The following is a 255,589-nucleotide window of genomic DNA, read 5'->3' as shown; positions in this document are numbered from 1 at the left end:
GAACTGAATTGTAGTTTGGTAATTCAAATATTTCTCTCGAATCTTCTGTAAGCCATGTTTCAGGTAAGGCAATAACAGAGAAATTATGTTTGAGTGAAGATAAATAATGAATAAATTTGTCATAGTTGCAAGGAAGACTTCTTATATTCAGGTGGAAAGTGGAGAATATATTAGAAGACATAGAAACACATAAGTCATTAAAATGAGTTTCATCATAAAATCTACAAAGGTTAATGGCATTAAATGATGAAAAAAAAATGTAGATCTGGGTCAACATCAGAACTGTAAGAGTCAATTTTAGAAGAATCAAAAGGTTTAAAAATGTGGTCATCAAAGTCAGATGTGTTGCAGTCCATAGGGTGTAAATGTAATGTAATGTGGATATGTCATAAGAAAAATCAGAATGCTATAAAATGAGTCACGGCGGGCACTACTGAGTGTTAGCCCTCCTTTGTTGTGGAGGGTTTTGAGTAAGTGGATGGACAATAAGTTTGTCGTATCTCAAATATGCAATGTCACCTCTCTCTCGAGCTGCCTTCATTGCAGGGAGTAGATCTTTCCTTTGTCGGACGGTTTCAGAAAAGTCTTCATTGATGAAGATGACTGAGCCCTTCAGGTTTTTAGCTTTATCCAGAACAGCAAGTTTGTCCTTCAGCCGCAGTAATCTGACCACAATGGGTCCGGCTTCCCAGTTCTATGAGCCCAGTCCAGCTCTATTTTCAAGTGATCCAGTTGTAATTTTTCACTGAATAGTTTTCTCACTTTTTCTTCAGATTCAGACATCTTTTCTTTCACAGACTCTTTGATGCCATCCACAACAATATTATGCCGTCTTGTCTGAGACTGAAATCAAATTTTGCTGATTGTGTCAAAATCTGTCCTGGTTTCACTACAGTTCTTGGACAAAGAGCCACAAGAGATTTTAAAATCATCAAATTCCTTTTGAGTAATTTCCAGACTCACCTTGAAATCATAAAATTGCTTTGACAGATCATCAGTCCTCCTATTAGAAGAATCAACTATGATCTGCACACAAGATTTGAAGCTTTTTTCTTGTTGTTCAAGCAAAGTTCTGTAAAAGTCCTTTTGCTGATCCAGTAATTCACATACTTGAGTCATGGTAACATATTCCTCGGTGTGGTTGGAAGCTTTAGGTGGCATTTTTTGATGATCAAGGCCTAGTAGGCCTGAAGATTGAGCAGTAGAGTCCCAGAAACACTTCACATAATACTAACAAAGACCGCAATTTTACTGTAGATATTTGATTAGATTCTTCTTACTTCAAACAGCAGCAGATATTTTGAGTTTTAAGTACGATTCCTTTTTTTCTTTACAACCTTGATAATCAGAGTCTGAGCTTGTTGGGTAGTGTGATGCTGTAGTGTCGCGAGATTGTGTGAGACTATCGGCAGATTCAAACAAGGCGCGCCTCAAATAGAGCAAACAATATAGTAAGATTATAATTACGCCAATAACTACTGTTTAAATAAATATATTATCGGGTGAAACAAAAACAAAACACTGGAATACAGTGAAGAAAGCCTGGAGAGCCTCATGGATTTCATCAACGAGTGTTTTGACAGGATTGTCATGGGGAAAACTAACCAAACCCCATCTGCTAGCAGCAAGGCTTCAACCTCCAAAAGAAGTCGTAATGAAGAGTCACCTGGAGCGACGTCTCCAGCTGGTAATGATTCGACGGACATTTTAACATCAATCGATAACAAATTATCCAGCTTCGACGCCCGTATGTCTCTGTTAGAAATTCTACACAGAGAGTTCCAGGCATTACGGGAGTCGTTGGAGTTCAGCCAGCAACAGGTGCAGACGCTGGCTGCAGAAAACGCAGCCCTCAGAGGATCGGTGAAATCACTCACCGAAGGAATGAGCCGGATCTCTGATGAGAACAAGAGGATAAAAGAATCAATTAGTGATCTCCAGGCTCGTAGTATGAGGGACAATCTGGTGTTTTCTGGAATCCCGGAGCAGGCAGACGAGGATCCTGAACTCGCAGTGAAAAACTTCATCCAAAATCAACTGAAACTTCCAGTAGATGTAGTGAAAAACATTACTTTTCACCGAGTCCACCGCCTGGGAGGGAAGAGACCTGATGCCCGCCGACCGAGACCGATTGTGGCCAAGTTCGAGCATTACCAACAGAAGGTCCGGGTGAGGGGACGCGGCAGGGAGCTGAGAGGAACAGACTTCAGCGTCAACGACCAGTTTCCCAAAGAAATTCTGGAAAGACGCAGAGTTCTGTTCCCCATCCGGAGAAAGTTCATGGAAGGAGGCTCCCGAGCTGTCATCGCGGTGGATAAGTTATTCATCAACGGGCAGCTGTACCGCGACCAGGAAACCACTCCTTGGTTCTTCTAAACTCCAGGTGATCTGTATTCGTTAACTTGTATGAATCATTTCACTGTAGATGACATAAGTAAGATGAAATAATCTATCCAATTCACAGTTATCTATCAAGGCAAAATATATAGCTCACTGCCAGTCTCACCAGCATAGGATATATGCAGTTCATATTTGTTTATTTGGGTATGTTTTTTTGTTTTCGTTTTTGTTTTTTCTATCTCACACTTCCACTCTTTTGCACTGTTTTTCTATTCTGTCTTCCTTCCCTAACCCGCTGCGTTTCCACCTTAATAAGTAATGTTAACAAGCACGGCGCACATAGAGTTTTGAGCAGAGCACATAATCAAGTTCCACACAGCATCGACAGCGCAAGTACATATTGTAGCAAGCTCATATTGACAACTGAAACACCAACAATGGCATGTTCATGGAAGCATATATGCACACACACGCACGGGATGCTTTTAGCAAGCTTCCAGCACTCACTGCGTTAGTCTGAGCATGTCCACGCTGAGGTTTATCTCATGGAATGTGCATGGAGCTGGGTCCAGGGAGAAGAGATTAAAAATCTCCAATAAATTGAAGGATTTACAGGCGGACATTGTTTTATTACAGGAGATTCATTTATCAAAGACTGTAGCTGATATTCTCACCACAGCACAGTTTCCTCATGTGTACTCAGCCTGTTACAACTCCAGACAAAGAGGTGTAGCCATTCTGATAAATAGAAGAGTAAATTTCACCGTAAACAACACAGTTATAGATCCAGAAGGTAGATTTCTAATAGTTAATTTATCTATTCAAAATATGAATTTATGCATTGCAAATATGTATGGTCCAAATTTGGATGACCCCTCATTTTTTCACTCCTTTTTCACATCACTCTCTGATCACTCAGATAACACACTTATCATAGGAGGGGACTTTAACATGGTATTAGACTCAGGAGTAGACAGACTCAGTACTTCAGGAAGTCAGCGGAACTGGCAGTCCACGAATATTGTTAAACAGTATATGAAAGATTTTGGTCTTTGTGATGCTTGGCGCTCCCACCACCCCACTCTTAGAGAATACACCTTCTTCTCACCGGTACACCACTCATATTCAAGAATAGATTATTTCTTAGTTAGCAGTTCCTTGATGAGGGATATTTCAGACACCAAAATCCACCCCATCACTATCAGTGATCACGCTCCAGTTTCTATCACACTGAAGAATAACAGAGTTACACCACCAGCTAGGAATTGGAGATTTAATACATCATTACTAAAAGACCCTGATTTTATTAATTATTTCAAAAGGGAATGGTCTGTATATTTAGAAAATAATGACCTGCCAGGAATGTCAGCTTGTACTCTTTGGGAAGCCAGAAAAGCAGTTATGAGAGGCAAAATAATCTCTTTTTCATCAAATAAGAAAAAGAGGGAAAGTTCAATGATATCAGATTTAGAACTCAGGATTAAATCATTAGAAATTGTCTACAGTACCTCCAAAGAGGAACACACACTGAATGAACTAAGAAAAGCTAAACTTGAATTAAACAAAATTATTGATAAACAAACACAGTTTCTGATACAAAGACTTCGCTTGGAGAACTTTGAGCACGGCAATAAATCTTCCTAGGCAATAAAGGTTCCTAGCTAACCAACGAAAGAGAAACAAAGAGAAAACAACAATCACTTCTGTTAAAGAGTCAAAAGGAAATGTCACCCATGACCCCGATGTAATCAACAATGCTTTTAGGGACTTCTATAAAACCTTATATTCATCACAAAATGATCCATCAGACAGTAACATAGATCAGTTTCTTAGTAATATCAACCTTCCAAAATTACAAACCGAACAGGCAATGGCTCTGGATTCACCTCTTTCAATAGGAGAACTCCATGAAGCCCTTCAACATATGCCTAGTAACAAAGCCCCGGGACCAGATGGTTTTCCAGCAGAGTTCTACAAAGAATTTTGGACTGTTTTGGCACCTGCATTTCACAAACTTGTATTACAAGTTAAGCAGAATGGCAGATTATCCCCACACATGAACTCTGCTAACATTATCTTGCTACAGAAACCAGGAAAAGACCCCATACTTCCATCCAGCTACCGCCCAATATCTCTAATAAATGCAGACCTCAAAATAATTTGTAAAGCCCTTGCCAAAAGAATGGAAAACGTAACTCCACTTATAATACATCCTGATCAGACAGGTTTTATAAAGGGTAGACACTCATCCACCAACACTCGCAGGCTAATTAATCTCATAGACTATTCTACCATCAACAACCTGGAAACCACAATAGTCTCTCTAGATGCAGAAAAAGCATTTGATCGAGTGAACTGGAAATTTTTATTCGCAGCATTAAACAAATTTGGGTTTGGGTCACACTTCATCAACTGGATAAGGATATTATATAGCTCCCCAAATGCGTGTGTCAGGACAAATGATCAAACCTCTCCAAGCTTCAGTCTGCAGAGAGGTACAAGACAGTGTTGCCCACTTTCTCCCTCACTTTTTGCTATTTTCATCGAACCTTTAGCAGCTGCTATCAGAAAAGATAGAAATATTAAAGGCATCCAACCCCAAAATATTGAGCATAAAATAAGTCTTTATGCTGATGATGTTTTACTTTTCCTTCAGAACTCTCAAACGTCTCTCACTCACACGATCACACTCATAAATAAATTCTCAGCACTTTCTGACTACTCTATCAATTGGTCTAAGACCACAGTTCTGCCCATTAACTGCAGAGTCCAGAATATACCTGCGATCACTTTACAGTCAGGAAATATTAGATATTTAGGCATAAACATTTCCTCCAGGCTCTCAGAGCTAACAAAGCTAAATTATGTGCAATTATTAAAGACCACAGAGGACGATCTCTCTCGTTGGAAGTCCTTACCTATATCACTTATGAGTTACAACCATTAAAATGATGATACTACCAAAAGTTAATTATTTGTTCTCAATGATCCCCATAAAACCATCTGCTACTTGGTTTAAGTCACTAGATTCATGCATCTCCAAATTTCTGTGGAAAAACAAACCACCACGTATTAGTTTAAAAACCCTACAGAAGACCAAGGACTGTGGTGGATTAGATTTACCTAATTTTCAGCACTATTCCTTAGCCAATAGGTTACAGTATATATCAAAATGGTTTAAACCTAGCCCAATAGATGAACCATGGATAAATATAGAACAAGCATTGTGTGATAATCTGGAAATCTCTGACCTGCCACTTATTAGTCAAAACGTAAATAAATCACAAATGTTTCAAAAGCATTAACATCAGCACCTCTCTGACAGCCTGGTGGGAATTTCTTAAAATAACAAAGTCTTCAATTGTCCAATGTAAGCTTACACCCATCTGGAACAATCCTGACATACTGCAAAACAAAAAAATGCTAAACTTTACTCTGTGGAAGATCAAAGGAATCAAACATCTGGAACATATAATCCAAAATGGAAATTTTATTTCATTTGATGAGCTCATATCACAACACGAGATAGGCAGCAATAAATTCCTAGAATATCAACAACTTAAGTCTATAATAACAAAGAAATATATCCTCCACCAACCAGACTTACAACTCCCGACTAGGGTAGCAGAATTTCTAAGCATCTGCACCCCAAAACTACTATCAAAAATATATAAATTATTGTCTAAAATAGATGACACAATGTCTCTTCCATCCTCAAAATGGGAGGCAGATTTATCCATCAGTTCTAGTCATAGCTTCTGGCCACAAATATGTTTGAACACCTTCAGAATGACTCAGAATTCTAATTTACAGCTCATACAATACAAAATCCTTCATAGAACACACTATACAGGACAAAGGATGTTCAGGATGGGTCTAACACACTCAAACATCTGCTCACATTGCACAGATAACACACCTGATGATTATGCACACGCTTTGTGGTTCTGTGCGCCTGTCCAGAAGTTCTGGCTTGAAGTCTGTGAGGACCTATCAACATGGCTAAAGTGTAGCATCCCTGCATGCCCCACACTGTGCATACTGGGTGACTTAGACAACATCAACATGGAAATTAACTCAGCACACATGGTTCTCACAGTGTTATGTATCGCAAAGAAAACTATTCTCATGAACTGGAAAGCGAAGAACAATCTGTGTATTAACCAGTTTAGAAATTTTCTTTTAGACTATATTAGCATGGAAACAATGTCTGCCTCCTCAAAACATCAATTGGCTGAATTTAATTCTCTCTGGTCCCCTCTGATTAGCTTTATCACATAGTGGTGGTGGTGGGTTGCTGTCCCGTCGCTCTGGGCGGTTGGGTGTGTGCTGGGGGGGGCTGTGTGGCTTCGGGCGTCTGGTGGTCTCTCGGGTCGTGGAGACCGGGTTGGTCATTGCTGGGGGGGACTGTGTGTCGGGCTTGGAGGGCAGTTTTGGGGGCTTGCGGGTGGGGCTGTCTTGCGGTGTGGGGCGGGGTCCCTTAGGGGCCTTGGGGTGGTGGCTGCTGGCTCTATGCCGGGTGGCCGGGCCGCTCTGGCGTGGGTGGTGGTGCTGGGCCTGGGCCCTGGTGGCTGGGCGCTGCCTTGCGCCCGGGGGGGGGCCCTGCCTGAGCCTGGGGGGGCTGGGTTACCCTGGACGCACCACAGTATGGGTGGGTTGGTGCAGGTCCTGGTGCTGGGCTTGTTGCTCTGGGACCTCCAAGGTGTCCGCAGATGATTGTTTTTTTTTTCAGGGTGTTGGGGCGTGCGGTGGGGGGGGGGTCTGTGCTTTTCCCCTGTTGGGGGGGGCCTGGGGGGGCCTGCGTGATGGTGGGTCTCAGGCCCGGGCTGCTGCGACTGGTGTGACCGGGTGGTTTGTTTGTTTGTTTTTTTGTTGTTGTTTGTTTGTTTTTTGTAGAGGTCCTCCGGGGTGGGGTGGGGCGGGATGAGTACCTTCTGGGGGTACAGTAGCTCCCGGAATATGGTCGCTGCAGGCCCAGAGCCTGGTGGACATCAGGCCCTCCTGCCCTGGGTTGGCTCCCAGGTAGCGGGGATGCCAGTCCCTGGCTGCCCTCTCCGGGGGAGAGTGGCTCCCCCGGTGTATATCCCCATACCCCTCTCCCTTCTGGCTCCTGTACACAGCTCACACTCACACATGAAGGGTTTTGGGGGCGTGTGTGTTCGGTGGGGTGTAGTGGATGGGGCCACGTAGGTGGTCCCCTTTGGTTGCACTCTGCAGTTCCCTGCCCCTGTTTTAATTACACCTTAGACATTACTACTTATCAAACACACTCACACACACACATTAGGTCTTGGGGGGTGGTTACACTGAGTGGCATCTGGTGGACGGGGCTCTTTGGGTATGTAGGCTGCCCAGAGGGCCGCGCTCCCAGTTCTACAAGTTTGGCTGCCCCTCACTTTTAATCGCTCACTATTAGAAAATATTGAAGAGCCAGAAGGGTGAGGGGAGGGGTCTTCTTCCCACACCCCTGCTTCCTGGTTGCTGCTCGGGGCGGGAGGGGCCAAGAGGATTAATTAATTGTTCTGCTGGTTCAGGGTCTGTGGTGGCTGGGGGGCTGCTGGCCCCCTGGTGTGCCCGCTGCACTACACCCCAGTGGAGTCGAGGGAGGGAGGACGTGTGGATGTGTGGATGTATGGGACGTGAAAGTGTGTGTGGTAATGATTGGGCCTGGATCTGGGACTTGCTGTTGCCTGGCCTGCCTGTGCTTCTCCCGATGGGGGGGCGGCGTTGCCTCTCCCCGCTGCTTGCGACTTCACCCACCTGTGGGCACGTCTTGACTCCCAGGGCACTTGGCCAGGGGCGCTGGGGCAGGCGCTGACCCACTGTGTGGCTGTCTGGGACGCTTGGCCCTCCTGGGTATTGGGTGGGGCCTCTGCCGGGGGGTTTGGGGGCGCTCGGGCTCCTGGGGCCCGGGTCCAGTGCACGGCCCGTGTCTGGGCGGCTGGGGCCTGGCGGGGTCGGTGGGCTGTTGCCCCTGGCTCTCGGAGGGCCTCTGCCCTATGCTTATGGGGGCTCTGTCCGGGGGCTTCCTCTGCAGTCTTCTGGGTGGATGCGTGGTTGTCCCTGCGGTGGGCTTCCTGGGTTCTGTGCTCTGTGGGGGCTGCTGGTGGCCTGGGTCTTGTGGCCTTCTCTGCCTGCTTCTGATTGCTGGGGGGGGGGGGGGGGGGGGGGGGGCTGTGGATTGTGGCTCTGTACACTTATACACTCATAACTCATGTAGGTCCTGTGCCATGGCTGTTGCATGTTCTCACACACACACACACACACACACACATTTATTAGCCTAGTAGCATGCTCGCTAAGCAGTTGATGTATTATCATGTCGTCTCAGGTCATCTATATCAATAGCTGTGTTGTATGCGATTACCGCTTCTTGTGCTTGTTTTTGTTTGTTTGTGTGTTTGTTTTTTCTCTTCTTGTCTGCTTTCAGGTGCTCCTGGTGGCGCTAAGGCTGGATTCCCCTCAGAGGCCATGGATTGTTGTCTGTTTTGTTTTTTACAGGTGTAGCAGCTGGTTGTCTGGTTTTTGTTTCTATTTTTGTTCTGTTTCCTCTTCTTTCCTCTTCTTCTTTCCGGTTCAGTTCTATTACATGTCATATATTGTAAACAGAAATAAATAAATGGGCATCAAGGGGAGCTTTACATTTATAAAACTTCCCTTGGCAAAGCTAATCTGTTTGGCATCAAAGGTATTCAGACTACAATTCTGCTGCCATAATGCTGAAGAGGACAAGGGGAAAAAAAAAAAAGTACGATTCCTCAGATTATTGTTGGATAGAAAACCAACCATAAATTCAGAGTTCCTAAGCCCCCCAAAAAGTGAGAGTGACTGAAATCAAAGTGAAACTGAATAAACTGGTGAAAGTATTGGAAGGTCAACTAGGCCTTGTGTCTCACAGTCATGAGTGAAAGCTTGCCACCACATCCTCAAGACTCCCTGTGCTGAGAGACTAAGTATTTTTTTCTTTAGGACACACACAAATGTGCTTTAACACTGTTCTTGTTTCTCCAGTTCCTAAGTCAACGTTGGTGCGTGTGAACTCGAATGAATCAATTACCAAACTATGTGCTTTATTGAACATCTAATCTTTTTAATAAATAGAATAGCCTGCCATTATTGTGAACATCTCAACTATGATTGCACTATTTTAGAATTTTAAATGAAAATGTTCTTTTTATTTTAGGTGCCTTTATTTGACAGTAGGTAGACAGGAAAGAGGGCATTGTGCTGCATTTGTGTTTCAGATGTAAAGCGTAGACCATGTTTCCAATTTCCCAGCACACATGGCTTCCAAATATTTGTAAAGTGACTCTAGAACAGTGGTTTTACAACCAAAGATCCCTTGAGTGTGCAAGTTTTTCCTGTATATTTTGTACCTAGAGTAGTTCGTAGTTTTGCCCATGAACAGTATAAGAAGACATGTACTTGTTTACCAGAATAGAGGATGACGTGAATCAAACACTGTTACACACAAACATGCGTTTGCATGGACAAGTGCTTGTGCCCTTTATAAAAATGCAGTAAAAAAAAAAAAAAAAATCACAAAAAGCTTTCTACAACTGTGGACGATATCTTACAGCTGGATGACACCTTATAAAAATCCATATCTTGCATATACATTCAGTCTCTAAAATGGGGCCAACATGCAGGGCAAAGATGCTATTATTGAACAAAATGAGGTACAGAATTTTCATCCATCATCTCCCGCTTCTCAGGGTCGTGGGGGCAGCAGCTTGAGCAGAGAAACCCAGACATCCCTGTCCCCCGGCCAATTCCTCCAGCTCTTAGTTAAAAAATTACATAACATTCCATTTCTGAAGTACACTGACCACAGCATAACATAAGTACTGCTGTAGTCTTTAGTCTATTTGATTTAATGTCTTTAGGTTCCTTAAATGACAAAGCCATCAGTAAGGAAATTAAAGCAGCTTTCTTTACTTTTCTGCTCTTTACTTTTTGCTGATGTTTGGTCTTTTACAACAACATAGATGTTAGTTTATAAGCATGAGATAAATCTTAGATTCCAGATGTTTTCTGTTTGGTACATGACACAATCCACTTGGTTGAGGATGCCTTGACACACAGAGGATGGAGTTTGTTTTCAAATGTCTGTGCATCACCAACAAATGGTTGAACTGAGTGAATATGAGAAGAGAAGAAAATCAAAGCAGGAGGCCTCCTAGCCTTCGTAATCATTAGATGTGTATAGCTTCAGCTCTGCATAAAGCGACTCAGATTCAGTGAAGTCACATTTGGTCATTCTCAAATCAATGAAAAAGCTCTGACTGGAACAGTGCCCAGACAAACAGAAATCTGTTGTGGGACTACAGCTGAACTTTTTGGTTTTATACCACATTTAATGCTGACTCAGTAGTAGTTCTCAAAGTGGGGTCAGGGCCCCTCTGAATACTTTTAGGACTTTCAAGGTGATGTGACACATGGTTTTCTTTGCGGAAACTTATTCAATCAGTCACACCATGATAATAGTTTATATAAAATCAACAAAAATGTGATGTAGAACAAAAACAATAAGACAATGATGAAAGCTTGGTGAAGCTGATGGAAAGCTGCAGACTGGAAGTGTTGGTTTCTCAAGATCACTTTCACTTTACACACAGATGCTTGATCAGATGAAACAAGTATACTAATTCCTGCAGCTCAAGCCATATGAAGCCATTTATGTCTCACCCACCTCTCCTTTGTAAGTGTCCCAAAAAGGTCTCTAATTAATCATTTGTTTGCTCATATCCTCATATACAACTTGTCATAGTGTCACGTAAAGTGCTGCTTTTTCAAGCAGCAGGGGAAAGTATCATTCATATGGGCAGAAGCCATTCTCAAATGGTCTTTTTTCACAAGCCACAAAATCCCCATAAGGAGATAAGAGGGTGTGTTAATTTGCTTTTTTTTTCTTTTTTACAATGGGACGTGTGATTAAGACCAACTTATAACAACTGTTTCACCTCTGAACTTATTTGATAACATCACAACAATTTCCTAAGATGTTTTTGTTGGTTTTTGGTTTGCTTTAGCAAATAACATAAATTTGAAATAACAAAGATTTCGAAATCACAACACCTAGACATCTAGGGTTTAGGGTGAGAAAACGATCAACAATTAGGGCTAAAATACACCCTTTCTAGAATGTGATCATTACCTTCATGAATGCCATTTTTCTAATGCATAACCACGAGAGGGTGGATATCCTTCAAATGCAACTATAGTCCCTTTTGGCCTACATAAAAAAAAAAGAATTAAAAAAAAAAAAAGAATGACCCATTGGATTGAATTAGGGAGGACTGCAGTCAAATTGAATTGAATTAAATTTTTAAACTTTATCCCAAAATTAAAAATTATTTTTGCAGCATTAAGAAACAATAATGTTTTCTTTTGTGGCGGAGCTGAATAAGCCTCTCACTTAAAACACTTAACTGTTCTATATGTGATGGTGTGTAGTGTTGTCTGGTCAGTTCATAAACTTGTGCAACATTCTTCTTTGTACATTTGGCTTCAGGGCTCCAGAGCAGTCCTCAGCATACAGCCAGCCTTGCTCAGTTTCTTTGAGTCTCTGGCTCTGATGCTGCTGCCTCAACAGATGGCAGCAACGCACATTGTACTTTCCACTACAGACGCTTAAAAGTTATGCAACACCTTGGTGCAGACATTGAAGGACAGTCTGTGCAGTCTGTTCTGTTCCTTTTCGGGTTCACGGTTTTTGTCTTTCATGTCTTGGTGTTGTGTTTTGTTTCTTTCAGGTGTTCTTGTATGTTCAAGTCATTCTGTTTTAAAAACTTTTTTTTGTATTGTTTGCGTTTCAGTGTAGTCTTATCCTGTCTCAAGGTTAGTTTTGTTCCCGTTTCAACTTTCCTCCAGTAGTTTTCCTCTGCCGCTCATTAGCTCCTTTGTCTCACCTGTGTTAATTCTCCTCAGCTGCTATCAGTCACCAATCACTCTCCCAACAGTATATAGTCTCCTTGGAGTTTCATAGTTCTTGTTAGAGGATAGTTTGGTGGAGTGCGGTAAATTAAAAAAAAAAAAAAAAAAAACAACACGAGAGGAAAAAAGTGAAATAAGGAGTGTTTAACATCATCACCAGAGTGTAGAAGGTAGGTAGAAAAGTAACTTACGGAGAGTAGAGTGGGGGATATCGACCGACGGCCTGTGGAGGTCCGGTAGCGATATCCGAGTGCTACTTTTTGTAAGCGGGTGTAAAATGGAGGGGGATAGAGAGAGTTGTAACAATACAGAGATGAGTGAAGAGGAGTTTGAGATTGATAAAGAGGGTGGTGAGTGGGAGTAAGTAGGGAGAGGAGGAAGGGGTAAAGGGGAAAGTGGGAGAAAGAGAAAGAAAGAAGATAAAGATAGCGTAGAAGACACAGAGAATGAGGGACAGGAAGATGAGGAAAGGAATAGGAAGAAGGGAAACTTTCAAAAAATGGATCCATTAAAAATTACAAAAATAATCAGAACACAAGTAGGAGAAGTCAAATACGCTAAAGTGTTAGGAGATGGAAACTTGCAAATCGGGTGTAACACAGATACACAAGTAGAAAAAGCTCGGAAAATGGTGAGTGTAGGAAAAATGAAAGTTACAAAAACGGTGAGAGTTGGAGAGCAGAGAAGTTTTGGATGTAAGGGAGTGATAACAGGGGTTCCCCTTGGAATCAGTATGAAAGTCGTTATAGAAAACCTGAGAGTAAGTAATACAACAGTTAAAGATGTTAAAAGAATGACAAGAGGGCCTGAGAAAAAAGAATCAGAAACAGTGGTTATAGAATTCGATGCAAAAACGATCCCAAAAGAAATTTATTTTGGATTTGTAAAATATAGTGTTAGAGAATTTGTCCCAAAACCAATGAGGTGCTTTAACTGTCAAGAGTACGGACATATTGCTAGCAGGTGCACAGGGAAAAGAAGGTGTGCAAGGTGTGGAGGGGATCATGAATATGGGAAATGTGGGACAGGTGTGAAACCAAAATGCTGTAACTGTGGAGGAGAACATAGTGTAGCATACTGGGGATGTGAGGTTATGAAGAAAGAGATAACAGTGCAGCGGATGAAAGTGAATGAGAAAATATCGTATGCTGAAGCTGCCAGGAGAGCGGGAAAGGAGAATGATAAGCAGAAGCAAAGAGAGAAACAAGTGGTGACGGATATTGGGCAAGAAATTGAAAAGAAAATGGTGGAGGAGAAAAAAAGATTGGTGACATTCATAACAGGGGTCATAAATGCGACTGCAGATCTTAAATCTAAAACAGAAAGAATACAAATCATAGTCATAGCAGCAGTACATCATCTGGGTATGAGAGGGATACGATGGGAAGAAGTGAGAGATGAGTTAAGTGTTCAGGCCAGTCAAGATTCATCATGTATAGTATTAATAATAATGATAATCCTTCAATGGAATGCAAGAAGTCTAATTGCTAATGGTCAGGAATTTAAACAATTCATATATAGTCAGCAGGAAAAACCAGACATATTGTGCATACAGGAATCATGGTTAAAACCAAATTTCGATTTTATTATCACAGGATACATGGCAGTCAGAAGGGGTAGGAGGTGGGTGTGTCACGTTTGTTAAAGAGGGCATTCCTTACAGGGTTATCGATATTGGAGTTGAGATGGAGACTATTATAATAGAAATATGGATAGGGAAGAGAAAGTTTGCAATAATAAATTCTTATAACCCATGCAGGAAGTTGGATATAAAGAAACTGGAAGAAATGGAGGGCAAGAGCAATGGAAATACAGTGTGGTGTGGAGATTTTAATGCTAATAATACATTGTGGGGGAGTGAGAAAAATGACAGTAATGGAGAAATAGTAGAAGACATGTTAGATGGACAGAATCTGGTTTGTGTGAATGATGGAAGAGGGACAAGGATAGATGTAAATACTGGGAAGGAGTCGGCTATAGACCTAACAATAGTGACGAATGTATTAGCACCACTGTGTGAATGGAATGTGTATCAAAAAGGTACCATAGGAAGTGATCACTACCCTAAATATAATAAAATAAATATAGAAACAGTACAGGACACGGAGAGAGTAGGGGGAAGATGGATCTCAGAAAAAGCAAATTGGATAGAGTTTACAAAGGAAAGTGAAAAAAATCGGGATCGGGTTAATGATAATGTGGAGGTGGAAATGATGGAGAGGGACATAAAGCAGGGGATCATATCAGCAGCAAACAGATGTATACCTAAAAGTTCAGGGAGAAAGAAAAACAAGTTAGTACCATGGTGGGATGAAAAATGTAAACAAGCAATAAAAAGTAGAAATAAAGCGTTTAAATTAGTTAAAAGATACCATAACTTTCAACACATGATTCAATATAAGCAAGCACAAGCAATGGTAAGGAAAACAATAAGACAAGCAAAGAGGTCATATTAGAGGAAATTCTGTGGATCTATTGGGAGCAAAACTAAGATAGGAGAAGTATGGGGAATGTTGAGGAAAATGGGTGGGGATAGGAAGGATTGGACTTATCCAGTCCTGAGTTCTGGAGAGGAAGTGGCTATAACTAATAAAGAAAAGGCGGAATTAATGGTTAAAACTTTTGTTGCGGTGCACAGTTCCAATAATTTAACTGAGGAGGGAAGAAATGGAAGGAAGAAAAAGAGAGACGAAAACAGGGAGGTGTTAACAAGAAAGGAAAGTAGGAAATAAGGGGATTGGTAACTAGACATCAGAGTGGGTTTAGAAGAGGTCAGAGCACTAATGATCCAGTAGTATGCATTGAAGATGATATAAGAAAAGCACAAGTAAATAAAGAAACCGTGGCAGCAGTGTTTTTTGATGTGGAAAAGGCATATGACATGTTGTGGAGAGAGGGATTGCTAATTAAAATGCATCGAATGGGAATTGAGGGAAACATGTTTAACTGGACTATGGATTTTTTAAGTGAAAGAGTTATACAAGTTAAAATAGGGTCGGAGGTGTCAGAGAGCTATGTGGTAGAGAATTGTACGCCGCAGGGGAGTGTGATAAGTCCAACGTTATTTACAATAATGATAAACGATATATTCAACAGTATACCAGCAGGAATAGGAAGATCTTTGTTTGCACATGATGGGGCATTATGGAAGAGGGGAGGCAACATAGATCACATAGTTAAGAAACTACAGGAAGGGATAGATCAAGTGGAGAAATGGGGAGAAGAGTGGGGTTTTAAATTTTCAGTGGAGAAAAGTAAAGTAATGTTCTTCTCAAAAAAGAAAATTAGTGAAAATAAAAAGTTAAACTTGTACAGAAAGAACTTAGAGAGAGTAAGCAGCTTTCGATTCTTAGGAATGATAATGGATTCTAGATTAACATGGAGGGAGCATGTGAAGGGAATTGTAGAGAGAAGTAAGAGAGTATTGAATATTATGAAGTGTTTGGCTGGGTTAGAGTGGGGTGCGGATTTTACAGCATTAAAATATATATACATAGCATTAATAAGGTCTAGAATAGATTACGGCAGTGTGGGATATGGATCGGCAGCAAAATCAGTCCTCTCGCAATTAGATATAATCCAAGCCAGAGCATTAAGAACTTGTTTCGGAGCAATAAAAACAGCACCAATATGTTCACTACAGGTTGAAGCAGGAGAAATGCCACTATGGCTCAGAAGAAAACACCTCATAGCCAACTACTGGGTAAATTTAAAAGGACACAAAGATGAACATCCAACAAAGAGAGTTCTGGAGATGTGCTGGGAAAAGGGGAAGGGGGAAAAATTAGTTTTGGGTGGGTCAGTGAGGGTTTAGCAGAACAACTAAAAATACAACATGTGGAATTCAGCCCAACAGTTCTTTGGACAACAATACCAAAATGGATGCTACAAGAAACAAATGTAGACTTAAACATGTGGAACATCAAGGAAAGAAATAAAACAGCAGAACTAGTGCAGGAATTTTATAACTATGTGGAGGAAAAATATGGAGAATATGTGTATATACAGATGGGTCCAAAGAACAGGCAACAGGAGTAACAGCAGCAGCAATGGTGGTTCCCATTTATAATAGGACAATTTCAAGAAGAACATCAGATCATTTAAGTATATATGCAGTAGAATTATGTGCAATATTGCTAGCAATAGAATGGATGGAGGATGTGAGGGATAGGAGAATAGTTATATGTAGCGATTAATTTTCATCACTCTTAAGTATTAAAAAGGGAACAGCAAAAACACATCAGGAAATTTTATATGAAATACAGTTAAAAACATCCAGGTTAATGCAACAGGGGAGGGAAATAGTGTTCATGTGGGTACCAGCTCATGTAGGAATGAAAGGAAATGAAAAAGCAGATAAAGCTGCTAAGGATGTAGTAAAGAAAGAGGTGGTGGAAATTAAAGTAAAATTATCAAAAACAGAAGGGAAAAGTTTAGTATGGAAAGAAATAAACAATCAGTGGAATCAATATTGGAAGAATCAGGAAAAAGGAAGACATTTATATAAATTACAAAGTGTAGCAGGAGAGGCAGGGTGTTGTGGACAGAAAAGAACTGAACAAGTCATTATTAGCAGGATAAGAATGGGTCATTGTAAACTGAATAATACACTTAAGATAATGGGGAAACATCCAACTGGGCAGTGTAGCTGTGGGGAGAGGGAGACAGTGGAACATGTGTTGATAGCATGTCCCAGATATGGAAGGGAGAGGGAAATAATGAAGATAGGGCTGCAGAGGGCAGGAATAACAGAATGTAATTTGAAAAACATAGTAGAATCTGCTAAGTCTAAATAAGGGAGGAGAATAACAATAAGATTCTTGGTAAATACTGGAATAATTAAAAGAATATAGAAAAGAAGAAATAGGAAAAATAAATAAATTTAGTCCAGTAGATGGCGGCATATGCAACACCAAGGATGCCAGCTGCCATTAAAAATCATCGAAGAAGAAGAAGATAGTTCTTGTTAGATCATCAACAGTTACAACCACTTGCTCCTTTTCATGTTTCAGGTTCTAGTCTAGTTCTGGTTAGTTTTCTCTCAATGTTTTTCTTGCATTTTGTGTTTTGTTTTCCAGTTTTAGTTTGCATGTTTTTCTGACTCTGTTGTGCTTTTTGTCAAGTAATAAATTACTTCAGTTCACCTTCAACCTCCATTTGATCATTTGCTGGTCTGCATTTGGATCCATTTATCAACATTTTCCCTCCAAACTGTAACAGTTCCTTCTTGTAGACCCATCCATCCATCCATCATCTGCCGCTTATCCGAGGGTCGGTTTGCAGGGGCAGCAGCTTTAACAGAGAAACCCAGACGTCCCTGTCCCTGGCCACTTCCTCCAGCTCTTCCGGGGGGACTCCGAGGCGTTCCCTGGCCAGCCGAGAGACATAGTCTCTCCAACGTGTCCTGGGTCTTCCCCGGGGTCTCCTCCCAGTGGGACGTGCCCGGAACACCTCACCAGGGAGGCGTCCAGGGGGCGTCCTAACCAGATGCCCGAGCCACCTCATCTGACTCCTCTCAATGCGGAGGAGCAGCGGTTCTACTCCGAGCCCCTCCCAGATGACTGAGCTTCTCATCCTATCTCTAAGGGAGAGCCCAGACACCCTGCGGAGGAAACCTATTTCGGCTGCTTGTATTCGCGATCTCATTCTTTCGGTCACTACCCACAACTCGTAGGTGAGGATGGGAATGTAGATTGACTAGTAAATAGAGAGCTTTGCCTTCTGGCTCAGCTCCTTCTTCACAACGACGGGTCGTTGCAGAGCCCGCAACACTGCAGACGCCACACCGATCCGCCCGTCAATCTTACGTTCCATTCGTCCCTCACTCGTGAACAAGACCCCGAGATACTAGAACTCCTCCACTTGGGAAAGGATCTCATTCCCGACCCGGAGAGAGCATTCCACCCTCTTCCGGCTGAGAACCATGGTCTCGGATTTGGAGGCGCTGATTCTTGTAGACCATAGATGTCAAACTCCAATCTTCGAGGGCCACCTGCTCCAACACACCTGATTCAGGTCGATGCCTCATTAGCTGGTTTGTGCAGAATTGAACAATTTTTCAAGAGATTTATTTAATCTTAATCAGGTCTGTTGAAGCAGGGAAATATCTAAAACCTGAAGGACAGAGGCCCTCGATGACCGGAGTTTGACATCCCCTGTTGTAGACCGTGTCAGTGTTGCATTTCCAGTTAAGTCTGTTGTCCAGGTGAACTCCCAGGTATCTAGTCAAATGTCCACAGAAAAGGGTGAAAAAGAATATCCTGTAATGTGATTTCTCAAGGTTTTATGCATTCAGAACACTTACTGTGAATGCATTGAAATATTGCCATGCTCAATGATTATCAAAGAAGTGCAAAGGCACTTGAAGGGTTACAGCAATGCCCCTTCAAACATCAAAAAGGCCAAGAGATACTACTTGCTGCAGTGAATTTGGAAAAATCCAAACTACTGTTGGGATTTTCTACACTGAAAACTACTGTTGGGATTTTCTACACTGAAAATGTTTATATTTAGACTTGGACAATGTTAGCATCCAGTACGAGGTGGTGTAGCCATGTCTCCATAAAGATGAACAAGCTGCTCTCCCTGTAGACAACTTGTCGATCTTATTTGGCAGCGAGTTCACATTCCCCATGATTACGGAGGGAATTGTCGGTTTGTAGCGCCTCCACTAGCTTAGCCTTTAGCTTAGCCCCGCCTTTGCTGCCCCTGGTACTCCTCCTCAGCTCCGCTGGGATGTGGTGTCGTATCCCGGCTCGTCCCTTTGTTTGTAGAGCCAGCAGTTCCTCTCTAGAATAAGTGAGAAAACTGGCTCCTGGTGGCATGTTTAAGTTGAAAGTATCCATGGGATACATACAGTCATAGGAAAAAGTTTGTACGCCCTTTGGAATTTCTCACATTTCTTCCTAAATTGGTCATAAAACATGGTCTGATCTCACCAACAATCTCAAGAATAAACAAGCAGTGTCTGCTTGAAGTAAAACCACCCAAACAATTGTGTGTAATCATATTTTTATTGACCATAAGATGGAATTATTCAAAGGATAGGGAGGCATAAGTAAGTACACCCTATGAGTCAGTAGCTGGTTGACCCTCCTTTAGCTGTAATTACTTCAACTAGACGTTTCCTGTAGTTGCAGATTAGACGGGCACAGCGATCAGGAGAAATCTTGCACCATTCCTCTTTGCAAAACCTTTGCAATTCAGCAAGATTCTTGGGATGCCTGGAATGGAATGGAATGGCTTTCTTGAGGTCAATCCACAACATCTCGATTGAGTTTAGGTCAGGGCTTTGACTGGGCCATTCCAGAACGTTTATCTTGTTTTTCTGGAACCATTCCAATGTTGATCTGCTTCGGTGTTTGGGGTCCTATTGCAGGACCCATCCTCTTAAGTTTCAGCTTTTTGACTGATTGCTTAAGGTTTTTCTGCAAAACATCTTGATATACTTGAGAATTAATTTTCCCTTCAACTATAGCCAGTTGTCCAGGCCCAGAGGCAGCAGAGCACCACACCATGATGCTACCGCTGCATACTTAACAGTGGGGATGAGGTTTTGGTGATGGTGTGCTGTACCAGCTTTCCTCCATACATGCTGTTGTGTCTTCCCTCCAAACAATTAAACTTTTGTTTCATCAGTCCACAATATGTTTTTCCAGAAGCACTAAGAAGCATCCAAATGCCTTTTCGCCAACTCTTAACGAGAAGAAATGTTCTTTTTGGACAGCAATGGCTTCCTCCGTGGCCTTCTCCCATGAATCCCATTCTTGTTCAGTGTCTTTCTAATTGTAGATGTGTCAACAGAGATGTTAGCATGTTCCAGTGATTTCCTCAGGTCTTCAGAGGACACTCTTGGATTCTTCTTTACCTCATTGATGATGACTCGCCTTGCCCTTGGAGTGATCTTCGCAGGGCGGCCACTCCTTGGCAAAGTAACAACCGTCCCAAACTGTCTGCATTTATACACTATTTTTTTAACTGTGGACAGCTCCTTTGTGTGAGGCATGATGCAAAGAACATGCCTCTCATCAAAACACAACTTTTAACTGGTTTTCCAGTGGGGTGGGTAGCTTATGACACACCTCAGTGATTGGACTAAAGGGTGGCTCCCTGTCCTGTCAATATTTCCGTCTTGTGGCCAATAAAAGTATGATAGTGGTTTTAGTTCAAGAAGACACTGTTTGTTAATTCTTGAGATCGTTGTAGTGATCAGACCATGTTTTATGACCAATTTAGGAAGAAATGTGAGAAATTCCAAAGGGCGTACAAACTTTTTCCCATGACTGTAAAAAGCACACAATCTCTTCACAAGAAGAACAGAAAGTAGAAAGAAGCGATTAAAAAGTTAAAAAAAACAGCTAAACAATTGGAGAGCTACTGGAGAGGTAGCCATCTTCCACAGCACTCAGATTTGTGTTTGCATTTTTGTATTTGTATTGTATTAGTATTTGCATTTTTCTTTTATTACTAGTTTAATGTAGTCTCTGATATGACCTGAGAAATGTTTATGACAACTGGAAATGGATACAATTGCATTAATACAAAGGCTTTGTAGTTATTTCAAATTTATAGAGATGAAAAATCAAACATTGAAAGTTGTACAATAATCAATTAAGAAATGATAAAGAGTCTTTGTTTCTGTATTTACAGCGAGTTTACTATGCTAACAGAGAGGGAGCGCAGTTTCATTGGGCTACCAAGTCAAATTTCTGTAGTGAAAGAAAAGTGACTCGGAAATGGTAAAAAAAAAAAAGGGCTCATTTCCTGTTATGTTGTAGATGATCAGGTGATATGCAGCTTTGATCAAATAAATACTACTTTGTTGTGTTTTCTTAGCGTTTTGGATTTTCAATCAGTTTAAACTTTCACAAGTATAGATTTTTGAAGAGCTTTTTTGACAATAAGGGAAATTCATTTCCAGACAAATATGAACGGAAAGTACAGCTGCACTTTCCATTTTTAGGATAACCACTGAAACTGATACCTCTGACCTGTATATTGTACTGCTCCCAGCAGACTAATAAAACATCAGGGTGTGTGTGTGTGTTTGAGGGGGAGAGATGGGATGACACATGGAAAGACAATTTTCTGTTAATGAGACCCCTCCTTATCTCTCTCCCAACTCACACACACTTTGTAACACGTACACTGTTGACAGTAAGCAGGAGGGTGGAGTGTCAAAGTATTTGCATGAGTCTGTCTTTTGCATTGGAACACACTCACACCATAGCTATCTGGTGTGGAATGTTTGCTCTGTGGGGGAGCAGTTCTCAGCCAGTCTTATCCCAAACATCAGCCAGACAATAAAAAAGAATTTATTTGTTGTTTCAACTGTGGTGGCCAGCAAGATGGACTATAAAACCCCACTGACATTAACACCTCATTTAGAGTGTTTAACATGATCAAATATAATTACACATCTGTCAAAGCAACATTAATCCATTTGGATTTGTTTGTCTGACCTCTGACAAATGTAAATCCAATATAACCTCCTTGTAGATCTATTTTTGGTGTGTCCAACAATTAGGTTCTTTTGTGGATAAATGCTCTGCGATGTTTACCATTATGATCGGACGGTCTTGTCTGCTCACTGGTGCGGGGAATATGGAATATGGTAAAATATGACCCTGAGTTTGAATAAATAAATAAATAAATGCTGTTTCTAGAAATGTGCTTGATGAGTATGTAATACCATAGAGTTGCTGTCTGTAAAACAACTCCAACTAAAACAAATAAGCTGAAAGACGCCAACAATTAAGCTTAGAGTTGAAAAATTGAAGGTTCAGGTCACAGTGTGGGTCGATCTCTGTGAATTCACATTTTGTTTAAGTATTCAACTCATCCATACATGAATACCTACAGTCAAAGTAGAATTGTGTTCAATTCAGTGAATTATTTTAGCTGCTTAAAAAGATGACACATTTTCATCTTAATTTTACTGCATTGATAGAATTTAAATGCCATGATGCAGTCGAAGGATAGATTGCACAGCAAAATAATCCCCTTAGTAGCTGTTCTACCTTTACCTTTGCTTCATACTTTATTTTATTTTATATGAGATTTATACATAGATTTAGTAAATAGGAAAGGAGATAAAGGTCCTCTTCAGAGTTTACACAAAACTAAGTTATCCAGCATGCCTTCCATTCCCCCTCCCCTCACATTTACAACTCTTTCTATGGTAGTTCACCACCACACCCTCCTCCATAATACTTCCCGTTCTCCTCCCTCCTCCCGGCCAGAAGAAAGGCGTGATCAACCCTGAGAGTTTAAACACCAGAAAACCAGCCGAGCTCGCACACACTATGACATCATACAGCTGTTCAGGTCTGAGGAAACCCCGATGAGTTGTACCAGAGAGCAAAGCTGAGGTAGGTTAGTTGTAGCTGTGAGTTAAGATTTTCTTTTGTAATATATGGATGTTTTTCTTATGTCCTTGTGGATTTTCTCAGATTTTTCAGAACAGATTTTCTTGCTTTCCTCATTCGCTTTCCCATTGCGCTTCACACAGCTGGGTTTTTTTTTTGTTTTTTTTCTCAAATTGATTGTGAAATTATTTAGCAGAGCCTTATCTCTGTGTTGCTGTCTCGGATTGTCCACAGAGTAAAAAAATGTACAATCTGGAAATCAGTGGATCTTTTAAGCGTTTGACGATCTCGTCTCCTTTGTACTTTCAGAAGGCAGCTTGAGTCACTGGTTCTAGAGAGCAGAGCTTACCAAAGATAACGCACCACAGGACATCCTTTCTCTGGACAAAGCATAGGGAGTATAACACAGAACAGACTTTTGACACCCCCCCCCCCCCCCCCAAATCTGCAAGCTCTAACTCTCAAGCCTTGTAATCCGTACCCACCCCGTCAAGCTAAACCCTCAGCACACTGACCAAAGACATTGTCCTGTAGGATTTCCCTGAAACACATTAACGTAAAAACACCAAAGGTCATCAGTGGCAGCAGCTGTGCCAATGGAAGCTTCAACTCTGGCTCAGATGGGAGACTTGTGTCACCCACAATCTCCCTCTCCAGAGGGGGAGACAGTATGTGCAGCCCTGGCCCGTTGTGAGGACACACTCCAGGATGCAATTAGGAAGATCCATGCTGATGTCACTACTTTTAAGACTGGTATGGAACGTCGTTTGGAGGAGACAACCAACCTGAGTGGCCCCCTTGGACGAGCTGTGGCTCAGCTTCAGCAGGAGAACCGGCAGCTCAGGAGTCAGCTGGAGGTTCTCACGCGACAAGTGGAGCTCCTGAGTGGCATCACATGTGACAGGAGCGCGTTGTTGAACAGTAACTACAGTCACAGTCAGAACCACAAGAATGACCTACATGACATACACGAGAACCACCAGGATGTAAAGGAGGTGATCTATGGAAAGGGTGAGGCTCATACCCAGAGCCAGACTCATATCCACATCCAGACTTCCAATTTGAGAAGCCAAACACAGACATGCAATGACATCAGCAATCACTCTAACTCTTCCTCACCCCCTGTGATATTCCAATCCTCCCCGAGCTCCAGTAGTCCCCCTGCTGGCACCAGAGGTTCCTCTATGGTTATGAGCCCAGGGTCCAGCAGCAGCCCCTCCATCACCCGCTTCTCCAGCCGAGCCACCTTTTCTCTGTACAGCAAGACCAATGTGAGTATCATAAGTTTATTTATGAGTTATACAAAGTCTTTAACTGCTTCCCAAAACCGTTGTTTAATGTTTTTTAACACCACCAGTCATACTACTGATGGGGGGGGGCATTTGAATTACCGTCACCTGGGCTTTCAGAAGCTGGAAATTGAGAGATTTATCTCATGCATGATTTTATACTTTTCCAGCTATTCTGTAATCTGTAACATCTAGCTACTGTATTTTAACTATTAATCAGCAATAACAGATTATTTCAATAATCTATAAGCAACTTTTAGGTAAATATTTAAACTTTTAATCCTTTGCTTTCAGCTAACTATTTCAACAATTTATTTTTTAACTTAATATCAGCTGGGTTATTTCTGTGTGGAGTTTGCATAGACTTCCCATGCATGTGGGTTCTCTTCAGGTACTCCGACTTCCTTTAAACACATGCATCATATGTTTATTGGTGATTCTAAATTGACTTTAGGTGTCAATGTGATCATACATTGTCTGCTATGTCCATCTATGTGTTACCCCTGTGCTAGACAGGCAACCCATCCAGAATTTACCCTGCCTCTCACCTGATGGTAGAAGGGATAGGCTCCCCCACTTGTGACCCTGAATGTGTTTAAGCGGGTATGGAAAATTGATGTTTGTATGTATGTATGTATGGATACTTATTATTTATCATTGGGCATTTACTATTCATCATTTTTACAAACTCTTACTTTTACGGAAGTACATTTGAAATCAGTTTTTTTTTTTTTTTGTCACTATATCACATATTTCCGCATTGGCATTGACTACCACAAGTTTTGGTCAAATACTTACTTATGATAACCGTTGATCCATATGTCTTTTTATCTATTCCAGCCATAAATTTTGGCTGTCTTTTAACTGTTAGCTAAGCTTTGGCTATTAATTACTTTTAGCTCACAAAATTATTGTATTATCAAGTTGATCTCCTTTTTGACAGTCAGTACTAGCACGTCATCTGCTAAAATCGAACTGTATAGTCTCTTGCAATAGCTCTTGTGGTAAAGAGACAAATTGTGAGTTTGAAAGTGCTCTTGTGCTGTGGATGTGTGGATATGTCATCGGAGACACCGTCTCTGTCACTGCTGTTGCACAATAGCCCTCAGTCAGGATGCTTAAGGATTGATAAAGTACAGTAATATGAATCAGGAGCCTCATGGGAAATGAGGCAAGTGTGGAGAGTGTTTTTTCAGACTTCAACCAAATATGTGAAATCAGCATTGTGAAATGTAGGATCTGATTGGTCATTGCCGTTTTTGTCCTGCTCATACCACACAAATCCAGTTTTGAGGATTTTTCTTCTTCTTCAATTGTGACCAGACAACTCGAGTCAAGTTTTACTGCTATGTGGTTTCTGAGTAATTTCCAGGAAGCAGGTGGTTCATAAGGAGCATGGATTTGGTATCCATCTATCCACTTTTGACTTGTCTTGCTTCTAATGAAACCAGTCTCCTGGGTGTCTCCTGGCCTTTCTCCATCCTGTGGTTGCATCATCATTTAGCTTGTTGATGACGAACATATAGTTTTTCTTGCCTCCTCCTAATCATAAATTTACTTAGTAATTTACTTCCAGACAGTAAACTCTGTCTAGTCTTTCTAAATATTTAAACAAGAGACTTGTCATCAGATAAGGTTGATCCAAATTCTCATTTGTTGGCTAAAAATAACATTTTTGAAAACCTATACTTTGGTAACAAACATATCAGTAAAGACGATGCCGTGTGGAAGAAAGTTACAGGACATGTAAACATGACACTCCAGTTCAAGACCACTGTGCCGTAACTAATATATATATATTTTTTCGTGGTTTCATTTTAAGAGAATTTCAATCAATATTTCACCCCCTGCTTGGTTAGGTTTTAGCAACACAGCTGGAGGGTTAAAATTAATTCAATTCATCTCAAGGCACTTCAATAATACAGTCCAAATCAAGCCAATTAGAGTCCAATTAATTGTAATCATAATCCAATTCAATCAAATCCAATTAATTAAATTCAAAATTAATCCAATTCATACATACAGAGCAAGTTCAAAAATTATTTCCAAGCTAAGGAAACCAGATTGCATCAAAAGTTCTCTTCGAGCCAATCTCCCATTTAGGTAACACGATTTAGGCACTAAAAGTTCTTGGTTCGGGTTAAGAATTATAATAAATTGTTTAGATTTAGGAAAAGATCGTGAACAGGTTATGAATAGACTGCTTCATAACATTACAGCTCAGTCTCATAAACAGCAACCAAACAAACAAAATGTGAAAAAGTCACAAAAGAGAAAATTTTTTATTGCGAACATACATTGCACATTTTTTTTCTAGCCACCAAGCACTACATTTAGGGTCTGGTGTAACACAAGCCCTCCAACTTCCAAATGTATACTTTGTTTCCTCCTAAATGTAATGAACCAGATATTAAGTGGCTAGTTCATGAAATGTAGGGACAAGGTGTCCCTCTAAGTTATTTTGTATCTGATACAAATAATGTATAATGTCAGTATTTCTACAGAATTATTTTACTTACATTAATATTTTTACATTAATATATTTTTAGTACATTAATATTTTTTAGTAAAGAAATGACTGAATACAAATTGTCATTGGACTGTGTTCAGTTGTAAACACTGTATCAAGGAGGATCACATCTTTTTCTAAATGAAAAATAAGCCAACAATCTTTTACATATACTTTGTATTTAATAATTGTACATATCTTTAGCTTGTTATGGTTTTTGCTATGTATTCATGCAATTTATAGTATGAAAAGTCATAAATATTCCATAATGCTCACAAATATGTTTGAAACACATGAAGGCACATTCCTCCTGCATCTGTAATTACCAAACTAATGGTGGTGGTGGATACAAGGGAGGAATGATAGCTTCTGTGAAATCATGCGGTCAGAGCAAAAACGTCACAAGGATACATTTGTTTCTGTGTTTCTGCTGTGGGAGATCCCCTGCTTTCAGCTAAACACACCACTCCAGAACATCACAGATCACAAAATAATGTGATATACTACATATGTGTGCACAAAGGTTTGTTGTATATATCCTGCTTCTCTGCTCTGCACTGTCCTAATTAGCTTTATGGGATTTTTTTCTAAATTTCTGCTGTTGCTTTAATTTAATAATTGCAGTTATAACTACAGTTGGCTCTCCGTGCACATCCTCATCTGTCTGTCAGTTAGAGATGAGGAAGATACAGTACATAAAGTTCAGTTAACTGTTCAAACAGGTCTTACTGACATAACACACACATACACTGCATGCATTCATAACAGCTCAAGACTGAGCTGACGCTATCAGGAACAGAGAGATGTGTATAGGTGTGTCTGTCCTTCAGCTTGCTCCAGCTGTTGGTCCATGGCTGTCACCTGCCAAGCCGTTAAAAAAAGCTGCACATACTCATTTCACATCCAAAACACACCTGCAGCATGTCAGTAGGATCTTGTTCAGATCAGGAAGACACCTGTAGCACATATCTTTGTTAATAATGAACTCTGTCTGTGAGAAAAGAAGCCTTCTTTTTATGTTCTACTCTTTAAACATGAAGTTGAGTTCAAATACATTTTATGTATTTTCCTTGTTTACTCCTCTCAAACTACCTGTTCAAGATTATGATTCACATTTTTCAATTTATGTCAAGTTTTGTCATAATTTGCAGTCTTTCTGATTCATTATGGTGGAATTCACATAAAAATGCTTGAATAAAAATCCAGCTGTGTGAAAGACTGTGATTTTGGATGTGTGCTTGTTTCCATCTGGAAGGCTTTTGTGGGTTTGTTAAGAGGCAATGGTTCCCAGCAGCAAGAATGAGCTGAGATTAGGATTAGGACAGATACCTAAACCCTAAACAATGTCCCCTTGTCTTCTTCTTTTTCTGTTCCTAAATCTGTTCCACATTTCTAATCACCAACACACACTCTTTCTCTCTCACACACAAACATATACACACATATCTATAAACAGCACCATTGTCATTAAAAACAGTGCCAAAGCAGTCGTCTCAATAGACCATTGTGTGGGATGTTGTGCTTCATTGGGAGTTCATAAAGTGAGTAGAGAGAGAGGTAGAGAGGTAGACCTCCTCCTCATTGCCCGTCCTCACCTGCCATCCTTATCTCACCTCAACTAATGTTTACTTCTAAACTAAGGATTTTTTCACCCTATTGAAATTTTAGACACAAAGCTTTACATTTTGAGAAGCAATGTGTTCACCTTGACAGTACACTGAACTTGAAATCCAGAATAGCATTTGTTCAGGCAGGCTACACAGTAAAGCTCTTCCCACAAATCAGTGCATCAACTGATCTCACCACCAGCCCACAATCACATACAGAGTACTCTGCCTAAACTGTGCTAGCCTGGCCACTCTCATGTGTAAGCTGCTTTGCAACCCGCCTCAACCCCAGCTCCTCCTTTTCAAACTAGTTTGATTTTTATCAAGATCCTGTCTGCTATCAGTGCTGCCCTGTAATATACTGTTCGGAGTCCTTGCTGCTGCAGCTTTCAAGTGGGCACATGGAAGTGCAGGGAGGTTCTAAAACTGAGCTTTACTGCCAAAAATAAATCACTAAATAGCCACTATAATTGTAACTGGTCAGAATAATCATTCTGAAAAGAGTGATCTTGACTAAATTAATCTGAAAGTCCCTAATAATCAATAAGTAAATTTCCTTTAGAGCCTTTACAACAACTATAAAACAACTATAGAATTGAAATCATACAGATTAAATATTTTTTGGATAAAATCTTTATTATTCTATGTATGTCTTCAGTTCTGTTTTCTTTTACAGAAACGCACAATATTTTAATTTTCTCTCTTGCCCTCCGATATCTTTCATAGACACACCTATACCACTCCAGATTCCACCACTGCATTTACATTTATTATTATGATATTATACATTTATCTGGATTATGTAAAAGTAACGCAGCAGCCACCTTTTCATACTATAAATGATGAGTTGACCCAATCTCAGGACAGAATGAAAGCTCTTATTTTGAAGAGCTCAAAGATGGTATAGTTGTGTCTTTGCTCTGACCCCACACTGATACAGTTTTAGTTTCCAGTCATCAGTGTTGTGACACTCATGCAAGAAATTCAGTTTTTAAGTTATTGTACCGTCTTTTTCAACTACTCTCCCACTCCTCTGCAACATTTGATTGGATTATGCGGGTATGGATGGATTATTTTTCATCAACTTGCTGAACTAAAACAGTTTCTGAAGGTCTGTAAAATTTGCAATACAGCCAATCGCTAATTTTGAGCAAATTTAAACTCCTTTAGAGATCTTGCAAAGAACAGAGACAAAAGGGAGCAAATGGTGCCATCATATATATACTGTATCGTAAGTAAGACAAGGCAAAGATGGCAGCTATCAAGGTGTGATGCGGTTGAGGGAGGACCCAGATGCAGACTGACGAGATTGTGGAAAAAACGTGGCATGAAAGGTAAAGTGAGGATTTTGCAATGGCATGATTGAACCTGGAAACTAAGTACTGTGGGGAGGTGCAGCTGTGGAACAGAAACAGGTGACTTGAGTGAAACTTAACGAGACAGGGGAAAAAACATGACAGAAATGAACCTAGAACCTGAAAACATGACAAAACAAAACTCAAAACGTGACAGCAGCAGGCTAATCCTTCATGAATTTTGTTGGATTTTGATGCACACCTTTGGAACGAGCCAGAAACATCTAATTCCAGTCGGCAGTTCCAGTCGGTAGTGGTCTAGTGTATTTAATTTATGCTTATTATTAGTTAGCACCATTATAGAGATGTTAATAGATATTGATACCATTTCTGAATTTGTTCCAGAGATGTTTTGTTGCTTATTTTTGCTTATTTAATGCTTATTTTTGCTTAATTTGTAGTTTAAAAAGTCATAACTACTTCACACAGAGAATATCTGACATTAGTTTGGTGTAATTACTTTCCAGATTCCGTTGCTTTAATCGACAGATTAACCAAGGGAACCAAGGGTTGCATCACAGAATTAAAAGTGTAGGCCTGTTTATTACAATGATAAAGACTTCTGTTCCTTTCCTATTACTCCTTCCCCCTCCTAAACCCCTCCCCCATCTCCCTCTTAGAGCTGCTCTACACTTAATGGCTAGATTTCTGACACCAATATCCCTGTCATCGTTATTGATATGGTCACTGAGTGAGACAGAAAATAGTTTTCTGAATGCTGTAGCGAACCCAAGTGTGGAATTTAATACAAACTTAAAACTTTAAATGACTGCAACGTTCTTTTGTGGGGATGGTCAGTGTGGAAATACCAGATGTGGGATTTCTACATCACAGAAGAGAAATTTACAACAACGAAAGCATTTTGGGGGAGTTTTCTCAGTCCCTCTTTCCACAGACCTGTGCCATAAATTTAGGTAAATGCATTAATATCTTAGTGCTAACTAAGATGAACAAACAACGGACCTATATATGGGTTTGACCTATATGGGTCAAAGTAAACAATGGTGACAGTTTGCTCTGACTCTGACTCAAGCCAGAGACAGTCGCAGCATGGAGCTCTCAAAAGGATCTCACCCAGAATCACTTTTTAGCTGAATCTTGAAACTGTATTAAATGTGCTTTATATCATTGTATAAGTTCTTTCCTGTTCTCAGTGATATCACAAGCTTTCGTGGAAGGATACGAAAGAAGTAATTAATTTGGAAAATGACTAATCAGCTTATGAAGCCACATTGCCCCCGAGTGAGTAGTAGTACTGAATAGTTAAACCCAAAATTAAGTCAACAACTTGCATATGACATGGGACATTTATATGAAATAATGCAACTGTTAACTAATGCTTCAGCTGTTTCTTATTGTATTCCGTGTTTAACACAGGAAAATAACATTGTTTGGTTCGTTATTCATACGTCATAATATTACAGATATCCATCTGAATTTTGAGACTCATAATCATCATGTTATGTTATGTTATGTTGTTTTTGATGTCTTTATATCCTAAGTTTATGCTATATCTTTACCCTTTATATATTAACAAGTTATTGTGTTTTTAGAATCCTCTGAACAAATATTTATGAGACGGAGGAATGCAGGAGTCGAATTGCTTTGAGGCACCCTTGTTGCAGGTCGCCTTACAAAATACGCCCAGGCAGACGTCACAACAGTTTCAGGCATACCATTGGCTGAAAGTGTAACGCAGGCCTATGTCATGCCCCGCCTCCGCGAATCAAACTCCGGAAACTGCGAGGAAAAATAGAGAAAAAAGAATATTCAAGGTACAGAGGAGTCCAGATCAGATGAGAAGATGAAGAGCAGAGAGTTTTAAGATTGATGGAATGAGAGACTGGTGGAGAGTCTTTGAAAATGGCAGGAGAGGAAGATGAGATGGAAGAAGAAGGTCCGAACAAAGACAGAAAGAGAAGAATGTTGTAGTCGTTCATCATCCTGTCTCCTCTCTATAGCACGTTTTAAACTCTGCTGCTGCAGCATACTCACCTATTTTTGATCACCTAAAGGAGCCAGCGTTAAGCTTGTCAACCTTTTTGTCAATCTTTGTTGAATTTAAGTTCACCTCATCGGAGTTGGTCAGCAACCAAAACCAACTCAACCCTTGGACAATTTTGTCATTATTTGCGGTGAATTCCGACACACCACTCGTTCATCTTCAATCTACCAGAAGCGCTCCAGCGCAGGAAAGCGACCGGTCCAGTCCCTGAAAGTCAACCACAACGAAGGCCACGAGACGCGGAACCGAAAGAGACCCAGTGGGACCCGCTGGCGATTACCTGTGGTTCGGAGCTGACCTAACCGTAAGATCTGCCCTGTTCTTACATTTCAGACGGTATGCGGTGGGTGTCGAGTGAATTTGCTGTTAAAAATGATAAATGAACCCAAGTTGATAGCCTTTGAATTCATATAGTAACAAACCTAGACTATTTGAATGATTCCGGTATCCATCCACCCTGTCCCCTTAGTTATTTTCAATTCAGTAAGTGTTTCTTATATAATCATCCATATTCAAAGCATTTCTCCTGTTGTCTTGAGGTTCATGTCTTTAGTCATGTCATTTTAATAAATGGTTCATATATATACATGCATAAAATCAACCGGCTTTTATGTATGTGTTCTTTACGTACGTGTGAGTCCAACAAAATGAGAATTCACAAGTAGCGACTATATTCAATTCAATTCAATTCAATTTTATTTATATAGCGCCAGATTACAACAATTGTCATCTCAAGGCACTTAAGTAATATAGTCCAATTCAAGCCAATTGGAATTCAATTCATTGTAATCATAATCCAATTAATTCATATAGAGCTAATTCAAAAAATTAATATCCTAGCTAAGGAAACCAACAGATTGCACCGAAATGTGTCTTCAGTCCAATCTCCCGTCCTGAGCGTGCCTGTGGCAACTGTGGAAAGGAACGACTCCCTTTTAACAGGAAGAAACCTCTGGCAGAACCAGACTCAGGAAGGGTGGCCATCCGCCTCGACCAGCTGGGGTTTGAGAAGACAGAAAAGAGGGAAAAGAGGGGGGAAAAACACCATAACGCCATTCAAAGGATATCTGTTGGAACAGGGAAACATAGGTTAATAACCACAATAATGTCACATGTACATAAAATCAATTTTGAAATTAAACAGGGGGAAAAAGAGAGCAAAGTGAGGAAAGGTGTGACAGATGAGGTCCCCCAGCAGTCTAAGCCTATAGCAGCTTAACTATGGGATGTTTCAGGATTACCTGAGCCATCCCTAACTATAAGCTTTATCGAAAAGAAAAGTTTTAAGCCTAATCTTAAAAGTGGAAAGGGTGTCTGCTTCCCGGACATTTACTGGCAGCTTATTCCACAAGAGAGGGGCCTGATAACTGAAGGCTCTACCTCCCATTCTACTTTTAGAAACTCTGGGAACAACAAGTAAACCTGCAGTTTGGGAGCGAAGTGCTCTGTTAGGAAAATATTGTACAATGAGATCTTTAAGATATGATGGAGTTCGGTCAGTAAGAGCTTTATATGTGAGGAGAAGAATCTTAAATTCTATTCTGAATTTAACAGGGAGCCAATGAAGAGAAGCTAAAACTGGAGAAACATGATCTCTCCTGTTAGTTCTCATCAGAACTCTGGCTGCAGCATTTTGGATCAGCTGGAGGCTTTTCAGAGAATATGTGGGACAGCCCAATAATAAGGAATTACAGTAGTCCAATCTTGAAGTAACAAATGCATGAACTAGTTTCTCTGCATCACCTTGAGACAGGATGTTCCTGATTTTGGCAATATTACGAAGGTGAAAGAAGGCAGTCCTAGAAACCAGTTTTATATGTGCGTCAAATGATAAATTCTGGTCAAAAATAACTCCAAGGTTCCTCACTGTAGAACTAGAAGCCAAGGAAATACCATCTAGAGTAACTATATAACTAGACAATTTCTCCCTGAAGCGCTCAGGTCCAAAGAGAACAACTTCAGTTTTGTCTGAATTTAAAAGCAGACAGTTCTGAGTCATCCAGGTCTTTATGTCTTTAAGACAGGCTTGTAGCCTGACCAACCTGTAGGTTTCATCTGGTTTCATAGATAAGTACAGCTGAGTATCATCAGCATAACAATGGAAATTTATGCCATGCTGTCTGATAATGTTACCTAATGGAAGCATGTATAAAGTAAAAAGAATCGGTCCAAGCACAGAACCCTGAGGAACTCCATGACTTACTCCAACGTGTGAGGAAGATTCCTCATTTACAAGAACAAACTGGAATCTATCAGATAAATATGACTTAAACCAGCCTAATGCAGTTCCTTTAATCCCAATAACATGTTCAAGTCTCTGTAACAGAATGCTGTGATCGATCGTATCAAATGCAGCACTGAGATCCAACAGGACAAGCACAGAAACAAGTCCGCTATCAGAAGCTAACAGGAGATCATTGGTAACTTTCACCAGTGCCGTTTCTGTGCTATGATGCACTCTGAATCCTGACTGAAACTCTTCAAACAGATTATTTCTATGTAAATGATCACAAAGTTGAACTGCAACTATTTTTTCAAGAACTTTGGACAAAAAAGGGAGATTGGATATAGGTCGATAATTAGCCAACACTTCTGAATCAAGAGTAGGTTTTTTAAGTAAAGGTTTAATTACAGCAACCTTAAAAGTCTGAGGTACATATCCTATCAACAAAGACCGATTGATCAAATCCAATATGGAAGTGTCAATTAAGGGGAAAACCTCCTTGAACAGTCTGGTTGGGATTGGGTCTAACATACAAGTTGATGGTTTAGAAGAGACTATTGCTGTTGTTAGCTCAGAAAGATCAACTGGACAGAAGCTGTCTAAATACAATTCAGGTTCGAAAGATACTTCTAAAGCTGCTCTACTTGATGATACATCAGTGATAATAATGGGAAGGATTCCATTAATCTTCTCTCTGATAGAAACAATTTTATTGATGAAGAATCTCATGAAATCATCACTGCTGAGAGTTAAAGGAATACATGGCTCAACAGAGCTCGGACTCTTTGTCAGTCTGGCAACAGTGCTGAAAAGAAACCTGGGATTATTCTTATTCTCTTCTATCAATAATGAATAATACGCAGTTCTAGCTTTACGAAGTGCTTTCTTATACGTTATTAAACTATCTTTCCAGACTAATTGAGACTCTTCTAAATTAGAGGAACGCCACTGTCTCTCCAGCTTTCTTGCAGTCTGCTTTAACGCACGCAGCTGTGAATTATACCAAGGAGCCAACCTCTTCTGACTGATTACCTTCCTTTTCAGAGGGGCAACATTGTCCAGTGTTGTACGCATTGAAGCTGTAGTGCTGTCAACAAGAGAGTCAAGTTCTACTGGAGTAAAATTTAGGTAGCCATCCTGTGTCATATCAGCACATGGCAGTGAAGAAAAGGATGATGAAATCAACTCTTTAAATCTGGTTACAGCATTCTCTGACAGACACCTTCTATATGTAGAATTCTTCTCAGAAACCGTGTAGTCAAGTAATGTAAATTCAAAAGTTATTAAAAAATGGTCAGACAAGACAGGGTTATGAGGGAACACTGTTAACTGTTCACTCTCAATGCCATAAGTCAGCACAAGGTCAAGGGTATGATTAAGGCAGTGAGTAGGTCTGTGAACACTTTGAGAAAATCCAATAGTCTAATATAGAATTAAAGTTAATATTTAGGCTGTCATTTTCAACATCTACATGAATATTAAAGTCACCCACTACAATGACTTTATCTGTACTCAGCACTAACTGGGATAAAAACTCTGAGAATTCAGACAGAAACTCAGAATAAGGGCCAGGTGGACGATACACAACAACAAACACAAGAGGTTTTTGTGATTTCCACTTTGGGTGGGAAAAACTGAGAATCAGAGATTCAAAAGAGCTAAAACTAATCTTGGGTCTAGGACTGATTAGTAACCCTGATCTGAAGATAGCTGCCACTCCTCCTCCTCTGCCTGTGGTTTGAGGAACGTGAACATTTAAATAGTCAGAGGGAGTTGCTTCATTAATGCTAACATGATCCTCCTGCTGCAGCCAGGTTTCTGTAAGACAAAATATATCAATATGATGATCACAAATCAAATCATTCACTAACAGAGACTTCAAAGGGAGAGATCTAATATTCAGCAAACCACATTTAATAGTTTGATGTTTTTGTTCAGTTAAAGTTTTTGTTTTAAATTTTTTTTGCACAAGAGGATTTGCTCCTTTTGTGTTTTTTGATTGAGGGGGGGCAGCATCAGGTGGGAAGCCGCAGAGAAGTGTGTAAGACTACAACTCTGCATCCTGGTCTCAACCCTGGGATGTCATGTTTTTGGATGACTAATAAATTCGTCCATATTTCTAGAAATGAGAGCCGCTCCTTCCAAAGTGGGATGGATGCCGTCTCTCCTCATCAGACCAGGTTTTCTCCAGAAAGATTGCCAATTATCTATGTAGCCCACGTTGTTTGCTGGACACCATCTAGACAACCAGCGATTGAATGAGGACATGCGGCTAAACATGTCATCACTGGTCAGATTTGGCAGGGGTCCAGAGAAAACTACGGAGTCCGACATTGTTTTGGCAAAATTACACACCGATGCAACATTAATTTTAGTGACCTCCGATTGGCGTAACCGGGTGTCATTACCGCCGACGTGAATAACTATTTTACCGTATTTACGTTTATCCTTAGCCAGCAGTTTTAAATAGGATTCTATGTCGCCCGCTCTGGCCCCTGGAATGCATTTGACTATGGTCGCTGGTGTCTCTAATGCCACGTTTCTGACTATAGAGCTGCCAATTACCAGGGTTTTCTCCTCAGCGGGTGTGTCGCTGAGTGGAGAAAATCTATTAGAAACGTGGACAGGTTGATGGTGAACCACGGGCTTGACTTTAGGACTATGACTCCTCTTCCTGACAGTCACCCAGCCACTCTTAAGTCCCGGCTGCTCGGGATCTGCTCGGGGACGACTAACAGAGCTAGCTACGCTAGGTGGCTCCGCACTGACTAAAGGGGCCTGGCTCGCTATCGGGTGGTTTTCAACAGTGCAGAGCCGAGTTTCCAATTCAGAAAGCCTTGCCTCCAAAACTACAAAAAGACTACATTTGTTACATGTACCATTACCACTAAAGGAGGCAGAGGAGTAACTAAACATCTGACACACGGAGCAGGTGAAAGCAGGAGATAGAGGAAGAGAACTGGTAGCCATGCTAAGCTAGAGAACCAGATACACCGCTAAAAAGTGAAAAATAAAGACTAAAGATCTGTAAGAGTGAGCGTTAGAATATAACAAGTATGGGATAGAGTTACTATGCAAGATGTGTAAATTATAGGGAGAAATAAGGTGATTATTAGTAGTTCAAGGAGAGCGAGAACTGTCACAGTGCACACACACAAAGCAACAGGAAGTGATGCAATACGTCTTACCGCAAAGCAAAGCCGTCAGACCCAGAAAGTATCCTCAGGTTTGAGACTGGAATTTATGAATAATTAATTATTAATTTAACGTACCAGAATAAGATTCTGTCTTTTTCCTTCGATTGAAGGTGGTGCCCTGAAACGAGGTAAATTAAGGCTTATTCAGATAGTGAGAACTTTCGGATAAATCCTTATGTCCGCTATAAATATATATTGTTGGTGCCTCGTGTGTTGGCGATATATGATTTGGCTGCAATGCCAACACTTGCATGAATATATCTTTTGGCTTTTGAATCTTAACTCAAATTCAAACCTACCTTGGATAAATGTATCACTTCAACCAACCCATATTAGAAAATCCCTTCACTCTTCTGTGTCTCCATATTGAAGATTAAGGTTATTTGTAATACTTTTTAAAGTAAAGGTAAGCTATTAGTAACTATAATAGATGTTGAAGGATGGAAAAAAGAAAGTGAATGCAGGGCACAACTGAAAAGAGGGAAACCTGTGTGTATGTGTATACATACTACAGCCTAGTTTATGCTTCTCCATCACGTCGACGGCGTTAGACAAAGTTTTATTGTGGGAGGGGGTAGAGACAAAGGTAATATTCACTTGTGAGGGACTTCTGCTATTATTAAAATGATTGTTTCCACCATCACTCATCTCTATGCTCTGTTAGCCAGCAGTTTGTTTGTTTGCTACTTCCACTGTTGGCTACTGCTTTCACTTGCTCTTTTGGCTCTACTATACACTACAGTGACTCACACCTCACCTAGTGGCACAAAGATATTTTACAGCGAAATTCAGCATGGCCTTAAACTTTCACAGTTAAATGTCTCAGCTACATTGTACAAAGGCACATTTTATATAACATCATTGAAATTGTTTTTTTTCTTTTAAATTGTGTTGATAGTTATAGTTGAATCTTTTTGTCAATACATCCACTCCCACCCCCACCCCTCCCCATTGACATGTTTACAAATGTCAAACACGGTTTTGTTGCAAAGTAATAACTTTATATTCTTGATGTCCAAGTATTCACTAGTGATATGGAAACAGCTGAAAGTGATGTCCAAAACTGTGCGCATCTGGTCAGAGGATGCCTGCAAATTTTCAGGAGGATGCTTTGAATGCACTGACTGGACTGTGTTCTGACTAGAGACAGAAATCTTGACAGTATCATTGACAAAGTTACTTGCTACCCCAATTACTGTGTTGAGTTTCCCCAACAAGCAAGGTTAAAGCTGCTATTAACTGGAAGCAAGTTGCTTTTGGCAATTAAGACAGGATTGAAGTATTAAGACAGGATTCAAAGGGAGTTGACGGTAATTATCAAACAATTACCTGTACCTTCAAACAGGGCTAACAAAAATATAAAGAAAGAGCTGAATGACTTATGTCCAATTGTAACGTAAGAGGGCTGGAATGGTATAAACTCTATTACTGGAAATGGGATAAGTAATCCCGGTTTTCTGTATTTTGGGGATAGAGGTAAATGATGCTAATCGGTTCTTTACAACGTTAAATACTTAAATACAACAATAAATTTGACTTTTCTTCACTTCATGAGAATATTCTCTCTTCTCTTATGCAGAGCAGCTCTGATGACTGTTGTCCAGCTATAACTATTGGCAGCAAAGATGTTCATCAGCAGTTAAAGTATATTAAAGTCAATAAGTAAACTGGCCCTGATGGTGCCTATCCACTAACCTTAAAAGTCTGTGCTGACTAGCTATGCTCGGTACTTTTTATGCTTCACAACATCTACTGTCACCTTGATACAACTGTCAGCTCTGTTATTGTGCTTTTTAAAAAAATTCTTCCAAGTGCTTTTAATACTTAACAGCCTCATGTTTCTGCTTACAAATTACTTCTTTTTTGAAAGTGAACACTGATGTTTTAATGAAAAAGGCTCAGTCAAGACTTTTCTTTCTAAGGCAACTCATATCCTTTGACATTAGCTCAATGCTTCTAAATGTCTTTTATTAAACCATCTTGACTAGTGTATTTTGTTATGCTGCATTTTGCTGGGGTGGCAGCATATCTGTTGAGGAAAAATACGATCAATAAGTCAAGAGAGCTGGGTTAGTTATTGGTCCTACCCTAGACTCTTCTCCACAGGAAAATAATGTAGTACTGCACTTTGAAGACAATCCCCTGCAGTTTTTAAGGGATTCAGAAACTCTTTCATTGAGTGATTAGTGGTGCTTCAGTGATCTACTGAGCGACTAAAAAAGTATTTTGTTAAATATTTTCACGCACAATGTTGAACATGGCCTTTTACGCAAGCCGCTTGTTTGTCTTTGCTAGTGGTATTCATTTGAGTGAACTAATCTGTTTTTCTTACTTGCAATTATGTAACTTTTGTCTAATTAATTTTGTCTCATCGGCTTTAATTTATTTTTCTTTGGCTTTTAATTATGTTTCTTTGGCTCTTTAATATTTTTTACTGCCCTCTTGTTGTTAGAATGATTTATTCATTGTTTTGTGATTGTGCTCGTCCGTTGACTTTATGGCAAACCAGATTTCCTATCGGGATTGATAAAGCATTCTGTTCTATGTCTAAGGGTGAGGCTGGTGACCCTTTAGTGGAAGCTAATTTCCACTTCTTGTATCCTCTATCTCATTTTTTCGGTTATTACTAATAGCTTATGACCATAGGTGAGGGTTGGAATATATATATATATATATATATATATATATACAAGATGGGGCCAAAAAGGTTGGTGTCATATAAGGACTCTTATATCTGCCTTTAATATGGGTTATGACAGTAGTGACCTGAGACAGCAGTCGCTCCCACTTTTTCCTTGGTTTTGGTTGTGTTATTTTGTATATTTAACCTGTTAGTCATACCAGTTCAGTGTCATTTCGCATACGACCAGCAGACATTTCAAGACTTAGGAATACAGTACCTCAACTGTATTTCTGGCAGGTTTTCACCAGATCCACCCTGGCCCGAGGACATACTACGCCAACAGCAACAACAATGGGAGACGCGCTCCAAGAGACGTGCAACAAGTCCTGTTTTCAAGGGAAACAAGTCGGAGTCAGGAACAGACTATGCGCATGAAACTTAGCAAAGCATTCTCTTGGCCAACATCCAGCCACTAGAAAACAAACAGAAATAACGCAGAGTCAGGATAAAGTACCAAAGTGACACATGGGATTGCAACATCATCCGCCTCACGGAGACTTGGCTGTCCCCGACCATACCGGACCACAACATTCAACCAGCTGATTCATTCATGATTCACTGCAGGGACAGAACGAGTGCGTCTGGAAAATCAAGAGTAGGTGGAGCGTGTCTTATGGTTATCAACAACTAGTGTAACAGGGTGTGGTGCCTCTAAAACACACGTTACTCCAACCTGCAGCCTCTGTCCAATAAGTACTTCCCCTTTTATCTTCACCGCAAGTTTACATCTGTTATCACGAATGCTGTCTACATCCAACCCCAGACGGACGCTGCTCTATGTGAGCTACATGAAGCGATCACCAACTTTCAAGCATCTCACAAAGATGCACCCCTCATCTTGGCTGGGGACTTTAATAGTGCAATCCAGAGAAAAGTGCCCCCGGAGCTCAAACATCACATCGCCTGTCCCACCAGTCGGCAAAACGTTGGATTAATCTTACTGTCAACGGTTCAAGGACAGTTACAAATGAACCCTCCTCCCCCATCTGTTAAATCCACCACAACATTAAATGTGCTGTCAGCTCCGACACCTTTGTGTTAACACAATTGGTAGAAAGAATTGTACACAAACTTTTGTGTTTCTACAGTTTCACAGCATTCACCTGAGAATTTTCTTGCAGACAAATTGCAGACTGTGTGAATGTGTTTGAAGAACAGGTGGCTTGAGTGCCTTTTCCTTCCTCAGAGAGGATTCCTCTACAGACTACTTGGGGGAAATTACAAAGCAGGAGTTCATAGTCACTAACGTTCCTCTGACAGCTTCATAGTAGCTGTTAGACATAATAACGTGCTTCTGGCTTCATATCGAGATGGCCACATTTTACTCCAGTCACTTAAAAAAACACTTCAAGTAAATCTGTGAAAGAAAAAGTACTGCAGGTTTTAAAAAGTACTATAGATTTAGGAAAAACAAAACAAAACATGCCAATGTTTAAAAAAAAAAAAAAAAGTATGAAACTTCAATACTCACGCTATCTTACACACATATACTTGCACACAGAAAAGGGTAATAATCGTCACACCGTTGGGTGTTAGTAACCATCATCTAGAACTAATGCTCTAGATGAGCAGTGTACTCTCATCCATACTTTCATTCAGCAGCTAGCACAACCTATCCACACCTCATCCCTGCCCCTACAGAGTCTTTATTAGGGTGTCAGTAATGAAGATGCCTGTTAACAATGTCTTCATGGTTCTTACCCAGCACCGTCATACCTCCTGCTGTTAAACACGCAGGTTTCCATGCAGTAACATAGTCCCAAAGCAACAGCCAATATTATTTAGCATTATATTTCTAAGCTTCCTCTGAGTTCTCACAGTAAAATATTTTTTGTCATCAGTTTTAGAATGGAAATAGTGCAGTTGATGTAATTTGATTAATTCTATGTTGCTCTTCATTCTATACAAATAAACTGTGTTTATGCACACACACACACACACATATATATATATAATATATGCAAAGTAAGGTTGCATTTTCTACAAATCTGGAATGTATGCAAATAACCATTTAGGTTATATTTCTGTTCATAATATACTGGTTGTGAATCTGAACACTACTGACCTCAGTGTGAATGCACACAAAAGACAGACAAGTAAGCCCAGTATAGATGGCAACATTTTTATTTGTTTGAATTCTGCCTTGACATTTTCATCTTTCTCTGCTCTAATATTAAGAGTGTTTCCATATTTTTTGCTCAGTCACACCAATTTTGTGCAAATATTTTATGTCTGTCCCTGAGGAGAGAACAGGTATCTTTTGTCTCCGTACATCTTCTGTTGCACAGTTATAGACTGCTATGGGAGATAAACTCTGCATATATGTGCATTCCTGCTTCTGTACATTTTTAGGTCTTCTACATATCACTTGAATAATATGTCTGCTGCTGTCAGCAGATCAGACTAATCAGTTGGACTATTTTCTCTAAGCTTCAACATTGTCTGATTAACTTTTTGAATACAGGAAAATGTTATGATGAAACTTATTGCAAAAAACATTTCAACTGTTCCTCACACAGCTGAGCTTGCTCTATCTCTGAAGCAAAATATGCCCTACTTACACATTCAAGACGCATATAAAAAAGAACAAACACAGATGTGTCTGCCAATAAAGAGAAACATGATCAGTTCTGATGTGTTAAGTTGTGAGCTGCTGAAGTGATTCTATACTTAAATTAGTTTGCTGATTTGAAAGGATATCAGGTTTATTCCTGACATTGATTCTTGGCATGATTTCACTTATTGGGACTATCGTTGACAAAAAAAATTATAAAAGATAGAAAACACATCTGCAATACTAAATTAGTGCAATGATAACTATAATATGGAAATATGGATAACGTTGTATTTAAGTGTTGGAATACTAGTCAGAAATGTAACAACAGAATTAATGTTTGAGCAGAAGACTTTTTCAACAGATAAATGTGATGTACGCTGGATGTCTACCGGCCTCTAGTCAGCCTTGTGCTATATTGAGTGCGCGGAGAACACAGTGATCAGCAGCATGTTCTGCAGACCTTGAGATACCAGAGTTTACTGGAGCCTTAGCAGCACCTCTGCTATCATTTGACCCCCCCCCCCCCCCCCCCCCCCCCCCCCTAAACCAGACATTCTGTAATTTGTCTCCCTCCTCCCACTACATAGCCAGCTGTTTGCACCACTCTACCCCCACCTCACTATTCCTCTACATAATTTCCCATCATGCAGGATAAAATAACTTTCCCTCTCAATTCCTCACCCTATGGTTTCTTTTTCTTTTAAGTGTGTCAACACCACTATGAATTGACAACGCTCCTCCACATGCACACACACACACAGCTTCTCTTTTAGCCTCCTTTTTTTTTTAAGAGTTCACCAGCATTCCTGTATGGTGAGCTCAGTTAAACACACAAACATTACACTCCCAGCAGCCTCTTAGAGTGAGCACAGTGTGTAATCTCACAGCAAGACCAGTAAATTGTATTGTATATGTAATCTACTGCCTCTGCACGTCCGCTGTCAGACCTTCTGCATCTCTCCTGGACTGCGTTGTGATTTGTTTTTAGTTGTCGTGTGGAGGAAAGGAGGAACCGGACACAGGGTTATGAATTGTGGCTGAGACTTTTTTTTTTTCTTGCTCACTGTGACGCCCGACTGCATGGACACCACACTTAGAAAGGCAGATAAACACTCATAAATAAATAAATTTCCTCGTCAAACAATAATCAATATAAAAAAATAAATAATAATAAATAATAAAATAGAAATAAACATCACTGCCAAACCAGACCAAATACAGCATCTCTGAAGAAATAAACTGCCACACAAAACATACATTTCCGCCCAGCTCAAACAGCCCATACTAGCATGTAAGCCACACACTCGCAGCCACATCCCACCAAGACGTCAAATAGTAAAACACAACGTTAAAAAGCAACAGCGGACTTTAGTCTGACCAATAAACATGAACAAACCAACAAAAAGGGATAGTTTCAACATAATATTCGTATATAATGCAGGACGCCTGACCACGCTTACCTGCTGGGGCAAAGGCAAATAAACACTAAAAAAACATGACGTCCCACATGGGGAAAACCTCAGAAAAACTACATGTGAACAGTGCCACCCTGCAGCATAAACAGGTAACTGCCTTACATCAGCTCCTTCTTTAATTGATGGTGTCCCAGCCATCAGATCAAACCAAACATGTAAATATAAATACAACTAAGACCACCCGCTTAACATATGTGGAGTTCAAACTATGAAAACTTCAATAGAGGGAATAAATGTGTAGTGAATAAATAATTGGGTCATGACGTACGTAACTGCCGCTCAGTACTACACCTTCTGTGTTACACATGGCCTGCTCCTCGTCTTGCTTTAATCCTCTGCCACAACTTCCATCCTCTTTTTATTTTCTCCCGGTCACTCTCTGACTTTATGGCTTGTGACTCAAAGCATAGCTTCTTTGGGAGATGTCGATTCCTTGGTGGGTTTCTCCTTGGGGAACTGGGACCCTGAGGTGTGCTGTCACCAACTACAGCTACATTTTTCTCCCCTCTGTCACTCATTTGACCTGCGTCCATGTCCATGTTAATAACGACGAAGATGGCGGCGAGTGAAGGACGCGAGGCTCAGCGTCTCTCCAGAATCTCCTATTTAGTGGTTTTCCACCTACTTTTGACGGGACTATTCATCCTGAATTGTTGAGCGTTGCTGTTCTACAACAAGCTTCTGAACATCTCTACTCAAAACTGCCATTTTTAATCGCCGATCTTCGACTCATCCCAGAGATCTCCAGGCTGCTCACTCTTCCCGGCCGGGCGGAAGTGCACGTAGACGGCGCTGAGAATGTGAACAAAGGCGGGGTAGGCGCAGAGGGCTACGAGCTAAACTTAAGCTTACACCGCACCGGCTGCCCTTACCCACCATCTTCTACGCCAATGTCCGTTCTCTGGCAAACAAAATGGATGAAATACGGCTCTTCATCACCAACAACAGACGGATTATGGACTCAAATGTCACGATATTCACTGAAACATGGCTAAACAACAGCTGCCCGGACAATGCTATTGAGTTAGCATGGCGCGACACACACTGAGCCGACAGAAGCAGAGGACTCCGGCAAGACCAGAGGTGGAGGCTTGTGCATTTATATCAACAATGCTTGGTGCACGAACTGTGCTATTACTGAGAGACAATGCTCACCTGATGTGGAGTTTATAATGGTCAAATGCAGACCTTATTATCTCCCAAGAGAACTCACTTCCATCATACTCACTGCAGTGTATATCCCCCTGGACGCTAATGCTAAGCTGGCTATGAAAGAACTTTATGCAGCCATTAGCAAACACCAGACCAAACACTCTGAGGCTACCTTTATTGTTGCTGGTGACTTCAACCACTCCAGCTTGAAGACAGTGCTCCCCAGATTCCACCAACATGTCTCCTGCCACACCAGAGGAGACAAAACTTTGGATCATGTTTACTCCAACCTGGCTGGAGCATACAAAGCAACACCTCTCCCCCACATAGGACAACCGGACCACCTCTCCCTTTTCCTCACACCTCGGTACTCACCACTCATCCAACGTGGGAAACCCACTGTGAGGACAAAAGTGTGGCCATAGGGGACAGACGCTGTGCTCCAGGACCGGTTCAAAAACACAGACTGGAATATGTTCACTCACACAGACTTGGAACAGTACGCTTCATCTTTGAACCACATTTCCACCACTATAGACAATGTCACCACCCAGAAACAGATCACCATCCACCCCAACCAGAAGCCTTGGATTAACCGGGATGTCTGTCTCCTGCTGAAGGCCCGCAACATCGCCTTCAGGTCAGGGGATGCACAGGCCTACAGTACAGCCAGGGCAGAGCTGAAGAGGGGCATCAAAAAGGGCAAACACCACTACAAGGGGAAGGTAGAAGAACAGTTTTCGAACTGCAACCCCCAACGTATGTGGCAAGGACGCCAGATCATCACAGATTACAGGGCCATCAACCCCTCCCCTGCCTCCTCTGATGTCTCCTTCCTCAATGAGCTCAACAACTTCAATGCTCGTTTTGAGAGAGGGAACACAACAACTGCAACCAAGGCAGATGTATCTCCAGACCACCAGTCACTGACTCTTTCCCCCACCAATGTAGGAGTGGCGCTGAGCAGGATTAAAGTCCAAAATGCTGCGGGTCCTGATGGCATCCCTGGACGTGTTCTCAGAGCATGTTCTGGGGAGCTGGCAGGAGTGCTGACAGACATATTCAACCTGTCCCTGGCCCGTGCTGTGGTACCGACCTGCTTCAAAACTACCTCCATTGTCCCGATACCCAAAAACTCCAACTCATCAAGACTCAATGACTACCGTCTGGTAGCCCTCAGCCCCATCATCACAAAGTGCTTCGAGCGGCTGGTCCTAGCACACCTCAAATCCTGGACTCCCACCAATTTGCATACCGCCAGAACAGGAGCACAGGGGATGCAGTCTCCATAGCGCTGGACTCTGTCCTTTCATACTTAGACAATAAAAACACCAACTCAGGATGCTGTTCATAGACTTCAGTTCAGCATTTGGTGGGATAGGCTTGTGCGTAGCGGGAGAAGTGGTCTGCCACAATTATCACATTTTCAATACCACCTTTGGCTTTCTCCAGGGTCAAAAAGTCTACATAAACAAGCTCCATCAGTGTGCTGCTGTGGATGCTGACCAGGGGAGCTCTGAGACCTACAGTATGGGTGTCTTTCACACTGTTCACACCATGCCTTGATTTCCTGGAATATTCTTGGCCAGTAAAATCTTTCTCTTATCATCTGCAACGTCCTCTCAAATCCCAAGTGCCCTGAATCATCATGAAGAGCAGTCTTCTGACTGATGTGCAGAGACTCTCTGGCAGTTGAAGCTGCTCCAGTGCCCCTCTCTGACAGTCTTGAGTGCAGTGGTACATGATTCCATCCTTTTCCACTGCCAGACCCTCTGCAATAGGGCTGAACGATTAATTGCATTTGCAATAAAATCGCGATGTAAAAAAAATGAGATTTTCCTGTCGCATACGTTGCAATTTAAGTCATGGGACTTTAAACACGCAAAGGCCCCCAAAAAAGAAAAATTGAGCAGACAAAGATGGCCTCAGGCAAAACCACGACAGCAGCTGAGGACTACTCTAAGAGGAGTAGTACTTCAGTTGTGTAGAATTATTTTGGTTTTAAAAAGAGGATGCTGCACAGTGCCAGGTATTGTGCAAAACATGTCTTGCTACTGTTGCTACCTCACGAGGCAACACAACAAACTTGTTTCAACATTTAAAAAAAACCCACCATAAAGCCTTATATGATAACTGCATGGCTCAAATGGCGATTAGCAGCGTATCACATCATCAACACAGCACCTGACAGCATAGGCACCGATTCCGTGGGTGCTTTGGGCTGACAAAATGGACAAATTTGTCACAAAATTGCCAAAAATATCCACCGACCTGATACAGTCTTCCAATGAGAACTCTCCCTTGTCAAAGACTGAGGACAGTAGCAGTGCAGATGTTAGGCAGAAAAAAAGGTCAGACTTTTCAAGCTAGCTGGAAAGGTAAATACCCATGGATAGACTATTAAGTATTTTGTTTGGTTTGCACTGTTGAATTTTGTTTTTCCTTTATCTGCATCGGAGCCTTTTGCAATAGGTTGAATTCACATTAATTTCTCACATGCATCACGAATGTGCAGACTGTGCGTGTTTGTGAAAGAGAGTGCATGGGCGTGTATGTCAAAATAGTAATGAGTCATGCAAGCACGGTCAGCACCCACCAGCAGAAACTTTAATCGGCGCCCCTACCCAACAGTGCTTGTTAAAGGGGAACTCCGTTGTAAATACCTTACAATGAGATCTTTAAGATATGATGGAGCTTGGTCATTAAGAGCTTTATTTGTGAGGAGAAGAATCGTGAATTCTATTCTGCATTGAACAGGGAGCCAATGAAGAGAAGCTAAAACTGGAGAAACATGATCTCTCCTGTTAGTTCTCATCAGAACTCTGGCTGCAGCATTTTGGATCAGCTGGAGGCTTTTCAGAGAATATGTGGGACAGCCCAATGATAAAGAATTACAGTAGTCCAGTCTTCAAGTAACAAATGCATGGACTAGTTTCTCTGCATCACCCTGAGACAGGATGTTCCTGATTTTAGCAATATTACGAAAGTAAAAGAAGGCAGTCCTAGAAACCAGTTTTATATGTGCGTAAAATGATAGATTCTGGTCAAAAATAACTTCAAGGTTCCTCACTGTAGTACTAGAAGCCAAGGAAATACCATCTAGAGTAACTATATAACTCGACAATTTCTCCCTGACGCGCTCAGGTCCAAAGAGAAAACTTCAGTTTTGTCTGAATTTAGAAGCAGACAGTTCTGAGTCATCCACGTCTTTAAGACATGCTTGTTGTCTGACCAGTCTATTGGTTTCATAGTTAAGTACAGCTGGGTATCATCAATATAACAATTTAAATTTATGCCATGCTGTCTAATAATGTTACCTAATTGAAGCATGTATAAAGTAAAAATAATTGGTCCAAGAACAGAACCCTGAGGAACTCCATTACTTACTCCGATGTGTGAGGAAGATTCTTCATTTACAAGAACAAACTGGAATCTATCAGATAAATATGACTTAAACCAGCCTAATGCAGTCCCTTTAATCCCAATAACATGTTCAAGTCTCTGTAACAGAATGCTGTGATTGAATGTATCAAATGCAGCACTGAGATCCACAAGTCTGCTATCAGAGGCTAAGAGGAGATTATTGGTAACTTTAACCAGTGCTGTTTCTGTGCAATGATGCACTCTGAATCCTGACTGAAACTCTTCAAACAGATTATTTCTATGTAAATGATCACAAAGTTGAACTGCAACTATTTTTTCAAGAACTTTAGACAAAAAAGGGAGATTGGGTATAGGTTGATAATTAGCCAACACTTCTGAATCAAAAGTAGGTTTTTTAAAGTAAAGGTTTAATTACAGCAACCTTAAAAGTCAGAGGTACATATCCAGTATCAAATCCAGTATGGAAGTGTCAATTAAGGGGAAAACCTCCTTGAACAGTCTGGTTGGGATTGGGTCTGAAATACAAGTTGATGGTTTAGAAGAGACTATTGCTGTTGTTAGCTTAGAGAGATCAACTGTGCAGAAGCCATCTAAATACAAATCAGGATCTAAAGATACTTCTAAAGCTGCTCTACTTGATGATACATCACTGATAATAGTGGGATAATCTTCTCTCTGATAGAAACAATTTTATTGATAAAGAATCTCATGAAATCATCACTGCTGAGAGTTAAAGGAATACATGGCTCAACAGAGCTCGGACTCTTTGTCAGCCTGGCAACAGTGCTGAAAAGAAACCTGAGATTGTCCTTATTCTCTTCTATCAATTATGAATAATAAGCAGTTCTAGCTTTACGAAAGGCTTTCTTATATGTTATTAAACTATCTTTCCAGATTAATTGAGACTCTTCTATATTAGAGGAACTCCACTGTCTCTCTAGCTTTCTTGCAGTCTGCTTTAACGCACGCAGCTGTGAATTATACCAAGAAGCCAACCTCTTCTGACTGATTACCTTCCTTTTCAGAGGGGCAACATTGTCCAGTGTTGTATGCATTGAAACTATAGTGCTGTCAACAAGAGAGTCAAGTTCTACTGGAGTAAAATTTAGGTAGCTGTCCTCTGTCATATCTGCACATGGCAGTGAAGAAAAGGATGATGAAATAAACTCTTTAAAACTGGTTACAGCATTGTCTGACAGACACCTTCTATACGTTAAATTCTTCTCAGAAGCCATATAGTCAAGTAATGTAAATTCAAAAGTTATTAAAATGGTCAGACAAGACAAGGTTATGAGGGAATACTGTTAACTGTTCACTGTCAATGCCATAAGTCAGCACAAGGTAAAAGGTATGATTAAGGCAGTGAGGTCTGTGGACACTTTGGGAAAATCCAGTAGAATCTAATATAGAATTAAAGTTAATATTTAGGCTGTCATTTTCAACATCTACATGAATATTAAAGTCACCCACTACACGACTACTACGACTTCATCTGTACTCATCTCTAACTGGGATAATAACTGAGAATTCAGACAGAAACTCAGAATAAGGGCCAGGTGGACGATACACAACAAAATTTAAATAGTCAGAGGGAGTTGAATCTCTTGAATGTGTGCATCCAGGTTGGGATTACGAAGGAAGATGTCATCCACATAAATGAGGTTTACTCGTCCGTTGGCATCAGGACATGCTTTGTTTGAGAATATGTCAAATTCAGCAGGTAAATTAGCATATCCAAAGGGGCATCTAGTGAACGTGGACTGACGGCTCTTAAACATGAAAGCCAATTTGTGTTAGTCCTCGGCAAGTACTGAAATGGTCCAGAACCCTGATGCTACGTCTAGTGTGGAGAAGTATTTGGCATCTTTGACACAAGGAAGTTGGTCATTGGCCACCTCGAGAAAGGGACCTGCTGGTTAAGTTTGCAGTAGTCGATTATGAGTCTCCATTTCCTGTTGGGTTTCATGACTGGCAAGAGAGGTGCTGAATAAGTACTGTTGCAGGGTCAAATGATCCCATTTTTCAACAGATCGCCAATGATTTCTTGTATAGGTGTAACCCTGTTAATAAATCCCTATCTGTAAAAATAGATTATAAATAATTAATAGTTCAAATGTGTTATTCTTGGGTAAAACTGAAAAAAGAGTATTCCGTCATAAAGGTTCAAATGGTTTAATAGAGTATATTGTGATAAATAAGTTTGTCAAGAGACAAAGGTGCATTGTTGAATACTTTATTTTATTTAGAAGAAGTATTGGTAGAGAGGAAGTGCAATCCTGGTCCTTAATTGGTTAAGGTGTGTGTGTGTCGATCGGGAGGGAATAGGAGGAAGACGCATGGCAGCGAGTGTGTGACTCTAAAAAGGTGTGTGATTTCCTGTAGCTGGGAGACTGTCTGCTCGATGGTCTGCGCCTGGATGTTGGAGCTGTGCTTGGTGATGTGCAGCCAGAGACTTTCTGTCCGAGGTTTCTGTGTTGGCTGCAGCCGTTTTGGTTTGTCGGTGTGTGTTGCTGATATTCGCTAGCGAAGCGAATTGACTTGCTCGAGAGTAGCTATACCAGCTACTGTCGTCCCCTGTGTCTCTTGGTCCCGATCCGGGACTGTGAGAATTAACCTGCACTGTTGCCTTGGCGTGTGACTCGTTGCTACATCGTCGCCGGTTGCCGGGACTCCATCGCCTTTTCACCTGCCTACGCCATGTTGGAGGCCTAGTCTACCTGCAGCATCGCCTTTGGTTTGAGACTTGGACCGGGTAAACGGTAGCTCTTTGTTGAGTCGAGCCGTACTGAAGGTAACCATTTCTTTTTCACTGTTCTTCATTTGGATTTAAAGAGTGGATTTCCTCGCACTCAAGCATCATCATATATCAGGCCTGCAACTGGGTTATTTTGGTTTTGCCGGCTGTGTGAGTGAATGTGTTGAGTGTGGGCCCACTGAGTTGTTAAAACTTTAAAATTTTTCTGTGCTAGACTTAGAAGGGTTTTCTGTTGAAACTTAAAGTTTCTGTGTTGAACTTAAAAGGTTTTGCTGAAACATAACAATGTTTTGATGAAACTTAAACTTTTGTTATCTGATTTGTGATTGACAGGCAAAAGAGACAAGAATTTAATTTAATTTAAAGGGTATTATTTGTGATTGTGTTGCTGAAATAAATGATTGATTATTTTCTAAAACAAGATGTGTTATTCCTCTGCTATACTGCCCAGAGCAATATTATCATTTAGAGTATTTTGAACTTTAAAGCTGTACACAATCATCTTAAAGGGAGAGAGTATTTTAAAGGTATTACTTTGAGTAAACCATAGTTTGTTTTACGAACTCAGGGCCCCTCTCTGCTGTAATGAGGAGAAGTGGGCTACATAGGTCCCTGGAATGCCAGAGGGATCTTATACTGACTCACAAAGGTTGGTGGTGCGTCTGGTGGAGTAGGAATGCGCATTGAGTGAATTGTAGTTAAACCGCAATCCAAAGAATCAAGGGAGAAAAAGTTCTGATATTTGAGAAGGATTTGGCGTAGCTTGTCCTGTTGTTCGTCGTTGATGAGAGCGTTAGCTTGTGCTACCACTTCAATTCGATCAGGGCATGACCCTGGGTTTAATTCTTCCTGTGATTCAGGAGGATCTGGGGTTGAGTTAACCGCCAAGATGTCAACTGTATGGAGAGTCATTTGTTTATCATGACTAAGATCAATGTGACTTACTGAGTCCTGGTCGAGAGTCATGACCGAGAAGAGAGCGATTGCTTTTGAGGGTTTAGTGTAGACAAATCGGGTTGTTTGATGTCCTGGTAGTAGCAGAGGTGGAATAGGCCTAAGTATTGTCATAGACTTAGTCATTGGCCTAAGTCATGGAAATCAGTGCTGATAAACCAGCCCAGGGGCGTGGCCTTTAGAAAATATGATTTCCGTAACTGGTGTTGCTCACTAACAGGAACGTTGTCCTAGAATCTAGGCCCAAAAGAGATGTTACTTCCAGAGACAGTCCAAGCTCAAAGAACAGTGGTGAGGGTTGGAATAGAGCTTGTAAGTGATTGAAATTCTGGCCTGGTTGCATATATAGCTGAAGTGGGACATTTGCTGTGCATGCCGGCATTGTGGTATGTTGGGCATTAGCCACTTGACATACATCCGGGATTGTTTGTCCTGATTTCAGATAGTCTATCAGGCAGATAAGAAATGTTGCGCGCTGTTGTCAGTGACCACAGGACATTTTTGACAGTGTCGACCTGGACACCAAGTCTCACCAGTATATCACTGCCTATATATACCGAGTGCGAAAGATCGGGAATGACCAGGAAAGTGTGGACCAGGAAAGTGTGAACCAGCATCCTGTCATTCCACTTGAGAGTGAGAGCACAAACACATGTGGCAGTGAGTGTCTTGGTCGGTATTGGATCTGATGGGTAACGGAAGGTCTTTTTCACCATCTGACGACTGGCGTTCTCTCGTGTCAATGAGTCATATTGGTCCTTACTGATTGCAGATTTATTGGCCCACAGAGCTATCATGACATCATCTATGTGCGACTCTTGCAGTTCAAGACCTCCAAGTACTCGTGCGCAGTACTCGTTCTGTGTCACTGACTGCTGTCGGGTTTAGCCTGTGTTATGGAAGTTTTCAATCGCTTCCTTCCTAATACCTCTGATGAGCAATGAAATAGAGAAACTTACTTTTTCTGCCGGCCGGCTAAGTTTTTATTCTTCGTTGCAAGGAAAAAGATCAGTCCACACCATTCAGCGGCAATGGTATGAAAAGATACAGACAAAAGCAATACAGAGCATTTATGCCTGAGGAGGGGGGCTTTGTTCTTTAGATGTGTAACCACATCTCCAGGGGGGGGGGGCAGGATGCAGTCTTGATGATAATTAAGAAACAGGAGGTTAAAACAATTATCTTGTCTGAGTGTTAATTAAGAGGTTTTAAAACAGTTTAAAACAATTAGCGTGCCTGGGTGATAGAAATGGTTAATGTGGATTGGAGAGTCTGTCAGTCCTGAGACATACATTTTACCATCACACCTGACTGGCTGGACCGCCGTGGACAACATCTGGTGTTAATTTTTCTGACAACTCGAGCAAAGCTATTTGCTTGATAGCATTGTGCTTTTCACTTTCGAGAGCATAGCAGCTGAAGTCTTTGTTGTCAGGCAAAGTGATCGTCAGAGGTTCTCGCACCTGTGCCCACACTTTCAAGCGTTTGAAGTCGAGTAGGGGCTCGAAGCGGTTCATAAGATCTTTTCCGACAAGCAAAGGAATGGACTCAAGGGATGACACATACTGGATGAACCAGAGTCATTGGACCAATTGATAATTGTATCAGTGACACTGCTGATAAAGTAGTGTTATCAGAGGCGTACGGATGCACTTCTAAAGAACACGGCTGGAGTTTCAGTTCCTTGTTGCCGTGGTTTGCTGCCTTGCAAAGTTTATTAAAGAGTGACAGAGACATTAAAGTCATGTCTGCAACTGTGTCGAGGAGGACTTCATGCCTCAGCACATTCTCCAATGTCAAAGAGATGTAAAATTTCCGTGCAACTCCCTTTTTTAGAGAGGTTGCACAGAAATTGTTGTACAGGTGGTTCAACTTGTATCAGAGAGGCATCCTGGTCAGAGGAGATCTCTTTTTTGATCCAGTTGGACAACCAAAACTGCACTAGATTTTTTTTTTTTTACCTCCTCTGCACTTTCCAAAGGAGTCTGTGACTCTGAGCCTCTTGTGGGTCCAGCTCAGATTCTTGGGTGGCAGGATTTGAAGATGGCTCTGCCGCAGATTCTGGCTGGGGAAAAGACACTTGGCCGCTCTGGTCCGGACTCGTGATTGGCTAGCTTACTGTTCTGAGCTCATTCTACCTCATGCTATCGTGCATACACCCGTGGGGAGTGCGCTACAAGCAGTGGACTGGCTGATGCTGAACAAGTTGCTGCTGATATGTACAAAACTGCAGGGAACACAGGCTCTTCAGGAACTTCTCTTGTATATCAGGACACAACTTCTCCCTAGCCATGATATAGTGCCCATGGCAACTGTCAGGAAGCGATTTGAAGAATTAATGTTATCTCATCGCGCCAGCAAAGTCACCAGATCTTCCATGAACAATCTTCTTCGCAATCTAGAGAAAGAACTGGCAGAATTTATCCATTTCTGTCCTGATCCCAATGGAAAACTTCTACTGTACCCTGACAATCTCTCCAAGAGTTAACTTGTGAAGAAAGCATATGTACTCAAGACTGAGTTGGATGCTATGAAAGCTGAATCAGTCGAATTGGTTGCCAAAGCTGCTTTACTTCTGAGGAATGACATAAAACAGAAATAAATCAAACCAACTATGGCCACCTGGTGTGGAACAGGACAAGGACATTATACCACAGTGCGTCACAATCTTTCTGCGAACCTTGCTTACACCTGAAAGAGTTGAATGACTCGAACTCTTTTGGCAGTGATCTTGTATTTGCTGTCGCTGGTGGCAAGACTAAACCACCAAAGCACATCATCCTGCCATTTGAAGTCAAGTCTCTGACTGGAAACACAGAACTGATTGTTATCCTGAATAGACTGGGCCATGGTGTTTCATACACTCAGGTTGAGGAAATTGACACTGCAAAAGCTTGAGCAATCCCAGATAGGCGTGGCACTGCCAAGCAACATCTTCTAGGAAGTCTTCACTACTCTAGCCTGGGATAACATAGATTGCTTAGAGGAGACAATCAGCAGAGAGGGCACATCACACTGAGTTAACGGGCATTGCTGTGCAGCCCAGAATCATTGGACCAATGCCACAAGTGGAAAATATAACTATGAAAAAGTCCAAGAAAAGGAGCATCTCCCCAGCACAAGCATCACTCCCCATGTACAATGCTGGTAAGAGAGTGGGGCCCTCAGCCACTGTGAGCCTAAATGTGGATGCAGACAGACAAGAACCTGATCTGGTCGCTCACTCGGATGTCAAACCCAGAAGACCAAACCATTAGCAGTTGGACTTGATTCAACATCCTCATCCACAGCAACATATATGTGGTACAGGACACAGTAACTTACTTTCCAACAATTAATGCCCCAGCCACTGAAATGTCAACTGTCAATGAAGTCCTGACCCAAACTCTGAACATCATGGAGACCCTGGGACTGAAGGAGATTGTCTGTGTCTTCGACCAAGCACTCTACAGCAAAGCTGCAGAAATCATTTGGAAGCATGAGAAGTTCCAGAACATAATACTGAGAATGGGGGCATTCCTTACCACATGCAACTTCCTATCAATCATGGGGAAGAGGGTTCAGGATACTGGCCTGTGTGACATTTGTGGAGTCTGGAGTGATTGCAGAAGGATCCATCACCGCTATGATGGAAGGCCACAAATACAACTGTGCGATGATGAGGCTTGCCTGGAAGGGATTTCTGCCTTGGCTCCAAGTCAACCATAGAGCAGATGTTAACCATCTGGATGAAGCCCTCAAGTGCATCTCCATTTTCCATGACGAAGTGTCTCAGGCCTCCTTCGCAACACTCCTGGATGATGTATCTTGCACTCGCCTCCGCCAGTTGTTCTAACTCCCTCAGGAAAGGCCACAAACTGGCAGCTTTCTGGATGTCTTACCTTGACATGGTTGAGATCATGCTGGGCTTCCTTCATGCAGAAAGAAAGGGGGATTGGCTGCTCCACCTTGCATCAATCCATGCTATGAAAGACAAGCAGTTCTATGTGAGGTAAACTGCTTGCACATCTCCAAGGATCAGTGGGCAGAGGTTGCGTGTCTGCAGTCAATTCAAGAAGAGACAGACAAAAGAATAATTTTACATGCAGTTCATGCCGCAGAGGAAGGCTACTGTGCTGTTGTAGTAGCAGCTTATGACACTGATGTGCTGATGCTCTGCCTGGCATTCTCTGCTGATATCTCCTGTGCCATATTCCAGAAATGTGGAACAAAGAACCAGGTTAGGTACCTTGACATCACAAAACTACACCAGGGGCTGGGAAACGGTGTCTTAATGCTCTGATAGGACACATACACTGGATGCAACACTGTGAGTGGTCCCAGTAGAGTGCTTGCGTAGAAATCCCTTTTTTTGCTCTCCTATACCTGCAAGTAGCCACATAACAGCACTTATGAGTTAACAGAGCTATAGTACACGTTCGTTCATTCGTCTTAAGTAGTGGTGAAATAAAGACAGATAATGCCTTATTTAGAGGCTGCATTGTCTTAGCCCTGTTCACTCCGTTATATGGATAGCAAGTTATCCAAATATCTTCCGAAGGATGCCGACTTTCGCCAAACTGTTCTTGGTGAGTAGATAAACGTATTTTATGCCAGAAAAAAGCTCTAGGTTTAAAAATACCGGAGTTCCCCTTCAAGTTCACATCAGAGTTGGTCAGCAACCAAACCAACTCCGACACTTGGACATTTTGTCATTTTTTGCAGTGAACCCTCAATACCACCTTGTTCCGTCTCCTGGGCCACCAGAATCCTCCCCGATGTAGAAGGGCGACCTGTTCAGGCAACTTCAAAATCCACAAAAGTCACCCACAACAAAGGCCTGGAGACGCGGAACCAACAGAAACCCACTTGGACCCGCTGGCGATCACCTGTTGTGTTCCAAGCTGACTAACAAGAAGAAGTGTGTCAACCTAAGTAAGGTCTGCCCCCCTTCTTGTATGTGGTGGGTGCTGAGAGAATTCACTGTTCAAATGATCAATTAATCCAAGCTGTTAGCCTTTAACTTCAAATAGTAACAAACCTAGACTATTTGAATAATTCTGGTAACCCTTCATTTCCCCCCTTAGTTCTTTTAATTTCCCTAAGTGTTTCCTATATAATCACCCATGGTTAAAGCATTTCTCCTGTTTGTCTTAAGGTTCATGTCTTTGATCATATCGTTTTAATAGATAGTTCATATATGTAAATTAATTATAAGTGTTGTATGTTTTATTTACGCATTTGTCAGTCATACCAAACGAGAATTCACGAGTAGCGCTATAAAAGACTGGAATAATAACTTTAACATACCAGAATCGTAAGATTCGTATCGTAATCCACACACTTGCAGCCACATCCCAAGACTTCAAACAGTAAAACGCAACGGACTTCAGTCTGACATGTGACTGACCAATAAGCGTGAACAAACCAACAAAAAGAGATAGTTTCAACATAATATTCGAATATAATGCAGGATGCCTGACCACGCTTACCTGCCAGGGCAAAGCCAGATAAACACTAAAACACAAGCTTAAAAAAAACTACATGTGAACAGTGCCACCCTACAGCGTAAACAGGTAACTGCCTTACATATATATGTGCATAGAGGGGATGTTGTTGTGGTTTTAGATTTTTTGCCCTTTTAAAGACTTTATCATTTTATCCAGAGAAGATTCAAGTCTGAAGGTGTTGATGTGTTGTGTTTGTTAAACTTTTTTTTTTTAAATAAACACATTAACCAAGTGTAACGGAATTTCTCTTTTTTCCTGCAGAGTTGTTTTGTTGCTGGGTTTAAAGATAGCATTGGTAGATTCTAGTAATAAGTTTAATTGTGCACTATCAAGTTGTGATAGTGCTGTTTCAAGGTATCATGAGTGTACAAACATAACGTAATCATGCTTCTTCGCTGTACTCTGTAGTGCATTTTGGCATCATTTAGCTTCCTACTTGCAGCCTCCAGCTGTTGTCCATGATTAACTGACACAGTGGCACAGATGAGATCAAATAGTGGAAATAGATTAATGAATCAATTCATAAACAAATTTAGGAATTAATAGATATATACATAAATGTTATGGCTTTGATTTGGACCAAAAAGTTGCAGGGAGCGGGGAACAATTTCAGCTTCAAGGGTTTTTCATATTAAAATTCAAGATGAATACAAATACTCATTGGAAGCGGAAGCAAGGCGGTGAAGGCAGGCTGGTCAGGTAAGCACACACATGGAATCTGAGGGAATCATCTGGTAGTGGTGGAGTCTTGGCTGTGTATAAGTAGAGGGAGAGTGATTGCTGGTAATGCTGGACAGGTGTGTGTCATCTGGGTGAGACCAGCCTGCCTCCTGCCACAACCTGAAAACACAACACAAAAAGGAGGGGGGGACAAAGAAACAGAAGCAACAAATAACCACAACCATCACAATAAATAGATAAAGAATGACACAACAAAAACAGAAGAGGAGTTGTCTACAAATCAGAAGGCCGTAGTTCGATGTACAACTATCATACGATAAGACACTGAACCCCACGTTGTCTCTGATGTCTCCATCAGTGTGTGAAAGTGTGTGATAGAGAGAAAAGCCTGTTACACTGTATAGACAAGAAAATTAAATCTAATTAAACAAATTCAAGACTTTCCATTTAAGACTCATTTTGAGTCTTAGAGTAACTATACTTCCAGACTATACTTTGTCGTAATGAAGTGGACAAAACATGACAGCAAATGAATGCTAATATTGCTGCATTACTGCTGGTTGTGTTGACTAATCAAGCAAAAGTTAATCTAAACAAAGTGAGTTAATAACACTTTAATGTTGTGTTCTGGTGCCCCCAAGTGGCAAAATAAGCACCTCCAAGCTTGGGTGGGGTCAGGGGGCTGCACAATGGTGTAGTTGTTAGTACTCTCATCTCACAGAAAGAAGGTTCCTGGCTCTAATCTCTGCTGTGTTCTTTCTGTGTGGAAATTGCAAGTTCTCCCTGTGCATGTGTATTTTCTCTGGGTACTCGGGCTTCATTGCACTAGCCAAAAACATGCATGTTAATCCTAACCCTTAACTGGTGATTCTAAATTGACATTACAACTAGATTTATACAAGTATCGGTATCAGTACCGATACCATGTGTGTGTACTCGTACTCAATATTTATTGAACTGCTCCGATACTACAGAACCGATACTAGTGTGACAGGAGCTTAACTTAAAATGTTAAAGCAATACGTTGCTCTAAGAGTTGTTTTATATTACAAAACTGCACTTTGTGCAGTTTAATTTGGGTTGAATATGCCTATAGAGGGAGGTGCAGGGGGGTCAACTGCCCACCCTTGTGGCTCAATTGTTGAAAAACACATGCTGAAGTGCCCTCTTGGGAGCCAAAACGTGTGCTAAAGTGCCCCTTTTTTTTTTTCTTTCTTTCCACCCCTGCCCTTCAAAAAGTCTGTGCACACCACTATATTGGTGCACCCCTAATTACAACTGAGGTGAGCATGCATGGCCTGATTGCATCTTAAAAAAATTCCAGCTTCCCGTGACCTTTATTTACATTATTTGATTTATATTTAGGTTACATGATTTAAATGAATAAATTATTATTAATTAACGAAATAAATACATTTATATATTTCTTATGTAACCATAACAACAGTCCCGATCCCAAAGGCTGTGTAGACCAAAGTGCCCTCACTCTCAGAGCTGCACCTTTAGAGACACCCAGACAGATGGAGTCAGAGACAGACCAACAGAAAATAAAAAAAGAAAGAAAGAAGAAGAAGCCCCTCCTGGAACAGTAATAATACTGCTGTTTTAAATCAAAGATCCTTGGTGAGTGAAACAATACTCCGTCACAAAGTAGCCCTGGAACTAAAAAGAAAAAATAGTAGCTGAGTGACTGTTAAGAAGAAAAAAAAAGAAACGTTGGCAAGCTGGCTAATGTTAAACGTTAACGGCTACAGCGTTAGCATTGTTGCCGGTGGCTGTGATCAGCTGACTATCAGCTGATCCAGTTTGTAAATATGTAAATATAGATCGGTGTGTTTTGTTTTTTTTTCCCCCGTAATATTAATAAGATAAAAAATAATATTACATTGATAACATAATTTGTAAGGTGTGTTTTAGCTACCAACGGCTAATTTTAAATGTTAACGACTACAGCATTAGCATTGTTGCCGGTAAATCAGCTGACTATCAGCTGATCCAGTTTGTAATTATAGATAGGTGTGTTTTGTTTTGTTTTTACTCTATATTAATAATATAAATTATATTATAATCAAATGATAACATAACATCATTTATAAGGTGTGTTTGAGATTTATATTGATTTTTTTCCTGGCTTGTGCTTCCAAGGCCAGGAGCTTGTGTGTGTGGGTGTGTGTGCTGATCGTGACCCTCCTCATCATCATCCCCACCCCCTTTCATCATCATCCCCTCCTTTATGGACAACATTCAAATTCTTCAGTTCAGTTGGTCAGACATTACAGTCTGAACTGAAGTGGCGAGCCAAACCCCACTGAACCTGGACTGCCAGAGAAGTCGATTTTGTTTATTTGTGATATATTGTGATTGTATAGCCTACTTTTACTGTTGTAACTATTTTTATTTATCTTTGTTTATTGTTTTGATTGAGAGAGGCATAAGTTAAGGAAAACACCTGTCAGTAAGAAACACACTAAAATAGGATTAAAAATACAGCATTAGAATTAAACTAGACAATTAGAATAGTAACTAAATTAGCACTAAACTAAGAATTAGATATCAAATTTAGATACTTACTTGACAGGTGGATTTGTAAAGGAAAAGAGGGAATAGTTTGTGTTTTTTTGATTTTGTCTTGTGTTATTATTGTATAGAAACCGAGAAGATAATCAATTCATAACTAAATAAATTATATGTTCTACTTTTTTTTAATATAATACAACAGTGACCTCTTGTTTGTTGTCTCTCCCTACTCACACCCATTTCTCCCAAGTGAATCTAATCTTCTGAATAACTGGTCCACATCTAAATTTCGATTTTATTTATTTTACATTAATAACTGGTTCTATTATTCAACCAGGTGTTACATTACCCCACGCAAAGCAGGTATGGAAATTGAGGGAATGAATGAAAGGATGGATGGAGCAAGTTTGGGGTAGTAATGTTTAGCAAATCTCATAACCAGTGGTTAATTCTTAATTTTGTCTTGTGTTTTATAAGAGTCTAGTTGGAGAGTTTTGAAAGGGCTGAGGAAAGTAATGCTTTGAAAAGACACAGCAAATTAAATTCTGCCCGGAGTATGATACTTGATTTTTCAACAGCGTCATCCTTCATTTGTTCATGTCACACTTTCTGAACAGAACTTTTGAAGGTCAGGCTCAAAACACACTGACATAATTTGAAAACCAAATTGATGCATCAGTAGTTTTAACAACTTCCTTGATCAAACACAGTGTAGAAATCAGCCCTGTCTCTTTAATCCTTTTGTGACATTTTAAAGTAAAACCAGGTGTTAATTTTTTATTTGCTGCCAAACATGAGGAAAAAATGAGGATCACCAACATGGCTTCTTGAAGAGACATTAGGTTTATGGGAAGCCTGATTCTGGGTCTGCTACATTGAGACCAACAAATAATCAAGGAGACATGCAGCTTGATGCTGAAAATGTGCACAACTATCAGTGCGGAACTTTTGACCTCAGTAGTGTTCTCTGCTAAAGGAGCTGACTATCAACTAACTAAGCTCTACATATCTGTAATTGTAATTGGCTATAATTGGACTGTATATTAGAAGTGCTTTGTGATGACATTTGTTGTGATTTGGCGCTTCCATCTTTGAGGATGTCATTGAAAGCAGTGTATAATTTTGAACTTCTCAGGTCTTATCATAGGAGAGGGAGACAGACACTCAACTGTGCTTCTTACGCCTGCTTATTAATTTTCAAGTATGCTGAGTTGTTTTGTGCTGGTTTGTTGGTTTTGTCTGAAGTTGTGTTCATAAAGTACTTAACTCAAAAACAGTAAAAAGTATTAAAAGAGTCCAAAACTGGGATCAGGATATCTGGATTTTTTTTTTTTTGCCCTTAGCACAAGAACACCAGCACATGCTCTTTATCAATGATCCAAACACAACATCTTGGTGTTTGAGCAGCTCAACACAGAACTCAAACAAGATTGAATGGGCTACAAGTGCTGTACACATCTTACCCTATAATACAGTAAAGATAATCATTCCTTACCACTGATCAGTACCACAGTGATCATTTGTTATATTTCTTGGCTTTCAAGCCTTATGCTCAAGGTTGTGCTCACCTGTGGGGAAAAAAATATTCTCTCTCTGGTCACTGGAAAAGGTCTAGCATGACTACATATCCCATTTAACACAATGAAAGCTGCTTGTTTGTTGTTGATTATGACTGTCTGTGATTATATGATTATGTCTATGTTTCAGAGCATTGAGAGAGAAGAACCAATAGAAGTCGATTCAGTCCAAGTACACATTGGACAGGAGAATGGACCCCCTGCTACAACAGGTAATCACACAAGGGTGTCACATCATAACACTTCAAGCTATCTCAACACTTAGAGTTTATATATGAACCAAGCAGGGTCAAGGGTAGAGATTTTACACATTAACATAATTTAATTGGTTGGGATCAGTGCTAAAAAGTCTGAGAACACAGTTGAATGTCTTAACTTTCACTGGAGGAGCTTTGTCAACCTTTGACGTCTGTAGGATTAAGGATGGTTTGGGTTAGCTTTGTTTGTAGTTTCCAAAAAATATAACAAAAGGCTGTCATGCTAAACAGACTGCAGTTGATCATATCCCATTGACCGGCATTATGGTAAATGGACGATCTAGATTGATTTTTTAAAAAAAGGCTGTTCTTGGTACCTAAATTTATATCTATATATACAGTATGTAGATATATATATATATATATATATATATAGATATATATATAGATATATATATATATATAGATATATATATAGATATATATATATATATAGATATATAGATATATATAGATATATATATATATAGATATATATAGATATATATATATAGATATATAGATATATAGATATATGCACATATATGTACATAAACAGTTCATATGATATTTATATATACATGCATATAATGATATCTATATTTGGGAGAATGTGCAGGAAGCTTGCACATTGATCACACTATTTTTGTATGACTCTTGTTGCTCAGTGGAGTTGTGAGGAGCCAGGCAACCCAATAACAGACAGACACAGGTTGAGCTAAAAAAAAAAAAAAGGGGTGTTTTCATACACCAAAATTAATGAATGTTCATATCATATGAAGGTTTTAAAGTATTTTTTTCCCAACAGAACACGCAGTGTTGTTACATGGAAAGATCTCCCCACCCACTGACTACTCTCATGAACACATACCACCCGTAGCCACACGGATGCCCCACCTCCCGATCACAGCATCAACCAAGACAGCAGAAATAAAGGGTTGTCAAATCTCTGCTAGCAGTCCTGTTGGTTCTCTGCCTTCTCCAGATTCTGAGGCCTTTTTCAACTGCCAGACAACTCCCAGCACCTTCAAGTCCCAACCCACAGAAGAGTCTGGAGTTCAAGGAGGTGTCTAAAAAATGTTGTCAATAAATCATTTATCCTATTTTTTTCCCCACTTTCAAACATAAATGCAGCATGATTTACATTTTTTTTAGGAAGATCCGCTCACTCTGTCTTTTTTTTCTTTCTTTTCATCAGTATCTTCTGTGAAAACATGGACCCCTACAGCTACCAGTGCTCTGGGATCTCCAAGTCTTCTGGGTGAGTGACAGTTTTATACAAAACTCTGGTACATAAAACACATACAAAACAGTGTAACATATATGATTTTCTTTCTTTGGATGTCTTCATGAATCTCTTCAACAGAGATATCAAATTTAACTGCTGCCAAGTCTGTGACATATTCAGAACTACTGCATCAGGAGAGGTGAGTGCATGGTGAGCACACACTTTCAGGACAGATGAAATATGCATTGCTTTGTTTGACACCTGTGCATATTGCAGAGACGTCAGTGTAAGAAGTGACAAATCCTTCAACCAGGTGGGAGAGAGGAGGCGGGAGCTGGTAAGATCACAGACTCTTCCAAGGAACATTGGCGCACAGGCTCGTCGATATATCTTTGAGAGACTGGACTCAGAGGCCAGTAACAGGTAAATGTAATGCAGTGTTGTATTTCAGCAACGCAAGAAAAATGGTACATGGATACAAAGGTCTTCTGCATCTTTCTTGCCTCTTTTGTTTTCTACACAGTCACCCTAAACCTGTGACACTGAAGCGCTCTCAAAGTTTTGGGGTGTCCAGTGCTAGCAGCATCAAGCAGATTCTTCTGGAGTGGTGCCGCTCCAAGACCATCGGTTACCAGGTATAACACTTATTGCAGTCTGACCAAAAGAGCTATAATTTAATTTATTAGTATCACTGCATACATGTAAAAACATTAATAGTTTTGAAAATCTATTCAAAGTAATATTTTCCAAGATTTGATCATTTTTATGCATTTTCTATTTTGCTGAATTTTAATTTTGGTTACACAGAAGCTCAGACCTTAGAAGTTCTGTTTTCAGAGTTTGCCCCTTTACCAAAAACATATTTCATACCATAGTTTTTTTTTTTCATATAGCTAGTTGCAGTACATGTATTTGCTGTTTGGTAATCTATCTTTAATTTACTTAAAACCGTTTTAGTCTTTCATCCATCCATTAACCTGTGGACTCACAGCAGTGTTAAATTGTTAAGTATTTACCTCTCAACTACAGAAAAGCATGGAAGTGACTCAGCACTGATGTATATTCACAATAATCTGTGTCAGCTGCTCCAGATGGATTCAGTTATGGTCAAGTAAACCTATTATTAACATTTAATTAACACACAGACACACGCACGTACCAGGAAAATAAATTATGTCTGATTACTTGTCATGTTGCAAGGCAAACTCCAGACTAATAAAGTTCAGCCTTGAAGAGACACCATTTCAAAAACATGTGACAGACTGAAAGGAGAAGGGAGTCTGTTTTACCCATCATAATTACGGTTTGTTTATGTTTATGTTTATGTATTTAGCAGACGCTTTTATCCAAAGCGACTTACAAATCAAGATATAACAAGCTATATAAAAAGCTAACAATAAACTACATAGAAGAAACCCACTAGTCCGACTCTGTCAGAGGTGACAGAGTAGAGATAGGGTGCAGGCATAGAAGGAAGTGCAGAAAGATAAAGTGCAGAGATAGAGGGGGTAGGGAAGTGTATGGGTTAGACAGTTAATGGGGAGATGGCCTCATGACATAACAATCTGCCAGACAACTCGTGTAATGTTACATGCTTCAGTGCATCAGTTCTTCCAGCACACACTCTTCAGAGGACTCTGTGTGTCTCTCTGCAGAACATAGACATCCAGAATTTCTCATCCAGTTGGAGCGATGGGATGGCTTTCTGTGCCCTGGTCCACTCCTTCTTTCCCACCGAGTTTGACTACAGTTCTCTGTCTCCTGCCAACCGCAAACACAATTTTGAGCTGGCCTTTGGGACTGCAGAGTGAGTGATAAGAATGTAAAAATATCAAAACTAAGAGATTTTATTCAGATAGGATACAGATACAACTGATCCTACAATTAGTGGCATTTATAAATTTTCCCTACACTGCAGACAAAAACTAGATGTTAATGGATATTGGAGTAGTTTGTTTTCTTACACTGAGACGAGAGAGGACAAATGGATTTTTTTTTTACATTGACACGGGAGCTTTGTTAACTTTAGGAGAGAAGACAGATGGATTTGGGTTGATTTGGAGTAAATCAAGGAGCTGGTGGCTTTAGCTTTGATCTGAATTTTTGAATGTTTGACAAGAGTCAAAACTATCCAAAATTAACAGCACAAAATCTCCAACTTTTCCTCTATCTTCACACTGGTTTTTTTATGATAAAAAAAAAACTGGCCTGTTTTCTGAATCTGGTCTTGGTTTAATTGGCCTTATGTGCATCAACAGCATCTGTTTTTCATGTTGAATGGGTCATGTTGAGATGCCTCATTTGATTTTTTTTTTACAACTCTATAGAATTAGTTTACATAAGAGAATGCAATACTTTCTGGAAATACAGTTGCCAGGTTTTTTCTTTCTCAGATGTTTGGTTAAAGGTACACATTCCTTTTGACTGACTCCATGTCTTTGCAGATTTCTTGGTATTTTAGCAGAATGCATACAGGCCGCATGATATTAATCCGACATTAGAAAGGCCTGCAGCATAGACGGGGGCTGTTTTTGTGATATTTCACTCACTGTAAAAGTTAATTCAGTGTTTATCTTCTCTTATATAATGGACAATAAAACATACCTGCAAAAGAAAGTTTCCCATAAAAAAATGTTCCTACTATTTCTTAGGCCATGACATTGACTTAAAAAACCTTAAATGGTTCGGTTTTACATTTGTATCCATTTCAGCTCAAGTATTCATGGATGCTTGCAGTTCCACTGCTCATAAGTGATTTTTTCAGAGCTTTTTTTAATCCAAAAATATTAAGATTATTTCAAAATGCTGGTTGTGCTCTAGATTTTTGCATAACTTCCTTCTGACTTGTCAATGTCTGTCCCTGGCTGTCTCCAGGTTGAAGGCGGGCTGTGACCGGCTCATTGAGGTAGATGACATGATGATCATGGGTTGTAAACCAGACCCCATGTGTGTCTTCACCTACGTCCAGTCACTCTACAACCACTTGCGCAAATTTGAGTGAAGCTCAAGCAGAGTTAAACTAGCCATCAGCTTTTTTTGCTTCCATGTCCAAGCTGAGCTGAAACCCAGAGCAGGTATAGTAGAACTTTGGAGAGACTGGGTCGCGTCCGAGTGGTGGATTATTATACTTTTCCTTATTCTGTACAACGGAACAACCTGCTCTCAGGGGAATTACAACAGTGATTGTTATTGTGCATGAAGAATAATGAAAAGGATTTATGTACACAAGGATATCAAGGCTTAGGGTTTATTTTTTTTATTTTTTTATTTAGGTTTTTAGTGGCATTTATTGAAAATAGAAGAGTGGGAATATTGCTTTGTTGTATGTATGAAAGTGTATGTTCATACAAATCTTTGCACCACTGGAAAAGTGGTATGTCTCGTATATGTCACTGAAAACATAAACTGATGTATCAAGGCACACTGTTAGAACATCTCACACAATGTCAGTCGAAATAAAATTATATGTGATAAGCAGCTGAGTGGTACAAATTTGTTGTGTGATACTGTGCTAATGGGGTTCTGAGGAAAATTTAAACCAATAAAATGTTCTGTACACATAAATTCAGATAATTTATTTTTTACTGGGGGATACAGTTTTTTTGTTTGTTTGTTTGTTTGTTTGTTTAGATTTTTTTTACGTTGGAAAAAAGGGTGGGAAGGGAAGATGAAGGTTACAAAAATGCATTGGATTCACAAAGCCAAAATCTCTCAATGTTTCAATGACACAGTATCTCACTAAAAATCAGAGAAATAGAAAAAATCCCATGCAATGCAGGGGGCTAACGGCCAACGTTGTGTACCACTGCGGTCAAGCTAGCCTTCGCTTTACTTTGTTGTGTGCACGTACACAAGTAACAGCATGAGTCCTCTGAATGATATTTCACATTTGGCAAGTCATTTTCACATTGAAAAATGTTATAAAAAGTAAGAAATAAAGCAATACATTGTGTCATTCCCACAGTACTTCGGAATTATGGTTTTGATTTTCAAAATCAGAATCAGAAACGGTTTTATCGCCATGTAGGTTTACACATACAAGGAATTTGTTGTATTGTGCTGGTGCTTTGTTTTCCAAAAAAAAGCAATAAATAGAAACAGTAAGCTAAAGTGGAAGTAAAACAATGGAATAAGTATGTAGAGGTATTCTATAGACTGTCCGTGGAGGAGATAGTAGATCCCTGTTACATTTCATATTAGTGTAAAGTTAAATTCCCAAAAACAGATTAATGTTGAAGTAAAGTGTTATTTCCACTGATCAGTTTCATTTCAGAGTACTCAACCTTGGAGTCAATCAAACAATGTCATCTCCAGCTGCTGATGTATTTAGAAATGAAACACTACCATCTCTGGTCATCTCAAATAAGATATTAGTGCAATCTGGTTTTGTATTTCAAATACATAGCTCCTTTACATGTCTAATATTTCTTATATATTGTGTGTATTCCACAGGCTAATTGATTTTCAGATTAGTAGCACATTAGTAGCTCCTCAGAGAAAGGACTTAGGAAAAAAAAATTTAATTCTAAAAACTGCAACATGTGTATATTGGTAAAATGTTTTTTTTTTTTTTTTTTCTTCTTTATAAATGAACCCTTTAAGTATCTTCTCCACATCAGCAGCACAGATGGATACCAACACATACATGTCATGATTTCATCTCTCTTGTGGTCCTGTAGTCAATGTGGCTCAATTAGGGGAACATAATCCAGGTGAGCACATGTGATAAAAATGTAGTATTACTGTGTAACCACTTACTAAAATTGTTATGTTGAAACAGCAGTCCAGAGGCTGATTGACTGAGGTCTTTGGAAGAAACCAAAAGTGTGGCTAAGCCGGACACCCATAAACTAATCTTGGAAAACAAATTACTAAAAAACAGACAGAGAGGAACAGAATTAAAGAGATGGCCAATACTGACTGTAACGATGTGGATCTGAGACTGAGACTGAAAGACTGAGACTAACTGAGGAGCATAACTGAGGGGAACTGACTGCAGCTGTGAGCGCCTGACAAGAGATAGGTTAAATGTCATGTTACATTTTGAGTTTTGTTTTTTGTCGTTTTGTCAGGGTTTAGGTTTATTTTTACTCAGTAGTTTTTTTGCTGTGTTTTCCCTTGCCACATTAGGTTCACTCAAGTCACCTGTCTTTCTTTCATAGCTGCACTCCATCACCAATCACCTCCCTTAGTATTTAGTTTCCTAGTTTCCCCAGTCACAGTGCCAGATCCTCACTGTTCACTATCGTTGTCAGGTTGGTCTGTACTCGTTCTTGCTCATAGTCATTGTTTCGTAGTTTTCAGGTTTGAAGTTAAGTTTTTGTAATCCGGCTCAGCCACATTTTTGTGTGTAAATAAATCAAGTTTTCTTTATAAATATCTGCATCCGGGTCCTCCCTCTACACCATTCCTGACATGAAAGGTGAAAGAGACCAGGGCAACTGAGGACATCTAGGGTAAAGACAAGGAACAAGATTGTAAATGCTGAGGACTGAAAACTAAAACAGAATACAAACAAATGTCATGTCATGTTGATCTCAAATATCATTGGTTCATAATAAACTCTGAGCTGGTGAGGGGTGATTAAGAGTAATGATTCCCAATAATGATTCCATGATTTACTTAAGATAATAATGCAGAAAAGCTCAGGGACCAGTGTGTCAGGAATATTTAATATGTGTTGATCATAAACTGACTTTATCTGTTCTACTTACATAATCTGAAATTGGAATGTTTGCCCCTAGCGGATTAAAAGTGTGTAAAATCGATATATAAAAATAGGTCCATAAACTATAGGCTTTGTGAAATTCCTTTAAGACAGTCGTGATTGTGAGTGAGTTAGTTAAGTGTCACATTCACCAAACAACTCAAATACAGTGGAAGCAGTCGAAGAACAATAAATGGGGATTAGTTCACTCGGGTCTGCTGTGTGCCCCACCTGATCTGATGAGATTTAAGCTCCTGACTCCTGCTCTACTGTCAGCAGCAGTGGAGGCTGAGCAGCGCAACTGTGCGTGCGGTTCTGTCTCTGTTCGTGGACCATTCTGCTCAAACAGAAGCAGAGACCTGATGGATTTGAGGGCGTTGTTTAGACGACAAGAGTCATGTAAAGGTGAGTTGTATGGGATTTCTTTTTCTTCCATCGTTATGAATGAATTTATTTCAGACAATTACCACAAAAGTGATTGGTAAACAGTAGTTACATAAAGAATAATCTCAAACAACATATACATATTCACCAGTATTAGCTCATCATATATATTCATATATAAATTTGTACATAAATAGAAACAAATAATATAAACAAAATTTCCAATTGAATAAACTTGTAAGTATTTATACCTTCAGATATGACATTAATTAAGGCAAATTGTCTGAAAAAGGGTATGAAGAAATTTGACTTTTTATTTTATTTTGATCAACTTTAAGCTCATGTGGCTATTTCACTGTCTGCTCAAAAATCCAAATCAGAAATCCTCCTTGTACTATCAGCCTATTATGTTTCTTCTTAGTATTATTATGATCGTTATTATTGTTGTTATTAATATTATTAGGAGTAGTAGTAGCAAAGGCCAAGTCAACACCAATAATGTTTTTTTTTTCATTTCATAGACCTGACAGTTTTCACAAGAACACATTTTCACATTCTGATTATTTTAAATCATTTGACTAAAAAACCCGGTGTTTCTCATTCTTATTTGTTTAATTTTCACATGACCTTCTTTTTTAATGTCGGTGTTTCTTTCATTCGTCTGTTATCCCACTTTGACTTATACGGACAGATGGCCAGAATGAGAGCAGCGTGTCTTCTCCGGAGCTGGACAAAACCGTCAGTTTGATGGAGAGTCAGAGGAAAAGAAAGAGGACCATCTTCAGTCGAGCCCAGGTGTCTGAGTTGGAGCAGGCCTTTGCTGTCACTCCGTACCCGGACATCACCCTGAGGGAAAGGCTGGCAGCGCACACACACCTGCCCGAGAGCAAGATACAGGTGAGGCTGTTGATCAGAAGCTCACTAAGGCCCTTGATTTCTTGGTTAGTTTACAGTGGCTGTATGAGGTGATTTAAGCAACAGCAGTGTATGTTGTGGCTGGAAGTGATGCTATGAATAACAGTAGGCTCTCTGTTTTACAACTGGCAACTTTGCTTTGGATCACTATCAGAGATAGTTTCTATCAGACAACTGTTTTCATGGCAGATGTTACCTCCAGAGCAGATTTAACCATTGGTCTATTCTTTTGTTGAACGTCATTTTGGAGACCAGAGTTACAAAATGTAATGCAAAAAATTTGCTAAACATCTTATTTCATACAACAATGACCCTGCACAAATCTCAGATATATGAGCCTTAATGCATAACTCAGGCATTTAAAAACGCAAAATTTTCCATAGGTGTGGTTCCAGAACAGAAGAGCAAGAAGCATTAAGACTGGCAGACTACCCAAGTCCACCGAGCCTGTCCTGGAAGCTAGAGGTTTTGTAGAGACCTCTTCTGGACCTGGGACCTCCACATACCCAGCAACAACCACACTGACAGACATACTGAGGCAAGATCAGAGTAATTTCTTTGAGGATGTGCCACAAATTTACTCAGATTGGATCCCAATCTACAGCAAACCAGTATCATCCCCACCACCACCTTCCTCATCTCTTCCCCAGCAGCCCAACCGTAGCTCCTCAAAACCCACAGAGTCTTTCCTCTGGGAGGAGGAGCCCCACAGGCAGCAGCACTTTGGGCCGTCACTCACCAGTTTTATTCCTGGCTCATATCCTCAGCCCATCAGCAAGCAGGCTCACCACCCTGCCTCCGCCTGCTCCTGCCAGGCCTTCATGAATCCCAAGCTCCAGAACCTTGCATCATCTGTGAACCATCAGGCCATGTATGAAGGCAGTTCTGGACGTGGAGGTCACTGCTCAGTAGAGCAGGTGCCTTCCCATCCTCAACCAGTGTACTGGGAGGTAACCCAGGGGCAGGGGCACCACCACTGTCACCACCATCATCATCACCCACAAATGGGACCACAGACCTCTATGGGATACATCTCAGATCTGATCTATAATGCTGCTATTGTAACAAACTTTCTAGAGTTGTAATGACTCTAAATGAGGATAATGGACAGTGACAAGAATTAAGAGGCACTGTTGCAATTAGTGCACCTTTTCTGTCACACTCCTTGCTGACTAAATCTGTGCTGTGTGTTACCAGAGCTGATTATATGCCAGGCAAGCTTGCATTATTCTAATCAAATGGTTGAGTTCTGTTTTCCCTTTGTCATAGTTTTTCATGTTGTATGGTATTTTACTGTCATAGTGTATAAACTGATATATTGAACCCCTGTCCTTGTTAAATTGTTGGTGACACCACATATTATTGATTTTGATATATGTAGTTATTTCTTAAGCCAAATATGATATATTTGTCCAAATATACAAACTGCATTTTGTGAAGAATGGTTGAAAGTAAGGAAATCATACAACCACAAGTACCCACACAATTGTTGTACTCCAAGGCAGAGTTTAGAAATTGCTTCATACATTTTGAGACCCATATGATACAACCTTTCACATGTTGCTATATAACCACAAACAATAATTTAGTTATGAATAGAATTCTCACATTATGTATAATGAAAGACAACAATGAAAACCCATAAATCAATTCTGAGGTGTATTATCAACAAAATATAAATAAAATCAAAAGTGAAAGTACAGCACTGTATGTTTTGTAATAATTGTCTGAATGAATTTTTATGTTTAAAATAATGAATTGTTCCCAACTATAAACCTTTATCAGGAGAGGTTAAGAATTCCTGCTTCCACACAACCCTTAATTTTCCCGATATGTTCCTTTGGACCGATTTTTTATTTTTTATTATTTTTTTAATGGATTGGCTATTATTCTATGCTATGATTAATAAAAGTGGATTTTCTGGAATTTTTATGGAATGGAACTGTGGGCATTTAGGCTGGTGTTTGCAGAAGCTGGATACTGTAGATAATGTGTTAATTACGCTACAGTTGGTCATTTGAATAGTCTATTTGAACTATTCATCCATCAATATAAAGCAAAATAACTTGAAACCATTCAACTTGTCGACGTACATTTTTACCTGCCATCAATATGGCTACTCCAAAGAAAATATTTTCAACCAGTTAATTCATTGTTTTTCAGTTAATGTAAATTTTCTAACAACTTGTTCAGCAAGTTTACTATCCGTCATTAATATTTTACCTTTAGTAACATCTTTACTCACCCAAATTCATCAGAATTTTTTTTACTCACTTTTTTTTACTTGTCTAACAATTTATTCTATCCAACCATCATCAAATAAGCAACTTTATGCTTTTAAAATGAAGGACACCTTACTTTTAGCTAACATTACATTCTCAACCCATTGGCCAGTAATTTCCCCTGTTCAGTTGTCACTTTGATAGTAGCTATGAAAACACAAATCCGTAACTAATGTAACTTGTATTAATTTCTTTAATAACCTTTATTTGTCCAGGAAGGTCCCATGAATATACAAGACCTGATCCTCTGGGGAATTCTGGACCTGGTTCTGTATCTCTTTCAGTAGCAATCAGGAATATATTATAAACAACTGTCATCGGTAATTCTATTTTCAACAAGTCATGTCAAACATTTATCCTTTACTTAAAGATATTATTTTAAACACTTAATTACTATTGTTGGTTTATCCAGATGGCGCTTAGTTTTTCATTTAGACTAGTCAGTAGTCCCTCTCATTTAATGTAAAATTTCTGGGTAATCTTATACAAAGTTGATATTTAGTTGCCCAACTGCAGTGTTTTTGAGAAAAACAGCCATCCATTTTCTATAACAAGTAGTCAATCACAGGGCCAAACAACCAGCCACGCTCAGATACATGTTTTCAATACGTGTTTTTTGGCAGCAGAAAGAAGCCAAAGTACAAGGAGAGAACACAGGAAGGCTTCAAGTGGGATTTAGGGGATTCATACTAGGAACCCTCTTGCTGTGAGGTAACGGTGCTAACCACCACACCACCGTGCAGTTTGGTAGAAACACCTCAAACTGTTTGGGGACAATGAATGGAACGAATGGAGCTGTTGTTTGAGCATTCATCAGTAAATATATGACAAGTATAAGTCATAATATCACAAGCTGAAGATGATATGATTTGTCTTTACAGAGGCCAGCTCGTGTTTTCCTGCTCTAAGATGAACCTTGGCATGTTTATTGCTACAACCCAAGAGTATTATCTTCCAAAACATCCCGATTAGAATGATTGCTTGTAGTAAGATACCATGACAGAAATAATTACTTTCTAAGTCAAAATATATATTTTTTTATATCTCTCTGTACTGTTAGTAGCAGGAGATCTAGATGGACAGATATAATAAAAAAAAAAGAAATACAAATAAGAACCAAATTAAAGCTAGAGCTCAGGATCTATCAGCTTACAGCCTCTGTAATTCAGCCTGGATTTAACTTCTAAAATATTACAAGTGGTATAATACAGAGGCAAATATAACAGACAGGAGTGCCCACTGTGCATCCAGCACTGGACAAAGATCTCAGCATATCATAATCATCTTTAATACCAAATAATCTTTTGATAAACCTTTAATCCGGGTGTCAAATCTCAGATCTTAGGAAGATACTTTCGTATATCCAGATGTAGATACATATTTTAATCTAACCACAAATATAACAGGACTTGGCAAGAGTAGTACAGTATGATATACAAAAACAAAAAATCATACCTGGAGAAGGAATCAGTGAAAAGGGATATTCTGTGTTATATGTGATCAGTTTAAAACAAAATACATGGTATATTGTTCAGAGGAAGATAATCATATATCAAAGCTACTATAATTGTTTTTTTTTAATGTGTTGGATGGCTCAATAATTCACTTCAAATCAGAAAGTGTATAGCAAACAAAGATCAGAGGATAATCATTACCACACCTGTAACAATATTACTGATTTTGCTTCCAAAAATAGAGGAAGTACACAATCTTCAGTTTTAAGTATCAGAACAGTTGCAAAAAAAAAAGATCCAGCCCTCACCAGATCTTAAAACAAGGTCAATACAAATTCAGATGATCGACAACACATGAAATTTTACTCAGTGTAATTATTTATTGAACAAAAACTGTGACAAAACACAGAAGCAGTGGGTGAAAAACTAAGTGAACCCCACGATCCAACAACTTGTAGAACCACCTTTAGCAGCAATAAGTTGAAGTAATGGTTTTTCTGACGTTATCAGTCTCTCACATGGTTGTGGAGGAACTTTGGCCCACTCTTCTTTCCAACTTTGCTCCAGTTCATTAAGGTTTGCAGCACTGGTTTATGCACAGCTCTCTTAAGATAGACCACAGATTGTACTTCATTTCTCTCCAAGTTTAATGATGCTGAAGGGTGTGGAACTGTGGGATGCCCAAGATACAAGACCTGATATATCTTTATCATGTTTCTCAATGTATTCCTAATGTGGGTGTCCACTGTCTTCAAATATAGTTGCCAAGTGGGGGATTTCTGGTCTGCAACATTGTTGTATGTCTATGTTTTTGCATGGTAACAACATGACCACTGTTATTCACTTGATCTGTTACTTGTTATTCACTTGATCTGCTTGCTCAGATCTCTGGCATCAACATGACAAACTATAATAATGACTAAAACAAACACAAAGTGTGTATTTGGCAACTAGTGACGTAACAGCAGTTGTTGGAAAGTTATGTGTTGAGCACAGTAATTACTGTAAGTCAGTCTGTGCAGACCATGAAGATTTAAAGATAATCCACTTTTGTCATTGTTGAGATATTTCAATCTAGACTGCTGTAGTAGACACACTAAATATAACCTTGCAGAGAAGTCATATAGGTAAAAGTAATAAAAAATAAAACACACTCCAACATTGGACTCACATCAGAGTTCTCATCTGTTTACTCATACATTTGCTGAATTTAACAGGTACGATGAGGGGGGGAGAACAGTGCTCTATACGAGAGGATATGCTAGATGGAAGGATTTATTTTGACTACTTGTGATGGGTCTCATTAAGCTACAATCACATTTATCAAATATGATAGGTCATTCAATTTACAGACATTGCCTTATAGATTTATATGAAATATAAAGTAACAGAAAATAAATAAGAATTGCATCAGTTGCATTTAGCAGGAGGGAGGAATGTCAAAGAACAACTTGGAACTAATTAGGAACCCTTTCTTAAAATGCCCCAGTGATTTGCAAAATAATTTCCTGGGAGAAACAGAAAACAAATTTTAAAAGTTTTTCTTGCAGAACTGTGCTACGGTTCACCTAGTTCTCCCTCCATGGTCCGGACCAGAACATAAAGCTCAGCGAGCCCGACTACAGATGCAGCAATGACAGCTGATATCACCCGCTGGAAGACAAACAGCAGAAACAATAGCTCAGGTTAGTTTTAGTAGAACACAAATACATAACTTAAAGAGAAATTCAACTGATAGAAAAGCATCACAAAACGTAGTCTCCAATATTATCAGCTTTGTATTGGCAATACATTTGAAATACTTCTAATGGTAAAGATTGCGGGAAACAACACAATGACCTAATGTCTTAGCTTAGTTTAAAGTGAACATCTGACACTGAATGTTGCCTTACCGCTGTAGTCTCAGTGAATAAGTACTGACTGCCTATGTAAGAACATGCAAAGGCAGCAACTACAGTAACCAGGAAGTTGAAAACGGTCACCACTGCTGCTTTGACTGAGCGCACTGAATGGAAATCAAAGGAAAACAAGTATAAAAGTCAACTCATTATTAGATGTGAAACAGCACATCTAGCATATGTGTACCACTAACCTTGCTGTCCAAAATCTGCCAACGTTTCCTAAAAACAAAGAATAATGTTACATTGTTTATATTTAAACATTAACAAAATCTGTCTTCTTCTTTCTGAAGCCCAATATAAAAATTTGCATAGTGAGCTCCAAAAATGTACCTCATACAGTTTCATAGCATGTAATTAAATCTTGACCTTAACAGAATAAATCAAAGTTATCCTTTATATTCAGTTAGTGAAATATAAGATGTCAAACGTTTTGAGATGTTTCATAATCAACATCTGAAAATGTACCTGAGTGTTGACATTACGGGTCATCCTGTTGTATTCTTCATTGGCAAGATTTGCTTTGATTTTCTCAAGACGTGCGACCAACTCAGGATTCTAAAATAAGACGAAAGTGTCACAGTTTAGTTTTTTTAATTATACTTATGGTATTACTTTAAAAGGATGACAGGCATATTACATTGTTAAAAGTTGCAGAAAGGGGGCTACATCTCCTGACAATAGAAAATAGATGGAGGCGGTAATCGATATGGAGGAGGGATTGCAGTACTTGTTAACAACAGGAAGTCATATTATCTTTGCAAGTAGTCATATAATCTCTGCATTCCAAATATTGATCTGTTGAATGTGAGTTCTGTCTATGTCGTCTACTGAGAGAGTTCCCCTGTGTTACCTGCTGACGGCTCACATAACATCATCAGCTTAGCTGTTGATACAGACACTCCAATGCATTTGTCTATGGAGATTTCCACCATGTCTTTCTCACTGCTACATTACAACTTTACAAGAGTTTGTCAACACACACATAAACTCCCCATTCGCCCCCTCTTGGATGGTTACCCTTTCTTCCAACTCAGGTCCTCTACCATGGGCCTGGGAGCTTGAGGGTTCTATCCAGTATCTTAGCTGCCTCAGGATAGCCTTTTACTGGACAAAATTTTTTGATGTAGTTCCTGGGGTTAATTAGAGCTACTCTCCCAGTTTCTCGTTGCTCTGATTACCACAGGTACTACTGTTGTACACTATTTCCATATGTGTTGATGGCTTGGACTACTTGGTTGTGGCTGACTTTCTTGCAGCCTCCTCATGGTTGCCATTTGCCTGTGGGACCCCAAGGTATTTGTAGCTGTTCTTAACTTCTGTTATGTTGCCTTCTGGCAGTTCAACCACTTCAGTTGTGATCATCTTGCCTCTATCATTTCGCTACACTGTGTATCAATGAGTCAATGTGTTGGTCAGTCCTGGCTCAAATCTTGCTATCGTCCATATAGAGGAGGTGGCAGATGATTGCTTCACTTTGGGACTGTCATCCATAGCCTTTCTCTGTGATGATCTGATTCATAGTGTACTGTATGACAATGTATTGTGTAATATCAAGACCTGCATTGACACTGTAACTGTTGAGAAATGCGTGTCTACCCCAACCTATAGCCCTGGATGACCAAGGAGGTCCAGCGGCTGCGAAAGGAAATGAACGTCCTCCAGTGATAAGGTCCTCCACAACATGGCATAGGACCAACTTGAAGAGAGGCATCAGAAAGGCCAAGAGGGACTACAAGGGTCATGGAGCTGCTGAAGGTGAAATCTCACTGCCAGAGAAGTTGAACTACTTCTTTGCTTGTATTGAGGTGGAGCCACCAGAGGTAGCCATCCCACATGCAGCAGCTCACAACAAGATCACCTCTATTCTCATGCTGGAAGAGTGCCAGGTGAGGACCTAAAAGTGTTCCTTGGACATGTGCTGAGGAGCTGTGCAGAGCAGTTGACAGGGGTCTTTCTTTACCAAGATCAATTTGTCATTGTAGGAGGCCACAGTCCCACCCTCATTCATCAAAGTCCCTCTACCCAAGACATCTTCCATCACCTGCCTGAATGACTACCAGCCGGTAGCACTCACCCCAGTGGTAATTAAATGTTTTAAGAGACTGGCCCAGAGTCACATCATGTCATTCATCCCTCCCACCTTTGGTGCACACAAGTTTTCCGACAGGGCGAATAGGTCTACTGACGTTGCTCTCCACGCTGCTCTGTCCCACCTGGAGCACCAGGGGAGCTATGCGTGTCTCCTCTTCATTGACTTTAGCTCAGCTTTCAACACCATCCTCCCTCACAGACGAGTGTGTAAACTGTTAGCCTTGGGACTTCCATATTCCACCTGTATCTGGATAAAGGACTTCTGACGGACAGCTCACAAAGGGTCAGGGTGGGCCCCCACGCCTCCTCAGCCATCAGCATCGGCTGTCCTCAGGGCTGTGTGCTGACGACTGTACCCCCGCCCACCACATCAACAACATTGTTAAGTTTACAGATGACACCACGGTAGTGGGGCTCATCTGGGGTTGTGAGTCTGTGCACAGGGAAGAAGTGGATTGGCTGACAGGATGATGCCACACAGACAACAACCTACCACGAAGACCAAGGAGCTGGTTGTGGCTTCAGTAAAAAGCAAACAGACATCCAGCCACTCTGCATTAAAGGGGAACTCCGGTGTTTTTAAACGTAGACCTTATTTCTGGCATGAAATACGTTCACCTACTCACCGAGAACAGTTTGGTGAAAGTTGGCGTCCTTTGGAAGATATTTAGATTCCTTCGAGATCCATGTAATTGAGTGAATGGGGCCATAGACGATGCAGCCTCTAAATAAGGCATTATCTGTCTTTATTTCACCAATACTTTAAGACGAATGAATGAATGAACCCGTACTATTGCACTGTTAATTCATAGCTGCAATGTTGTTGTTATTGGTGGCTATCAGGGGGCTTATAGAGGGCTTTCTACACACTCGTCTACTGGGATGACGTCATTGATGCCCGCCACTGCAGATCTCGAGTAATCTAAATATCTTCCGAAGGACGCCGACTTTCACCAAACTGTTCTCTGTGAGTACATAAACATATTTAATTTTTTATCCTATTAAAGTTCCCCTTTAATGGGGACAGTGTGGAGAGGGTGTCAGACTTCCATTTCATTGGAGTGCACTCGACGGAGGACCTGGGATGTGAACACTGGCAACCTGGCATGGATAGGCCCAATGGGTATAGAAAATAGAATGATGGATGTCTTTCACATGCATTATACTGGATGACTGTTTTGACTAATCTAATTTATCACTTCTAAATACTTTGGCCAATATATATACCCTTTTATAATATTTTTAGATATCTTTTATAGATCTTTGTTTACATAATATTTTTTAATATCGCAGTGACTGCACCTAATTTCATTGTACTTTTTACAGTGGCAATAAAGAACATTCCGATAGCCAAGCTTGAAGGTTTGATGCAGTGTGTTTTCCCTGGGATCTGTTGGAGCCATTCTCCCAGTTTGGAGGGTCACATCCCCAAGCGCTCCGATTACCACTAGCACCACTGTTACCTTCACTCCTAACATCTTTTCAACTCCCTCAGCTCTTAGTATTTTTCAAACTTCTCGTGTTTGTTCTTCTCGATGTTTCTGTCGCGTGGAATGACTACATCTTCCACTACTGCCGTCCTCTGTAGTTGGTATACACAGAGAAAAATTAAATAGATACATAAAATTAATATACGCGTGTACATATGTACTGTTTGACAAAGAGTTGTCAAAAATTACTTTAAAGAGGTTTTCTAAGCCGTTTTATTTTTATTGATTGATTTGTATCTTTGCATTTTGTATTGATTTGATTCAAGATGACACAGTACATGTTAATTCTGTCCTATGAAGAACTGTCGTGCTTTTAACGTCACCTTGGTACAGGTGTCCTTACCCAGCTTGGAAGTGCAGGTTTTATTGTCTGCTCTGATGAAAAAATAAAAGTATTTGTATGACTGTTCTTACTCTGGGAGGCTTCACAACCTGAGGCAGGTGCAGAAAACTGTCCTCCAGAAACTCATGCAGGGAGTGAAGATGACCTGGAGGAATATGGTCAGAATGAAGAGTTAGGCAGTATTTCACAGTGGACTGACTAATACCTAATGGTAACCCTGCAATGTTACTATAATGACACGTCGTTATATACATATTTGGTGATTAATTAAAGTATATGCAGCAAGTTTGCATTACATTAGACCTGGAAACGGTTTTCACCTTTGTCTTGAAGGTATTTCTTCAGTTTTCTCGCAGTGCTGAAGGACAGGATTGTTGGCTGGGATTTTTTCAAAAGTTCCTCCAGTTCTTCCTTCAATGTTTGCGGCAGACATGAGTTTGTGTTGTCCAATAACCAGGTCACTTTCTTTCTGAATGTATCCCCAACAACAAAAGAAGATGCCATGGTGTGAATCCAGCTAACACTGACCGAGTAGAGTAACTTTAAGAAACACTGCTTTCCAAACACAACTTTTTGTCCAGCCTGACCGAGAGAAGAACGAGATTTATGTACGTTTTGTTTTTCGTTGGTACATACTGATGTGTCGCGTCAAACGTGTGTTAAACACAACTGACTAGTTCCAGCTAAGGGAGACAAATCTATCGATGCAAGCGGCCATATTTTTCGTGTTGTGACGATTGACGCTGCCGCTCACGTGACCAGTTCTGACAGATTTGTCAAAACAGTTCTGCGGCTTCTTCAAACCTCGTCAAATCTCATCCACGATTTTTTTTACAATAAAAAAAATCTGAACTTTTATTCGATAAGCTGGTGGTAATATTAAGCGTCCTAAAATAATTCACCGTTAATATTTATCATTACATTACATATGAACACTTTAGGTGCCTTCAATGTCCCCTATACTGTAGGTTTCCTTTGCCTTTAAGCTTTTCATGACGTTACCAAGTTAAGAAATCGCTCCAATGCAATATCTTTTGTACAAATAGCTATCCTTGGTATCGGGAAATAAAGACGTATGTAACCGTATCAGTATTCATGTGTGTTTGAGATGCCAAAAATGCATGTGGGAAACTAAATTAGACGCTGTTCAGCAACTGATTGTCGTTGTTACTACCTCACCAACGTTTCCTGAAAGCAACATCAGTGCCCAGCTGTACATGCGTGTGTGAGAACGTGAGAGCAGTGAATGTAGGAAAAATGGCGGCCTGTGCATTACGTCGGGGCTTGCTGAGCAGTGTCAGTAAATATAACAGGAAACACACTCACAGAGTACTGAGTGTCGCTGACACCAGCAGCGGCTTTGAGGCGTACAAACCACGGTTACAATGCCGAACCTGTGGGGTGCTTGGTGGTGTTCAGCAAATGAGGTTCATGTCGTCACGGTAAGAGACGTATTCAGTGTCCTCCTCTGTCGAAGCTAATATGGCTAAAGTCTTTAGCTAAGTAAACGTTAAGGCCAAGATGGCTCCACAAGGTAAGACTGTGGACACTTCTGTTGTGTGAACAGGTGGATTAAGACGGCACCTGCATAATAAGCTTGGTATGTTTTGTTAGCAGACTGTTGCATAAAAATATAATTTGTCCTACGTTTCTTATTACCTTGTAAGCTCACTAGCCAGCGTGGGTTGAGAAACAACTTTCCCAATGTCTGTTCTGGCTGCCCCCATCCTGCTTAGTGAAATCGTCACGTCAGATAACATGTTAGAAGTACGCACTCTTATTTTATCTGGTGGAAATGATAAGTATATAACACAAAATTGCTCATTTTAAAGCTGAAATGTTTTTTTGTTTGTTTGTTTTATGACGAACTGCAAATGTTCTTAATGGTCTCAGAAATGAGCGGAACAGATTATCTAACATTTGACGTTGTGGGACTGAGTCACTTATATTAACATAGCAGTTACGATGTTTAACGTTGTCCGGAAAGACTTTGATTAAAGGCGCAGTTTTTGTGCTCTAAAACAAAAGTTAAACTCGCCTTGCCCATAATTCCTCATTCGTAAACTGATGTTGCACTGCTGAATATTTTACCAATCCTCTTATTGCAACATTTCTCTTATGTAAACCACTGATACCTGTGAGAGGTGTTCTTTTTTAGTGATTCCTGAGTAGAGTGCACGGAGTTAGGGCATTGTGCTGCAAATAATTTCAATATTTTATTTACAGTAAATGAAGCATGGCAAATTATGTCTCCTTCTTATGGAGTAGCAAGAATTGGGAACTGGCTGTGTGAACTGCAAAAAGTTCAGTGTCCACACGCATGCCCTCCATTACAATTGTAGAAAATCCATGTATGAAAAGGCTTACCCCAACATGCACGATACCATGACCCCTTCTCCCAATTTCCACTTTGCACATGCGTCATACTCCACCTCCTCCTGTATCTTAAGCCAGGAATAAACTTGCTTTTAATTACAGGTATGCGTGATTATTCTTATGCCCTTGCATGTCCTGTGTTTGTTCTGTGTAGTTTGTACACATCCTTAGAAATAAATGCTATGCCTTTTTGCACTACAATTTGTAGGTGACAGAGGCAGTGTATGGTTGTAAAGGCCAACAGTGGTAATACTGACGGGGAGTTTTCAAGACAAGCTCATAGAGAAACTCTGCGATTATTTGTATCTTTATGATGTATCTTTGCCACTGCTAAGCGTGGAAGTAGCTGGCAAGAGATCAGTACCATTTTGAAAACACGTGTGCACAAAGAAAAATGTTTGAGAAATGGATCTGAGATGGTACCAATGGTGTGGGTTTTTTGTCTGGCATAGGTTATCTGGTGTGTCCCCTAGTGAAATCATTCAGTAACAGGCAAAGTACACTGGCAAGTATGTAAGTAATTATGCCTTTGACAGAGCAAGTTGCTTACCTGAAACGGTGATCAAAAACCCAATAGATTTCTGGCCTTAGTCGACACGGGTGGAGACAGATATTTAACAAAATGAGTTGTGTGGCATTTATGCATTTGGCAGACATTTTACTCTAATAATCGTTTATTCATTTTATAACTGCAGGCGCACTCGCCCGCAACAACAGAAGCATCACTTAGATACAACCAGACCACACTGGATGTTAAGCCTCTATCATCCAAATGTAATGCAGTAATGCACAGCTTTATTTTGTTTGCCCATGTCTTGATTTTGGATGTTTAATAAAGATGATTTTCCCTGAATTGCCTTTTGTGTTTAACTGCCTTCTTGTGCTGATATCAGTGTGTTATCGACAGTCATGGGCTATTATATTGCGTAGATGCACGTGATGCAAAACGCTGTCAGAGCTGTCAGACTCGAGTTTGCCCCCCGCCTCCCGATTAGTCGATTTTTAGTCGAAATTTCAGGGTTTCAGTCGACCAAGAATTTTTTTGGTTGATTACAGCCCTAATGGTAACCAAATAAAGCTGTTTAAACATATCAACCAGACCTCACTGAATAATAGGGTTGGGAATTAATTATTAGTAAAGAGAATAAAGTAGAACACAGGCATATTTCAGCCTTGAAGAACGTTGACAACAGCTATCTGCCAAATTGTTGACATAGATAAATAAGCTGTAAATGTACTCGGGCTCTAAAAAATCCTCAGAAAATCTGGCATTGGGCTCAGGCTGGTTGATTCTAACAGTGATGAGAACTTTAAGCAAAAGCATTCGAGGTATTGCAATTACAGCTCTAAAATGTGTATTTTTACACGTCAAAACAAAATCCACAAAACACAATCTATGCTATTAAACTACATGTAGGATATTTGGAACATTGGTAAGTTTTGATGCCAAGTAAAAATAAGTAGTTGAATTATTCTAAATACACCAAAAATAAATGTTGTCTTTGAGGAGAGCTTAAAACTTAATAACACAGGCTCAGAAAAAAAACACTGTATTTAAAAATAAGTGAGCCTCAGCCTGCAGCTAAACAGGGTTTTTGGGGACATATTCTACTTCTATCAGCCCAAATTATAAATTAATCTTGATTCTTTGATTTCTTTTTGCGTTTATGCATACATGCACATATGGAGAAAGAGCTAGTGTTCCGACCCATGTTAACACACACAATCAGAGTGCACGTTAAAGAACAGGATTACTTCTGGAACGAAGATGGCGCCGTTGTTTGTGGCTGGCCGTTTATCTCTGCTACCTTTTCTGTGTATTGTCCTGTTTTTATCGCTTTTATCTCGTGGTGAGTCATCTGTACTGGTGTATGATCGCCTGAGGCTCTTGGGGATCTGCGATTTTTGTGGACAAATTGCTGATCCAGGACTTTGGCGATCGGGCAAGACCACCTCCACCTGTTCTGGCGTCTGTACCCTCTCACCTATGGCGCCTACCTTGTTAATTACCACGCAACAGACGTAGCAGAAGACAAGGAAAGAGAGGTAGAGTTATGTGCCGGCTGAAAGCTGAATTGGCTTCGTCCTCCATGTACAACGCTCGCCAAATGCTGTTTGGTCTCTCCAGTGATTACTCCGGATACGACATCCGAGGCTGCGTGGATTACTCCTACCAATGGTTGCTGCCGGCCGTACCGGAGGCCGGGTACCCACCTCCCTGTCGCCAACCCTTGAGGATCCGCAGATGGGATCTGCACACTGGAGAATCTCCGTCAGTTAACCGGGCCTCCCAACAGACGGATTGGCATTTGGTTCACATGGCTCTCATCAACACCAGATCAGTTGCAAATTAGATTTTTATCCTAAATTACTTTTTTACTTTGTATTCCTTGGATTTCCTCCAGTTGACTGAAACCTGGCTGAAACCAAATGATAACGGTGCATTCTCTGAGCTTCTTCCACCCAGCTGTTCTCCCCAAGAGTGTCGGGGCAAGGAGGGGGACTTGCTGCTGTGTTCATTGACAAAGTTTAAATGTTGGCTTCTTCCCACTATACTCCTTGTTTGAACTGAAATTGTTTGCGGTGGAGTTCGCAAGTCCTGTGTTGTGTGCAGTTGTCTATTGCCCTCCGAAATATAATAAGGTATTTATTCATGAGTTCTCTGAGTTTCTGCCTGACTCTAAGGCTGAACATTTGTTTATCCGTGGAAAAACCAATGCACCATCTGGGGCACACATTGGACCTTGTTGTGTCTTCTTCTCGGTTTCCCTGAAAGACCTTTCAGACTGCAATCTCAGATCATCTCCCTATTATTTTTAAATGGATAGCCCCCCAACCAGTGAGCAAATCTCTTGCTCCATCCCATCAGTGGCGTATCATCACTCCCTCCAGGGCCAATTAATTTACTGCTGCTTTCAATGACTGTTTTTTTTTCCTTGAATGGCTTGGCTTCCCCTCTCTGTCCTGATCATTTTCTCTCCACCTTTCACTCCACCTGTACCGGAATTCTGGACTCTATTGCCAAGCCAAGAACAGACCCCTGGTTGAATGACAACACCCGCGCTATAAGGAAACGTTGCAGGCAGGCGGAACACAGGTTGAAGAAGGACAAACTGCATGTGTCTCTGGAAATATTATTTGACTGTCTCACTGATTATCAGAGAGCCGTACGTGAAGCAAAATCTCAGTACCTCTCTAATATTATTTCTAGCAGCAGTCATTGTCCTAAGGTGTTATTCGATACAATTAACGCGGTTGTTAACCCATGCACTTCTGCTGTGACTGATGTATCAATAGCCACTTGTGAGAATTTTCTTCTTTATTTTGTTGACAAAGTTGACTCTGTCAGAAAAGACACTTGTTATTTTGAGTACAAATAAGGATCTGCCCGTTGCCCCACCTCATTCTGTGTTTGATCAGTTTGAGCTGGTTTCCCTCTGTGTTATAAAATTTTAGACCTGTTTCCAATCTTCCCATTCATTCTAAGATTTTAGAAAAAGTTTTTTATACAATTACAGTTCTTTCTTGAGGATAACTCTGTTCTTGAGAAGTTCCAATCTGGATTAAGGTCACAGCACCGAGTCTGCACTGTTAAAGGTTCACAATGATATTGCTCTGTCTGTGGATGCCAAGTGCCCTGTTGCTTCAGTGCTGCTTGATCTCACAGCAGCCTTTGATACGATGGACCATGCAGTCCTCTAAGTAATTATGTTGGCACCCACAGCACTGCATTGAAGTGGTTTATGTCGTATTTATCCAGTAGAACTTTCTCCATTATGGTTGGTGACCTGTCCTCTTCCATTGCTCCTCTCTCCTGTGGAGTCCCACAAGCATCTATTCTTGGCCCTATCCTCTTCTCATTATACATGTTATCACTTGGGTCAATTATAGCCAGTCACAACCTTTCTTTTCACTGTTGTGCAGATGATTTACAAATCTATCTTCCAGAGAAGCCAAATTGTAACAGTGCACAATGTTCTTTGTTTGATTGTATTGCTGATATTAAGCAGTGGTTGGCCCAAAATCTTCTTCATTTAAATGATGATAAAACTGAATGTATTGTGTTTGGGGATACTGTGACGGCTGACTTTGGCATATTGTCTTCAAAGCTCAGTTCAACCGTCAGAAATCTGGGTGTGACCTTTGACAGTCATCTGAGGTTTGTTAATTTACAGTGTTGTCAGGACTAGTTTTTTCCAGTTGCGTCTCCTGGCCAAAATGAAAATGTTTTTAAGCCGTCACGACCTTGAGAAAGCCATCAATGCCCTAAAAAGTTCAAGGTTAGATTACTGCAGTGCACTTTATGTCGGCGTCTCCCAGACTTCTCTTAGTCGCCTTCAACTTGTGAAAAATGCTGCCGCCCGTCTTTTAACCAACACTAACAGACGTATGCATATCACTCCTGTTCTTAACTCCCTTCATTGGCTTCCTGTCCTTTATAGAATTGATTTTAAACTTTTGTTTGTTTTAAAGCTCTTAACTGCCTCGCCCCATCGTATTTATCTGAGCTTCTAACTGTCCGTAATCCTGGTAGAGCTCTTAGGTCAACAAATCAACTTTTGCTGGAAGTACCCAGGTCAAAATACAAACACTGGGGTGACCGAGCCTTTTCCGTTGCTGCCCCCAGGCTCTGGAATAAGCTCCCCTCCAAGATGCGTCTTATTCCTGACCTGGGCCTCTTTAAATCTAGGCTAAAAACCTACTTATTTAGGATAACTTTTAATACCCAGTAGTATGATGACATTTTTATCTTATCTTATTCGATTTTGTTTTATTGATATTATTGTTTTTAATGTTTCTTTTTCACTTATTCTATTCTTTATTTATTATCTACTTTAAAGCACTTTGGTACACCAAAATGGATTGTTATAAAGGGCTGTATAAATAAAGTACATTTACATTTACTTCTAAATAGGACTGCAGATGGGATTAAGAGTTGGGCAGATCATTCAAAATCACCATTTCAAGCAAAAAATTAATAAATTAATTAAAAATTCAGCCATAAATCTAACTGACCTCCTAACATGGTTAACAGTAGCTGCTTTAACCCTTTGTCCAGCATTTCTAAATGGTATTTTTTGGACTGTTCAGATAATTTACAGCCAAAGTCTCAATTAATATTTTGGTGCAGTTTTGTACGAGAACTTTTCTGACCTTAAATAGATCTATTCCGGTGGAATCTAAACACTCTGATTTTGTAACCACTTTTGTAAAATCAGGTTATCTTGCGATTACTCTTGTGCAATAAACTCGCAAAAATAACCTGAATCCAACTTACTGTGCAATATTAAATCCCCCTGTCTATATATCCACCTCATTAATACCCCCCCCCCCCCCCCCCCCTTCATCTTTGTTGTGAAGATTAGCTTTGGGGGTTGCACACAAGTACGAGTGTTATTTATTTGAAGTGACCAGCTGTTGTTGTCAGTGGTTAAGAACACTGAATGTGTTTGTTGTTATGATAATGATGGCAAAGATATGGAGATGAGGCCCAGTGATATTTTTGACCCCTGACAAGTAGAGATGTTGATCATGAGGTTTTGATGACTGTCCCCATCTATTGCACAATAGGCAAACACTTATGTGGTCCAGTGTATAATGGTCTTGCCTGTATTTGGCAGTAACAGGCCCGAAGGGAAGATTTTGGAGACTGTTGGAGTGTTTGAATCTGTGAAGCAGCACGGCAAATATGAAACAGGACAGGTAAGGCCTTTTTCAGAAGCTTAGAGGTTGGTTTAGCTCAGCTTCCCTCTGTCTTTCTCCTTTTTACATACAACTTAGACTAGTTTTATATTTGAACATTACTCTAACATAAATTGTTTGCTCTATATAAGCTGTTTTGCAGTTGTGGTAAATCTGTTACTTAGTATTGTTATTGTAGCACACACTTGGCCAAGTGACTGTAATCCCATCAAACTGTTGCTGTATTAAATATCCTTCATATATAATCTCAATGGGATTTATCCATTTCCTCCCTGTTTTTGTCCTCCCTTTAGCTGTTTCTCCACAGTGTGTTTGGCTACAGAGGCATAGTCTTGTTTCCTTGGCACGCCCGCCTCTATGACCGAGACATCACCCCACCCATGTCTGACAGGTAACCCTTCATTTCCAGAGGACTATACCTAAAGGTCATCCTCCTGTTTTGGGGGTTTAGTGGGATGGTTTAGACAAACTGAATCTGTGATCTTCATCTTCAGCAAACCTGAGCCCCCAGGAGCCCACGGCTCCAAAGAAGTGAAGGGGAAGACTCACACCTACTACCAAGTCCTCATTGACACAAGAGACTGTCCTCACATAGTAAGTTATGTTTTCAGATTCAGGGACACCTAAATGTGTAATTTAAATCCAAAACGTCACAAAATGTCTTTATTAAATAGTAAAGAACCAGATCGCCGATTCAAATGTCTAAAATGGGTTTCCTTCAGAGGGGGGCTGGGCTCCGCCTTAGGGTGAGGAGCTCGGCCATCCAGAGGGAACTCGGAGTAGAGCCGTTGCTCCTCCGCATCGAAAGGAGTCAGCTTAGGTGATTTGGGCATCTGGTTAGGATGCCTCCTGGTTGTCTTTTTTTAAACCAAGTACAAGTACTTACCCTTTAGTACTTGCCGATACGGAGTACCGATATGAGTACTAATCAAGGCCATTACAGTTCTTACAGTTAAACACATTTTCATTTTCTTTAGGCATATTCAACTCAAATACAACTGCACTTTATGCATTTTAGTAATATAAAACTACTCTTAGTACAACATATTGTTTTAACATTTTAACTTTCAGAAACACATTGCAGGAAAATTAAGCTCCTGTCACACTGTTATCGGTTCTGTAGTATCAGAACACTGTAATGAATACTTAGTACAAGTACATGCACAATGGTATCGGTACCAATAATGGTATCGGTGCGGCCCTAGTCTGTGTGAGGAAATGTTCAAGACATCCTACTGCTTCTAATCTCCTCTGTGGGAGATCACGGTACATGTGAGTACAGCTGAAATCACTGCACAGACACTGTCTTTAAGTTACCTTAATGATGACTTTGTCAGCTGAGGCTGCACTTTTAATAATAATTATCTGGGTATTTTTTAGTCCAGTTTTAAGACGCTAAATTTAATTAGATTTCAGTGAAACAAACATATTTGCAGCATTTTAGAAGTTCAGATTTGTTTGGACTAATGCAATAATTAATTTAATTTGTATGCCTGAGTCCCCCTATTTCCCATCGTCATGTAAGCCCCCATGTGACTGAGTTGGTTTTGTCTTTGACAGTCTCAGAGGTCTCAGACCGAGGCAGTGACATTTCTGGCCAACCATGATGACAGCAGAGCTCTGTATGCCATCCCAGGTATGCAGCTGTGAATGAAAATGGCCAGGATGCTCTTTCTTTACTGAAGAATCTCAAACACTGACATTTTCTTGATATTTCTAATGTGACATCACTTCTAAATAGAAAAGTAGAAGTCTGAATTGATGGTACTGTTCAGCTTTGTATCCATATTTTCACTCAACTCATTGTATTTAGGATTTATTTGTGTTTTCTTATGGACTTCAGTCAGGATGTCTCCCTTTTTTATATCACTTCTGGCTTTAAAAACCAACACGGCTCCAGTCAAATGACAAACTTGAGGCTTTAAAAGGTTAGTTCACAAACGGATGGACATGTCACAGCAGCTGTCTTTCATCTCCATTAAAAGTCTGACCTCTAGACAGAGAATGTGAGCAGTTTAGAGTTCATGAACATTTAACTTCCTATTTTGTTATTTTTTCTATCTCTCTTCCACGTGACCCTGTGTCTTTGTTTCCCCCATTACTTCAGGACTGGACTATGTGAGCCATGAAGACATCCTGCCCTATAACTCTGCAGAGCAGGTCCCAATCCAGCATGAACTGTTTGAGCGCTTCCTCTTGTACAACCCGACAAAATGTAAATACCATTCTTGAGTCAGCACAATATTTCACACAAACCCTTTACAGTGCACAGAGATATGATAAGTAATAAGAATGGAAGTGCGTCAGTTACTTCAAATCAGGCAGATCTGATCCAGTCCATTTAGACTGGGTGTTGGGGCAGATTGTAAAGGTGCTGTAAACATTTTGACCAGTTGTTCTGTTGAAAATGCTTCTGAAGAGTGCAGATGCGTCTCTGCTTCCGCCTGCTGCTTACTGCTTTATTTGCTTTTAAATCATTCTACTTCTTTCCACTAGTCTTGGATATCATTTTATTCTTTTTCTTTTAAGTGTACATTTGTAAATGGTATTAGCCCTCCTGTTTGCAAAGAGAATCGGACAGAACAATGTCTCCTAACCCTGCATTATCAGTGAGCTGCATAGAGTGTGAGCGACTCTCTGTGAGGATAAAACAGCTCAAGAAGAGGATTGAAATGCTGCAAGAAATGTGCACGAGTGAGGAATTTATTGATTCTATGATGGCTCCTGTGCAGGCTGTGGAGCCTTCATGTGCCAAAGGATTAACTCAGACTTTTCTACATGGGATAACAGCTGGTGTGGTGGAGCCTCACACTTGCAGACCTGGCCGACACACTTCCATGGGTGTGTCCAAATGACACTGGAATATCTGGTGTAGTTCCCAAACCGGCTGGTCCGACTGATATCTCTTACTGGAACAGTTTTGGTGCCAAACCAAAACGATCAACCCCAGCCAGGACCTGGTGTCATGTTGTCCGTCGCAGAGGTAAACCCAGCACGAAACTTAAACGTCCAGCACTCACTCCACCACCTGAAGTACCATTGCATAATAGATACGATCCGTTGATTCCAAATACAATGTGGGATGATGAATGTAATACAAAAATGAATAAAAACAAGAGAAATGGCCCCACAACTCAGCCAAGGGGTAACCAGAACATTAGGAGAAGCCCAAATACCACAACCAAGGACGACAGAAGCAATCGACAGATATCATTCTAATTGGCGACTCTGTAACACAGTATGTCAGAATGGCAAAGACAGAAAATATAACTTTTTCTGATACATCAGTTGGAACTGATGGATATCTTGCTGACCATTCTGTCTACACATCCAGATGGCATGAGGATCATTAACCACACGGGGTCTTTTGATATTCTGAGAAGGAAGACTGGCTCTCAGATCCTGAAGAAAGACTGCTGTTGGAGAGACACTAGGGGAGCACACTGTCTCCATTTCAGGCCCCATTCCTTTTTTTTTTTTTTTTTCCCATTTATTTATTTCTATTTACAATATATGACATGTAATAGAACTGAACCGGACCGGGGGACAAGGAAAGAAGAAGAGGAAAGAAGGGGAAACAGAACAAAAATAGAAACAAAAACCAGACAACCAGCTGCTACACCTGTAAAAAACAAAACAGACAACAATCCATGGGGAATCCAGCCTTAGCGCCACCAGGAGCACCTGAAAGCAGACAAGCAGAGAAAAAACAAACACACAACCAAACAAAAACAAGCACAAGAAGCGGTAATCGCATACAACACAGCTGTGAATATAGATGACCTGAGACGACATGATAATACATGAACTGCTTAGCGACCATGCTACTGGACTAATAAATGTGTGTGAGAACATGCAACACCCATGGCACAGGACCTACATGGTAACTGTGCTTAGTTATGAGTGTATAAGTGTACAGAGCCACAATCCACAGCCCCCCCCCCCCCCCCAGCAATCAGAAGCAGGCAGAGAAGGCCACAAGACCCAGGCCCCCAGCAGCCCCTACAGAGCACAGAACCCAGGAAGCCCACCGCAGGGGCAACCACGCATCCACCCAGAGGACTGCAGAGGAAGCCCCCGGACAGAGCCCCCATAAGCATAGGGCAGAGGCCCTCCGGGAGCCAGGGGCAACAGCCCACCGTCCCCGCCAGGCCCCAGCCGCCCAGACATGGGCCGTGCACTGAACCCGGGCCCCGGGAGCCCGAGCGCCCCCAAACCCCCCGGCAGAGGCCCCACGCAATACCCAGGAGGGCCAAGCGCCCCAGACAGCCACACAGTGGGTCAGCGCCTGCCCCAGCGCCCCTGGCCAAGTGCCCTGGGAGTCAAGACGTGCCCACAGGTGGGTGAAGTCGCAAGCAGTGGGGAGAGGCAACGCCGCCCCCCCATCGGGAGAAGCACAGGCAGGCCAGGCGACAGCAAGTCCCAGATCCAGGCCCAATCATCACCACACACACTTTCACGTCCCATACATCCACACGTCCTCCCTCCCTCAACTCCGCTGGGGTGTAGCGCAGCGGGCACACCAGGGGGCCAGCAGCACCCCAGCCACCACAGACCCGAACCAGCAGAACAATTAATTAATCCTCTTGGCCCCTCCCGCCCCGAGCAGCAACCAGGAAGCAGGGGTGTGGGAAGAAGACCCCTCCCCTCACCCTTCTGGCTCTTCAATATTTTCTAATAGTGAGCGATTAAAATTGAGGGGCAGCCAAACTTGTAGAACTGGGAGCACGGCCCTCTGGGCAGCCTACATACCCAAAGAGCCCCGCCCACCAGATGCCACTCAGTGTAACCACCCCCCAAGACCTAATGTGTGTGTGTGTGTGAGTGTGTTTGATAAGTAGTAATGTCTAAGGTGTAATTAAAACGGGCGGGGAACTGCAGAGTGCAACCAAAGGGGACCACCTACGTGGCCCCATCCACTACACCCCACCGAACACACACGCCCCCAAAACCCTTCATGTGTGAGTGTGTGCTGTGTACAGGAGCCAGAAGGGAGAGGGGTATGGGGATATACACCGGGGGAGCTACTCTCCCCCGGAGAGGGCAGCCAGGGACTGGCTGCAATAGGCATCCCCGCTACCTGGGAGCCAACCCAGGGCAGGAGGGGCTGATGTCCACCAGGCTCGGGGCCTGCAACGACCATATTCCGGGAGCTACTGTACCCGCAGAAGGTACCCATCCCGCCCCACCCCACCCCGGAGGACCTCTACAAAAAACAAACAAACAACAAGACTCAGGCCCCATTCCTACTGTGGGTAAAGGAATTGAACTTTTCAGCAGACTTCTTGGCCTGAACACATGATTATCAAATGCATGCATTGCCTATGGGATTAAGTTCATTGATAACTTCAATATCTTTTGGAACTGTAAGGAGTGTTTCAGACCTAATGGCGTGCATCCAAATCGAATTGTATGCAGATTACTTGGTGCACACTTACGTCATGGTGTTGGGACAGCAAACCCAAACATGACTGTACAGATATGGGTGAAGGACAGCAGCGAGGCAAGATTACAGATTACAGGACCATCAACCCCTCCCCCGTCTCCTCTGTCTCCTTCCTCAATGAGCTCAACAACTTCTATGCTCGTTTTGCGAGAGGGAACACAACAACTGCAACCAAGGCAGATGTATCTCCAGACCACCAGCCACTGACTCTCTCCCCCTACCGATGTAGGAGCAGCGTTGAGCAGGATTAAAGTCCAAAAGGCTGTGGGTCCTGATGGCATCCCTGGACGTGTTGTCAGAGCGTGTCCTGGGGAGCTGGCAAGAGTGCTGACGGACATATTCCCTGGCCCGTGCTGTGGTACCGACCTGCTTCAAAATCACCTCCATCGTCCCGATACCCAAAAACTCCAACCCATCAAGACTCAATGACTACCGCCCGGTAGGCCACACCCCCATTATCGCAAAGTGCTTCGAGCGGCTGGTCCTAGCACACCTCAAATCCTGGACTCCCACCAATTTGCATACCGCCGGAACAGGAGCACAGAGGGTGCAGTCTCCATAGCGCTGTACTCTGTCCTCACACACTTTGACAATAAAAACACCTCTGCCAGGATGCTGTTCATAGACTTCAGTTCAGCATTCAACACCCAAAACTCATCACAAAACTCACAGACTTGGGCATCAGTTCCCTTGTGTGCAACTGGTTACTGGACTTCCTGACCAGCAGACCCCAACATGTTCGGCTGGATAACCACTGCTCATCTACCATAACCATAAACAGCTGCTGTACCATTGAGAGCATCTTGACCAACTGCATCACAGTCTGGTACGAGAGCTGCTCTGCCTCGGACCGGAAGGCGCTGCAGAGGGTGGTGAAAGCCGCCCAGCGCATCACCGGAGCACCACTTCCTGCCATAGAGGACATCTACAGGAAGCGGTGTCTGAAACGGGCTGGGAAAATCATCAAAGACTCCAATCACCCAGCACACAGACTCTACACCCTCCTGCCCTCTGGGAGGTGCTACAGGAGTCTCCGAACTAAGACAACCAGGTACCGGAGCAGCTTCTTTCCCAAAGCTGTCACACTCCTGAACTCTGCCTCCTGACATCTGAATAACAATGATGAACTGTATCTCCATACACACCAATAACACATGGACTACTGTATATACTGTATAGATAATCTACTCCTGTTCATAAATACTCTCCCATACTTATTTCCTTTCTTTTTTTTTTTAATAGTCTGTTTATACCCCTCCATATTTATAACCTGTTCATAGTCTGTACATTCATAGCTTGAATATACTTTTACTTACAGTTTTAGCATATTCACAACAACTTTACTGTACATTTGTATTGTATATATTTATGTTTTGCTAAAGCACTTCTGGATGGATGCAAACTGCATTTTGTTGCTTTGTACTTGTGACATGTGCAATGACAATAAAGTTGAATTCTATTCTATTCTTTTGTAAATGCCAAAATGGGAGGAAAGGTGGGGGAGAAGCTGCCTTATTTAACAATGCATTCCAGTGTAAAGAGATCTCATTTGGTGATTTTACTTCTTTTGAAAATCTTAGTTTTATTTTAAAGGGTGTTCCTAAAATTCTGTTCTTAATCATTTTCAGATCTCCAGGATACTGTGCCAGTTTTATTGATGAATTTTCTGAATTATTGTCTTTTATTTCGACTGATTTCAACCATTTTACCTTGACTGGGGATTTTAACATTCACATGGATAAGATTAAGATAAGATTAAAGGGGAACTCCGGTATTTTTAAACCTAGACCTTATTTCTGGCATGAAATACGTTTATCTACTCACCGAGAAGAGTTTGGCGAAAGTCGGCGTCCATCAGAAGATATTTAGAAAACTCGCGATCGGCGATCAGTTTCTCAGTTAAGAAGAGATACACTAATGAGAAAACAAGTGCTCAGTTTAGGGAGGCCATAGCTATGTCACCTACAATGAGCGTACAGTTGGTTGACAGACTGCTGGACCATTTCAACTTAGGAATTTTGAATGTAATGGAAGCTGTTGCACCAATAAGAATCCAAGAGCACCTTGAGCAAACAGAAAACACCATGGAGAAACACCACAACGGTCAAAAACTGGAAAACAAAATGTAAAGCTGAACGTAAATGGAGGAAAACAAAGCTTCAGGTTCACTATGAACTGTACAAACAAAGCCTGCATAGTTATAACAATGAGCTGTGAAAGGCCAGAGAGCTGCATTTATCTGAACTGATTAATAAGAATGCCAACAATTCTCAAACTCTGTTTGCTATGGTTGAAAAACTCAGAAATCCTCCGAAACAGTTAAACCCAGACAGCCTCCCTAGTGAGAAATGCAATGAATTTGCCAACTTTTTTTTAGCCAAACAAAAAATCAAAATAATTAGACAAAACATTCATGATACACAGACAAACAAGAAAACTAATATGTCTCTAAAACCTAGAACTAACTCTGATGTTATGTCACAATTTAATATTGTTGATTTAAAAAAAAAATCCTAGAGGAAACAGTTCGGCATCGGAAATCAACAAATTGCACTCTGGACATAATACCATCCGACTTTTTAAAAACTGTTTGTACCTCAGTAGAAAGTGATCTCCTACAAATAGTTAACAGCTCACTGGCATCGGGCATTTTTCTCAAGTCACTAAAGACAGCTGCCATTAAGCCACTCCTAAAGAAAAGAACTGTAGATGCCTCCATGATGAATAACTACAGACCTGTCTCTAACCTCTCTTTTATATCCAAGATTATTGAGAAAGTTGTATTTAACCAGCTCAATGAATTTCTGAATGAAAGTGGAAGTCTCTGTAACTTTATATCAGGCTTCCGACGTCATCACGGCACTGAAACAGCTCTGGTCAAAGTGTTTGGTTTCAGTCCTGGTTCTGTTGGAACTCAGCAAAAGTTGCAAAACTGGGTTGGACTTTCTGGAGTGGTCCTTAACTGGTTCAGGGCCCATTTAGAAGGCTGGAGTTATTTTGTTACAATTGGCAGCTATGAATCTGAGTGAGTGGCCATGACTTGTGGAGTCCCCCAGGGGTCAGTTCTTGGACCTCTTCTGTTTAACTTGTATATGCTCCCTTTGGGTCAGATATTGCAGAACTTTAACATCAATTATCACAGTTATGCAGACGATACACAACTTTATGTGTCTCTGTGACCAGACAACTGCAGCCCAGCAGACTTACTGTGTCAGTGTCTGGAGGAAATGAACACCTGGATGAGAGAGAATTTTCTACAATTAAATGAAGACAAAACTGGGATCATTATGTTTGGTAGCAAAGAGAAGAGGGTCAGCATTGGTAAATATCTTGAGACTCGGGCCCTTACAATCACTGACCTAGTTCGTAACCTTGGAGTGTTGATAGACTCAGATCTGACTTTCAGCAGCCACATCAAAGCTGTCACCAAGTCAGCTTTTTACCAACTCAGAAACATCAACAGATGTTGTGATTCATATCTTTGTAGTAGGGTTTCAATGGGCAGAGTGTTTTCAGACCACTCATAAGAGCCACCCTGCAAAGAAATCCTTGTTTTAACAACACAAACCGAACCCCATTTTATTTAGATATATTCCTTCTCTTCCCATAACATATGTCTGTTTATACAACTGTCATTATAAACTGCTCTGTTGAACAGTAGTGCAGATTTTTGACAGCAGCCTTGGACACACCTGCAGACCTCCTGGTGTGTATGTTAGAACGTCAGACAGAAAGGAAAACATGAACTTGAGAACTTGCTGGACCCACGGGTCTACGTGCAGAATGTGTGGGTTAGGAGTTCACAAGCACTCACAAATAAATTTTATGAAAGCGTTATTGTTATAGGTGTTAGTATTGTTGTCCGTAGTTGGTGCTGTGGAATATTAAAGTTGTCTTAAACTTATTTGTGTTGACCGTCTCAGTTACTATTTTAGGTTTTTGGGTCATCAACAGCCAATGTTTGAGAATTTTGTGTCTTGTCAGGGCCACTTGCACATCATAGCCTTCACCCACATGCCAATTAATGGAGTGCAGAGGAGAGGACAAAATGTGCTTTCAGTAACTTTTGGTGTGTATTGTCCTTCTGTGTACCTTAGCTCCTCCGTTCACTGCCAGGGACACCCTGAAGGCATGGCAGGAGAAGAACCACCCCTGGCTAGAGCTGTCAGACGTCCACAGGGAGACTACAGAAAACATCCGAGTCACAGTCATTCCCTTCTACATGGGCATGAGGGTAAGTGAATCTTGGTCATTTTTAAGTTCCTGTTGTGTCTTCTGTCAGCACATCCTGAGTCTGAGTCACACCAGTTCACAGCTGGTCTGTGTTGCGTTAGTGGTATCTGCATCTGCCTGTTTAGAACTTAACCTGCAGCAAGCTTGCAGTATTTTTCAGGGTTACATGTTTGTTTGTTTTTTAAGTAAATGCAGCCTGTTTTTTGTCTACTTCTGATGTAACTGCAATTCCTTCTCGTTTTCAGGAGGCCCAGAACTCTCATGTTTATTGGGTAAGTAACATGCAGTGAAAGTAGGAAGTTAATGCAAGTGACCACAAGTAATAATAATGTTTTTGTGTGTGTGTTGTCGTGTTGCAGTGGCGTTACTGTATCCGTCTGGAGAATTTGGGTAATGAGGTGGTTCAGCTTAGAGAGAGGCACTGGAGGATCTTCAGCCTGTCAGGAACCCTAGAGACAGTTCGAGGACGAGGCGTCGTGGGCAGGGTTAGCATGGAAACAAAACAAACACACGCACACAGTGTCCTAACGGGATATTTTATTTAAATAAGTGAGGGGTGCAGGTATACTTTAATCATGTCAGGCCATGATTGATGAAGTTCCCCTTAATACTTAGTGAATGACTTCATAAACACTTTACATCTGCTAGAACAAAAAATGATGCAGCAACAGCAGGAAATATCTGGTTTTCATTAACGAACACATCTCCAAAACAAAATAAACTATATTACTGATATCTAAAAATCCAAACAAGAACAAGCAAGAAAAGCTTAAATTCAGATAGGTTTTTAAAAAAAATAAGTAAAAAAAAAAAAGCAGAGAAAAATGCACATTTCTGAACTTAACCTCTCCTTTTTAAAAATTTAATTAATGTTTCTCAGTAAAAACCACTGAAATGATCAGATTAATGGTCAGCTTTGTTCTTAAAAGTTCTTCAAATATAGCTGCATTAACTATATTTCTATCTACTATATTCGTTCATAACCCTAACACAATGAAGATGGTGGAAACGACACGCTATCAAATCTTCTCTCTTCAGTGTCATATTTGAAGAGCAGTGTTGGTATGAATTTGCCTCACTGAATATATTGTGTGCCATCACAGGAACCAGTGTTATCTAAAGAACAACCAGCCTTCCAGTACAGCAGCCATGTGTCTCTACAAGCCCCCAGTGGTCATATGTGGTGAGTCTGTGGTCACACACATCCCGCATTAGGAATCCTAAATCATTTTGCTTTTACTAGGATAGCTTGTCATGTTACTTTTAGATTCAGTAATCTTTTTATTGCTCTGGCTCTGTTGCTTTTTGCAATAGTATGTTAAGTGACCCATTCATGTTAATTTTATTCAGGGGGACATTTCGAATTGAAAGAACTGATGGCTCCCACTTTGATGTTCGCATTCCTCCTTTCTCCCTGGAGAGCAACAAAGATGACAAAGCGCCCCCTGCTGGCTACACTTTCTAACTGTCACTTCCTATCTGTGAGGCCACTGGACACCCTTCCAATCCTTGTCCTACCAGGGTTATCTAGAATTGTCCTTTCCTATTACCCTGCCTCAGCATTCAATGTCAGTCAGGTTAAGCAAAGGGAAAATACTGCAGTATCTAGAGAATCCAAATGCTGGCCTGTCTTGTTTTATTTTATTTTGTCAGAATGCACCACAGCAGTATGTCACTGATTTAATGATGTAAGTATAGAGATAATTGCTGTTCTGTGCATACTCGCATGAGTTTGTGTTTGAAGAGACATTTACAGTGGAGTGGAACATGGAATAACTGCTGCCACACTGAGCTGGATTTGTCCTGATATGCGACTGCCAAGACCAGCTTGTTTGTATTTACTACAGAGCTTGGTTCATGAAAAGAGGGAGGAACTCCAGCTGAGCTTCATATCAAGGCTTCTGTTGGATTTCAATGTCAACCAATGAGCAATGACCTAACCTACATTTGAAAAACACCTAGCTCCTAAGTGATTTTGATGTGTGGGGATACTTTTATTCTGGATCCTTTTCTTCTTTCGTGGTGTTTAAGAATCAAACTACACAATTTCAGTTGAGTTGTAATTTACTTCTGAGAGCCATGTTACAGAGGATGGATACATGAAATTCTTGCAAGGTCACAACAGTGAAATACAGTGGCTATCATTAATCTGTAGCAAATAGGTATTTTGATGTCTAAATGAATCCACATCTTTTAAATGGGAATGGAAAAAAATGTAGTTCTGCATGTCAATATAAAGCAGTGGTATCTGTGCCAGCTTTGAGTCTTTGAGAAGAGGTGTTCTGTGACACACGGTGTCTTTAATTCTTATCTGTTTAGAATCACCTTTTGCACATGTCCTGCTGCACATCCGGAACTGACACTAACACTGCATTAAAGATTCCCGGGATCTATGAAAAGCAACTTTCCCACAACCTGATGCTGAAAGCATGCTGCAGTTATGTCTTGTTGGACAAATAACAGAAGTGGGGAAAAAATAACATTGCTTACAAATAAGGAGTGTTAACATCAACAGACAGTTGAAGACTGGAGTATGATTGGAGCTGGCTGTCTTACTATAACTGGGTATTGATATAATAATACTTAAGGATGATTGCTTTGAATTAACTACACTGCAGGACATTTGGAATATCTGACCATTACAAAACAATCAATTTTTCAAGTTTGAGATGTTGGAAAGTTTGATGACCCTGATAAGAAAATGCAGCATCACAGCTGTCTAGGCTGCATTAGTCATGGCCACTACCTGTTTCCACACAGCTGTGCTATATACATTAAATATGTTATAAGAACAATTGAGTTGTAATTGGCTGTACTGTGTCTGTATATTTTCCCAGTGTGTAATTTTCCTAAACTAGCCACATTTGTTCTCATTCAATTTAATTTTTTGTGTAAAAGTAGCCAACAGACTCTACATGCAGACATACTGGATGTCGACATTTATTGCCTAGCTGCAGCACTTCCATACAAATGGTCATTGTAAGTAACAGAACCTGGAGGCAAAGGTGTGCATGTATCTTTTTTTGTGGTGCTCCAATTGCTTCTTGACATTGAAGTCCACTGTGGTTTGGTTTTAAGATAATAAAAAAAACAACTAGAGGCTGTGAACGTCTTGTAGGCAATGAGCCGTGCAAATTGACAGCTAAAAGCTAATCTCCCTGTTTGAGGAGACTGTTTGACTTTGCAAGACCAGAGTTATGCACCTAACATTTCTCTTAATAAGTGAGGTGAAAGAACTAACGTTTTGAGTGATTTGAAGCAACAATGATGTAAATAAATAAAGTAAATAAAGTTGTACCAAAAGCAAAATAAAATGTATCTTTTGAAAGACACATCTGGTTACTTGTGGTTGCTCCGTGTGTCGCTGTCAGTTTCCCAGATGTTACCTGCTCTTTGATAGAACTGGGAAATTATTCAGTTCGTCTTTATATAGAGTCATATAGAGATTCGAACTCTGGAAGTTGTAACATTTGGTTTCAGACAGTCACCACCAGATGTCAGTGCGGTGTTTTTCCTACTCACTGCTCACAACACCAGCACATTTACTGCAGTGAACATCATGCATGTCTCGCTGTTCTCTAATTAATGAGACGGATATGTCCCTTAGGTGCGTTTCTGTGTGCGTCGCCAAAACCCGACTAAATAAGTTTTTACGAGCCTCTGAAATGATGAGGGTACAATCAATTACTTCACAAGTTGGGGTCGAACTAGAAAAAGACGCGAATGCTTAAGATGAGCATTGACCAGCACCCTAACCCTCATAAATCACAGTCCACTCAACGGCCCAGTTTTCTTGAGGAACTAACTTGTGTCTTTGTGGTCTACTGCAGGAAATAAGCTAGCAGTGTGTTTCATTGTGATGTACATGATTTATTTTTAATCCAACTGTATCTTTGGCGATCAGCTGTACGGTACCGGAAGCCTATGATATTGTAAAACGTATGAACTGTATATATCTATTTGTATGTATACACATACATGCTGCTAATAAGTGGCGCAGCATTAAAACTACGTCTTTACCATGTAAATCAACGCAAAGTCCCCATTGGAGCTCACAAACTGCAAACTCGGCGGTGCTCGTGCTCTTAGCCCTTCCCTGCGTCTCTCCATCACGAATAGAAGACTTGTGCTCACGTACCCTGGCTGCGCGTCCCCTTTCAGTTGAAAAGAGGATGCAATACATAATTCAGTTACAGCTAGGGGACACCACAGTCTCGCCCCTCCTGTAAAGTCCAGCTCTCGGAAGCCCGTGGATCGACACGCTGAGGTGGCTGCCTTCTGCTGCTGAGCGAGCGGTGATTCAACCTTTGAGGAGGACGAAGGCTGTGTTGCTGCAGGTAATTAATGACTTCCTACGGCCGATAAAGGACGGGGCAGAGCGAGGAACGGTGATTTGTAGGGTAAACATTTCAGTGCCCTGCCTCGTACAGCACTTCATCCGACGGGCCGCCTGCTCCTCCTCTAGCCCGGGACAGAGGGCTTTGTTTTAGGGAATAACACAGTGAAGAACCACAGGGTACTTCTGCTATGTAAGTCTAATATTTTGAAGTTGTGTCCGGGATAGGAAGCTGCGATGGGCCGCGGTCCGCACTGTAGCCTAAATCGGGTATTCTACACCCTGACTTTTGTGTCCATGTTGTGCGGCCATGCTGCAGGCAGCATCCTGCGAGCTGTTCCTGACCTGAGCTTCAGTTGCTGGGACTGCTTTTTTTAAAGCAGAAAACTACCACAGCGTCGCCTGAATATTTTACAGTATTGTTTGTACCCTGCTCTCATTCACTTTTGTGTGATTTATTTATCTATTTTTTTCACCATCAGTTTAGTTTCGTATTTATGTTCCTTGCAACTTTACCCAAAACTGACAAGGCATTACAAGGATGTGATCAGCTGCTGATACTTTAATGAGCAAGTATCTAAAACATTAAATCAAAGCTGCCTCTGCTTGCTTTGTGGGATCGACATCTTTATTATACAATTCACACTGAGGTAGCACCATGGGTACCAAGCAAACCAAAGGCCAGGAACCTCGAGGAGCCAGTCCTCAACACAGCTGGAAGCGGACCCCCACCAAGGAGAGGGGAGACATCCTGGCCTCCATTATGCTGAAGTCAGGAGACCGGCAGAGCCGCGGCGGGACGCCACCGCCTCCCTACCAGCGCCGTATTGGAATGATCCAGGAGATGATGCTAATGGCCAGGCAGGGCAAGCAGGACGAGGCCATGGAGATGCTGAAGACACTCCGACAGGTAGCTGCTGTTTGTGTGTGTGAATGTTAATGAGTTAGTAAACCCTTTAGGAGTCACAGTACCGCTCATCTCTGCTTGCTTTTATTGTCTATTTGCACTATCCTTTACTTTAATACTGTTAATGCCAGTGGTGATGCCAGTGGTGATGTTGAAACAAAAGCCAAACTCACTGACTCAATGACTGTCTTTATGCCTCCTTCCTCCCTTCCTGTATGGCTGGTCCTGTTATGCTAAGACTTGTTGTGCTACACAGCTACAGTGTGGATAATGTTATGCAGTCTTTCTCTGTCTCTTAAGACATTAGCAGTGCTTTGCTGGCTGCTGCTGTTGCCACAGATAGAAGGAAATGGCTAACGGACTACAAGAATCTGGTGTGGTGAGACACAAAAGGAAGGTGGGAGAATGAAAATGCTACCAGTTAGGTTGGAGGAGTTGGAGAGTGACAAAGAAATGGGGGATAGAGTGTCTGTGCTAGCAGTGAAATGATCAAATGTCAGTGTGATTATATGTTTGATATTGTGATAAGAAGAAAAAGAATAAAAGCTGAAGAAGATGGTGAGGAAAGAGACAGCACTGCATTGAAACTATATGCATTAAGTGTTCACTTTTGACCTCCTTCAATTAAACCAGCAAGCCTAAACACATAAAGCTTTCACACCATCTAGTTTGGGCTTTAGAGATTTCCATCATCTCCTTTCTGTAACCATTTACTGATCAACCCTATTTTCATTATGAATCCTGTTTTAATGGCAGGCAGTGGAGCAAAACAACGTTGATACAGAGGCACTTTTCCAGACACATCTTTGAGGGATAACCATCTCTGTTGATGCTTGATGAGGGCAGGACACCCCAGAGGAGGAGAATTACTCTTTCCAGTTAGGGAAGTTACACACTCGTAACGAGCCAGTGCAGTTAAAGTCCTCGCCACTAACCACGATTCTGAAGGAAGAACTGTTGCACGATGACTTACTGTCAAACTGAAATTATGTAACTTTATTCACAGTTACTTTTCACATGAACGCTGGGAGGATACGTATGCGCCTTATCTGAAATTACAAACAGCACAATTTCTTTTTTTTGATTGAGAACATGTTATAACTGACCTCTCTCTTTGTTCTGCTATAAGGACAATGAAGGTATTCTATTCTATTGAAATGACACCAATAAATCCGACATTTGGATTCTTTTTGAATACATGGTATTGACCCACACAAGTATTGATAACAGCTATAGCTATATGATAATCTTGATATTATCCATCCATGCATTTTCTATACCTGCTTAATCCGGCTGTTGGGTCGCCGGGGGGCTGGACCCCAGCGGTCATTGGGTGAGAGCTGGGGGAAAACCCTTGACAGGTCGCCAATGTTAATATTATTATCATTATTGTTATCATTATTATTTTTATCGTTATAATCCATCCTCCATACCCACTTAATCCTGTTGAGCGTTGCAGGGGGAGCTGGAGCATATCTCAGCTGCCATTAGACGAGAGGTCGGGTACAACTCACTTAACAGCCTATCTCGGTTACCATTGAGATACAGGGAGATCCTCCAGGGAGCTTAAATATGGCATCATAGAAGTGATTTGACATATACTTCTTTCATAAAAGACAAATTGATAGGTTAGTACAATGAAAATAACCCAGGAAGTTAAAAAAAAGAATAAGTTATATTAACTAAATCCAACAGATATCTCTTCCATAAAACTGTATAAACTAACAACAGGTGTCCCTCAGGGTACTTCTTGAAATAGCCATGATCTGCACATACCCTCGTAACTTTCACACTGCACCTCATGCAGAAGAGTTCAGTCTTCTTGTGTCATTGTGGGATGGAAAGTGATCGTATGTAATTCCCAAAATGGTCAATTTAGCCTTTAGAGGAATGGTGAAATTGTGTAGCTTGACACATAGTTGAAACAAATATAATGAACATATAGTATCATAGACGCTTGGTCAAATTAAGATTTAGGACTGACCCACAGATATTCTCTCAAATGACTCATAATTTCGCCTCTACAAATAGACATCATGGAATTATTAGAATACAGGAGTGTATTCTTTTTTGTGCTGTGGTCAGAATTTTTTATGTATACAGTGCATTCATTTTAACCTTGTTATTGAATATACAGGTAGATATTTCACAAAGTATATTGTGAAAGGTCATAATTTTAGACACCTCCATGAACCAGGAAATGCAGACAGAGTTGTTTTCATTTAGCCTTTGCAGACCTATTTCCAGATGTTTTCCTACATTTGCTACTTCAGAAAGCTTAGGCTGAGATATCGTTTGACTTTGAACCTATTGCAGTTAGCAACGGGACACTTTGAATAGCTTTTAATGGACATGATGATTAAAGAGTAGAACTTGGTCAGCTAAATGGAACATGCACATCATTTACCATATGAATTATAGCTTTGCATATCAAATGAGGCTGTATTGCTCGACGATATCTCGCTGTTCTTTTATAGCCATGATCAGTCTATCTAGTTTACTGTACCAATGTGGCTGCACCCTTCCTCGACTTGGAAGAGGTTTTATCAGCTGGAATAGTCGGCCACACCTGTATGGTTGTACCAGGCTTTAAAAGGGACATTCAGTTCCTGAATTAAACACATGGACAACCAGAATAGGTTTCTCTGATTTCTGTAACAAAAACATTTCTTTACTAAAAAATAATTACATGTTAGAAGAATCCCCATCATACCCTAGGTAGATTACACTGTCTGGCAACTGTGGGGTTTTTATTGAATGTCAATATCTGCTTCATTAATGAATCTTCCTGCTCTAGATGCTCTTACCTTTAGTTTATGAAAGAGCCTGCACTTGAACTGTTGCGTTTGCCAGATCTGTCTCTTTGTTCATGTTCAGCTGGGTTCAGGCCACCACTTTGATGTTGACCGCTCTAATTAGTCAGAATGTTGCTCTCTAATGAAAGAAAAGTCCAGACCATTTTTCTTTTGGCATTAATTGCTGTGAGCGTGTCCTTACATACTGAACATAGAATACCCCTAAGCATTAATAAAAATTTACTGTGGTTTTGTTTTGTCCATGTCATTTGTATTTCACGAGGGGGCTTTTGTTAGTAATGTACTACCATCCCTGAGGGTTAATTGAACTTATGAAGAGTTAAAAATACATAAATGATAAGAAAGAACTTGGCTTGATTGTGTTCCACTTCTTTAAAACTCTTTACCACTGCAGGTCATGTCTTCAGGCACACACATGTTTGTTTTTTATCTCTGTGGCAATGGAAACAATGCATTCCCTAGCCCCTCACCCTTAACTCAGTCATCACAACTGAATGCTCTTATCCAACCAAGTCTTTACCCTCAAAAACGACTTTGTACAAAATTGCAGTGCGTACATAGGAACTCTCCATTAACTGGTGTCCAGTCAGGTTTTTGTTCCCCCATCATGACAGTAAAAACAGTTACAAACATTCCACACACACGCTCTGTAGATATGTTTAACTGCTAGCTGGATGAACTCCAGCATGGGAGGGTTCAGATTTGAGGAAGATGGAATGTTAATTTCCATTTGTCGTTTATCATATTGTGATAAGGTTTTGAGGTGCTACACAAACAGATAAACCCAACAGAGTCTGTGCCTCTGACTAACCCTGTTTTCTTCAAAGAGACCAGACTCCACTAACTGCTTTTTACCTAACAGAATGCAAGAGTTGCAGGTTGACCACTTGGTGACGTGTTAAATAAGTTTCCACATAGCCTGTAACATAGAAATCTGTATCATTAGAATTATATTGATAGCCAATGTCAATAAAATCACATTTTATTTGATGACAGTTAGAGTACTGTCCTTAGGTGTTTTTGATGTAGTGACCTCAGTTCAGCTTTGACAGTATTGCTCACAACACTGTTTTATCTGATCATATTAGCTGATATAATCTTTTTGCTGTGTTGACACTAAACTTTACAATTATCAACTTGTCCTCTCCTTCTGGAGCATAGTGTGAAGAAAACCAACTGGAGAGTGTAGTTTTAGTATAATAGCACAGCGAAACAGACCTGGCATCAGTTGACCAGCGTAAAGTGAAACGTGTACATGATATTATTCTAAAGTATACTCCACTTGAAAATTGTAAACAAACGTTCCACAATCTGTTAACTGTGGCTTGTAGGCCAACTCTCCAAGTTAAAGGTGAAGTTGATAGGTTTCCGCTGCACAATATCAGCAATTACAAGTGGAATACAGAGAGGTATTAAAAAACAAAGAATCAACTTGGCCACAGCACTGTGATGTTCTGCTTGTTTTTTATGTCATCTGCCGAATTAAGAACTGGAATTTGGTGACTCTGTTCCACTATCCTAGTAGCAGCTAACTGATTCACGTATCCAGGGTTCTCCCCAGCCCTCATGCTTTATATTCAAATTTAAGCACCCCAGTTGTTGAACTGTTGGCTGGGAATTTGTCCATGTGGTCTACTAAGAGAGCTCACCTGTGTTACTTGTCAGCGCTGTGTGACATCATCAGTTGTTGCCAAGCTACCAAAACAACACCTGTCCACTCAAAGGAATTTCAGTCACACCGCTCTTTGTGCGACACTTCAACTTTCTTGTTTTTAATAGTAGTGTGGCAAGGAGCGGAGTAGTATAAGGAGTTTTAGGGCCAACAACGCCACTTGGGGACCTGCGCCTCAAGATATGACAACTAGAGTACAAATACTATGGACACAGGGTCATGACTGAGGAGGCAGAGACAGTATAGTATATAGGCAGAGACAGTATAGTGAATAAAACAAATCTGTTTATTGAAAATGTATATGAATAAAGCAAAAGTAAAACTGCTGCTGCAGAGAAAGAAATGAGAAAAGAGTAAAACACAAGATACGTTTAGAAAATAATTTTTATTAACAAAAAGGTCGACTATAACAATGCTAAAATCCAAATAACAACAGAAAACTAAAATCAGTGGGCTGGAGCCTCAGTGGGAGGCATACTACTGTGTGTGTGTGTCCCTCTTTCTTTACCTGGGGTGCAACACTACAAACAAAAGAAACCACTACAACCACACAAGAAGTGCCACAGTGTCTATCATGCAAAATCAGAAGTGAGGTCCTCACCACGGTGCCTGGCCTCCCACCTGATGACAACCAGGCCGCACTGTAGCTCAAAAAGGAACAACAAACAAAGAGGGTTAACAAAACCAGCAACTTAATCCATAATCAAACTATATTACAAATGTAAATGGAACAAAAATATACTTAAACTAACCAAACTGAATGAACAAAGAACTACACAAAACAGAATGAAACAAACCAAAACTGTATAACAGAACTACACAAAACAGCACAGCAGCAAGTAAACTTAGAAGACAAAACAACACATGTTAGTGAGAAGGAAGATATCATCACACACACACACACACACACGATGGGATGGGGTGAGGTGGGGAACTTATATAGACACACCACACAACATGGGGAGGAGCTATGGGAGGTGCTAAAGAGGTGGCTACCTGAGTTGCATTACACAACTCTTAGGTCCACTACAGTAGCATATCTTTAATCATCTACAGCGATATGATTTCCCTTCGAGGATTAATAAAGTGTTATTGCTTTGGATTGAATAGAATTTTGTGATTAAGGAGGAATTAGTCCTCATCAGAAATTAGTCTAATTCTGATTTAAACCTGAGGTTTTTTTATCAGAGTCTTGTAAATGCTAGATGGAACAATGCCACAGTCAGACTTCTAATACTCATCTTCCCAGGATTTCAGCTCTTTAATCAGATCATGCTTCCAATCAGTGAGCTGGTCTCTCATCTCTTCCATAATTTCTTTCTTGAGCTCGTGCTTCCAATCAGTCTGTGAACGCGATCTGGGGTAGTTAGACCCACCTACTGCAGCACATACAACCTCCGGCCATTTGGTGCCTTGTTGTTCCCCCTCCAATAACAAAGCCTCTTGCTGTATTTGGGCAAAAGTGGCATCAGGGTTATGACGGGCAAACATTTTCAGAGCTTGGAGTAGAGGCCCTCCCTCAAGGCCTAACAAAAACTGATCTTTGAGGTGAGAGTCAGTGGGGGCCTCATTTGGGTCGTTCTGACGCAGTGCACAATAAAGTTCTTTTAGCCGCAACAAATATGCTTGCACTGGCTCATCTGATTTTTGAACACATCCAAAAAATAATGCCCTTCTCACCGACAACGGGACCTTCTCTACATAAAGGGCATCTAATACAATAAAAATCCTAGCAGCTCTCTCACGATCCCCCTGATCTAAAACATCAACTTGTCGTTTTGCCTCCCCACTCAATGCCCCCAACAAAACTGCAACTTTTTGCACTTCCTTTAACTCTTGTACTTCTAAAATGCCCTTAATTTGTGCTTTCCAGTCCTGGTATTTCACATCTCCCCCAGACCCGTGAAATTTCGGCACCCAAGGGGCACCAGGATAAATTGGCATCATCATCATATTAAACTGTGGATATTCAAGTACCGCTCACAAAATCGTAGTCCTGCCGACAACGCCAAATGTCACGGGGAGACAGGGGTGGTCGTTTACTTACAATAATTCACAACAAACTACCAACCACCCCTCTCCACCGATTGTAGTTCCTCCTTAAGACTACGAATGTGAGCGGTACTGACGAGCCACAACGGAAACGCACAATTTAAGGAACATTTATTATTAAAACAATGTCCTTAAAAAAGAGCTGGGATCCCTCTCTTTTAAAACATAAAAACACAATTAAAACCTTTACTAAAAATACAGAGTTCGTGCGACCATTGGTTAAGCTTTTGTCCTTGCCACGTCAGTTAATCCCATTTCCTGGCTTTTCAACCCAGCTGGTCCCTGGTGCTCCGAGCTGGTCCCCACAACAACTTCACACGGACCTAAAACACAAGAAAATGGCCGGCAGTCTACTGAACGAATTTAAAATGGTCACTCTCCCATCTCGGATTAGACCTCAACCAGTGGCTAACAGTGCATTTCAGTCAGGGACTCACAGCTTTCGGGCAGAAGCTCCTACTTCTGCCATTTGTACGACCTAGAGCCTCCAATGCACTGTTCCTTGGTGTCCGATCGTCCCTTCGAGATCCCTGCCGCCGGTGTTTCTGTTCGGTCCGCGTCTACTTCCACAACAAAAGGCTCTGCTCATCCGGCCACCTGTCCTGCTTTTACAATCAGTCTATGAGCGTGGTCCCACAGCCGATTGGTTGACGCAGCTCCTGGTCAATGGGTGCATTCACTGCCTGAAATTCTATTTCTTGTTCCCATCATGCATGCAATACTCAACTATATGTATAATAACCACACAATTAGAAATGATAGAAATCCAAAACAAAAAGGAAATGAATAAATAAACATGCAACTAAACCAAATACACAGCACATAACAGAACCAAAATATCACAAGCAGTGTATGACATATAAACTAGGCTTATACCTACTGATTGGCTCAGGAGGCTGTTATCAACCATTTCTATCAGTGGGTCAGTAGGGGGAGCATTACCGGAGCCCCTTCATGGCAAGGGCGCACCAAAAAACAGAAAAAGTACAGAAGAAGAGTAAACATCAATTTTTTTTAAAAGGAAAAAGTGTTTTAGCATGTTCAGTCTTTATGACATGAACACATCAGTTGTCATTATTCAGTCCCATTAAAGTGATTGCCACTACAATAATGATAACTTTTATATAGCATTTTATAGCGCCATTCAAGGTATCAAATTATGGTTTATAGTTGGTGTACGTCCTAGCGATAGTTTTTTGTATCAGGTTGCCAGATCTCGCAGTCTTTTACGTTTAGCTTACCTGTAGTATATTGTAGCAGTGTGGTTGTTGACCTAATAGAGGCGGACTGGTCACGTAATGCATAAAAACTGCAGGTAGTAGTGGCAACGACTCCTAGCTGGTTAAATAGCTACTTACCCAAAAACATGACTCCTATTTATGTACGTATGAATCATTTAGATTTCACATTTTGAATGTGTTAGCAAACGACTTTTCATATCACATCGACTGGTTGTCGACTTAAGCAGACGTATACATATAGTATATCTATGTCAGTTACCAGGGAACAGACGCAGGGTCTTCTTGGATTCTGAGAGGGTTTTATTTTCAACAAAGCACACAGAGCACAGCAAGAAAGGGCGAACTCCAGGCAGAGCAGAGGAACTGGGCTGTGAAAAACCTAAGCGCTCTACTCAGTAACTATGGTGTGGAGGACGAGCACAGCTATGAAAGTTATCCAGCATAAATCTCTCCAAACTGGGAGGAAAACAGAAAAGCTATGAACAATTAAACAAGCAAAGACACACTCTCCTAATGAGGTGGATTTAACAAAAGACGCGCTCTTAACAAAACCGAGGCACTATGAAACTTTAATGTTTAACTTAAAGCTCTCCTTTAACGGAGGCAACTATGAAAAGTTACAATGAAAAATCCATCCATTTTCTATACCGACAGTCCGTTAATCGGGTAGCGGGTGGGCTGGAGCCTATCCCAGCAGTCATCGGGCGAAAGGCAGGGTACACCCTGGACAGGTCGCCAGTCCATCACAGGGCCACATAGAGAAAAATGAGACAAACAACCATGCACGCTCACACTCACTCCTACGGACAATTTGGAGTCACCAATTAACCTGACATGCATGTTTTCTGGACGGTGGGAGGAAGCTGGAGTACCCGGAGAAAACCCACGCATGCACGGGGAGAACATGCAAACTCCACACAGAAAGGCACCAGGCAGGGATTGAACCTGAAACCCTCTCTTGCTGTGAGGTGATGGTGCTAACCACCACACCACCGTGCAGCCCACTCCTTGAAAATGGAGGAAAAACAAGGCTATGAAACTTACCATATAGAATAAATAAACTAAGTCTATGTATAAGAATAAATTACAAATCAAGATAGCACTGCAGGAGGATCGCTCATTGCAGGCTCGTGGAAGCTATGGATCAAGGCTTGAGACAAAGGCTGGTAATGATGCTCAAAAGGAGACAACATACTGGCACAAGACAAGGGAAACGCAGACTATTTGAACACATGGGGGACCAAGGCGAACAGGTGGAAACACTTGGGAATCAGGGAAGACAATCTGGTTATATGTGTATCTGATTTGAAGGAAGAAGTTGGGCTGATAGGGATGATCGAATGGTAGTATTATACTAGTGAATATAGCAGACAAATAACACACACATAAATATGTCTGTCTTAAGAAGAAGATGTATTGCAGGGGCATGATCCGGATATTTGAAGTGCTGAGATCTTTATTGTTATTATTTATTATTTTTGTGGTGAATGACTTGACTGTGTGCTGTTAGGCAAAATAGGGCAAGTGAGTGCCCTGCCGTGGGGGTATGGGATGTTGACATGCCCATGCCCAGGGGCCCATTGTCACCCACCTATGGGTAAAATAAAGCAAAACACTAGCCCAAATCCAAAATTATGAACATGATTGGGAAAATCATCAATACCTTTCTGGTTCTTTCTGACCAAAAGAAGGTTCTTTCTGACCAAAAAAGAAAAAAAAGACTTGATTTCATCCAGGCTGGACAATCAAATGGTCTTAGAAACTACACCTGAAAGAGGCTGACACCAAAAAGAGGTGAAAATGAAACTTTGCTGTAGGACAAAATGATAGACATTTTTGAAAAGACCTTGATCTGGTGAGTAACATATGTCAGTGTGAAGATAATAGATTAGCCTTGCCTTGAAATATTGACCTCTGAATCTTGACCTCAGTGCAATTTGTAAGGCTTGTTAATCATTAACAGAAGAGGCTACAGATATGGGACCAACTGCTATAGGGAGCTCCTGACTTCAGCTATGTGGTATAGCCACCAAGTGGGGGCGCTATCAAATATAGTTAAAAATAATTTTTCACCAATTTCACAATTGCATATTTAAAATCTGATCACATAGATGTTTTCCACCCCTTTAAATATTTCCTTGTACTCTCAATTTAGTATTTACCACTCCAAATTATAAGAAATATGACCATTTTTAAAATAAACTACTATTTCCTTGTGCTGTATGTTGTATCTGATACAGATTAGCGCCATATTTGTAGTTCTTTCAAGTTTTAAAAGTAGGGTCATAAAAACATATATCTACTGAATATATCAAATATCAAGTGCAGCTGACTTAGTAATTACACTTCATCTATATGATTGATGTTTAAAAAAATGCAAAGATGTTGGTTTATCTTAGATATTCTAACTGTAATTGTAGAAATGTGGTTTTGCGTTAGCAGCCTCGTCTGTTTTGCAAAGTCGGTTTGTGAAAACATACATCTACTAAATATATAAAATATCCAGTACAGCAAAACTAGTAACTACACTTCATCTAGATGATACACATAACTCATGTCTGGGATTTGCTTTGCAGTAAGACATATTGCATTACTTCCTGTTACTTTATTTACTGTGGAATTTCTTGCTCCTCTTGCACTACTAATAATCACCTTATTTCTCCCTATGATTTACACATTTTGCAAAGTCAACTCTATCGCATACTTGATATATTCTAACATTCACTCTTACAGATCTTTAGTCTTTATTTTTCACTTTTTAGCTGTGTGTCTGGTTCTCTAGCTTAGCATGGCTACCAGTTCTCTTCCTCCATCTCCTGCTTTCGCCTGCTCTGTGTGTCAGATATTTAGTTACTCCTCTGCCTCCTTTAGTGATAATGGTGCTTTTTGTAGTTTTGGAGGCAAGGTTATTTGAATTGGAAGCTTGACTCTGCACCCTTGAAAACGACCTGATAGCGAGCCAGGCCCCTTTAGCCATTGCGGAGCCATGAGCAGAGCAGAACCCGAGCAGCCGGGACTCCAGAGTGGCTGGGTGACTGTCAGGAACAGGAGTCATAGTCACATTCACCATCAATGTGTCCATGTTTCAACTAGATTTTCCCGACTCAGCGACACAACTGCTGAGGACAAAACCCTGGTAATTGGCAGCTCTACAGTTGTGGCATTAGCGACATCAGCGGCCATAGTCAAATGTATTCCAGAGACCAGAGCGGGCGACATAGAATCCTATTTAGAACTGCTGGCTAAGGACAAGCATAAATACAGTGAATAGTTATTCACGTTGGTGGTAATGACACCCAGTTACGCCAATCAGAGGTCACTAAAATTAATGTTGCATCGGTGTGTAATTTTGCCAAAACAATGTCCGACTCTGTAGTTTTCTCTGGACTCCTGCCAAATCTGACCAGTGATGACATGTTTAGTCGCATGTCCTCCTTCAATCGTTGGTTGTCGAGATGGTGTCCAGCAAACAATGTGGGTTACATAGATGATTGGCAATCTTTCTGGAGAAAACCTGGTCTGATGTTCATCAGACCAGACAGCATCCATCCCACTTTGGAAGGAGCGGCTCTCATTTCTAGAAATATGGACAAATTTATTAGTCATCCAAAAACATTGCAACCCAGGGATGCAGAGTTGTAGTCTTACATACTTCTCTGCCGCTTCCCACCTGCTGCTACCCCACACAAAAGGAGCAAAAAACAAACAAAAACTTTATCTGAACAAAAACGTCAAACTATTAAATGTGGTTTGCCGAATATTATATCTCTCCTTTCGAAGTCTCTGTTAGTGAATGATTTGATCTGTGATCATCATATTGATATATTTTGTCTTACAGAAACCTGGCTTCAGCAGGAGGATCATGTTAGCATTAATGAATCAACTCCCTCTGACCATTTAAATGTTCACATTCCTTGAACCACAGATAGAGGAGGAGGAGTGGTAGCTATCTTCAGATCAGGCGTATTAATCAATCCTAGACCCAAGATTAGTTTGAACTCTTTTGAATCTCTGATCCTCGGTTTTTTCCACCCGAAGTGGAAATCACTAAAACCTCTTGTATTTGGTCTTGTGTATTGTCCACCTGGCCCTTATTCTGAATTTCTGTTTTTGAGTTTTTATCCCAGTTAGTGCTGAGTACAGATAAAGTCATTGTAGTGTGTGACTTTAATATTCATTTAGATGTTGAAAATGACAGCCTAAATATTAACTTTAATTCTATATTAGATCCTATTGGATTTTCTCAAAGTGTTCACAGACCTACTCACTGCCTTAATCATTCCCTTGACCTGGGGTGACCAGATTCTAATTCACCAGATGTGGTACAAAGACTTTGTTTGTGTGTGACAATGTTGGATACCAGTGCATCGAGGTGGTCTAAAATAGCTTTAAAAAAATAAACATCTCTATTCTGCCACTTAACTTAAAGACTGCAAATAAAAACTTAACAAATATATCTTATTTATATGCAACTTTCCCAAGTTCTTTCATATAAGAAAACATAGTAAGCATGGAACTTTCATACTACTCACTTGACTGTGTACAATTAAACAGAATAGACAGTCAGGACTACAATTGTTCTTTCAATTATAGTGCTTGTCTGTGTTGTGTCACGTCGTATTCACCTCTGTGTGCAACCGAAACATGACTCAAGCGAACTTCTCCCAAAACTTTACCAAACTCACCTTGCACTGTTTTCACCCAGAGGAAGATAGTTTCCCAGTCTTTGTTGTAGCTGCATGTTCTTTTCTTAGTTGTACGAGTCGCGCTTTCCTCCCTTTCCGACCATGTCTCGTGCTACGGTGCCGTTCTGACCTGATTTGCATTGTTTTTTGCTGGTGAGCACGCCTCTAACCCCTAACCCCCATATTGATAATTTCTTACCCCAAATTGAACCACCTACTCCCCATTTGTATGCCCTTCCCTCCCATTTACCCTTACCCTAAGGTCACAGGACCATAGCCCTAACCCTACCCCCCCCCCCCTTACTCTACCACAATAAAATTAATGTTCATAATTCTAATGATTCTCCTAAAAATTAATGTCTGCACCCTAAATTTAACCACCTACCCACCATTTTTATACCCTCCCCTTCCATTTACCCTTACCCTAAGGTCACAGGACCATAGCCCTAACCTTAAGTTCCCCTCTCCCTTACTCTACCCGAACAAATTGATTTTCATAATTCTAATTATTCTCCTAAAAAATTAACTTTTTCACCCTAAATTTAACCACCTGCGCACCATTTGTATGCCCTCCCCTTCCATTTACCCTCACCCTAAGGTCACAGGACCATAGCCCTAACCATAAATCCTTCCCCTGGCTCCACCACGGGAAAATAAATTTTCATAATTTTCATAATTTTCGCTAAAACTAACTTGTTTCGCCCTATATCTGACCACCTACTCACCATTTTTATACCCTCCCCTTCCATTTACCCTTACCCTAAGGTCACAGGACCATAGTCCTAACCGTAAGTCCCTCCCCTGGCTCAAATTAGCCCCAACACCTAAGTCTCCCAGAATCATTTCTCTTACACTTCCTACCTCATTTCTATCCATCCTCTCTCTCCTTCTCTACCCCCCCACTTCCTCCACATACACAAACCAAGGGTCTCGAGCCCACTGCATACAGCCCATACTCAAACACCTGCACCACTCACCTCAAAGGAAATTTAATTTCCTATCGCACCCGCAGCACACCACAACTCAAAAACATAACCCATCCCTTCCCCCCCTTTCCCCCCCTCCTACCAGCACATAACATACACCATAAGGACCCTGAGTCTATTGCACCCACATTGCTACACAACTCAAATTGCCCATGGTCTCCTGAGTTACTCTAAGACCATGTCACTACATGCAGCAGCTCCCAGCCAGATCACGAGTTGAGCGTGCACCCCCTTGGTCTCTACACCAAACCACCAAACTCCATGGTAACCAGCTGGTTGCGTAGGAGGGAGACCGCTGAGTAAAAACTCTCAAACCTACATCACTGATGCATTTGTCCTGAAATTGTGTAAAGAAACTAGCTTAGCTACCTGATAGTGTGGAAATACACCTGGCATCTCCAGACTAACAGCGTTAGTAACCTTAAACCTAGGACCACAATATAGATTAACAAAGCTATGAAAAGGGAGAAATCGCTTACAGGGTTGGTACAAGTCCATAATGTTTTTAATGTTACGTCTACTCTGTTCTACATCTTTTATGGTACAGGAGGGTTCTAGGAGGACAAGGAGAACTTCAAAGCACGGGTTGTCTTACAGTATAATGTGAATGAAAACTATATTTGACTGAATAAAGAAAATTAAAAAATGAGTTAGAAATGCAAGAATTAAGTGTAATAAAACCACTCTGCGACTGGGAACACTAGTGGATCAACTGTGTCATTACAACATGCACCACCAAGAATATGAACAGTGACTCACACAGCTGTCTTATCATCTGACTCACCCTAAGTGTGTACCCTGTAGTTTTACATATTACTTCTGTCCTCGGCTACTGTTGGACATTTCTAACACTAGGCTACCACCCGTTTCAAGAGTAAACTCCTGAGACCCACACACTTTTGAACATCCATATATCACTTCATCATGAGTTTTTGGAATCTTGTAGCGACAATATAAGAACTAGCAGAATTCTACAGCTAATTACATACTCACAGTCTTACATGAGTCAGATAAAACACTTAACCACCACCTTCACGAGTAACAGCTAATAACAAGCACATATTGTCCTAATTGAACCACTATTTTTCCTTTTGGCACCATTTTGTTGGGAGATCTCCAGGCTTCACAGGGGTTAGCTTTTATCAGAATGGATATATGTCGTATTAAACCACGAGTCAAGCACTAAGCTCTCAGAACAATCTTCTTAACTCGGCTAGCATGTTGAAGGCGATCTTCCCTTATCCTTCACTTCCCTTAGTGCCTACACTTAAGGTCACAGGACCATAGCCCTAACCATAAGTCCCCCTCCATGGAAAAATTTGACAAATCAATTTGGTTCAATTTTGATAACTTTTCCCATATTGATCATTTCTTACCCCAGATTGAACCACCTACTCCTCATTTGTATGCCCATCCCTTCCATTTGCGCTTACCCTAAGGTCACAGGACCATAGCCCTAATTATAAGTCCTTCCCCTGGCTCCACCACGGGAAAATTAATTTTCATAATTCCAACAATTTTCGCTAAAGCTAATCTTTTCAGCCTATATCTGACCACCTGCCCCCTTTCGCTTATGCCCTTCCCTTCCTTTTACCCTTACCCTAAGGTCACAGGACCATAGCCATAACCATAAGTCCCTCCCCCTGGCTCCACCACAGGAAAATTAATTTTCATAATTTTCCCCAAAAATGAACTTTTTCGCCCTAAATTTGACCACCTGCTCGCCATCTCTTATGCCCTCCCCTTCCATCTACCCTTACCCTAAGGTCACAGGACCATGCCCTAACACCTAAGTTAGCCCACGAGTTGTATCATGCACCTCCTTGGTCTCTACACCAAACTCCATGGTAACCAGCTGGTTGCGTAGGAGGGAGACCGCTGAGTAAAAACTCTTCAAACCTTAACCTTAACACGGAGAAAATTGAAAGACCAGAAAGGACAATTGAAGAAATAAGTACATCCCCAAAAAACAATTATACTGGCTACTAAATTTAGCCACCGCAAAAGCACAAGCCAAGTTCCAACCGAAACAAAAACCCTGGCTATAGGTAGGAACAAGATTCAACTCTTCCGAACTGAAAGAAAACCCAAGCAACCCTCTGAAAAACATAACACCAGAAAACAGGAACACATTAGACAACTAGGCGAGACAGCACCTGAAGTTAGAAAAGGGTTAGCTAGCACTGAAAAACAAGGTGGCCTCGGCTTACCACTGGACACACGACATGAAAACACAAAAACATACTCAAGGAGTTCTGAAACTCCAATGCACACTGAATATAAACGAACAACACCACCAGAGGTACCAATGACAACGGAATCACCACCTAAAAGACAAAAAACCCAACCAACAAACAGCGAACCACGTTACTTAAAAACCAAAACCAAACCACCAACAGAAGCCGGAATAAGTCTCAACCTCCGTGAACACAACGTAAAGAAAAGGCAGAACTGGGACTTACATCCAACCAAGCCAAACATAATTTTTGGAGATTCAAACCTCAAAAGGCTACCAACAATCCGTAACAATCAAACCCAGATAGACAGCTATCCGGGCGGGAATCTAACCCATGCAACACACCTTCTCCATGATAAGACCCCAGTATCAGAGGAAACAAAACGAGTAATCCTATCATTCGGAATTAACAACAAGGACTACAACGATCACATAACCCTCAAAAAGCTCATATCCTGTCTATGGTACACAGCCCAGAGGACCTTTCCATACGTGGATATCTACTTCCAGACCCTGAACTTCTCAAACCAACTTACCGAAAGACAGAAACTTAACTTCAGAATGTTTAACAACTTCTTGAAGGAAATTCTGTCCACAAACAACTTGATACCCCCACTCCCACTCAATAAGTCCGAAACAATAGCCAACCACATATACTGGTCCCCCATAACGGGCCAACATATGTGGAACCTCTGGAGGGAATATTTAAACTAATGCCCTCATATGGATTTATTCCCCCAACCCCTAACCCGCTGGATAAGGCAGTAATAAACCTATCCACATTTAATTTATTTGATCAACACAGAAGCCTACTAAACAGGGGACTCTCCTTTGTTCCTACCGGGACTAGAATCAAAAACGTGCGTGAATCATGCAAACTACACGTACAACAATACCATCACAAACTTAAATTACCCACTTTCTTCAAAAACAAAACCCAGAAGGGAAAACCAGCCCCATTCTGATTACCCTCCACTTGGGAATGAGTCCCGGTGGACACACTACCGGTTGTGTTGGAATTGATCGAACAAACAATCATGGACAAAACGGATTACAAACCGGAAGCCCTGAGACAATTGAAAGAACCACAGTACTACCGCCCCTTATCAGACCCAGTCTATCCACAAACAGCTAAAAACATAACAACAATCCTTGGAAAAATGCAAAATGAAAAATTCCTGACCAAGGCCCAAATGCAATACCTACTAGGAGAACCTCCCCACAGACCGCATTACTTCTACCTACTCCCCAAAATACACAAGGAACCAGTGAAATGGACGGTACCACATAAATGTACATACTTGGGTTACTAACAATATTCTTATAACCTCCATTTCTTATAACCTTTCCTATAACCTCTATATAATAATAATTTTTTTGCCCCAAATTTGACCACCTACTCCGCAGTTTTATACCTTCCCCTTCCATTCACCCTTAACCTAAGGCCACAGAACCACAGCCCTAGTCTTAGGCCCCTCTCCCTTGGTTCACCACATAACATTAACTTTCTTCCAACCTATAATTTCACCACCTACTCCTCATTTTTATACCTTTTGTTGAGGTCAACCTGTACCTCTTTCCGAGTCCGTTGATGCAGTGAAGGAGGAAGACAGATGCGACGATATAAGAATCAACACAGTTTTATTTGCGCAGTTTGCAAAGTGCGGAGAACAGTTCAGTACATTACATGCGAACAGCACAAAGTACGGAAAAGCTCTGTCTTTGTCTAGGGGTGTGATGTTATATAGACTTGAGTTCAGTCTCCACCTTATGAGATGTGTGTGCGTCAATATCTTGTCTCTTCCTCTATGTGTGTGCGTGTGTGTGCCTGTATAAGGCGTTACTTTCAGAAGACCGTTGTGAGTGCGGTCCTAGTTTCACAACATGTCTTTCTCAGAGATATCTCCTTATAAAGCTGTTTTGCAACCACGGAAATGAGCAAGCCGGTTATACATGATATTTCCTTATAAGGCTATCCCCACTCACAATACCCCCTTTTGATCTCTTTTAAGAGATCACACAAATAGTTGAGTAACAATACATGACTAAAAAGAAATTGAAAAACCTCACGCCCCCTTTTGATCACTACAAGGTGATCACACAATCTCTGACATTCTGATGATATCGTCTTCATCTATATCAGGATCGGGAGGGTTCAGCAGTGGCATTACCAAAGGGGAGGGAGCCTTCCCCTCTATAGTGGTAGTTATAAGTCTAATGGCAAGTGAACGGATACATGGGATACAGCAGCAACCACAAGTCACCAAAATAGCGACGAATATAGCAAGAGATACAAAAAGTGACATTATCAGAGTCTTCCATTTCCCAAACACCTTGGTCAGCCATTCATCCAGCGGATTGTCAATCCCAGAGTGTTCATGCATTGTTTTAGAGACTGGGTTCACATAACCAGAAGATCAGGGGTACAATCACGCACGTGATGGCTGCACAACATGTGAGAATTTTCCAACTCCCAAACAATAACATTCTAATATGTTTCACTGTGTCTCAAGTATGATAAAAATAGCAAGCAAAACTTTCTTGGTAATTCAGACCTTATCTATCAGGGTGCTCTAGGCGGGGTTACCCCTAGAGGAGCTTTAAACCTTATAGTTTGTCAACATTACCCAACTCCTTAGCAAATAGCACACATTATTAAAAGATAACATAAGGGTGATACTGCAATGATTATAATTTGGTATGACCTGTAAGAGCAAGTTTAAGCAAAGCCCCAGCAAACACGATTATGAGTATAACAAATCCAAAAATAACACAATTCAACTGAGATGCCGTCATCTGGAGTCGTTCTTCTGAGAAGCACAACTCCGGGTGCTCTTTAAGGAAAGTCAGTCGCTGGTAATATGAAGAGGGTGAGGGCTGACGTTTCCAGATGAGGGTTGAGTTGGAGCCCGGGTCTAACACCCTTCCTGCTCGTAAATGATGTCGTAGCAAGGAGGCAGAAGTGTACTACTTCTGCCTGCAAAATGCCACCAGGGGATTATTCTGCCCCTTGTTGGTTGGTGGTCTTTTCCTCTGTACCAGCTGGTACAGTGTGCAAATCTTTCAGCGCCTGGTGAGTCGCTGCTAGGGAGCGTTGAGGTTCCTCGGCTGCCGCACACTGGCTCCAATGGAACCACGTATCACCTTTCCCTTTGACTCGGACTGCGTGGGAGGTCCTCTCGGTCACCTGATAGGGCCCTGTCCACCTTGGCTCCGACCACTTTCTTTTGATGACCCTCAGCAATACCCACTCAGCCTCTGGAGCCGGCGCTGGTTGGCCCTCTCCTCTGCTACTCGCCACCTGCTTTGAAAATTCTGCAACGAGACTTTGGAGTTCATGGAAATACATTTTGTGGGTTAGGTGTTGTTCAATATGTCCTGTTCCTGGCAACTTAGATTGAGGTCCAGGAAAAGCTCTCCCTGTCTGGAGCTCATGTGGTGTAAACCTTGTGGACTGATTAACAGAGCTCCTGATGGACATTAAGGCTAAGGGCAACGCATCTAGCCAATTCATTTTGGTCTGTGCACAGATTTTAGCCAATTTGCTCTTCACTGTCTGATTCATTCTCTCAACCTTACCCTGTGATTGTGGATGGTAGACAGTACCAAACTTGTGTTTTAGCCCTAGCATGGCCTCAACCTGTTGCAACTCTTGGTTTTTGAAGTGAGTGCCGTTGTCTGACCTGATCCTTTCTGGAAATCCATGCCTGGGGATATAATGGTTGATCAGAAATTTTATTACCGACTTACCATCCTCTTTCTTGGTAGGCCATGCTTCAGGCCATCCTGAATATGCGTCCACACACATCAGAATATACCTATACCCTTTCACCGGTGTGATCATGTCTGTGTAATCAATGATGATTTCTTTCCCTGGCTTTACCTCCAATGGATAACGTCCAGGGTGTGGTTTCACTGTTGGTCTGACATTGTACTTTAGACACTCCTCGCATGACCCCACAAAATGTTTGGCCATGTCCTTTAGGTATGGATGCCACCAGTGCTCTAGATTTCTCATCATTTGAGCTACCCCCACATGTCCCACTCCATGTGCCTCCGCCAACGCTGTCTGTCTGATCCCTGGAGGTAGTATAGGTCGTCCATCTGGGCCCCTCCAGAGGCCGTGTACTTCTGTCGCCCCTCTCGCTTTCCATAATGTCTTTTCTTGTGGAGAGGCCGCAGCTTGCTCAGCTATCAGTGCGGTCATGTCTGTGTCTTTCTCTGTCTCAGCGCACATGAGGATCGCCTTCACCACATATCCTGCCGCGGTTTTAGCTGCCATATCTGCTGCGTCGTTTCCCTTTTTTGTAGGTGAGTCATTTTTCTCATGGCCCTTACATTTGATAACAGCTACTTTGCTCGGGAGTAGTAGGGCCTCCGCTAGCTCTTTCATTTCTGCCTCATGTCTGATGGGTTTATTTGTTGCGGTTAGAAATCCAGCCCTCAACCACTGTTTCAGTTCCACATGTACTGCTCCTGCTGCATAGGCTGAATCTGTGTAAATGTTTACTTCCTGCCCTTCCCCTAGCCTCAGTGCTGCTATTACTGCCAGTACTTCTGCTCTTTGTGCTGACTGCTGTCCTTCCAGTCTCTCTGCTTGTCGTGTGATCAGTTCCCCTTGGACGTCCTCTACAACTGCATATGCTGCTTTCAGTCCTTCTCGTTCATCCCTGAAGCAACAGCCGTCTGTGTACAGTTCTCTGGCCCCTGGTATCGGTTCTGTTTGTAGGTCCAGTCGTACTTTCTCCTCTTTCTGCACTCTGTCCGTACACTCATGTGGCTCACCTGTTCCTAGCTGATCTGCCATGTTTATGCCTTCATGAGTGAAAGTCAGGTTTGGTGCCTCGAGAATTTTGCTCAGTCGTCTTTGTCTCAGAGCAGTCAGCGTAAAAGTCTGTGAGTTCACATAGGCCACAACGCTATGTGTGGTCAGAATGTGCAGTTGATGTCCCATGACAATGTGTGCAGTTTTTTGAATGAGCTTTGCTATCCCTGCTGCCTGTTGTGTACACATAGGATGGCGCTTTTCCATATTGTCTAGCATCACACTGATATACATTAGTACTACTCTCTCACCCCCTTTTCTCTGGAACAGGACGCCATTAGTGCAAAGTTCTGTTCCAGAGACATCCAAGTAGAATGGTAAGCTATAATCGGGTATAGCTAGGTCTGCTGCTGTGGAGAGGGCCTGTTTTAGTGCAATAAAGGCTTCCTCCGCCTCCTGAGTCCAATTCAGGGTCGCTGACAGGTTGCGCATGCCTTGTTCTTTCACTAGGGCCCGCAGAGGTCTAGTTAAGCCGGTGTAATTGGCTATGTAAGTCCTACTATAGCCCGTCAACCCTAAGAAAGACAACATGTCCTTTACCTTCACTGGCTTAGAGTGATGGAGAATAGTAGACCTGTGCTGAGGGGAGAGCCCTGCTCCTTTTTGGGAAATTTGCCTGCCCAAAAACGCTACCTGCCGCCGTGCAACCTGAAGTTTGGCTTTGCTGACCTTGAACCCTGTTCTTGCAAGATGTAAAAGGACATTTTTAGTTGCTTCCAAACACAGAGCCGCAGTGGGCGCTGCCAACAACAAATCATCTACATACTGAACGAGAGTCACCTGCTCTGGTAGTGGGCAATCACTCAGGATATCTTTTAGAACCTGGTTAAAAATCCCTGGGGACAAAGCGAACCCTTGCGGCAGCCTGGTGTACTGTAGCTGCTTGTGCTGATACGAAAACGAGAAAATGTGCCTGCAGTCTTCCGCCAAGGGAAGACAAAAGAATGCATTAGCCAAGTCAATGCAGGTAAACCACTAAATTTTCCTGATACCAATCTGTCTGTAACCCATCATAAAATAGAGTAACATGGGGGGAATCTGGAGGTGAGACATAGGGTTCGAGTTGGGAAATCCAGGGTTTCCACTGGAGGTAAGCCGAGAGGATACCACGCCGCTCAGATGTTTCCGGCTGTAATAGACCCCAGTATATGTCCGCGTATTGTTCATTCACTGGCTGCACAAGATATTGACCAGTGATGTTCTCCATCGGTCCAGAGCACGGCAAATGAGATCCATCAGGCATGACAACAACCAGGCCATCGGCGCTGCAGAGTATCGTGGCCCCCAGTTTTATCAGGAGATCTCTTCCCAGCAAGTTCATCGGTACAGAAGGTGAATGTACAAATGGATGTGTCACAGTCTGTTTTCCCACCTGGGTGAGTAGCGGCTTAGTGAACGGCAGTGTCCTTTTCTCCCCAGAGAAGCCCATAAGCGTGATGGTATGCGATGACAGGGAACCAGATGGTACAACTTTCAATGTGGAACATGTGGCTCCAGTGTCAACCAAGAAAGGCAGATCTTTTTTCTCAATCTGAACTGACAGCATCGGTTCTGCCGTAGTGATGCTGTCTGAGAGTCTCTGTGGGGTGTGTCAATACTGACCGGACTGGTCAGGGTTCTCCCCATTGTCCCACGATGGGTACTGACCAGCGCCAGCTGCTCCCCAAGGATGCTGAGGATACATAGGAGCAGTAACAGGAGGTCCAGAGCCGCGACCCCTACCTCTCCCAGGAGGACCACTATCCATACCTTTCTCTGCTCTTGGATTCTGTGGGCAGCTTCTTATCCAATGATTAGGGTCTCCACAGAGATAACAACAACGAGTCTCCCCTGACTGTCCTCTTCCTGTACCGCCCCTTAGTCCCCGACCTCTCCCCCAAAGCCTCCACCCCGCATTGGTCCTCCCCCATGTCTTCTCCCGCCTGATGGGGGCTGCGGTACCCATGGTGGGACCGGAAATAAATCAGGAACCTGTGGTGGCTCGGCAGCTAACATGACCTTCGCAGCTTCCCCTTTTTGTTTTTTATTTTTATCATTACATTTCTGTCTAGCTTCCGTTAACTGTAATTTTAACAGCTGAACCTGCAATTCTTTTAAGTCATCCTGTTCCTTCTGCGTATTATCTTGAGCACGGGTGAGGTGGTGTATTAAGTGTTTCTCCCAGACATGGGATTCACTACCGAGCATGTCCGGGTTATTAACCATGGCTATTTTGACATTCTCCGGCACTCCATCCAGTATAGCCTGTCTAAACCACTCCCTCTGAGCTCCAGCTTTCCCTGGGTGGCATCCTGTGTGTTTCAACCATAAATCCTTGCTCTGATCTACATACTCCCTTGGATTCTGTTTGGGGTCCCATCTCATCTTTGGCATTACGGTGGCGTTAGGTAGTGGATATTTTTCTCTCATTGCTTTCCCTATTTCAGTGCTATGATGCGTGAAGGGGGTGTCATCTGTCATTCTGTCTGTATGAGCGATAGTCTCAATTTCTCTCATGTCCCCACCCGTCATGCATCGTCCTGCAATCGCTCTAAAGTCCCCCAATGCCAATTTCTGTCCTGCCGTCAGAGAATCCAATTTGCTGAGCCACAAATTTCCACCCTCGGCTACAGGTGGTAATTTCTCCACTATGGCCTTCTTCTGCCTATCGTATCTGTCAGTTCCTCTGCCACCTTCATTCCTTTCTCTACACTTCTCACCAGTCCGTCCCTTTTTTGACAGAGCTCTTCTATCTCTCTCCGACATAACTCATCTAGCTCTCTCTCTTTCCTGACGGCTGAATCTTCATCATCCTCCTTCCATGTTCCTGCCAAGCTAAAACTTACTGGTACTTCTTGTCTTTCACCTTCCCACTGTCCCTTTCCTTGAAAAGAAGCTGTCCCTGCTGCTTCTGCTTCCTCCTCACAATCTGAAATCTCACTTCCCCTCATGACCTGCCTCCGTGGCTGTGGTGTGACTTCTCGTTTTACCGTGTGCTGTGGAGCCTGTTCCCTTGCCCGTCTCTGCGAGAATGGGTCTGGGGGCGCCGAGAGGTTATCACCTGTGAAGGGGTTATAAGAAGATTTGGACGTCGTCCCTGTCCTTACTGAAGTCTCAGAGATTGATGCTGTAGGAGTGGCTGCACCTGCTTCAGTCACACTGTCACTTACAAGTGTCTCTTCTGAGGCTCCAACCTGAAGTGTACCACTAGTCACATATAGTGTGGGATATAACCCTGGTGTCGGTGCAGCAGGCGGTGCATATGGAGGTGGGCATGTAGGAGTGTCAGGTGCAGTTACCATTTGTTTGCCTCCTGGTTTTCCTGCGTTCTCATGGAGATGTCTCACACTTTGCCAGAAGACCGCCAGCTCAGACCAGCCCCGTCGTCGCTCCTCCTGCTCTTTCGCCTCCTTTTTAATTTTGAACGTTGCAGCACACCTGCCTTTTGTCCCTGCTCTGCCAGCTCTTCTTTCCTCACCTTACATTCTTTCTCCTTTTCCCACAACCAGGCCCCTAACGGACCGGGGTCTGACATTTTCTTGCCCTTATATCTCACCAATTGTTCCACTTGTCCCTTCATGTCGGCTAATTTCCTGTCCCTACCCTTTTTAGGTAACACTGCCCCTGCTGCTTTTAACGTATTCTCTAACTGCAGCTCGAGGGGCCTCCAGGCACCCATACCTGGGCCCCATCTCCCATCATCTATTTCTCTGTCAAACTCTCCCTCCATTTTACTTCTCTTTTTCTAAATTCTGAGGCCAGCCGGTTTGTATGACGTACGTCCGAGCAACAGGCCTTGTAAGGTGATGATTTATTAACGGCCAGTCAGTTTGTATGGCATAACACCCGAGCAACTGACCCTTTTGACAAACCAAGCCACTTGTGTTAACACCGCTAGGTTTCAATGGCTCAGACAGATTACGTTATCACCGTTAGGTTTCCTCTGTCTGATTGTCGAGTTTGTCAAGACACCGTTTTATGTACCCATTCACCTTTAGACACCTCAGAATTTTATTCTTCCCACAGCCCGCTTCTCCTTATTTCTCTCAAACAAATACAAAACACACAAAACACGTTAAAATCTTCACACACTCTTTCAAAATGCACTTATAGAAAAAATACCTCAGGAACCCTGTTCCTGTACTCTAGTATAGGGGACTCTAGCCCCAAACAGACTTCAAGAATTTATGAGGAGTATAACCTCAAGGGACTCTAACCCAACTCCGTAGAGTATACTACTTTAGGGGACTCTAACCCCAGGGACTCAAACCCAGTAGAATTCGGGGTGTCTTCACCTCCCCGGGACTCTAACCCAGCAGCCTCTCAGGCTTCCGGTTCCTCGTCAGGCAACCGGTGGGGTCCGCCACGACCAAAGACAGTCTGTTTTATCCTCTTTTATATTCACTTTTCTCTTATAGTTTCACGCAGTTATCGACATTAATTCTTATCGTCTTTTGCTGATTCAATCACCAGTTTCAGGACAGGACACGTTGTTTTAAAATATTCAATGTGCAGAGTTTGATAAAACAGGTTCTGCTTACCTCTGTGTTAACGTGCCGGCTCGTGTCCCGTCTCTGTCACCGTGAAGGAATCTTTTATCCGAATGAACTCCGTCCTCTCCTCACCACATCCCGAACGAGCCCCCAAAATTGTTGAGGTCAACCTGTACCTCTTTCCGAGTCCGTTGATGCAGTGAAGGAGGAAGACAGATGCGACGATATAAGAATCAACACAGTTTTATTTGCGCAGTTTGCAAAGTGCGGAGAACAGTTCAGTACATTACATGCGAACAGCACAAAGTACGGAAAAGCTCTGTCTTTGTCTAGGGGTGTGATGTTATATAGACTTGAGTTCAGTCTCCACCTTATGAGATGTGTGTGCGTCAATATCTTGTCTCTTCCTCTATGTGTGTGCGTGTGTGTGCCTGTATAAGGCGTTACTTTCAGAAGACCGTTGTGAGTGCGGTCCTAGTTTCACAACATGTCTTTCTCAGAGATATCTCCTTATAAAGCTGTTTTGCAACCACGGAAATGAGCAAGCCGGTTATACATGATATTTCCTTATAAGGCTATCCCCACTCACACTTTCCCTTCCATTCACCCCTAACCTAAGGTCACATGACCATAGCCCTAACCTTAAGTCCCTCCCCCTTGCTCCACCACAGAAAAATTAATTTTAAGAGCTCCAATAATTTTTGGCAATAATAATTTTTTTTCACACCAAAAATCCAACCATCTACTCTTCCTTTTATAACTCCCCTTTCCATTTACCCTTACCCTAAGGTCACAGGCCCAAAGCCCTAACCTTAAGCCTCCAACCCCAGGATCACCAATGAAAAATTAATTTTAATAATTTCAACCATTTTTCCAAAAATAACTTTTTTGCCCTAAATTTGACCACCTGCTCACCATTTTTTATACCTTCCCCTTCCATTTACCCTTCCCCTAAGGTCACAGGACCATGCCCTAAAACCTAAGTCCACCATTATCATGCCACCATTATCTTGTCCCTACCTCATCCCTTTCAACCTCTCTCTCCTTCTCAACCCCCCTCCCCACTTCTTGCACATACACAAACCAAGGGTCTCAAACCTATTGCATACAGCCCATAAATAATCACCAGCACCACTCACCTCAAAGGAAACCTTGGTTTCCTATCGCACCCGCAGCACACCACACCTCAAAAACATAACCCGCCCGTCTCTCCTCATTCCCCCCTCTTCCTGGCAGCACATAACATACACGCATAAGGACCCTGAGTCTATTGCACCCACATTTAACACATCTCAAATTGCACGGAGTTTCCTATGGCCTCCTGAGTTACTCCAAGATCATGTCAGTACATGCAGCAATTACCAGCCAGATCATGAGTTGTAGCGTGCACCCTCTTGGTTTCTACACCAAACTCCATGGCAGCTAACTAGTTGCGTAGGAGGGAGACCACTAAGAGTAAAAACTCTTCAAACCTTAACCTGCATCCGCCCACTAGGAATTGAAAAACAACAACTTCATCCACAACTACAAAACCTAAAAATGATCTCAGCCTTCAAAAGGAACCCGAGTCTCCAGGACCTTCTATTAAGATCCAAGTTCAACTCCAACCGGAAAAAAAGAAAGGAACAACACATCCAGCCCAAAATCACACACAGAACCAAAAAGGTCATCTACCTTATTTGGTGCACCAACTGCAATAAACAATACATAGGTGAAACAGGAAACTCCTCAACCACTCGGCTACATGCACACATGCATAACATCCGGAAAAACAGGAAATCAGAAACACCAATATTTCAACACTTTCAACAACACAAAATTGAAAACCTAAGAGCCAAACCAATCCAACACAACCCCATATGGACACAAACAGAGAGGAACGTGTGATACCGTTATTTTTTGAAAACGGGTCCCAGAGTGGGAAAATCCTAAAACGCCGGATAGCCCAGATAGAGTTGTGTGGACTGCGAATGCGGATTTTTTCAGAAACAATGACGTATAAGCCCCGTATAAGCCCCTAACCATTAACCTCAGCTGCCGTTGCTAGACGCGTCATAACCATAGGCATATAAAGAATAAAACTTTAACAAGTCCATTGTACTTGTATTTTTTCAAACTTTATGATATCTATAGTCATAACAACAATAACAATGGCGGACTACAGGCTTATACTACCCTTCTTCATAAACATTATAAAGATTCTTTATATATCTATGCCTCCATACGCATGCTCCATGGCTTCTCTTCCGGTTTTAGTGAATTGGTGTGGCGGCGTCACAGCTCCAGATACAGGCCTGGCATATGTACTACTGTGTTTTGGGTCATTTCCAGTTAATCCGTGTAGACGCAAATATTTCTGAAAACGACGCCATGTTTACAGAGACTTTTTTCAAAACGATAACGTATTGGGTGAGGCTGCGTACTCGTGTGGATGGACCCTAAGATAGTACTATCATTCCACCTTAATAAATCTATTATCAAGGCTAATGAATCCTTGAGAACCCAGAAAATCCAACCCCTCTTTCTCTAATACACACACATCGGCCATCATCTAGGGTCACAGGACCATAAGCCCTAACCATAAGTCCTCACCCTATCCGACCACTTACTCTTCATTTTTATACCGTCCCCTTCAATTTACCCTAAACCTAAGGTCACAGGACCACAGCCCTAAAACCTAGGTCCACCTTTCCCGTACCACCTTCCCAAAAAACAAATATTGATTTTAATTACCTTATACAGGCCCCACCTCATCTCTTTTAACCTCTCTCTCCCTCTCACTCTCTCCCTTCCACCACACCACCCTGAATACACAAACCAAGGGCCTCGGCCTATTGCACACACCACTCACCTGCACCACTCACCCCAAAAGAAGCCTTGGCCTTCTCTGTCACCCATGCAGCACACTACACTCCAAAAACATAACCTGCCCCCCTCTCCCTTCCTTTTCCTGTCAATAACAATGCAGGACATGTGAAAAGTAATGACTTGACTCTCTTTTTTGACAGCACTATAGTTTCAATGCGTACAACACTGGACAATGTTGCCCCTCTAAAAAAGAAGGTAATCAGTCAGAAGAGGTTGTCTCTTTGGTACAGCTGCGTGCTTTAAAGGGTAGACATTCTGCAAAAATCACTTTTCTAGCTCTTCTACACTAATATATTTGATTTCGGGGTGCATACAAACTCTGAGCTAACAACAGCAATAGTCTCTTCTAAACCATCAACTTGTATTTCAGACCCAATCCCAACCGGACTATTCAAGGAGTTTTCCCCTTAATTGACGCTTCCATATTGGATTTGATCCATCTGTCTTTGTTGACAGGATATGTACCCAGGGTACTCTGGGTAATATGGCGCTCCAGGCTAGAGTCGTCTTTGCCCCCCCCACCCGATACACACACACACGTAAACCAATACTTTGAAATAATACAGCGGATTTTATTATTACATCAGTGCAAAGACAAACTGAAAATATTTTAAAAAACGATGAATATAGTGTGCAAAAAAGTCTATCTTAAACGATAAAATAGCACTAACCTCAGGAAATACAACGGCAATAAAAACAGTAGAATTCAAACATTTTAAAGTATCAGTGCCAGGAAATTTCTGCATTCCTGTTTTGATATATTACTTTGTAGCAAAACTCTTGAAAACAATGAACATGGCTAAAAGCTACAAGCTGATATTCATATTATATTTACAAATAAAAACAGATCATGAAAAGTAATTGTACTGCAGTCATATTACAAAATTTAATAAACTTACATTCTTCTTCATGGAAAGGCTCAGCTGAAGACTGTGAGGCCTCTTGTGACACAGGCTTCTCAGCTGCCTGTTGTGGTTTCAAATATTTTTTCATAGCACCTGGAAAAATCCGAATAGTAAACATTGATTTATTTGGATAATAGGTTACATTGCAGCCAACAGCCAAGCTTACAATAAACAAAGAGTTTATCTTAGGGTTCCTCTGATACATTCCTGGTGTTTAGGCTTCATCCTGAAAGTTTTACCCTCTATTTACTGCACAAGTTCAGCCAATGTCAGCTTGGCAGCCGTTTGCAAGACATTTACATTAGTATATTGTAAATGTATAGTAGACTATAACAGCTAGGGAACCTGTCTGTGAGTAGTAACTTTAGTAATAGTAACGACAGTATAGTACTGCTATTTAACACAACTAGCTTAGCACTTGATGTTAGTCAAAATGAAGAAATCAACACCTAATGCTTTAAAAGTTAATTAAGGTTACATACCTCTGCTTTGGGCCAGTTTTTCCTCCTCCTCCTTCCTTCGCTTTCTAAAAGCAGCACCTGACGGCTTGGGTGCCCTTTTCATTATAAAAGATGGAAAAAAAAAAAGTTACTAAAAATAACACAACAAGAAGCTGGGATACGCTGCCCCTCCCCCACCTCACCTTCCACTATCGTCAGGTTCAGGGCGCATGTTAGCTGGTCAGCTAAATTTTTTCATATTGAGCTTTTCTGTTCTTTTTATTATTTATTTAAAAGAAAAAGTGTCAAGAAATTTGAAGGATGGGTTGAAATTTATTATTCATATCTTCAAATATTTTTTCTTTAAGAATTTTTTTTTTTCACTTTGCAAATTACATTTTTGTGCCCCTCCAGCAGATGATGCCCCAGGCGACCGCCTGGTTCGCCTATGCCCAGAACCGGCCCTGTATGTACCTCAGACTTTTAAGGTTGCTGTAATTAAACCTTTACTTAAAAAACCTACTCTTGATTCAGAAGTGTTGGCTAATTATTGACCTACATCCAATCTCCCTTTTTTGTCTAAAGTTCTTGAAAACATAGTTGCAGCTCAACTTTGTGATCATTTGCATATAAATAATCTTTTTGAAGAGTTTCAGTCAGGATTCAGAGTGCATCATAGCACAGAAGCAGCACTGGTGAAAGTTACCAATGATCTCCTCTTAGCCTCTGATAGCGGACTTGTGTCTGTGCTTGTTCTGTTGGATCTCAGGGCTGCTTTTGATATGGTCGACCACAGCATTCTGTTACAGAGATTTGAACATGTTATTGGGCTAAAGGAACTGCATTAGGCTGGTTTAAGTCATATTTATCTGATAGATTCCAGTTTGTTCTTGTAAATGAAGAATCTTCCTCACACACCAGAGTAAGTCATGGAGTTCCTCAGGGTTTTGTGCTTGGACCGATTCTTTTTACTTTATACATGCTTCCGTTAGGTAACATTATTAGACAGCATGGCATACATTTCCATTGCTATGCTGACAATACTCAGCTGTACTTATCTATGAAACCAGATGAAACCAATAGGTTGGTCAGACTACAAGCATGTCTTAAAGACATAAAAACCTGGATGACTCAGAACTGTCTGCTTCTAAATTCAGACAAAACTGAAGTTGTTATCTTTGGACCTGAGCGCTTCAGGGAGAAATTGTCTAGTTAAATAGTTACTCTCGATGGTATTTCCTTGGTTTCTAGTTCTACAGTTGAGGAACCTTGGAGTTATTTTTTAACATAATTTATCATTTGACTTGCATATAAAACAGGTTTCCAGGACTGCTTTCTTTCACCTTCATAATATTGCCAAAATCAGGAACATCCTGTCTCAGTGATGCAGAAAAACTAGTCCATGCATTTGTTACTTCAAGATTGGACTACTGTAATTCCTTATCATTGGGCTGTCCCACATACTCTCTGAAAAGCCTCCAGCTGATCCAAAATGCTGCAGCCAGAGTTCTGATCTGGAACTAACAGGAGAGGTCGTGTTTCTGCAGTTTTAGCTTCTCTTCTTCTCTTCTTCAGTTGAGGAAATTCAACCTGCCAAAGGCGATGATGGTGCACTTCTACTCTAATCATTGAGTCTAATCAACTCCTCCATCACCGTCTGGTACGCAGCTGCCACGACCAGGGACAAGGCCAGACTGCAGCGTTTCATTCACTCTGTTGAGAAGGTGATTGGATGCAACCTCCCAATTCTCCAGGATCTGTACTCCTCCAGGACCCTGAGGCGTGCAGGCAAGATTGCAGCTGACCCCTCCCATCCCAGACACAAACTCTTCGACCCACTCCCCTCTGGCAGGAGGCTGCGGTCCATCAAGATCAAAACCTCAGGCCACAAGAACAGTTTTTCCCCTCTGCAGACCAGAGACCCCCACTGACACTGATCTCCCACCCCCACCACATTACAGCACATTACATTACATTAATGTGTACTATCTCCTTCACGGAGGAAATAAATACTTATTCCATTGTTTCACTTCCACTTCCACTTTTACTTACTATTCTTATTTATTGTTTCTTATTTAACTTTTCGGAAAACAAAGCACCAGCACACCACAAAAGATTCCTTGCATGTGTAAACCTACTTGGCAATAAAACTGTTTCTGATTCTGAACAATTTCATTTTTGTTGCGTTGAAGAAATTTACATATTCAGGATCAAGATGGCAGACAGTATGTGAATGACATACAAAAAATGGACTGTGGAATACTGATCTCAGACACAGCATTTTGACTTGTATATTTTCCATTAGTACGTGCCATTAACCAAATGGCAGATGGCTTATTAGACAAAATAATTAGTATAGACAGATTACCTATGAATAACATTTTGAATAACAGCTGCATACTAGTCTATGCTAATGCATTGATGCATGCTGCGGTTGTGTTAATAATCTGGAAAGTCCTCTGTGGAAACTACAAAAAAAGCTTTGCACTTTTGGAAAAGAAAAATAATAATCCTTGCAGGTGACAGGACACTTCTGTTTTCTATAGTCACGTTCCAACTTCAACCATTCAGATGAAAGCAGCACTATGATAATCAGCAAATAAAATGTATTATTGACATACAACACATTGTTATGATGCTATTTTCCTCAAGTTGTCCAGTTTTCTTAGAACTTGGCTTCTTTTGTTGTCTTATGTAGTCATTGATTAATGTGCAAAAATGATTTATGTTAGGTTTAAGTTACAGCTACTTTTAGATTGCTGCAACTGTTTTGTTTAGGTTATTGAGTTTAAGGTTTGATTGTGGGGACAGATACACGATGTGCAGTATTTGATTTGCCCCAAACTCGTCAGCGTGTGTCATTTTTATAATTGATTTGATAAATCATTTTTATAAAAAAACTCCTCACATAAGATATGAATGTGTTCTCTGAAACCATGGTCAAAATGAACGCAATAGAATGAGCAGAGCAGGCTGTCAAGGTTACATGCTGCCATTCCGACATCTCAAAATTAAGTGTCGCCATTCCGACAATTGGAGACCCATGTCAGAATGGCGACACTTAATTTTTTATCAAACGTCCCGTCATTCCGACACTTTTCCTCTTATGGTCGGAATGGCGGTATGTTTTTTTTTTTTAACATACTGCCATTCCGACAGTTCCTTTTAATAGCCTATTTTTTACCCAAAACATTTTGCACTAATGATATGCCGGCGCAAATACGCCCTAAAGTTTGGCGCACAAACTCTGCACATGCAGAGGCCACAGCCTCGCAAACAATCTTTAATAATCTATTATCAAAATCCCCTGAAATTTCAAATGTAAAAATACAGATACTAATGTAACTCTGGCGAGACTGAAACTGATTAAGCAGAAATACAGTGTCAGTGAGCTGTCACAGCAGCCAGCTGGAGCGGAGCTCTCCACAGAGCCCATGCGTCTTTTGCATGCTGTCATCATATGCAAAAGTAATAATTGCAATTACAGATATCACGGCTACTTCGCAGGACACAGTTGCGAGCACTCTGCCTTGCCTTGCCAATAGGAGAAGAGAGAAATGACAGCATGCAACGTATAAAACACAACAAAATGCAGTAAAAACGTTTATTCATATTATTTACGTGATTTATGAGTACTCGCTCCAATTTTGGGAAGCGCGGATGGGCTTTGCGCATTTGTCACAAACACACAGCCGTTGCGCAAGGCTTTATACAGCCTGTTGATATCTTAAGGACCTAACTGGTCACACCTGGGAGTAAATGTCATGTAGAGATTGTTTTTACATGACATTACAGCTGAACATATAGCTTTCATCCACAAACCAACATGGGAGAGCCCGAAGACGCATGTGCCAGACGCACATAGGCATGCGTAAAACCAATTTTGACCACTTCATGCTGTTTATTTGCTTTCTTTTAGTTAACTTTCGTTTCTTTTGGATTCTTGTGCGTGTTATGGAGCCGTTTCGGTCCATGTTTGTAAGCCTTTCTTTCCTGGATTTAAATTTTCGGAAGTTGAAACAAGTGGCATTGGAGTGTGTGATTGAAAACCACCGTGATCTGCTTCTCCTCCTCCAGTTGCCGAGACTTTGTGTTTTTAATAACGCTTATCTGTAAACATGTGTTAAACATAAATTGCATGAACAGAAAGAAGGGACTCACCTGTTGAGTAACGCACATTTCCTTATACTGAAAGCCTTGTCGGAATAGCGGGATGTCGGGATTTCGGAATGGGTGTTGCCACCCGGCTGTCAAGCACCTCGGACTCAGAACACAAGTGCAGGGTCAGTTTGGATTCAAAGAGATGTTTATTATTTAAACACACACAGCAAGGCAGGGTGAGGATCTCCAAGCAGAGCAAAGTAATGGGCGAAGAAAACCTAAGCGCTCTCCTTAGTATCTATGGCGGAGGACGAGCGCAGCGATGAAAGTCAAATATCTCTCCACGCTGGGAGGGAAACAGAAATGCTTTGAACAATTTAACAAAACAATGACACGCTCTCCTAATGAGGCGGATATAAACAAAGGACGCACTCTTTAAAAAAATAAAATAAGATAAATTTTTAAAAAAGCAGGCGATATGAAACTTTAACTGTAAACTTAAAGCTGCCTTTGATGGCCGCACAAAAATGTCTTAACGAACAAACACAAATCGCTCCACTAACGGAGGTTTCTAATGTGGCAAGGAGCGGGGTAGAATAAGGAATTGTATGGGCCAACAACGCCACCTGGGAACTTGCACCCCAAGATATAACAACTGGAATACAAATATGTATACGGACACAGGGTCGTGACTGAGGAGGCAGAGACAGTGCACGTAAATAAAACAAATCTATTTATTGAAAACGCTGACGAATAAAGCAACAGTAAAACTGCTCCTGTAGAAAAAGGGTTAAACACAAGATACGTTTGTAAAATTATTTTTATTAGCAAAAAAGCTAAAAGGCAGACTATAACAATGCTAAAATCCAAACAACAGAAAACTAAAATCAGTGGGCTGGAGCCTCAGTGGGAAGCATACTACTGGGTGAGTGTGTCCCTCCTTCTTAACCTGGGATGCAACACTACAAAAAGAAACCACTACAACCACACTAGAAGTGCCCCAGTGTCTACTTGCATGCAAAATGGGAAGTGAGGCCCTCACCACGGTGCCTAGCCTCCCACCTGATGACAATCAGGCCACACTGAAGCTCAAAGGAACAACAAACAAAGAGGGTTAACAAAGCCAGCAACTTAATCCATAAAATATTACAAATGTAAATGGGACAAAAACACTTAAACTAACCAAACTGGATAAACAAAGAGATACACAAAACAGAACAAAGGGAAACAAACCAAAAACTGTATAACAGAACTGTACAAAACAAACTAACAAAACGGCACAGCAACAAGTAAACCTAAAAGACAAAACAACACATGTTAGTGAAAAGCCAGATTTTAATTACACACACACAGACAGGATGGGGACCCTACTCACCACCTTGATCAGGTAACCGCACCAGCTCAGCAAGAGACTGAATGGAGCCATTTTGAGCCTTTATATAGTCACCCCATGACCCAAAATAAATGCACAACATTTTTAAGGTGTTCATTCATAACTCCCATAATATGAATGCTGTTTTGTCTTGTACTCGAGATATATCAACATCTGTTGGTCAACTTACCCTCACTTCTGCCGCATTATTGTGTCCTCAAAAAGTGAACTCTTCCATTTTGCACACAGTTAGAACCAGGACCAAATGTCTTATAATCTAACTGGCAGAATGTCATTAGATAAGCAGCTTGATGCTGTCAAGGGAGCCTGCCACCTTTCCTTTTCTACCTTAGTCGTGACTAACTACACGTTTGTCTTCAACCAAACTGGTAACATCCTATATATGTCCAATATTGTGAAATATATTTACAGTGATTTAGACTCTGAATCTGAGGTTTTTTATGCCTATGTTTGAACCTAGATGAATAACTTGAGTTATTAATGTCATCAGTGACTTCCAAATGGTCTGCGTCCATATTGCTCAGCTGTAATATATATACAGCCAGTGTGCATATACAGCCAGTGCATTTGCTCAGATTTAACAATATAATCAGTGACAGCAGTATTGTTCTTCAGATACTTTGAACTACTCCTTTTTTAACCCTCTACTTTATACTTTTTCATGGGATTGTCTTTCTTGTTTTGAAGATTTAACCATGCCATTTATACATGATCATTTTTGCCTCACCAGCAAACAAGACAGTCAGACAGCAGGATGCTGTGCGGCAAGCTTTCATTTATTGCTCCGAGGGGATCAAGGGATCCTGAGTTTACAAAGTAGGAAGTCTAAAATTGCAAAAGCTTTTCACTTACCAGCTTATACTCAAAACAACGTGCATGAATGAAATGTTTAGCTTTCAGAATAGAAAAAAAAGAAAACATGGTTTATATGTATTATATCCATAATCAGTTTTATAAATTATCACTGAGCTACATGTACCTTTCTGTGTTTGATTTGATTCTTTGTCCTTTCATTATTTTGAATTCATGTAAAGAATACTGTGTGCCCCATGTGCATTAAACGTGTTGTATAGATAAACTGCATTTATCTATGAGCACCATTCTATGAGCACCATTCTGAGCACCATTTCATTAGTGAGGATATGATGGTCTTATCTCATTTGTGTGTAGGACCTGGGCATGGAGTCAACATCTCTGGATGATGTGTTGTATCGCTACGCCAGCTTCCGAAACCTGGTTGATCCAATCACACATGACCTGATCATCAGCCTGGCACGATGTGTTCACTGCCCCAAGACGGTACATCACTATACCTGGCTTTTTCCCTACATGAACCATCACAACTTGATTCTTAACCTCAGTTCTTACTGTAATCTGAAACAAGTTTTAACCAGTAGCCAAAATACTAGTCACGGTCATTGCACATTGGTTAACTGTGGGAAGCTCGGATAAGTCCCTAAGTAAAGGAGGTTTGCAGACGCTGGTGTGAAGTCAGCTGAGGTACCCTTGAGCAAGGCACCATACCCCCATGCTCCCCGGGTGCTGTGAATGGCTGCCCACCGCTCCAGTGTATTGCATCTGTCTCTATAAGTGTGTGACCCTGTGCATGTGTGTGTCAACAGGTGCCAATTTTGTGTGTATGCATGACAAATAAATCTGATCTTAATCTTAATGAGCTTAAAAAGTCTCAGTCAGAGAAACATTCAACACATTATTTGTAAATGTAATCATTCCTTCTGTCTCAAACAATGAGAAAACATTCTGAGATGATCAGCTCATTGATCTAATCTTTGTCTGTGTCCTGACCCATTAGTTTGATGGAGTTCCTGTTAAAAAAAAGTGTGGTGTAGATGAGAAATTTTAATGCATATCTGTCATACAGTCATAAGAAATAGATACTGTATATGACAAATGAAAAGATGCAAAGAATTGTACGTAAGAAAAAAATTACTTCCAAAAGTAATTCCAGAGAATCTGGCAGTTTTTTGCTCTTTCGTTCCTCCTACAGTTTTGTGATGTCTGAGCCCTGCACAAGCACAGCCATGCACATTAATTTGTTGTCATGATAGAGGGGCTGACAAAGACACCTGCAGAAGGTACAAAAAATGTCCAGCAGCGATGTAGGAATGTGTTGGTTTTTTTTATACAATGCAATTCGCTTTGTGTATATTGGTGTGTTGCGAACTAGCAGAGAAACTTTTGAAATGCTGAAAACTTCTAAGTCTTTGGCATGAAACTTGAATGACGTTTCTACATGAGAAGAACATAATTGCATATTAGTCTGAAGCAGGACTGAGGTGGCTTCATGTGTTGGACAGATGATAACGATACCCTTGAAAACTACAAACAATGTGCAGGTTAGCATACTAACATAAAGAAGTCAAACTTACAATATTTTAATCAGAAGTTGTGGATTTAATCTCAGTGCCTGTCCAAAACAGGGTCAACACAGAGACAAACAACCATGCACTATGGCCAAGTCCCCCCTGCAGATATTATCACACCGTGTCGGGTGTGTTTGCGCAACTGCAGGTCTAGTCAGACAGTGGTATATGTATTGGCTGCTCTAAAAAAAACAGATACAAAGGTGTGTGGTTATTTTTTGCATTGCATCTTTTTTTGTAGTTTGCAGTCTATGAAAGTTTGTGATGGCAATTTTACTAGGTTGGGCCATTTCAACATGGCTCAAGTCTGAACTGCTGCAGCCATATTAAAAATTAGGCCCCAAACAGCAGCTTTGGGTTAATCTGACATACAGTATAATCGGCTGTTTAGAGGAATCCAGCAGACTGATTAAATAAAAAGCACTGTACAAACTTTCCAACTCCATGGTTTTACATTAGATAATTCAACTGTTGCTCCAAAAGATGACTGTTCACACTCTCTGCTAGGGCACAATGGTCAATTATTCGCTAAATGGTCCAAAGTATCTGCACCTATTCTTATGTGTGAACCTCGAATCAATTGCAGCAGATTTTACTTTTGAGTAACGCATTGAATAGCTCATGAAATTCTGAAAACAACGATATGATGCTTGGGCTTTCTTCCATATATGGCAAATGTAACGCGTAAAGAGCGTCACAGAGAAGTAGTGTTATGGAAGTTTTCAATCGCTCCCTTCCTATAATAACTCTGATGAGCAATGAAATAGAGAACTTTACTTTTTCTGCTGGCCGGCAGCGGCAATGGTATGAAAAAGGTACAAACAAAAGGAACCCAGAGCATTTATACCTGAGGAGAGGGCTTTGTTCTTGGGATGTGTAACCACACCTCCAGGGGGGGCAGGATTCAGTCTCGATGATAGACAGGAGGTTAAAAACAATTATCTTGTCTGAGTGTTAATTAAGAGGTAAATAGTTTGAAACAATTAGCGTGTCTGGGTGATATAAGTGATTAATGTGGATTGGGGAGTCTGTTAGTCCTGTGACATAAAATGTACCATCACAGTAGTCTCTAGCTTTGTGAGTTGCAAATTATGCATTGTCATGCATAATTTCAGATTCTGCAGTTCATTTGTTTATTCTTCTACAACATGGCTAAATGGACTTCAAAAACAAAATACAGTATGGAGGGACCTTTGGAAATTTATTTACGACGGGACAGTGATGCTTCTGACATCAGAGGAGGACAGTGATTTTTCTTTGACTCTACTGAAGAAGCATCGTCTGAAGAGGGAAACATTGCTCTTGAAAAGTAAGTATTATTTATATATTATTGGTATTTTACTTAATATTATGATACAGATAGATAGATATATAGATATATAGATAGATAGATAGATAGATAGATAGATAGATAGATAGATAGATAGATAGATAGATAGATAGATACTTTATTGTTCCTGAAGTAAAATATGGACTCAGCATTATCGCTCAGCAACATTCTCATCAATAAAGCATACATCAAAAAAGAGCAAAAAGTAGTGTTAAACACAGCTCAGTCTTCATTGTATAATAGAATTAATTTCTTTGTTTTTTTCCTTGATATACCTAATAGAACATCTGAAGATAATTCAGACGAGGACTTTCTCTAAAAGCAGAGGGGAACAAAACAAAAGTTTCGAGGAGCCCCTTCCCTCGTCTCCTGGAAAAGGTAAATTAAACAAAAGAAAAGCAAGTGGTCAAGGGAAAGTCAGAGGTAGGTAGAGGTAGAGTCAGGACCAGCAGTGGTCAAACCGGAATTTCAGGACTTACTGAAAACTGCTGGAATGATACTGGGGTTCGAGAGATTACACCTCCACAACCCATCTTCAAACCCCAATGTCCATTCGGACCCCTGCTTATTTCCACATCATCTGGTATGTACTGTGTAAACAAGTATTTTCTTCCTTTTAAAATGTAATATATTACGTATTTTGATACGGTTTTTTCTCATGAAACCCAGACAGCCTCTCTACTGAGAAATGCAATGAATTTGCCAACTTTTTTTAGCCAAAAAATCAAAACAATTAGACAAAACATTCACGCCACACAGACAAACAAGAAAACTTATCTGTGTCTAAAACCTAGTAATAACTCTGACATTATGTCACAATTAATATTGTTGATTTAAAAATCCTAGAGAAAACAGTTTGGCATCTGAAATCAACAACTTGCTCTCTGGACGTAATATCATCTGACTTTTTAAAAACTTTTTTTACCTCAGTAGAAAGTGATCTCTTACAAATAGTTATCAGCTCACTGCCTTCAGGCATTTTCCCCAAGTCACTAAAGACAGCTGCCATTAAGCCACTCCTAAAGAAGAGAACTCAAGACGCCTCTATGATGAACAATTACAGACCTGTCTCTAACCTCTCTTTTATATCCAAGATTATTGAGAAAGTTGTATTTAACCAGCTCAACAACTTTCTGAATGAAAGTGGAAGTCTTGATAACTTTCAATCAGGCTTCTGACATCATCACATCACTGAAACAGCTCTGATCAATGTGTTAAACAACATCAGATTGAATACTGATTCTGCTTATGTTTCAGTCCTGGTTCTTAGCGCTACATTTGATACTGTAGATAACAGAATCCTGTTGCATAGGCTGGAAAACTGGGTTGGACTTTCTGGAGCGGCCCTTTACTGGTTCAGGTCCTACTTAGAAGGCCGGAGTTATTTTGTTACAATTGGCAGCTATGAATCTGAGTGAATGGCCATGACTTGTCCCCCAGGGGTCAGTTCTTGGACCTCTTTTGTTTAACTTGTATATGCTCCCTTTGGGTCAGATATTGCAGAACTTTAACATAAATTATGACAGTTATGCAGACAATACACAACTTTATGTGTCTCTTTCACCAGACAACTGCAGCCCAGCAGACGTATTGTGTCAGTGTCTGGATGAAATAAACACCTGGTTGAGAGAGAATTTTCTACAATTTAATGAAGACAAAACTGGGATCATTCTGTTTGGTAGCAAAGAGAAGGGGGTCAGCATTAGTAAATAACTTGAGACTCGGGCCTATACAATCCCTGACTAAGTTCGTAATCTTGGCGTGTTGATAGACTCAGATCTGACTTTCAGCAGCCACATCAAAGCTGTTGCAAAGGCAGCTTTTTACCAACTCAGGAACATCAACAGAATTAAGGGTTTTCTCCCCCAAAAAGACAAGGAGAAACATCCATGCATTCATCTCCAGTAGACTCAATTACTGTAATGGTCTTTTAACTGGACTTCCCAAAAAGAGCATTAAACATCTGCAGCTCATCCAGAACGCCACTACTAGAGTTTTAAGCAGGACTCAGAGATCTGAACACATCACACCAGTTTTAAAATCTTTACACTGGTTTCCAGTCAGTCAAAGAATAGATTTTAAAAGCCTACTGATGGTTTACAAGTCCCATAACAGTTTAGGCCCAAAATACATCTGTGATATGTTCAGAGAATATAAACCTAGCAGAGCTCTTAGATCTAAGAACTCAGGTCAGCTTGTCCAGTCCAGAGTCAAGACTAAACATGGAGAAGCAGCATTTAGCTGTTATGCTGCAAACAAGTGGAACAAACTGCCAGTGGAGATTAAACTTTCACCAAATGTAGACATTTTTAAATCCTGGTTATAAACATTTCTTTTCTCATTTGTCTATGCATGAAATCTGCTCGTTATCTTTTAACTTATCTAGACTGCTGTTTGTTTAAAATCATTTAAATTAATTTTAATTATTCTATTTGTTTCTCTGTATATTCTTTTACTTATTTTTAAATGCTTCTTCCACTCCCCGCTGTAATGCTTTAATTTTATGTAAAGCACTTTGTACATGAAATGTGCTATACAAATCAATTCAATTTGACTTGAGTTGACAGTATGATTGTTGGATAATTAATTACACATTTTCATGAATAAATAAAAGGACTGAAAACCTGTTTGGCTAAGAGATTTGGTAATAGTCTTAGTAATGCATTAATAAAAAAGTATTAATTAATGGGGGTGATATGAACTGCAGGGATGTTTCCTGGAAGAAGAGATAGTTCAAGAATACAGATACCCAGGAGTTTACCTGGACAGTAGACTGGACTGGAAATGTAACATAGAGACTGTTTTCAAGAAGGGAAAGAACAGGCTGTACTTCTTAAGGAAGATAAGGCCATACATTTGTTTACCAAGGTGTAGCTGTGTAGTCTGTGTTCGAGGGTGTAATCTGTTGGGCCAGCAGCATCAGAGCCAGACTAAAAAAAAACTCAACAAACTGATAGCGAAGGCTGGGGACTGCTCTTGAGCTGACTGTAAAAAGAAGAAAGCTGCACAAGTTATTGAACATGAAGAACAACACTGACCATCCTCTTCATAACATTGTGTTAAAGCAACAGTGTGATCTGTGTGAGGTTTCTTCAGCTCTTTCATAGGACAGAGACATACAGGCAGTCCTTCCTGCCAGCAGCAATAATTCTTCATAATGAAAGCATATGACGATAGTTTTGGAGAAAAATACAACATTGTGGTGACCTACAATAAGGAATCTAGGAGAGACATTCACCAGAGGGCTTGTACCTATAAGAGCAAGGGCTTATGGGATTTGCGGATTTTATACAGTTTACATGTTCCCTAATTACGGTGCCAGTTACGGAGTGATCGTTGTTGTTTATTATTATTTTTGTTTTGTGGAGAGTAAATGGACTCAACTCACCTCCGTCTCCTGTCTCATCATTATTATTTACGTCTCCACAACATCAATATAATTTCCTTTTGGGACAAATGAAGTATTTCTTCATTACATTTAATTTTACATGGGAGATTATTAGCTAGGGTGACGACCCTCCCTGATCTTTCTCTCTCTCTCCTCCCTCCTGTTGTGGGCAGGGTCGTCAGGGAGTATTGACTTCACCTGGGTTCTGGGGTTGGGCGTGGGATCTGCATTTAAGAGCTCAGTGGCAGGAATTTCTCCCTCTCCCTGCAGCAGCTCTGGTTTGGTTTGGGTTAGTTTTGCATTTAGGTTATTTGTTTTCTTTACAGCAGATTGGTTGTGTATATTACTTATTTTGTTTTTTTTGCTTAATTAATAAGTCATTTTGAATATTAATTTGGTGTGTATCTCCCTTTGTTGCCATGGCTTTGCAGCCCAGGTCATGACAATAGTTACAACTGTAGTTAATGTTTTCAGAAAAATAGAAAAATACTTTTTTTTGATCCCCCAGTGATAGATATTCAAATTAGTCAAGTAGCTCAAAACATTTTAGATATTTACAATTATTATATGTTAGACAACAAGAATAAATATAAAAATACTAATGATACTACTACTACTAATACTACTAATAATAACTACTAAATAAATAAATTTGAGAAGAACATGTCAGCAGTCACTATTAAAAAGCCTTATGGCTGTGGGGACAAAGGACCTCCTGACCCTCTCAGTCCTGCAGCGCAGAGAGATGAGCCTCTCACTGCAGCTGCTCCTCTGTCCTGCCAGGATGCTGTGGAGATGTTTATTGTTCTCCAAATCAGAATATAATTTCCTCCTGATCCGTTGCTCCACCACAGCACTGGGTCTAGCCTTCTGCCTACAACAGAACTGGCCTTTTTCACCAGTTTGTCCAGGCGCCTACAGTTTTTGTCTGTAGTGCAACCCCCCCAGCAGACAACAGCATAGAACAGTGCACTCTCAATTATAGGGTGATAAAACATGCATATCATGTCACTGCAGATATTGAAGGACCTGAGCTGTCTCAGGAAGAGGAGACGACTCTGGCCCCTCCTGTACGCTGCTTCTGTATTGGCAGACCACTCCAGTTTATTATCCAGCATGACCCCCAGGTATTTGCAGGTCTCTATCTCCCCTCCATCAATGCAGACTGACTGGCATGGAGTTTTAGATCTCCTAAAGTCCACCACCAGCTCTTTGGTTTAGGTAGCCCTCAGGGGCAAACAGTTCTTTTTGGTCCAGTCACTGATGGACTCCACAAGGTCCCTGTACTCCTTCTCCTGTCCACCACGCACAAAAACAGTATGCTTGCGGAGCCCCAATCCTGCATTCCAGTGTTCCAGAAACACATCTCCCCATCCTGACATACTGTGGTCTGGCAGTCAGAGAGTCTATAATCCATGATGTTAGGGAGGGGGCCACATCCACACATAGAAGCTTGTCTTTCAGTATGGGAGGCCGTATGATGTTGAAGGCACTGGAGAAGTCAAAGAACATGACTCTCACATATGAACCAGGCACATCCAGATAAGCATATGGCCGATGCATTATGTACAGAATCACGGCTTCCACTCCTATGTGTTTCTGGTAGGCAGACTGGAGGGAGTCAAGATCCTCAGCAACCTGCAATCTCATGCGACAAATGAGTCTCTCCCAAGGTCTTCATGATATGAGATGTCAAGCCACCGGTCTGTAGTCATTCAGTTCCACGGGTTGCCCTAATTTGGGCACCGGTATGAGACAAGAAATTTTCCACAACACTGGGAATTTTGGTTCATATTGAAGAATCTCTGAAGAGGGACTGCTCGTTGACCAGCACAGTCCCTCAGAAGCCTTGGGCAGACTCCATCTGGGCCTGTAGCCCTCCCTGACTGAAATCTCCTGAGCTCAGCTCCAAACTTCTCTATAGTTAGACACAGAGGTTGTAGAGGAGGGATGGCGACATTACTGATGTTGCTATAAATCATAGAGATGGGGGTGGAGTGCAGCTGGACAGAGGAGGCCAGGCAATGGGAGCAGCCACAGATGTAGAGGTGTGGCTGTGCTCAGGATGCCTGGTGGTGGAAGCTGCCACAGAGGTAGATTTGCAGTTGGGCTCAGTAGGCCTGGTGGTGGAAACTGCCGTGGAGGTGTAGCTTGGTTCAGGAGGCCTGGCAGTGGAAGCTGCCGTAGAGGTGGAGGTACAGCTGGGCAGTGGAAGCAGTATAGAGGAAGCAGCAGCAGCAGAGATGGAAAAAGCCACACTATCAAACCTGTTGTAATATTAGTTGAAAGTATTGGCTCTGTCCACATCACCTTCCACAGACTGAGAGTTCTTCAGTCTGTATCCAGTAATGGTCCTCATGCCCATCCACACCTCCTTGATGGTATTGATCTCAAACTGTCTCTCCACCTTTTTCTTGTACTCCAACTTAGTTTGATGTAGTGTCTTTTTAGGCTCCTGTTGTACAATCCTCTGCCTTTCTCCATTCCCATTCTGGAACACCCTCTTTTTCTTGTTCAGGAGGTCTTGGATGTCCATGGTTTATTATTTGGATAGCACCTTACAGTCCTCACTGGAATTACAGTGTCCCTACAGAAGTTAAAGTCGTCAGTTATGGTGCTGACCCTCCTGTCCATGTTAATGTCCATTTCTTCTTCCTTCAACAGTACAGCCCAGTCTGTGACATCAAAGCAGTCTCTCAATGCATCACTCGCCTCTGGTGACCACTTCCTGAAAGATCTGGTAGTAACTGGAAGTCTTTGTACACAAGCTCTGTAGAGACACTGTCTTGTAAGCCTATGTTAGCATAGATAGATCTAATGTCTTTTCTCCAAGTGTTGGACAGTCCACATACTGTACAAAGCCAGTCAGGCAGGAGGATAGAGAGATGTGGTTGAAATCCCCTGTGATTGCAATGAATGCCTCAGGATGCTGGGTCTGTATCCTAGCAACGGCGTCATGGATGACGTCACACATTGTTATAGGTGCCGCCCTCGGTGGAATGTAAACAACGATGACGACTGTATATGGGAACTCTCTGGGCACATAGAATGCAGGGAAACCAACTGACAGCAGTTCAATGTCTGGACAGCATACCCTCTCCTTAATGGTCACATTGCAGGGGTTAATCCATCTCTGATTAAAAAAACAGGATAATACCCCCGCCTTTCTGCTTACTGCTCATACTCCGGTCACGATCCGCTTGTATGGCTGTGAAGCCGGGTATGTCCACAAACTGAGTCTGGTGTGTTGTTGTTCAGCCAGGACTCAGACAGACAGACAGATCAAACTACTCTCCTTATATAGCCGTTGGTTCAGCACAGGCGCCTCTTGCTCATCAAACTTGTTTGGTAGCAAGTTAGCGTTTTCCAATGTCACGAGGGCAGAAGAGGCTTGTACCTCCACCTCCTGTTGTGCCTTTTTGCCTTTAATATTGCTCCAGCTCTGCATCCAAGGTACAACTTTCTTAGCTCAGTCGAAATTGGATGTTTAATTCCGCGTCCAATCTTTGACAGTGCCAACAGTTCTTCTCTTGTGTACACTGCTCTATTACTGGTAGCAGTGCACATTGTCAAAAAACAAAAATAAAATTAAATGTAAATAAAAAGCAGATCATTGAATCTATTTTACAGTATAAAATGAATGAAAAAAAGAGTTACTGTTCAAATCTTTGAGAGAATTTTTTTGTTAGTTTTGTGGAAAGTTACATGTTTTCAATCAAAAACATCACACTCCGCTTTCTCTTCCTTGCTCTTTCTTTTTCTTCTTAATTCCTGCCATATCATTTTTCTGAGGTATTCTTTCTGAAGTTTTTATCAGTCTGACCTTGCACTTTTCGGTAGCTGTGAATCCAACAGCTCTGTGCACAGTTTGATTTTCTTTCTCTTTTTTTAAATGTATCTTTGCTTGGATGTATAGGAGTGCAACTCATATATGAGCTATGTGTCACCTCATATTATATGTGCTTTGAATAATTCAACTTAATTATTAAAATTATCGGGTACAACTGCTTTCATTTAAACATATGACAGGATAGAAAGCGCAATGGGAATTATCATGAATTGAACCAGTAAGTTGCACTAAGTATACATCCTGCATTACTGTGGTCATTAAGTTCAGAGTGTGGGCCTGATTTGTGTCACAGTTTTATGTTTTGATAATCTTGTTTCAGGTCTTGTTTCATGTTTTCAGGTTTCTGGTCATGTTTCTCCCCTGCCATCAGCTTCACTCATGTCACCTGTTTCCTTGTCATCAGCTGCACTCATTCAGTAATCACTCCCTCCACAGCATTTAGTCTCCTGGTTTCCTCTCATTCTTGGCAGAATCCTCACTACCCTTTCATGATCTACATGCCACAGTTAAGTCTTGTTAAACCGTAGCCTTGTTTTATAGTCTTGTTTTGTCTTGCTATTTATCCAAAGTCTTGTTTAGCCTTTTTCATAGTTAGGTATTTTTTAATCCGGTTCTGCCGCGCCCTCTGATTTTGCCTTGCTCCCTGTTTTGTGTTTGTTTTTGGAATAAACCTTTTTGATTTTGATGAACTGCATCTGGGTCCTACCTTTCCCGACCGTTCTGTGACAATTTGCTAATCTGAGTCACTATAAAACTGTAAATACTGTTAACCAATCTGTTGCTTAGGTTCATTGATCTGTTTGTGCTATTACTGTTACTAGTTCATTGCATCAGTTCTGTAATCATTACCAGTTGGGTTTTACTCATTTTTACTCATTTGTGCCAATGAGTAATCTTTTTTGATTTTTGATATCTCAAATTATGAATCCATTGGAAATCAAAAGCAACCTTTTCCCTACCTATTTATAAATCACCAATTTGTTCCTTAAGAATTGTATGGAGACTTGATGCATTGATTTTCTCCCCTTTAACCATTAAAAAAACATATCAAACGACGTTATTCTTTTTGTTTTATTTTTTATTTCAAAACTTCCATAAGAAGTACAAACCTGGCAGTGAAAATCCCTGGAGATGTTGTACTGAGTATCCACAGCTCAAGCCTGTACCTCTGTATTAAAGCTGTATTAAAAATGTGGTTTCACAGGTGTTTCCAAATAAAAACCACATGCTATCTTCCTTTTTTTTAAAACAACAGTATTTTTGTGGCATGAACAGAAATGCCACAATGATAAAGATTTCAGATCAAGCATAGCAAGTTCCACAATTGTCCAATGTGAGAGGCAACAAACAAATATCTGCCCACTCATCCATATGTCTACATACAACATACAATGATTTCCAAGCTGATCACATCTATATTTACATCTCAGTCTCTCACAGCTTCACACATCTCCCTTTTCAACAATTCATTTTCTACATGATAATAAAGAGCATTGAAAGATTATAGATACTGTCTGTTGAAGACAAGAAACTGAAATGAAGCACTTTTTAAAACCAGGAACAGGCAAAAATGACAACTGGATGTTTTGATTCATTTAATAAAAAACGACTAGTCCAAGAAAAGTTTAAAAAAGAAGTTACTAACAGGTCAACACATTTAGTTCAGAGAGCAAATTGGCTTTTTATATCAATTGTTCTCTGACAGAATGATTTGCAGTGATTCACTGCTCAACTTATCTGTAAGTCTGTCTTTACTTTCCTGTTCTTGTTCTCTTTTAATTCTAAAACTCATAATATTGACATTCTAATTCAGTAGCAGAGATGGGTGCAGAGAGATTTATTTTTTCAAGAGACCGATTTTATTTACTGGAGTTCTTAAAGCTTTGGACAGAAATGACTTAATACAATTTGATTAAAAATTAACCACACTCATACTCATCAACTAACTATGTTTATGTAAGTGTGTAATGAGGCATACAAGTTATTGATTTCTCATAGTTCCCAACACCGCTTTGTCAAACAGGCAGGATACAGAGAGCGCACACACAATATAATAGCCCATGATTACTGAAAATATACTGATATCAGCACAAGAAGGCAATTAAACACAAAAGGCAGTTAAGGGGAAATTATCTTTATTAAACATCCCAGATCAAGACAAGTGCAAACTAGATAAAGCTGGGCATTGCTGCATTACGTTTGGATGATAGAGGAGGCTGAACATCCAGTGTGGTCTGGGTGTATCTGAGGGATGCTGCCGCTGTTGCAGGCAGATGCGCCTGCAGTTATAAAATGAATAAACGATTATGAGACTAAAATAATGAAATACGTTTAATATGATATCAATAGCCTACAATATTGAAATATCACCGCTTTTCGATGATGCGCCATGTTTGTTGTCGAGCTGTGATATGCAAACTGTTGTTTGCTAATTTTGCATTCGACTTTTTTCCCTCCATCTATTTTGGTAAAATTCTGCCACACTGCCGATGTCTTTGACATGGATGGTAGAGGAAGACTCACTCTAAATGAAACACTCAAAATAAAAATAAATATTCAGCAAACCACCGGACATTCTTCTATCTACCTGTCTCTAATGGGTTTGGCTTATTCAAAATTGTGAAAACAAGGGGGGTGTTCTCTGAAAACAAGCTGTTACCTGTGAAATCACCCCCATTAGCACTTGGTACTTTCCTCCTGATGAAATGAATCATAGAGAGTATGAAATTAACACGGCAAAAGAGTCGACCAATCAGAATTTTGGTCGAACCAGAATGTATCGATCAATAAGTCGACCAGTTGACTAGGACTTTACAGCCCTACTCTCTATGCACTGTTCTGTGAGTTGCTGTCGTACCCAATCACTTCCACTTTGTTATAAAAGAATAGAATTTAACTTTATTGTCATTGCACATGTCACAAGTACAAAGCAACAAAATGCAGTTTGCATCCATCCAGAAGTGCTTTAGCAAAAATATAAATATATATGTCACAAATGTACAGTAAAGTTGTTGTGAAATTTTTGGTTCGCTACTCCTCCTGCAGCGATGGTCCGACTGGAATGAAAAATATATTGCTGCGTGCGCGTCGATCGGGACCGGTGTGCTATGACTTTTCTCTCTCATTACTTGAAAGGAATTATGGAAATTTTGGGAAAAAACAGTAACATTTTCAATGGGGATAATGCTTTGAGAAGGCCTTAACGAGCCCAAAACTGCCTCTCCTAACTCAGCCATACAGCATCACAGACACATCATTCAAAGTTTGTATGTGACAAGAAAGACTCAACTTTAACTGTGGTAAAGGGCTTGTTGATAGATTGTTGCTAGATTATACAGCTTTGACACAACGGCAGTTTACGTTTTAGGTAGCTAGAGGACCTCATCTTATGCCACTCACACTCTAACTTCCACTCTAAAATGATTTAAAAAAAAAAAAAAAACTTTCTCAAACAAATGCCTCTCACTTCCAAAATATCTGCCTGATCTGGACGAATTTTACATCAAAACGTAGGTATTTTAGTCCTCTTTCACTCTCATTGAGCTTGGCTTCACAGATTTCTCACAAATCACCTCTGAGTGCAGAGAAGGACTCCCATTATAAATATTCATGAAATTATTGTGAAAACTCATTTTAAAACTGCCATAAAAAACGAGCCACACACAGGACCAGAATAAAAATTACACCACTGGCTTCCCCCATCCCTTCTGGCGGTCACGGTTCAAGAATTATTCGGATACGACTTCTACTTTTCAAACAGCGACCGTTTGTTCCAGACTTGTGCTTCATAATTAAAACCCCATGATTTTAAGGGGACAAAGTGAGGTGCAGATTTAACAGCTGGTGTAGGTACCAGATGTGCTCGGGTAGCCAGATCTGCCACTCGTAAAAAAAAAGTTTTTCAATACAAAATGCATTTGGAAACTGAGCTAATCATGTCAGCATTTCTATAAAAGTCACAAAAAACAGCTTTTTAAAGAAAACATAAAGTAGTGGGTTTACGTTTACCCTATGAATTAAGTATTTTTTGCCAATATGAGGTTATTTAATAGAAACTCCAACTTTATTACAAACTACATTGCATCCCATTTCATAAGAATCAGATGTGCTCGGGGTCAAGTCCCTTTTGAAAGATAATGCTGGATTTCTTCGTAAAAGCCGTCCATGTTTCCTACGAAGAACCGCGAAAACGACTTCAATAGTTTTTTTTACTACTTCAGTAAGTTGTCCGGACCAATCACATTCCCTTACGTCATCGTGCCAACGTCCTGCCAATCGTAGAATGTGACATCACCAACAGGCGCAGGGCCCCGAGCAGATCTGGTAACCCGAGCACATCTGGTACCTACACCGGCACACGCAGCTGTTGCCCATAGCCACTAATGAGGAGGCCAGACCCAAGATGGCTGCCCTGTTCTAATACAGCTCATGAGGGCAGACCCAACATGGCTGGCCTATCATAACAGCTTTATGCCAGCCTGTATTGTGTGTACTCCTAATACAATATAACATGACAGCCTCTGTCTCTCAGCGGGCAGCACCAACATGGTTAAACTGTTATAACAGGTTCATGCCAGCTGCTCATGAGACAAATGCGCGCGATAGCGTGCACTCACTCACATGTTCTCGTTATTCTGAACAGATCAACCGGGCCTTATGTGTGATAACAGGTTCATGCCAGCCCCAAACTGCTTATGAGGCAAGAGCCAACATGGCTGGCCTATTGTAATAGCTTTATGCCAGCCTGTGTTATGTGTGCTCCTAATACAAAATAACATGACAGCCTCAGTCTCTCAGCGGGCAACAGCAGGGCAGCCCCTCACTGCGTATGAGGCCAGAGCCAACATGGCTGCCCTCTTCTAATAGTGATAATAATAATAATATGGCTGGCCTATTGTAACAGCTTTATGCCAGCCTGTGTTATGTGTGCTCCTAATACAAAATAACATGACAGCCTCTGTCTCTTCGACATCACATCACACATTTCCATTTTAAAGAATCTGTCCTTCTCTCCTTTACACTGATAGTGAGGGCTGTGTTCAAACTGCCATAAAACCTGTATTATACACAGAACCTTGATATAAATTATATAATTGTCTTCATCAGACCTTTCTTCTATTAAAAAATCAATTATTTTTCAACATTGTTACTTAAAAATCTATTCAAACAGCTGTTTATTCTAAAGAAACCAATCACAGCCTATACACTAATAACAGGCTCAAACCTCTCTAATATCCACAAAATCTCTTAGACCTGGATAAATTCTAGCTCAAAATAAAGCTATTTATGTCATCTTACCATCTTTGTGCTGTAATTTATGCTTCTCCCTCAAATCACCTCTTATTCAGAGCGCCATCACACTTTTCCATTATAAACAGGCTCTCATTCTATCCTATGAGCTGATAGAGAGGGCTGTGTTCAAACTGCCATGAAACCTGTATTCTACACAGGACCTTGTTAGAAATGACATAAAGGTCTTCAGGAGACCTTAATCCTATTAAAAAGTTTTAAAAAGATTTTTAACTGTGACCTGTAAATCAATTGAAACAGCTGTTTGTTCTAAGGAAACCACTCACACCTCCACATTAATAACAGGCTCAAACCTCTCTAATATCCTCAATTTCGCTTAAACCTGGATAAATTAAAACTCAAAATTAAGTTATTTATCTCTTCCTTCCATCTTTGTACTTTAACATATGCTTCTCCTTCAAATCACCTCAGATTCAGATCGAAATCCCACATTTCCATTATAAAAAGAATGTCCTTTTCTCCTTTAAGCTAATAGTGAAGACTGTGTTCAAACTGCCATAAAACCTGTATTCTACCCAGCACCTTGGTATAAATTACATAACTGTCTTCAGCAGACATTTCTCTTATTGAAAAGTTCTTTTCTACTGTGACTTATAAATCCATTGAAACTGCTATTTGTTCTCAGGGGGCACAACCTGTCCTCCTCTGTGTCTCTCTGGCTTAAACAGGCCTTCTCTGTGCTTTCCCTCACTCATGCTGTCTAAAGCAGGCAGGTTTCACCACAGCAAGCCAGAATCTCATTTTTCACACTGGATTTTGATCATGTAATTTGTGACTGGCAACTAGCAGCTCTCACAGCACAGCATTTCTGTCTCTCTGTCTTGACGGGCAGCAGCTTGGCACCCATCAAAGTTTCTTCAGAAATTTTATTTAATTTTTCCTTCCTTCACATTATTGTTTGATAAGATCGTTTCATGTATCGATTTAATAGTTGGCTCTAATTTCCCGGCTTAATTACTAGTACATTTATTACAGTGTAATTTCATTGACGTAACTTCATGTCACATTTCCAACGCCTGAGTAATTGTAGTTCATTAGGTGTTTGGTATAGGCTTTCCTTAGCGCTACAAGAGGTGTGACAGATTGGTTGTTCAAGGGGGTACATTGCGCGCATCTCATTTGGGGGGATGCTTCTGCTAAAGTTCGTGTGGGTGGGATGGGAAAGGTATGTATGTATACCGTTTGTTTTTGTGTCACATTAGTCAGGATTTTGTTTTCAGTTTTGCTCCAGATCACTACTATTACATAATACTAATGTAACAACATCATCCACTGGGTGTGACATTAGATTCACAAGTTTTAACTGCAAAGGGTTCAATAATCCTATAAAACGAAGTAAGGTACTCCACCATCTTCATCATCTTGGGGCCCATGTAATTTTTCTGCATGAGACTCACCTTAAGGTCTCAGACCACTCTAAACTGAGGTCAGGCTTATCATTCATCATTTCAAGGCAAATCTAGGGGTGCAGCTATCTTGTTACATAAATCTGTTCCCTTTTTGCATTCAATATGTTTATGCATTTGGCAGACGATGATGCTTTCTTTACGTGCCTTTTTCTAACTCTCCCTGATTTGTCATAGCACCACTTAATACTAGGTGACTTTGATTGCTGACTTGACCCTCAGCTAGACCGTATCAGTTACCAGAGAGGGATTCAGGACGCAGATGCAGGGTCTTATGGTTCAAGATGGTTTTATTATCAACACAAGACATCACAGCGGCAATGCAGGGCGATCTCCCGCAGCGCAAACAAAAAGGGCTATAAACGCCTAAGCGCTCTCCTCCGTATCTATGAGGGAGGAGGAGCGCGGCTATGAAAGTTAACAAACTTAAAATCTCTCCACGACGGGGAGGAAAACCAAAAGCTATGAACTCTTAACAAAACAAAGTCACTCTCAAAGTGAGGCGGAATAAAACAAAGGCGCACTCTTGCAAAACAGAGGCTCTATAAAACTTTAACTGAAAGGCTCTCCTTTAACGGAGGCGACTATGAATGGTTACAATGAAAAATCACTCCGTGAAAATGGAGGACAAACAAAGCTATGGAACTTACCGTGACAAATAAACTAAGGCTATGGCTGTGGAATAAATTACAAGGCAAGGTGCGCTGCAGGAGAGTCGCTCACTGCAGGCTCGTGGGATCTGTGGCGACGAGACAAGGTGGCTGGTAATGACGCTCGAACAGAGACAACATACTGGCAAAAGACAAGGGAAATGCAGACTATTTGAGCACACGAGGGACCAAGGGGAACAGGGGAAAACACTTGGAATCAGGGAAGACAATCAGACGCTTGACACGGGAGGAAGGGCAAGTCACCTGAAACGAGAGGACAAAATTAGTGATCTTTCAAAATAAAACAGGAAATGACGAGACAAGACCCCCCCCCCCCCTCAAGGATGACTACCAGACATCCCAATAGGGTGTGAGGGAGGGGCTCTGAAGGACCCAACGCCGGGTCCGTCTGGCGGTCGGCCAGACTCCCTGTGACCCGGCCACCGGGGACCGTCTGGCGGACGGCCAGACCTCCGGCGACCCAGCCGTCCATTCAGGGCAGTGAGGCGAGGTGAGGGCCGCCGTGAGCCTGCCTGGGCCCCCACTGGCGAGGAGCGTTGGCGAAGCCGGCCAGGATCCCACTGGCGACGGTGTGAGCTTGCTCGAGCTCCTACGGGCAAGGACCATGAGCCCGCTCCGGCTTCCATGGACGATGGCAAGGACCAGGATTTGCCCACCCGGCCCACCCCTGGCGACGCCCACAGCCCCCTCCTCAAGGAACGGCTTCCAGACGTTCCTAAAATGGGGTGGGCGGGTGGGACTCTGACCACCGGAGCAGGCTTGGTCGTGGGCGAGGCAAGAGGCTTGGTCGTGGGCGAGGCAAGAGGCTTGGTCGTGGGCGAGGCAAGAGGCTTGGTCGTGGGCGAGGCAAGAGGCTTGGTCGTGGGCGAGGCAAGAGGCTTGGTCGTGGGCGAGGCAAGAGGCTTGGTCGTGGGCGAGGCAAGAGGCTTGGTCGTGGGCGAGGCAAGAGGCTTGGTCGTGGGCGAGGCAAGAGGCTTGGTCGTGGGCGAGGAAACCGGGAGGACCGCCGGCTCTGGCGTGGAAACCGGCAGGACCGCCGGCTCTGGCGTGGGACCCGGCAGGACGGCCGGTGCGGCGGAGTCAGCGGGCTGTGCCGGTGCGGCGGAGTCAGCGGGCTGTGCCGGTGCGGCGGAGTCAGCGGGCTGTGCCGGTGCGGCGGAGTCAGCGGGCTGTGCCGGTGCGGCGGAGTCAGCGGGCTGTGGGGATGAGAAGACAGGAACGGACACCGGGGAGGCAAAAGGGAAGGCAAGTGTCCCGCGGAGAGCTCTCGACATTTCTGCCGAGTTGGCGCCGAATACGTCCACCAGCGCCTTATGGTGGACGGCCCTCACGCGCCGCCAGATGGCCTGGAGCGCTGGTGTCCCCGGTACAAGTCCCCCCCGGAACACCTCCACTCCAGGACCTGTCCAGACAGCCACCACCGGTCAAACATGTCGCCACCATCAGCAAAGCAATTGTACAGTGCCGTGAGTCGGCTCTGTAGATTCTCGAATACAGCGGCTCCATGCTCGATACTGTGGGCGAGACCCTGCTGCGTCCTCACTGGCCAGTATGTACTGTCAGTACCAGAGAGGGATTCAGGACGCAGATGCAGGATCTTTCTGGTTCAAGATGGTTTTATTATAATAAACACAGGACAGATGACGGCACTGCAGGGCGATCTCCCGCAGCGCAAACGAAAAGTGCTATAAACGCCTAAGCGTTCTCCTCTGTAACTAGAGTGGAGGAGGAGCGCGGCTATGAAAATTAACAAACGTAAAATCTCTCCACAACGGGAGGAAAACCAAAAGCTATGAACTCTTAACAAAACAAAGACTCGCTCTCGAAATGAGGCGGATAAAACGAAGGCACTCTTTACAAGAACAGAGGCTCTATGAAACTTTAACTTTAACGCCCTCCTTTAACGGATGACAAATAACAATGAAAAATCACTCAGTGAAAATGGAGGACAAACAAAGCTATGGAACTTACCGTGACAATAAATAAACTAAGGCTATGGCTGTGGAATAAATTACAAGACAAGGTGCGCTGCAGGAGAGTCGCTCACTGCAGGCTCGTGGGATCTGTGGCAAACAAGACGAGGTGGCTTGTAATGACGCTCGAACAGAGACAACATACTGGCACAAGACAAGGGAAACGCAGACTATTTGAGCACATGAGGGACCAAGGGGAACAGGTGAAAACACTTGGAATCAGGGAAGACAATCAGACGCTTGACACGGGAGGAAGGGCAAGTCACCTGAAACGAGAGGACAAGATTAGTGATCTTTCAAAATAAAACAGGAAATGACGAGACAAGACGTAAAATGGAAAATAAACCGTGACAGACCGTTCTTCTCCCAGAGCTTGCGCTCCATCGAAATCAGCTAAAGTAATCCAGTCCTTTATGAAGGAATTTGCTCTCACGGACATCTGGTGCTTTTGTAACCCTTCTAAGAGGGAATATTAATTTTTCTCTCATGTCCATCACACTTCTACCCACATTGACTATTTTTTGATTGATAATAAATTTCTTTAATCTGTATCTAATTGTAATTATGGTGCTAAAGTTATTTCCGATTATGCCACAATTTCTGTGGACATTTACATTAAGAGCTTTAACTCTATGCGTGCACCATGGCGTCTTAACCATGGCATGCCTCAGTCAATGCTATCAGTTCAGCTGTTTGTGCTGAAAGGTGTCCAGGGAGCGGGCCAGCTTTTACTACTTTTGAGTCTGTAGTTACAGCATAACCCACGCAACTCTTTCCTTTTTCATCAATTTTAGCTGACCCGTCTTCAAACAAAACTTCTCCTCCATCTGAAGCCACATCTTTTAGGTCAGGTCTAGGTTTGTAAACTTTTTCTGCCTCTGCTATACAGTTATGGGGTGTGTCATCTTTTTCAGTTGGTATCAGAGTGGAGGGATTTAAACAAGTACAGTGTTCAGCCGTCAGGTGTGGATGTGAGAGGAGTGTGGTTAGACACGATAAATGTCTTGCTGGTGATAAAAAAACTTCATATTTGTTTTGCAGAAGCAAAATGGAGACCGAGTGCGGGACTAGAAGTCTTAGTGGGTGAAATAATACTATTTTAGCTGAGGCATGAACAGCCATTGCAGCTGACAAAACTGCTTGTACACAGTGGGGTGTGGCCGCTGCCACAGGATCCAGTCTTTTAGAGAAATAAGCTACCGGCTTACTTTTAGTTCCATATTTTTGTGATAACATTGAGGTCATGAATCCTTCCCTACAGTCCACTGTTTGGAAGAATGGCTTGGTATAATTAGGCAGAGCCAGCGTCCTTGAGCCTGCTAAAGTTTGTTTTAGTTTACAAAATGCATCTTCAGCACTCTGTCCATTTTATCTTTTCTGAGGCTGTCATGGCTTCTCTCTATATAAGATCATTCAGGGGTTGAGTCAGCTGGGCAAACCCAATGACCCAACTTCTGCAGTAGTTTGCAAGACCTAGAAAGGACATCATCTGCTTTTTATTAGCTGGCTTGGGTGCTTGCAAAATGTCTGTCTTTCAGCCTTCATCTATTTTCCTTCCCTCTTTAGTGAGACAGTGGCCCAAATATTTCACTTCTGAGGACCACAACTGAAGCTTACTTTTGCTCACTATATATATATATATATATATATATATGGCAATTTTCATTATTGCTATAAAATCTCGTCCAAGAAGGTTTCAGGCGCAAGCTGTGGAGAGAAACACGTGTCCCAAGGAACCTCCAACTTGTTCTGGAAATTCTATCTTCATTTTGGTGGACATTGGTTTCTTTTGCACCTCTCCACCTGCTGATCTTACGAAAATGCTATCTTTAGATGTGGGGAACTTGTGGCAATCATCTCTCATCACAGTGCAGCACGCTCCTGAATCACATAAAAACAGACATGGTCTCCCTTGGACCAGTAAAGTAATTTGGGGCATGCTATCAGCCATTGTGCAGATATCCGCTAAATCCAACATCTCATCCACCACTTGTGGCTCTTCCTCTCCATTTTCTGCACTTGGCTGCTTTCTGTCTGGTCATTGCTGTTTCCCTTTTTCAGGACAGTTTCTGCTGAAATGTCCTGGCTTGCCACATGACCAATATTCTACATCTGAAAATTTCCCTCTACCTCTACCTCTTCCTCGACACCTGTTGTCCCAGCTTGAACCTTCCATATAAAACACATCTGCATCTCCTCCCCCATAATCATCACAGCTGTCTGCCACAAATGCATCAGCTTTATTTTCTCTGTTCTTCTTCTTGTTCAGTGTCACTTTTTTTGGCAAGCGTGACCTGATCCATAAATTGAGGAAGAGTGCATGTGAGGAGGTAAACAAAATGTTTAGTCACCCACTCTTTAATTTCAGGTCTAATGTCAGACAGCAAAGCATTTTTCAGTTCCTGTTGATAGGGGCCATCCTCTGCTGCATCCTGTGGTATCCCACTATTTTCCATGAACACCTGTTCTAAACTCTGTGACAGTTTCTCCCTCTTTTTGTGTGGTTTAGCCTATTTTAGCATAATCAACCCTTCACACAAACATGTGATGTGATTCTTTCACATAAGGCCTCCCATTTGTTTGCTCCATTCATACGGTTTCTGAGCGGAGGGAGAAGCCTCCATCAGGCGTGGATGGAACAGGTGTCACAGGGGTCGGTGACTCCCCTCCCGCTGCTCCCGCGCCACTCAGATCTGGGTACAGAGAGTATGGCGGGGCAGAAGCACCAGAAACGGGGGGCACAGGTGCCGGCGCTGAGACAGGTTCATCTGCCTGCCGGGCTCGTGTGGTTGTTTAATTATCTTCAGGATGGACAACAGCACATATTGTGCCTTTTTCCTTTCACCTCTCCTGATTTCCACTTCAGAAAACCACACTTTTGCAGTAGTGGTTTTGGGTCCGTTCTGTTTTCGACTCTTATTTTTATCTTTTTCTTTTAATTTGTTCACCAGCATTTGGCCCTAAGGGACAAACAATTTTCCCGAAAATCCATATTTTCTTTTCCAATGATTTAGATATCGATATGAACCAGGGCGTTGTTGCTCCATAAATTTACGTTCCCCCTCCCCATCCATTGTACCGTTCACACTTCCCATTTTATTAATATATTCATCCTTAATGAACGTCCGAGTTTGTCTACTTCAACAGTCAGTAACCTTTATTGGTACCGTTAGGTTTACCAGTTACCCTGCTGCTTCGACTCACTGCGTTCCAATCACCTTTTTTTTTTTTTTCCTTTCTGTCACACACACACACTCAAAACAGCGAGTTGCAACAACTTTTTCCTCTCACACACACTCACCCAAAACACTGCAATTGCAAAGTACAAACACTGATACACTTAAAACCCAAAAGACAAATGTAGCCCTGTGGGTATTATTTCCATTCATTCATATACAGATATTAAAATGTTTGTGTTGCTAATAAATACTAGTTCATGAAGTGTAAATATGTTTGATAAGTAATTTCATATACAGTTAAAAGTCAGTCTGGAAGAGCACGAAGAGTGTCTTCTGCGTGTACTTGACCGACTGGCAGAGGTCGGCTTTAAACTTTCATTGGATAAGTGTCAGTTTTGCCAGCCCGAAGTGAAGTACGTAGGACATATTGTGTCCGCAGACGGTATTGCGACCAACCTCGACAAAATCAAGGCTGTTGCCCAGTGGCAGCCACCCACCCACTTGAAGTCGCTGCAGTCATTTCTGGGGTTCTGTGGCTATTATCGCAAGTTCATCAAGAACTACTCCGCCATAGTTCGCCCTCTCACTGATTTAACCAAGGGATACCCTCCTGTGAGGAAGGGGACAAAACCCACCAAATCCAATGTCAATGACTATTTTCGACCATCAGAGCGCTTTGGTGAGCGCTGGACCCCAGCTTGTGCCAATTCTTTTCGCCAAATCATCCAATGTCTTACCAGTGCTCCCGTGTTAGCTTTTGCCGATGCAACAAAGCCTTACATCCTACATGTGGATGCCAGCATGGACGGGCTTGGAGCGGTCCTCAATCAAGAATACTCTGAAGGGTTGCGACCTGTGGCATTTGCTAGCCGTAAGTTATGCCAATCGGAGAAAAACTACCCTATCCATCAACTGGAATTTCTGGCCTTGAAGTGGGCTGTAGTGGATAAGTTCCACGATTATCTCTACGGTGTCAGATTCACAGTGAGAACTGACAACAATCCGCTCACCTATGTTCTCACCACGGCCAAGTTGAGCGCTACAGGCCATAGGTGGTTGGCTAGCTTTCCAACTAGTCCTCCCCAGTGAACATCGTATGAAAGTGCTTAAGTCTGTTCACGATGATTCCGGCCATCTAGGAGTCTAGAGCCTGATTCAAAGGGTATGATCAACGTTCTTGTGGTAACAGACCACTTTACCCGTTATGCACAGGCTTATTTGACCAAAGATCAGAAAGCAACCACTGTTGCCAAGGTGCTGGTTGAGAAATTTTTTGTACATTATGGTCTGCCATCCAGAATTCATTCGGTCCAAGGACGTGAATTCGAGAGTTGTCTCATCAAAGAGCTCTTGGGAATGTTGGGCATAAAAAAATCCTGAATGAGTCCATATCACCCCCAAGGTGACCCGCAGCCAGAGCGTTTTAACCGAACGCTCTTGTCTATGCTCGGTACTCTTCAACCAAGTCAGAAACAGAAATGGAGCCAATATGTCAGTTCGCTCGTCCACGCCTACAACTGTACCCCTAACGATGCGACAGGCTACTCTCCATACTATTTAATGTTTGGGCGTGAAGCTCTTCTGCCCATTGATCTGTGTTTTGGAACTTCTCCCGATGGAGACAACTGTAGTGACTACTTACAGTATGTTGACAAACTGAAAAGTGACCTGAAAAGGGCATACAAGTTAGCAGTGACAGTTGCTAATAAGTCACATGACAAAAACAAGAGGTACTATGACAACAGAGTGAGAAACCAAGTGTTGGAAAATGGAGATCGTGTGCTCGTACGAGCTCTGGACTTGCCTGGAAAGAACAAGCTCGGTGTTGTCGAAAAAATGTCAGACTTACCCGTGTACAGAGTAAAACCGGAAAAGGGAAGAGGCATGGTCAAGACTCTGCATCGGGACCACCTTTTATCCATAGGGTATCTGGTCAGGTTTCCCTCAGATTTGGAGGTGAAGCAGCTACCACAGAGGCCTGTGACACGACTACATCAAAAGGAAAAGTCGATTGAAAATCCAGACCAGGAAGAACACTCGGAAGACGAGGATGAAAACTGGAACCTAAATGCCGACCGGAGGGAGGACATCTTACTGGCCCTTGATCTGCTGGCGGATCACTTGAGTGGAGATGTTCCCCAGGAAAATGCACTAACTCCGCATAACACTGTTGAAGTGGACATTGATGTGGATACTGAGGAGGGTGTGGGTGCAATCCCAGAAGGACAAGACGCAGAGCAAGTTCAGCAACTGCCAAAGGACACTGAGGTGTACACAGGCCTAGAAGGGGGAGAGCTCCCCTCTACTAGTCAGTCCCAAAGTAGTGCAGAGCCTGTTTGTAACCGTCCCGCCCGAAGACAAGTGAAGCCAGTCGTGCGGTTAAGCTATGATAGACCTGGCCATTCCACCAATAAACCTATTGTAGTTGTCCATAGAGGATTGAGAATCACTATCAAAAGAAGCTCCCCATTGTTTTGTCAAAGTTGGGATAATGTATGATGACGCGAACACGTATATATGACCCTAGTCTGTAGCAAACATGCCAGACCTTGATATTGACTATACCGGATGTGACAGATGTAAACTTGTGTGATGAGGGCATCAACACCCTTTAGAAAGGGGAGATTGTAGCCCTGTGGGTATTATTTCCATTCATTCAAATACAGATATTAAAATGTTTGTGTTGCTAATAAATACTAGTTCATGAAGTGTAAATATGTTTGATAAGTAATTTCATATACAGTTAAAAGTCAGAGATAAAAGGGTGGTGTTAGTTTTAAAATCCATATGATTGTCGGCACAAAAGATAGGAGACCACATTTGTTTATAGGGTAGTGAAGCATCTCTTTGATCTCTCATCTTTGAATGTATGTAGCCTTAGCCAATCCTGTCCTCAACTTGTTCAGGGAGGAGGTGTTTAGCATCACCAACGTGCCACCGCACATTAGCGAGGCAGAGGCTGCGTTATCGGCGTCCGAGCTGGATAGCTGTAAACTGTAAAGTACATAAAATACTCCTAACTCCCAAGACGGACGGAGAGTCGTCCCATGGTTTATGTGTGAGAACTCTGAGAAGCTGCCAGAGGACCGGACATTTGCCATAAGATGGAGAGAGTGAGGACTGGGAGAGCCCTGGACCTTTGGAGGGAGACTGTAGCTGCTGTACTTGAACGTGGCTCACCGCACTGTGTTGCTGCACGCTCCATTTTCTTGCCGCTGAAACTGCACCTTTCCTTTTGCCCCTTTTCCATCATAATCTCTGACTGTTGCTGGACTCGTGAGTACACCATTAACACTGTGTTGTTTATGCTGGTTAAAACCCAGTGAAACGGCCATTCGTTTTTGGCCTCCACACTCACAAGCTTCGACCAGGCCTGCAACGTTTTACATTTAATAGCCCTGCGTGAATGTGTGTGTGAGTCTGGGCTGTGGACATTTGAGTTAATTTGTTTATCTTGATTTCACATTCTCTCATGGGGACGATGGGGGATTTATTTGTGTAAAATCTTCCAGAGCATATGAGAGTTTTGAATACTGTTATCGATGCACATTTAAAGGTCAACAGTGAACATTTGACCCTGTCCCACTGTACTACAACACCCCAATTATTTGTCAGTCAATATTTCCTAGCTACATGGGACTGGGGTTACACAAAAAAAAAATACAATTAAAACTGCAAGCAGCCATGAACGGGCCCTCGCATGTGTGCACGTCAGAGGAATGCGCAGGACGCCGTCCAATGCCCACCGCACAGCACAGCCGTCCGTCAAGTGTAAAGGAAGATGTCAGAATCTCAGCAAGGCGTAGTACCACCAGACGTAAAAAGTGCTGTTTTTGCCTAACAGTAGGTGACGTTATAATCATGTGTAAGTTAGGGCATGTGTATGCATTCTGGATGGAGCCCAAGTAGAGTTATAAGAGTTATAAGCTTCTTTGTTTTTCATGGCGAGCAATGAATCTTGAGATTTTGCCACAGCCACACCCTTTAAGGTTTGAGACAGATTTCCATAACTCTTAGTCCCCCAGGGCTTAAGAGTAACATGGCCAAGTTTGAAGCCTGTAGCATGAAATGTGTATGAGGAGTTCGATCAAATGCGAGGTGTGGAAACGGGCAAAAATGGCGCCAAAACGCATGTTACACTCAAAATGGCCGACTTCCTGTAGACCTGGCACCATGGTGTCCATAGGCGTTTTTGTGCGTCTAGGCATGACAAAGGCGTGTACCGAGTTTCGTCAGGGTTTGGCAAAATGACCCCATTCGTTTAGCGTAATTGCAATGTTGTAGGTGGTGCTACAGAGCCATTTTGCACCACCAATGTTCGCGAATGCCAAATTCAGGAACAATAGGGCCTTCGCAGTTCACTGCTTGGGCCCTAATAACACCTAGGAATACAATAGGGCTTCGCTGCCTTGCAACTCGGGCTTTTTCATTTAGGCAGGGACTCAAACCCCCCTTTTTCATTTAGGCAGTGACTCAAACCCTCCTTTTGTTTAGGCAGGGACTCCCCCCCCCTTTTCTTTAGGTGAGGACTCGAACCTCCCTTTCAATACTCAGTTGCAACGTTCAGTGTCAAAAGATGTTACTCACAATTCAGCGGGGGGGGGGGGGGGGGGGGGGGGGGGGGGTTGTTGTTGTTTTTCCAATGAGAATCTTTCTTGATCTCATCCACCGTCCGTCGCAAAACTGTGCTTGGATGCCATCATTTGCGAGGAGTTTCCCCGGAAAGGACCTTCTCTGGCAAACGGAGAATTTTATCACCGTGCGTCTTTTTCTCCGACCTAGTTGGGCTGTGCACAGTCTACAGAGTCTCGGCCCTACCCGTGGAAAACCTTGTGCGAAATGTTGGTATCTGGCTCGAAGGACCAAAAATGTGAGAGCAGTGGCTCTACTCTGAGCTCCCTCCAAATGGCTCCTAATCCCTATCTAAAAGCCTGAGCCCAGCTATTATTCCAGCTGCTTGTATCCACGATTTCAGTCTTTCAGTCACTACCAAAAGATAAAGGATGGAACGAAGATGGATCAGTAAATTGAAAGCTTTGCCTTTTGGCTCAGTTCCTTTTTTACAATAACAGACCAGTGCAGACCAGTGCAGATCCCAAGAGACTTTAACTCCTCTGCCTGAGCCAGAAACACATCCCTGAGCCTGAGGGAGCACTCCTTTTTTCTGGTTGAGAATTATGGCCTTGGATTTGGAAGAATTGATTTATGGTGCTTATGGTCTTGACCTAAATAATCCAAAAGAACCACATCACCTGCAAAACGTAGAGGTTCCCAAACCAGACACCCTCCTCTCCCTGACTACGTCTTGATATCTTGTCCATGAAAATCACAAACAACAATGGTGACAAGGAGCAGCCCTGGCAGATTTCAACACACACATGAAACAAGCTCAACTCTGTTTCAAGAATATGGACAGCGCTCATGCTTTGGTTATACAGGGACCAAATAGCCCACAAAACCCGATACTCCCACAGCACTCCACAGAATCCTTCTGAGGACACAATTGTGAGTCTTCTCTAAGTCCACAAAACTAATGTAGACTAGCTGGTCAAACTCTCATGAGCCCCACTGTAACTCTGCGAGAGTAAAGATGTGGTCGACTGTTTCGCAACCTGGTGCAAATCACACTGTCCCTCCTGAATCTGGGGTTCAACAATCAGCCAGAGCCTCCTCTCCAACACCCTGGAGTAAACCTTTGCCAGGCAGACTGAGTAGTGTGAAAAAACAGCCCCACCATGTCCAATACAGTTCTGATAAGTGATACAAGTTTTGCTAAATGCAGCAACAACTTGTGTTTTCACAGATTTTTGTGTGGTCACCCCTGTACCCCTGTGTTATATATTTTTGAAGAGTCAGTTTTCATTTGGAGTCATAATAGAAATAGACAAGTGAGGGAAGTTCACAGGTCATTATCTGTTTTTGTTTTTGATTAAATAAAGTTGTATTTTCTTAACCTGCTTGCTTCCTACGTGTTCTTTCTTGCATTTGGGTCCACCACATAACATGAAGCTTAATGCTATTGTTTTCCTTTCCTTTTGCATTTTAGCAATCATAGGCGTATTCACTTTTACTGCATTGCATCCTGTTTTGGGCTTATATATTTGTTAATGACATCTTGTTTGTTCACACAAGAAAATACTAATTAACTTAGAAATAGTCCTGTAACCGAAAGTTTGTATTCATTTGATTTTGAAGGTCTGTTGCATGGAAATGCACTGATAAAATAACCATCTAAACAGCTCAAGTAGACCTCATAGGTGAACAAGATGCAGCACAAACAAGAGAGTGTGTGTCTAATGTAAACTTAGTAGAGTGCCTGTGTAGAAATCCCTCCGTTACCTCTCCTATAGCCGCAAGTAGCCACTTAAAGCACCTATGAGCTAACAGAGCTATAGTACACATTCGTTCATTCATTCTTCTTAAAGTATTGGTGAAATAAAGATCATGCCTTATTTAGAGGCAGCATCATCTCCGGCCCATTCACTCCATTATATGGATATACGCCGATCGCAAGTTATCTAAATAGTTTCCGAAGGACGCCGACTTTCGCCAAACTGTTCTCAGTATTAGTAGATAAACGTATTTCATGCCAGAAATAAGGTCAAGGTTAAAAAATATCGGAGTTCCCCTTTAAGGGAAAAGCTAACTTGCTACCAAACAAGTGTGATGAGCTAGAGGCACTTGTGCGGAACCACCGGCTGTATAAGGAGAGCAGTTTGATCTCCTGGATGAACGACAACACACCAGACTCGTGTGGACATACCCGGAAAGGTGAGGGTATTATCCTGTTTTTTAATCAGAGATGGGTTAACCTCCGCAATGTGACCTTTAAGGAGTGGGTATGTTGTCCAGACATTAAATTGCTTTCAGTTAGTTTCCATGCGTTCTATGCGCCCAGAGAGTTCCCAATATACAGTCGTCATCGTTGTTTACATTCGAGGGCGGCACCTACAACGACGTGTGACGTCATCATGACGCTGTTGCTAGAATACAGATCCAGCAATCTGAGGCATTCATTGCAATCACAGGGGATTTCAACCATGTCTCTTTATCCTCCTGCCTGACTGGCTTTGTACAGTATGTGGACTGTCCAACACAAGGAGAAAGGACATTAGATCTGGTCTATGCTAACATGAACGAGGCTTACAGGGCAGTGTCTCTTCCACCACTGGGTAGATCTGATCACAGCATGGTCTATCTACAACCCACATACAGAGCTTGTGTACAAAGACTTCCAGTTACTACCGGATCTTTCAGGAAGTGGTCACCAGAGGTGAGTGATGCATTGAGAGACTGCTTTGATGTCACAGACTGGGCTGTACTGCGGGAGGAAGAAGAAATGGACATTGTCATGGACGGGAGAGTCAGCACCATAACTGACTACTTTAACTTCTGTAGGGACACTGTAATTCCAATGAGGACTGTAAGGTGATATCTAAATAATAACCCCTGGACCACCAGTGACGTCTAAGACCACCTGAACCAGAAAAAGAGTGTTCCAGAATGGGGATGGAGAAAGGCGGAGGAATGTACAACATGAGCTTAAAAAGACACTATGTCGAGCTAAGTTGGAGTACAAGGAAAAGGTGGAGAGACAGCTGGAAAACAATATCAGGTGTGGAGGGTCATGAGGACCATCCCTGGATACAGACTGAAAACCTCTCAGTCTGTGGAAGGTGATGTGGACAGAGCCAATACGTTTAACCAATATTTCAACAGGTCTGATAGTGTGGCTTTTTCCACCTCTGCTGCTGCTCCCTCCACCCCCACAGCTGCTTTCTCTATACTGCTTCCACTGCCCAGCTGTACTTCCACCTCAATGGCAACTTGCATCACCAAGCCTCCTCCGCCTGACGGCACCCCCACCTCTGCAAAACTCTCACCAACAGGCTTCTTCTGTCCAGCTGTACTTCCACCTCTTCGACAGCTTCCACCACCATTTTTCCTGAGCCAAGCCACACTTCCACCTCTGCGACAGCTTCCACCACCAGGCCTCCTGAGCCCAGCTGCCCAGCCACCTCTGTGGCAGCTTCCAGCACCAGGTGCCCTGAGCACAGCTGCACCTCCACATCTGTGGCAGCTACCACATCCAGGCCTCCTGAGCCCAGCTGTACTTTCACATCTGTGGCTGCTCCCACCGCCTGGCCTCCTCAGTTCAGCTGCACCTCCACCTCTGCAGCAACTCCCACCATGACCCCTCCTCAGTTCAGCTGCACCCCTACCCCCATCTCTATAATTGATAGCAACATCACTCCTGTCGCCATCCCTCCCCTACAACCTCTTTGTCTAACTATAGAGGAGGTTGGAGCTAAGCTCAGGAGACTTCAATCAGGGAGGGCTGCAGGCCCAGATGTAGTCTGTCCAAAGCTTCTGAGGGACTCAGAAGCTCGGTTCTGAGCGGCTCGGTTCCTTCAATGTCTGTAGTGATATGATATGCATGTTTTATCACACTACCATTGAGAGTGCACTGTTCTATGCTGTTGTCTGCCAGAGGAGTTGCACTACAGACAAAAACATTTAGGTGCCTGGACAAACTGAGAGGCTCATCTCACTGCGCTGCAGGACTGAGAGGTTCAGGAGGTCCTGATAGCCATAAGGCTTTTTAACATTGACTACTGACATGATTGACTACTGAATTTATTTATTTAGTTAGTTATTGATTATTATTATTAGTAGTAGTAGTATTATTGTTGTTGTCTAATATACAATCATTATAAATATTTATAATTTTTTGTAATTTTTTAAGCTACTTGACTAATTTGAATTTCCCCCATTGGGGGATGAGTAAAGTATTTTTCTTTTCTATTCTATTATAAAAACAACTTTCCTGTTGCCATGGTTATGCATCTTAAAAAATGTTAAAAGGTGCCAGAGTTAACATCGGATATCATTCTAGCAACACAGCATCCAAACCATCATAGAAAAATATTTTTGAAAACAAGCCTTTTCTCAGAAAAAAAAATGTAGAAAATCTCTACCAGTGTGCTGTTGCATTTTGCACTCCACAACGTAGTTAGTGACTCAGTGTCACCAAATCCTCCAACACACCATAACTGCATGTGTGTGTGAGGCTTCTGTCGACATTGAAACCCATTAATTCAGGGGATTAGTTAGGTTTGCAGATCCCCTGGTTCAGAGTCAAAAACAGATGGTGAGCGGGAAAAGTTGTATCACTAAAGGCATTCAGTATTTCTTCAACTGTGAGGTTGCTGTGTGTGTTTTTCTGTTATTCAGTGCTTAGGGGCACAAGTTGGACTGTAAAGCAGAAAAACTATTTTCTAGTTGACAGCATTTCTAAGTCAAATAATTTCTTCCAGCAGGGAAGCTGGGAGAAGCTTCTTATTGATTTGTCCTGGCTATAAATGAAAGCAATTTTGAATCCCCTGGAGAAAAAAAATTCAAGGACAAATTAAAGTTTTAATTTAAATTCATACTGCAGTGTGAAAGAACAAATTTTAATTTCTTGTCTCATTATTGTTGTGTACCTGTCCAGGGTGTACCCTGCCTCTCGCCCAATGACAGCCCCCCTCATCACTCCCTCTTCATATATACACCTGGTTCTCAGTTGTTCTTTTGTCCATCATTTTCATGTTGTACATTGTTCAGTTTTCCCGTGGATTATCTGTAGTATTGCCTCAGTTCTGTTAATTAAAACCAACAGGACCATCTACCACCTACACCTTGCTCTTTTTTTCATTGTCTGCACTTGACTCTGTTCCTCCAATTATCCATAAGTGTGACTGTACTAAGCACTGAACCATGTTGTAACTTTTCCATTTGCGGTACCCTTTCACTTTTAAAATTTACATTTATGCTGAATAAATACAATTTGACACGAAAAGAGCATAATAAGTAGGGATGTGTATCTCTCCCTTAGACCACAATTTAGTACATATCTGGAGATTTGGGATATGAGATGATTCAGGCGTCATCATCTATTTTTATATGGAGTAATTCATTGCTTTTCTATTCTAAATTAAAATAGTACATTATTTTAATGTGGCATTGGTTAGCTACCTTCAAATGAATATACTGTATTTAAAGTCCAGGAAATCGGACATTTTTGTTATGTCATGAATCAGAAAAAATGGATTGGATAGTTCTTGACTGGTGTTGGTTGAAATTCAACTATAGCTCATCACATATAGCAAAATTTTAACTTGTCTTTTGGAGTAGTTCATAAGCATGTCTGTATTTTATATTATTATACAACAGTCCAACTGGGATTTTTTCTGGTATTGCTGGTATTATCAGCACAGGTCTTCATTGGCTTTGTTGTAACTGTCCACTTATTCACTATGCAGTGAGTCAGCCATTTTCTAACATTTTATAGCCATTTTATTTGAAATTCTAACAGTATTTTTTCTACTTTAAAGTGCACTGCAGTCTTGTCATGTGCTAGAGTAAAAGTAGAGCACAAAATCTGTGCACTACATTGGTCTACATGGAGCATCATGCCTGGAGCCAGGACAGAGTATGCTAACGCTAATGTCAGTATCTCCTTATTGCCATTTTCTTACCCATCAAATCAATATCAATTCCTGATAACAAGAGTCAATGTTATGGAGAGAGATGTCAGTTAAAAAAAAAAGATAAAACTAAATTAAATAAAGGCAGCCTATGACATGTAAATGTGAATATCCATCACATATTTATGAAGAGCCACAAGTAGAGCTGAAAGACACCTATTAGAATGTATGATTATTGGTGTGTTAATAGAAAGATATGTTGGTTACCCAACTAACAAACTCAGCATTACAACTGTCAGATGTATGTGGAAAAACCAAATTAGTTTTGTGGAAATGTGTACATACAACCAGCTGTTCATGCCACTGACACTGTAAATATGAAGGCCACCAGCAGTGTTTTTCTTGTCTCCTTGCAGTCCTCTGTAATTGAATTGATAGTTTTTTGCCTATGTTTGTGTGTTTCCAATAGGAGGGAGACTCTCTTGGGGCGATGGAGAAGGTTTGTCGTCAGCTGACCTACCATCTCAGCCCACACTCTCAGTGGAGGAGACAAGGCCTGCTAAAGAGGAAACCTCAGGCCTGGTGAGTGGCTGTGTATATGCATGTGTGAGTGCACGTGCATCTATTGGTGCAGTATGTGTCTCTGTTTTTGTTAATATCTCAGTATGTCACCAAATGTAACCGAACGAACTGGATAGTGTATGTGGATAGTGTTGGTAAGATTGCCACCTTTCATGTAAGTGACCCTGGTTCAAATCCCCTGCATGAAAGGTGCTACCTCCAATAGGGGTCCTCAGGCAAGACTCCCTTACCCTGTACCTACCTGTAAGTTGCTTTTAGCGTCCGCCAAATACATAAACATAAACAAATTGTCATCTGCTGCCCCTATGGGCAAAATTTTTTTTCGAATGTCTCTGCCTCTTTATTATTTTCTCTCATACTCTCAGTTGCAGACCTCCACCTCTGCTGCAGTTGCACTACAGACAATAACTGTAGGCGCCTGGACAAACTGGTAAAAAAGGCCAGTTCTGTCGTAGGCAGAAGGCTAGACCCTCTCAGTGCTGTGGTGGAGCAACGGATGAGGAAACTGTATTCTGTTTTGGAGAATGATTAACATCCTCTCCACAGCGTCCTGGCAGGTTAGAGGAGCAGCTGCAGTGAGAGGCTCATCTCACTGCGCTGCAGGACTTAGAGGTTCAGGAGGTCCTTTGTCCCCACAGCCATAAGGCTTTTTAATAGTGACTGCTGACATGTTCTTCTCAAATTAATTAATTTATTTATTTCGTCATTGATTATTATTATTGTTGTTGTTCTTGTTGTTCTTGTCTAGTATGCAATAATTGTACATATTGATAATTTTTTGAGCTACTCGACTAATTTAAATTTCCCCCGCTGGGGGATGAATAAAGTATTTTTCTATTCTATTCTATTTCTATTTCTATTCTACAAGCACTATATGAGTAAAAGGTGAAGACCAAGCTGCAACACAGCGGTTGTAAAAAAATCAGACTAAAACCAGCTGGCACAACACAAAACTTGAATTACTTTTTAAGCCTATCCCAGCTGCTATTTGGCAAGAGGTGGGTACATCCTGGACAGGTTGCCAGTCGCCACTAAGGAAAACTATGGAAACCAACAGTTCGTATTAAAACTTCTCTTTTATTAAATCCCCCATTCTGAGCATGCACAAGACGACAGTGGAAAGGAAAACTCCCTTTTAAAGGGGAACTCCGGTATTTTTAAACCTAGACCTTATTTCTGGCATGAAATACGTTTATCTACTCACCGAGAACAGTTTGGCGAAAGTCGGCGTCCTTCGGGAGCTATTTAGATAACTCGCGATAGGCGTATATCCATATAACGGAGTGAACAGGGGCAGGGACGATGCAGCCTCTAAATAAGGCATAATCTGTCTTTATTTCACCAATACTTTAAGAATAATGAATACTACTATACGCGTACTATTTGTCTGTTAGCACATAGCTACTGTTATGTGGTTACTTGCAGCTATAGGAGAGCTAATGGAGGGAATTCTACACACACCTCTACTGGGACCACTTCATCCACACACATGGCTGCAGCACAGCTCATTCACTCCGGTAAGAATGTCCATCTTACTCAAAGTCGTCAATCACATTGTCAAAATTTTATAAATATTTTGCCATGTTGCACAAAACTAGCAGTAGCAAACTCTGTGTGAAGTTAGCTGACTGTCACAGAGAAAGGAGTAAATAAACTGTGCTGCAGGGGTGTGTGTGGATGAAGTGGTCCCAGTAGAATGCCTGTGTCTCCTTGGGATTAAATCCGACTTTGCATTAAAAGTTCATCTTGAGAACTGCACAATTAACAAATAGGCAACGACATTCCCCACAGAAAACTGTCTGCGTACAGTATGAATGTTGAGCTGGCTGGCTCATCTTCCATTTTTCAGAGATATTCTTTGGTTAAAAGTCACAGTCCACCCATTTTAAAATATAATCGGTCAATATAACTATCATTTCAAATGGATCCCTTGTTGAAAGCCCTTGCTCCCCTCCTTAATTTCACAGCAGGCTCATCAGCACCACCACACAGCTGGACACTAACTGTTTCTGATAGAATGGCAAACTGGCCTCTTTAAACGAACCCTTCATATTCCAGCACAAAATGAATGGACCATTAAAAAAGGTTTTATTTCTTCAGAAACATGTGGTTTAATTGAATTTAGGAACCGGCATAATGCTATTATAAGATATTAGAAAAAAAATTGAATTTAGAAAACAATCCAGGATCCTGACAGTTTCCCTTACACAAACAAATTACACAAACACTGAAGCAATGTGTAAACTGTCAAAGGTTGACTGAGATGCAAACTGACTACAAACACAAACTTGGAAATTCGAACTTCTGAGTTCAAATAGAGCACACCAGCTTTAGCGATTACCCTACAAATCTCACAAATTTGTGGTAGGACCAATACAAAACAGGCAAAAGCAGCTCCCTCACAGAATCTGTGTTTAAATCGGTCCCAAGCATTTACATGTGATTTGAGTCACATGTTGTAGATCCAGTGTACCAGAAGAGATTAGACATGTCATATTTGATTTAGGAATTTTTTTAAGAGAAGGAAGAACTAATGGTCTTGATATTTGTACCATTGGGCTTTTTTCCCCTGTTCTTTGTTTGAGTGCTGTCTTGCTTTTTGTATTATTTTGTATCACTTGCCCCATTGTGTGTTCTGTCGTAGTTCACACCTGTTCTTGGTTTACTGATTGTCACACCTGTGTTGCTTTATTCATGATAAAATAATATATACCCCAGTATATATGGGGTCTGGTTGAATAGCTAAAATAAAATTACATTTTATCATATTTTCCTAAGTTGTTCTCTTTGAAGTCATTGGAAAAGGCCATGAGGTGAAGGAAAGATGGATGGACAAATTCTAAAGGATTTAACTACACTGACAGTCAGCTGTGATGTGTGTGGGTCTGTAGCTATCCCAGCTGCCATTGGTCCATCACAGGGACACACAAATACAAACAAAACAAACAACCATAAATGCTCACACTCACTCCTAGGGCCAGTTTAAAATCACCAATTGTGCTAACCACCTCAATGCACACAGACTAAAAATATGACATGATATAGAATAATACCTTTTTAATGATAGGTTTGATAAAATATATTAAGACACCTCAGCCTTGAGTGTAAACCTGATCTGAGTTAGATGCTCGCTACAAAATCAATCCTGGTGGGAGCAGATGGTAGCAGGACTTTGTAGCAGGACATGCTTGGAGAAAAGATTCTCACAGCTGATAGAAAAAAGGATCAATAGAAATAAAAATCTCTCCTCAGCTGTTAGAATAAACACCATGGTGTCAATTCCTTTCTCAAACAGCTTGCATTCCAGTGCAGGAGTATGTTTACAAAGAAATATTAACATAGTACAAATCTAAGATTGATGTATGGAGCACACACCATTGATGCACACAAACCCATGTATCTCTGTGCCAATTACATCAGCACTCCCAGTATTAAATCAAATTCAAATCAGATTTGAATATTTGGCACCTTTCATACTTTAAAAGCAACACAAAGTGCCTCACAGAGGCTGAAAACAACAATGACAAAACATATGTAGCGAACTCAAGTGTGGAATTTAATACAAACTTAAGATTTTAAATGACTGCAACATTCTTTTGTGGGGATGGTCAGTGTGGAAATACCGGATAGGGGATCTCTACATCAAAGAAGAGAAATTTACAACAACCTTTGCCCACGAAAGCATTTTGGGGGAGTTTTCTCAGCGCCTCTTTCCACAGACCTGTGCCATAAATTTAGGTAAATGCATTAATAGCTTAGTGCTAACAAAGCTGAACAAACAACGGACCCTTTCAGGAGAGTATTGGGGAAAACCAGAACAGGACCCTTCCGACCCTATATGGTTCAAAGTAAACAATGGTGACAGTTTGCTCTGACTCTGACTCAAGCCAGAAACAGTCGCAGCATGGACCTCTCAAAAGGATCTCACCCAGAATCACTTTTTAGCTGAATCTTGAAACTGTATTAAATGTGCTTTATATCTTTGTACAACTTCCTTCATGTTCTCAGTGATATCACAAGCTGCATTTTAATACCTTTTTCATGATTGTACGTGGAACGATATGGAATATATTATTATTTTGGAAAATTACTATTCAGCTTATGGAGCCACATTGCCCCCGAGTGGTTCGTAGTACTGAATAGTCAAACCCAAAACTAAGTCAACAACTTGCATATGATATGTGACATTTATATGAAATAATGCAACTATTAACCAATGTTTCAGCTGTTTCTTATTGTATTCTGTCTTTAACGCAGGAAAATAACATTGGTTGGTTCGTTATTCATAACTTTACAGATATTGGAATTTTGAGACTCATAACCATCATGTTATGTTATGTTTTGTTATGTTGTTTTTTTATGTCTTGTTTTTTATGCTATATCTTTACCCTTTATATCTTAACAAGTTATGGTGTTTTTAGAATCGGAGACGGAGGAATGCAGGAGTCGAATTCCTTTGAGGCACCCTCGTTGCAGGTCGCTAACAAAATACACCCAGGCAGACGTCACAACAGTTTCAGGCATACCATTGGCTGAAAGTGTGGCGTAGGCCTACGTCATGCCCCGCCTCCGGGAATCAAACTCCGGAAACCGCGAGGAAAAGTCAGTTTGACTAAGTTCTTGAATAGAAAATTGACGGAATATTGAAAGAGAATATTGAAAGTCCAGATCAGTAGAGAAGATGAAGAGCAGAGAGCTCTAATTGATGGAATGAGAGTCTGGCGGAGAGTCTTTGAAAATGGCAGGAGAGGAAGATGAGATGGAAGAAGAAGGTCCGAACAAAGACAGAAAGAGAAGAATATATTAGAAAGATACATTTTGCATTTTTGTTCGTCCGCCATCCTGTCTCCTCTCTATAGCACGTTTTAAAGTCTGCTGCTGCAGCATACTCACCTATTTTTGATCACCAAAAGGAGCCAGCGTTAAGTTTGTCAACCTTTTTGTCAGTCTTTGGTGAATTTAAGTTCACCTCATCAGAGTTGGTCAGCAACCAAAACCAACTCAACCCTTGGACAATTTTATCATTATTTGCGGTGAATTCCGACACGTTCGTCTTCCGAGCTACCAGAAGGATGCCATTCTCCGGCGCAGGAAAGCGACCGGTCCAGTCCCTGAAAGTCAACCACAACGAAGGACGCGAGACGCGGAACCGAGAGAGGCCCAGTTGGACCCGCTGGTGATTACCTGTGGTTCGGAGCTGACCTAACCGTAAGATCTGCCCTGTTCTTACATTTCAGACTGTAGGAACAAGGCTTATTCAGATAGTGAGAACTTTCGGATAAATCCTTATGTCTTATCACGTCACGCTACGAGTGTCCGCTATAAACATATATTATTGGGTGCCTTGTGTGCCGGCAATATATAATTTGGCTACATATACCAACCCTCCCACCCCCATAAATACCCAGAGAGACACGGAAACAAACACACACAGACACACGCACACATGCACACACAAACATACAAACTCAGACCCACTGCAACTATTAGACAGAGACATGGCCGGGCATCCAGACCTAAGGCAAGTAAAAAGCCACCTTGGGGGCCGACCATACTGAGAGGGCTCCCGGTCCACAACCACAGGGAGCGCCGCCACAGAGAGTCCCGACATGGGCAGACAAGAGGCCCCACACCAAGGTGCAGAGCCCTCCTGCCACCCGAGCCAGAGCAGTCCACAGGACAGCACCCCCGTCAATGGACCAAAAGCAGCTCCCAGTGTGGTAGGCCCCCATGAAACACTGGAGCTAAAAACTGAAAAACTAAAGCAGTAAAATAAGATAAAAATGTGTAAAATGAGCAAAATAGATAAAAAGCTTTTCAGCTCACATAGTTAAAATGTCTAACTACAACATGGAGTTAAAACGTCTAACTAAAACATGGAGTTTAAAACATATAATTAAAATAGTATAGAACAAAAATTAAATATGATAAAAAGTTTGATCATAAGGAATAAAGGAAATCAATAAAATCAAATAAAAGCCTGATTAAAGAGGTGAGTCTTGAGCCTCCTCTTTAAAAAAATCAACAGTCTCTTCAGCCCTGAGGTTCTCCAGCAGGCTGTTCCACAATCGGGGGCCATAATAACTAACAGCCGCCTCCCCGTGTGTTTTCAATCGAACATGTCGTATGGTTAAAAGGCCAGTGCCAAAAGTCCTCAGGGTCAGTGAGGGTTGATATGGTAAAAGTAAGTCTGACAAATAAGAAGGCCCAAGACCGTTAAGACATCTAAAAACGAGTAAAAGAACCTTAAAATTGATCCTGAAGCGTACAGGGAGCGAATGGAGCAATTTTAAAACTGGTTTAATGTGCTCCCACTCTCTGGTCCTTGTCAGCACTCGTGCGTCTGAATTCTGCAGTAGCTGAAGATTAATAATAGTCTTTTTTGGAAGATCAACACCATGCATCAGCACCTCCGTGCTGGCCTGAGAGGGAAACAGGTGGACTCTGACAATATTCTTAAGATGGTAAAAACCTTTGTTATGTTTTTGATATGTGGAATAAAACTAACCTCAGAGTCAAAAATCATGCCAAGATTTTTTACAGTTTATGATGGTTTAAGATCTTATAATTTTGTTAAAAGTTTTTCTCTCAGACGAATGATTAAAACCTCGGTTTTGTTCTGGTGGAGCTGTAGGAAATTCGCTGCCATCCATGATTTGATATCTAAAATGCAGTTAAAAGGGCATCAAGTGGCCCTGTCTCATCAGGAGACACACCAATGTACAGTTGCGTAACGTCAGCATAACTATGAAAGCTGATGCCGTGCCTCCTGATGACATCCCCAAGGGGAAGCATGTAAAGATTAAAAAGAATTAGACCTAAAATTGACCCCTGGGGAACCCCACACTTGGTCTCATGGGTTCCTGAGGAACATGTATCCATAGTTACAAAGAAGTATCGATCTGTGAGGTAGGAAACAAACCAGTTAAGGACAGTACCAGAGAGGCCGACCAGGTTTCTGGTGGGGGGGGTCTGCTAAAATTACTTTGTTAAAAGATAAATGGTGGAGAAGAGGAATTCTTTTTTTTTTTTTTTTAATTGTCAGAGATCAGTTTTTTTAAGTTGGAAATTCTTGCCTGTTTGTCTGCATTATTGTAGATTTTCAGTTGTTTGTGAGGAACCTCGGACTCAGGACACAGGTGCAGGGTCAGTTTGGATTCAAAGAGATGTTTATTATAAACACACAAACACACAGAGCACAGCAAGGCAGGGCGAGGATATCCAAGCAGAGCAAAGTAAAGGCTGTGAAAGACCTAAGCACTCACCTCCGTAACTATGGGGGAGGATGAGCGCAGCTATGAAATCTACAAAACATAAACCGCTCCAACTCAGGAGGGAAACAGAAACGCTATGAACAATTTAACTAAACAAAGACACGCTCTCCTAATGAGGCAGATTTAACAAAGGACGCACTCTTACAAAACAGAGGGTCTATGAAACTTTAACTATAAACAAAAATCTCTCCTTGAAAACGGAGGAACAAACAAGGCTATGAAACTTACCGTATAGAATAAATAAACTATGACTAAGAACAAGAACAAATTACAAACAAGATAGCACTGCAGGAGAATCGCTCAGTGCAGGCTCGTGGAATCTATGGGTCAAAGTAAGGCTGGTAATGAGGCTCATGGAGACAACATACTGGCACAAGATAAGGGAAATGCAGACTATTTGAACACATGAGGGACCAAGGGGAACAGGTGGAAACACTTGGGAATCAGGGAAGACAATCAGACGCCTGGCACGGGAGGAAGGACAAGATACCTGAAACGAGAGGGGAAGGTCAGTGATTCTTCAAAATAAAACAGGAAATGACGAGACAAGACATGAAACAGAACATAAATTGTGACATTGTTGTGGTGTAAAATTTGGTAGCGAACTGTTAGCTTTGATTTTCTCCACTCTGCACTCCTGCAGTTTCTTTTCAGTTTCTTTGTTTCCTCATTTCTCCAGGGTGGTGTAGGTTTTGTCTTTATTGTTTTTGTTAAAAGAGGAGCCACTGAGTCTAGTGTTGACTGAAGATAGCTGTTAAAATTGTCAATGATAAAATCGTAAGATGCTGGTAAAATCTCTGCAGGAGTGCTCTGTAGAATGTGGATAAAATTTGCAGCCACTTCAAAAGTTAGGTAGCGTTTCCTCACTGTTCTCACCGGGACCTCCCGCTTATTAAAACTGGTGATGTTAAAAAACACACAGTAGTGGTCAGACACAGCCAAGTCCACAGCACACCCACGGACAGGCCATAGGTTATGACCAGGACAAGGGTGTGTCCTCTGCTGTGGGTCGGCTGTGCTACATGTTGTTTAAAATCCAAGCAGTTTAAGAGGTTTAAAAATTCTCTGGATACTGGTTCCGAGGTGTTGTCAACGTGTAGATTAAAATCACCAGTTATTAAAATCCTGTTGTAGGTGGTGTGAATGATTGGTAGGGATTCAGAGAATTCACTAATAAAAGAAGTGGAATACTGTGGTGGTTAGTAGACCGTTATGCAAATAATAGGGGGCTGCTAAAAACAAAGGCATGATGTTCAAATGATGAGTAACTGTTAAAGGGAGTTTTGTTTGAGAACATTGCGGTTCGTGTTATTGATGCACTTCCTCCCCCTTTTTTGCCTCCCCTAGTAGAAAATAGAAAGTTAAAATTTGGTGGGGAAGCCTCAGTGAGAACAACAGGTGCATCAGTGCCAAGCCATGTCTCTGTAAGGAGACTACTGTCCAAGCTTTTATCAAAAATTAAATAATTTATGATAAAAGATTTGTTTAAAAGAGAGCGCACGTTCAGTAAAGCCATTTTGATGTCAGTGCTGAGCGTGCGCCCATTGTGGCATTTTAAGGGATTATTGAAAAGACTTTTCAGTCTAAAAACATTTCTGGGTTTTAACTGTCTATGTGTGTATGTGTGTGTATTATATTAGTATCAAGAAAAAGGATGAAAACTGTTTCTCTGCACATGAAAATATGTACAATTTCAATTTATTTCTAGTTCCCTCAGCTGACTGTGCAGGTTTAGTGGGTTATGTTAGTGGTTTTAATACCACCTGAGACATTTCACTCTCACCCAGTTATCATTCCAACTGCAATTACCTTCTCACCCAAATCTCACCCAAAGCCACATTTTCACACTTTTGAGTTTATCTTTTTTTCTTTTTATCTGACCTTAATGTAACTATTGCCTGGAAACTAATCTGTATCACTACAGACTAGTTTTCAGGCAGTAATTGCACAACCCAAAAACACTAAATCTTAATTAATGGATGGTTTCCTGTGATAAAATTTTTTAAATTTAATTTAATTTTGTTTAAGCACAAAATACAAATTACTCCAAACTGGAGTTCTGTTTATTGTTAGCTATCTATTTTTGCACTATATTTTGCTTATCCCACCACCCTCTGAGATGTCTTCTTGTTTAATTCAAGGATTCAAAGATTCTTTATGTTAAAAATATGGGGGCAAAATAAGTTGAAAATAAGCAGAAAACAGTCCTGCAGCACTGAGGTAGTGTGCAAGTAGAATTGAAGTGTCACTTTAAAGACAATTTGTAGTGTTCAAAGTTGTGCAGTAATTTTGCGGGGGGGGGGCAACAGCAGGGACTACTGGGGTCCTCCAGAGGTAGAAGCTGTTCCTTAGTCTGGTCGTCCTGATTTTAATGCTCCGCAGCCTCCTGCCTGAGGGAAGGGGGACAAACAGTGTGTGTGTGGGGTGAGCGGACGCATCATGAATAACGATGAGTCATACCTGGTTCCCGCTTCCTGCATCTGGAGGTGTAAATGTCCGTGGTGGTGGACAGGCTGTGTCCCACAGTCTTTTGTGCAGCTTTCACCACCCTCTGCAGCGTTTTCTTCTCTGTCGCAGAACAGCTGCTATGCCACAAGATGATGCAGGAGCAGAGGATGCTTTCCACCACACATCTATAGAATGATGTCAGGACTGAGCTTCCAAGTCCAGCGCGCCTCTACTTCCTCAGGAGGTTGAGGTGTGCCTAATGTGCCTTCCTAATCAGGAAGGAAGTGTTTTTGCTCCAGGTGAGGTTATGTGATGTGTACACCCAGGTACCTATAGCTGGAGACCACTTCCACCACTGTCTCTATGATGTGCAGGGGAGGAGGTAGATGTCTGCCCCTTCTGAAGTCCACAATCATCTCCTTGGTCTTCTTCACATTGATGCAGAGGTTGTTCTCTCTGCGCCAACCCTCCAGGTGTTCCACCTCCTGCCTTTAGTATGACTCATCGTTATTCATCATGCGTCCAACTATAGCGTGTCATCCGCAAAGTTCACAATCAGACATCTCGGATGTTTTGCTGAGCAGTCGTGTGTGAGCAGGGTGAACAGGAGGGGACTCAACACACAGCCCTGGGCGAAGCCGGTGCTGAGGGGTAATTTGTTAAGACGACACTGAAGAACAGAATTTGTGACAGAAAATGAAGAAGAAGATGATAAGGAGTGTCAAAGCTGTGCTCAGTCTGTGTTTTTGAGATGCTGCAATCATCTTTAATCCCAATCCCAAGTGTCAGTAAATTGTGTACTTTTTCTGGACAAATCTTTTGTTACTTTTAGAAATTTCTAAGATTAATTGGTAGCGTTTAATCAATCATTGGTTTGAAAGTAGCAGGTAAGAATTTAGAATTATGTTCAAACTCTGGAATCAATTAAAGAATAGCTGATGCAGTCAGGCCATAACAAAGGGATGCAGTCACTGTTCACTTCAACCAAGAGCAGTGCTTTGTCATTTTTTCTTTCTTTCATGGGCTCTACACCTGCTGGTTCACTAAATATCATGGATAGTACTGTATTATCTTACAATAACGACAAGTTCTTTTACAGGTTCATTCAGAGTTTCAAAGGAAAGTGAATACCTTCTACAGCTTTAAATAGATGTTAGTTATAAAGCTAAAATGCCTGATAGTTTAAAGAAAGATTGTAGCTAAGCCTTAAGTAACAGATGCAGATATTAGCACAGGGGAACATATCTCACATCTTCTATGATCTTTAACCTCCCAGGGCATGTTGATGGCCCTGTGAATTAGTTACTGGGATTATTCTGTCAGGAAATGAGAAGTACCTGTGTCTGTGTTTGATCAGTCCATGCAGCATCTGTTTCCTAACTGCATTTCTGCTGAGCAAAAGCTCTCGCAAAACAGTTGTATGACACCACAATTAGGCTGCAGGTTTTGCTCCAATGGTTCTTTATGAACTGACAAGTTTGTAAGTACAAGCTGGCAAAGCAAGACTGACTGAATCCCTACTGTCTGAGTGGAATATAATCTTAATTTCCTGTTCTGTACATGAATATGGGACGCTCTGATTAGTAGTGCACCACAGAAATTGACGGTGCATCTCCTAACAGCACTTGCTGCCCTCCAGCGGCTCCACCATAAAAGACAGTTTGATGTTAAGATTCTGAGATGTTTGACTCAAACGCAAAGAAGAATCTATGGCTTTAAACTTCATTCGTGCTACAGTTATTGAGGCTTCTGTGCTCTTGGGAATACTCAAAGCTTAGAAATGGTTTCATACTGCATTTAGCAAGGAGTGGCTTCTTAATGCAGAATTTGTAATGGCCTGTGGGCCCATGTTTGGCCAATTTGGGTCAATGTAGAGTCACGAATGACATGAATGTTTTTGGCGGTGGGAGGAAGCTGGAGTACCCGGAGATAACCCTTCCATACATGGGGAGAACATGCAAACCCCACACAGAAAGGCACCAGTCGGGATTTGAAACAGAAATGTTCTTGCTGTGAGGTGACAGTGTTAGCCACCACACCACCGTGCAGCTCCTTGAGCAAACATATTATCATATTATTATTTCTGTGCTTTTAGTGCAGGATTGGAAGATATTTGTTTTGTAATAATTTTTTTGTCCTTAGATTTAAAGCTATTCAGTAAAAATCTGGGGCTACAGACTTGGACATTCAAGCGTCATGATGGGATAATTTATATAATCAATTTTTAGATGTCACTCTTTCTGAATGGCATCCAGTCAGTTCAGTTTAGTCCAAATACTTGATTTGGAAAGAAAGGTAATAGGATCAATTTAAGCAGAATTAAGGGGATATTTTTAGTTCCACCTGGAGTAAAAATGCCTTCAATTTTGAAAGTTAGATGTTACTGACGTGAGAGCTCAAAGCTCAAAGCTCTTCAGAACAGGGCCACCAGAAAAGCCCGTTTTTTTGTGCTCTAAAAAGTCTAACTTAAAAATGTTTGTAGCAGTTCAGGTGACAGCCATATTGTGGATATTTACACTGTGTCATCTCTGCAGGTATGAACACAACCATGCGACAACTTAAAAATGACAAAAAAAATGTATACATCTACTTTATTGATAGATAGATGGACGAACGGACGGACTGACCGATAGACAGATTGATACTTTATTAATCCTGAGGGAAATTCAAAGTATTCAGCAGCTACATAGATGCCCGAAGGCAGGTTAGTATCAACAGCAAACTAAAACTCAGTTAGTAACAACATATAGTAGGATATGAGTATATATAAAAATATATATATTTTAAAATGTGCAATGTTCTCATGTGCAAACAAATATGCATTTGAATATGGGTTTAATCATGATCCTTCCCAGCCGTCTTATGGCCAGGGGGACAAAATAGGTTTTTGAGTCTGTGGAGCAGCTCAGGGACAGCAGCCTGCTGCTGAACATGATCCTTTGTCTGATCAGAGTTTGGTGGAGTAGGTGTTGTGTGTTGTCCAGGATCGACAAAGTCTTCTCCAGGGTCCGTCTTTCTGCTACTGACACCAGAGAGTCCAGCTCTGTGCCTACCAAAGATCCAGCCCTCCTCACCAGTCTGTCCAAACGTCCAGCATCCCTCCTTTTAATACTACCCATTCCCATTGCAGTAGGAATGAAAGTTTTTTTCCAAGCTTCATATTATAACATATGTCTGATGTCAGTAACTAGAGAAAGTGGTAGGGTGGATGAGAAGGTTCCTCTGTAAACTGTTCAAACAGTTTAGAGAGGGGAGTTTGAGGGGAGCCAATGATTCTGATGGCCTGATTAACTATACTTACTGTTGTACAATATTGTTTACAAGTTATTCCAGGACACACTGTTGAAAGTGAGATAATATTCGATTCGTAAACCAGTTAAAATGTGTTTACAGACATTGGTGACAATTGAAGAGAAAAACAGACAAACAATTTTTAGCTGGCAGCAAATCAATAACATGTCATGCATCGTGTTGGACATCTCTACGTTTCATAAGCTGTATGCTTTATTGTTTTTTAAAGTTAAGACATATGTAATCATTTGTGGTTATTCTCTGTGTAACAGCCTCTTTTGTTACTTACGGGTCAAAGCTATGTATAGTACCAAGGTCGGCTTGAGCCCACTGACACCTTACAGGAATAATTCTACTCACATCCTCATCCTCTAGTTGTGTTAAACTTTGAGAAAGCTAGTTTTGTATGATTTCAGTTGAATTAACATGTTTACATGTATTTCAAATGTCTGGTTCTAGTTTAATTTTAGGAAGCAAATTGACTTGCTGCTGTTGCACTCTTGTGGAAGAGCAGGTCGTTTTAAAAGTACAAGGTTGGTGGTTCTATGCTGGCCCATCCATGTCTTTATGGGCAACATGAGATCACTTATCTTGAATGATGCTCAGATATGTAAGATGTTGAGAACCTCTCAAAGCTACTCCACAATACACACAATATCATCAGTTTTTTTTTATTTTTTTACCCAAATGTTTTACTTTTGTGAATACTGAAAGTTTGAATAAGCAGAACACATCTGCACATGTTATGTCACTGCTTTGATTTGTGAGGTTTGTTTAATATCTCATCTGCCCAGTGGTGCACAATAATCCAGTGATTTTGATGTAAATTTTGGTTAACAGAAAATTGTATCAATATGGTTCTCAACCCTTGTTGGAGAAAATAAATTAGACAGCATTGTGTTGTCAGAATATGGCCGTATGGGCATGTCTGTAATTAAATATCTACGGTGATTAAATAAAAACAAAACTTTAAAGGGATTTTTAGATTTTTTTTTTCCATCTGTTTAAAGTGGGGTTGTATGAAGTACTTTAAGAAGTTGTTTAAGATTGTGAAAAAATGTGCTCCTCTGGTCTCTGTTCTGAGTAGCTCCAAGCTTTAACTGAGCCATCAGAAAAGCTTCTGATTTTCCCAAGTAAGAGCACTCTGACCTCTGTCTATTGCAGATAAGAAACAAGTACAAATCTTGTCGCCTTGCCCATATATGAGATTTTCAGGAATTTGTATCAACTGAGTACCTTGTCATTATTTTTGGACTATTTTCATAATAAAAAAAATCTAAGAACTGCTTCAAGCAAGAAATAATCATGAAAGAAGACAATTATTCTACAAATTTTTATCTCTTTTCATGTCTTATAAATCAGTCTTAAATTTGGGCTGCCTGCTTGCAGTTGCTGGCCAGAATATAAACTTTTACTTTAGTCGTGAAATATTAATGTAGACTATAACTTACAATTAGGGGATAATGAAGTTTCATAATTAATCTCTTGGCTTCAAAAGCACTTGGACTAATTTTCTTTCTCCATTTTAATCCTAATCCTTTTTTTTTCTACCCCCTGACTCATCCTGTGAATCATTCTCTCTTCCCTTTATAACAGCTGTAGAATTATTTATTTCTGTCTGTCCTCGTTGAACTGCATAGTAACCCAGAGGCCATTTCACACTTTACAATGACTTTTTGTGTTCATAGCATTCAGACAACGACACAGGAAAGAATCAAAGACCCATTTCTAAAAACATATGAGGTCTTAACAGAACCAGGAGCATCACTGTAAGATCAGCAAAAGATAAAACGTCCAGTGCAATTCAGTTTCATTCTTCCAATAAGCCAAAATAATTTGCTCCAGGGCCTTAGAAGAAACTGACACTTTTTTATTTTTGCTCATGTCTCAAGTCCTGTACCTTCCTCTCCCTTGAAAATACTAAAAAGATGCAAAAGTTGGAAACTTTTGTAAGGTAAACACACCATAATGGTTTAAAACGTTGATCATTTTTCTTGCATTATGCACCACAGTAATACAAAGCACTGTCATGAAACTGATAAAGTCAAATGTAACCTGTAAACCCAGCTGCTATATGGTGTCATGGAGCCAAGGTTGGGACACTCTCATGGCAGTTGTATGGCTGAATACACAGGCACATTTGAATCAGATAAAGTAGGGCTCATGTTTTGCTATTTCCATCGCTAGTACAGCCTAGTCTACAATACAACACGTCATCTGTTTGTGATTCATGTTTATTCCCTGAGGACCAGTAACCTCTTCTAGCTGTGTGAATAACAGTATTACCCACTGAGCCTCACTGTTGTCTGACATATAAAGACACTTTGTTGTTGATCTTGGTGTATTCTGAAAGTATGTGAATGAACAGCTATATGCTCCAGTCACAGTTTGTAATCATCTAGAATATGTAGCGGTCAGCTGTCAACCAATAGTATAAAAACATTAATTTGTAACTGAGAAGGCAGACTATGCAAAATGCTTTTGTGTGCACATGTTAGCTTCTTAAAAGACACAAAACCCACACAATTATTAAATACTTCCCAAGATGACAACGTAACCTAAGGGCTGCACGGTGGTGTGGTGGTTAGCACCGTCACCTTTCTGTGTGGAGTTTGCATGTTCTCCCCGTGTATTCGTGGGTTCTCTCTGGGTACTCCGGCTTCCTCCCACCATCCAAAAACATGCATGTCAGGTTAATTGGTGACTCTAAATTGTCCGTAGGAGTGAGTGTGAGCATGCATGGTTGTTTGTCTCGTTTGTCTCTATGTGGCCCTGTGATGGACTGGCGACCTGTCCAGGGTGTACCCCACCTTTCGCCCGATGGCTGCTGGGATAGGCTCCAGCCCACCCGCTACCCGACCACGGATTGACGGTATAGAAAATGGATGGATGGATTAAAACTAACTCCAGAGGAGGAATATTCCAGGGTTAATAGTCTTTTCAACCAAATAACCATTAAAATAACTTAACACCACTTAATACCATGATCTCCCACAGAGAAAGCTAGAAGTAGCAGAATGTCTTGAAGGTTTTCTCACACAGTCCACAGCGTCACACTTCTGGATTTGATTCATTCAATTGATTCTTGTCCTGTGCATGTATACTGGGACAAGGATGATGAGCTGTAACCTTAGCTCAGCTCATCTTAGTATAACCAAGTTGTTTTTGTGCTTGTTGAAACATGGGTGAATATTATTATCTGCTGAATTCTTTGCACGGGTAGGGATTCCAGTTAAGAAAATACTTTTCACAGTAATAATCAGTGCGTCGGAACAAAGGACCTATATAATGATTGAATTTGTACTTAATGATATTTCTATAATCATGTAACTTAATTTATCCCAGTATACGGTAATAAGGATTCAGCCACTTGGTAAAGTACACAACAAAGATCCTCATGGGCTGCTTAAACAAGAGGGAACAATAGCACTGATGCTTGCTCAGATGATGCAACAGCTGGAAAAGTGGTGTCCAATGAGAGCCATGTTTTTACAGTATTTTCTCGTTCACGAACCTGCCAGCAGCTGTTTCCCTTTCACATCCCTTCTGGAATAAACTGGCCTAATCAGTGTAATAAGATGATGCATTGATTGCTTTGAATTTTACCCTGCTTAGAAACAGCTCCTGAGTGTAGATGATTTGATAAAACAGAGAAAGATAATTGTCCATGATGTCCCTTAAAAATGCAAGGAGGTTTTCATAAATCTAAGTACTCACGACTTCTGTCCTGCAAGTACCTCTGCAAAACTATTCAATCAAGAGGCAAAAGGAAAAGGGACAAGAGACAATGGAAGAGTGGGACGCGAGACTGGATGAAGTCCGGAAAGCAGTCCATTCCAACCTCTAGCAAAAGTATGGTGAGGTAAGCTCTGCAATCCAAGAAGCAAGGATAGCATGTGAAACCTCACCCACTCCTCTTATATTTCCTGCTTATGCCGGAGGACAGCGTGCCAAAGAGCATATTTTTGCAGGAAAGTAGCACTTCAGAAAGTAGCACCTCCATCTCGCTTTCCGTGATGTTCTTCTTATTTTTGTGCATAGAAGAGCATTTGGGTTTGAGCGTATGCCATGTTGTTTCTTGCAAAAGACAATGAAAGAGTGGGACGCGAGACTGGATAAAGTCTGGAAAGCACTCCATTCCAAACTCTAGCAACGGTTGGAATGGACTGTAGGAAATCCACGCATTTTGTACACGAGGCCCTTGGAGAGGATTCCCCCTTTAAAGTCACATCAATCAAGGAAAGTGAGGGACCTAATTCAAGCTGTAGAAAAGGCCCTGAATGACCTAATCAAGCTTGAAAGTACTGGACCCATCAAGAATCCCCTGGTGGTCAGATCCATAGAAAGCAAACTGCCAGACAATATAAAGAGAGACTGGCTCACATTCATTGTCAATCCAAGAATAGAGTCACACCTGACAATCATTTCGATGATCTTCTTGCATTCTTAAAGACTTAGGAGGACATTCTAGAGAGACTAGACCAGCTGGAGGGAAGTCAAGAATCTGAAAAGAAACCTTCTTACACAGAAAAGAAGTATGCCTCCACAACGTCCACAAGGAAAGGAGGATGTGTTGTCTGTGGAGATGAAAGGCACGGTGAGAAGATTTTCTTTTGCAAGCGGTTCAAAGAACTAAAGCCTGGCGAGAAGCTTAGTGCTGTTGAAAAGCTGGGAGCATGCAGAAGATGCCTCAGATGTCATGCAGAGGATGAGGAATGTATGGACACTTACTTCAGTCCAGCTCTGAAGTCTTTACACTGGCTGCCTGTCCATCAGAGGATAGACTTTAAAGTTCTGATGCTGGTCTATAAAGCTCTGAATGGTCAAGGACCAAAATACATCAGTGACCTCCTGACCCACTATGAACCTTCCAGACCCCTCAGGTCATCTGGATCCAGTTTTTTATCAGTTCCCAGAGTCAAAACCAGACATGGAGAAGCTGCATTCAGCTTCTATGCTCCACATGTCTGGAACAAACTCCCAGAAAGCCTCAGATCAGCTGAAACGCTCAGTGTATTTAAGTCCAGGTTGAAGACACACCTATTTTCAGCTGCATTTGAATAAGCTTGAGTTTCAAAACGGAATCATGTTTTAACTATTGATTTTATCTTTCATATATATAATTTTTTTCTGATTTTATCTATTGTTCTTATTTCCTTCTTTTGTTTAAATTTTAAATCATGCTTTTTATTTCTTCTGTTTTAATGTCTCTGTGAAGCACTTTGAATCACCTTGTTGTTGAATTGTGCTATACAAATAAACTTGCCTTGCCTTGCCTTGCCTTACTTGTGCAAGAACAAAGACTGCAACAGAGGAAGCTCCTCGGACCACCATTTCTTCCTTTGCCTGAAAGGAAGATTCAAAGGGAAAGAATCCAAGAAAGTGGAAAATCCAGCAGCAGAAGGGAAGCACTCACGGAGGAACAAAAGAAATTGATATCTGTACTCACCCCAGATATCACAGAAAATTTCAGGAAAGCTTTCACCAACATGGCTCCAAATTCACACTGCACTTAAAAGAACCTACCTGGAATGAAGGACTCAAATACATGTGAGTTACCAGTTATTCTTATGCTTATGTCAGTAACAGCCAAATGTAGGACAGTGTTACATCTGTGTCTGTGCTGCCCCTGTTGCTCTCCCACCCTCATTGTGTGTTTTGCGGGAGGCAGACTCTGGCAGCTGCTGCAGGGTACACCTGAAACTCATCCATTCATTACCCCCTGCTCAAATACACCAGCTCTTCATTCACCCATCACCAGATCTTTACAGTTCACCACATAGTAACTTATCCGGCTCCCTTTTTGCTTCCGTGTTTTTTGAGACTTGTTTTTTGGTGGTTTCTTTGTTCTCCTTGCTTCCCTGTGTTTCCTGGCTTATTTTTGACCCTCTCCTCCTGTTCCTCAGACCTCCTGCTCTGTGTTGTCCGCTCTGGACCCGCTCCTCTCTCAAACCCTCTCCACATCGTCATCTGCGAGTTTCCCCCTCCAGGATTTTGGGTCCCCGCTCTTCTGCTCCACCTTCCCCTGTTCATTAATAAACCCTTTGCATTGAGTCCTCAGCGTCTGTCTATTGGTCAGCTATCCACCTTCGCCACAGAAAGATCTGGCCACAATGGACCTCCCAGACATTGATGCTCTCCGATGTGCCGTCAACAACCAAGAGTCCCTGCTACGTAAACACGATCAACTATTGGAAGGCCTCATGGGCAACTCAGCTGCTCTCACAGGACAAGTAAACGCCATCACTGACCGGCATTCAGTTATCTCTGATCAACTCTCCCGACTCACTCTTCCTCAGCCACCTGATTTACCCCCTGTGCCTGCTGCTTCCGCAGCGGAGACCAGCAGCCCCGTCTCCATTAGGGAACCCCACATGGTGGACCCAGAGCCCTATGCCAGGAATCCACTTAAGTGTAAGCCTTTTCTCCTACAGTGCTCCTTAGTGTTAGGGCAAAGATTCTTGCCTCAAGAGTCTAAAGTTCAGTAACTAGTGGATTTACTCTCTGGGCGGGCTTTAGAGTGGGCTACAGCCTTATGGGAGGGTTCCTTTGTGTTTTTTTAAATCTTACGCTTTCTTTGAGGAACTCAAAAAGGTTTTTGACCATTCTGTACAATCCCATGAAGCTTCAAATCAGCTTCTTTCCCTGTGACGTGTGTGAGTGTAGCGTGGCGTTGAGTGGTGGATTATTCTATTGAGTTTTGCATTTTAGCAGCAGGTTCTGGGTGGAATGATTCAGTGTTACGAGGTGCATTTTTCAGGGGACTCTCTGAACAGTTTAAGGACAAACTAGCAGTCAGGAAAGAGACAGTCTCCCTGGATTCCCTCATATATTTAGCGGTGAGATTAGATAATCGCCTAAGGGAGAGCCATAGGGAGAGATCCAGTTCGCCCTCTGTGCCACACCTTTCTTACATCCCCATGGTCCAGTTCCCCAATCACCAGTCTCCTGTGTACCCCCTCCTCGTCAAGCACCATCTCGCCCAGATCAGTTCCCGAACCTGAGCCCACGCAACAGGGCCACACCCATCTTACACCAGAAGAGTGCCACAGGAGGATGACAGCTAAGGAATGCTTGTATTGTGGTCAAAAGGGGAATTTCATCGCTGCCTGTCCTCAACGCCCCAAAGCTAAGGCTCGTCCACTATTGAGGAGCGCCAGGCGAGCCTTATCCACTCCTCCCCTCCCTGGTCTAAGCGTTTTTCGGTAAAAGCATCACTGAGCACTCCTTCAGGCCCTCTTCAGCTTGCCGCCTTGGTAGACTCCAGACTGCCACCATCTTCATCAAGTTAGATCTGAGGAACGCTTACCATCTGGTCCGTATCCGAGAAGGAGATGAGTGGAAGACGGCCTTTAACACTCCACTCGACCATTTTAAATATTTGGTGATGCCTTTTGCCCCAACCAACGTGCCAGCCATCTTTCAGGCCCTCATAAATTATGTGTTGAGAGACTTCCTTAATCGTTTTGTCTTTGTCTATCTAGACGACATCCTGATCTTCTCCCGTACAATGGATGAGCACGTGATCTGTGTCCGTCAGGTTCTCCAGCGACTTATGGAGAATCGACTGTATATTAAGGCAGAGAAGTTTGAGTTTCACGCGGCCACAGTTACTTTCCTGGGGTACATCATCAAGAGTGGGCAGGTAATGGCAGTTCCTGAGAAGATCCAAGCCGTCATAGAGTGGTCGGTCCCACCTTCAGTGAAACAGTTGCAGAAGTTCCTCAGGTTCGCCAACTTCTACAGAAGGTTTATTAAGGGTTACAGCTCTGTTGCAGCCACCTTAACTCAACTTTCCTCCTCCAAGGTTCCCTTCTGTTGGTCATCTCAGGCAGAGGCAGTGTTCCAGCACCTCAAGGGACTTTTTACCTCGGCTCCCAACCTCACCCAACCCGATCCCCTGCGCCAGTTCGTGGTTGAGGTGTTTTTTTCTCCCACAGACTCACCAGCTGTGAACGCAACTACGACGTGGGAAATTGGGAGTTGTTAGCTATAAAACTGGCCCTGGAGGAGGCAAACTGCTAAACATCTGAATTCCCGTCAAGCCCAGTGGGCCTTGTTTTTTAACCACTTCAATTTCACCATCACTTACCGCCCAGGTAATAAGAATGTCAAACCAGATGAACTCTCCAGACAGTTTTCTGTTTCAGACTCCTCCTCGAGTCAGGGTACCATTCTGTCTTCCTCTCATGTGGTAGGAGCTTTGACATGGGATTTTGAGTCCAACATTTGCGAGGCACTCCGCGAACCAACCTGACCCAGGGAACGGACCTCCCGGTAAACACTTTGTGCCCAGTGCAGTGAGGTCCCAGGACCTGCAATGGGGACATTCCTCCCATTTCACCTGCCACCCAGGGGTCAAAAGGACCGTGCAGCTCCTTCAGCGTGACTTTTGGTGGCCGTCCATGGACACAGACACGTGCGCCTTCGTTGCTGCCTGCCAGGTGTGTGTCCGCGGCAAAGTGTCCCACATGCCCCCTGTGGGTCTTCTCCATCCCCCTCCGATCCCCAGTCGTCCCTGGTCCCACAAAGCAGTGGAATTTGTTACCGGACTGCCTCCATCACAAGGTAACACAGTAATACTTACCATTGTGGATCGGTTTTCTAAGTCTGTTCATTTCATTGCTCTTCCTAAACTTCCCTCTGCTCGAGAGACTGCGGATCTTCCTGTGTCTAATGACTCCATGGTATCCCAGTGGACATTCTTTCGGACCAGGGGCCATAGTTCACCTTTCAAGTTTGGAAAGCCTTTTGTTCAGGTCTGGGGGCATGCCTTCAGGAAAAACCGGAGTCCCTCCTCCGGTCCGCACGGCTAAAAGGAACCGTCAACTAGCCGACCAGCACCGCACCCCAGCACCTGCCAACAAACAAGGTTATCCTCCACGAACATCCCCCATAAGACTGACTCTAGAAAACTATCCCCATGCCACCTGGGTCCATTCGACATCCGGTCTATCATTAACCCAGTTGCAGTCAGACTGAGGCCCATCTTCCCTCACAGTACATCCTGTGTTTCATGTCTCCCAGTTAAAACCTGTTGTTGACAGCCCTCAAACCACAACAGCTCAAGAAGTTCTTTCCAGACACCAACCTGAAAGACCTTCACAGACCAGAGCACGTTGAGCTTCTCATCAGCCACCAAGAAGGAAGACTCGCTCTACAAAGATTGAAGGTAGTAGGAGATCTCGTCCTTTGGGAGGGCCCTTTTAGGAAAGACCACATCCAGAGCTCTGTGAAGTAGTGGACATGGCTCTGCACAATTCTGAGATTCCCTTTGCATGATTGATGAGAACCACAGCAGTGAAGTATCAAGAGATTACTGAAATGCATGAATTCAAAGCTAAAACTAAAGGCACAGTTGCTGGCAAAGAGACTGGTGGAAATGGGACAGCATTGGAGCAGCCTGTGAGCCCATGTGTGGAGGATGCCAATGCGGTAATTGTGAACCAGAAGGCAAAGACATGACTCTGAGTGACGAAAGAGAGCTACAGATTATCAGGCAAGGCCTCACCTATGTGAAAGCTGATGCTCACAGTCAGGAGCCTCACTTGGACACAAAATATCCCTGGGTTGAAGATTCAAGTTCCCTGCCCAACAACAGGAATGCAGTGCAGACCACCTTTCTGAGGACAGAGAGACAGCTCAAGAAAGAACAGTAGAGGCGTGTGGCACACACAACTCAAGTCCATGATATGGTGGAGAGGAAAGCTTGCCAAGGAGATCATCAGAATCAGAATCAGAATCAGAGATACTTTATTAATCCTCAGGGGGAAATTCATTTTGCAACAGGCAGCTTGCAGCTAATGTGCATGTGCACAACTAAATAGTTGCAACAGGGGGGAAAGGGAGAAAAAGGGGGCCGGGGGACAAGAGGAGGGTGTACAATGTGGGGCCGGGAAAAAAACCTCAGCAACATCAAGAACAGCAAACATAAGCTCACCATCCAACATATAACTCAAAACATAAGCAAACATTTGCTCGCTTGACACATAAAAACGCAAGAACAACTTGAAGGCGTGGGATGGGGGTAAGCCCAGATAGTTGCTATGTCTGGCTCTCAACCAGTGTCTCAGTTCACAGGATGTCATTATGATACCACAGCAGGTTGCCATGGAGAAGTCCTTGATTGGGTCCCAAACGGAGTCAACAATCACCAGGTGTCCGTGAAGAAAGGGAGGGGGTAAAGGAGTTCAGAGCGTCTCGCAGCAGCGATCTCAGGGAGAGTTGTTTCAGCAGCGGCCTTGGCCAAGGTCGGTCCCAGGAGAGCAGGAATGCAGATTAGATTTTAATTGTTGGGTTAGGGCGAGTAGTCGTATTTCAATGGACACGACCAACTCTGTTTGTCAATTCTGTTCACAAAAATTATCCATATGCCTTTGCAAAGCCACAAGCTTCTCCAAGATGTTTTCCATATTGCGGTTAATGACGACAGTCTGAGCGCCAACAGCTCTGCCCACTGCTTCAATCATGCTTCATCAATGCAACTTGGGGCCTTTGACCGCTGTCTCCGACTTCTGAATTTTTCGATACAGCAGGGCAATGCCTAATCCAATCAGCAGATAGCCTGTTATCATGGTTCCGAATATGTAAAGATCCTCAATGTCCTCACCGGAAAAAATCGTCACCCGACCCTCCACTGCTCCCAGGAGTCCCTCATGTAACCAGCGGCGAACGTTTCCATCAGGACAGACAGGTTCCCCCGGACCCGAATTTCTCATTGAGAAAATTCTGTCAATTGCGTTGAGAGGCCAGTTGACCAATTCCATGATTTTAATTTTGAGAGCAATACGGAGAGAGGCACCAAAGTTTGAGACAGGACAGGACAAGCCATGAACAAAATCAGGGAAGATAAGGGAGAGGGAAGACAGAGGAGAGAAGAGAAATGTGACCGTCTTCTTTGAGAGCCGGAAGAAGAAGTGAAGCTAACTGGAAAGGCCCTGTATGGTACGTCAGCCACTTGGTGACACCAAACCCCAACTCCATTACAACACCTTTGCGACCAGTATGGAACAGCAGCCAGAAGTTTAAAGGGCTCAACATGAATGACCTCCTTCTGAAAGGGCCTGATGTCCTCAATCCCATCCGAGCAGTGCTGCTAAGGTTAAGAAGTAGAGTTCATACTGTTCTAGGCGAAACATGGAACATGAACAATTCTGTGTGGCTCGAAGACCAGGAGATGCACCTCCACAGATTTCTCTGGAGAAGAGCGTAGGATCCTTGAAGAGGATTCCTATGTAGATGACATCCTGACATCCCACAATGACCTGGAAAAGCTAGACGAAACCACCAAAAAAGTTGAAGAAATTCTGAAGGCAGGTGGATTCTTCCCCAAGGGTTGGGTGAGGAAGAATCCGGTCAGGCCAAAGTGGGAGGCAGAAGGATGCATCAGCACATACAGAATCATCAGATCAAGTTTTCATTCTTCCCAACCAAATGAGAGAAGAAGACAACAAAGCCCTTGGAGTTGGCTACTTGGTCGAATTAGACAAACTGTACCTCAGGATCTTGATCAACTTCTCAAAGAGAAAAAAGAAAATGAAAATCAGCCAAAATCTTCTTGGAGAAGAGGTGAGAGAAAAAACTCCAAACCCACTGACTAGGAGACAACTGCTTAGCCAAGTAGCTACCTTGTATGACCCAATAGGCCTCGCAACACCTGTCAAACAAAAAGGAACAATGCAAAAAGACAGCTATGGGTACCAGACCTTTTTCGCAAACAGAGTTGAAGAGATCCTGATATCCGCATCTGGTGAAGACTTGAGATGGATTCCAGGTGAGCAGAACATTGCTGACCTGATAACAAGTGGAGTATCCCCAAAAGACATCAAAGAGGACTCTGTGGCAAAATGGACAAAACTTTCTGAAACGAACTGTGGAAGAGTGGCCGAGAAAGTCAGCCAAAGACGCTGCTGCGTATTCCAAAGAAGGTATAAATAAGCTCGAAAGAAAATGTTTCACAGCAACAGTGACCTGAGCACAGGTGAAAATGGTTTCAATCTCTGCTCTAGCCAAGACTGACTAAAGTGGGACTGGATGGTGGATTGGTGTAGTGGTATGATCCCCTGCATGAAAGGTACTATCTCCAGTAAGGGGGTCCTTAGGCAAGGCCCCCTTACCTTACCTGTACCTCTGCCAAATGCATAAACATAAACAAAGCAAGGACCTGCAAAGTACACTTAGTGGAAAAGAACACCAAGTCCAGAAACCACCTGCTGGTCAACCAAGCTGACCTGTGTGTGGAGAAGCTGCTACAAGATGGAGAAAAGTGCTGGACAGATCCTCAGCCATTAGTAAAGGGGGTGGGAATTCCTTCAGCCCAAAAGAGCCAAAGAAGCTGCATTTACGGTCAGGGAAGTGCTCAGGGATTTCTTCCTTGCAGCTCCAGAGGAGGTAACCTTTCCAAACACCACACTCAACAGACTTGCTTGTGGTAAGTGTAGCCAAATTATATGTAGCCAGCACACGAGGCACCAACAATATACATTTATAGCGGACACACGTAGCGTGATGTGATAAGATATAAGGATTTATCCGAAAGTTCTCACTATCTGAATAAGCCTTATTTTACCTAGTTTTAGGGCAGCACCTTCAATCGAAGGAAAATGTTAAATTAGTAATCAATTATTAATTAATAATTAATCAATTCCAGTCTCATATAGTCGCTACTCGTGAATTCTCGTTTTCTTGGACTCTCACATACGTAAAGAACACATACACAAAAGCCGGTGGATTTTATATATGTATATATATGAACCATTTATTAAAATGAGGTGACCAAAGACATGAACCTTAAGACAACAGTAGAAATGCTTTGAATATGGATGATTATATAAGAAACACTTAGTGAATTGAAAAGAACTAAGGGGAGGGGATGGATGGGTACCGGAATCATTCAAATAGTCTAGGTTTGTTACTATTTGAATTTAAAGGCTATCAATTTGGGTTGATTTATCATTTTAACAGCAAATTCTCTCGACACCCACCGCATACCGTCTGAAATGTAAGAACAGGGCAGATCTTACGGTTAGGTCAGCTCCGAACCACAGGTAATCACCAGCGGGTCCTACTGGGTTTCTCTTGGTTCCGCGTCTTGCGGCCTTTGTTGTGGTTGACTTTCAGGGACTGGACCGGTCACTTTCCTGCGCCGGAAGGTTCTTGTAGCTCAGAAGACGAACAGGGTGGTGTGTCGGAATTCACCGCAAATAATGATAAAATTGTCCAAGGGTTGAGTTGGTTTTGGTTGCTGACCAACTCTGATGAGGTGAACTTAAATTCACCAAAGACTGACAAAAAGGTTGACAAACTTAACGCTGGCTCCTTTTGGTGATCAAAAATAGGTGAGTATGCTGCAGCAGTTTAAAACGAAAGGAGACAGGATGATGGACGAACAAGAACATAAAACGTATCTTTCTACTACATTCTTCTCTTTCTGTCTTTGTTCGGACCTTCTTCTTCCATCTCATCTTCCTCTACTGCCATTTTCAAAGACTCTCCGCCAGACTCTCATTCCATCAATCTTAAAACTCTCTGCTCTTCATCTTCTCTACTGATCTGGACTCTTTTTCTGAACTTTCAACATTCTCTCATCTCTATTCTTTATTCTGACTTTTCCTCGCGGTTTCCAGAGTTTGATTCGCGGAGGCGGGGCATGACGTAGGCCTACGCTACACTTTCAGCCAATGGTATGCCTGAAACTGTTGTGACGTCTGCCTAGGCGTATTTTGTAAGGCGAACTGCAACGAGGGTGCCTCAAAGATATTGACTCCTGCATTCCTCCGTCTCATAAACATTTGTTCAGAGGATTCTAAAAACACCATAACTTGTTAAGATATAAAGGGTAAAGATATAGCATAAACTTAGGTTATAAAGACATCAAAACAACATAACATAACATAACATAACATGATGGTTATGAGTCTCAAAATTCAGATGGATATCTGTAAAATTATGACGTATGAATAACGAACCAAACAATGTTATTTTCCTGTGTTAAACATGGAATACAATAAGAAACAGCTGAAGCATTGGTTAACAGTTGCATTATTTCATATAAATGTCACATGTCATATGCAAGTTGTTGACTTAGTTTTGGGTTTAACTATTCAGTACTACGAACCACTCGGGGGAAATGTGGCTCCATAAGCTGATTAGTCATTTTCCAAATTAATGACTTCTTTTGTATCCTTCCACATACGATCATGAAAAAAGTCTTAAAATGCAGCTTGTGATATCACTGACAACCTGAAAGAACTTGTACAACGATATAAAGCACATTTAATACAGTTTCAAGATTCAGCTAAAAAGTGATTATGAGTGAGATCCTTTTGAGAGGTCCATGCTGCAACTGTCTCTGGCTTGAGTCAGAGTCAGAGCAAACTGTCACCATTGTTTACTTTGACCCATATAGGGTCGGAAGGATCCTGTTCTGTTTTTCCCTAATACTCTCTTGCGAGGGTCCGTTGTTTGTTCAGCTTAGTTAGCACTAAGCTATTAATGCATTTACCTAAATTTATGGCACGTGTCTGTGGAAAGAGGTTCTGAGAAACTCCCCCAAAATGCTTTCATGTGCAAAGGTTGTTGTAAATTTATTTTCTTTGATGTAGAAATCCCCCATCTGGTATTTCCACACTGACCATCCCCACAAAAGAATGTTGCAGTCATTTAAAGTCTTAAGTTTGTATTAAATTCCACACTTGAGTTCGCTATATAAGAGATGAAAACACAGGACTTTTACTCTGTGGAGAGAGGTTCCAAATCTTTATTGAAGAAAAAACTGCAGTACCAATCTTGCCTTCCATATTATGGATATCAACCCTTCTAACTAAAGAAGCCCACAATGCAAATCATGAAGAAATTGCTGGTACACTCCTCCAGATAAGAGGGAAAGCCTGGATGGTAAGAGGCCATAAACTAGCTCAAAAGATTGCTGACAACTGTGTGACATGCAAAAAAGCCAAGGCCAGAAGATGCCAACAGATCATGAGTGACCTTCCATCTGAGCGAATAATACCAGCCAATCCATTAGAGTACACAACAGTGGACTTATTTGGACCTTACGAAGTAAAGATCTGGTGAGAAAGAAGGTGAAGCTCAAAGTATGGGGAACTGTCTTCTGCTGCATGGCATCCAGAGATATGCACACAGACCTCGTCAGTGACCAGACAGCTGAAGGCTTCCTGTTGGCCTACCAACGATTCACAGCACTAAGAGGCCATCCAAGGAAACTGTGGTCAGATCCTGGAAAGAACTTTGTTGGAATCAGACCTGCCCTCAAAGAGCTCTACATGTTTCTGGACTAACTGGAAAAGTCAAAGCTTGAAAATAAAGCCTCCAAACTGGAAAATCCATTCAGCAGACTCGCCTCAGGAACAGAGCCGCTGAAGCTGCTGTCCGTACTGTGAAGCAGGCTTTGCACATTCTGGGAGATAATGGAGTCTTTACATGGGGTGAGTTTCAAACCTTCCTTTATATGGCTTCCAACCTCGCCAATGAAAGACCTATTGGTGCTAGGACTCAGAGCCGGGAGGAATGTGTAGAATACATCAGCCCAAATTCACTTCTGCTCGGAAGAACTGGACCCAGTGGAGATCCAGGGACCTTTGACTTTGAAGGTTACTCTTACAATAGATTAAGAGCCATCCAAACAGAAGTTGACCGGTTTTGGAGGAAATGGAGCCAGTTAGTTGTCAAGACCAAGTGGCACACAGCACACAGGAACGTGGCCATTGGAAATGTTGTTTGGCTGACTGACCAAAATACCCTGAGAGTTCAGTTCAGGCTTGCCAGTGTTTATGTCAACACTGACAAGAAAGGTATTGTAAAGGATGTGCATGTCAGAACTTTTTACCCAGCTACCCAGTCTCAACTGTGAAGCCCAGTCAAAAGTTGAAAAAGTCATCAACCAAAATACCTGCAACAGTGCTCCAGGGATGTCAGACGGACAGTTGTCCTGCTTCCAGTTGAAGAACAGCAAAACAAAATTGAAAATGGAACAACTGAACCCAATACATTACGCAACTGGTGTGACCTCCTTGGGTTGAAGAACCAGGAGGTCAAGTGGGAGGTGTTGTGTCAAATCCCAATTCCCAATTCATTCACTTGAGCACATTCACAAGGCACTCTGATGCACTCCAAACCTGCAGAGGGCGACCACACACAAATAGGGGGTGGTGGGACCCAAACTTTCAGTAAGTGCTCTTAGAGGGATCTTATTCACCTGCACACCCACTGAAAGGGCATGGAATGTAATCTTTGGATGGAGCTCAGTTAGCCCTGTCTCCTGCCATTGGAAACAAAGTATGACTCCTGATCAATCAGAAAGCACAACTGGTAGGAAAGAAAAAGTTTGAATGTGGATGATGTGTTAAGGTCATGTTTTCTCTATGACTGTTTTGGTGAATGAGTAAGCAAAATGCAGTTTAATTTGGATAATTATAGTTATGCTAATTTAAGCTTATGCACTTTGTTGAGACTTCAAGTTTATATATTGTTACTTAAAAATTAACTGGTTTGGAATCTTAAGTTAATTTGAATGACTTTGTTTATTTTGATAATTAAGCAATGGTAACATTTATTGTTTATGAAAACTTTGTTGGAAAATGTTAATTGAAATATATTTGAGACTAATGTATGCCTTTTCCATTATCTTGAAGGTTATCTACCTAATCCAAAGGCTATTCCAAAACCATCTTCAAGAAAATAAAATCAAAGAATAGGAAGAATTGAGTTGTCCATTGCGTCCTTCAGAAGTTGATCAAGCAGTTTTTCAAGTTTGGGCAGAGTAGTGGTCACAAAAACGCTCAGAACTTGACACTCACCATACTTGTCACATGGTGGAGGAGAAGAGGACAGAGGGAAGGCAAAGCAATGGACATATGTCACCCTCTTGTTACTATAGAGATGTTAATTTAAACCAAATGTACTTGTTTTCACCATCACCATCCCAGTGATGGGAATGAGACTCAGACAAAAGCTTAAGTTTTGAATGCCGGCTTGTGTTAAAGATATATAAAATAACAAACGTTAGAGAAAAATAAAAATATTATTTGATACCAACAGTCTTTTCAATAATACTGTTACAACTATCACAGTAGTTCCTACATGGGTGCACCCTTTTTAAACAATCACATTTCAATGTAATTTCAAAAATAAATCTGGATCAAATAACATATTACAAGAAAAACTTCAATTGGAGGATTTACTCTCCCCAGCCCAAATTCACTTCCTGTTTGTGACGATATGTATAGTCCACAAAGTCCTTAAGAGTCCATGGTAAGTCAAATGTTCCAGGGAAGTGTGTGTGTGCAAGGGGCAACAAGTGAAAAGGTGTGGAAGGAGTCCTTGTTGCATTGGGCCTACTACACTGCACCGTGCAGCAGAGGATCCAATTGTTCACTTCGTCCAGTGGGGTGACTCACCATCAAGGACAGGTCAGCCCAGCAAAAAAAAAACCTGAGCTGTCAGACACAGTGTCATAATACTATTAAGTAAGTAAATAAAATAACTTTACAATCTGTTCTGATTGTAATGTTGCTTTAAGCAGTTGTAATTAACCTGTATTTCTGTCTATACAGTTTGTCTTTTTACATATTAAGTACATTTTCAAGTGAAAACAAAACAATAATACTCTGCATTAAAACTGCAGTAAAACATGAACTTTAATAATTCCTCTCAACTTCTTTTCACAGTGTAAACACAAGAATTCAAACATGTGCATTTCACATTTTGATCTTAACAATAAACAGAATGCTCACCGATCTCACGTAAGGGGAAAAAGAAAAGAAAAGGCCGGAGCTCAAAATGGTGCCGCTTCGGTCTGGATCGTCTATGACCAAAAGTGTAAATATAAGGAATTGTCTGTGCTTACAGGAAGGTTTTTATCACTTAAACATAACGGAAAAAGTGTTTTGCTGCAGCAACTTATAGTTTATATCGTATTTCAATGTCAAATAAGTACCGTATTTGAGTTTTTTTGCGTCCTTTTCGCCAGTGCCTCGCCAAGATGGAGGAATAGAGAGAGAGACTGGGCGTCATACTGTGCACAGGTGCCGTGAGGGGGCGGGACAATGCACCGTTTAACAGAAGCTCATTGGCTGAGAGCTAAATGTCAATCAAACTTGAGTTGCTGGTGATTATTTTACTGACAATAGAAACAATTGGTTTTGGGGCTGATTCGCACAGTTTAATTAGAGTTCTTGTTAAATATGGGTTACACACACATCAGCTGACTGGGTGATATCGTGGATAAAACCCTGACAGGTAGGTAGGTGACATGAACACATGGATGAGCATCATTAGGATTTTCTAGATACCAGTATGGTTATCAATACTGTTTATGAATACTGATAGTATTCGATACTACCGACTCTGATATAAAATGATAGTTCATAGGTGCTTGACCTCCGTTGGTAGGCGCTTGACCTCCGCTTGACCTCCGTCCGGGCAGCCATGGTATTTCAGCGCTCCCGACTTTTTTGTGTTTTTCTAGTGTAAACAGTGCATCTTAGCCACCATGCGGCATATCTTCGACCGGAATACCCTCATATCCATCAGGGAATCTATACTTCCTGAGTTTTCGCCGACTTTTTTGGCTCCTTTGGAGGAAATAAAGGACTGTGTCCCCGCCGGAGGAAACCTGAAATGCAGACTGATAGTTGTGGGTCCCTCCCGGAGCTACAGGGGGCGGCGGGGCGGTGTCCAGCACAGGTGGAGGAGAAGAGGGCATCGTACTCCGCTCCCTGCTATCTGCATGTCCAACGCACGCTCTCTGTGAAATAAAATGGACGAAATCAGCATTCTGTTATGGACTAACAAAGACTTTCAGAGGAACTCTGCTCTCTTCTTCTGTGAGACCTGGCTGCATGTTTCCAACACCACTGTGGAGTTACCTGGATTCCAGAACAGAGCAGACCGCGACACGGAGGCCAGTTTTTATTGAGTGTAAACCTTACTACTCCCTGAGAGAGTTCTCCTCCTTCATCCTCACAGGAGTTTACATCCCTCCGCAAGCACCCACCCGCTAAGCACTACAATGGCTGGCTGAGCATATCTCTAACGTGGAAACCTCTCGGCCAAACTTGGTAGTTCTTGTGATGGGAGATTTCAAAACCTGTAATCTGTCACAGGAGCTCACGAACTACAAACAGCTGGTGACGTGTGCTACGCGGGACAACAACCCTCTGGACCACTTCTACTCCACCATAAAACATTCATACCGCTCCATACCCCCGTGCCTCCCTTGGACACTCCAACCACAGCATGATACAGATGGTCCCCACATACAGACAGCAACTGAAAAGGTCCAAACCATCCATGACTACAGTGAGGAGGTGAGGCTTCAGGACTGCATGGAGTCTACTGACTGGGAGTCACTGAGGGCCCCTGAGGATGACAACAGCAGTTTTGCTGACACTGTATGTTTCTACATCAGCTTCTGTGAGCAGGTCTGCCTCCCAACCAAAACCATCACGAGGTACAACAACCAAAAGGCTGGTTTTCCAAGCAGCTGAGAGAGCTCAGACGCCAGAAAGAGCAGGCATTCAGAGGAGGTGACATGGACACATTCAGGCTGGCCAGACAGGACCTCAAGAGGGCCATTAAAAAAGCTAAAAGGGACTATAGTGCCGGACTTGAGCGTGATTCAGGCACCAACGACTCTGCAGTTGCGTGGAGTACCCTCAGAACCATCACCAACTACAAAAGAAAAAACCCTGTCATCACCCCCTCCCCCGGACTGGCTGACAATCTCAACACCTTTTACACCAGGTTTGAGAGACCACATGCCACCCTATTGTCTCCACTCCCCTGCCCCCCCTCCTCCCTCTCACAAAGGCACTATGAGCCCCCCCCTCCACACAGAAAAGCTCTGGGTTGGGATCGAACCTGTAACCCTCTTTAATGTCTATTCATTTGAAGCAAATATTGAAATAAAAAAAAACATGTTTTGAAACTGAAAGTTTGAACTAGAACTTTGAAAATACAAAAAATATATGTATTCAAAATAGAAAGTGAAGCAAAAGTTGTTTCAGTTTGATTTTTTTTTTTTATTTGAACTGTTCACTTTTTTACAGCTCTTTCAGAGGAAGGTATCAAGCAGTGATAAAGCATTTCTGAGGTAGATTTCTTGAGATGGTATATATATCAGATCATTTTGAGAGAAGCATCAAGAAACAAACAGAGAGGATAATACCAAAATTGGGTTGAAATACAGTTAGACTCTGTAAGATGAGCCATGGCAAAAGAGGCATACTCCAAGATGCAAAATTAAGCCAATGATAGTGTCCCTGTGTTAGGATTTGTGTTTTGTTCCTGTGTTTTTGTTTTTCTTACTGTTTTTTCTTCCTGTTCCTCCCTTCCCATGGGAGTGGCTACCCGATGCTGCCTCATTGCTCATTTGACTCGCCTGTGACTGCAATGTCCTCCTCGTTATAAGCCTGTGTCTGCTCTTGAGTCGCCACCAGTTCATCTGCTTTCATGTGGTATTGTACAGCCAAAACCTTGAGTCCCATGTTTTGTGAAGATTTCTTGAACGTTAAACTTGTTTTTACCTCCACTCGTTTCGAGCAAACTGTACCTGCTTTGACTTTAGATCTTACGTTTGTTTGAGACACTTAGCCTGGATTTGAGCAGGCCAGAGATTCTTTTGCACACCTGTGGAAAATTCGCCAGACATCTTTGAGTCACTCACCTGTATACTCTTGTTGTGACTTTTGTGGAGTCCAAATTACCTAACGTGCTATACTTAATAGTTAAAGATGAGAAGTCACGAAGTGTCAAAGATGAGACAGATTCAGCTGGTTCACGGTCCAATGATGGTTTTATTGCAGAGTTACAATTCGACCATACATGAGAAGTAGCCCGGGCTAAGTCTGAAAACTCTTCTGAAAGTTCCCCTCTTTTATACAAGTTGGGCCTGTGGATGCTCCTTCCCGGGCCCCTCCTTTCGTATGGCGTGTTTTCCCTAATCTTCCACCGTTATGTCTTAATCAATTAGTTTACCCGTGGCAGGGCCCTTCGTCCTGTCTTTTTTTTAAAACCTTTATTCATGTAATAGTCCTTCCCACTACTCCTGACCTCCCCTTTACATCCATATTTCCTGTTTTACTATGTTTGCATTGATGCGTGACTCGACACTGACCTTAGGTACTTTCCATGACCTTAATGCCTGACTCGTCCTTACACAGAGCTAAACTTTGGTACTTTCCATTGGTACTTTCCAGACATTAATGCCTGACTTCCATTGGTACTTTCCAGACATTAACTTTCGTAAGCATGCCTTTTTATTCTATTACTTTTGGGGCCCGGTAAACTTACACCACACTCTATACTACTCTGCACCGCCACTGCCATCTCCTTGTAAATCTATTAGAAAAACGTGTCACCTTCCTCTACCACTTCCTTACCTCCGGATTGCATCATCCACAAGTCTCCATTTTGGCAACTTGAACTTGATTATTTTTGACACTTGGTAAGATTAGATGAGTTTGTTTTCGAGATCAAGAACTGGACTGGGATGAGGAAGCAGCCAAGTGACTACACTAGTTACAACATTCTCACGGAGTATTGCAGAATATTTTCGGACCTTAATGCCTGACTCGTCCTTACACAGAGCTAAACTTTGGTACTTTCCATTGGTACTTTCCAGACATTAATGCCTGACTTCCATTGGTACTTTCCAGACATTAACTTTCGTAAGCATGCCTTTTTGTTCTATTACTTTTGGGGCCCGGTAAACTTACACCACATTTCCCCCCTGTGGTCCTGATAAGGACCACCCATCAAAGAAAACCACGTTTCAGTAGATATCGTGCACACACAGATTAATGAAGTACAGCACACTGGTTATATTATAGAGGTGAAAACACCACACCAACAGTAAGTAGTCAGCACATATGCAGCCCACAGTGAGGATCACGAGAAGATGAAGTTCCAACTGTAAGGACAGCTGTCTGACTTCACCTTAAAATCCATCCTGGGACTGGCCCATCCAGATGGCTCTCGTGATTGTCCCTGACGGCTCCTAGCTGAACCTTGCAGACATGGCCAGGGAAACATCCTCTCACATGTAGAGTGTGAGAGGTAAAGCCCTAGCCAGGTGGCAATGTCAGCAGTACAACATGTCAACACTAAACTAATCGTACCATAAAAATCACACGTGAACATGCAGGGTAAATATACTAGTGACATAATGATAGTTGCAACAGCACACACCAAACCATCTCCATTTCTGCTCACGCAGCTAGTTACCTTTGGTTTGTTCTAAGGGCGAAACCCTTGGCACACGTATGAGGGTTAATCCTCTGAAACCTTTTTTTATAGAAAGATTTTTAATTATTGTTTTCACTAGCTTCATTGCCACTAGGACAATGCTTAAATTGTACCAATTTAAAATCACTCATCAGGCCTGTGCCTATGACACAGGCTAAGCTTACAACAGAGGGTTCACACCCTCGCTATTTCAGCATGTATATCACTATAGAGCATCACAACATAGTGCTATGTAGCAATAAACTTATTCACGGTGCATATGCACTCGTGAATACATCATTGAACCATGCCTACATAGCAAGGTTACTAATTTACTAATATTAATCATTATCCCCTTTATCCATAACCAAGCACTAAGTGTATATCTGTATTTACTACCTCTGTCTTAATTACTTTCATTCCTTTAATCCATCGTAATATGTTATACATCCTCTTTCAGATAGGCCCATTTCTATTGTCTTAATCCTCCAGCCGGTCCTTCCTGGGGTAAGGTGGGTTCCCCCACCCCCCTTCTCAGTATGGCTTCCATTCCATTGACTGCAGTGGTTTGTCGACGCAGTCTGTTTTGACAAAATGTGAGAAGAGAGGCATTGGCTTGTCGCAGTTGCGTTAGAGTTAGCTGAGCCCGATCATAATCAGCCTGGGTCCGATCCATCTGCCTTTGCAGGGTGTTGGCTGTCTGCTGGGCAAGGACCAATTGCTGAGTCAGTTGCTCTTGCTCCACTCTCGCCCGAGTCAGGTTCTGTTTGTACTTGCCTCTATGAGCGGAGCTTCTGACTTTCTGGATCTGTTTGCGGGCCATAGGAGTGAGACCTGCTCGCAGCGCAGAGTAGACTGTTTTTGTCATGGTCCCAATCTCACCCCGAAGATCACTGAGTTGTATGTACTGATCGAAAGGCCGGGTCAATGAATGCTGAGATATGAGCCCTATCACCCGGGCTGACTTGAAGATAGGTCGGTCTGACAGATGGAGGTCTTGCCATCGGTTGGATCGCGACTGCTGGTTGGTTGATGTGGATCTCCGAAGGATGCCCTCGATCCTCTGGATCGTCTTGACTTTGAGGGTTGGACGGAGGTCTGCGGAAAGCTGCTGGCCACTGGATGTCGGATAGATCTGCTGCTGGTCTCGCTGGATTCCCCCTTGGTGGTGTCTGGGACTGGCTCCACTCAGGCCCCCCTGACGGCGGGTCGAAGTGCCTTTCGTCCTGCTGGGAGTCACCAAGGTGCCTATTTGGAACAAATGGGTTGGCAGCTAGGGGTGGGTGTGTTCCTACGGGTGTGTGTGTGTAGTCCCCTCTGCTAGAACCGTGACCAAACCAATCATCCACGGCCACATGTGGTCGGGTAAAGAAAGCTTCCGCCATTTCCAACAGTCTGTGATGGAGACATGGTAGGTTTTAGTGGTTATATGAGTATAACATGTATACGAGAGACTTGCCTTCCTTTGTATATATGATGATCGACAACATGTACGTGAATATTTACAACATGTATGTGAGTATTTACAACACGTACCTTGTGGGGAGCAGGCGGCGACCATCTACTTTCCTACCTATTTTCCTATATTTCATACAGCCCTATACGTTCTTCCACGCCTGGGTGATTTTGCATCAACACTTCAGGGAATTGTCCAGTTATGCTAGCAAAAAGACGTGATATTAGGAGACGGAGCAAAGGTATGACACACCAGATCACCAGCAGCACCACCAACACAATACCGGCCAGTACTATTCCAGCCATTTTTAGGTATTTTAGCCATCCTAATTTACCTAGCCAGTCCCAAAAGCTTGTAATTTGCGTATTCCAATTGGAATTTTTCACATGTTCATCTCGCAGCCACTTCATTTCTTTCAGGACTCCTGTCAAACTACCGTTGGCGCCTGTGTGCATTGTAATCAAGGTGCAACATTCTTCCCCAATTACATCACAAATTCCCTGATCCTCTGCCATGCGTGTTTCTATCACAAATCTATTTTGTAAGGTCATTAATGACGTTGCATGTAATTGTTCCCGCACTAGCGCCACCCCTTTGACAGTGAAATTCATAAATCTCTGTTGATTAAACCAAAGGAGATTGACCCACCGACTGTTTCTAGCTATGTATTGGGCGTTTGCTACAGTTCCTGCAAACGGAACCGAACCTAATCCCTTCCCAGTCTCTATCCAGGCTTCTCCTATAGCAGTGTTATCATCAGGAACACCCAAGGGGATCTGATCCCAGGTAATATAAACTTCATTGGATGCTCTCCAATCCCATGCTTTCCAAACATCCCAGTCCTTATCTGGGTTAGAGTCAGGAGCACTTCGTTTGCTCCTAAGGTGTATTTTATTTTCATTTGATTCTTGTGTAATTAAGGATAAACGTCCTGTTAACATTATTGGAGCACATATGCCCGTCCAGTTGGCCGGTAGGTGTGGCAACATAGTAGCGTTACTCTCACAAGTCCAAAAGATATCTCCCAGTGGTTCTGTTCCCTTTCCCAAATCCAGCAGTCTGTACTGGGCTATATAGGACGAATTTTGTTCATAAATCACATGTCCCCCGTTTGGTACTATTTGCTTACATTGTATTCGGGCTTTCGGACTGGTCTCACATATTTTGATGGATCCTGTGGCATTTCCTGTGGTTAGTTTCGGGTACCATGTTAATCTGCTGCATCTCACCAATCCCTCCGCATCCGTCATCACTGCAGATGCTCTCTGCATAACCTCCTCCAATTCGTCTCCTCGTGCTATGCAGAAAGGAAAGATAAGGTTGTTAGGCTTGCGCACCACTGGGGGAAGTACTGTCAGTGTGTCATAATCATCAAAAGCAAGCTTTTTGGGGCAGACCTTCTTGTTTCCACTCCACCCCGACAGTCCCCCTGCCATGTGCATTGTACAGTGGGGAAAACATTTGGAAATGTCTGGACAATCCCTTATCTTACTCCCTGGTAATATTTGAACTTGGGGCAGTTTTTTAGCATTATAGCAGGCAATGCAGTCTCGTTTTTCCTGCTTTCTTGCTGCAAACATATCGCTTATTGAATACTGTATCCATTGTTGGAACAAATTTGTGTCCCAATGTGCTGTTCTTAATTTGTTCAAATCCCGTCTTTGTCTTTTATTCATCAATCTTACGTTGATTCTGGCTTCTTCTACTGACATGCTCTGTCCTGTTTGTGTGTTTTTACACATTGTCTTGGTGCATCTTACCTGAATGGTCACCGTCCCCTCCCCACTGCAGTCCGTGTTTTGGGGATATCCCAGCCAATGCTTACCCATTGACAGAAGAAATAACAGGGGCCTGTTATTTCTTCTGTTAACACATAATCATATATATCTGCTTTGACATGCATTATGTATTTAATTTCCCCATTATCACTATCTATTATCCCTCTGTTAGTGGCTAATGTGGTCATTGCCAAAGCGCATGTGTCTAATGTGTGTCGCGGGGTGACTGTGTGAGGATTAGCAGTGGTGGTTACTATAATTTCCCCCGTTTTTAACCCACAGAGGGTTAACACCATCATGCAGCTAATCTGAATCAGAGGTAAACCAGTCCCCTCCCGGCGTGGGCGGATATGTGAAAGATTGTGGGTCAGACAGGCCTGGTACTTCCTCTTGTGGTGAAAGCGGCGATGGGCATGTATGTGACGGGCCATCTGATGAACGTGCCACACCGCCATCAGAACCCTGTGTGTGTTGGGAATGGTGCTCCTCAGGTGCTGGTGGGCCGTCTTGAGGCACCACCTGACTTTCAGGAGCACCTGCGTCAGTAAGAGGGTCACTGGGCCTGTCAGGCGTCTCAGCAGCATGTGAATGCTCTGAGTCGCTGGATTGCAGTCTGTGCCGACGGGCTGACAAACGGGCTGACCTCCTCTGACCATGTGGTGACAGTGATTCAGAACTTGAGGAGGTCGGTGACGGACTGGAACTGGTGTCCTGAGGGAGGCTGTGCGCCGCCCTTTCAGCATGCTCAGACCCCGACGGTTCTGGAAAGTGTCCAGGTGGGTCTGGTGGCCTATAGCGGGTGCAGTGATTCTTGTGGAACCAGAAGGGCTTACCTTCAACCTTCAAAGCAGTGGGAGTAGTGAGCACAACCTTAAAGGGTCCCTCCCTACGTGGTTCGTTCCACTGTCGCCTAAACACCCGTATGAACACCAGGTCACCAATTTGGACGTCGCGAACGTCAAGGGGAATGTGTGTCTCGTCTTTGCCGTGGGCTTCTTTCACCTGTTGGAACACAAGTCTGTGGATTTGAGTTAATGCACGTAAATAATCTCCCAACTCACGTTCCAGCTGAGCCATGGCAGGCCCCTCAAGTGGTCCTCTAGTTTGTGGGAGAGGCATAGGATGCCCTGTAAGCATCTCATGAGGACTTAGATGGGTTAGTCGATTAGTTTGGGAGCGCATTGCCATCAATGCCAGGGGAAGTGCGTCTACCCATGTTAGTTTGCCATTGCAATCAGCCATGATTTTAGCTATTTTGGTTTTCAAGACACCATTGGCTCGCTCCACAGACCCCTGAGACTGTGGGTGATAAACACATCCATACTTCTGCTTGATACCCAGGACTTTGAACATTTCCTGTATCACCTGTGAAACAAAATGCGGACCATTATCAGATGAGATGGTGTCTGGCATGCCAAACCTGGGAAACACCTCTCTACACAGAAATTTTGCTGCAGCCTTGTGATCAGCCTTGGAGGTGGGGCAGGCCTCGATCCACCTACTGAACCTGCAAACAACAACCAGCATGTATCTTTTACCTTGTACCCGGTCAATCATATCCACATAATCCATAACCAGATGTCGAAAAGGACCATCTGGCATGGGAATGTGAGCCAAAGGCTGGGTAAACATTTTGCGGACATTGTACTTTGGACAGTGAGGACACATGGCAAGTTCTCTATCAACCATCGGTGTCATGTATGGCGACCACCACACAGCTTGCAGCTTTCTGATAACTTGGGCCCTAGAACAATGATCAGGTTCATGCATCTTTTTAATAGCATAGGCAGCAGAGATAGTGGCAAAACAAAATGCCCGCGGAAACCCCGCCACAACCCCAGATGGGGGTGTGAAGTTCGAACAGCTCCCCTTTGAACCCACAGGCGTTTTTCTGCTTCTGAGACCTTGTTTTATGCTTCTATCAATGATGCTAGGTTTGTTATAGGTGCACAATCTTCTTCAAAAAGAATTGGTCCCTGCACTACCTGGCCTGTCGCTTCTTTGGCTGCCTCGTCTGCCAAATTGTTGCCTACCGCAATGGGTGAGGTGTTGTTTTGATGCGCTGCACATTTAATTATGGCTAACGAGGTTGGAAGTTGTATAGTCTGTATTAGTTCGATCACTGCTTGTCCATGTGCCACAGGGGTGCCATCAGTACGCACAAACCCTCTTTGCTTCCAGATACTGGCGTTTATATGGCACACTCCATAGACATATCCACTATCTGTGTAGATTGTTGCCCTTTTGTTAGCTGCTAATTTATAGGCTGCTGTCAGTGCTTTAATCTCAGCTAATTGGGCAGAACGAGGCTGGTCCAGACTCACTGATAGTAGTTTGGTGAAGGAGCCATCAGGATTAAGTTGGACGATTCCATACCCAGCCTTGTTCCCTGTCTGGCCCCTGACACATGAGCCATCAACGAACAAGGTCAGGTCGGACGGAATAGGGTGATTGAATAAATCATCCCTGACTTTCATGAAGGTGTCCGTCTCCTTGAGACAATCATGGGGCTCACCTTCTGTTGGCAATACCATTCTTGTGGCCGTGTTTATGGTAGTGCATCTCAGTACCGTCAAGTCAGGTCCTGAAAGCAGGATCTCATAACCCGTTCGTCGTGCTTGGGTTATCACAAAGCGTGGGCTTGTGAGCATTGCATGCAGCTGATGTGAAGTGTACAAGAATATTGGATGGCCCATAGTGATGACAGAGGCCTTCTTGTATGCAAAAGCGGCCGCTGCTAGCCCCTGGTAACAGGGTGGCAGCCCTTCTTCCACACCATCTAATTTTGTGCTGTAGTACGAAATTGGTTGTTTACCTGTTGGGGTTTCTTGCATCAATACTGCGCATGCATACCCTTGCTTTCCTGCCACATACAGATGGAATGGTTTGCCATAGTCTGGATTGGCTAGAGCTGGGGCAGTCTGGAGATCATTTTTCAGCAGCTGGAAAGCCCCTTCTGCCTCATCAGTCCATTGCAGCTGGGTTGACTGTTGTCCTTGTCCCACTGCATGGATCAAAGCTCTCAACGGTGTCGTTTTGAGAGCGTAATCACAAATCCAGGGCCTGCTGTAGCCTGCCATACCAAGGAAAGACAACACGTGACCAACAGTTTGAGGTTTAGGCGTTTTACTGATGGCTTCAAGCTGGGACGGTGCAATTTGTCTTTTGTCCCCACTTAGCTGTCTGCCCAAATACTCAACCGTTATTTGGCAGAACTGCAGCTTTTTCTTACTCACTTTGTGTCCTCCTTCCACCAGAGCTGTCAATACAGCGATGGAATCTTTCTCGCACTGTTCTTTTGAGTCAGAGCAAATCAAAATGTCATCCACATACATTAAGGTGGTGGACTGTATGTCCAAGTGACTGAGATCATGTGCAAGAACGCGATTGAAGATGGAGGGAGAGTGTACAAATCCTTGTGGCAAGCGAGTGTATGTGTATTGTTGACCCTTGAATGTGAATGCAAATAAATATTGGGAATCTGGATGCACTGGTACACTGAAGAATGCAGAGCACAGGTCTATCACCGTGAACCATTTTGTGCCTGGTGGTATGTTGGACAACAATGTGTGTGGATCAGGCACGATGGGCACTTCTTCTGCGACAATAGCATTGATTAGCCATAAGTCATGCACTAATCTGTATTCATCACCATTTGGTTTCTTTATGGGAAAGATGGGGGTATTGCATGCACTGTTCGTTTTTATTAGGACCCCTGCCTCCACTAATCCTGTTATGATGGGATTTATACTGTCTATGGCTTCCTGTCTGAGGGGATATTGCTTTTGATACGGCAATCTGATGCCTGATTTCAAGTGGAATCGTTGTGGTTCAGCCGATTTCACTATCCCTACATCTGTCTTGTGTTGGGACCATACTTGGGAAGGGACTTGTTCTAATAGTGTCAAGTGTTCTTCAGTTGTCACCATAAGCCCAACTCTGTCTCTGGATACCTTAACCCTTTCTGCTATTACCTCATCTGCATATGTGAAAGCGATTTTGAAAAATTGTCCATCTGCGGAGACACTAATCTGGTGGCAGTCTGTGGGAGTCCAATCTTTGATTTGTCTTGCGGCTTGAACCATGGGGCCCAAGTCATGTGATTCATACTTGTCAGCAATCAAAAGAGTGACGTGAGGTGTGGAGTTGGGGACTTGAAACCAGTCACTGACATCTTTTCCTGCAAACTTCACAGCTGCAGCTGCCCCTTGAGGTCCTACTATGATGTCTTCGTACTGGACAATCAGTGCTTTGTTGTTGATGTTTTCATCCCAACTTTTCTCATAGTCCTCGTGAACTTGGTCTTTGTCATAAAACATGGTGCAATGGAGTGGGAGTGTTGGCTCTTTAGCCATGTCATAGTGATTCATTACCAGTGGTCTCCATGCTTCCCATTCATGACGAAGAAAAGAGTCCGGTGTTGTCAGCTTCATCCAGAAAACTTGGGCCTCTGGGTTGTTAGTTGGCATCTGTGGAGATCCTGTAGGAGTTGTTAGTGGCATCATAGGAACAGACATGTTGTCAGATTTATCAGACTGGTCGTCTGTCACCTCAAAATAGATACCATCAGGAGTACATTTGATTTTTGCATTAAGCTTACACAACACATCTCTTCCCAGGAGATTAATTGGTGTATCTGCTGAATATAAAAGAGAAGAATAAATTGTCTTTTCTCCTATTTTCAACGGAACCGGTTCAGTCATTGGTATTATTTGTGTTTTCCCAGAGAAACCTACTGTTCGAATCTTCGAAGCTGAGAGGGGAAGAGTGGCTCCGTCTTTTCCTATACAGGAGTATGTGGCTCCTGTGTCTATCATGAACTGGTGATGCTGGTTATATACAGTTACATCTATAGTGGGTTCAGCATGTGGGCGTTGTGTTAAAATTGGTAAAATCACCTCCCCTTCAGGTTTCTCTGGGCCTCCCTATTGCCACTGTGCTGCTGGACCCATCCATGGTCCATTGTTCTGAGGATTCGGACCTGTTCCTGCGCTTGGGGGTCCTGAACCCGGTTGTTGGGGCTCTGGCCATGGGTTGATCGGGCAGTTCCTCTGCATGTGTCCCGTCTGTCCGCACCCCCAGCACTGCAGTCTTGATTGGAATGAGGGTGCCGTTGAGGCTACCTGTGGCTGTGGTTGATATTGCCCGGGTGGGGGTCCCCCAGACGTTCCTTGGGGCCTCCTCCATCTACCTCGCATGGGAGGGCCACCACGTCCTCTTCCTGCTGCAGGCTGCTGGATGCCTCCCCCTTGGTTGAGGTGCACATGGATTGGAGGGATCTGCTGATTCTGGAATTGACCTGCAGGTGGAGCTGTGGGGTAAACATTAGGCACAGCGGATGTTTGTTGAACATGAAGTGATGACATGGTGGGTGTAATAACGGGCCAGCATCTTACTCTGATCGTCCAGGGCCTGTTTCTCAGCCCTGTGTGCCTTCACATAGTGTATTATATGCTCAGAGAAAACTGGCCAGTCCATTTTCATCAACCCCACCACTGCATTCAACTTATCTTGTACTTCTTTTGGCATGGCGTTTTTCACATACAACATAAACAGAGCTTTTGTTGATTCATTACTGTCCCACTCACTCCCCATCTCAGCCTTCCACATTCTCTGATAGTTATGCAGGAACTGTGAAGGGCTGTCACTATCCTTCAAACATTCTTTCTCCAATTTAGCTGGATCCATGCGTGAAGGGTACTTCTCTCTTAGGGCCTGCCACACTTCCGGTCGTATCAGGTCGAAAGTTATCGCATCGTATTTGTGTGTGGTAGCCAACTTGATATATCCAGCCATCCTGAATACTTCTGTGGCGGCTGCCTGTCCTGCTGTCTTTATCAGCAGTGCCTTGATGTCGCCACCCGCCAGCTTAAGTCCTCCAGTGAGTTCTTCAAGCTTCTCGATCCATTTGTCAGCTCCGTCTGTTAAAGGAGTTAGTTTACTTGCAAGTGTCATCATATCCATAAATGACCATGGCACATACCTGAAGCTGTTATTGGGTCCTTTGGCCAGCAGCGGGTATATTCCAGAGTAGGGCTGTTGCTGTGGGTTCCTCTGACGTGGAACTGCTCGTTTGCGCAACTCCATCCTCTCCTTTTTGTCTCCTTTTTCCATCAGTAAGTCAAGATCATAAGTTGTCTCTCTGGCCTTAGAGCGTGGGGGTGGTGAAAATTGTTTGCCGCATGCCTGCTGACTTCTCAGGTTCTCACATTCCTCTCCGTATTCCTCGTCTTCACCTTCATGCTGGTATGTCTGACCCTTCGCCTTCATCCTGTGAGTCCCCGGCCTCACTTCTGCCAATCGAATGTTCTGATCCCTCTTCCTTTTCCTGTTCTTCTGACCTTTCCAGTATTAGCCCGGTCGCACCCTGTTGACTCTCTGTTATTAGTCGGTCAACCATTGCTTGGTCTTTTTCTTCTTCAAACATTGTTTTCTTTTTCCAGTTGCCACTATCCTTCCCAGATCCTGTTTTCCTAGGTTCTGCCTCTACATCTACCTCCCTCTGTATCTTGTGTGTTGCTTTCTTATGTGTTCCCTCATCTGCATACTGATGAGATGATGAGTCACTTGCCTTCCTATGCCTGCGTGGCCTATTTTCTGGGTGGTGACGAGATGATGATGAGGCACCTGCCTCCCTATGTCTGGGTGGCCTATCTTCTTCTTCTTCCTCGTTTACTGTAATCTTAATCCTTCCTGTAATTACTCCCCCTGCTCTGTTCTGCTCTAGCTGCACAAATTGTCCCACTCTACCAGGGTTGTAAGGTGGTGGTCTGGGGCCTGTATTTTTATTGATCATGGGGTTTCTGCTGGCTTCTACTCTGAAATACTGCAGGATGTCTCTCTGCTCAGCATTCTTCTGTTTTTTCTTCATGTGTGTTACATCATACTTTTTGTCTTTATTTCTTAACTCTTCCTCCACCTCATCACAGCATCTTGGATCAAAGCTGCCTTCGAGAGGCCATCGATTTTTACCAGATGTTATCCTGTGCCAACTTTTCATACATCGGAGAATTTTGCGCCCGTTTGTTGGATGGGTGACCATGGCGTTATCTCATTTTTCTGCTTACTTTTGTTGGCTCCCATGTTTTATGGCAGTTCACAGCAATCTCCGGGGTAGTGTGGCTACTTATTAACTTTTCTTTTATCACCTACTTTCTTACACCTGCTGTCTTTCCCACTGCCCCCGCTCTACTCAATGCAGAGCTGATATCTGCACTTTGGTATTTCCCAAATTTTTGTTACAATGTTGTTACTCTACCAATAATTATTTTCACTGTTTTATGCTTAATTGGAATTTTTAGAGATGATATCACCTATCGTGTGTCAATTTGTTACACTACGACGTTTCTAGCGACCATATCTTATTTATTTATGCTTGTGCACTATGCTTACAACATTGACACCTTTCATCTATATTATGTGCCTGGTTTGCACTTTTAACAACTATTCCAATTATACTTTAACTTTTTTATTTATTTTTTTATTTATTTATTTCATTAATTACACATTAATGATAACATAGGTACATTTTACAACACTTTTTTGGAAAATATCCATCCTTTTGTTAACTGCAAGTCTCTTCCTTCAACAGTTACTTTTGTGTACTTTTTTGTACTCGCTGTACTTTACTGTTTTCTACAGTTTTTTCCCTGCCTTGGACCACCCCTCGAGAAGAACGGTGGTTGACGTCTCCACAGGCGGTACTTTTATCCTTATGCTTTACCTTAGCAATTTAGTCACCAATATAATTATTTCATCAATAACATAGACAAAAACACGATTATCCTACAACGTTTCCACTCATCTTACTTACTGCGACCTTCTTGATCAGACAGTCAGTGGGGCTGTCTGATTAAACCTTCCTTCTTCACCCTTCATATACCTCACCAGCACATAACTTACATCTCCAAGACCTGTAAGTGACATAACAGCCCATAGACAAATCAATAGGTTAAATATGCATTGTTGGAGCTTATCCATCCCACACTTGTCATATTTTCACACAATCATTCATACGTGGACCGATCACCAGCTGTTACTTCTGCTCGTAAGCACATTCAATGTTTCTAGGTTGTTTTAGGATAGTGTATTAATACCTTCTGACCACTGGAGCTTAGGTGGAGGCTGTATCCCCATAAATTTGGAAAAAATAAAAGGAATTGGTATCTCACCTGTTCTTGGTGGATATGTGGGCCCTTTGGGGTTCCTGGCCTCCAACCAGGAGGTGTCGTCACTTCCTCTTGGCTGGCTCGCCAATTGTTGTGACTTTTGTGGAGTCCAAATTACCTAACGTGCTATACTTAATAGTTAAAGTTGAGAAGTCACGAAGTGTCAAAGATGAGACAGATTCAGCTGGTTCGCGGTCCAATGATGGTTTTATTGCAGAGTTACAATTCGACCATACATGAGAAGTAGCCCGGGCTAAGTCTGAAAACTCTTCTGAAAGTTCCCCTCTTTTATACAAGTTGGGCCTGTGGATGCTCCTCCCCGGGCCCCTCCTTTCGTATGGCGTGTTTTCCCTAATCTTCCACCGTTATGTCTTAATCAATTAGTTTACCCGTGGCAGGGCCCTTCGTCCTGTCTTTTTTTTAAAACCTTTATTCATGTAATAGTCCTTCCCACTACTCCTGACCTCCCCTTTACATCCATATTTCCTGTTTTACTATGTTTGCATTGATGCGTGACTCGACACTGACCTTAGGTACTTTCCATGACCTTAATGCCTGACTCGTCCTTACACAGAGCTAAACTTTGGTACTTTCCATTGGTACTTTCCAGACATTAATGCCTGACTTCCATTGGTACTTTCCAGACATTAACTTTCGTAAGCATGCCTTTTTATTCTATTACTTTTGGGGCCCGGTAAACTTACACCACACTCTATACTACTCTGCACCGCCACTGCCATCTCCTTGTAAATCTATTAGAAAAACTTGTCACCTTCCTCTACCACTTCCTTACCTCCGGATTGCATCATCCACAAGTCTCCATTTTGGCAACTTGAACTTGATTATTTTTGACACTTGGTAAGATTAGATGAGTTTGTTTTCGAGATCAAGAACTGGACTGGGATGAGGAAGCAGCCAAGTGACTACGCTAGTTACAACATTCTCACGGAGTATAGCAGAATATTTCGGACCCTCGCTGTCAACTCTGGCTGGAATGATGCAGCTCTGCAGGGAGTATTTATTAAATATTTGTCAGAAAGTCTCAAATATTAGCTTGTACTACATGATTCTCGTAATCTGAATTCTCTGATTTCCATGGTCATAAAAATGGATAACTTGAACTTCTGTGTGAGAGAAGTTACGAAAGAACATCTCGCCCACCACTACAACAGAAGCTCCCTGCATCTCATACATCTGTTTCATTCTGTACTCCCTCAGCCACCTTGGACTTGCCTCCAAAACCACCCACGGTGGAGCCCATGCAAGTTTGATATACTTGTATGTCCCCAGATGAGAGACGGCAGCGATTACGGGTGGGTGAGTGTTTGTACTGCGGGCAACCAGGGCATCGCATTACAGACTGTATCAAGCATTTGTTTCTATTAAAACAGTCCACTTGTCAGTAAAGATGGGGGTCCTGATGAGCAAAACTACTCATAATTATGTTACCCCACTTCGTCTGTTGTTAGCCGCTAAATTGATTCATCAGTTCACTTTCTCTGGCAGCTCTTATTGATTTCGGTGCCAAAGCTAGCTTCATTGACTGGGCACTAGCTCTTGAATCCCCTTAACCATCTAGAAGGCTCTATTACTTCGCCTGTCCCCAGCAGGCTGCCATATAGAAGTACATCACCGACTCCTTGGCAGCCGTCATTATGCGTCAGTCATTCTCTTCTCTAGGGGTAGACTTCTTTTTCATGGCCAAGAATAATAGTACCCTGCACCCCTATATTGACCTCTATTGCAATTTTAACTTGGAAGATTGAAACCAAGATTAGGTTAGCTCAACAGGGAGAACCAGATCCTATAGGGGATCCCCCAAAGAAGTTGTACATTCCCACCTCCATGTGCTCTCAGGTTCTGCAGTGGGGTCATTCGTCTCATCTCACCTATCACCCAGGTATTATTTAAACTCTTGCCTTCTTACAGAAATCTTTCTCCATGGTCTCACATCACTCTAGATTTTATTACTGGTCTTCCTGTCTCCAAAGCAGTACTGTAATAGAAATTCATTGCACATTCCACATTTCTCAGATTAAGCCTGTTTCTACATCTGACTTGCACCCTCCATAAAGACCCTCACCATCCATTCAGCTTTTTCAGAATATCAGAGGCTGTGGCACCAGGGAAACAGTGTGTGAATTTATTAAAGAAGCACACGTTCCTGATACTAGAGTCATCGACAATCAGTGTTGATAGAACAGCAGCCGCAGTTTATTAGGTGTCCTAGTCTGCTCTTTGTCAGGAGAGTTCAGAGCAGTCTCTGAATCCCAGACAAGCGGCGTTCTTACCATCTGGGGAAGAGTTGCTCCAGCTGGTAAGGGTGCCATGTCCTTCTCCAAAATGGGTATGCCAGTTGTCTCTGAAGGAGCAGAGCCTACGTAGCTTCTCAGTCATACGGCCTCCATTAGAAGCCTGTGGGAATGAAAAGAGGACTTTGCTACTGGTGCGTTCCACTTGGTCCGATTCCAGCTATTCAAGCGTGAATAACGAGCACCCTGAGGAACACTCTTAGGAGATAAAGATGTTACTGCCCACTCTGACAAGGAGACCTCAGCAGCATCAAGTGGGAATCAAAGAGAAGAGATTAAAAAAAAAGAATGGATCGTTGCCCAATGATGACTCCTACTGATTGAAGGGGTGAACCACTTCAGACCAGGATAAGGGCCATGTGAAGATGGGCGTCTTGGGTCTGGCTCCAACTTTGACCCTCTTAGCATCCGGTTCAGTCGGGAGGGTAGGATAGCCAGGACATGTGCAACAGGACCAGGGGGACAACACAGGATACTTGCATGTGCGAGATATGCTTGGATTGTGCTGGAGCAACTGACATAAAGCTCTCAAGTAGTTTATCCTTATCTCTTATCTAACTCATGGATGTTGTCCTCAAGTTGTCGTAAGATATACTGCAACTTTCACACATAGTCTTACGTCCAAAAGTTCACAGCACATGCAACCGTCTTGATTATGGCAGGTTTCTAACAATGTTTACTGACAAAGGCTTTCCCAGCTGTTTCCTCCACATATTCATAAAATATATAAATACAAGACATATTTACATATAAAAACATGGATTTCTTTAAAGTGAAAAAGTACACTGAGGTAGATGAGGCTGCCCCTCACTGATTGGGTAAGTTGTCTCAAACCACACCCCACAACAGCCCCTGGAGGTATGTGTACCAACCTAACTCTATGCAGCAGACCATTTCTTCCTCTCTTAGCGGAATTGTGTTAATTAGTTAACACAGCTGCTGCAGTGACGCCCTTGGCTCTCCATTACTCAAGGATTGGAACTGATGATCTAATCATTACAGTCCATATCCCCCCCCTCAAATGTTCAGCTCTTCCTTTCTTCCTCCCTTGTTTCTCTACACTCAAAAGGAAACAAACGCACATCTGGGTCTGCATGACATCAGGAAAGTAGAATTACATACATCTAAAACTGAGGGCTATCTTCAATCACTGCAGATTTTATGGTGTGATACAGGTATGGGGTGTTTTCTCCATGGACTACAAGGATTGTTTCCCAATGACTCAGCTTTATCTGTAGCACAGCCTCCAACACCAGTCTGCCCTATTCAGTTTAAAGCAATAAACAAAACAGGCCTGGCACGTTGTGTGCAAATAAAAAGCAGATGAGATGCTCATCATGATGTGTTTGGCTTCAGACCAGAATCCCACGCTACAGACAGTGAAATACACCCCTGCTTGAAACTGGGGTCATCCATTTTTGTCTGAACAACAACCAGTGATTATATGGAATGGAGAGTTGGTCTCCTCTCTGAGTCTGACTCTAGTTCCTTTTCTGAGATTTGAAATGTTACTTTTCAGATGGCTTCAACCAAACAACGAGGCAACATTCATTCATATCAGAAATATAAATCTATGTATAAAAACTGACATATTGATATTTTTATCTATGCTCCAACCACTATCCTTGACTTTTTTCTGCTCATCATGTTACGGATACTGAAAACTAGTCTTTAAACTCAAAGCTACATTAAGATGACCTTCTGACCTTATGAGCCAGATCCCCTAGAACTGTTTAAAGAATCTTAAAGCAGATAACATACAACCATGTAAAACCATCAGTATTGTTCTATAACACGTATGTACCTTGTTATTACTTCTCTTTCGTGATTGTTGAGCATGAAAGGAAGGTGACCTGATATGGCCTGCCTGGGTTTGACACAGACTATTGTGACAAATGTGACCAAAAATCTATTGGGAAGACCACCAACTTAATAGTCTTGATAGTCTGAGGCTTTCTGTACCTCTAATTATTACACTGACATATTAATATCTTGTGAAAGTCTTTCTAATTCAGTCTCTGCAGGGTCCATTTGAACCTTTTGGCCAGTTTGTACTGTTGTAGTGTTACAGTGTGTCATCACTGGCAGGACCCTTAAACAGAGACAAATTCCTGATGACTGATATTCAAAGAATCTATTTACAAAGTGCCAAAGGTAATCAAATCGAAGTTGCAGAAAGAGACTTCAGAGGGGACTCCAGAGGGGAGGAAGTGGTAAGCACTGCAGGACAGGAAGGTGACTTTTCAGGCAACAGTTTACTGATTGGGCGGGTTTTTCAGAAGAACATAAATTTGCGACCTTCCAGGGGAGATGTTGGTGGTGGTGCAGGGTGGCGAGAATACAGGTGAGTGCCTCAAAGCAGACTGATGTCTGGAGAATTTTCCTCAGGTGTGTGAAGAAGCTCTGAGCTGCTTAAATCCAGGCTAAGTGTTCCAAACGAAGGGAAGATTTTTTCCCCTTGGGGATTGTTGCTTTAGCACAATCCAAGCATATCTTGCATATGCAGGCACCCTGTGCTGTCCCGCTGGTCTTGTCGCCCTTCTCCCATCTGTCCCAGTCTCCATAGTCAGACACAGCCACAACTCTTCCATGGATGTTGTCAAATAATGCAGGAACTGGGGCCAAACCTGCAGTCAGAGGTGACTAAACTGGATTTTAGCCAGCTCCTCGACTTCTTAAAACCGTGCGAAAAATATGCTTTTATCTCTGGGTCTATTCAAACAGCATTTATAAGCACGTGGTGTTGGAAGCCAGCGGGAAGTTCCGGTTAAACTCTGAGAGAGGAGGGAGACTGTTAATGAGGAGCCGATAAGGTAATTTGTCCAGACGAAGGTAGTGATCAGCTCTTATTAGGTCCAGGTGGGAATCCAGAATGGAAGGGGAGGATATTGGCTGTGGCACTGCGGTTCTGAATCGGCGGCACAGGAATCCAACAATGAATGCAAAGTCCTAAGCATGGGAATCCAGAGTGAGGAGAATCAATGATGGAAGCGGCACTGAAGAAAAACAAAAAGATAAGTTAAGTACCACAAAATAACTCTCTGTGGACCACAGGGGTCAGCCTAATTATCACTGGTTAAGTGAGACAATCTGGCGAAGACTAGTTGCTCCTGCAGCTCCTTAAGACTGTGTCTTGACGAGGACAAACGAGGAACAGGTGTGAAGGCAGACTCCGTCCCGGATTTCCTAAAAACATGCTCAACCCCACCTAAGTCCCAGAAACCACAACAACAACACAGCCAAGCATGATTTGCTTTAGCAGACTGTGTCAGGTCTCACAGAGACTCTTACGTTTTTGTATATTGTCGTGTCACTTCCTGTTTTATTTTGAAATTAACAACTCCTCTCGTTTCAGATAACTTGCTCTTCCTCCCGTGTCATGTGTCTCATTGTCTTCCCTGATTCCCAAGTGTTTCCACCTGTTCCCCTTGGTCCCTCGTGTGTATTTAGTCTGCATCTTCCCTTGTCTCGTTGCCAGTGTGTCGTATTGTCTCTCGAGCTTTCGTCCGCTAGCCTCCACAGTGATTCCACGCCTACGTAAACCATAGATCTTGTTTGTTAATGAGTTCCTCCTTGAGAGCGATTTTTTTGTTGTAAGTTTTTTCATAGATTTAGCGAAGTTAAAGAAGAAGAAGAGTGAGTTAGGAATTTATAATCTATTGCTTCGCTCTGCAAGCGACTATCATTATATAAATAAAATCTGGTTATTGTTTCTACCCTGCATCTGTGTCCAGTGCTTCACGGATCGTGACAGACTGGTTGTTTTAGCAGACTTCTTAGTCTGCATACTTGATTGCAGTTTACTTGCAGAAATTATAATGTGGTTTTTCTGGAATTGCTGGCCCCTTTTTTTTTTTTTTTAACAGAGATGCTATTTATTTGAACATACAAGGCAGTGGTGCCTTGATTGCTAATATGCAGCACTCAGTGCTCACTCTCGCATTCTCAACCATTTGTCAGCCTGTAAGTTTTCTTCTGCTTTTCGTAGTTGCCCTGTCAAGTTTCTGTCTTCAGACACTGTTATCAATAGGTTAGTACAGTCTCTAGATGCATTTGCTATCATAAAAACAGCCAAGTTCCCCCCTTGCATAAATTACAGCATTTGTACTTTCAAACAAGCTTGTCGTAACATTGAATATCAATTTGTCCAGTTCCAAGATGTTCAGTAGTTCACAGTTTTTTTAGTTCATTATCTCTCGTTTAACTGTGGCATTATCTGCCACAGTTAAATGAGACCAATCGGCATTCTGGAAGGATCGTTTTCAGTTGCTGAATTAGTTGAGGCAATCAAGGCTTTCCAAACAGGTAAATGTCCTGGACCAGATGGGTTTGGAGCTGAATTTTACTTAGCATTCCATGAGCTCTTAACACCTTTGCTACTCAGAATGATCAATGAGCATTCCATGAGCTCTTAGCACCTTTGCTACTCAGAATGATCAATGAGTCGACAGTTAAAAAAATACTCCCACCTTCGCTATATGAGGCAAATGTGTGTCTGTTATTATAAAAAAGAGAAGGATTCTACTGACCCTGCTAACCATAGGCCCATTTCTTTGCTCAATTTTGATAATAAAATTCGAACAAAACTGGGCGTCATCCTCGGCAGCACACTTTCTTTCCACTCACTAATCAATAACATTACCCGGTCTGCACATTTCCATTTACGTAACATTAATCGTCACCGCCCCTCTCTCACTCCTCATACCACTGCTATCCTGGTCCACAGCCTCGTCACCTCCCGCATCGATTATTGTAACTCACTCCTTTTAGGTGCCCCTCACAAAACAAAACAACTCTGCAGACCGCATCATTACCAGACGCCCCCCCCCCCCCCCCCCCCCCCCCCCCCCACACACACACACACACACACACACACACATATATCTGTCTAATCTCCTTTCCATCGCCACCCCCTCTCGCTCCCCCAGGTCTTCCTCCTCCCTCCACCTCTTTGTGCCCTCTGCCCGTCTCAGCAGCACCATGGGGAGTGGAGCTTTCAGTCACTCTGCTATCAAACTCTGGAACTCACTCCTACCAGACATCCGCAACATTGACTCTTTACCCCTCTTCATATCAAAACTCAAAACCCATCTGTTCCAAGCTGCATCCTCCCTTGAGCCTTTTTAACTTGAATCATCTTATTTATTGTGTTTTTAATGTGTTGTGTTTTTAATGTGTTGTCAAGAAAGGCGCTTTTTTAAAAATAAAATGTATTATTATTATTATTATTATTATTATTATTTGCCATTAGATTAAATAAGTATATAGCAACAATCATCCATCCAGACCAAGCTGGTTTTATTCGAGGTAGGCTTTCTTTTTTCAATGTGCATTGAATGCAATGTATTCTGACCGTACTGATAACGTCCAGCCTGCAGTTATGACGTTAGATGCCCAAAAAGCCTCCGATTCTATCGAATGGCCATATTTATTTGAAGCTTTTGAGGAGGTTTGGTTTCGGTGAGATCTTTTTGGATTGGATTAAAATTATTTATCATGCTTCTAAATCGTCTGTTATAACAAGTAATATTTCATAAACGCCATTTAACTTGTATCGCGGGGTGAGGCAAGGTGACTGCCTGTCTCCCCTGTTATTTAATTTAGCACTAGAACCTTTGGCAATTGGGATAAGGAGTCATCCACATATCAACAGTATTCCAGTTGGTTCATCAGAATGGCTTGTCAAGTTGTATGCGGATGACCTACTTGTTACTGTAATGAATCCTGAAACAGGTATTCCTCACCTTTAAAAATGAATTAATTAAATATTCAGTAAAATCTCTGGTTATACAATAAATTGGACGAAAAGTGAGCTCATGTTTATTGGAGGGAACATAGCTTTACAGAACTGCCCTGTCAAGGTTTTACAGGACTAATTTACATGTACATACTAAAGACTTAAAATCCCAAATAATCCTAAATTTCTGTTCTACTATTCACCTACAAAGTTCCTGGTATCTCAATATATACACCATTTTGTCATAATCACGCATTCACTCCAGCCTTACTGGACAATATATTTGTTAGATGGTGTGCAAAAGGGCTTAAATGCATAAAGGACTGCTATTTCAATAATAACTTTGCATCTTTTGGTCAACTAAGCTCAAAGTATAATTTATCTAACTCTAATTTTTTTTTGATTAATGCAACTTCGGCACTTTGTGAGAGAAAACATCCCTAACTTTGAGACGACTTGTGAAAGTCGTACATTCTTGGGATTACTTTCTCTTTCTTGCTAAATTTGTAAAGTTTTTTTCTAATGATTCTGCATCTGCTAATTGTACGAAGGGCTTGGGAAAAGGGAATTAAGGCTAGGTTGCCTGATAACATTTGGAGGGCTGCACTTTCTCGTATTCATAGTTGCTCAATCAATTGCAGACACATGCTAATTCAGTTTAAAGTAATTCATCGTTTGCATTATTCTAAGGTCATGCTACATAAATTTTACTCTTCTGTGTCTCCACTGTGTGATAAATGTAAACTAACTGATGGTATGCTGTTGCATTTATTTTGGGACTTTCCACTTATTAATTCGTTTTGGAGAAGGATCTATTCTTTTTTTCTGGGGTTTACTACAGGAATATCCCTCCTGATAGGAATTTGGCTCTTTTTTGATGTTCAGAGGACTCCTTAACTTTGCCTTAATACATTCAACCAGTGTTGTTGATAGGCATGCTATTAGCTAAAAAACTTATCCATAAGAATGGAAGGCACCAACTTCACCATGTTTCAAAAACTGGTTACATGAACTTGTTTCAGTCATTCTTTTGGAGAAACTGCGGTCTAATAATGTGAAAAGCTGACATAAATGAGATGTAACATCGGGACCCTTGAGGAAATATCTGGACCTAGTCTGTCTGTCTTTATTTACATATATATATATCTTGGCATATCTGTTTGTATTTTTTTTCTTTTTTTTTTCTGTGTAGGTGAGTGTGTGTGAGTATTCGCTTAGGTTGCATTCGGGCTTTATATTTTTATTTACTTGTCTTTTGTTGTTTTTTGTTTTATTTTAAGTGGTTTGTATATATATGTGTGAAAAAAATAAAATATATAAATAATTTAAAAAAAAATTAATAACAGATGTTCAGAGACGCTTGTATGGTCAGGCTCCTTCATATGTCAAAGATCAACTGCAGCCCTATTCAGACAACATGAGTGAGGTCCTCTGATCAGGATTTATTGGTTGTTCATCGATCCAGGCTCAGAACAAAAGAAGATGCTGCTTTTGAGGTTTGTTTGAATGGTTTGGCCTCTTGTAAATGGTCAAGAAAGACAAACATTATTTAAGGACAAAAGTAAGGAGCTGTACAATAAAATGTTCAAATGTACAAGAATTCAGATCCAACACAGGGAATTTTTAGCCAGTGATTCAGCAGATGTTGAACAACATCCCTGGCTGTGTCTCATCAAAAAGCTCAAGATCCAAAGATCTTGGGTTAACACATGTGCCCTCCTCATAACATGTACCTTCTTAATTCAGACAGTGTTTAGGAACCAGGTGATCAGAGATGTAAAAATTTAGGAAGAGTTAGGAGTCCTCACCCAATCTGAGCTGACATTGATAGCGCCGTGGCAGTTTTTTTTTCGTCTTCCTAATCAAACCAAAAATAACTCAGTGACAAGAGACAGTCTATGACCGGTGGGAGAGCCAAACATTGTTGGAGAGCTAAATTTGACCTATGTTTACTGCTTGGCTTTGGGCTGCTCTGTCTGTCCCTCTGGTATATGAGCAGATAAATATTAAGCTGTTAACTGATAATAATAGTTGAAACTTACATTCTACACAGCAGTCAGCAGTTTCAGAGTAAACCTCTGACCTACTTTGTGCTGAATAGACCACAGGTTCAGATTCTTGTAGGCAATAGAATGCAAAACAGAAACTTAAACATCACCACCATGCTGTGACTTGCGATGAGGTTGTCAATTTGATAAGATGGGGCGATGGCTGACTGTTTATGACAGTAAGCTCTCACTGCAACCAAAACAAAAGAGCATAGTTTCAATACTTTCTTACACTTCTGTCTCCAGTCTGAAGGCAGTGCTGTCGGCCCCTCTGTCCAGCGATGCTCTGGATCTCTCTGGCATCCCTCTGTCAACTCGGGACATGGAGCGTCTGTGTGCACATCTCCAGCGCCATGCGTCCACTGTGGTTAGCATGGAGCTGGGCTTTACTGAGCTGACAGATGAGGCTTTTCTCCTGCTTCTCCCCACTCTGGCTGCACTACCACACCTGGAGACCCTGACCCTGAATGGAAACAGGCTGACCAGAGCTATTTTAAAGGAGCTGACTGATGCCTTAAAGGTCAGAAAGTTGTCTATCTTTTCATTATTTTTATATATTTGATTAATAGTGCAGTGTTCCTGAAATTAAATGAGAAAAAAACATTTGGGATACCCCTCCCCCCAATCACTTTTTACAACATAAACCAGATGTTAATCTTTCACTGGAGCCACAAAGTTAATATTTAGAAAAGGAAAACAAGTAGGATCTCCTACATGAACCCCAAAAGAAAGTATTCATTTTGAAAAGACTTTCAAAATCAACTCTTTAAAGGGGAACTCCGGTATTTTTAAACCTAGACCTTATTTGTGGCATGAAATACGTTTATCTACTCACCGAGAACAGTTTGGCGAAAGTCGGCGACCATTTGAAGGTATTTAGATAACTCGCAATCCGCGTATATCCATATAACAGAGTGAACAGGGCAGGGGCGATGCAGCCTCTAAGTAAGGCATTATCTGTCTTAAAGTATTGGTGAAATAAAGACAGATAATGCCTTATTTAGAGGCTGCATCATCCCTGCCCTGTTCACTCCGTTATATGGATATACACATATCGCGAGTTACCTAAATAGCTCCCGAAGGACGCCGACTTTCGCCAAACTGTTCTCGGTGATTAGATAAACGTATTTCATGCCAGAAATAAGGTCTAGTTTTAAAAATACCAGAGTTCCCCTTTAATGTCAGCACTGAGAAAAAAGAAATGTAAAAATGCTTTTTTTTTTTTCCTTTTTCATTTCCTTGGGGTACGTCAATAAGAATCAGTTAATTTGACCAATGATGAAGAGGTCACTCAGTAGAATGTTGTTTGTGTAGCACTTTTCTATTATTGTTACAAATTGCAAATTTACAAGAAAGGATCACATGAGTTTGAATCAGATGGGTCTTTACAAAAACACAATAATGTGTGATAAATGTCTCAAATGTAGACAAAGCCTTTTCCAAAGAGGAAATTAACTCATAAATTAAATTAGAAAGTTGAAACTCAGACCTTTGAATATTCCACCATCTGGAAACATTTCTGGCTTTGAATCACTTTATCCCATCTGTTCTGTTTTAAAACCTGTAAGGTGAGTGCTGGTTTCTGTATTATTATTTGCAGTACCCTCCTCAAAATAAAAGTGTTTAATTGTAATGCTAAACATATTGTTACTGTTAATATGTCAACTTTTTCTACGTTAGGATCCAATCAGTTTCCCGAGTGTGACGTGGATTGACCTAGGCAACAATGTGGACATCTTCTCTCTACCGCAGCCCTTCCTTGTCAGTTTGAGGAAGCGCTGTCCTAAGCAGGGAAACCTGCCCACCATCCTGGAGTTTGGAGAGAGTCAGGCCAGCGACCCCCCCGAAAGGCTAAAGGGTCTCGGAGAGGAGGAGGAGACGGATGACACCAACAGGACTGAGAGCATGGGCGAACTCCGGTCAGAGGTGGAGGAGGAGCTGGATGGAGAGACTGAGATAGAGGAAATGATGGAGGAGCTGCTGGACTTTGACAGGGAGGTACAGGGAAAGGATGATGAGGAGGAGAGCATGTGGACAGTGGGGGAACAAAGGAGAGCAGGTGGGAGGAGGAAGGAGAGGCAAGAGGAAAATGAGATGGAGACACAGCAGAGAGACCTCCGGCTGAGGAGAAGGGCGGTGATGGCAAAGGATGACGATGACACGCAGAGCCACTCCTCCCAACTGTCCTGCTCCAGCCAGTCACAACACTCCTCTGGAGCAGTTGAACCAATTAGGGAAGAGAATGACCTGACTGACCAGTCAGAGCATTTAACCTGATTGCTGCACCCTGCCCTGTGTTTTCCCTCCTGTGTCCTGTGTGGAAGGAGGTTGCAGAGGTCTGTAGCTAACTAAGTAAAGAGGATGCAGCTTTGCATGTAATCAGTGTAAACATGCCACTTGATCCTCCCTCCAGTGATCTGATTTGTGACCAACCATCTACAACAGACTTTAATGATAGCTGAGCCCAGATGTAACAGGAAAGGCCAATCCCACCGGCTGTGCAGTTTGTCATAAAGATCTGTGACTTGAGGCTTTTATGTACAGAATGTTAATCTTTAATGAGGTCCTTTCTCCTGTTAATCTTGGTTGTACCTACATGTGCCTGTAACACCTCCAGTTACTGGTTTAAAGTGTATCCTTATAGATAAACCAAACTAGACGGTTAAACGCTAACTAATGAGGGCCCTATAACTTTTTGAATAATGCTTTTACCAAAAACTAGAAGAGAAAATATATATAAATATATATGACATTTCCGTCCCACATACAGCACCGACAGCTGGTCAGATGGATCAGAGGATGAGCAGGAATCAAAGGTGAAGCCACTTGTGGAAATCTGTTGCTGCTTAAGAAATAAACAAATGCACTGTGGTGTCGAGCTGGGGAAATTAGTCAAGTGAAAGAGCTGATAAAGAAATCAGTGCTGCAAAGATCTAATGATTGTTAGGTTGCTGAGTGAGAAGTGTAAAGAGCATCTTATTTGGCAAAGGAAAAAGACTTGGTGTCTATGTTGAAAAGGCCAGTGTGGTCATGACAATGCCATACTTCTCAAAGCAAATATGAAATATTTAGTAGCCTTTTTCACATAATTCAGGTCATGCTTCACTCCATTAAACGCTATGTCACATGCTCAAAGCAATGTGTTTATGTAAAACCCATTGTTATGATTACATTCAGGTATAAAATGCTCAAATTATCTCTTCATACAGTATATAGTTTTCACCCAGATTGTGTTTTTCCTCCATATGTCACATATAGTCCATCATGAAAAGCTTTAACAATAAACTGTATTTTTGGATGTACATTATATATAAATATATATAGATAGATTGTTTTTATCTGTCCAGCTACAACTGTGTAGATTAGCTGCAAGAGAGAGAATACCAGTGAATAAAAACTTATTGTTGTGTTTTTGGTTCGGAAGAGTAGACTTTATGAGCTGAATGTTGCTATTAATTAGTTATTTAATAATGGTGCCTGAAATGGAGAGGTTCTGTTGTTCTAGAAAAGAAGATTTGAGGTTCAGAGATGAATGGGAATATAATAAAGCTTCATTGTAAAGAAGAAAAAAGTTAAATAAATAAATCTCCACGTCACGTTTGAAGCTGTGTCAATAAGAAATTAGGTTCTGCCGTTGGATGATCATTTTAAGTGCATACAGCAGGCTCCATTATGGCAGTATTTAGTTTTTCTGGGTATATGGAATACTCCCCAATTAGAGAAGTGGTACACAATAACAGAAACACAGCTAAGTAACAGTATAAAACAATTAAGAAATTACTACACCTGTTTGATCATTAATATCACCCTGCAGTCATACATGGTGATGGCATGGCGATGGCATGCTGAGGTACTGTGTTTCTGTGCTGGTTGAGTGACAAGTCAGCATAAAGCAACTCTGAGTGAAAACATTTTGTAGAATGCTGAGGGTCTTGGACCTGGCCAAATAACACCACCAAAAACAAACGGCTGTAGCTCAGGAGGAAGAGCAGTCGCCCACCAATCGGAAGGTTGGTGGTTTCCCCGGGCTTCCTACATGTCGAAGCGTCCTTGGGCAAGACACTGAACCCCACGTTGCCTCCAGTGTATCATTGGGGAAAAAAATCCCGTAGTTATGTATCCTAAGACGTGCTGTGTGAGTGGGGTGAATGCGACATGTAGTGAAGCGCTTTGAGTGGTCAGTTAGACTAGAAAAGCGCTATACAAGTACAAGTCCATTTACCATTACCAAGAAAAAAGAAAAGATGTATGTATGTGTATATATATATATACACACATAGATTTTTGTCCAGTTAAGCCTTACGAGTCTGCTTCGAGCCTTTCAGTAATCTATTTCAACTCAGTGTCATGATCTGACTTGGCTTGGAGGTGTGAGTTTCAGGCTGGGTGAGCAGGTTTCCTTGGATACCAGGGCGGAGTATGGCTGCTGCCTGGTGTCACACCTGTTCTTCATCTACCATCATCAAGAATTTTACTTAAGGAGCAGCAGGCGCACCAGTCTTCACCAGAGCGTTCTACCATTTCCATGGTAATCAGGCCAGCTCTTGTCTTTGAGTTATTGACAAAGAAGTTTATGGTGTGCACTTACCTTGTCTCCTCGTTCCAGCCTCATTCCTCCCGAGTCTGACGGATTCCCTGGCTTCCTTTCTCATCTCTCCAACAATTTTGCTTTACCTGAATCTGCTTCACCACCTGTCTGCTCACCCGCCGCCACTATGGAAAACACCCTCCAGCCAGTCAGTCTCTGCCTCACCCTCCAGTTGTGTTTTCACCAGCTCACAGTAAGGCGATCTCAATTACCCCTTTTGGAACATTCTTCCGCTTGGATTCACACACTAACCAACCTCTCCATATCCAGTTACACCTGCCGCTCGGACCCATGTGTTATCTTGGTTTTCCCAACGTCTCCCTGGCTCCTGATTCAGCGTTCCCTCATCTCATTCCACTTGTTCCCTAAAACTAAATCTTATTTTTTCTTCTAAACTGAATCCAGCGTTTGAGTCCAATCTCTGTTTTAGCTGACACCCCGTGACACTCAGTCCTTATAGTGCCACAAGAATTGTGCTGTGGTCTATGGAATTAACATGACATTGTATGGATAACAGACATGTCATTTAAAAGCACTCCATACATTAAATTGTCCCCTTCCTCTTCTTTAATACCAGCTGAATTTTAGTGGCATTACATGTAAAACTAATATCAAAGAGAAACCTCCTTTTAGACAGAGGTGACACATCATTGTTATTATTTTTTTATAATTAAAGCTATTCTTTGACATTATGTATGGTTCAATGCATCACTTTGTGGCCTGAACATCTGTATACCATCTGTCACTGAGAGTGACTGCATGCAGTCAGTGGATTGGGTTTGATTCTTAAGGTCAGACTTTTAGGATCACTGTGGTGATGGCTGTGAGAGGCCTGCATCAGAATGCAGACATTAGAGATGAGAAGTGTGTTTACATGTTTATGTGCTGATGCTGTGCATATGTCTGCTTTTAATGTTAAGGTAATGTCATGGCAAATCAATGAAAGTTTCACAAGTTCAATTACCCTGATGTATCAACAAACGTGTACTTTTTATTGAAACCTTTGATCTTGAAATGATAAATCGTCTGTACTGGTATAGTACTTTTCAAGTCTAGCTGACCACTCAACACACTTTTACACTACATGCCACATTCACCCATTTACTCACACACCCATAGACATCTTAGTCTATATAGTTGTATAGGCTATGCAGTCCTTTCTTACAGACATTCACACATTTACTAGTGGACACATCAGTAGGGGTAGCTACCGGGGCCAGGGACACTTTGACATGTGGCCGAGGGAAGCCGAGAGTTGAACTACTGACCTTCTGATTGACAGGTGACTGATCTTTGTCCTGAGTTCCAGCCGCCCCTGAAAAAAGGAATCCAGTGATATCCAATGATACTGTAAAATGGCTTAATCCTCTCAGTTGCCTTGTTCGTGTCAAACATTTGTGTATTGGTCTGTTCTATATATATATATATATATATATTTTTTAAGCACTCTGGTCAGTCCTCTGCTCATCGCCACTAGCAGAATGGCGAGTACTCACATGTTGCTGTAATACCTACATTGTCTTCATCTTGAACTTACAGAAAAGGAGGGTATATAAATGTTTTTAGTGACCAGATCACTTGAAGATGATGTGTATGTATTGTGAGATATGAAAAGAGAATCTGAAGCATGTCACTATGAAGCTTTTCTTTATTCTTGGTTCTTTTTTCTGTATATATTCCTCAATGTATGTTATGCCTTTATAATATTTTCTGTACTACCCCTTTTCCACTTTATCTATCTGATTACTCTCAAAGATTACTCCTCATTTAAATTCCAGATTAATTGTCAAACCTTATGATTGCTGTCTTACCATGGATCTAACCAATAAATTCTACAATAAGGAAAAAACTAAGACATCCAGCCTTTGTTTTACTTTGTTATCCAAAAGCAAAAGTAGCTGTCACACCAAGACAGCCACTTCTTTGTCTGCAGTAACACGTTAACATATGGAAAATGCTGCCTGTGCTTTGCACAGCTGTTTTGATTCTTTAGAATGATATCATTATAGTATAAATGTACTGATGTTTTGGAATTGCGAGGTTGTCACAAAATCTCTCTTGCTATTGAGTCATTCACAATTAAGTAGTGTTTTTTTTTCTCTCCCTATAACAAGATTTAATATTGGGAAATCAAAACCGTAATTACTCAATAAATATTGACACAAACAATTGTTTGTTTCTATAGCACTTGTTCATATTAAGAGTCATCCCATAGTGCTTTACAGATAAAGTAAACAAGTTCAATAAAAGTAGAATCCTTAGTTATGATCCAGTTCAAATCAAATCAGTCCAGTTCAATTCAGTTTCTTTCTATGATCCAGGTTTAACAGATATCAAAGTTGTCCACTAACTAAACAAACATTTCTGGGTCTGGGAAACATTTGAGTTGAAGATGAACTGATCTCAAAAGACCTTAATAATAGGATATTCTTTTCAATATTGTGAGGCAAGATCGATTTATTTTCTTTATTTTGTGCAATTTTAGGGTGAAAAGAAGAGAAAAGGAAGCCAAGTATATATTTTTTGTGTGTCTAATGAGAACACACAGGTAACTTTACCAAAGTATCAGACTGTAATTAGCTTCTTATGGCTCGTTGTTAGTAACTGCTAAATTCAAAGCAATATTGATATTGGCACTTGAAAACTTGTCCAAACTAGCTATTTAGTCCTCTAAGCAGCTGCCTTTCAGTCTGTGAAGTAATTTGGAAATGGAAGCAAACAAGAGTGGTTCAGGTGAAGTTGCGGACTAGATGACTAAGAAAACATTTGAGACAACCGCTCATAAGACTGCTAGAAAGGCTATATGCTCCCCTGAGCCCCCAAAAATTTTAATTTTAAAATTTCGACCACAGACAAAGATTCTGAGAATCAAACCACAACTGTGACAATACTGATATTGGTGAGAGTGAATATTTTATTCATCCTTTACTGATACCTTGTGGCCAATGATAAAAATTGCAACTAACACATTGCGTTCACTTTGCATTGGAAGATTTTATTCAGCTGTTAGAGGAAAAATCTTCATGTCCAGAATAAAATAAGAGCTTTTCTGCTGACCAGTCGCAACAACCAGGTGAATCTGTAGTTGAATAACAACCCATTAACATAGTGAACTTGGCCGTCAAGAGTAGATACAGTGGGCTATGGGCTTATATTTGTCTCAAAAATATAATGCACAAAGGGTGATCTACAAATACGCCTTGAGTTGCTCACGTCATTCTTTCCGCAAATTCACACAGATCCACAAACAAATAGCTCGTGATTCACAAAGCACCATCCAGTAGATGGTACCGTTGTTCACTGATCTGTGGCTCGGCTTAAAAACAACGAAGAAAGAAGATCGCTGATTAGTAGTATAGTGATGACATGGACGCGTTAATTGGATGTAATGGATGGTGTTTGTTACAAGTCTGTAGTTTTAAAGTTTTAGTTTTATTTCAGCCACCTTTATGTTGTTTTCAGTCAATCAGCCTAACGTTAGCAACGGAGTGATCAGTGAAAGGGCCGGTGTGGCTGAACTGTCTGCAATGAAGGTCTTAACCAGTTCTCTTGATTGAATGAAATAAGTCAGCTATGCACCACCAACTCTTTCACGGATCAGTTTGACACCTTTTGTGTAAAGCTTAATCTTAACGGCCCTTGCACACACACCAGGCATGCTTTCTGATAGCTACATCAGCGTGTTAGTTTAACTGGCTACATAATAACTGAAGGTTGAGTCCAGGATTCGCATATCTAACACATTGAGCGTGTCAGTCACTTTTCTGTCTTATGTCACGCACTCCCATCACACTATTTTTCACGCTGAAAAGAAATTATAATATAAATTTCTCTGGCGCGCCACTATCACTATGGAAACGGCTCCCATGAGTCTAAGCAGATGAGTTATTAATAACAACACTAATAATAATATTATTAATGAAAGACCCCCATACCTGCAACCCGTGCCCAACTTTTTTTCTCCCCCATTCAATACCAAAATCGGGGACGTCTGGGCCCCCTCGCGTGAGGCTGTCATGGCTGTCAAGATTATCATGACCTACATGTTTGCTAATTGCAATTGACTGAAAAAAGCACAAAGGTGTCTGAAATAAAACTAAAACTTTAAAACTACAGACTCGCAACAAATACCATCCATGAATGTTATCACACCCAACTGACTCGTCCATGTCTGTATGTTCACCATGTATGGATATTACTAATCGGCGATCTTCTTTCTTGTCGTTCTTAAGCCGAGCCATAGATACATCAGTGGACAACAGTGCCATCTACTGGATGGTGCTTTGTGAATCACGAGCTATTTGTTTGTGGATCTGTGTGAATTTGCGGAAAGAAAAAATACGAACGTGTGATCCACAAATGCTGAGTCACGATTCACTAAATTTTCAGTTTCACAAATGTCTTTTTTTCACAGAATTTTCAGTTTTACGAATAAAAAAAATATATTTACAAATACACATATATTTGTAAAAAACAATACACAAGTTAAAAATAGGAAATTTGTATTTGTGGATCGCAAAACACGTGTGCAACTCAAGGCATATTTGTAGATCACCCTCTTTGCATTTGCAGTTATTCTTTAAACAAATTCAAGCCCATAGTAGGCTATGTTTATTTTCAAGCTCTTAGGATGTAGATACGTACTTTGCTGATTGTCACCAAAATAAAACCATATGCACCAGTGTCGTTCTCTAAAACAGAGAAAACGTCCACATTCTTCAAGATGAATTAGTTTTGTCCCCATATAACCGTTTTTCCCCATTATATTATATTTGATTATATTTAGGCTTTATTATATAGCTGTAGCATGCATGGTTGCTGTGTCCGCCTAACATAACGTTTTGCTCCAAACGGAAGTTTTATACCGCTATTTTCGATTTAGCTTGACGCACATGGACGTTCTGTGTGTAATTAGTACGTCATATCCGGTGAGTGGGGGCCTTTTTGTTTTCCCGTATCCGCCATTTCAGTTTTTGAAGTTAGTTGTCATCGGTGGCTGGTATGTAGCTGCAATTCTGTCTCTTAAACCAACTGTATAATTTGTAGTTGTGAAGTCTAACCACAAACCAAATAAGAGTTTTTTTTCTTTTTTTTTCTTTTTTTTCTCCTTTTCTTCTTTTTTTTTTTTACCTCAAGGCTTTTCTTGTGTGTCGCTGAATTGATGCCCAAACGGCCAGCTGCGGATGTCGTCTGTTTACGCAGCGTGCTCTAGGCGCTAAAGTTTTTGTATGAGTTGAAGGCTGCTTGCAGATAACGGGAGGGAGAGCAGGGAAGGCCTGGTGAAGCCTCGACGTTGGAGTGGTTATCATGGCCGGAAATTTTGATGCAGAGGACCGTGGCAGTTGGTACTGGGGTCGGTTGAGCAGGCAGGAGGCTGTGTCTCTTTTGCAGGGGCAGAGGCACGGCGTGTTCCTGGTCCGGGACTCCATCACCAGCCCCGGTGACTACGTACTCTCGGTATCTGAGAACTCCAAAGTCTCGCATTACATAATAAACAGCATAAGCAACAACCGACAGTCCGGTCCAGGTAAGAATAAAGGGGGCGTGGAGGGGCCCGGTTATAAACTGGTGCTGATGTGACCATTCTTGCATGACTTGCACCAAAGAAGATGCGCAATAGGTTCTCCAGTATGGGGAATTAATTCAGGCCAGACACAGTAAGGCGTGTTTTACGTTAGCGTAATTCCAGTTTAAGGCACACATAAACCTGGTCATGACTTCGGTGCCTAACATATTGTGCAGTCAAACCGTAAATTAGTGATAGGTTCCAACGCTGAGCTTTCATATAACACAGTGTTCATGTAAGCTCTGATCTGGTGCAGCAATGAAATTTGCCAAATGTACTTTTTTGTGCCCTGTGATTGAACTAATCAAATATGAATTGGGGAAAATCATAAGGAAACCAAAATACTTCCTCCTCTTTCTGGAAATCACCTTCACTGTCATGCCTGGTAGCATAAATAGCCTGAGTTCACAACTCACATATTTGAAAATATTAGACAACATGAGAGTCTTAGCACGAAAGGAGTTAATTCTATTTTTCTGAGTTCCTCTTCCTTCCTCCTTAATTTTGACCAGGTTTGGCACATCCAAGGTTCCGTATCGGTGACCAGGAGTTTGATGCTCTCCATGCTTTGCTTGAGTTTTATAAAATCCACTATTTGGATACCACCACATTGATAGAACCCATCAACAAATCCAAACATGCCTCCTTCGTGAGTGTCGGTCCAGCTCCCCCAACACGCTTGGAGGACGAGTATGTCAGAGCACTTTTTGATTTCCCCGGCAACGACGAGGAGGATCTTCCATTTAGGAAGGGAGATATTCTAAGAGTTCTGGAGAAGCCAGAAGAGCAGTGGTGGAATGCCCAGAACTCGGAAGGCCGAACAGGGATGATTCCAGTGCCGTACGTGGAGAAGTACCGACCAGCATCTCCAAGTTCGGTGGCGGGGCCTGGTATGCCTGGGGGACCGTCTGGTGTGATGGCAGTGCACGGGAACTCTGATGGGTCTGCAGCCCAGTCCGGCACTCCGCTGCTTGGAGACCCCAGCCAGTATGCCCAGCCCACCCCTCTACCAAATCTCCAGAATGGACCCGTCTATGCCAGGGCCATACAGAAGAGGGTGCCCAATGCCTACGACAAGACTGCCCTGGCCTTAGAGGTAAATAATTTATATGTAGTGTTTTTCTTGACTGCTTGCATTCTTTTGGCATGCTCTGGAGGACAGGAGAGGGTTAGGAAGAAGGATGTAGGACCAGCCCTTTAAGTTATCAAGACTGAGTTCACATTCTTTGACTGTCCTTCCTCATTGTGTTCATGGTTGTTTCTTCTCATACTTGTTGAGCTGTGTGAAGAGGTGTCATTGTAAAAAAGTGCTCTGCCAGCTCTTACTTTTCTTGATGAACTGGTCATTTAATTTGTTGTCTGCAGAGATCTGTCCACTGACATTACAGGTTGACTTGCTTGAAGTTTGCCCATAATGGTTGCTAACAGCCTGGCTGGCTTCATTTATGTGGACATTGTTGTTGATTAGAGGGAACTCTGTCTTTTAACTAAATTTGAATGTAATACCGTACCAAAATATGAAAACTGCTCTTGGTGTTGGCTGGTTGCAGTGTGGCTGGGCTGTGAAACTGTCCGGAAGTGAGAGCTGGGCTCCCACGAAGCAGCTCATTGGGGGAAGGAAATAGTTTGTGTTTGGGAACAGGACCATTTCCTCTGGTCTCTGTGAAGCCAAAAATCCAGCTGAGGGCGGAGGACTGGGATGAGGAGGCGGGCCAGGCTAAATGTCCTTTGTCTCCACTACCATACTCCGGGACAGTACTGCTAAAGGCACCAGTACAGATCCAGTGTTTGTCTTTCTTGTGTAGAGTCTACCCACAAAGAAGCTGCTGCTGATGTTTGATTCTTTTCTTTCTCTAGCTCATCTGTCAATTTAGTCAGCAGACGTATTTATTTTATAAATTTTTTGCCTCTTTTGGTCTATATACTAGCAAAGCAAATCCGAAGCAGACTTTTGAAGAGCCACAAATAAGAAATGTTAATCAGACATGTTTCCATTGATGGGTTGGAAGTAAATAAACAAGAGCGTGTAGTGTCGCCAAAGGGTAGCAGTACAAGCTACCTTGCTCGTGTTTATAATTCAAGAGAAGAATAATTCCACTGGAACCTAGAAAACTAGAGCTCTTACTGTGGTGGACATCTGCATTAGGAAAATGGAGAGCGCTTTTCTTCAGGAATCATTATGATCTTTGGCAATATGTGGGTTATTATATTTGGGAAGACTTCAGTCAGTCTTTTGAGTTTATTTCACCAGTAAAAGCTGGTCACACCACTTTAATTCATGCCAGACTCAGTTAGAAAAGTTTTTTCCATTCCTTTTTGGGGGCTTAGCAGTGAAGCTGCAGACACCCATTGTGTTAGAACCTTTTCCTATTTTTATTATTATTATTATTACTATTGATCCGATTCCTCTGCAATTGAAGTCTATAGCAGCCCCTAGAACGCTATGGTAAAAAGTTGTGAAATTTGGCAAACGTATTCTGGACAGTCCCATTAGCAAAGTCAAGAATTTTTGTGCCCAAAAAGTGAACTCTCAAGCGCCATCAACACGTCAAAGTTTGAAGTGCATTCAACTGCATAACTTCTGACTCGTTGGTCCAAATTTCACAAATGAGGTACCATTGGAATCCTTGAATCATGACGAGTCCAACCTATGACGTCAATTTCCGCCTAACTAGATTTTCCGCCATTTTAAATTTTAGCAAAAACCTTCAAAAAGCATTTCAGGTCACGCAGATATTCCGATTTCCATGGGACTTAGCACATAGAATCTTCAGACCAAGTCGCACAAAACTTATCATGTTGATTTTTTTTTTTTATTTATTTATTTTTTTTATTACGCTTCCGTTTGCCCGTACCAGCCAATCAAAATTGGTGGCGACAACGCCAAACAGCGGCCATGCGTGTCAATCATGTCGTCCCAGTAAAGGTGTGTGTAGAATTCTCTCCGTTAGCTCTCCTATAGCTGCAAGTAGCCACAAAACAGTGTGTTATGTGTTTACAGAGCAATAGTACACGTTTGTTCATTCATTCGCCTTAAAGTATTGGTGAAATAAAGACAGATAATGCCTTGGCTGCATCGTCTTTGCCACTTTCACTCCGTTATATGGATCGCGACTTATCTAAATAGCTTCCGAAGGATGCCGACTTTCGCCAAACTGTTCTCTGCGAGTGGATAAACGTATTTCATGCCAGAAATAAGGTCAAGGTTTAAAAATACCGGAGTTCCCCTTTAATATGCACTCAGTCTGGTAAAACTTTCAAATTGCTCAGTGTTTGAAATGTCAAAGAGATGAGTTTTTGTTTTCTCTTCTGCATGAGATACTCGAATAAGAAGCAGATTCAGACATTTTAGAGCCTGGAAACTGAGTTTAGAATCATATACCCATCAGTTGAAATTATGAACTGTTCGTTTTCCAGAGTGTTTTCTGAGGTTGTTCCTAATTTGCCATCCATTGACCAGTGAGGTAGCCAATAGATCTGTGGAGCTACTGTAGTGAATGGGTTTACAGGACAAATCTAATGTGACGTTAATTGCCGGTAATTATTAAATTTAATTAAATTGTTTATCTGATAAGGCAGCAAAGGAGGGGATTGCCGTTTAACTGTCAGGAAAAGTACATGTGACATTAAGCAGCATCTCTCATTGTTTTATGATATAGAATGTTTTCTTATTACACATAAGAGCTGCATAAATTATGAAACAAACACAGCTTTCTGCCATCCAAGTAAAATAAGTAGCGTTTGTTGTGGCTGACTGCTGCAAGAAGGTTAATTAGCACATTAATAAAGCTATAAAATGACCTCTGGTTTGTTGTCTGGCAGCTGACCACTTAAGCTGGCTACCTGAGTCCTAATGTGAATGCCAAACCAAGATTTTCAAATGCTAATGTAAGCCGAGAGCTAAGTGTCAGAGACTAGAGATGCTGCTAACATTCACAGACGGCAAGCCTCTCGATTCCAATGTGCCTCCAGCTTAATACAAAACAATAAAGATGAAGAAATGGGCTGCTTGTGGTATAAGGACATGTTGGAGGAGGCGGTAGTAAATACTGGCAAAATTCCTGGACCAATAAAGTTTTCCAGTGGCATTTATGTTCATCTGTTCCAACTGAGCAGCTGTTACAGTAGCTGGACTAATGTTAATGGCAGTGAACTAGTCCCTCCCATCATTTAGATAAGCTGCCAGTTTTGGTTAATGTAAAATCAACATGACTACGATCAGTGTTCCAGGTTACTCTGCTGACTGTAGAAGACAGTAGCTCATTTTGTGTTGGTTTTTATCAAGCCAGTTGTTTAAATCCGTTTAAAATGAAGTCACCACTGTTTGCCAGTATAGTTTTTTTTTTTTCAAATCTTTTTCAACATATGTCTCACATCCCTGTCATCTATACCTGTAGATTGTCATGAAAATGGCATTGTTTGGTCATTTGTTGAGAGTTCTGTGTCATTCCTGCTCCTGCTGTACACAGGTGACTAAGTGATCACTAAGTGAGGTAAATTAAAATTGGGTCATTGATGGTACATCTGTGCATTGCTAACACTGTCGAGGAGTTTTGTCAGACACAGTGTGGAAAACATACAGCTAAGTGGGGCAGAGAGAGTGGATTTAAAGATGAGATTTCATGGCGAGCCACCAGGGACAATATTCAGGATTATGAATATCATACATGCTAAGCTGAACACCTAACACACATGCCAATGAAATGCTCACATATATACAACTCAAATCCTCTCTTACACACTTACGAAGTCAAACTCTCACATACCATATTGACGACCTTGCACGCATCCTAATCCTCACACACACTGGTGAAAGGCTCTCATAGAAACTAGTGAAAAACCTAACACTATTCACTCACACATTTAGATTGTTAAGAATAAATACATATTTACTGATTAGGGATGTCACGATACCAGACATGTAGTAGTCGATACCAATACCAGTGACATTCCACAATTCTCGATACCCAATTCGATACCACAGTAAAAACAAAACAATAAATTCCATGTACTTAAACATACTAATTTATTAAAACATTTGAACATTACAAAAAACAACAGAGGCACTGGTATGTAGCCTCCAAGTAGTGAATGAAAAGAATACACATTTAACATTACAAAAAAAGAACAGTGTCATGTAGCGTTCAAGTAATAAATAAAAATTATTTAATATTTTACATTGACGTATATATTAAGGAAAATAAATGTGGTCTTATGAAATTGTGTTTTTGAATGTATCTCATCATAGACTGCTGTCAGTAGAGAAAATGGATCATATTTGTGTAGGAGAGACTGTCTGAAATCAGGCAATATCAGAACCATGATTATGGGATATTCTATGAAAAAATATCTGCTTAGTGCCTATTGCGCATGTGCACTCTAGCTTTAGCTTACCAGCGCACAGGTGATCTGCGCACATATTTTAAGCACAACTTTAGTCTTTGCAATGTAAGCAGATACATTATTTGATCTATTTTAAAACTGGATAATTGTCACAGAGAAACAAGGAATACCTTCGGAAAGGGTATGTTCTACTGTTTATTTTCATATATGGTGCATTGTGTAGTGACGGGGAATTAGCGACTTATTCAGCCGTACTTCGCAAAGACATAACTTTGTTCTGTTTGTTTTTTGTCTTCATCACATGATTATTTATTTTTGGGGAGTTCGTGAGTGATTCAAAAAAGAGTAATGAGTGTGGAGATGGACGCACAGAGCTGTATTTAGATTGTATTTTTGATTATAACACTTTGTCGCATAGACAAACTGCTACCATATTTGAAAAGGCGCACTCCCGCTCTTTCATGTGATATGCGTGTTATCTCTCTGCAACGAATACTTCCTGCACAATTCAACTTAAACCCCACAAAGTGAATTTGCCCACAGAGTGAACGCTAACATGACTTGAAACTCACTCTCCTTGAATTCTTTGAATAAATCTTGATGTCTGTTTTTGAGCTGCTTCGCTAAATTGAAAGTGTTTCCTCCTTTTTATTTGAAAAGCTCGTTGTGCATATTGTTTTTTGCGAATCTATTATTAGTCCCTGATCATCTGCCTCAAACAATTTTAGAATTGTTGCATCGACTTGGTACTGAAGTATCGGTTCTCGTGACATCCCCAGTACTGATCATTTTGATTTGTATGGTTCTTAAACCACCCAGTTGTATTAAAAAAGTAACAAACAGTAACAAAACAGCCATAGCTGTGATCTGTATATGAACGGAAAAGTAATTTTTGATAATAATATTATGACTTTGCCTTAAAGTAAAATTAACTTGTAACAGAGTATTTTTACACTATAGTGCAGATAATTTCACTTTAGTAAAGAATATGAATCCATCTTTGGGGATTCCAAGGCGTTTCTAGCCCAGAAGAGAGAGAGAGAGAGAGATATATATATATATATATATATATATATATATATATATATATATATATATATATATATATATATATATATATATATATATATATATAATATCCCCCCAGCGAGTCCTGGGTCTGCCCCGGGACCTCTTCCCAGTTGGATGTGCCTGATAAAGCTCGAAAGAGAGGCGACCAGGAGGCATCCTAACCAAATGCCCAAACCACTTCAGCTGACTCCTTTTGATGTGAAGTAGCAGCAAGTCTACTCTGAGTTCCATCTCAATGGTGGAGCCCCTCACTCTATCTCTAAGGCTGAGCCCAGCTCCCCTCCAAAGGAAACCCATTTCAGCCGCATGTAGCTGTGAGCTCATTCTTTTGGTCACTAACCAGATCTATGACATTAGGTGGGGGTTGAAGCAAAGATCCATTGACCCATCCATTTTCTATACCTGCTTAATCCAACTCAGTGTCGCATGGGTGCTGGAGCCTTTCCTGGACCCATCTGTCCTCCGGCAAGTGGCAGGGTACATCCTGAATGGTTTGCCAGTCCATTACAGAGACGAATGAGACAAACAATCTATCAATGCTCACACTCTCTCCTAGGGACAATTTAGAGTCATGGACAACATGAATGTTTTTGGATGGTGGGAGGAAGTCAGAGTACCTGGAGAGAACCAATGCATACACGGGGAGGACATGCAAACTCCACACAGAAGACACTTAGCAACACAGCTGCTAACAGGGCTAGTAGCTGCTAAGTGTCTCAAAACGAAAACGGAAGACGTCGTTCTGTTTTAGGTGGATAGATGCTGCTCGAAGCTTGGAAGACTTGGATGAGGCTGTTATTACATATCCCGATAATCCACCATGATAATGAGATTAATTTAAACATAAACGGTAATCTTTATTGTGTAAAATTTCACCGCACTTTACTGTAATACCTGTAACCGTTACATCCCTAGAGGTGACGGTACTAACCACCACACCATCTTAGAACAAAGATGGACCAATAAACCTACTGATGCGTCTATCAGTGTGTGAATGCTTGGAAGAAAGCACTGTGTGAACTAAGACGCGTTTTATGAGTGTGAGTGAATGGGCAAATGTGGCATGTTGTGTTAAAGCTGCTGTTTGATGCATACACACAGTCAGAACCTTCCCTCCTGCCACTTGAAGCCATAGTGAGGTAGCCCTTTCGCTCACCCTGGAGAACTTAAACACCGAGGTACTCAGCCAAGGGCTTGTAAGAATCCCTGCACCTGCCTGATACCTTTAGCCTGGGAAACTAAGGTCAGACATGTAACATAGGTGACTTTGTCATCATTAGTATCAGACTGACCCAATGCTGACTGTTCAAGCATTATCCATGTTGACCTGACCTTTGGAATTGCCTGTTAGTCCTTGTTTGCTCAGATTCATTGACATAGGACCAGCCTCTTCCTGCGCAGGTCAACTGTCATTAAACATGATATCACCAAACAGCAGTCCCACAACTAATCATCAGTTCCACCTTGTCCACTGATTTGTCTGGACTCTGACATTTTGACTTACAATATAACATTTAAAACATATTCTCTGGTTTCACCTTCATACATGAGAGATGTGTCTCTTCATAAAGGACAAGAAGCAGCAATAAACAGCTATTTGCTGTCATATATGTGACAATGATCCAAGCAAACTGAAGATATGAACATGGTCCATTGACATTCTTAAAGACATGTTTAATCTTCACAATCTACAAGCTAAACAATTTAACAATAAATTAAGCTAGCGAACAGAACAAACGCAGTAAATTTAATGTAGGAGCTTTTGAATTTTGGTATTTTTTTCATGGCAAATAACTGAAATGGCTCATCAATTGTTGATTATTTTCCTGTCACTGGATTGATCGGCCAACATGACTTCTGAGAGTAACGTGGATTATGTGAATGTCCGTTGTTTCTGTTTCTGCTGTCCATGTTTTTGGCCTCTCACATCTCCTCTCCTTTCCCTCTCCAGGTGGGCGACATGGTAAAAGTGACCAAAATCAACGTGAATGGCCAGTGGGAGGGGGAATGTAAAGGCAAGCGAGGCCACTTTCCCTTCACACATGTCAAACTGCTGGACCAGCACAATACAGAGGACGAACTCAGCTGAGAGTGGACAGCTGGGCTGCTACTTGGACACTAGTATTAGACCTATCCTCACCCTTCCAGTCACACCCCTCTTCCCCTCCTTCATGTGATCTCAAGCTTTTACCTGCACCAAGTACAGTTTCAGAGAATCACTGAGAACAAACCAGGCCCTCGATAGACCCAGGTGATCCGTTTGTACTTCATCATCAATCATCATACCTGTTTTCCTGCTCCGACTGGCAGTAACAGCATAGGTTAACTGAACCTCCTGTTCCATGGATATGACTCCAGCTCTTAGACCACCCTCTGCAATGTCCCCTCCATGGACACCATGTCAACTCTCACTAAGAAAAGTCTTTGCTGCAGCATTCAACAACTTCCTCTTCCTTTGTCTGAGCCAGTAGGTAACTGCTCAGAGCTGTGTCTGTTTTCATCCTTGTCCTCAGCCATCACCATAGCAACAACTCTGTATGCTACATCCATTTTCACATGGGAATACAGCAATGAGCTGGTCACTGATGATGTTAATGTGTTTTGTTTTCTTTGAAGCTGTTATGGTGCCATTATTCAATTATTTGTAAACTCCCTTGTTTTAAAGAAGAGTTCAACAATTGAAAATGCTTATTTCCTGTCATGCACTGAATTATATAGAAGATTGGTATCTCTAACTTCAGGATGGTAAATACAAAGTGACCTCTCGTTACCTTTGCACGGAGTCATGCTAGCTCCAGTTTCCATTCTTGATGCCTAGCCAACTGCATGCACTATGTAGCATCAGAGTGGGTTTCTCATCTGTTTCCAAGTAAACAAGCAAATTTTTCTAAATTCCCAAGTATTCCTTTAATCCTGATCTGCTCATCTCACAGTGTATACATGTAGTGAGCACAGCTGATGTCAGCCAGACATACATTATTTTTAAACATCAGCCTTTCATTTTAAAGATATGAGTGCTGAATAAAGTTAACGGATGGTTTGAATGATTTCTGCACAACAAACTGGAGCATTATTTGAGTGAAATGAAGACCGTGAAAGAGTGAAACGGCAGGGCTCAGATGCAGCTGCAGCACATTAAAGGGCCGACTTGATGAAAAACAGAGATGATTGCACATAGCCATAACAGGTGTACAGTTCTTGTCAAGGACCAGTCCTTCCCTTCTCACCAAGTATCAGCTGGAGAACATAACCCTGTTTAGACCAGCTGCCAGGAGCAACTTCATGTAGTTTGAGCCATCAAACGGCAAACTAGAGAAACTGCATGATGGTTGAAGAGGTGGCGAAAAAGGCAACACTACATCCTGTCACCTCAGCCCCCATCCACCCATCACCTCCAACCAAGTAGTCTTTTGTAAGATAAATAGAACATGTTATGAAATTATGTACTGTGTGGTTATCATTTCATGCTAAATATTGTTTTTGTTGTCTTTGAAATTTTCCTGCTTAGCTAATTTTGTCCAGAGGTGCATATTTTTTACTGCTGCGTGTTTGGAGAGAAAGTGGCTTGGTATGGTGCTTAATTGTGATTAATCTGACCCCAGCTGCTGATAGGGCACATTTGTTCGCCCCTTCAAGACCACGTGTGTTCTCATACTGCATCTGATGTACATGATTGATTGAAGTTGAACAGAGTGAATGTAGTCTCTACAATACTAGTTAGTACAGTCCATATTAGTGCTCTCCATTCAGCTAACTGAATATACCTTAGCTAAGCAGACTGCTGTGTGTCCAAAACTTGTAATATGTGTCAAAAGAAAGGCAGAGCGGTATTATTAGTACCCACCCTTTGTTTTGAAGCCTTTTATTATGTTTTTTTTTTTAACCACCTCACACCATTCAGTTTTTTTTTAAACATTTGGTTTCCTTTTGTGCTTTCTCTTTTGATCCTTCACCATTGTTTTATTCACCATCTTGTCCAATCACAATGCAGAAGCCAAGATGGACTTTCTTCTTAGCGGTTTTATCTCGTCCATCTGCTTTCTTTAATTTTGTTAATGATGGTATCTCTCCTCCAAAAGGTTCTTTTCTCTTCAGATTCAGTCTGCTTGTTGACACCTGACAATCATCACCCCATGTATCATAACACGTACTAGTTTGAATTGAAGCAGACATGGTATGTAGTGCATACCCTTACTAGAGATGACACTTAAAATGAGAAAACTCACAGTCTCCTCTAAATGAAGGCTTCCACTCTGACGTTACGCTCAGCTCAGCATGTCACCTGTAGATGGCACTGCAACAGCATTCAGAAAGAAGGGCTCCCTCTGTAAAGTGTGTTCTGCTTGAGCCGATTGAGCTTAAAGAAGGTTAAGTTTGATTTTAACCAGAGTGCACTTATATAGATGTTTGCTCTCTGTTTTAGTGTGGTAATTATCTTCTTGGATGCACTCTCACAAAAGTCTCTGATGTCATACATTTGCCTCATTTGCTTTGTCCTGTCTGTACTATCAATTTTCTTCTTGCTTACCTCTTTAACTCAAGCTTTTCTAAAAAAAAAAACATTTGGTAACATTCTTGGAAAAAAGCTTATCCAGTAGAGTAAAATTTCTTTGGTGCCAGCTTTTAATTTTTAACACAGTTCATTTTTATCTGTGTAGTTATGATCAAATCCAGCTTCTTTGTCACTCAGACTACACACAGCAGGTGCTCATCTCCATAAATCGCCCTATAAACTGTGTTGCCAATGAAACCACCAAGAAGTATTTTTTTAGTAGCACTGCATGAAGTCATTCATTTCCTTTCATATAAAGAAATGGATGGCACAATGCCAGTGGAAATTATGTAATATCGATATGTGCCATTTTATTATAACACTATATTCTTTCAAGACAATTAAAATGACCTTTTTATTTTCTGTAGCATGTAATGTCTTAATATACTAGTAAATAAAATCAACCCATGACAAGTGATTTGTTTTCTGTGATGGAGTTTTTTGATGCTCTTAAAATAATATGAAAATGAATTGAGGAAAACTAGAAAACAATATTGCTTCAAATATACAGTTGACCTTTCTGGCATGTTATGTTTGCAGTTGTAACCACATTTCATGATTAAATTCCTTTTTTTATTCATGCTGCACATGGCAACAGAAATGTTTGCCATTCATAGTACTGTCATATTTTTAGTAACACTGAATCAAGTGTCCAATGTGTCAGTTCTCTTTCGGTCGATACATTTGGTACAACACATGAGTATGTGGAGGGATTGTCTGAAACATGGACACATCTTCCTCTTTGTGTGATGCAGTTCACACTTCGGAATCTCAAAATTCTGATTTAGTATCTCCAATCTCAGATTTATCTCAGAAATCCAATTTACAATCTTAAATTTCAATTTAGAATCTCACAATTCTGAGTTAGTCGCTCAAAAGTTAGAGATACAAATTTCTAATCTCATAATTTCTTGTTTTGAATCTCAAAATTCCAGTGTTGTGCCACGGTAGTTGTCCCTAATAGGAAGTGTATCCCCAATACACACTCACTCAGTAGAGTTAGATGCACATCACTACGCTTTGATTTCGCCCAAATAAACTGAAAAAAAAATAGCTCGTTTAGACCTTTTAATGAATTATTTGAGTGTTGATATTCTGTCAGTGAGGTTTTGTGAAATTTTTGCAAGTTCACTTGTAGGTCTTACCTAGACTGAAGGCTCTAGCTATAGACACAGCTTCTGGTAAACTGTGCAGTCCGATCTGCAAACAATTTTATCCCCTCCAAAAGTTTAAACTTTTCCATATGTACTCAAATAATGAAGGATGATCTAATATATGTTTAAAAAAAAAAACAATGCATTCACATATACTGTCCATTATAGAGAGGGGATACTATTTCTGGCAAAGAGAAAATACAGCCAAAAAAGTCTGTCATAATTCATATCCCTGATATATTCACTAGAGTGATGAAGCCCAGTCTGACATACCTGTAAAATAAAACGTGTTTGAACACACACTTTGTTTAATAGAAAATAGTAGAAAAAACCTTTTATTGAAAAGAAAAATACAGCAAGAAACATTTTCCACAATTTGTATCTCTGTTTAACTTTTGTAAAGACAAAAACCTCTTGTAATGAAAAGCCTAGTGTAATGAAAGATCATCTGAATTATGTGTGGAAAAAGCACCTGAAATTATGTTATTTTTTACAAGGATTAAGGTGGAAAATTCTGTGTACAGTTTTGCATTCATGTGTATTTCATATCCAGTAAACTGCCTGAGCCACCAATGTTACCAATGATCTCTTAGCCTCTGATGGTGGACTTGTGTCTGTGCTTGTCCTGTTGGATCTCAGTGCTGCATTTGATACGAGCATTCTGTTACAAAGGCTTCAACATGTTATTGGGATTAGAGCAGTGTTTCTCAATTCCGGTCCTCATGACCCACTGTCCTGCATGTTTTCTGTGTTTCCCTCCACCACCACACCTGATTCAAATGAATGGCTCCTTATCGGGCCACAGCAGAGCTTGATGACGAGCTGATCATTTGAATCAGGTGTGGTGGAGGAGGGAAACATCGAAAGCATGCAGGGCAGTGGGTCATGAGGACCGAAATTGAGAAACACTGGATTAGAGGAACTGCATTAGGCTGGTTTAAGTCATATTTATCTGATAGATTCTATTTTTTTCTTGTAAATTAAGAATCTTCCTCACACACCAGAGTAAGTCATGGAGTTCCACAGGGTTCTGTGCTTGGACTGATTCTTGAGCCTGGATGACTCAGAATTTTCTGCTTCTAAATTCAGACAAACTGAAGTAATTATCTTTGGACCTGAGTGCTTCAGAGAGAAACTGTCTAGTTATGTAGTTACTCTTGATGGCATTTTCTTGGTTTCTAGTTCTACACTGATGAACCTTGGAGTTATTTTTGACCAGAGTCTAGAATTTGACGCACATATAAAGCAAGTTTCGGCCTTCTTTCGCCTTCATAGTATTCATAATATTAAAAATTTTCATACATCCCGTCTCAGTGATGCAGAAAAACTGCTCCATGCATTTGTTTGAATTACTCAAATTCTTTATTATTGGGCTGTCCAAAAAAATTCTCTGAAAAGCCTCCAGCTGATCCAAAATGCTGCAACCAGAGTTCTGATGAGAACCAGCAGAAGAGATCATATTTCTCTAGTTTTAACTTCTCTTCACTGGCTCCCTGTTAAATTCAGAATAGAATTTAAAAATTTGCTCCTCACATATAAAGCTCTTAATGACCAAGCTCTATCATACCATAAATATACCATAGTTGGATATTTTCACAACAGAACACTTTACTCTAAGACTGCAGGTCTACTTGTGGTTCCCAGAGTTTCTAAAAGTTGAATGGAAGGCAGAGACTTCAGTTATCAGGCCCGTCTCTGTGGAACCAGCTGCCAGTTTGGGTTCAGGAAGCAGACACCCTCTCTACCTTTAAGATTAGGCTTAAAACTTTCCTTTTTGATAAAAGAGAATAAAAAAGCATCCTTCATCAAACTAATTTGACAGGTGAGCTTTCACCTACTTCTGGCTGCTCACATCTGGACAGGTGGCCTGTGACATCGAAGGGGAGGGGGGTTATGGGTAGGGTTAGGGGGTTTACAGCTAAAGTCAGGAGGTTGTGAGAAATGTATCTGTTGAATGTTTAAATAAGAGAAAGGGTTAGGGTTAATAGGAAAAATTAAGTTTAGAAAATCCTCCATTTTGACAGCTTCAAAGATCGATTCCCTGTAAGGTAAAGATGAGAATATAATTACATATGGAAGGTATTGTTTGACCCAGGAGTTGTCAGCAGTGTAAGGGTGGGGGTGAAACAAACAGTTAATAATGAACATTAGTGTCTCACCAAATCTTACTTTGTTACTGTTTCAGTAAGAGACCTGGCAGTCCATAAGGCTTACATGTGGCAACATCTGACTGACCAACTCATACTGTGAGGGTGAACAGCCAGGGTCTTTGTCTTAGTTCACAAGTAAACAGATTCGATAAACTTGCAACTAATCGTAGGATGGGTGTAGAGTAAGTGTGAAGAATTGGTGTTTTTAAAAAAAAAAACTGTCAACACAATTTTTAAGAAAAAAAACGAGAGTTGAAATCCACAGACTTCCATTTAACAATTCTGAGGATATCTCAGCATAAGTCGTCAGTAAGTAAAAAGCCTTGATAATGAACATATATGTATGTATACTTATATTTCATCATGACACATTTCAAACTGTTATTCTTCTGAACCCATTGCACAGGAGTAGGAAGTTTTGTATTACCACAATTGGACTACGGTACTGTTTCTTCAAATTTCAATAACCTTTGACAAAATAAATTATTCAATAAAGGAACAACAATTTAGCTACTTACAGATTTGATTAGTGGCGTGAAGGTAAGCTGTCAGTTAGGGTCACAATGTTCCGTTTTACACTTCAACTTTATTTTCTCTTCATCGTGTGCATTTATCAGCCTCGACATCACAGAGCAGTATGTGCATGACTGTGTGTGTGCGCCCTGTTGTGGGTGCACACACACTGCAGGCATCCATTGGTCTAAGAGACAAGACAAACACAAGAGGGAAATGGTCTCGTGCAAATATACCAAACAATATAGAAACATTCAGTTGAATAAAACACTGAGAGTACGCTTCTTTTCTTTTTCATTCTCATTTTTTAACATCCAGCTAATTATGAGATATTAGTTCATATAAGATAAGGAACATAGTAAAAAACAGAAATCAAAGTAATTATGCAAAAATGTCAAGACAGATTATTCAACAAACCCCTGAATCAGGTTCATATGCACAGGGGACTGTTAATGTAATCTCACACCAGCTGTATATCTGCATCTGCAATGGACAAGAATACCTCAATAAGATGGCTTTGTTGCCCCTCATACTTTGTTACTTTGCTGCTAAAAGATTTATCTACCTTCAGTTGACCAGTGTAAAGAACATTTCAGGAACACTGTTACTCATCCTTATAACTTACTCAACATTTAATTAGCTATATTCAATGTGATCTTCATTGCAATTTATTATTAATCAAGGTAATCACAAATAGCCAAAGACAAACAACTATGTTTTCAGGACTGCAGACAGTTACCTGTGTGTTAAATCTGAGAGCAAATAATAACCAGACAGATTTGTCAATCAACTCCAGGTAGGCTACTTCTAAATAAGAGTCTGCACACCAATTAACTAGCCCAGAGGGAATAAAAGTTTTTTTTTTAAAAAACAACCTTATTCTTTCATTGTGCTGCAATTACAGTGGTAGAAGTCAATTGCCTTGGGTTGTTCAGAGCTTATATTAAGTATTATTTCAGTAAAAAAAAAAAACTAACAACATGCAAAGGAATAAACTACGGTCAAAATAAAGTTTTCAAACAGTGCAACATATTCCTAAAGCAAACAAAACTTACGTATATATGTCTGGTTTACACAGTCTGCAGATTATTGATTCTACAGAAAGGCATGTGTTGCCTGCTGTCATTGTCCTCACCCATCACCAAGATTTTGTCTGCCAATTTATTTTTCTTCTTTTGTCCGTGGTGTTATGTAAGTTTTCACACTTCCTTCCTAATACCCCTGATGAGAAATGAAATAGAGAACTTTTCTTTTTCTGCCGACCGGCTAAGTTTTATTTTTCATTGCAAGGAAAAGATCAGTCCACACCATTCAGCGGTTACGGTATGGAAAGACCCAGGACAAAGGAAAGCTGAAACATTTATACCTGAGAAGGGGGCTTTGTTCTTTGGGTGTGTAACCACACCTCTGCAGGATGCAGGATTTGGTCTTGATGATAATTACGAAACAGGAGGTTAAAACAATTATCTTGTCTGGGTGTTAATTAAGAGACAAATAGTTTAAAACAATAAGCATGCCTGGGTGATACAAATGGTTAATGTGGATTGGAGAGTCTGTTAGTTCTGAGACATAAAAT

General features: G+C 41.6%; 6 protein-coding genes across 9 annotated transcripts; 5 read left to right on the top strand and 1 right to left on the bottom strand.

The window, feature by feature from the left end:
- Positions 1 to 23,104: 23,104 nt before the first annotated feature.
- On the top strand, positions 23,105 to 66,994 carry smtnl (smoothelin, like). The gene is made up of 9 exons (XM_072393067.1): positions 23,105 to 23,914; positions 62,184 to 62,265; positions 63,098 to 63,355; positions 63,488 to 63,550; positions 63,656 to 63,716; positions 63,794 to 63,940; positions 64,041 to 64,152; positions 65,173 to 65,324; positions 66,392 to 66,994. Exons 1-9 carry the CDS (start codon positions 23,240 to 23,242, stop codon positions 66,516 to 66,518), a joined length of 1,677 nt encoding a protein of 558 aa, XP_072249168.1. The 5' UTR covers positions 23,105 to 23,239; the 3' UTR covers positions 66,519 to 66,994.
- Positions 66,995 to 69,534: 2,540 nt separating this feature from the next.
- On the top strand, positions 69,535 to 72,079 carry LOC140313808 (homeobox protein SEBOX-like). Its single transcript, XM_072391784.1, has 3 exons — positions 69,535 to 69,629; positions 70,300 to 70,505; positions 70,907 to 72,079. The coding sequence occupies exons 1-3, from the start codon at positions 69,587 to 69,589 to the stop codon at positions 71,606 to 71,608; spliced, it is 951 nt and encodes a 316-aa protein (XP_072247885.1). The 5' UTR covers positions 69,535 to 69,586; the 3' UTR covers positions 71,609 to 72,079.
- A 2,094-nt stretch (positions 72,080 to 74,173) lies between these two features.
- Positions 74,174 to 80,830, bottom strand: tmem199 (transmembrane protein 199). Its single transcript, XM_072393066.1, has 6 exons — positions 80,405 to 80,830; positions 80,156 to 80,229; positions 76,626 to 76,715; positions 76,352 to 76,379; positions 76,152 to 76,264; positions 74,174 to 75,912 (listed from the first exon to the last, which is right to left on the bottom strand). The coding sequence occupies exons 1-6, from the start codon at positions 80,586 to 80,588 to the stop codon at positions 75,817 to 75,819; spliced, it is 585 nt and encodes a 194-aa protein (XP_072249167.1). The 5' UTR covers positions 80,589 to 80,830; the 3' UTR covers positions 74,174 to 75,816.
- Positions 80,831 to 81,302: 472 nt separating this feature from the next.
- Positions 81,303 to 101,174, top strand: poldip2 (polymerase (DNA-directed), delta interacting protein 2). 2 transcript variants are annotated; one of them, XM_072393065.1, is made up of 11 exons: positions 81,303 to 81,526; positions 88,088 to 88,163; positions 88,457 to 88,554; positions 88,658 to 88,757; positions 89,724 to 89,799; positions 90,271 to 90,378; positions 97,707 to 97,843; positions 98,088 to 98,114; positions 98,202 to 98,327; positions 98,946 to 99,025; positions 99,193 to 101,174. In XM_072393065.1, the coding sequence occupies exons 1-11, from the start codon at positions 81,342 to 81,344 to the stop codon at positions 99,305 to 99,307; spliced, it is 1,128 nt and encodes a 375-aa protein (XP_072249166.1). In that variant the 5' UTR covers positions 81,303 to 81,341; the 3' UTR covers positions 99,308 to 101,174. The 2 variants fall into 2 exon arrangements, with proteins under 2 accessions (XP_072249166.1, XP_072249165.1); XM_072393064.1 differs by having other exon boundaries at positions 88,082 to 88,163.
- A 793-nt stretch (positions 101,175 to 101,967) lies between these two features.
- Positions 101,968 to 235,589, top strand: lrrc75a (leucine rich repeat containing 75A). Of its 3 annotated transcripts, none has more exons than XR_011917159.1 (6): positions 101,968 to 103,088; positions 138,948 to 139,076; positions 172,207 to 172,319; positions 229,323 to 229,596; positions 230,757 to 233,604; positions 233,683 to 235,589. XR_011917159.1 is itself a non-coding variant. In XM_072393083.1 (5 exons), the coding sequence occupies exons 1-5, from the start codon at positions 102,837 to 102,839 to the stop codon at positions 231,351 to 231,353; spliced, it is 1,365 nt and encodes a 454-aa protein (XP_072249184.1). In that variant the 5' UTR covers positions 101,968 to 102,836; the 3' UTR covers positions 231,354 to 235,589. The 3 variants fall into 3 exon arrangements, 1 of the variants encoding a protein (XP_072249184.1); XR_011917160.1 differs by having other exon boundaries at positions 230,757 to 233,857; positions 233,935 to 235,589; XM_072393083.1 differs by having other exon boundaries at positions 230,757 to 235,589.
- A 3,009-nt stretch (positions 235,590 to 238,598) lies between these two features.
- Positions 238,599 to 250,614, top strand: crk (v-crk avian sarcoma virus CT10 oncogene homolog). Its single transcript, XM_072393063.1, has 3 exons — positions 238,599 to 239,191; positions 239,743 to 240,326; positions 247,596 to 250,614. The coding sequence occupies exons 1-3, from the start codon at positions 238,972 to 238,974 to the stop codon at positions 247,731 to 247,733; spliced, it is 942 nt and encodes a 313-aa protein (XP_072249164.1). The 5' UTR covers positions 238,599 to 238,971; the 3' UTR covers positions 247,734 to 250,614.
- Positions 250,615 to 255,589: the final 4,975 nt, after the last annotated feature.

The sequence above is a fragment of the Leuresthes tenuis genome, unplaced genomic scaffold, assembly GCF_036924035.1.
Source record: "Leuresthes tenuis unplaced genomic scaffold, fLeuTen1.0.hap1 SCAF_9, whole genome shotgun sequence".
Classification (NCBI taxonomy): domain Eukaryota; kingdom Metazoa; phylum Chordata; class Actinopteri; order Atheriniformes; family Atherinopsidae; genus Leuresthes; species Leuresthes tenuis.
The sequence above is the reverse complement of the archived record's forward strand: the minus strand, read 5'-3'. Positions and strand labels throughout refer to the sequence as shown.

Excerpts from the sequence above, each read along its gene's own strand:
- poldip2 (XM_072393064.1), top strand. The coding sequence starts at position 81,342 with ATGGCGGCCTGTGCATTACGTCGGGGCTTGCTGAGCAGTGTCAGTAAA. Across the intron at positions 88,555-88,657 it reads ACCCCACCCATGTCTGACAG|CAAACCTGAGCCCCCAGGAG; the intron begins GTAACCCTTCAT and ends CTTCATCTTCAG. Across the intron at positions 89,800-90,270 it reads AGCTCTGTATGCCATCCCAG|GACTGGACTATGTGAGCCAT; the intron begins GTATGCAGCTGT and ends CCATTACTTCAG.
- lrrc75a (XM_072393083.1), top strand. The coding sequence starts at position 102,837 with ATGGGTACCAAGCAAACCAAAGGCCAGGAACCTCGAGGAGCCAGTCCT. Across the intron at positions 103,089-138,947 it reads TGCTGAAGACACTCCGACAG|GACCTGGGCATGGAGTCAAC; the intron begins GTAGCTGCTGTT and ends ATTTGTGTGTAG. Across the intron at positions 172,320-229,322 it reads AAGAGGAAACCTCAGGCCTG|TCTGAAGGCAGTGCTGTCGG; the intron begins GTGAGTGGCTGT and ends TTCTGTCTCCAG.
- smtnl (XM_072393067.1), top strand. The coding sequence starts at position 23,240 with ATGGAAGCTTCAACTCTGGCTCAGATGGGAGACTTGTGTCACCCACAA. Across the intron at positions 64,153-65,172 it reads CCAAGACCATCGGTTACCAG|AACATAGACATCCAGAATTT; the intron begins GTATAACACTTA and ends GTCTCTCTGCAG. Across the intron at positions 65,325-66,391 it reads CTGGCCTTTGGGACTGCAGA|GTTGAAGGCGGGCTGTGACC; the intron begins GTGAGTGATAAG and ends GGCTGTCTCCAG.
- crk (XM_072393063.1), top strand. The coding sequence starts at position 238,972 with ATGGCCGGAAATTTTGATGCAGAGGACCGTGGCAGTTGGTACTGGGGT. Across the intron at positions 239,192-239,742 it reads CAACCGACAGTCCGGTCCAG|GTTTGGCACATCCAAGGTTC; the intron begins GTAAGAATAAAG and ends AATTTTGACCAG. Across the intron at positions 240,327-247,595 it reads AGACTGCCCTGGCCTTAGAG|GTGGGCGACATGGTAAAAGT; the intron begins GTAAATAATTTA and ends TTCCCTCTCCAG.
- LOC140313808 (XM_072391784.1), top strand. The coding sequence starts at position 69,587 with ATGGATTTGAGGGCGTTGTTTAGACGACAAGAGTCATGTAAAG. Across the intron at positions 69,630-70,299 it reads ACGACAAGAGTCATGTAAAG|ATGGCCAGAATGAGAGCAGC; the intron begins GTGAGTTGTATG and ends TTATACGGACAG. Across the intron at positions 70,506-70,906 it reads TGCCCGAGAGCAAGATACAG|GTGTGGTTCCAGAACAGAAG; the intron begins GTGAGGCTGTTG and ends AATTTTCCATAG.
- tmem199 (XM_072393066.1), bottom strand. The coding sequence starts at position 80,588 with ATGGCATCTTCTTTTGTTGTTGGGGATACATTCAGAAAGAAAGTGACC. Across the intron at positions 76,380-76,625 it reads CCCGTAATGTCAACACTCAG|GAAACGTTGGCAGATTTTGG; the intron begins GTACATTTTCAG and ends CTTTGTTTTTAG. Across the intron at positions 76,265-76,351 it reads GGCAGATTTTGGACAGCAAG|TGCGCTCAGTCAAAGCAGCA; the intron begins GTTAGTGGTACA and ends ATTTCCATTCAG.